This window comes from Molothrus aeneus, chromosome 7, assembly GCF_037042795.1.
Source record: "Molothrus aeneus isolate 106 chromosome 7, BPBGC_Maene_1.0, whole genome shotgun sequence".
Classification (NCBI taxonomy): domain Eukaryota; kingdom Metazoa; phylum Chordata; class Aves; order Passeriformes; family Icteridae; genus Molothrus; species Molothrus aeneus.
This window is the reverse complement of record NC_089652.1, coordinates 10683722-10942544: the sequence shown is the minus strand read 5'-3', so window position 1 is coordinate 10942544 and position 258823 is coordinate 10683722. Positions and strand designations below refer to the sequence as shown.

At 40.6% G+C, this 258823-nt stretch overlaps 5 protein-coding genes across 11 annotated transcripts; all 5 read left to right on the top strand.

Moving 5' to 3' along the window:
- Positions 1-4318: 4318 nt before the first annotated feature.
- Positions 4319-27862, top strand: SF3B1 (splicing factor 3b subunit 1). 3 transcript variants are annotated; one of them, XM_066553147.1, is made up of 25 exons: positions 4319-4409; positions 10104-10270; positions 12246-12347; positions 13043-13157; positions 14987-15066; positions 16210-16377; positions 16528-16762; positions 17524-17736; positions 18138-18259; positions 18875-19072; positions 19164-19265; positions 20556-20735; positions 21199-21285; positions 21413-21683; positions 21957-22102; positions 22190-22336; positions 22461-22586; positions 22990-23211; positions 23461-23643; positions 23735-23846; positions 23934-24054; positions 24333-24464; positions 25330-25602; positions 26085-26301; positions 27240-27862. In XM_066553147.1, exons 1-25 carry the CDS (start codon positions 4382-4384, stop codon positions 27396-27398), a joined length of 3906 nt encoding a protein of 1301 aa, XP_066409244.1. In that variant the 5' UTR covers positions 4319-4381; the 3' UTR covers positions 27399-27862. The 3 variants fall into 3 exon arrangements, 2 of the variants coding, with proteins under 2 accessions (XP_066409244.1, XP_066409245.1); XM_066553148.1 differs by lacking the exons at positions 4319-4409; positions 10104-10270; positions 12246-12347; positions 13043-13157 and adding an exon at positions 13458-14673; XR_010783915.1 differs by lacking the exons at positions 16528-16762; positions 17524-17736; positions 18138-18259; ... (14 more) ...; positions 26085-26301; positions 27240-27862 and adding an exon at positions 13342-14673 and having other exon boundaries at positions 16210-16240.
- A 19128-nt stretch (positions 27863-46990) lies between these two features.
- ANKRD44 (ankyrin repeat domain 44) lies at positions 46991-179520 on the top strand. The gene is made up of 29 exons (XM_066553139.1): positions 46991-47061; positions 108943-109026; positions 118103-118181; positions 124339-124409; positions 128001-128201; positions 129398-129485; positions 131262-131404; positions 132736-132948; positions 133889-133967; positions 137127-137241; positions 140124-140206; positions 141457-141574; positions 143889-143957; positions 144646-144786; positions 146895-146978; positions 147947-148058; positions 153387-153413; positions 159001-159072; positions 160322-160523; positions 164245-164323; positions 165383-165500; positions 166144-166360; positions 167021-167108; positions 167967-168050; positions 169263-169408; positions 170276-170358; positions 171507-171589; positions 172669-172760; positions 174908-179520. The coding sequence occupies exons 1-29, from the start codon at positions 47035-47037 to the stop codon at positions 175171-175173; spliced, it is 3264 nt and encodes a 1087-aa protein (XP_066409236.1). The 5' UTR covers positions 46991-47034; the 3' UTR covers positions 175174-179520.
- Positions 179521-180250: 730 nt separating this feature from the next.
- PGAP1 (post-GPI attachment to proteins inositol deacylase 1) lies at positions 180251-217068 on the top strand. 2 transcript variants are annotated; one of them, XM_066554056.1, is made up of 27 exons: positions 180251-180419; positions 184550-184703; positions 187322-187497; positions 188102-188273; positions 189357-189517; positions 191097-191149; positions 191326-191392; positions 192445-192550; positions 194268-194323; positions 194426-194509; positions 195862-195911; positions 197450-197501; positions 197714-197791; positions 198714-198789; positions 199063-199136; positions 199223-199274; positions 199972-200038; positions 200903-201011; positions 201372-201410; positions 202464-202557; positions 203248-203338; positions 203553-203750; positions 203976-204108; positions 204515-204565; positions 205735-205958; positions 206303-206407; positions 216989-217068. In XM_066554056.1, exons 1-27 carry the CDS (start codon positions 180267-180269, stop codon positions 217020-217022), a joined length of 2709 nt encoding a protein of 902 aa, XP_066410153.1. In that variant the 5' UTR covers positions 180251-180266; the 3' UTR covers positions 217023-217068. The 2 variants fall into 2 exon arrangements, with proteins under 2 accessions (XP_066410153.1, XP_066410152.1); XM_066554055.1 differs by lacking the exon at positions 216989-217068 and adding an exon at positions 207228-211345.
- C7H2orf66 (chromosome 7 C2orf66 homolog) lies at positions 211458-220374 on the top strand. The gene is made up of 4 exons (XM_066554058.1): positions 211458-217395; positions 217914-218056; positions 218944-219135; positions 220134-220374. The coding sequence occupies exons 2-3, from the start codon at positions 217934-217936 to the stop codon at positions 219115-219117; spliced, it is 297 nt and encodes a 98-aa protein (XP_066410155.1). The 5' UTR covers positions 211458-217395; positions 217914-217933; the 3' UTR covers positions 219118-219135; positions 220134-220374.
- A 379-nt stretch (positions 220375-220753) lies between these two features.
- GTF3C3 (general transcription factor IIIC subunit 3) lies at positions 220754-237356 on the top strand. Of its 4 annotated transcripts, XM_066553900.1 has the most exons (19): positions 220754-220891; positions 221833-221935; positions 223037-223263; positions 223649-223772; positions 224273-224464; positions 224761-224926; positions 225465-225612; positions 226637-226709; positions 227728-227814; positions 228854-228957; positions 229533-229704; positions 230153-230355; positions 230934-231035; positions 231933-232068; positions 232721-232958; positions 233309-233499; positions 234127-234251; positions 235536-235688; positions 236611-237356. In XM_066553900.1, the coding sequence occupies exons 1-19, from the start codon at positions 220793-220795 to the stop codon at positions 236731-236733; spliced, it is 2766 nt and encodes a 921-aa protein (XP_066409997.1). In that variant the 5' UTR covers positions 220754-220792; the 3' UTR covers positions 236734-237356. The 4 variants fall into 4 exon arrangements, with proteins under 4 accessions (XP_066409997.1, XP_066410000.1, XP_066409999.1 ...); XM_066553903.1 differs by lacking the exons at positions 235536-235688; positions 236611-237356 and adding an exon at positions 233924-234001 and having other exon boundaries at positions 234127-234201; XM_066553902.1 differs by lacking the exons at positions 234127-234251; positions 235536-235688; positions 236611-237356 and adding an exon at positions 233924-234020.
- The last annotated feature ends 21467 nt before the right edge of the window (positions 237357-258823 follow it).

Genomic DNA, 258823 nt, shown 5'->3' with positions numbered 1-258823 from the left:
TGTTGTTCTAGCTTGCTCAGTGGATCAGGAATTACCTCTTACAAAGACTGATGTCGTTCAATGTTTAGAATATTTGAAGACTCAGGCATTGAGAAGTTCAAGGTGATGGATTCCAAAGGCACTTAAAAGGGTTTTTGCCTTTTTTGTTGTCTCTTAGTAGGCTCAGGATGAAAGTTCTTAAACCTTGCTTGATACCTGTTGCTGGAAGAGAGAGCTGCATTTATTAACTTTGACAGGAAAAGTGGCCCAAATTAATCTTTAACACCAGAGGGATGCAAGACATTTCTGATACACTAGAAAGAGATGTACTGTAGAAACACACAGGTTGGTTTTTTTCTAAATGTTATTTTTATGACACTACCATCATTAGAAGGTTAGGTTTAAATTCTGATTGTGAGGTTTATACTATTAGAAACAATAATTTTAATGACACCTTTCAGTGGGAAAAGAGTCAATCTTTGACAAGGAGAACATATCCCTGTGTAAAAAAAGGTTATTTTTATTCAGCTCTGTTCCTACAGATGAGTGAAAAGAGCAGCTGGTTTAGTATGCTCCTTAGGTAGTCAGAGATATGCTGAAGAAAGCAAAAATATAGCCATTGTGTTCCTGTTTATACATGAGTTTTGAATAATACTTGCCTTAGAAAGATCTCAAAATACCTCACAATTCTACATGTAGGCTTGGAAGAATTATCTACATACATAGGTGATTAATCAGGATATAAAATCACATAATTTTTTTTATATTTCATATAGCACCAGTGAACTTGGTGTTAGTAATAATTGAAGTATTTGGCTGTAAAGGATTAGACTTGTTTGATCTTCATAAGGTTTTGGTGGACCAAAAAATCCAAAAAAGGTTTAAATCTCAGCATATATTTGCTCCCAGCCAGTTTTGAAATCCAGCTGCTCTGTTCTTCCTCTGTCCCACTTCCAAAACAGTACTGTCAGGATTTATTAAAGTGCTCAGAAGAACATGATCTGCACCAAACCATGCAGAGCCCGGGCTCAGCTTGGGCAGGCTGGGGAGGATTGCTGTGTGGGGAGGGGCAGGTGTCTGCAGCAGCCCTTAGCCAAGACCCAGCCCCTGCCAGCCCTGGGGACTGTGCCTGGCTCCATTTGGCACAAAATCTACAAATACACCCCCAGACTCCCTCAGGGGAGCCCACAGGACTGTGGGAGCACAGATGACCGTTCCATCCCATCCCATCTTTATGTTCCTCAGCCCAGCCTTACCGGCAGTGACACAAATGGTTTGTGGTCAGGTTATGCACACCCTGCAGAACACAAAGCAGCCCTCATTTGAAATCCTCCTAAAGGCTTATCTTCCAATGTGTGTTTTTTAACTCACTGGCTTTCCAGTGACAAAAAGGATCCTTTCTACATTATTTCTTCTTGGCATCAGAAACAAAAATGGGACTGAAAGAGATTTTATTTTGTGCTATTTTTTTTCTTTTGCTCATATTGTTTGAGAAGTTTCTACAGAGTTGAAACAGCTGCTGTGGTTAAATCCTCTCTTTGTTTTAAGCACTTCTGCCCTTATCTTTAATAGACACATGGATGTCAGTGAGATGTCCCTGGCACCTGAAGCTAAGCACAGACCTGGGCAGAGTGAAGCACTAGGAGTTTAGCCCAGGTTTTAGCTTTTTGCCTAATGTCAGCTTGTTGTACAGCTCTTTACAGCGGTGGGTGGGGGGAAAAAATGCATACAAATAAAAAATTACTTTTGGAAGAAGCAGCACGAGGATGTAGTCAAAAGCCTGCCTTCTTTGAGTGAACCAGTGCTAGAAACTTCTGCTGGCACAATAGATGGGGTCAGTGAAGGACAGGCAAAGAGTCTGGATACTTCTTTCAGCAGCAGTGCCAGCTAGTGACAGCTTAAGCTGCCCTTGAAATTGGACCTGAATCTTACATAAAGCAGGACCTTGAAGGTCTGTTACTTAGGTAAAAGATCTGCAAAGCTTGAGGGCTCTTAAATCCAATCTGCTTCAAATCCATCCAGGAATCTCTGTGAACTCGGTGGTCACTTTTATGTCTGGGAGAGGGATGGGAACTCAGTAGGGCTGGCAAAGCACTAAGTAACAGCCCTGTCTGTATCCTGTGGAAGCTGTGGGATGGAGTTCATGTTCAGGAGGCAAAAGTACATATTCAGGCATTTGACAGCCAAAATGAACCCAGGGCAGCATACAGAATTTGGTGGAAAAGTAGGGAAGAGACACAAGCAAAAGGCAGTTTTCTCATTGTTTCATCACAGCAGAGTTTCTGTTAGCCCTCACAACACGTAAGTCCCTTTTATGTGTGAAATGGCACATTCCAGAATGATTACTTTAAAGTGTTCCTCATCCCTCACTCAGGTCTGCTTAATAACAGAAGAAATGAAATATTGTAACTGTTCTGCTCAACATAAGCTGGAAGTCAGGCTGAAGAAAGGAGAGAAAGTTACTGCAAATTGATCTTCATAGTGAGCATGTGACATTTCCTTAAAATAGTTACATGCATTAAATTCTTGCAGTAGGGAATTAGTTTGCCTCAACCTTACTGTCACATGTCCATGGGCAGCTGGTAAATATCTCCTTTTGTGGCCTATGAGTACGTGCAAGTGCATCTTTCTGGAAATGCAGAATGTGAGTTTAATAACACTGAGACTAAAGGACAGAAGACTTTCTGCACCTTCAAGTAACAGTTCCTCCTAACATTTGAATACATGTAGTTAGTAAATAATAAAAAGCAGAACTGTTCAGCAAACTCCTGCAAACCAGTCAACAAAAAGCAGACTGACAGATCTTTAGATCAGCTGGTCAATCAAATACACATATTAACACAAAAACATAAGCTTCACATTATTTTCTTTAAGACAACCCTCAAAAAGCCATAATGTGAACTACCAGCTTACATAAGGGGAGTGATTAGTGAAGAGTCAATATGAGTTTTGCCATCATGCATTCATCACCCTTTTCAGAAAGAGTTTATGCATTTTACCTGACAGCAAGTTCTCAAGTTGACTTCATTTGTTGCAAAGGCTTCTGAGGAGATTAGGGACTTAGCAGGTGTACAATGAAACATATGATAATAAATAAACTATAGAAGTTTACACGTTACACTGTGTTATGAAATATCATTGATGTGCTGAATCATTAAGCAATTGTGGACTTTGTACTTAGATTGCATAACCAGCCTTGGTGTTTTACTACTACTAAAAGTTGAGACAATAAAAAACTTGCTTGTTCACAACACTTGACTGTAAGGGGGAGTTCCCAGGGCTTTGCATGTGGACAGAATCAATCCTAGTCAGTTATCAGGTATACAATAGACAGTGATGCTGAAATGTGTGTATATCACATCAACAGAACGGGGGAAAAAAGTTAGTAATTCCCAAATGAAATGTGGAAGTGGTGTGAGGGCAGTTATTGCAGAACAGCTAAACAATTTGTTTACATCCCCATCTAGGTCATGTTCATAAACATCTAATTGTTCCTCCTCTCTTCTAGACTATACTGAGTTTGCTCAAGTCTCTGATAAAATGCCATCAGTGGCTTTGACTGAGCTATGTCAAGTGAAACAATTGTTTTCCAGGTTTTGTACGCAACACAATTTTTAATGGCCTGGAGTAAGACTTAATTCCATTGCAACAGCATATTGCTATAGATAGTTGTATAGCTTTGATTTCCCATGTCATCCATTTCTGACTATTTTTGCCACTTTGAATTCATATAGTAACTTAAAATTCCAATAGGTAGTAACTTCTACTTTTTGTTGAAGTTTACCTCTGTGGTCTTAGATTATTTCATGTGTGAATCAATGTCAGATGATTCTTAATTCCTTCTTCCACCTGCCAGTTTGGTGTCATCTGCCAATTTCGTAAACACAGCTACCCTTCCCTCTTACGAGCCCTTACTAAAATATTGAACAGACTTGACGTGCCTGAAGGGCTGCAATCCGCTTAACCCCCATCTTGTAGCAATAAACATATATCGGCTTCATTTTATCTAGCGATCCGCCTGTTGGCACTGAGCCAGTTGCCCTGACCAGATGAAACCCACGTCAAGCAGTTTGACAAACAGAGCTGAGCACCCAAATTCCAGAGGAGCACCCCTCAGTGGCTGCGGGAAAGAAGTTCTCAGGAATCCCTCCCATATTTGGCTCCTCCATTGCCCCCGCCCTCACCGGATGTTCCCTCACGGCGGGCCGGGCTCAGCGCGCGCCCCCGCCGCTTCCCGCACGGCCATTGGCTGAGCGCGCCGTCCATCAGGCGATGGGCGGGGCCTGGCCCCTGGCCAAAGGGACGGCGGTCGCGCCTGCGCGCTGCGGGCTCTGGCGGCCCCGTGTGGCGGAAGCGGCGGGGCTGCGCCAGTTCCGCCTCGGCGTCGTTGGCGCTGCACAAAATGGCGAAGATCGCCAAGACCCACGAAGGTAAAAATAGCCCGGAAGGCCCCATGTCCGTGGCTGCCCGCGCCTCGCTTGGGCATCGCCCGCTGCTTATGTTGCTCCCCGGCTCCGGGCAGCGTCAGGCGCGGCTCGTCGGGCGGGGGCCGGGAGGGCAGGGCCTGTGTGTAATGGCGGCTGCGCTCGTCACCACCGGGCCGGGCGGGGAACGGGCATGAGGGGGAGCTCTCGCCGTCCTGGCGTGGGACGGAGCGGCGGCCAGGCCTGTGCGGGGGAGCTCCCCGCCCCCGGCCTCCTTCCTCCCGTCGAGCCTCGGCCGGTGCGCTGTGGAAACCCCGCGGGGCCGGTGCGAGTTTCGCATCAGAAACGCCGACACCGGGCGTTCCTTCCCCCGCCGAGCCCTTTGCCCTCGGCAAACAGGGCTGCAGGGCCCGGAGAACGGCGCGGCCCGTGCCGATACTGACCCGCCGCGGTGCTTGCTGAGAAAAGTGCCCCGAAGGAGGGGAAGGATCGTGAGGTGTGGAGCGTTCGAGCTGCCATTTTACACAGACTTCCTGCGGCCGGCTCTTGACGCAGGGAAGCGGCTCCCGGGGCTCTCTGGGCTCCCTGGGCCATGGAGCGGCCGAGCGCTTTCCCAGGCGGGCTGTTCTGCCCTGTGCGCTGCTCTCCAGCTCTTCTCAGAGGGAATCAAAGCGCTCTTTGTGGGCATTGCCTGCGGCTTGCCCTGCGCTTAAGACACCGGGGAATAATTTGTAGAATTGCACTGCTTCTGCGTTTTTGCTTCGGGGGTTTTTCACTTGTGTTTCTGTGTACGATAGGTGCTCTGCTGTATTTTGTTTAATTTATATGCGTAATTCACTGATGGAAAGCTATCTCTGGATGGTGGTTGTGGTTGTGCACCCAGAGGGCACAATGCCCAGGCATTCATTGTCTTTTAGTAATTTTTTAAATTTTTTTTTCAGTTTTGCACTGAAAAAGCTTTTCAAATGGAAATCCATCATCTCCCCTGGAAGTGGGGTTAATGTAGTGTTTACACTATAAACCTAATCTGAGCTTAGGGATGAAGAAAAGCTTAAACTATTGTGCTTACTTTTTTAAAATTTAATTTGATTTATTTTTTTTTCAAGAATTCTAGAGTATTTTGGTATAATTACAGAAATTGTCTTGTCCTTTGTTGATATGCTGTGACATGCATAAAGGTTGTGTGAGATAGTACCCAAGTGAGTATTACCCATCACGGTTCTCTGCCTCTCTTACTACCTAAAGAGATTCTTGTCATAAAATAGTAGAATTGTTGAGGTTTGGTTGTTTCTTTTTCCTTTTTTTTTTTTTTTCCGAGCTGAAATTACTTATTTATTGGAGCAAATGGTGATGCACTGACTTCAGTGAAGACATTGACATGCTTCCAGTTGCATGTGTTTTGATAAGTGTTGTATCAGAGCAGGTTTTAAGGGGGAGGGTAGTTGAATTAAAAATATGTATAACAGGTTATGATCAGGTAAGGGTCTTTCCCAGCATGGAGGCATTAGCTGAGCAGCTTGATTATTTTGCTTCCAAGTTCTGTCCTATTTTTTTCAGTTCCTCACTAATCTTTCAAATTGAGTTGTTTGTTACTAAATCATCTTAAAATATTTTTATCTATCTGTACCGTTTGTTAAATACTTACTGATTGATGTGTTCAAGATACAGCTTGAAAGAAGCATGAAAACAGTTGGAGTTTGTGTCAGCTACACAGTCACAGGGGAACTCCGAGGCTGAAAAATGAAGTTTCAAGTGGCAGCTTATACAGCCTCCATAAATGTGTGAGCTTTCAATGCTGTTGAAGGTCATTTTTAGTTTAATTTTTTTTTCTTGCCGAGAAAAGAACAGAGATCTTCAAACATAATAGATCTAACATGTAAGAGTGCTAAAGTAGCTGAAAATAAAGCCATGCAAGGGCAAGCTAAATGTGCAAAAATATGATAAGACATGAAAACACAGAACCTGTTTACCCTGTAAAATACCTCTCAGCACAGGGTCGTCTTTCTTTTTTTAATGTTTAGAGTAGAACTACATGTGTGGTAGCAGAGCACATAGTTAGAGAAAGCCTCTCTGTGAGCTAGATGTTCAGAGACTTCAAATTCACTTGTGTTGACTTAAATAATGTTCAGCATTTGTGGTATGTTTTGAATCAACTGCTTCTTAAAGTTACTTTAGCTAAAATACTAAAATATATAAATAATATAGTAAAATACAGAAAAGGAATGATCAGTAGAATATCCCCCTTCTCTTTTTTCCCCCCTATATCCCACTCCCTTTACTGTTTCTCTGTGAGTGAATTTTCCATTATGTCCTGCTTGACTAAGCCATTAAACAAGTAGTTTGCTTTGCACAATGTATCTTTAGGCATTGTAATTACTCATTCTTAATTTGCTTTTTATTAAAGAGCTTTGTTAAACATGGTGTGAGCTTTTCAAAGGAAATGCCACTTAGCTCAGGGAAGCTAGCTGGCACATCTTCAGTGTCAAAATAGCATTTTCCACCTAAATATGTGATATGATATGCTTTGCAAACAGAGGCTGCCTGTGGCTACAGGCCTCCTGGTTCAAGGGCTTTTGTGGGCTGTTCTCTCTAGAGTGCTTCATTTAAACTGGCACCTGGAGGCTGTGTGCTATTAGTTAACAATTTGAGTGGCTATCAGTAAGGTTTGTTGAGCCTATACAGACTTTATTTTTTTGGTATAGATAACCCAGCAGGTTTTGCTGTAGGAAATGCTTCTTACCCTGCTAACAGATGTAATCCCTGTAATTTAAAGGAGAAGGCCAATTATGAACGACACCTCTACCCTCTTAATGAAATATAGCTGTTTTAAAGATAATGTTGGAGGACAAGGCCTTGGTATGTTAAGAATAAGATCAATAAGACCATCAATAAGAAAATATTTTTGTGTTGACACTTCCACTGCAGAAATCCCCCAACTATTTTACTTAACTCTGTTGGTGATAGTAGAGGTGGGAGGCCGAGCATGAGCGAATCTCTGGCGTGTCCTGGGGTGCAGGGGCTCATTGCTGTGTTTGTTATGTGCTGGAGCTGTATGCTCAGGTTGATTCAGTGAACAGCTGATGGTAAGGCATGATGATCCTGTAGGCAAGATCCAGATGCTTTTTTCATGTTGAAGTTGGTTACAGCTGTGGAGTTTCAGTCAGGCCACTGAGGAGGCAGGGTGTTTGTTGTTCCACTGACTGCTCTTTGGAAATAAGGGAAACACTGGGATTGTACCCTCACCTCACCCACTCAGTGCTGGTAGGGTTGTCCTTGGTAGAGATGGAAGCTCCAGCCTTCCACCCCAGTACTGCAGTGCACCAGGCTGCAGAAGGAATCAGGAGCCTCGTTTGCTCTCTGGGAGAAACAGAGATAACTAAAAAATCTGTGGAGAAGGTAATTGAGTTTCATTGGCTCTATAGCTGTGCCATAGGATGATTGCTCAGAAGTGGAATACCTTCAGAGGAAACTGTAAGTGCCTCTGAAGGCAGGCAGAGGCCTCTGAGAGCAAGAAAAGATCCCTAATTTGGAAGTAGTTTCCTTCTGCTGCTTCGCGGAACTAACACATTGGAGAGAAACGTATTCCAAGTTCTGGACTCACAGGAATCCCCTGGGCTGTGCAGGATTTTACAGGGAGCAGGATGTACCCCCAGGTTGGATTCAGGAGGTGCTCATGCCAGCAGTATAAGGCTTTTGTGAGCTTTCAGATTCTCATGAGTCTATAACACAGAGGTGACTGAAGTTACTCTGCTCTAGAAAGCTGCAGAAGTTCAATGGAAGCCCTGAAGTGGCTGGAGCAAGATTCTCCTTATAAGCCTTTAGGGTACATCTTCTGTGCTTGGGACTCTTAATGAGTTCAGAACCCATTTCAGCTGGGTTTCCTCACTAGACCCGTGCAGGAATTGCTGATTTGGTGCTGGGTTTGCTGTGCTTCACATGAAGGCAGTGCTTCTTTCTGACTAAGTGAACTCTTAGTTCTGCTGTTCTCACTCGTAGCTATATGGCAAAGATTTCTCAGGTGAAGTTTGCCTCTCTAGAGAACATGCCTTTGTACAGGAATCATAATTTGGCTTACTGTGGGGTTGTGGTTGGTTGTTGTTGTTTGTTGGTTTTGTTTTTTGGTTTTTTTTTGGTTAGTGGCAGTCTGCGATAAGAAAAGGACCCAGCTGTGACGTTAAGGCTTGAAATTTGCAGTGTTGACATTTTAAGCTTTTAAACAAAGCAATTCTGATCCAATAATTTGCATTATAATGCTAATAACCTTAGCTTTAGAAAGAAGTATTCTTATTTTTGTCAGGTTTCCTAACAGGTGTTGCATAACATTGTGTAGTGTCTTTTCTAAGGTGTCTTGATGGTAAAAACGTGTCATATTTATTCATCCTGAAAAGAGAAGTGAGCAACAGTACTAAACAATTATTGAATACTCAGGATTCAAGATTATTTGTGAACAAGATTTCCTGTAGCTTTTTTGTAAATTGACAAATTTCCTTTAAGTTAAGGTAGCAGGCAATAGCACTTAGGTGGGAGAGGGTGAATCCCAGAATTATTCATGTTGAAAGGGTCTTTTGTAGTCTAATTACAATGTAATCCATTCTTTCTTGCAACCATGATCCTTCATATTCCTGCAGCCATAAAATGCAACTCTCGGGGGTTTTCTTGTCCATTCACGTAATTGTTTGATCTAGTGAAATTTACATTGTGTGGATAATTGTCTTTCCATATCTATTAACTAAAAATTCACACGAAAGCAATAGTAATTTTTACACAGCTGTGCCTCAACATACCTACAGTTGCATTTGTTGAAGATAGTTGGAATACTGCAATTTATTTTCATCTTGCATTACAACAGATGGGAGGACGGCATGGTTTAATTTTGTTCCTTGTTTTTTGGATTAAGAAGTTAATGTTCTTTCTGAAAGTACCACATTTCTAGGGTCAGAGATGGCCACCAGAGTTGATTAGAGTCAGATCCTGATACAGTACAAGAATGACAAAGCTCCCATTTGAAGAGTGTTTTGTTATCCAGAAGAATAGCAGTCTTCAAAGATGGTGGTGCAGGCAGGAATAATGATGAGTAAATACCAATTGAGCTTCCAAAGTGAAAAGAGAGTCCCTAAGTTTTGGGGTTTTTTTATTAACTTGTTACCCAGTGGCATATTAGAGTTGGGTTTTTTATTTACTTTTTCAAAGATAGTATAGCTTTGCAATATGTTATGAAACAAATACAGTGTTGTTTTATTAAATCTCAGGTTTGAGAACCTGTGCAGTAATTCTTTTGAACAGAGTTGTTTAAATTAGCAAAATTGGTGATAACATTGTGAAAGGCTTTTTTTAATGAGAGGATAACATTTGTTGTGAAACAGTTTTGTTAGTGTAATGTTGAGAAATACGGCTGTGGTGTAAATTAGCTTCTCTGCTACCTCTGTCAGAAGATGAGATGTGGTAACAGTGAGTTAAATAGTTTGCTTTAAGCCATATAAATAAAGTACTCTTGCTGGATCATATTAAAACGTGAGGAGAAGCTTTTTATGAGTACCAGCTTATGAATTATGATTTTGTAGTTTTGTATGTCATGTATGTTTATTTCTTTAGTGATAATCTTTCAGGTTGGGCAAAAAACTGTTTGGTGTACATAGTAACATGACTACTGTATTTTGTATGTTTGTGTAACAAGACTTTGTGTGTGTGTCTTTACCCTAGATATTGAAGCACAAATTCGAGAAATTCAAGGAAAAAAGCCTGCTCTTGATGAAGCACAAGGAGTAGGCCTTGATTCCACAGGATATTATGATCAAGAAATTTATGGTGGCAGTGACAGCAGATTTGCTGGATATGTCACTTCTATTGCAGCTACTGAATTGGAAGATGTAAGTGATTTTATTTATTTTGTTTGTTTAGGGCCTGCATTGTAACTATTTCAGAATTGATTTTGAGTCATTTTTAGTAGCAGTTGCTTGAACTAGAACCAATTTTCATTAAAGCCATAGTGGACCAAGTTATGTCTTAAGTAGGAAGCACATAAGCATGAAATAATTTGGGTTGGAAGGGGCTTTAAAGATAATTTTGTTCCAACTGTCATGCCAGGGGCAGGGACACCTTTCACTGGACCAGGTTGCTTAAAGTAACTTCCAACCTGGCCCTGAACACTTCCAGGGATGGGGCATCCACAGCTTCTCTGAGCAGGCTGTGCCAGAGCCTCACCACCCTCAAAAAAACCAGCTTTTTTCCTAATATCCAATCTAAACCTACTCTCCTTCAGTTGGAAGCCATTTCCCCTTGTCCTGTCACTACATGGTCACATAAAGAAGTCCCTCTCCAGCTCTCTTGTAGGTTCCCTTCAGGTACTGGAAGGCTGCACTTAGGTCACCCCAAAGCCTTCTCTTCCCCAGACTGAACAAACACAATTCTCTCGCCTTTCCTCAAGAGAAGTGCTCCATTTCTCTCATCTCTTGATGGCCTCCTCTGGAGCCACTCCACCAGGTCCCTGTCCCTCCTGATGCAGGGTTCCAGGTGGGATCTCAGAGCAGAGGGGCAGAATCCCCTGCCTTGCCCTGCTGCCCTCAGGGCTTTGGATGCAGCCCAGGACACGTTTGGCTTTCTGGGCTGGGAGTGCCCATTGCTGGGTCATGTCCAGCCTCCCCTCCACCAGCTGCCCCCAAGTCCTTCTTATCAGGCCTGCAGTTCTTGGTCTGGCTTGTACTTAATGAATTTTGCTTTGAGAGCCTTGTAGGCCCAAGCAGAAGGCAAAAAGTTGTGGCCTGGTACTTGATGTTAGCCTTGGCTGGAATAATTAACTTTGTTCTGTTACTGCTGCCAGGATTACAAATGACAGTAAAAAAATTAATAAAACTTCAGCCAGCAAACTGTAGTGACTGTTTTAAGATTCCTGGTTCAAATTTTAGAGCTGTTTTTAAGAATTGGCTTTTTCACTGTGTTGTGTTTTCTTTATGTATCCTGCTTGTAAGATTACCTTATGTTAATTTCTAATGTTAAACATTGGACCATATTTTCCATTGCAGGAGCCATCAGCTCTTTAGGCCTTATCATAAGTACAGAGGCAACTACATCATACACTGAAAGAATTTTATTTCTAAGAATGAGGAAGATGTTTAGTTTAACACTAGTTGATACAAGAGGTGTTTTTTAAGTGATGTACTTGTGTCATCTGCAGACTTCTAAAAATGCCTTATTAAAAATTTCCATTCTCTGGGGCTCACTGAAAAAATTTCGTAGTTTTATGAGCAGTTTTTGTTTTGGCTTGCTGTAGATAATTGAATAGAAACTGACTACTGATGTGAAGGAATAGCAAAAGCAAGTGCTTGTTATTGCCATTGTGATTGAGTAAGCATAACTAAACTAACATGAATCTATCTCTGAATTTTTCACTGTTTCTGAAGCCTTTTTATAGGGTTATTAAGTCTTGTTCCATATATATATATATAGCTGACTTGAAAAATAGTTTGAATACCTCTGCACCAGTTCTCACACACCAGCTAGGGAGCTAGTTAGGTTCTAATGGTAACTAGTTGGTTCTAATGCTGCTAACTAATGGTAGTGATGATATGAAATACAGACTTTTTGTCTAATTAGTGTAGAGAGCATACTTGATTAAGTGTAGCATATTGAAGATTACTTGAGCCTTCTTAGTGACATGAGCAGGTTTATCTGATTCACCAGTTTGGGAATAATAAGAAAAGCTATATGAGAAAGCTTGCTAAAATTTTGAATTACCTATTGTACTTGTCTGTTTTCATCTTTTCTATGACCACAGCATGTTTATTTGATGTTAGTTTATCTAAGTATAATACCAGCATGACAAATTCACCGTGTCTTTACTGACAGGATGATGATGACTACCCTTCCACAAGTCTGCTTGGCCAGAAGAAGCCAGGATACCATGCTCCAGTGGCATTGCTTAATGACATACCACAGTCTACTGAACAGGTACGTCTTCACTGAAGGCACAGTAAAATACTCTTGTAAGCACTGAGGAAAACAAGTGTTAATAACAGGTTTTGTTTGCTGGAAATAGAAGATGTATGTAAAGAGCCATGTTTTTTTAATGTTGCTGCAAGCTTGTTGCTACTTTAGTTTGGAATTCCACAAATTGATAAAGATTGGCACTTGTGCATGTAAAGCCAACAGGAATATAGAAACTAAACTATTGAAATTTTTAAAAATTGAAATCTGATACTTCGTTAAAGTAAAATAACTGGGAAACTTAATAAACTTAATATCCTTTATAGTTCTCTGGTTTTAAGGAAAATGCAATCACCAAAGTTTTACATTCCTGGAGTATTTTTCTGTAAAATTTAAAAGCACAGGAAGTAGCATTAAGTCACCCTGCAAAAAGAAGGGGAAAGGTCAACAGCATGAAATGCTTTGGTAACAAGTGAATAAACTCTTAAAATACCAAATTTTTATCAGAAATTATTTCATAAGTAGTTCTGTGTTTAAAAAACTGAAATTCTAGTTATGGAAGTAAAATTTAAGTTAGTATAGTGTTTTGACATTTCCTGCATAGTTGAGGCAAAAAATAATTTAAGTCTTTTTAATAATACTTAAAATGAATACAGTACCTGACACTTTTCATATTAGTCTTCATAAATCTGTGACTAACAGGCTCTCTTGGTTTTTAGTATGATCCTTTTGCAGAACACCGTCCTCAAAAGATTGCAGATCGGGAAGATGAGTACAAAAAGCACAGGCGGATGATGATAATTTCCCCTGAGCGTCTTGATCCTTTTGCAGATGGTAATTTATTTTGGCTTTTCTATACCCTGTATGAAATTTTTGTCTTTAATTGTCTTTAGCCCTTTGATTTCTGTTGGCATGCTTATAAACTTAGTTTTGTTTTAAACATCCCCTTTTCATAGAGATTTGGTTGAAAATTTAGATGCCATATTCTTCATCTTTATAATACGAGTTTTCTTTCCAGGTAGAAGGACAAGAAACTTGTCAATGAGCCATTGCCATAGAAACACAAAGGGTTAAAGGTTTCTCTTTTCATTTCGTTTTGGGTTGTGCGTTGTACTTTGAACAGCTTGTGTATTGAGTGCTCAGATTCATTCAGTACCTTGATAGTTTTCATTCCAAGTTATAGACTTACAGGGTTACTGCTTTTGAAATGCTAGTAGAGCACCTAATTCTTACCATCCTATGTAAATTTTAGGTGGTATAGCTAAAAGAAGCAAAAGCATATATAAGACTTTGATACTATTAATAGTTCAAGTCTGTTCTGATAATTTTAGAATGCAAGTCAGGAGAAGGGGTGTTAGTGGGTCTGAAATTCAGGTGAGTGAGTTTCACATGTGGCAATAAGGTGCCTGTTGGCTTAAAATTTGTAGCTATTTTGCAGGTTTTACAAATGAGAATTTCAGCCTGCATGAATTAGTAGGGATATTAATTATTTTACTTGCTTAATTGTAATTGATATAAACATGTATTGTCAGAATTCACAGGCCCATACTAACTGTCCTTAATTTCTTTCCTACAGCAGTACTGCTATATGCCAGTCCTGTCTGCATTCTTAAGGGTGCAGTTCAACACATCCTGTGTAGATTATGGTGAAAAAGTATTCCAAAGGAAAGTCCTATCAAAGCTAGTGTCAGAAAGACACAGCCAATTGGGCAGTGATCTTCAGCATAGAAATGTTTAAGAAGTTTATTTTTTTCCCTAAAGTATAATAGCTATACCACTTGTATAGCAAATCTGCACATTTTTCTTAAAGAAAAGTGTTTTTCTTGACAAGTCTCATTTCTATAAAGTTGGGCTTCTTTTAATGTATTTAAAAACTCAGTTAATGCAAGATACAGAGCATAAAACAACATATGGTGTACAAAACCCATTACCTGTGAGTATTGTTGTGGTGGTGTATGTACTGTATTGCATTCAGATCCCAATCACAAATGTCCCTTGAGAAGAGAAGAGGGGGAAAGTCTCATCAAACAGTATTTTGGGGTTTTTTATTTTGTTTTATTTTTATTTTAATGAAGCCCTGTTACAATATGACGCTAGAAGGTCTGTGAGACATGTCCAGATTTGTCAAACTTATAAATGGGTCTTTTATCATAAAACAATTTAAACATTACTTAGGTATGCAATAGTTATGTATAGTCAGATAACAAGTAGGATTTAACAGCTTACACAAGGTAATGTTTTGATTATAAATATCTTTCCAAAGTGTTACTAATGGTAAAGAGATAATTTTCTAGGCTTCTATTCTGCTGCTTGAAGTCAGAACTGCTGATGGAGACAAAGGCACGAAAGTGTACGTATTCCGGATTAGCAACCCAGGAACCCATCACTTCTGAAGACTCTTAACTGTGTTGTCATTTTATCATTTTTATCGGCTTTAAAATATTTGTTTGAAACTGCAGTAGTTATGTTTGTGTTCAAACAGGTTAAATTGATCAGCAAACTGAATAAACGTAAGATACATGTAATTTAAAAAATTTTCGATCAAAAAGTAAAATTAAATGATTGTGGAATAATATAATACTAGAGCAGGACAGTAGAAGTCCATAGTTTCTGCTTATCCTGTACTCATTGTGCTCCATTCCTGTTGCTGTTCTCTTCTGCAGGAGGGAAGACTCCAGACCCTAAAATGAATGCCAGAACATACATGGATGTTATGCGTGAACAGCATTTAACAAAAGAAGAGGTGTGTGGAGGGGAGGGTTTTCCACTTGGGCTGAGTTTCATGTTACAGCCTTTGAAAGCACGTTACAAAAGTGGGAGTGTAAATTCTCTTGACTTTGTCTTGACTTAAAAGCCCCTTTCTTTGGAAAATCACATTCTTCATATATTGAAAGTCAATAGAATTTAAAGACGAAAGTTCTAAAAAAACATCTGTTCTATGTAATACTTAAGCAATGCAGGGAAAAATAGTCTCAATACATTTTAATCTGGATTTTTTTTTTAATAGAACTTGGACTTTCTCTTGTTTATTATCTTTCAGAGGAGGAGAGAAAATCTAACTGATAATTACTCAGTGTGAGAGATGTTTGTTTTTGTGAGTTCTGTGTATAGGAAGACAGGGAGGTTTTAAAAGGCTTTTGATGAAGTACCTACATCAGTACTGCAGTACTGAGATCGGGTATAAGATTGGCATTTGGTTTTAAATATTAAAAAAGAGAAAAGCCAAAAACATGCTTTAAAATTTATTTAATAGTTGAAAAGATATTGGTAATATAAACAGATTTCTTGTCTAACACCTACAGTACCATCTTGCTAATTGGAGCAAGACCTTTTAGTTCCAGTGACTTCTGACATTGATTTGTTTTATCTTGAGTGAGGAATTATTTCGTAATTTTGGCAGTCTTACTGCTTATGGATCCACTGATAAGTGCAAGACAGTCTTTGTTAGTGTGCTGTTTCAGCAGTATCATCTCAGGATTTAAAGTAAGAATTTCAGGGCTTTTTTTATGTCATGGGATGTAGTTCCTGTGAACATATTTTTTAAGTCATTCATCTAGTTTACTGAAGTGGTATTTATTTGAAACAGGTGGGTAATGGTCTTAAGGCATATACCTACTGGTGACAGAAAACTGATAGCTTTAAAAATTCCCTGTGCATTTGCTGTAAGAATGGCTTTTATTGAAAAATTAATTTAAAAACAGCCCCTCAAACACAGCTGCTTTGGCACTATAGAAGAATTTTTAAGAACAGTGGCCTTGAAATGAAAGCAGTGGCTAATTGCAGGTTATTTGAGCAAAACCTCAAAGCATAAAAAGATACTGAAAAAGCTCTTTTAAAGGTATAATTTGAAGAGTTCTTACGTTTTTATTTTTGTGCTCTTGAACAGAGGGAAATTAGGCAACAACTAGCTGAAAAAGCTAAAGCTGGAGAGCTTAAAGTCGTCAATGGAGCCGCTTCTCAGCCACCTTCAAAACGCAAGCGGCGTTGGGATCAGACAGCTGATCAGACTCCTGGTGCTACACCTAAGAAATTGTCCAGTTGGGATCAAGCAGAGGTAATGACCTAGTGCTCATCAGCTGTCTACAGAAGGTGTTACCAGTGCTCATCCTCTTGAGCGTCAGAAGTTTCTAATTGTACTTAAGAACAACTAGCAGTGTTTTATTGTACAGCATGAGATACTGACACTTGGTTTTGTCTCGTGCAGACTCCTGGGCACACCCCATCTCTGCGATGGGATGAAACCCCAGGCCGTGCAAAGGGAAGCGAAACTCCAGGTGCCACCCCAGGCTCCAAGATCTGGGATCCAACTCCCAGCCATACCCCAGCAGGAGCTGCAACGCCTGGCCGGGACACGCCTGGGCACGCAACACCGGGCCATGGAGGTGCCACTTCCAGTGCACGCAAAAATCGATGGGATGAAACCCCCAAAACAGAAAGAGGTATTTATGGCAGACTGGGAGGTGCATCATAAGTTTTCAATGGTTAATTGTACTGGTTTTTTTCACCTTAAGTAAACTGTGAGTTCAGAATCCAGGCAAAAAGTAATTATATTCTGACATCTAGTGGTTGATGTGGGGAGTTGTTCTTGGCTGAGTTCTGAGCATCGGGTTCTGCCTGTGCCTAAGTGGCGCCCATGAAAGTATCTTGGCTCAAATAAGGAACCATAGTTTTGTCATACCTAATGACTGCTGCAGGTTGGGTTTTTAATGTATAAAAGACACAGTAAAAAAAGCACATGTTGAATTACTTTTCATAATATGTTTGTGTGTGCTGTTTTTTAATTGTTACAGGTTTTTTTAAGAGGTTGTTATTAAAACAAGTTAGAGAAGCATCTCATTTCCCTAATTTGATTTTGACTCTGGTGTCAGAGAGCAGTGAAACACTTGTTACCTAATGCTTTTATCAAGGGAGTACATGGAGTACTTTGTTCAATTCCTAGAATATCTGAGTAGATCCTGTTTTTTTAGAATCTTTCTATGCTAAGGTTCAGTAAGAAGATGACACTTCTTTCATAAAACCAAGTTCTCTGTTGGATGTTTTTAGTGTAATGCCTGGGTTTTTTCAATGTTCAGCAACGTGGTCTTTACTTTTAGCCTACTCTTTTGTTAATTTGATACTGAAAATGGATTTGAATATTGATAGTATAGTTGGAGTATATACTGTTCAGCTTTCTGAGAACATTTGGTTTGTTCTTCCTTAGATACTCCAGGCCATGGCAGTGGCTGGGCTGAGACACCTCGTACAGACAGAGGTGGTGATTCCATTGGTGAGACACCGACCCCAGGAGCGAGCAAAAGGAAGTCCCGCTGGGATGAAACACCTGCGAGCCAGATGGGCGGCAGCACTCCTGTTCTGACACCTGGCAAAACACCCATTGGAACCCCAGCTATGAACATGGCAACCCCTACACCAGGTAAGCTCAGTCCCTTGTCCAAGGCTTCTCTTTGTGTTGTGGGAATGAAGAATTGCCTTTTGTATTGTCTTTTGAAACAGGTTTCTGCCCAGCATGCTCTCCTGCCTGTATGAAAGCAGTCAGTGTATGCTCAGTTTACTATTTTTGTGGCAATGCCCACAGCAACACATTTCTGGAGAGGAATTGAGACTAATTTATCTGTTGCTGTTTAGTTTAGTTGGTAGAAAAAATGATAAAAAAGTAAAAACTCTGTAAAAAGTTTGATATTTTATTTGACTAGAGTTCAGGTGCTATGGAAACTTTGACTCAAGAGATCATTTAAAAGTTTAGTAAACAAGTCATCTGCTTCTGCATACAAATGGATTTTTTTTTAATACATTTTTTTTTTAATTTGAATATAGGTCACATCATGAGCATGACTCCTGAACAGCTGCAGGCTTGGCGCTGGGAGAGGGAAATTGATGAGAGAAACAGACCACTTTCTGATGAGGAATTGGATGCTATGTTTCCTGAAGGATATAAGGTAATTAATCTGGATTAAAATAACAGCAGACCATGATGTTTTTTTCCTACCAGGGATTACTGGTTTTTTTCCCCCAGAAGTAGAATGTTTCACATTAAGTATTGATTGTACACACTTCTTTGACTTGATTTATTTTAAATCCCTTAGAAAGGGGGTCTCACAGGCAAATCACTACTGTGCTTCTCAGTGCTGGAAATGCCTGTCAAGACCAGAAATGTACTCTGTACTCTAGTACCAGAAATGTATGGACTGATAGAAACTGTAAGTCCAGATGTAGACAAACATGGAAGAGGGTCATAAATACTGAGACAGCAAGTATACTATGTTGATTCAGTTATTGAAGTACTTCTTTAATCCTTGGAGATTTCATAGTTTATTATCGCAGCTCTCAGCAATGGGAGTGAGCTTTCTTCTGAAACGGCAGTACAGGATAAGTGCACAAGCTCTCAGGGTGAGTTTGTATTGCTGGGAACATGGGATCTGTGGTATGCAATAACACACAAATCTCCAAACAAATAAAGTGAAGGCTACAACTTCAAGCAATGTTTTGTGTTTGATGGCTTCTTCTTTTCATATCTGTTGCAGTTAAAATGAATTTGGTTTTTCCTTCTTCAGGTTCTCCCACCCCCAGCTGGTTACGTGCCCATCCGTACTCCTGCTCGGAAGCTCACAGCGACTCCCACGCCGCTGGGGGGTATGACAGGGTTCCACATGCAGACCGAGGACCGCACTATGAAGAGTGTTAATGACCAGCCATCGGGCAACCTGCCGTTCCTGAAACCAGATGATATCCAGTACTTCGACAAGCTGCTGGTAAAGGGGATTTCATTCATGCTGATTAAACTTCACTGCTTTCTTTTGATTATGTGGCAATGCCCATTTATTTGTCTGGAATTATTTGTAGGTTGATGTTGATGAATCGACTCTGAGTCCTGAGGAACAGAAGGAGAGAAAAATAATGAAATTACTTCTGAAAATAAAGAATGGCACACCTCCCATGCGAAAGGTAAGGTGAATTGTCAGATACGTTTATGTAATCTCATTTTTCAAAAATTGGTGTTTGTTTTCAGGTTTAGCTTTAGTTGTCCATGGGATTCCCTTGAAGATAATTTCATAAGCTTTGCTATCTGTTGTGATTTAAACTCAACTGTTAACTAAGCCCCACACAGCTATTTGCTTCTCCCCTTAGTAGGATGAAGGAGAGACTCAGAAGAGTAAAAGTGAGAAAACTTGTGCACTGAGATAACAAGAAATAATAGTAAAGGAAAATAACAGAAAAAAAAAAGAAGAGAAATAAACCCCAAGGAAACAAGTGATGCAGATGGAAAACACTTGTTCACCACCAATCAAGTGATGCCTAGGCATTCCCCTAGCAGTGACTCTTGGCCAGCTTTCCACCTGGCTTGTATGCTGAGCCTGGTGCCATATGATGTAGGGCATCCCTTTGGGCAGTTTGGGCCAGCTGTCCTGGCTGTGTCCCCTCCCAGTTTCTTGTGCCAATCTGCCTTCTCAGTGGTAGGGTGGGGTCAGAGGGAGAAAAGGCCCTGACTCTGTGTAAGCCCTGCTTGGCAATAGCTAAACATCCCTGTGGTATCAGCACTGTTTCCAGCACAAATCCAGAACACAGCCCCATACTAGGGGCTGTAGAGAAAATCAGTTTCAGCCAGAACAGCACACTCTGTTTAGTGCTTTTGTTCTTCCTCTTCTATATCTGTATGGCTTTTTTAAATTCAGCATAATTTAATACTGCTGCTCTTTTAACAATAATGTCAGTTGCTAAATTATGTAGGCCTTGTATAATTTTTGGGTTTTTTACAATTAAGAAAAAATGGATTTATAGTGTGTTTTGCTTACACGGCTTTGTAACTTTCTGGATTTTGCTTCTTTCACTTAAATTAGCTTCTTAGTGTAGCTCTTCTGTAAGTTTTTGCCTTAAGAACTAGGCAGCATAAATAGCAGTCTTTGCTGCAAATGCTCTAAACTGACCAAGCACCGAGCTGCCTGGATGCAAACAAGGGCTGTGAAGCTATTTTCCAAAGGGAGCTGGTATTAGCTCAGAAGTATGCTTCTCTTGAAGACTGAACACCTGGGCACTAACAACACAGTGTTTGTCACCACACATTTGTGTTTTAACAGATCAGCATAAAATTGCTTGAAATAGTTTTGTGGTGGTTGGGGCAAGTATTTGGAAGCCTGTGGATGCAGTCAGTTACATTTTAACTTGGTTAATACCTGTTTTATGATTGTTCAGTGTCATTTCCTTAGTTTAACTGGCAGGTTTTCTGGTTTTGTTCAGGCTGCGTTGCGGCAAATTACCGATAAAGCTCGGGAATTCGGAGCAGGGCCACTGTTCAATCAGATCCTGCCTCTGCTGATGTCTCCAACACTCGAAGATCAGGAGCGGCACTTGCTTGTCAAAGTCATCGACAGAATTCTTTACAAATTGGATGACTTGGTCCGACCATACGTACACAAGGTCTGTTGTAGTTTGCTGTTTCATCTCTGATTTGCATTTTGCTATTTGATTTTTCTGTTTCATCTCTGATTTGCATTTTCTGCATTTTATGTGCATATGAAAAGAGGATGATACCACTTTTTTAAAAACATATTTCACTTCCATGTTTCTTAAACCAAACTTTAAAGTTTTTATAGTGTGATTGGAGTGTAGGTTGTACAGTATTGAGGCATTATGTAAATATGATATATACATATTTGGAGGTGGGAAGGACCTTACCTGATCTTGGTAGTGTCTCCAGGCTACATCCTTAAGAGACTTAAGAACTATAAAAAACAATGCAATAGATTTAATTTTTTCTGATCATTGTAAGGCTTTAAGCTTGAATTAATGGAATCATCTTGGTTTCATGGACTCCAATAGTGCTAGAAGTACTATAGTAAGTACTAATAAAAGGAAATATTAATTTGTTTATCTTTTTCAGATCCTTGTCGTCATTGAACCACTGCTGATTGATGAAGACTACTATGCTAGAGTGGAAGGCAGAGAAATTATTTCAAACTTGGCTAAGGTAAAACACCATCCTTTATTATAGCACTGAGTTAGCTTGCATATACCTGCATGTTTATAGGCATGGCAGAACAATTAGCTGTGCTGTTCATAAATCCAACTGGATTGTTTTGTGTTTTGTCCTCCAGGCTGCAGGTTTGGCAACCATGATCTCCACAATGCGACCTGATATTGATAACATGGATGAGTATGTCAGAAATACAACAGCTCGAGCCTTTGCTGTTGTTGCATCTGCTCTGGGCATTCCTTCTCTGTTACCCTTCCTGAAAGCTGTCTGTAAAAGCAAAAAATCCTGGCAGGCCAGGCACACTGGCATCAAGATTGTACAGCAGATCGCTATTCTTATGGGTTGTGCTATCCTGCCTCATCTCAGGAGCTTGGTTGAAATTATTGAGCATGGTAAGTTCTGCTTTCTCAGACAAAGTTCTTTTGCCCACTTTATATTTGGAAGTTTTTGTACCTCAGTAAGGCACAGTGACAGTAAAGTGCTGGTTTTGTTGTTGCTATGATACTGAGAAACATTTCAGGTGACTTTGAAAGATGAAGCAAGACTAGTAGTGGTTCAGTATTTGTGAAAAAAAGTTAATCCCTTTTACACTGCTGCTCTGTTTTTGCTAATTTGAATTTAAGACACGAGTAGAAGAAGTGGTACTAAACCCTGATCTCTTGCAGGGCTGGTGGATGAGCAGCAGAAAGTTCGCACCATCAGTGCTTTGGCCATTGCTGCTTTGGCTGAGGCAGCCACTCCCTATGGTATTGAGTCATTTGACTCTGTCCTGAAGCCCTTGTGGAAGGGTATACGTCAACACAGAGGAAAGGTAAATTGAAAATACTTTCTTGAGTTTGAACTGAAATGGATGTGTTCCTGCTGTAACTTATTAGACACATATTTTGCATTTAAATAGGGTTTGGCTGCGTTCTTGAAGGCGATTGGTTACCTGATCCCACTCATGGATGCCGAGTATGCAAACTACTACACCAGAGAAGTCATGCTGATTCTTATCAGAGAGTTCCAGTCTCCTGATGAAGAGATGAAAAAAATTGTGTTAAAGGTATGTCACAATGATAGTTTTGCATTGATGCTGAATATGTATTTAAAAAAATTCCAAACAAAAGCAAAAATAACCCACACCCTACACCAGATTAAAATTCTGTGATTTTTTTTTTTTCTGTCAGGTGGTAAAGCAGTGTTGTGGTACGGATGGTGTTGAAGCAAACTACATTAAAACAGAAATCTTGCCACCCTTCTTCAAACATTTCTGGCAGCACAGAATGGCACTGGACAGAAGAAATTATAGACAGGTATTTTTGGTCTTTTTTTTAGCTGGGAAATTATTTACAGTAGAAGAAGAAAATTAGAATATTCATTCAGGCTAAATACTTATTTTTGTCTGTGTCCTGAAACTTGATTTTTGTTTTACTAGCAATTTAGAAGTTGTGTAGCTAAGGAGATTTTCAGGTTCTTAGGAGGTTATCACAACATTTTACATCTCTGAGTGTCTTCATCACTTGCAAGGTGGGGTGGTTCACCCCATTTATGTTCTTAAAAACACTGGATGATTTCTAAAGCTAAAACTAGTTTTTTGTAGTGGACCTAATTTGTTTCTTCAGACTAGGGAAATTATTTTCAAGATGTAGAAAGTAGATTTTAACTACTTTTAAGCATAATTTTAATGCTTGCTTATTTCACATTTCTGTATTTCAGTTGGTTGATACGACTGTGGAGCTGGCAAATAAAGTTGGAGCAGCAGAAATTATTTCTAGAATTGTGGATGATCTGAAAGATGAGGCTGAACAGTACAGAAAGATGGTCATGGAAACAATTGAGAAGATAATGGGAAATCTGGGAGCAGCAGACATTGATCACAAACTGGAAGAACAGCTCATTGACGGTATTTTGTACGCCTTCCAGGAACAGACAACAGAGGTAAGGCCTAGGGTTGGAGTATTCCATTCACTGGAATTGTAAGCCATCTCACTGTTAGTTGTACAGAAATGTGTGCTTCTGAGTTAGATTTTTAGAATCCCTTTTTAGATGTCAGTGCTCTAATCAATGAAATCCAGAAGCAGTCTCTGGAATGTTAGCGTTTTAAAAGCAATTTTAGATTATGGCAAGTTTAGGTAAAATGCAGTGTTGCTGTTTGTCTGATTTTCCTTTATTGTTCTTTTCCCTCAGGATTCTGTGATGCTGAATGGTTTTGGCACAGTGGTTAATGCTCTAGGCAAAAGGGTGAAACCCTACTTGCCACAGATCTGTGGTACAGTTTTGTGGCGTTTGAACAACAAATCAGCCAAAGTCAGGCAGCAGGCCGCTGACCTGATCTCTCGTACTGCAGTTGTCATGAAGACTTGTCAAGAGGTACGGACTTCTCTTCCAGATTTGCTCTAGCAGGTCACAGTAATGAGAGGGGAGGGGAAAATGACTTCTAACTCTTTTTGCTTGGTTGTAGGAAAAACTGATGGGACACTTGGGTGTTGTTTTGTATGAGTACCTGGGTGAAGAATATCCTGAAGTACTGGGCAGCATACTTGGAGCACTGAAGGCTATTGTGAACGTTATAGGTACGTTTTTGTCTTGATTACTTGTCTGTTCAAGAGCAAAATAGAAAAACCACTGTAAAACTAAATGTGCCTCTTTGAATTCAATAGGTATGCACAAGATGACACCACCAATCAAAGACCTGCTGCCACGGTTGACACCTATTTTGAAGAACAGACATGAGAAAGTACAGGAAAATTGTATTGATCTTGTTGGGCGTATTGCAGACAGGTAAGCTGAGTAATGTTAAAATATCTAACCTTCTTTGTGGGCAATTATTATAGCAAAAGCTCAACTTTGGCTTCTGAGTATTTTTTGTTGTATCTCTTGATATTTCTGAAGTTGTGCGTAAAACTAAAATATTTAGCAGACACACTGTTGAATTACCTAATAAAGGAAATGGTTAAGCGTAGCTCTGTGGATAGCAAATGAAAAGGTGCTACAGTTTGTGGCTTTATGTAAAAATCTCTAGCATCACTGAAGAGGTAACTCACTTTATTCTCTTTCAGAGGTGCAGAGTATGTTTCTGCAAGAGAATGGATGAGGATCTGCTTTGAACTGCTTGAATTATTAAAAGCTCACAAGAAAGCTATCAGAAGAGCCACAGTGAACACTTTTGGTTATATTGCAAAAGCTATTGGGTAAGTTGGTTTAATGCTTGTCCACTTCTTCACACAGTTACCAAATAGTGGTGATTGTTACTTTTCTGGTGGGAAATACTCAAACTTCTCTACATTTTATATGTGCAGACATGGTTTTACTGATTTTGAAAAATACAATCATGTATTCTTGGTTAACATAGGACATTGCACTTCTGAACAAAATTTATGAACTGATAAGGTTAAAATCTTATTTGGGAGTAAGAGCTGTTGTCTCATGAATCAATGTCATGTGCATTCAAACCCTCTTTGTATTATTTCATAAACTCTCCTTTAAATAATTTATCTTCTCTCTCTTTTTCCCCTCCCCCCCACCAAATCACTAGTTTTATAGATTCTTAAAGGTTTGTTTCCACTAAGGTCATACTCCAAGTCAGCACATTGTAGAATGAGGCACAGTTGCCACCTTTTATGTGTGTTCTGTAAGAGACTGATGACTGGCTGAATGCAGATAGAGCAAGCAGCCAGGAGTGCTGTAACTCTTCTCCATGCAGGACATAACCTATCTCTGTCAGTACTTGCTTTTATACTAGTCTGTAATTTCCTCTGGGATCAGAGTAATAGAGGGGAGACTCTGCTACCCTCCAGAGTTCACAAGAAGAAGAACAGAGGGCAGGGAAAAAGCTGAGTCTAGACAAAGTAAAAAATGTTGCTATGAAAATAAATCCTTTAGCTGTTCTAGAGTTTGTTTAAACGCTTCATGTTTAGCATTCAGTTTGTTTCCTAGTTCTCTAAACTTTTTATGGGGGCTGAACCATGTATCTCTGCCACTTCTTTGAAGCTTAACTAACTTTATCCAAATCCTCACTGAATCCATTGACATGGATGTCCATGTTGTCTCTTCCAGACCTCACGATGTATTGGCCACACTGCTCAACAACTTGAAAGTACAGGAAAGGCAGAACAGAGTATGTACTACTGTAGCAATTGCTATTGTGGCTGAAACATGCTCACCCTTCACAGTGCTGCCTGCACTCATGAATGAATACAGAGTTCCAGAACTGAATGTCCAGAATGGTGTGTTAAAATCTCTTTCTTTCCTGTTTGAATACATTGGAGAGATGGGAAAAGATTACATTTATGCTGTTACACCATTGCTTGAAGATGCTTTAATGGACAGGTGAGTGCACTTCTTTTGTGGTACAGTTACCCATAGTCACATTTTTAAGTATATACTTGATTGTTAATGATAGCAAATATGCATATTGTCCTTGTTTGCTGAAGGCTTTAAGTGATCAGCATAATTTGGAAGCCATTATTTGCAAACAATTTGGATTATATATGCTCCAATTTTACTAATAATTCTGAAGATGAAAATTATAAAAGCGTCTTCAGTGAGTCAAGACTTCTTCCATTAAAACTGCTTTTGATAATTTCTATTGTTGGTACTTCTGTGGAATTTCAGTGCATTGATTTGTCAGAAAACTCCCATCTTTTTTCACTTTATTGATTTTTGATACTCTGCCTCTTGCTGTCAAGTAAGTATGGCTTATAAGTGTTATTAGTGCTTTCAAGAAAAGTATTGGTGAAAAGAAACAGTGTGCTTGTCCAATCATGTTGCTTCTAAGTCTCATTTATTAATACCCATTGTTCTCTTTGCAGGGATCTGGTACACAGACAAACAGCCAGTGCTGTGGTGCAGCACATGTCCCTTGGTGTTTATGGGTTTGGCTGTGAAGATTCTCTTAATCACTTGTTAAACTATGTGTGGCCCAACGTGTTTGAAACCTCTCCTCACGTCATCCAGGCAGTTATGGGGGCTCTGGAGGGCCTCAGAGTGGCTATTGGGCCCTGCAGGATGTTACAGTACTGCTTACAGGTATGGCCTATGTGCTGGGGCAGCAGAGAGCACCTGTCAGGCAGGACTTCCTTCCACCAGACAGAACAGTCAGTTGGAGATGATTTCCAACAAAGGAAAAATGGCTTTTTGTCTCCAAAGTATTTTTTAAACAGGATATTCTGTGCCAGGGACTTGAATAATGGAAATAGGCAGTAAACAGAGGATTTGGTATAGGGAGATAGCTGATTACATCACTGAACTTGTGTAGAAAGAGCAGGTAACTTAACTTATCAGTTGACTAAAATAGCCTGGCACTTTGATTTCTAAACTGGAAGCATCTCAAAAATTTTGAGGATGTGAACTAATGACTGGGGAATAAATGAGCTGTGGGAGGGGTTATGACAATCAGTGAGATAAATAAATGAGAGGATAGGATTAAGAGTAGTGATTTGTCATTAGCCAAGAAAAAGAGTGAGATGTTTACAAGAGTGCAGCACTATAAACAGTGCTTTGGTTAGACTTGGTACTGCTAGAGCAACACTGGGCAGTTCAGCTTCTGTAAATGGGGTGGTAAAATCTGAAGGCTCCTTTTCTGTGTCATAGCACGTGACAGTGGCTGTGTTGGCTATGGAATTAAAACTCACCTAACAGGTGGGGAGCAAGGATTAAAGTCATGCAGGTCCATGTAGAGAAGGTGTGACAGCATTTTAGTAATAATTTGCAGATAGGAAATTTCAGACTTTTGCAGTGTGGGGACTTCAGCATGAAGATAGATCAGAGGGAATGTGAAAGTCTCCTGCAGTGTATATTCCTGCAAGTACTGTCTGTGTATTGTTAGTACATAGAAATGTATTTTCCTAGAGCTTGTATGTTCTGTCCATTTATTAAATGCTTGTTTTGCAACACTTGATTAAATTCAATAAAGGAACACTGGAACTGCAAGCTTTTATTACATTTTGTTCTGTTCTGTTTTCTAGGGTTTGTTTCACCCTGCCAGAAAAGTCAGAGATGTTTATTGGAAGATCTACAATTCAATCTACATCGGCTCACAGGATGCTCTGATAGCACATTACCCAAGAATCTATAATGATGAAAAGAACACCTATATTCGTTACGAACTTGATTACATCTTATAATCTTCTTGTTCAGTTGTTTGTGTTTAATGCACAGCTGTTGTTCAGTTAAATGCTTCGGATTTCATGATGTAAAATTTTAAAATTTTGGAGATCAGTGTAGAGCTGGTCAGAGGCAGAGCTAGGTATCCAGTAGCATGATTTTTTAAATATGTCCTTGTTTTTTGATGTTAAACAGTTAAAGCCAGTAGTGACCAACAAAACAGTAATTACAAAGTACTGGAGGGATTTTGTTTTGGATCCATCTTTATGAAGATTTAGATTTCATTCCTTATGTTTAAAGGGGAAATTTATTTGAGAAATAAACATTTGTGTATAAAAACTAATTGGTGTGTGTTTTTTGGACAGAGGGGCTTGTAAAATAAGTCCCTTTGGATTAAGTATTTGTTTATGTAATGAATAGGTGGTATAAAACATTTTAACCCTTTTTGTCATCCACTAGCTTTTGAATAAATAAGAAAAATGTACCAACTGTAGTTAATGTGTGTATCTTTGTCCTGCAATAATGTAGCTGTAGCCTGGCTGATGGTTATAGTAGTATCAGGTTTTTTTCATGGAAAAAGTATTTAATTGCTTGTTACTGCTTCATTTGCGGTATCCTGGTGGACATGGCTTGTTAAATTTTCAGAAGTTAGCAGTTTTATTGTAAATTGCATTTTTAAAACCAGTTGTGAAAATGATGCGTATTGATTACTTATAGGCTGTGCTGTAATTCAATTCAAGAGCTAGGAAAGTTAAGTCCCCAGCACCTCAGATGAGACAGTTTCTAAGAAAAGCATTCTATTTTCTCATTTGCTTTTTGCCTTTTGTGTGTGTACTACAAAGAAGAAGGTTTTGCTATCAGTAAACCATGTAAAACCCAAGGATAAATGATTTTGTTAGTAGTGTACATTATACCATGTTTGTAAGGTAACAGGGGGCAGTAGCTGGCTCTCACACACCTTGTTCTATGAGTCCTTGACTTCAGTGATTCATTTCCATCTTACCAAGTTCAGGGCAGTGGTGTTACCTGACTTGTCTCTGTTTTACATAAATGTGAGAGTCTTTAACTGTTGAGCATATAGGAAAATTTGACCCTACCTTTCAGGTCTAATTTTTTGTTAGGGGTTTGGGATGGCACAAAAGCAACTTGGGGCCCTTTTGTTAATAAAGGTACTACAGCTACTTAGGAAAGGGGGAAAGTGACTTTTTTCAACAGTGAGTTGTATTCTAAAACTTAGGTAAAACCAGCTGCAACTTCTTGAAGTCTTTATTGCTAAACTGTTTCCTCTGACAATAAGGTGCTTTCTAGTCTATTTTTAATGCTTTGTCACTGAATAGTATTGTTTGTATTACAGATAGCCTGCCATCTTCCTTGCCTCAGAAGGTTCTGCAAGACAGAACCAAGCAAGTGCCAGTAGAAAGGGAGAAGCTGGAAAAAAGCACTGAGTTTTGAGAGATGAGCCAAAAGAGAGCTCCAAAACAGGTAGGAATAGATGATGGCTCCTGACTCCTGGATATGCTTCAGCAAATTCATTATTCTTTAGAAATAAGAAGTGAAATTGTAAAAATTTTCTCCAAGTGGGGAGCAGCTTCAAATTGTTACCATTTTTGTATTTTTGAAGCTCATCACTTATAAATCTCAAATACTTTCATAAATCTTTTTGAGGCAGATGCAATGTTTCCCTTGTTTCTTCAGGAAGACGGAAAGGGGAAGGAGAACTGTGTGATAGAACAGAATCATACATAAAACTGTGATGTTCATGTTTGGGTGTTTTGCTATCCCAAGTATCTGGTATGAAATCAGGTTTGAAGTGGCAGTATTTAAGTGCAGCTTTTGATATGCAGAGTCATCAGGAAGCATTTTTATCCTTGAGACTTTGTGGATCTGTGGAACTCTTACCTAAAGAGGCCATCTCTGGATCATAGACTGATGGGATTTTCTGGGAGCCTACAGCAGCTTGTAAAGGATTTTGCTTTTGTTGTTTAGCAAGCACATTGAGTTTTATTCAGCACAGGAAGATTAAGGACGAAATTTGGGGAAAATAAATAACTACCTAGATACAACATCTATCTATGTAGACAAATATGTTTGTTTTCCAGTACAAACTAAAGTCATTAATGAATGGGAAAGTTTTACTCTGAGGTAGTGGCTGGTATTCACCTGCAGGCTTCTGGTTCTGGACAGCAAAGACCAAGGAGTTTAAATAAATGAAAGGATTTGGATCACTACTGTTTAAATTCCTTTAATGGATAATAAATTGTGCCGTTAATGCAGAAAAACAGGCTAAGTGAACAAAACATCAGCTGTTTTGCTACTTGTTTATAAAATAGGAGATATGCCATGGCTTGGTAACTAAGCGGTTAACCTAGTCACAGAATTAGTGTGATATTTGATAAATAAAAATGAGACAACAATCCCTCAACTTCCTTAATTAGGTTTTCTTTTAAAGGGAACCAAGTTCCTTTCCAGTTGTCCTCTAACCCCCTTTCTGGATTTGCATAGAGCTCCTAGCTTTCTCAGTGAATTGCAAAAGAAGCTCTATGGACAGAATCTTCACTGACAGTTGATCATCCTGAACAGGCTCATCAAGTATGCAGAAAGAGGTGGAGGCACCTATAAGAAAAAAAAAAAAGGTATGTGATTTTTTATTTCAATCTATTTTTAAAAAATAATTACAATTATGCATTTGGATAGGGGCAGTAAATGAGGAGAATGTAAGCCATAGTTTTTTGGGCTCTTCCTAGTTTAGAATATTTTACCACTTAATGTGGGTTCTGATTTCATTAAATTTTTTTCATTTGTCCTTTTTAATGGAAAAAAAAGATGGATTGGTTGTATATGCCTACATTTCCTTACAGTCTGAACTTCTCTAACAAAGGATGCCGTGCCCCTTGAGCTGATGGAGCTAAAATTAGCCAAGGCTAGCAGTTATCCTTTAAGGTATGCTAATCTTAAAAGTTTGGGAAATATTTTTTGGTTTGTCCAACCTTCTTTCTGAGAGCAGCTGAAGATAAGGATCTCAAGTTTCCTCAGTTTTATGTTTGGTGTTAGTTGCATTTTATTGCTTACACTTCTATGTCTTCTGATCTAATTTCACACACAAACACCTCTTTCACTGCCACTGTTGTGATTCAGTTGTACCCATTTTGCTTGTACCTCAGTTATCCATGGATCTCTCTAACCTGCATCTCTCACCTCATTTGCTGCCCTGAAAGCTGCACTCTTACCCTGTGGGTTAAAGAAGTCAGACTTCTTTTCACCTTGCATGTCTTGGCACAGTAGCAGTAGTGGCAGTGAGAGCACTGAAGAGAAATCCTCCTGCCCTCCTGGTTGCCCTTGTAACTGCAGCAGTTCCTGGATGTGTGGAGAATCACTCACTGCTGGAAAAGTCTCACTCTGATTCTGCTCCTCATGCTGGGCCAGGTCCAGGGGGTCTGGAAGAACACAGCTGCCAAATTTTAATTGTTTTGGAAAATACTAGGGAGTGCAGTGTGCAAATATAGTCTGGTCTTTCTTACCCAGCCTGAGCTACAGGGGCTCTTCCTCTGCCAAGCCAAGTGGAGAGATGGAGCCTGTTCAGTGGCTTTCTACATTCAACTTCTTGATCTTATAGTGAAATCATTGTAGGAGTCAGATTGAATTTGTTACAGTGTTCTGTCCAGACAAGGAAATGGGATGCCAGATTACTGAAGTGCTGCATTTTCTGTGATGGTCTTTTCTGTGTACCTCCAAAGAGAGCACAGCAAAGCTTATTGCCAGGCACAGCAGAAATTCCAACCTGAGCTGCTGCTCGAGGCAGAGTTAACAAGTTGATTCATAAAGATTTGCAAGTAACCCTGAAAGTATTTTACAGGTTGTTGTTACAGACATAAGGTCAAGTTTAATTCACCTTTTTTCAGAGATCCTGAGATGGCTTAAGGAATGGCAGTTGTTTTCACAAGAGCAGGATTTTGATGCCTAGAATAAAGTTTTGAGATTTTTTGAAAGAATTTCAAAGAATTGTGCAGCCAAGTATGAATGTGATCATTTTAAACCAAAATTGCATGTAAGAGTCCTCAGTTTTTAGCCAGACTCCCAATAGTTTGTTCTTGTCAATGAAGTAATTCCACTCTGAAAAATGGTTGATTGTGAAGTAGCTTCTGACATGTTACAAAAGAGCTTGGAGCTTGATATGGTTGTAATAAAGAGAATGATCATAGCAATAAATGCTAGGAATCATTAGGAATGTTTGCTATCAACTGTGGCATACATTCTGTTTACTGGCTTCACAGGCAAACTAAACCAGAGTGTTTTCCTTACCAATTTTACAGCCATGTGATGCCCAGAGATTACATGGCACAAGTTTCTATTCTGTTACTTTTTACAAGTTTGTCACTTCAGACCACTTAAACCTTTTGGTGCAATGACTGTTGTGAAATCAAGTTTCAGCCAGTGTTGCATCACACTGATAATTCTACATTTTTTCCTCCAAGCTGAGGAACATATTTTCCCTCAGTTTAAGCTGCTGTAATGAATACCCTCATTACTAATAGATTGGGGTGGGACTGGAAACAGCTTTCAAATTTTGGTTCTTCACTAACTGTGGGAAGTGTTGATGTGCAAGTAAAGTGATTGCCTGTTACTTAATGTACATCTGTGAGCCAAGTGCAAAATCTCACTCTTTGTCAGTTTAATAAAAATGGAAGAGGTGAGTGTGAGAGTCTCTGATCCAAAGTATAAATGTGTACAGCAGTGTGATGCCATATGCTGTCTTGAATCTCACCAGCAGTAATGCAAAGATTTCTGCTCCCCCTGGCCTCCACTGGTTCCTGTGACCCATGTGGTTTGAAGTGCAGCCCTCCCTGCTCTCCCCTCCCAGCTGTACCCTGGAAGCCATGGTAGGGCTGGTAAAGGGATCCAGCACACCACTGGGAAAGGAGTGCTGCTTCTTCACTCCTAACATGAGCCCCAGGCCAAATGTTCTGGAAGTTCTGAATAAGCTGATCTATTTGCAGGCTAAACAGCAGCAAATGTTTTGTGAATTCTGAATAAATGAGGAGGGAGTAATTAACAGACCTGATCTATTTATCCCATGTTTGTATCAGATTGATCTCAAAGCAATTAGTGTGACGTAGTGTGACTGTCAATTACTAGTGGTCATAATTAGAGTTTTGAGTTTTATGGAAGCTTACTTTCTTGATGGGAAGAGATTTTGTTTGCTTGCTTGTTTGTCTTAAAAATCATCTCCAGAGTTTACACACGTTTGTTTCTTCACTGGAAATCTGTTCCTTTCAGAGGTAGGAGACATTTTGGTCACCTTCATAGACAAATGTTTTTTTGTTTTATTAGCAACCATCTTCTTCACTGAGCTGGCCAATAAAATTCTTCAATATGCTGTACAAGTCATTCCCCTTGTGCCTCATTTCCTCTGAGGGCTTGTGTTTCTTGCTGAAGAATGCCATCTTTCACTGGTCCTGCTGCTCTGGAGCAGTGGTTTCTGTTAAAACCATCCCTGATCCAAGCCTGGGAACAGGCTCGCCCTTCACTGTTGGTTCCTGGCTGTTGATTGAGACCAGATGTGACAGCTGTTCACCACCGTAGGGTGACAGGGTCTGAGGTGACTTATTTCTAGACTTTTCTTGGGTAACTTTAGAAACAGTGACCTTCAATCCCTGCCTGTCATCCAAAACAGTAGAACAGAACTGTGTTCAAATAGTGATTTTGCTTTGAAAGCCATACATTTTTGTCGCTGTTGAACTCTTAAGTCTCCAAGGATCTGCACGTCTTGAGCCCAGCTGATAAAAGGAATGCAACTGGCCATTTATTATTTTAGCTAATAAAAGAGGATATTGTATATTAACTTTTTCACATTCCAAGGCACTAACAACAGAATGAAGGTTAAAGGCGTCTGATATTCACAATTAAAGAATGGAGCCTTTGTTTTTAGCACAGTATGCAGCTGAGACAGAAGGAATATGGCAGGAAATGAAAACCAGGTGGCTTGACTTTCAGTTTTTAAGACCAAAGAAATGACCTTCAGAAAAAGCTGTTTCCTCACTCAATAAAAGTAAGTTAAATATATACAAAATCCTTTAATTATTCTTTACGTTAGTTTGCAGATGTTTCTGTACATGTATCTTACTTTTCCACAGAATTAGGACAGTGATGTGTAGATTAGACTTAAAAACCCTACTGAGATAGAGCTAGCGCTTTCTGTAGCTTTAAGTTCTAAGTTCATTTTGACAGGATTGGAATGTACATAATATTCAGTGAGTGAATTTTTTACTCATTTCAATATATATGAAACATTCATCTGTATACAAATGTTAATGTTTATATTGCTGTAATACCATTACTAGTTACAGGGTACTCATAGACTCACGGAGTGGTTTGGGTTGGAAGGGACTTTAAAGATCATCTAGTCCCCCTGCCATGGGAAGGGACATCTTCCACTAGGCCAGATTCCTCAGAGCTCCATCCAGCCTTGAACACTTCCAGGGGTTGAGGCATCCACAGCTTCTCTGGGAAATCTGTTCCAGTGCCTCACCACCTTCATAGGTGCCCTTTCAGTTAAAAGCTATTCCCCCTTGTCCTATCACTCCATGCCCTTGTAAAAAGTCCTTCTGCAGCTTCAAAGTCCCTCTCCAGATTGTGTCAGTACCTTAATATAAGATTGCAAACACCTGATATGTTTTTAAAAAAGCAAAATCAAAGGCATAATTGTTTCTCATTCCCTCCTGTTTAGTGTTATATTTATCATGAAAAATGTAACCATGGTAACTTAAACTTAGTGTAAGGAATCCATAAAGTGCAATGACAACTTATCATTTAATACAAGTACAGTTTTTTTCAGGTACAGGCCTCATTTAAAGCTTAGAAAATTGGAGACAGCACACTTTGTAAATCAGCCTGGGATTTTTTCTCTTCAAAATGGTGAACATGACTTCCTCGTGAGAAGCTGTAGGGTTGTTTTGCTACCCACGCAGCGGCAGCAAAGTTGTAATTGCCATGAGAGCTCCAAATTCCAGTGCAGCTGGAGTCTCCTGGAGGAGGAGGCTGGATCATCTGCCTGGCTGATGCTGGAGCAGTGCTTTGGAGCACAGGTGTCTTAATCAAGTAGTGTGTTTCCAAAAACTGTTTTTCTTGTCTGAGGTTATTCTGTGTTTCAGGATGATGTTTGAAATTTCCTGCCACCTCCACACAGAGTATCATAGGCCTGGGGTAGCAGTGGTCAAGATTCATTCAAGAAACTCAGCCTTACTTCTCCAGTCTTTTCTCTGACTCTGGTATTCTACTGAAGAAGCAAGTGGGGTTCTTGATTTGCTAAGCAAGTCTGTCTTAGTCCAAGGTGCTCCCCTACTAGTCATCACCACCCTATGATTTTTTGATTTTGATGTGTTGTGTGTAAGATTTTGGTGGGACACCTCTGCAGTGTTTACAGAAACAGAGATGTTTTATTACCAAATGCTGTCATGCATAGCATCTGCTTACTGTTTGTAGAAGTTACAGTTAGTAGATGCATAAGCATTCATGTGGCTTATATATATTAAGATCTCTCTGAGTCACTGTCTGAAGATGGGAGAATAACTTCCCTGATATTCTGTCTTCCCATGTTAAGATGCATTTACATACCCATGTGTAAGAAAAACCTACATCTATGCTCCTGGGTGCAGGTTGCTTTTTCTCTTACAGCCAGTTAAGTTTCTTTGTATACTTCTCTGTGTTGAGGCAGCTTCTTGGGCATTTCAGTGACTAGAGACAGACCTGCAGTACAAACTTCTTGCAGTTACTATGTTTTCCTCCTTTGATTATTCTGTTGGTGTTAGAAATGCAAGTCTGCAATTCAGGAGAGCCTGTCAGCTGCCAGCTCTGCTTCCTTCATGCTGGTGTAATGCCATGTACCAGTAACTTTTTATGTAGTATAGGATATGCAGTGATTAAAAAAAACAGGCAAAACCAAACCAAAGCACAACCACCACCACATTTACATTTTAGTGTGTATCACTAGTTGCTTGAATCGCATCTGTTTTCATTGTGTTATTTTTAATCACTTTTCAAGCGTGGCCTATAAAGAATTCTCCATTGTCAGAGGCCTCCAGTCTGGATCCTTGCTGCCACTGCAGGATGCCTGTGTGATACAGATACTGCCATCTGGGAGATGTTTTGAGACTTCCTGTGCAGTTCAGGTATCAAAGAACTTCCTCACACATCTGTTAAAGGTTTTGCCTCTGTTCTTGCCTCCTTTCAAGTTCTTGATGCTGCCTTGTTACCTGCCTCTGGAGTTTTGCTACTGGAAATTGGAAATTTTTCCTCCCATAGGAATTAATATGCATCTGATTGTAATACTTCTGTTAGCATTGCAAATCATCTCTGTAAACACAAGCAATCCTTTTATTTATTCTCCCCAATTTCAGGAAAGTGTGCTCTTCCCATTGGTAAAAGTAGTAATCCTCAACCCTGCTTAGTTCCTCCTTAAGACCCCAGCTGATGAGCAATTACTTTTTACTTTAAACATGTTTCATCTGTTGAATTTTTATATTGTTGTGCTCATACAGTTTTTTTCTTTAATTGGATCATTTTCTTGGTACATCCCATCCATTTTATATGGCTTAAAGCCAAAATAAAATTCCAGCTATCTTAATCAAGTACCAGCTACCACTATGTTTAGCTCAAGTGCTTTCTTTTTACCCCAGAATATATTTCTTGAGGGTGGAGATTTAAGGTCTTGGCCCAGTGTTGTGTAGAACAAGGGTCTTAACAAGCAAATAGTTTTGTTTTGCTCTTTTAATTTACAGTTAAAATGTGGAACTGACTTGTACACCTGCTGTGTTGTCAAAAGTTTGACTTATGCGCTTAAAATCAGGCAAGTGTGGGTGTAAAGAAGGAGCAGTGCATAGAGATTAAAGCACCGTAGTGGATACTGGGACTTCCTGCTCTGCCAGAGTATTTTCTGTGTCTTCATTGCAGAAATTGTCACAGTACCAGTTCTGGGAAGCCATCTTGAGGGGAGTCAGGGGGGTCTTTCAGTAAATCAGAGGACACTTGTTACCTTGTTCTGAGGGGAAAAATTTGCTTAGCATGTGAATGATTAATTTTATCTGCTGTTTTCTTGAATGTTGTGTACACATTGGATACAGTACTTTGCGCGGTTTGCTGTTTCTTTCTAACTATGATATATCACTGAAAGTTGGCCCTTTAGCCCCAGTTTCTACTTGGATGTTTCTGTGGAAAGAAGGCATTTTTTTCCCTCTGGAAACAATGGACTTAGAGTAAGTTTTAGGGCCTGCAGGAATGAGTGTCAGGATCTGACCTCTGAGGAGACCAGGAGATGTGCAAGCCAGGACTGAGCTGGTAAATCCCTTGTAAACCTTGAGAGAGTCACTTGAGGCCACGCTGCTCCCTGGGCTCGAGCACCTGGGAGAACTGTACACAGTTGGAAAGGCTGTGCCAGCCATGCTTGTAGTCCCTTCCTCTTCTTTCTAGAGATATTGATGCAGATTAATCTGTTTTATTGTCTTTCACATTCAAGAACACTAAGAAATACTGTAGTTCAGTAGCTGTTGAAAATTTAACCACTTATTTGCATCTAGGGTAGATTATTTCAAGGCCATGTTTGGGGTGTGAATTCTTTCCAGCAGCCTGCCTGTAGAAGGCCTTGTGAGAGCCCTGCTGGTGCTATTCACTGTGACAGAACAATGCTTTCTGGCCTTCAGGAGGCAGGTTCCCTTTCCTTTCTAGGGCTTGGCTGTGTCTCATTGCTGAGATAAGAATGCTTCTTAGTGTTTCTTTTTTCATAGCAGCTAAACTGAATTGCTGGAGTGAGCTGAGGCCATCTGTCCTGATGCTGGAAAGGAAGAGTACAGCCTGCTGTCAGCTATCTTAAGCTCCTGGCAAATCAGGGGTGTGACGTGGGGGACTTAGGAAGGAGTCTCTCGCTGAATTGCAGACCATGGTGATTAAACCAGTCTGCCCTACTTGGCATACTGGTTCAAGATATTGCTGTTTAGTGGGGAGCATCCCAGTAATACAGACACAGCTTTTCCTGCCTCTCTGACTGGATTCTCCTCCCCTCTTCCATGAGAGTGGGTTTGAGTCCATAACATACTGTTTGGAAAATTAGTTTCCTGCGTAGTCAACAGAAAAAGTCATGGAATCACTAAAATATGCTACTGAAACATGTTTCCTGTGCTAAAGGAACTGCAAAACCTGCCAGGAAGTGCTGTGTGATAGCAGTATGATTTGTAACATTATTTATTATAAGTAGTCACTAATTCTGCCATGGCTGGACAGCAGAGTTAAGATGTTAATGCATTATTAAATCATTAGTACTCGCATACAAGCATAAATTTGTTCTTAATGTGAAGTATAAATCAAAAAAGCTATATCCTGATACACTCACATAGTTTTGCTTTGAGAAAGAACAGAATGAACTCTCACCTTGCCATTCCCCAGACACGTAGGTTTGACATTTTTGAACTCCAAAATTCATCTCCCAGATCTGAACACTGGCTGCTTTATGGCACTGTTTTTCTACCAGCAAGGTGCTTTTTCATTCTCACTGTGCTCTGGGATTTAGGGAATTAGAGGGGAGTAAGGCAGCTGTACCGTAAGCTTAGAAGCTCGTTTCTGACCTGCTTTATTCCTGTAGCTGTATCTGTGGCTATGTCTGGAGATGTTAATAGTGACATTATCTGGAGCGCAGCCATTGACCCAACCTTCTGATCTTGCAAGAGGATCAAGGAAGACATCTGCACTCATGCAGAATTTTACAAACGTGCTTCAGGCTTCGTGCAAGTGCAGGGCCCATCTGTATGGGCTGTGTCTATAGATTTTTATCTGGGGACCAGGCATGTGTGCTGAGCATTATTTATTCCATCCATTGCTAAGTCAAAATACTGTGCAAAACACATGTATAAGAATACACAATGCCAGAACTTTAGCTATTGTACTCTGCACACATAAAGAGTAATTCACATGGTTTTTTAGGAACATAGAGCAGATATTCACACTGTGTGAACTCTAAAAGTCTTCTACAGTGAGAGATAAATCCATTTAAAAGGAGATTGAATAGACTGCAACAGAGGTACTCAATCTTGGAGTCATGACTTTCCTCTCTGATACCTTGTTCCAACTTAAATAAATAGAGGGTGGAATCATCATTTCTTAGAGGCAAGGTAGTGTTTAGTTGGAAATGCTTCATATTTTAGTCTGTTGGATCTTTCTTTTATTGAAAACTCTCCGCAGTTCTTACCCACAGAGGCAGGGTTTTCATAAAGAACGTGCAAGATGAACTGATGTTGATGTTTGTAAGCCAGAGCAAGATTATGTGCTATCCGAAAATCCAGTAGAAATAAAACAGATCAACCACAGGATGTTCCTATCCATGGCACTTTTTCCAAGGACTCCACCAGTGGCAGTACGTGCTGGGCTCTTCCCCAGGATGTATTGTGCAGGCAGCATCGCCATCAGGCAGGTTATCAGAATGTCACCAATGTCATTGCAGTTAAGGATGGATTCCTGCCTCTCTACCATTTCTCTCCAGTTGCTGTAAGGCTTTAAGAGACACTCATGAGCTAAAGAAATTATTTTTTCCCTCATAGGAACACAATAAGCCCCTGTCAAAACAATCAGTTGTTTATTCTGATGAATGTATGTGATTATTAAAAACAGAATAACCTCTTGGAGAAATGGAGCTTCCAAAACCTTACAAAAACCTTACAAAATTCTTCCATTACCTTGTTTGGAAGTTAAGAGGAGTTGGGGTAGAGAATTCTTTGTTTTCTTTTTCTTTGGAAACATCCTTATTTGGCATCTGTAAAGCATTTACATTCTCTAGTTCTGGATCAAAGTCCTTTCATGGCTCATGTTACTTATTTCTTTCTTTAACTGAAGCACAGAAAGAAAAATTGATTTTTTCCTCCCTCAGGCTTACAGTATAAACCATTGTGAAAAGTCAAATCCTAGTTTATAGCAAGGAAGTAGTGAGCATAAGGAATAAAACAGCTCAAAATCTATAATCTGAAGAACCACCATCACCCACTTCAGAATGAATAATCTGTAAATGCAAGTCCCTATAGCAGTTATAAAGCATGTAAGGTAAAATTTAGTAAAACTAAACTAAGTTAACTGTGCTGCTGGATTTCTTTCAGTCCTTATGTTCCAAAGGTTTGTGCTCTTCAGGGAAAGACCTTTGTCCTCCTCGGCCTGTGTAGCAGCTAATACAGTTGGCCAAGTATTGGGATACAAACTGCAGTTGGACCAGGCACTAGAAAGATTACAAGAAAAACACTATTTTCTTCGTTTGATGAGTAGCAGGATGAAATTTGGAGTTGGCAGAAGTATTTTCTGATAGAAGAACAAGAAACCCCTGTGTATCAGCTATGACACATTATCTTGTGTTAAACTTGCAGGAGAGTGTAGATAGTTTTGTTTCTGAATGCAAAACAAACTCTTTCCAAGTCTGCCCCTCCCATTGGTTCTGTGCCCCAAAGAGCTTGGTGTTTCTGCTTATTTTCAGAGTTGTGCTGGCTGTTTGCTGGCTTTCTGCCTTTTGTACACACATGGAGCTGAGCCCCATCACCCTCTTCAGCTTGCAGACAAGCTTCTAGGCTGTGGCCTGTGACCTTGAATATTAGTTTCCAAGTACTGCTACAGAAGTGTACATAATGCTTGGGTTTGATTTATCTTCTAGGAAGAAGTTGGATGTATATCAGTTTTAGCATGGCTTGGAAGGATGCAGTTAGCTTGAGGTAAGCCAGTAGAATATTGTATGTACCGTACCCTTTGTTCTGCTGGAAACAAATCATAAATTCTCATCTGTATTTTAGTGTGTTGAGATATTTAAATTGGTTTCCTTCACAGACCTTCATTCTGCGAGGTTTTAGTCTAGCATTTCTTGCTGTAAGGGAACGTACTGTAGTGCAAAACATGTTGATATGTTTTAACCATAAAGCAATGTTGACTACAGGCTGTTGGGCTGATTTGTTTCCATTAGCTTGCATCCAGCAGATCTGAACTTATTCCAGAGTTCCAGCATTCCTCCAAAAATAACGTTACTGATACCCTCTGTCACACTGTTCTCCCTACAGAGCTCTGAGCCACAGAATTTCCCTAAAGCAAGAGAAAAAGCCCCTCCCTTTGGATTATGAGCTAAACCCTAACATCAGAGAGGAACACAAACTGCCACAAATGGTGCTGCTCCCTCCTTGGTGGCAACTGCATATTGGTCACTGTGTTCTTTCACACCCCTTCTAATTAAATTCAACTTCAGGAGTTGCTTTTCATTCTTTGAGTGATGTGAAAAATTAAATCTGCTTGCTTTTTGCTGTAAAAAATATATTTGAGTTTGGGGAAAGACTTTGCTATCAGAACATTCACAAATCTTACCTGGGTCTTAAGAACTGGTATTGGACTCCTCCTGCTCAGGCACAGCCCTTTCTTCCTCTCTGCACATTGAGAAGGGATAAATATGGATTCCCAATTTTGCTTGTGCAATGTTCTTCACTCTCAAGACTGCAACCTTGGACAACTGACCGAGTGGTTTCTTTCTGAAATTAATCTGTTTCAGCTGATGGATTTCAGCACTGCTGGCATGCATCCATTGGTGTCCCACTGGCTACCCTAATACTAGACAAAAATGAAGATTATGCAGGTACTGTGAAGTGAAAAGACCAAGGATATGAAATCTTCCTATACTAAAATCATGATGACTTCCTGATGCAACTGAGATTAAAAATTTACATTTTATATTAATGTGACAGTTCAATAAATTTAATCTTGAGGATACAAGTGAAAAGGAGATTTCAGAACTAAGAATTATAAGTAACTGATTGCTATAGTTTATATAGTAAAGTGGTGTGTAAAGAGAGGTTGGTGTAGTGTCCATTTGAACTCTAAATTATATCTTTTTTAGGGAGTGTGACTAATTAAATGAATACAACTTGTACAATTACCTGATGTTTCACTCAGAGGGGTACAGGGGATGTTTCAATATAACTGGAATCCTACCCCCTGGAGACTGCTGAATTCTTTAAAGGTCAGGCATACTTCAAAATGTAAGTCAGTGGAAAATTTCTCTTAATGTTTCCCCAAAAAGATTACTGACATAGAAAATTTAAGATATTTTATATACCCAGAAATTAAATAGGGCTGAGGACAGAAAATTTGAGTATCTCTTGTTAATCTGTTTTGCTCATCCTTCTTTTTCCCAATTTCTTTTTCCTCTTTTTTTTTCCTAGTACTTCAGTATCTGTTGGTATAGAGTGTCAGTTGTGGTGGATCTAGACTCCACAGCCAAGTCTGCAGCTCCATAGTGTGGTGAAGTGTCTAAGGTGTTGGGGTTTTTGTTGGTTTTATTTTGTATGTTTTGGGGTTTCTTCTGTTGGAATGCTTAAAGCAGAATCAGATATGGTGTTTTCCAGGGAAGAAGATCAGGAGATAAAAGTAAAAACCCCAAACAGCAAAGAAACACAGATCTCTCTGGCCCTTTTTATGTGAAATAAGGCAGTATACTTACCTGTTTTCTAGATTGAGCACTGGCTTATGTGACAAATTGCTGAAAATTTTGTTGCAGCCTCTTGTCAGGAATGGTAAAGATGGGTATATATTGTCACAGGCAGGCCACTAACATGTTTCTTTAAGAACTGAAGCGAGGCTAATGCTTTCTACTGTCAGTGAAGTCTTTTTCTTTTGCAGAGATGCATTTCTAGACTGCCATAACCAGAAAGGAGTTGACCCTGTTTAGCCTGTCTAGTTGTCATCTGCCTTAATTCCTCCCCTGTTTTCAATACCTGGTGCTAATTACATGGACATCTGCAAGAGAGGTGCTAGCTCAGACCAACTGTGAGGACACCTTAATATATGAGGGAGCGTTTATTCCTTTTTGATTAAAACAGCAGAAGGTTGTAATAATTATAATTCCAGCTTTAAATTCACAGCTTCTTATTGTCTCATATGTCTAATGCTGTGCATTAACTACATGGCTGCAGAAGTATAATCAAGAAGTATTTGAAATAAGAGGAGGAGGCCTGTGTCTGCACAAGTGGAGGTGCTTCCAAGGTTTCCTCTTGCCCCTCTCTGCCCTTATCAGTGGATTGATTCATTTTGTTTCACTTCACACTGTCCCCACCCCACCCCCTGTCCCATGTAAATATTAAACAAGTAGGTCTAGGAGGAAAAATAGCTTAATGGGATAAAAAGTATCACCCTTGGGAAAAAATAATAGAATAAATTCCACTTTGTGATAAAGAATCATACTAAAACAGAGGGAAGAAGACTTGCAGAGGGCAGTGACAGGCAGCTTTAAACATCTGAGATGACCACTCCCTTCCCACCTCACAGTCACCCTGTGTGCTGGAGCAGTGCAGAAGGGGAGATGGTGACAGCAATGATGAGTGACTGTCTCTGGTGTTCTGCTTGTTCTGCTTGCCAGTCTCCTGCTGTGGCCAGTCTGCCCTTCCATTTCAAATTCACACAGCTCTGTATGTTTGTGCTTGTTTTCCCCACAGCAGACACTCAGAATGATGCTTGTACATCACTCTAATCTGACTCCCACTGATCCGTAAGGGGGAAGAATGTGCAGCAAGATGTTCACATGCTGCTGTTAGTGGATAGGCAGCAGGTAGGGACCAGAGGCATGCCAGGTATCTGGTGCTATTAGAAATAGTTAGAGATAACAAATATGTCTTCTGGTATCAATTCTGTCCTTCATCTGTGCTCAGCAGTGGCAAACAAACACTGCTGAGGAATATGCTGACTGTGTGTACATAGTTTTCCTTCATGAGGCAGGAGCCAAACATATGTCTAGGAACAATTGCACCTTCCATCTGTGAGTGATCATCATGCTTAAATACAGCAGCAGACCTGGCTTTGGAGTGAAAAACAGAGCAGAACTCTTCCCCTGCCTCTGCTCAACAGTGCAGGCAGAGCAGGAGCAGGGAGGAGGGTGCCAGTGCAGACTTTTGGCTGCCTTAAAGTGACCACATCCTGTTAGGCTGCAGAAACATCAGACAAATGCAGAGATCTGTCTGTTTGCAATGCAGGAGGGTTTGTAGGGATTCAGCAGATGATTTGCAGACATGTTTGTATTGCTGCAGGAAGAAGAGGGTGCAGGGAGAACTCCTGAACTTGCTCTTTTGTGTCGGCTGTTCACCTATATTCCACCCTTGTCCCAGCTCACTACAGCATGTATATACAGTAAAATGGATTTATTTCAAGGAGATTGCTTCCTTCCCTGATAGCACATGGGGAGTGCATAACCCTTAACACTGAGTCTGTGGTGGCAGGGTAATGCTCAGAGCAGTGGCCTTTACCTGAAATACTTCCCCAGCTGATGCCTTGAGACTTTAGGCATCACAGCCCGGTCAGAGGGTGTTCCTCACAAAGCAGGAGAATTTCCTTCTACAGGCAGCAAGCCAAGCAGCATGAGGAACAAGCACCATGCAGGAGCACTGTGGCATGAGACAGAATTAATGGGGAGTCTCTCAAGTCCTAAGCCAATATGAAAACCTGCACTGTTACCCCATATGAAAATGACAGGTGAGATCTTAACCAAAGGCTGATTGTTCACAATGAAGATGCAGTTCTGTTGAAGTCACATGCCTAGATCTAAGTGTGCCTGGGAGTTTCGTTGAGCCCAAGTGGGTATAAGAATGCTAAGAGGGTTTCCTGACAAAAAAATCTAAGTGAGGAAGTGTGTCATTTGTGCATGACTGCTGATAGCAAATGGCTGAACAATCCAGTTTAGATGGAACTGGAGGAACTTTGGTTTTTCTAGGGACAAAATGAAAAAGTGAAAAAGAAAAAGGCAGACATCTGTGATACTGGGCCCATACATTACAGAACATAATTTTGTTGTGGACAGCAGATCAAGAAATCTAACTGTGGGCAACTGCAGCAAATTTGGGGCAGTTCTGTTCTTCCTTTCTGTTGGACTGAAATTGCTTAAGTGCTAAAGTTCAAATTTTCATGTTCCTATTTTGCTTTTTAAAATATGCAGTAGGGGGTTGTGTTTTACAGAAGGCTTCAACTGGATGCACAGAACCCTCTTAGGATTGGGTATGGGTCAGCAAGGAACAAATTCTCCAGCTGTGCTTAGAGGGTTTCTTTCCACTTCCCTGTCAGAGGCCCAGTGTGGCCCTAGGGCTTTTTCCTTTCCAAATACAGGTTTAATCCAAGATGACAGTATCTGGCAAGCTCAAGTGTATTCTCATTAAGGATGTTGCACACCTATTTTGATGGTACTTTTCTCGGTATGGAAAGTGAACATTAGTGCTACAGGTTTGAGAGTTGCAGGCATGACCGTTATTTGAAGTTAGCTAATAGCTTTGCGACTTTTCTTCAAAAAAAGGACAGCTGAGCATTTGGCATCATTTCACATGAAAATATGTCATGGAATTAGTTATGTATCAGCCTGGGCTAAGAAGTTGTTGAGTAAAATAGCTCAGAAAAGCTTTTGTTGATTGTGCATGACTGGAACATAGTTGTTTGTGCTATTTTGTGAACAGGAGAGGAGGACATTGTATTTTCAGAGAAATCTTGGACTCCTTTACTGTGTGGGTAATGACTGTAACACTGTGACTACTCTTGGCAGTTCATGCAAATGATCCTTTAAATGGGAAGTAAATAAAATTGTAAGGACCTCTGTAATCTGAGAGGTGTCTGCTTAATATGGGATATGAACACTTTCTGCAGTTCTGCATGTCCCTGGGGGCCTTTCCAAGGAGTGGCATTGTAGGTGGTTGGTCCTGCTAGACACCATCCTGTGGGGCCTGGGAAAGAGGAACTGGCATGAGACTCTGCTTGTTGGGAAAAAAATCTTGAGAAAAATATTATTACGCTGTCATGACCCATCTCCTCTATGATCACTAGCTCGCATCTAGCCCAGTTATTGACTCCCAAGCAGCTGGGCTCCTACTGCACTGCAAATTTCCATTCAGATGATTTATCTCCCTGACAGGAGTGTCAGTGGTCCCAAAGAAGGTACAAGGATTTGTACCAGATTTTTAGATTAGAAAGTGAGGGGAGTAAAGAACAAATCTGAAAAATCATTTTCCTTAGATTGTCAAAACCAAATTTCTGGCCTGAATTGGTGGGACACAGAAAGTACTGGATTGTCTCACTGGGTTGTTTTTTCCCTTTAAAAGACTAATTTGTAGTAAAACTATTTTACTATTAAGACCCCTTTAAAACTGTTGGAGCCAAAACATGTTGTAAATTGTATGATATTTTTAATCCCCACTTATAATGATGCCTCAAAAGCCTGAAACCAACATCTGTTTCCTTGCTGGATTGGTTTTCTTCCATAGAAGACACTTCCCTTTTTTTTAACTACTTAAGAGTCGCCTCATTCTGTAATTAAGGGTTGAAAAGCCATAAATCACTGTCATATTGGATGTGTTGCAGCGTATGGGAGTTTCTTACTGCAGAATCTAACTTGGGAGAAAATACCTGGCCTTTGTGTGACTTGGAGGAGGGGAAGAGTGAATCTTCAGCCCTTTGCTCTTCAGTTACATGTCCTTGGAAAAAATGTAATTACCCTCATTACCTTCAGCATGTGTGTAACCACTGTTGCTGTGCATTGTACCAATGATTTTAATCAAATCACATGCTTCAGGGATTTAGCTAGTCAACTCTGAGGGGTAAGAAAGAACGTAAATTTAAGAATGTAAATTTACCCCTTTATGCTTTTTTTTTTTCTTTTTTTTTCTCTTCCCCCCTTGCCAGCCCCTGGCCTTGCATGCCTGGCTGTGCGCTGGTGCTCGAGTCACACTGACAGCCAGCTCTGAGGGTGGAACTGAAGTTTCCCCTCGGTCAGCTCAACAGGAACAGGGGATGATGTTCATTTTCTCTACAGCATGAGGCAGGGACTCTGGGGCTAGTTTGTTTGCTTATTAAACTGTACTTATTATTTAGTATGTTAGTTTTTTGAAAAATTAAGTAATATATTGAGTAGGAAGAGATCTGGACTGTCAGGAGTTACCAGATTTTTCAAGATAGCTACTACAAAAAGAGATTAAAAAAACCCCAAAAGGCTCCTGTCAAACAGTTGTGTCTGTCTGATGGAATTTGACAAATGGATTTGAACGCGCACATGGAAGGAAGGGAGAGGTTAAGGGTTCGGCTTCTCCTTCTACCCGGGCTTGGGTCAGCACGTTCGCTGCTGTCCCTCAGCGCAGTGGGAACAGGCGCGGCCCCTCAGAGCGCGGCCCTCAGGGCTGCAGCCGGCGCGGTGCCCTCGGGGCAGCCCCCGCGGCGGGGAAGGGGCACCCGGCCCGAGGGTGGCGCCGTGTCCCTCAGGGGCCGCGGCTGATCCCGCGGCGTGCAGCAGGTGCCCGGGACCCCGGCCGGGGCGCGGGGCGGGTCCCTCAGGGTCCCGCCCGGTCCGGCGGCACCGCCCCCCGCGCTGCCCGGCGGGGCGGGGGCGCCGAGAGCCCCGGGCGGCCCTCGCTCCGCTCCGCTCCGGCAGCGGCCGCCGGCGCGAACAAAGGCGGCGGCGGCAGGCGGCGGTGGCGGCGCGGCCGTGCGCGGCAGCCCGCCCGCCCCTGCTTCCTGGGCCGGACCAGGCGAGGCGGCCCCCGCCCCGCCGCGAAGCGGAGCCGCCGCCGCAGCAGCGCCGGTCGCGGGGCGCGCTCGCCGCCCGTCGCGGGAGCTGCATGTGCGCGGGAGCCGCGGCGGAGGATGGCCGTGCTCAAGCTCGCCGACCAGGTGGGCGCCGCGGGGCGGGCGGGAGCGGGCGGCGGGCTCAGCCTCAGCCGCAGCCCCCGCAGCGGTGCGGGCGGCCGGGAGAGGCCCTTCCCCTGCCGGGGGCGGCCGCGGCAGCCCCTTCGCGGGGGGCGCCGTGTGGTGCCGGGTCCCCGCTGCCCGCCGAGCCGCCGCCGATGCGCTTCTCTCCGCTTCCCGGCGGACATTGCCTGTGTGCGGCGGGCTGGGGGCTCGGGGCCGGGCAGGGCGCAGCTCGCCGGGGTCGCGGCAGCCGGTACCGGGCGCTCGCCCGTCCCTGCCGAGCTGCCGCCCCGCGGTCCCCGGTGAAACCCTGACATCTCCCGTCGGCGGGCTGGGATGGAGGTGGGTGTCGGCTCGTTCCGAAAGGCCTCTCGGCTCTGCCTATCGTTCCTTTAGCTTTTTCCATCGTTTCTTTGCCGTGCTGTACGTAGAAATCATTTTTCCTTTTTACTTAGGAAGTGCCTCTTCGGATAAGCTGTTGCCGTTCTCCACAGGCTACTAGGAAAACCCATAGTATTAACACTTGGATCGTGTTAAATTTAGCAGTGGGCAGACAGCTGTAGTTAGTATTAAGTATTTCTTATCACTGGTAGCTAGAAGCATTTATAAATATTTAGTAAATTGATATTATGACTCCCACATCCTGGTTTATCCATATACTCTACCAACTGTTACACACTTTGCATGCTTTAATCTGCTATTTTTAATTCAGCGTGGTCCGCCTGTGATCTGCAGCGTGGGTGTTCTGCAAGCCTCAGACCCTTCCTGTGGGGTTCAGAAGGACTGCCTGCAGCCAGCCCCTCTCCAAATACCCGTACTTGGAGATCACAAGCCTCGCTTGCAGTCTATTTATGCTTTTCCAAAAAAATCTTCCACATGCACAAAGCTGCCACATAGCACTTTGAAAAGAGTTTTGAAAGCAGCAAATGATAAAGCTGCTTCTAAAGTAAAATCAATACTGGGGGACCAGACTATAATGTGTTTCCGTGTGTAACAGAAGGCAGCATTTATGGGCTGCCTCCTGACATGTCCCTTGAATATCCTCATCTTTAGATCTGATGCTTATGACTGGCAATGAAAATGTTTCACACCATGAGGCTTCACTACCCCATTGTGCACAGACTGAGTGTCACAAATAAGGAGATTTAGGTAGGAGCTGTGTGTTAAACAGCACACATTAATATTAAAAATACATGTGCTACAAAGGACCAAAAATGTACCATTTCAGTTCTTTTTACATGTTTAGTGAAGCCCTTGAGTTTTCTGCCTTTAGCATTTTTAAATCTTTGCTGACATCTTACAGCGAGAATTTTGCTTCAGCAGCAGCAGTAGAAGTCAAAATATATTTAAGGCAAGTAGATCATGTCTTGATGAAGTCTGTAGTGCTGTAGAAAAATGATAGGCTGTTGCCTTAGGGTTCTCCCTTTTCGTCTTCTCTAAGAACTCTCAAAGCAGAGGGAGGAGGCTCCTCAGAGCTGCTGTGACACCCCTGCAGTGTGCCTACTTTGAGAATGCTCAAAATTTTGGTGAATGCTCGTCATTGTTCCTGCTCAGGCTGTGGCCTGGGACATGATAAGACAGGCTGATCATTTTTCTTTGTGGACATGGGTTTCCTGTTTATAGAAGGATATGTTGGTCTACCTGTACCCATCCTACTAGGTCTCTTTTAATTTCCTTAATTTTCTTCAACAGATCTTTTCTTTCACTTCCGAGAGAGTGGAGGAGGGGGAGGACACATTCAAAGCTGGCTGTGGTGCTTCCTCTTAAACCGAGAGCAGAAGTTTTTGTGTGCCTGTTTCTGTGTGCTTGGAGCTGTTCCTGGTGGAGCCATTGCCACCTGCAGCCTGAGCAGTGTCACCAAGGCACCGGGGCTGCACCGGCAGCTCCGTGTGATTCAGGGCAAGCTCTGCTTATCGTCTGTATCACACTGGGTGAGTGCTGTCCCCAGGCTGGCCCACCTTCAGCAGAGAGACACACAGTAGCAGCAGCCTCGTGTGGTTATAGATAGATTCAGTCAAAAGAGAGGTGAATCTCTGCTGGAAAATTATGTGTCTGGGAAGATTTGCATTTCTGTAACAACTCCTGTGTGTACTCTGGCCCACTGGGGTAGAGAGCAGACTCCTTCTGCATTTCTTCCTGCTCTTGAAGACTGAGGCAACTGTGACAGTGATAACTGGCAGCGATTCAGGAAACGGTTTCCTTTTTCTTAAACACCAAAGGCCACAGCTCACAAAATCCTGCAGTGAGATTTGGAGTGTAGGACACTCCACACATCCCTGCAGTGCTCAGGACCTGGGCTGCTCTTTGTGCAGCCTGTGTGAGGTGCTTCAGGTCTGAGTTGTGATGCTCAGGGAAGGCTGACTCTGAAACCAAGAGCTCTGTGCCTGTCACTGGGATTTCTGTAGCACATGCTTCCTTCTGGATCCATAACTTTTTTGACCAGTGAGGAGAGCATCATGTAGGAGATGACTAGAGAACCTCCCTGCTGGGAGTTTAAACATTTCTTTCTCTTAAGTGACTGTTTCCTCCTTGCCTCCATGCTTGGCTTTTCTTACCAAGTGTATCTAACAGTACAGGTAGTATTCAGAGAGAGGACAAATTAATCACACAGACTTTGAAGACAGATAGATGTTAATAGTTGCTGCTTTTTTGATATAGCTGAAAGGTGCTAAAGTGCTGCTACACTTAAACCTTAAAAGAGATTATCAGTTCTTATAGCTGCATTCACTTATTAGGCAGGAGAGCTTAGTTTAAGAGTTTAGCATTAGTGAAGGTTACTTGAATTTGCTTCCAGAGATGGTAATTATTAGCTCCTCAGTTGAGCCAAGAGAAACCTGTGAGTGGTTTAACCACAGGAAGTGTATTCTACCATCGCTCGTTTCTAGATTAATTTCTTTCAGGCATGTAAGTAGTCACTTTTGAATGACTAAATGCTAAGCAGAAAACAAGTTCAAATAATTCATAGAACTTAAACTAATTAATAGGACTATAATCTTTGTGCATAGTTGTATCTGTGCATTTGTGAATATTCTGATATTCTAAATATTTCTGTTGTCATATATACAAATATTGCAAAACTTACTCTAAATCTTAACACATTTATCTGGTCCTTTTTTTTTACAGTCTCTGCTGTGAAGGTTAATTACAGCAAGTATGCAAGTTGCTTTAAGGACTGAAAAAAACCTTTTTTCCTTTTCAAGTATAAGAGTTATTGTTGTACTGTTCCCTATCCAAGTCATTGGCTGTACCTTTTCCATTTCGATAAGCATTAGTATTTTATATTGTGTGAGGGTACAATTGTTTGTGATAAAAGGTTGCAATTAAGCTAGAGTTCAGAAGGAGCAGAAGACAAGTGCTCCAACAAGTGAACAGCCAGAGGCTTTCAGGTGTGGGTGGTGCTCTCAAAGGGTGAAGGTATTGATCTGCTTGTGACTTTCATGGCTGCTTTTTGAGCAGCAGTTGTTACCTAGACCCACCTCTCTCATCCTTTAAGTAATCAGCAGGTGTAGGGCTCTTCCTGCTGCCTCTCTCCCTGCCTGCTGTCTGCAGTTCTTTGCTCAGCTTAATCCTCATACTCGCACCAATTAACCTGGTTTCTTGAGAACTGTTTGTTTGCCACTTGCAAACTTTTCCAGAGAAAGCCTGGTAGCTGATGTCCCATCAAGTGTGCTTTTCATCTTCAGGGTTTCCACTGCTGGTTCTGGGCAGCAAACAGACAATTGCTCCTGTAAGTGTGAAAGGGTAAAATATCTTAAAATAATGCTGTATGTAAACTTCTGTGCTTCACCTTTTGGAAAATTATTTTGGGAGAACCTAAACTTTCTGTAGTGTCTCCATCTCATTGTCAGTTTTGCCTTGCCAGTTGGGGCCTTCCTTGCAGAGTTGCCAGCTCTGTCCCCAAGTCTGCAGGTTTTCTCTTTAGCTAACTCTGTCATGTTCTTTCTGTTTAAAGCCAGCAAAGTTGCTCTGTGCATGGCAGTTTGATTTGGGATGCCAGCTCTGCCTTCACCTCCTGGCACAAGTGTGCCCATTGTGCCCATCAGAGCAGGGTGTGCATGGGACAGGCATTGGTGCCTGCCGGAGGCTGATGCAGGCTCCACTGCCTGTTCTTAGTTGTGCATGTGGTTATAGTTGTGCATGTTGGCAGAGGAAATGTACCACTCTGTCTTTGAAAGACACTGGGAAGGTTTTCTATGAACAACAATAAAATGGGAAGTTACCTAGGAAGTGCAGCCTGTGTAGCTGCTTGTAAGAGATGTGGTGCTTGGTGGCTTCATGCCTGCACTGCCAGATTCAGTGAGAAGCTTGCTGTGAATCTGAGACAGACACAGGCTCTAGCTAGCCTTGGGCCAGTGCATCTGGAGAGTCATAGTTTGCTGTGACTTCAGTGTCACCAGCCCAGGCCCTGTATGTACAGAACAACAGAATTACTCTTAGGCTGCCCTCACAAGCATGCATATGCATGCATAAGGGTAATGGAGCCCAGATGAATGGTAGTGTATGTACTTAGGCTGCTATTAACTGCAAGCCCTCATCCTGTCTCCTGGTATTTTGCCTGTTGTCCTTGATTGCTGAGGGTAATGCAGTGTGACTAGAACTGAAAGGACCATTTCTCTCCCTTCCCCAAATGATTTCCTGTGTTTGACAGTTCTTTGCTGACCATCAGGATCTTTTTTATTATGGTCACAGAGAAACAGCATTAAACAGATGTTTAAATAATTTTAAACAGATGCCAAAGATCATAAAAATCTGCTGGGCAAAGGCTGGACTTGTGTCTGAACACACTTAAAGCCAAAATGAATACAACAGTAACAAATAGTCTCCTAACAAAACCAATTACATTTCCAAGTGATGGTGTATCTAACTTACTTCAGAATCATTCAATTGACAATCATGTCTTTCTGTGCATCCTTTCTCTGTGACATGTAAAAGCATCTGAGAAAATGCCCCTGAATCTACTGTATAAAATAGGAGTAATGAACCTGTACCCCATGCCCACAGGCAGCCCACGAGCTAATTTGGTGTGGCATGTGATGCCACAATTCCTCCCCTCCTCATATTATGACTAGATAATATTAAGGTGTGTATATTAATTTGCAGTCTTCTAAGTGGTTTTGAAAGGGCTCAGAGCCAGAAAGAGATAATCCATTTTAGTACAAAATACTCAGCCACAAAACTAAGGTAATTGTGGGGAAGGAAGGAGGAGGAATTTACCCACAGGAGTGTGTCTCTATTATTTTGTGTGAAATGAAAATGTGGTTGGACCAAAATAACTCCTCTGTGGCTGCCACTGTCTTCCTGGAGCCATGATATTCCTAGGTATCATGCATACTGTGAGACATGGCTCCATGCTTTTTAAAATAAAACAAAAATTTTGGAAAAACTAGGGTGTGTCAGAATTCCTGGTCTTGTTCAGACCTATAGGAGTATTGGTTGCTGCCATTTGGTATAGATGGCACCTTAGCTCTGACATAGAATCATCAAATTGTTTAGATTGGCAAAGACCTTCAGGATCATAGAGCCCAAGCATAAACCCAACGCTGCCAAGAACACCATGGCAATATGTCTAAATGCCTCCAGGGATGGTCCTGTTCAGAGGAGGTGGCTTTGGGTCACCAAAGAGAACAAGATACAGGCTCAAAAGGGAAGCAGAAGCTGCCTTTTTTTTTTTTTTTTTTTTTTAAATCATGGCTTCTGCAATGTTTCACTTCCTGATAATTTTGTAACTTGTTTCAAGGTAAAAAAGAAGAAGCACTTGAGTCAGGAGAATTAATTTATGGTGTGGTGTAACGTGCTCAAGTATGTCATAGATATTTCTTTAGCAGAGGAGTCCTGCAGAGGTTTGCTCTTCGGTAATGCTGGGAAGGTTTGGAGTGGTTTTGCCTAGATGCCTGGCTGTTTTGAGGGGGGTGTGCCTGCCATGTTAGGGTGTTAGTTTTCTTGAATTCCAGATGGCATCCAGCAGAATTTCCCCTCCTGTACCCTCTTGAGGTGTGGTATTTTATCCAGGCCTGACAAGGGCCTCATGACCTCCTCCCGTTCATCTCTTCAATGAAGATGTCGTTGTCATGGCTACATTTAGTAGAGAAATAAACGTTGCTCCCAGCTTGGGTGCTTGTGTAATGGCTTGGTTCCAGGAAGGTGATGTTTTTATCTGGATCCCTGCTCGAGGGTGGCCAGGTGTTTTCTGTGGCCTGGGAGCAGCAGTGCCCAGGCTGGAGCTGGCCGTCGCTGGGCTGCACGTGCCTCCCCTGGGACACAGTCTGGGGTCAGTGCTGCTGTCAGCAGCACCTCACTGGGCTGGGAACAAATCCCTGCAAGCAGAGAAAACTTCTAAGCGTTGTTTCTAGAGGTCTGTGTGTAGCTGATCCTGCTTGTTTGTTGCCAAGAGAGGCAGAGGCTGGGATGTGTTGGTGATGGGAAGGGTTTCCCTGCACTGGCTTTGCAGTCTGTTCAGGGAGGAGCCAGGCCAAGTCCCTTCTCCTCTTCCTGAAGCTGCACCACCACGAATAGATCTTTGCTTGTGGAATGAGTAGCTTACTCTTTAGGAGTCACTTTTGCAGTTAATTCTGTCTTCAGGCTAATAACTAATGCTTCAACTAACATATTACATTTTTAGGCTTTTTTTTAACCTCTGTTGAGAATTTTTGAACTAATACAGGTACTAATACTAACCTGGTGCCAACAGATACCTACAGGAGCCAGATACTGTAGGTATAAGCCTGGTAGGCAAATGTTTCAAAGTACATTCTGATAGCATTGACCATTTCCTCTGTCTTTTATTCCTGCTTTTTTCAATGCTCTACTTCATATACTGCCTCCGTATGTTGCAGAAGATACAGATGGGCTAACCTTGCTGACAGACTACCTCTGTATTTTAACTCTTTAGTGCATTTTTTTGGCTGTTCCTGTATTTAAATTAGCTTTATTTTGTTGTTTCCAGAAGTACATATCTGTCATTTGTCACTTTTTTGTTAGCTGGAAAGCTTGGGCTGGCAAGTTCCCACAGCTGCTGTCTGTGGCTTCAGCCTTTTTTTCTTTGCTGCACTAGAAACATGTAGCAGCATGTTGGAACCCTTCAGCCTGGTGATGGGTGGGAATCAAAGCATTACAAAATTACATTTAAAGGGGAGAAATTATTTTGCAGTTTCAACCAAGGGTTTGAGGTCATTCTTGGACGTTTGCAAGGAGTTGGTCAACAAATTACAGCATTTAGTTGTGGCTAGGTAATTGTGACATTCTAAAGAGTCTGTGCCTTTTGATGACAGCCATTTGCATGTGTTTTGCTTTTGGGGGAAGAAAAATCTTTCCTGTCTGCAGATGTACAACTGAAAATGGAGGCTGTTGAATGAATTTCTTCCATGCACTGCTGAACCTCCTGGCCTAGCAGGCTTGTCTGCCTGATGTTTGTTCTTCGAGTTACGAGCTGGTTTTTATATAGAGATGTGCATTTTTGTGCTGGGATTATTTGTCAAGGCTTGCTCTGTTGTTTTTAAAAGAGTACTTGGGAAGAATGCCCTCACAAAGCCCTGCTTCCCCTCACAGCTGCATGCTGCTGCACCTTTGTGAGCAAGTAGGCAAAAGCAGAGGAGTTAAATCCTGCATATGGTCTTAACTGATGTACCTGATGGCATCTGTTTACTGAGCTGAGGCTTCAGCTCCTTTCCATAAAGGAATTGGTTTCTTGTGGAAAACCCTCGTGTTACTAATTATGTACGTGTAGGATTGCTTCAAGGGCCATGTGTTGATATCCTTAATAGCACAAAGTCTGCAAATAATCTTTAGTGATGAATAATTTTCTATTTAAGCATTAGCATTTTTATTCTGGTAATTTTTTGGATCTTATTATGTGGCCTGTTTTTTTCCCCACCTTGTAGCCTTTGTAATTTTATAGACCTGTTCCTTGAACAAATGTCTTTTGTCCATGCAAAAGCTTTAGGAAAACAAATTGTTTGGTGTCTACTTGGTTGCATACCTCTAACTACGTGTCTCTGTAAATGAAGTACTGCCAGAAGTAAAGAGCATGTAACTTACAGAAATTTAAGAGTAAAAATCAAGTATTGTATCTGCAGAGTATCAACTGAAAAGAAAGCACCAGTCAACTGCACCATTAGGTGCACAAGCTTTCACATTCTAAATATGATCAAATAATTTCTGAAATTATTTGAAAGGAAATGAGTGTGAACATTAATAAGCTTTGATATGCACTTTGTCATTAATAATGTAGATAATACCATTCAGATGGAGAACATAACCCATTTCATCACAGCATCATTTTAACATGATAGTCTCCTTACCTTTCCAAAGTGAAAGAGCCACAGATTGCCTTCTGAAATCTCATCCTCTAATGTAGTTTTGCTTTTGGCTGTATCAAATCTAGACCAGCTTTGCAAGAATATGAGGAAGGTGCTTTGTATTTATAATAACCCACTGGTAGCAGCACCTGTCTTGCTGTGTTTCTATGTATAAAGTTAATTTTTCCCATACTTCTAAGAGGTAAAGGTGGACATCATGTCCTTTTCACTAGTGTTTTTATTCTTGTCTCTCTAGGTGTTTGTTTTGGTTTTGTATTAAAGGTTACTTCTGGTGTCTTCTGTGCAATAAGGCAGCACAACAAAGCTGTGCCTGTGCTGTGGGGCCTTGCTGGCAGCAGTGGATGGGTACATCCAGCTGTGTGGTGTCACCAGGCTGGGCTGGTGTCACTGCTGGAGCCAGCCCTCTTGCCATGGGAGCTGGTGCCAGCAGGGAACCTGGCATCTTGAAGCTAGAATTCCACAGTATTACCTGGTAAAACACTGATTTGCCCAGTGTGGTCTTTAGTTGTTTAGCATGCCCAGGGTAAAAAATTAAAGAACAAGGGCCTGAAAAACGTTATATTGTCTTTCTGCTTCCAGCTGTTTTAATGTGCTTGCCAATGCAACATGCAGCACTTATCTCCAGTTTAGAATCAAGAGAGGGACTTATTTAGTCATTGACTCCAGGAACAATTCCAAAGTGTTCTACCAATGAAGTCAATATGGTGTGCCAGGTTCTGCAACCATTGCCTCTGTTTGAGAGGAGCAGGCTTAGGTGAGTGATCTTGTTGCACCCTGCTTGGCATGAATCAAGCCTAGTATGAGGAATTTTTTTTTTCTTTTAATGTAAACAAGCCTTGATCCTTTAGCTATATGCATAATCCTGTTCCTCTTTAGGAGATGTGGCCCAGCTTCTGATGGGGTTTTCTGCAAGGGGAGCCTGTGGCTCCAATTACCTTTGGCTGGACACAAATCTGAGATTTTTTTTTTAAGAAGCTGCCAAGGTGGTTTTAGAGTTTGGAGAGAGGAGGTCAAAGGAGAAGAGTTGCCCTGGGCAGCTGAGGCAGAGAGCAGGAGGGATGATAGGAGGAGGCAGAGGAGAGGGCAGGCACTGTGTAGCTGGAGGTGCGGTGCTGCTGCCTGATGGCACTGCCAAGAGAAGATGCTTGTTACCCTTTTCACAGCTGGAGAACTGCTGCAGAGAAACTCTGTGACTTGAGTCAGGCTGAGAAGGAGGCTGGTGACAGAGCAAGAGCCAAATCCTGATTTACCTCTTTCAGTGGCTGATTCACAGTGATGCCCTTCCTTCCTGCAGGTTGTTTTAACACTGTTTATTTTACTGTGTGGGCTGATGCCAATCTCATGATGTTGCAAGGTGAGAAATGAATGGTGGCATGCATTGTCACAGTGGTGTTAAATTCAATGAACATATTGGGGTTTTAGATATTTGTTCTGTAAACTGTAAAATCAGAATTGCTGCTGCTGAAGAGCAAGTGCTCTGTTAGGAAATGGTTTCTAGGTCACCTGGTAGGTAAAGACTTGCTCTGGCTGATTGCTGTGGGTGGCTGTCTTTGGTCACTAATCCTGTGTCACGGGCTTAGCTTTGTGTCCTGGCAGCCCAGATGGTAAAAGTGAGATCAGCCTGTTATGCATCAATACTGCTTGTTTAGCCTAAATGTCCTAATAATCCAGGACTGCCTGACTCTGCCATGGAGCACACACACACACATGTGAAGCTGGGTCATTCAGATAAATGGAGATTAGCCTCTCAAATCTGAAAATTTACTGTCAGTGGATTAGATGGTGCCCTTTGGGTACATTTCACACAAGCTCCATTTCATGTCTGGCTCAAACTCAGCAGTCTTAGAATCATAAAATCATTTAGGTAGGAAAATACCCTTTAGATCATTGAGTCCAGCTGTTGAAAACACCATTAAACAGCCATCACAGCTGGCACACCACAAACTCATCAGGATACAACACAGTCCTGCAGCAGAAATGTGGTTTAACATAGTGCTGGCTGATTCCCATACCATCTTCGAGTCATTTAGATACATCCTTAAGTAGGGATCAATACATTTAAATTCAATTGTAACTCAGGTAATCCACTTGAGCACAAAGCAGGCATTTTAAACCCATTCAGAAACCCCACCCATGTCTTCTCACTCAGCTCTGCTTATTACAGGTAAATATTTATAGACATATAATCTAGTTTCTAATTAGAAGTTGTTCCTCCTTCCAGAATAATTTTCAAGAAGTCTGGTAAATTTGTCCATCCCCCCTGCTTCCCAGAGGAGTGTTATATCTTTTCTGCAAATGGGAGCCAATGGAGCTGAACAGCTTCACCCTCCTCCACGGCGAAGGTTCAGACCAGCTAAACCAGCCATGTAGCCTGTGCAGCTCCAAGAGTGAATTCTCCACACCTGGGCCCTCTGAGGATGTGCCCACTGTTGGTGGGGAGATCACACAGCCCAGGAGCACCTGCATGCTGTGGCTTGGCAGGTGCAGCTTCCTGGGGTGGCTGGTTACAGAAGCCTTGCCTTTATCCTCTTCCTACAGGCACAGCTTTCACATAAATCAGGGATTGCATTTGGGATCTCCTGGTTCCTGTTCCTGGGTAGAGTTTGCATGTCTTTAATGGGGTTTTATGCATGCTTGGTGCCCTCCAAGGCAGGTTTGTGATTCACCAGAGGGCTGTCTGGAAAAGGAGAGACAAATGACGGCAAACCACAGAGCAGGCACATGATCTTCAGCACTTCTTGTTCCCGCGGGGCTGGCTGAAGACAGCTCCAAACAACTGTCTGAAAACCCTTGTGTGACTCCTAAGGGATGACTCTCTGCAGACACGTGGTCTCCAACCCTTCAAAGACCTGCACACTTCCAGGCAGTTGTCTGGGGAATTCTTCAGTTGGCACTGAATTCTTCAGTGGGAGGGACAAAAATTAAAAGGAGGTGTACAAGCAGGTGTAATTTGGTGCCTGAAGCCTCCATAAAGCTTTAGCATAGAACAGGCATTCTCCTAGGGCTTGTGTTCAGCTGCTTGTCTAGGACCAAGCAAATAGGGAAGGGTCTGACCCACAGAAGTAACAAAATCTCTTAATGCATTTTCTTTTCCTTTGAGATTATTGAGCTGTTCAGAATTTGCTGGACTGAATTGCACTGCTACTTGCTGCGGTACTGTAACATCAAAACAAAAAAGTACAGTGACAATAACTGCTTCACCTCTGTGGGTACAAATCCAGCCATAATGTCTCATTTGTTTTATTCCTGATGCTGCTTCTGTTGATGTATTTTGTTTGCTTTCAACCAGTAGGCTTTGAGAGAGCACTCCAGAGTTTTGCCTGTTCTTAACAAAGTGTTCAGCTGATACATTAACTTAACCTTGAACATGTGCAGTAATATTTTTAAGCCACAGTAGATGTTTCACCAGTAAGGTAATTGTCTCTAAAGAGGGATAAACAGTTTGCTCAGCCAGAGGGGAGCTTGCTATCTTGTGCCTTATTGCATAAATTCATGCATGTTGTACTGCCCCACAGAGTTGTGCTGAGCCCTGGTGTTCATAATATGACAAGTGGAATCACCATAAAAGCCATCTTTCTGCTGAGGTCTGCCTTAACCAAGCTGAAAACCCAGTCAGACCTATTTTATATTGCCCATGCCCCATTTTTGGTAAACAAATGTGTTTGAAGACAAGCTTTGTATTACCAGTGAGCCCTTAGAGGGTAGTAAAACTGCCTGCAGAAATATGAGTAGAGGGGCTTTAATTGGTTGGGGTGTGTTCCTTGGTGCTCTCCTTACCTGCATAGCAGAGCCAGGCTTGGGATACTGTCTCTGGTTTCTTGCCCTACCACCGGGCAGGCCTGGGTGCTGATTTGCCTTGAGATGTGGGAGAACTGCCACAGGTTGGGCAAAGCCAGAGCAGCTTTATTGGCAGTGACTGCCCAGGTCCTGCTTCTGGGAAGGGGCCATGTCTGTGTGAAGCATTTGTTCCCCATCCTGAGGATTAGGGATCCAACCTGTGGGCTTCTTTCTTTCACTGTGGAGGTCTGCTTTGTTATGCTGCCAGCCCTTTCCCTACATAGTGGCTAACCCTGGATTTAAGGACCCCAGAAGGGACAACAGAGTTCAAGTGTCTTTTTGGTCTTTGTTTCCGAGGCAAAGTTGCATCATTTGCTGTGAGCTGATTTCAGTTGTGCTTGGAAATTTACTGAAACAGCTACTCTGAAAAAACTATTCCGAAGAGATATTTTGGTGTGGGCGCCCATATTCTTGCATAAGAGTGTAGTTTGCTGGTCTGTCTTAGTGCACCATGGAACTAAAATAATTGCTGACTAACTATGCAAGAATAGTGCTTTTGGTAAATGCCTGAGCACGGAAAAGCCCACTACAAAGAACAAAGACATCCCCATCCCATCCCAATTGCAAAGAGGATCTTCTTCCCAAGGTATTTAAATAGTTCTGTTCATTCATGTTTGTTTAGAAAAGAGCAGTGGTAAGTTTTATGTTGCAAGGTTTAAAATATTTCATATTCATTAACAAACAAGTACCAATTAATTTTACATTATGATGCTTAAGGGGTAGACTGCAAGGAATGGTATTTAGCTGTGGCTGTTTGGCAATTATGACCTTGTATATAATAACAGACTCAATAAATTCTTGATGTGAGAGAGCACCATTAATCAACACAGAGTTAATGAACTGTGCCGCTTACTTATGAAGTGCTGTGCAGAATGGTCTGAATCTCTGTAGTGCTACAGCCTGAAAATGTTTGATTTGTCTGATACCTGCCTTGTTTACATAGAAATTTCCCTCAAAATTGATGCTGAAGAGGGAGTGACACTTCCTCCAGGTGACTGAACACCGGTCCCACAGGTCATTTTCTTCCATGGCTCTGACACTCTGGCAGGCTTACATGGGTCACTGTGTCACTTAGGATTTCTGTCACCTCCACGTAGAAGGTGCAAGCCTTTGGATGATTGCTGCAGTGCTAGTAATGGAAAGTGCTCTTGCATCAATGGTTGTGTTTAGCTTAATCCTATAAGACTACCAGGAAATTAGGAATTATGGTGCTAATTAAGAGTTATACTCATCAGCTCTAATTTAGATTTTATACAGGACTGTTTTTTTCTTGTGTATTTTTTTAATAATCTGAAATGTAGTCCAAAAGTGGGAAAATGAACAACCTAGCCCTTAAGCATCAGCACATGTTCAGAGAGACAAGAATCCACCTCGGTACTACTCACCCCTCCACACTCCAAAGAGATCTTTTCATTTTCCTGATAATGGGATACTTAGAAGTATGAAACTGTCTTGGCATTTGGAGTGGCCATCCTTTTGTTGGCTCGGTGTGCATATTAATGTGAAGGATGGATTTCTAACTTGGCATTGTACATTTTAATATATATTTTTATTTATATATGTACATTTGTTTATATATGTACATTTTAATTACATTGTATATCATCTGTCTTTTTTGCTGTCTCTTGAACCACTTTAATATCTGAGGTCACTGTGGACTGTCACAGAAGGATTCAAAGGTCTGAGCCATGGGAATGCTTTATCCTTGCTGAGAACAGTGCTCACTAAGAGCCACTTTGGAGAGTTTGAATTACTCCAATATGAGAGAAGTGAGAGAAAGCAACTGTTTTCTTGCTGCTGGAATGTGAAACCTTCTGAGTTCATATGCCCTGTTTTTATTCTTGAAGTTAATTTAACTTAGAGGTATAGCACAAGCAGTCTTCTCTATTTTCTTTTTTTTTTTAAAGTAAGTGCAGTTAAGTGTAATCCTTCATCTTCTGTCCCCTCTCCTGCCATCTGGGCTCTTAGTCTTAATGAGAGCCTGTTTAGCAAATAGCTAATACAAGAGTGGCTTGGTATTACTACCACGAGAGATGGCAACCAAATAGGGCCAGAAATAGATGAGCAGAAACTGTGTAGTCTGAAAGTGTAATGGAATGCTCTTTACCATTTATAATGATGCAACTAATTACAGGGGCCTGAGAGTGGGGAAGGGAAGGAGAGAGGAAGAGATTTTCACTTTAGATCTTAGGGCAGAGAAAAGTGATGGTTCAGCCAATCTCTCGTCTGCAAATGGGATTTTTCTGCTGCAACCAAGAAGCTTCTGTATTTGATACTGGAAAGAAAAGCAATAACTCTTAAATGATAGAAAAATAACTGTTCTTTTTCATTTTTCCTGGCTTTTTTACTACCCACTCTGGGAAACAGAAGTCAACTGACACCTCTTCTTATTAACCCCAAAGTGTAGCTGGTGGTTACGGCCTGGCATTCCTCCTTTTCCACCCTCCCATCCAGCTCCCTCCCTGAGCAGCTGGCATGGCTCCTGCTGGCTCTGGCTGCTCATCCCATGCTCCAGCTGCCATGCAGACAGCACTGCAGAGAGCCTGCTTCACTCAGGTATGTAACACCTTCTCAAATTCAGCCTTGGGCCTGCTGCTCCATGAGTCAATCCAGTGAATGGGCAATACTGTACTAAGCTGGTATTAATGACCGCTCTTCCACCTCAGTGCTATGGCCCTTGGTCCCACGCACAGATGTTTCAAGAGATGCACTACATGGTACATGTATAGATCCTTAACTTCTTTTTTTTTAATTTCTGAGTTGCTTTCAACCACAGTTTTCTTTAGAGCCATGCATTTTATTCCTTGTTTGGAGAAGCCCTTTCTCCCTTGCCTGTATATTGGTGTGTGGGGAGATAGAATGTAAGAAAATAAAGATAGTGCAGAAGGTAGTCTCACACCTGAGGAGTTGCAGCTGTACTAATCACAAAGGATTAGGAACAGGTGTGCCCTTAATAGGCCACAGCTCTCCAATAAGAAGAAGAGTGCTACAAAAGAGTGGGTTAGCTGGGTGAGATGAGCTGCTGGAGTTTGTTGGCTGTGCTGTGAAGAAGGAGTCAGTGCTGTGAGGAGCTGCCTGTGAGAAATCACCAAGAAGGTATGGAACTTCTGCAATAAGATGACAACATTGGTGCATTTTCCTTCTTCATACCCCTTGTGTTTTCAGAGTGTGGTGGAAGATGGTATGTGCTTTCCCCTGTGCCTGGCTTGTGTCACAGAGTCCAAGTACTGGACTTTACTCCTTGACTTTACCCCCTTTTATGTTTCCAGCATAGTCTCTCTTTTCCTTTTTTTTTTTTTTTTGGCCAGCTGCTTCAGTGCTGTGAAGTCAGATGAAAGGTAGCAGTTAAAGCTCCCTTTGCAGCAGTCCTTCCCTTGGGTGTGCTGGTAAAAATCCCTTGGATCTCTGCTGAAGTTTCATCATCCCCTTCATTCTTAGCTTCAGAAGAACTAGGATCGTTCAGAAGTTCTCGGATCATTTTCTGCTGACACCACCAAAAAACCTGAGCTGGGGGCAGTACAAGAAAGAGTCATTAGTTTTCAATAGTTTTAAGTATCATATGTCATTTGTGGCTCATCATTTCAGATGATTTCATGAAGACATTTTTCTCCATTTATTTTGGCCTTATAAACAGCCCATATTTTTTCTCTTACAAAATGCAGATGATTTTATGAATATGTTAGGTGTAAGTTGAAGATGATAAATGATACTAAAGATCAGTTGGTTAGATGATGTAAAAGATACACAAGTAATGGATGCAATCTGAGAAGGCTGAAAAATTGAAATGTAAAACAGCCATAGTAGCAGTGTGACATTTTAGACTATTTTTGAGTATGTGAAGGATGGGGAAGATGCAAGACTGGAGACAGGCAAACGCTGTGCCTACTTTAAAAGGGGGGAGGTGAGAAGCCAGGGAATTAGTATAACACTAACACTTTGAAGTATACCAAACAAGTTGTTGGACAGATTTATAAATATCTGGATCATGTTAAGGTAATTAAAAAAAGAAAACTACAGAAAAACATGGAAATAAATGTTAGTCCTAATGAAGGGCCCATACCTTTACTTTGTTCTTACAAAGATTCAGAGAGGTGGGAAGGCTTGTATTAGTTCACATTTTGGAACTACCATACCATTTGTTATAGTTAATTTTTTTAAAAGCTTTAAGTATGGTGAGGTGCAGCCTGGTTCCCCAAATTTCAGCAGCAGTTGAACTTCCATGTATTTAATGGCATCCAGCCTTTTTGATAATATGAGGAGGATTGTGATGTTAAAAAGTCATAAAATGTCTTGTTCCCAGAAGTCTTTGGCATGACAGAATTTCTGTAGATTCTTAGAATCTCAGGATTTCTGAGAAGCGAAGTCTCTGCTGTTGATTTTTCTGCTCTGGTCAGGGAAATTGGACTGGGTGCACATTTTTTGGAACTCGCAGACCCCCAGCAGAAACTGCCCTGTGAAAGCCCCGGACTCTTGTGAGCTGCTCCAGCCACGAGGGGAATAATAGGGAACAGTGAATGCTGGGCTTGTTCCTCATATGGGTGTGATGATAGAGGCTGACACCTGGGAAATTTTCAACTGTTTCTAAACTGGGGAGCTATAAAATAACCCACAGTATCTTCACCACTCCTTTCTCATGCCTCTTCTTTGCAGACCCTCAGAAGGGAGCTCTTCACTTTCTGCCAGTGATGCAGCTTTCTGATCCAGCTTTTGCCATGGCTGCAGCAAACTTGGTCAATAGTACAGGAAGAAAGACTCTTTTGGCATGGATAAAAATTACAGGATTTTGTTGCCAAGGCAAGCAATTCTAGTTTCAGCATGCTGAAAAGGGGAAAAATATGCCATTGTCTAGTTTAGTGAAAGCTGTAAAACTGAAGGAAAATAAATGTACTCTAAAATATGTGAGGAATTTGACAGTGTCTGAATTTACCCAGAATTATAAGGTAGCAATTGCTTGTAGATACTGACTCTTCCTTCAGAAGCATTTTTAATCCTTAAATGGTGAACTGAAGTTGTTTTCTTGCATTCCGGTATAAATATTTCCATCATGTTACAAGACAGATGAATGAATGGAAGGGAGAGAGATAAAGTGGTATTATCTGATGACAAGATTTCTTCTTTAGAGGTCTAAATGAGCTGTCTGTTGTGAGCATTTTGATTCTGTTGGTATAGCTGAAGGACGATTGAATGGAAGTTTTAATACTGGGGTGTGATGTGGTTGTCTTTGTATCAGAATTCCTCCTTGAAAAAGACTCTTGCTTAATGGCTTGCCAGATGAAGGAGTTAACCTCTTACAATATTTGTTATATATTTGGAATTTCGAATATTTTATTCATCTGGCTGCAGCTAGACAAACCAGAATTTCTGCTGCTTGTATGGATTTTAAAGGTTTGATATATTTGGCTCCTTTCTAACTTTATAATAAATTCCATCTGAAAGGAGCAGTGATTAAGGAGAGTTAAGAGAACAGATACCTATACACAGCAGATTTCAGAGTACATTTACCTGTTTCTCATGACTGTAGAACATACACTGTAATTGCTTGAGAGGCCTTCAAGCTGAAGAGAATGAAATCTAATCTTGAAAACAAAGTACAAGTTAGATGAGGAGAGGAACAGTACGGAACATGATTTCCGCGTGCCTCAAATACCTGGGATGGGTTATTTTGTGATTTGAGGGGCCTTTGTGGTAAGGTAGGAGCTCTCTGTGGCTGATGCCAGTTCTTTTTGAACTCCATGCTCTCAAACCACATGTAAACATTACCTTTACCTCAGTGGGTTGGCTGGGTCTCACAGATAGATTTAATGCATTCTTGAAAGCATTTGAGCTTATTGATCTCTTTCCCGTTCCAGTCAGTTCCTGATGAAACCACTGCAGGTGCTTGTTCCAAACACAGGGATCTCCTGGGGAAGCTGGAGTAGAGAACAGGAATGATGAACTGCTGTGTTTCCATTGGGAAGAAGCAATACAGACATCATGCTTACAGCATTTCCTTGTGCAAACCTTAGGAATTGTCTTTTCAGTGACTGTGCTGTTCCAACACGGACTCTTGGGCATGGTTCTTCCTCCTCCCCCTCCCTGAATGTAGAACGAGTGTCCATCTAGTTTTGTAAAGGTGTAGGTTTGCACACAGGCAGCCACACTTCCCTGATGTTCCAGGAGGCCCTGACCTATCTGCAAGCTTCCACTGCAACCAGTGATGCCAGTGTTTGCAGTTCTGGAGCTGCATGGCTGAGCCCACTGCTCAAAAAGGAACGTTGCTGTTTCCCCCTCTCTTACTGTGCTCCTCCAGAGCTTGTTAAATTCAGTATTCACTGTTTGGGGTTATTGTCTTTGTGTTGTCAATGCTTGCATCTTTCATAAAAAACTTAACACCATCTTTCCCACCTCATCCTAGCTCCAAACTGTTATTAAATTCAGTGTGTTGATCCCCTGTGACATTTCTCTCCTTGTTATCAGAGTAGCTGAGACTCTTTGGCTGCCTTTGCTTTTCCCTTCCTGAACTTTGTCTTGCTTCCTTTTGAACCACCCAAAGACTGTCTCTGCAACTATCCTATAATTATTTTCATCTGTTTACTTTCTTTGAATTTTTCTCCTGCTGTATTCTTGTCTTCTGGAGCTATTTTTTGCTTTATTTTCTGCCAGCTGTGATTTTGCTTGGCTAATGCTCTTGGCACCATTGCAGGGTTTCTGTAGAGAGGGGGCCTCTGCAGATGGCCTGTGGGCAAGCTGCTGTGGCCACGGGGATCAGCTCAACATGGTCGCTAAAACCAGCAGCCAGAATCAAGGTCTGGTGAGGCAGAGCCAGGTATTTCTTGTTAAATGAGGAATGCTTTGTCTGATTGCTCATGTGCCAGGGATGATTTTACACCAAGTACTTTGTGAACAGTGAAACTTCCAGATAGTTTCCCCTGTCTCCTGGTTGAAATAGTTTCAGCAAAGAAATTCCTCATTAAAAGTCATTCTCTATCACGGGGCCATAAAATACTGTGCCTTGTATTTTGTATTCTGTCTGGCTTTGAAGTACTGGTGCTAAAATCCATGTGTGAAGCACTCTGTCATGCTATTAGAAGGCACCTACATTTATAGCTGCAATTCAGTTTCAAAAAATGTTGACTATTTTATTAAAAAGAATTTATTTGGGTGTGTGGCTTAAAACAGCAATAAAGCCATATCCTGTCTCTAAAAGGTAAGTGTTATTGAATGTTCAGGAATGTGTTCAATATACAGATATAAATTAAAAATTCAATCCCTGAGTGCTGTAATAAAAGAAGTTAGGACTAAAATAGCAATAGGTCTGTGAGTTTTATTATGTCATTGCTGGAATTTCTGTGAACAGTGCACAGAAGACCTGGATTATCTGAAACTGGCTGTCCCAAACCAGCCAGGGCTCCTGCCCCCTAGTCCCTAGGAGCCAGGGAAGTGAGGATCTCTGCTGGCTCAAGCATTGTCTGCCAAAGGAACTCCCAAAACTGAGTGATGCTCCAACATAGCTGCTCTAGCAAGATGCCTTACAGCTGTGTGATTTCGCTTTAATTGGTCCTATCTGTTTTGTTTCTGATGTCTGTCTTCTCTCTCCTTTAAATCACAATTATTTTCCCCCTGAAGGCTTTGTTGAAAAGGTGACAGTATTTTAGTTTGCTCCGTATCTCTTGCAACCTTTGGACACTTGTATGTAAATTTAAGCTTGATGGTGACCCTGACAGCTGGCAAAGGAAATGACTTGCAGAGCAGCTTGGGGCTCTTGCTCCCCTTGCCCCAGGCTGTGCCCACATGAGGAGTGGTGCTGCATCCTGGACTGCTTCTGAGCACCTTGGTCTGAACTGCTCCATGGAATAACCTGTGCCTTAACACGTGCTGTTCTGGGATTTCTGAGACCAGCTGGCCTGGCACAATATCAGAGCATGCAGAGGCTCCTTTTTAGCTGGAGGAACAAGTCATGGGAGATATTGATCTTCTGAAAGACATTCATTGCTCCTTTTCTTTGATTCCTGTTTCACCTTTCAAGGTGAAGATGACATGGCAGGACAAAGTAATGGCTTGGAGGGCTGTCTGGGGCTTGTGGGGCCATCTGTTTTGCAGGCCTGGTATTAATTCCCTGCATATGTGTTGTTGCTCTACAATCTGTTTATACAGTATGTGCAGGTTCAGAAGAAATGTGCAGCAAGCAGAAGAAATGGATTTATCTCCTGCTGGCAGAGACAGCAGCCCTGCCGAACTGACTTAAAATATGGCTGTTTGCTTGTGGGATAAGCAGAAATATCTTTTCTCTGGTTGTTGAGCAATTTCTTTGAATGTCACTTGCTTTTTACAATTAACCTCTCACAAAATACCTTAATGAAACCTTCTGGGCATTTTTAACTCCCAGCACAACTTATTGGATTTATTTAGTTGTCTGTAACAATAATGGCAAATATTATTGCCATTCAGGGACTACCTTTTAGATGTGCAGACGTAAAAGCTTGGCTCCACCAAAATTTATGGGCATGTTGCCATTACCTTGAGCAGACTAGCATTTCCCCCTTGGATGTTGGCTCCTGATCCTGGGAATGCTCAAGAGACAGCCTTGTTTGCGTTTCATATGTGTGTGTTTGCATGAGCTCCTTGGGCTGGAATCACCATGCTGGTATCACCTTGGGCTGGTATCACCAGCATGAAGTATTAATCCAGATGAATAATTTAACACAGGTTGTATTCAGAATTTTGGAAGATCACTCCTTATTTCTAACTTTGTCTTTAATTTAGGTGTTAATGCTGGGATTGCTGAAATAGACTGTTGAAATTGAATGTGTCTTGAGCCTGCATGGTTACAGCAGACAGATCTTGGTCTTGCTTTTAACTTAATTCCTGGTGATTTCCTTATGTTAGCAAAGGGTGCTGGAGGAGGCACTCTGATGCTGGCAGCTGGCCATGAGGCATCTTGGAGAGGGTGGAAAAGATTTGGTGAAGGGTTGGCATTCGGAGTTCACTCCCTGAAAAGACCAGGGTGCCTTTTGGAATAGTAAGTCTTTTGCTTAGTGGGTAATACTGAGAACAGAAACAGAAAGGAGCTGAGTGGTGCTGTAGTGGCACATAAAACATTGCTCTGCTTTTCAGCTGGCTCCTCCTGGGATGTGCTTCTCAGGTGCTTCACTGTGGGGGCTGTGCTTGGCCTCCACCCCTAAGGGGGCACGTGGTGCCAGTCATGGGGTGGCCAAGTGCCCTGAGCTCCTGTTCTGGCTGCAGCACTGGCTCAGGCCTCTGACCAGCCTCAGCTGTGACCCTGCTGTGGTGGCTGCTCTGTTGTGGGATGTTCAGGAGATGCCCCTGCTCTCAGAGGTGTTTGGTACCCTCTGTAGGCACCCTACAGAGGCAGATTTTGGCACAGCACTCACAGGTACAGCCTTGCCACGTTGCCCCATGCCTGCATCCCCATGGGCTGCCTCTCCTTGCCAAGCCACAAGTGTTTACTCCTGTGCACCAGGTATTTCCATGCTGGTGCCATGGCTGTGATCAAGGTGTCCTCCATTGCTGTGTCCAACAGCTCCTGACAGAAGGGAAAAGTAAACTTTGAACACAATTTTTCTCTTATGGTAGAGTCTGTCTTTTTTTGTGGCTGCTGAAACAGCCTGCAACCAGAGTGGTTTTCAGGATGTTGCTGGAAGGAATGGAATGGAAAATCATGGGGGTGTATCACATGGCACAGGTTCAGGAATTGTCTGGCACCTCTTGCTTTAATGTGATGAGCTTTGCTGCATTTGTTATCCTCCTGGTGATTCCATGCATTGGGCATTTGGGAGGACACGAGAAAAGGGTGTTTCTTTGGTAAATAACATTAACCATGTGTGTGAAATATCCTTATTTTCTGTCTAATCTTTTGTGGGAATGGCAGTGCTATTAGTTTCTGACTAAGTACTTCTTGATTCTTGCTTTCTGTCCTGATCTCTTCAATGATGTTTTCAACTGTTCCACAGTTTTCTTTTTGCGCCCAACTGTGTTTAGAATAATTTATATCCCTTTAAAATCCCTGTGAATAGCTTTATTCTGGTACCTGTTTATTTGACAGCTGTTGCAAACAATGCCAGTTCTTCCTGAAGGACAGAACTGGAACTGACATATCCTGTCCTTTCTGTTCTGTATTCCTGGTTCAAATCTAGGAAATGTTCCTTTTTGTATATGATAATAAGATTAATTTTATTTTTTTATTAGTGACTAACTTCAGGGATTTATTTTCTTCCCAACAAGGCTTGTACCTACAAGAATCTTCTGTGGTAATGTGAAGATGAAATTATTTAAGTCTAAACATTATAAGAAAGGGGAGAACACAATATAGCTGCCAACTAGTTAATTTTTAACTGTATTATTTTAGACACTAAGGCGTGTTTTACTGATTTTGTAATTAGTAAAAATACAATTACTTCATGTCACGCTCAGGATGTTAGCTGCAAGTTTAAATGAATCTGCTGTCTTCAATTACATGTAAGCTGCATATCAGTTTGCTGCACTTAATAGCAAGGACATTCTGTAATTGAGGTATTCTGCACTGTGACAGACAATTTTATATAAATAGGTTTTTATATACCACCATCATTTCTAATATTGAGGGATCAGTGGTCCATGAAATCAGATCTATGTGGCTATTCCTGGTATATTAGCATTACCTAATTTTCTGTGACAAACTTGGGGAATACAATATGGTAGAGGGCTTTGGTTGCCTTTGTTCAGCTGGAAATGACCTTCATTTTGTGTTAACCTGACACCTGCACAACATTCTGTCCTGGTTGCCTAGATGTACAAATAAAGATGATAAAGTGACAGGTGCCTGTTTTTCTAGATGGACAGGTATTAATTCAGAAGAAGAATGAGAAGCCCAATGCTCAGCAGGAGCAGTGAAAATTCCCATCTACTTACTTCCACATTATTTAAGTGAAAAGGTACATGTTCAGTTTGTGTAGTTTTAGCAAGAAAGTTTTAAAAGAACTGTAAGCAGATTTGTGTATATACTGAGCAGTAATAACTTTGTTCTGTAGTACTCTGTACACAATTGAAATATAGCATATGAGTACTTCATGTGACAGCTAATGTTATCTTTAAGAATGAAGAGTATTGTGAACAGCATATGCATCTACATGAAATATTGGTAAGCTGGGAGTAAAACTCTTTCCTAACTGGTTCAGTTTGAGAGATGCAACTCTCAAGTGTAATGTTGTGCTGTGCTTCTGCTAAAAATGCAAAGATTTTGAAGCTGCTTTCAAAATGCAGTGTTTAATATGACACTATGTATGTCAAAATACAGATGGAGTAATGCCAGGACTCGTACAACAAAAGATAAAACAGAAATGGAGACTGGGAATTTTGTACAGAGAACAGTAGTGTGAGCAAGTTTTCACACATCAAAGTATGAATAGAAGCTTAAGCTTGCCTTCTTTCGAAGGTTGTATTGTATTTCTGATTTGGAAAACAATATTACAACATGTTATATCAACTCTTTTATGAGCTGTCTCACTAGATCCTATTGCTTCTGTGCCTGTTGGTATACCTTTTGTTTCTTCCCTAAACCATGGCACTGAGAAGGTTTTACTGCTTTCTTTAGGCCCCAGCAAAATGCAGTGGAAAGTCTTAGACTGACCTGGTGGAATGTGCTCATCACTAAACTGCTGACCAGGCCCTGCTTCCCTACCCAGTGCCACCAGTTCCCCCTGCCCTCTCTTGAGAAGAGCCACCCCATTATTTCTAGGCAGTGGGACATTCCCACCAGCAGCCCAAGCAGCTCAGGGGCGAACAGAGCTTGCTGGTCCCACAATGAAATAACGATGAGCGAAGTTAAGAGCTGCAGAGGTTTCTTCTCAAATGTGTTGCTAGCTCAAAGCAAACAGTGTTGGGAAGACAGAAAGGGATTGTGCTCAAGGAGCAAGGTTGACTTCTGTGCTTTCTCACAAGTCAGCTTAGGTGGGTAGGTTTTGGAAATTTTCCATACAAAGGCAAACAAACTGTGTGGGCAGCAGCCAGGGCCCCAGAGATAAGGCAACGTAGCAGTGTTTGTGCCATGATTTCTTTTGCTGGGCCTCATTAATAATGAAAGAACTGAATGATATAATGTGGGCTAATGTCTGCCAGGAGAAGCAGTGGCCTGGATTTGACATTAAGTTGGTGAAAGTGAGTGAGACTCTGCTTCACCCCACTCATTGTTATTCCAGTTGAATTGAAAACTACTTTTAATGTCTCCTTCTGTCTCCTCTTCTGTCAATCAGATGGGAGTCTCAAACTAAGCTGCACGAGTTGAGGCTTTTTATCTGGAAAATACTTGACAATTCATGAATGCTCTGTTCAAGTGTTGAGCTTTTTTTGTTGCGTCCTCTGTCTTCCCTGTTCTGAAGTGTTGTGAGATCCCACCTTTTATCTGACTGATCTCTGAGAATGTGATTAATTTTGGCAGGTAGAAGCTAACATCTCCTGGATTGAGGATGGAAGTCAGTCTAGATTTCAGGCATTGTTATAGAGTTGTGATGGTATAGCATAGCTTTCAAATACTCCAGTTGTTTTCTGTTGAGATAAATTCTTGAAACTGCTTCTTTAGCCTGTACCAAATTTCAAATGTGTTCAGAGTGTGAGTTCTCCCTCCTAAAACTTCTCAACTTTCTCTTATTTTCCTTCTTCTGTAGCATGTTCTAGAGGATGCTTACAAGATGAGATCTGGAAAATGAATGATACTTTTAATCTGTGCAGAGACTTTTCAGTCCTGTCTGCATTTTCTGTGTGCTCTTGCAGATTGAAATTTTCAAGGTTTGCCAAGTGATGAAGTCTCTAAGCTCAGGTAAAATGAATTGGATGCTATAAACATCCTACTTCCCTCCTTCCATGCCTTAATGATGATCTCATTCCTCTACACAGTGCAATTTAGGATTGTTATAAACAGGAAACATTATCAAAACAAATTGTCTGCATCCACCCCTAGAACTTCAATTATATTTCAAGATCTTGCTTGAACAAAATAGACTATATTTGTGTAAGAGCATGGAGCTCTGATTATATCACTGATTATATCTGATTATATCACATTTTTAAAAAAAGGATTGTAATAGTATGTGAGAAAATTTTGACTTCCACAAGAAAAACTGGAAGATACCTAATTCTGAAGTTGGCAGGGTTAGTTGGATAATAATTGAAGGTCTGCCAGGTCAATCTGTTGCATCTGTTCCATGCTACAGTCTAACAATTATATAATTAAAGCTGCTTCTGCCTTCTTTCTCCCAAATAAATTTGGCAAAATGGTGTTCTCTCTCTAGCCTGGGGAGTAATGAAAGTTACTGACCATGACTATAAATTACCTGGTGAACCCTTCAGAAGCAAGAGAGATACTGTCTTTGTGAGTCTCTTCTCCAGTTTATTAGGGCTTATTAAACAACATTCATACTGCCCAATTATTTTTTATACTGAAGTGTGCTTGTAGGTTCATTTTCATGAGGAATAGAGATTAAAAAAACCCCAACACTAAAAAAACATACCAAACAAATCCCCGGCCAGCCTTCGGTAGCTTTCAAAAAGAGATATTAAGGCTAAATTGTAGCTGCAAATGTATTTCAATTTTCTAAAGCAGTTTGTGTGTCTGTAGATTGCTTCTACCTGGGGACAGTGACTCCAGCTGGCTCTTAAGAACCCTGTCTCTTCTGTACCTGGATGGACTTCATGCCTGCATGGCCACTGCCTTCACTGGCATCGTGGGCTTGGTGGGTGAAGTTCTGCTACCTTTGCACCCTTTTTTATTATGTACCTGTACTGTAGGCCATGGGGAAACCTCTTTGTTGTTCTTTCCACCCATTATTTTATATGATACTTTATGGATGCACTTCTGCCCAGACCTATTTGTCTGGTTCTTTTTGAGGCAAGCAAGAGTGCAGCTAGTACAAGCAGGTAATTTACAGTTTGGTATAGGGAGCAGCAAGAGGTGATGATGCAGAAGGAGATGGTGAGCCATGATGGGAGAGGGTGGAGACTGCTGACCAAAAGCTTGGGCAGGGTCTGCTGCAGACATCAAAGCTCTTCATTTGATTTTACCTTGCTTGTTTGGAGGTTGCTGTTGCCTGGCTGTTGTGGCTGGAAGCTCTGCTGGTTTCTGTTCTTGAAGGATGAGCAAGAAGCCTGTAGGTAAACCAGAAACCTCAGTAAGATGATCTTGTTTTGCTTCACTTCCCAATTTTTTTTTCCTTTGCTTGGCCTTGTGCTAAAGAGACTTTTGGGGTTACTTGAGGGGAAAGGTAGAGGAGCAGGATTGGTCTGGGATAGCTAATGGATGCACACAGGGTAAGTGGTGCTGAACACAGGGCGTTGGCATGCCCTGCCCCTGCTGCTCACCTCGGCTGTAATTACAGCAGGAGATGTCTCAGCAGAGAAAGTTGTTTGTAACCCTGGTGCTGCTTGTCAGTGCTGCTGGGCTGTTACTCATCCAGGCTGCTGTTGGAGAGCCAGTATGGCAGGGAGCTCAGGAAGTCCTGGGGTGAAGTGCCCTGCAAAACAGGCATCCAGCCAAACCAGGTGGTTTGCATTTCTGTCACTGCTTTTCGGAGCAAGCTGGTTATTAAAGCTATCCCAGACAAAATAGCACAGTTCCTCTTTCTCTCCTGGTGCATCCCAGTGAATGTATTCATTCATGTTAGTCATGCCAATCTCTTAAATCTTTATATGTGCATAAGCAAGGCTTGACTTTTCATTGATGTTCAGCAGGTGCATAGATGTTAAAAGTGCTGTGTGTTCTGTAATTTTTTCCTGATGTAGCAATTTGGCCTTTACCAATAGCCTTAGGTTTAAACAGCATAAGATATAAAATGAGTTAGTTATGCTGCTATGCTTGTTTTAAGAATAGTTGTAAAAAGTGCCTTTGGGTTTCTGGGGACACACATTTAACAGAAGGTGCATTTCAGTGGCTTTGCATGGTACCTGATTTTCACAGTGGTTCAGCTGCTGTTCTCAGGAAAAAAAAAAAGGCACAACAAAAAGCCACCTTAGTGGGAGATTTATGGAAATGCAGTGAATTTTGCTAGTGTTTGGATTTCCCTGCATCAGCTTCATGAGAGTTTGATGCTGTGTGTCTGCAGAAGGAATATTGGTTAGGGAGCCTTGACATCTTTAAAAAGGTACATAAAACCTGAGTCTGCCCTTAGGGGAGGGCACTCTAAGGACCAGTCCTTGCCCTGTAGCCAGTGAGGGCTGGGAGTGTCTGGTGCAGAACTGGCTGCCCTGTGACTGAGGAGGGAGCCTGAGTGCCCAAAGTGCCTGCAGAGCTGCTCCTCCCTGCCCGTTTAACAGCAGCACTGACACTCTGGCACAGCCCAAACTAGTTTTTCTGGCATGGTCATGATATGTTGTGCCAGTGATGTAGTAAAACTGTAATTTCCCCTTGAATATCGTATTATATAAATATATATAGTGTGTATATATATGTACACACTATATATATAGTGTGCTATACTGTCCTTGCTCTGTTGTGACGCAATAGCCTTGCAGAATAATGGGATCCCTAATCCACTGGAAAAGGATGTATATGATTTTATTTTACAATAGGGTATTTATTTGTAATAGTTGACTGCAGCTGTCTTTTCCTGTTATCTTTGCAGTTTAGGTATCAGAAGGATAAGATGCTCAGCTGAAATGCACCTCACCTATTCACTGATCAAATTTGAATACCAGAGGGCATTAATAAAGCCTTAACAATGCCATATGTATGGTAAACATAGTTTGCTGGTTTTAACAGAATCACGCTTCTCTTGTCAGAAACCCACAGTGGCGTGGTTCAATTGCTTTTTTCTACAACTCAGGACATGACAGTGCTTTATACCTCAGACTTTCCCTTCAGTCATCCTTACCCTTACTGTGTGACACCAAGTCCTAGAGGAGATTTGGCAGAAGAAATCATAAACAGCTTATTCCCAGCAAACTGCCTCTGCTCCTCCCTGCAAAAACCCTTATGGATTAAAGAGCATAAGAAGCACCTGATGGCATTGGATCCACTTCTAATCCCTTGTTCCACTCCTCGTAGGTGTCAGGTTCTGAAATTGAGAAAGGTGCAAGGATGCTGAGAGAACACAGATGATGGGTGATCTTCCTATCCACTGAAGTTTGCTCCTATTGTTTGAGTTAGATTAAGGCCTGAAATCTAGCTTTGGAGATATTTTTGGAAATATGTTTGTGGTATATATAAGACATATATATGTGTGTATGTGAAATACATGTACGTGTATAAAGTGTTGCACATGTTATTGGTGAAGTTTTGACTTCTAGATACAACAAATTTCTTGGCCTCAGGAAGCATAGTGAAAGGATCCCAGTAATTGCTGGCAGGTTTCAAAACTGCCTGTGTCCATGTTGAAAGAGAAGCTGAGTTGTCCACCCCAGTAGCAAGCTACAGGGTAAATTCTGCTTGGGATCATTTCTCAGTGACTAAGAAACTCATAATTGGTGTGTGTGGGCAGAGGCTCTGTCTGTGGTGAGGCGAGAGCGGCGCAGCAGACACAGAAAGTGTATGGGAGTGACGAGGTGGGCTGTGGCCTTTGTCCAAGCAGCTCTGTGCTCTGCTGTGTTAATTGCTGCTCTTCAGAAACCCTCTCCAGTTTTTTGATCCCCCTTCATTGTGCCGGGAGGAGGAGGGTCATGCTGTGGATGTTAAAGGTTAACATACTTCCTGAAAGACAGATGCTTCATTGTTTCCTTCCTATATGAGTTCAATTGACAATGAACTCTCAGCAACATTCAGTAGAATTGGCTGGTTTCGAATGCCTTCAAAATAATTAGCCAAAGCTGAAATTAATTATAACAACAATGAAAATCCCCCCAAAAAACAAATAATGCAACTCCAAATTTTGCAGTTCAGTCTTCTTAGTTGTGATTACATAATATTGTCATTTTTGAGGCTACTTTGTTGTTAATGTCTACTTTGATACTGTTTTACTTCTGTATTTTAAGCTGAGATGCTGCCCTCACAGCTGTTTGGTTTAATACTAGAAAAGGACAAACGAGTTGTGCCCATTCTTGTTTAAATGTCAACTCCATGAATGTCGTTGTTGTTGTTGTGATCCTAGTATTACAGGCGTTATGTGAGCATTTATTCATATTTTAAAAATATTGATCCTTTTTTTAGTTGCAGAAGGGAAAAGGCATTACTTCCAGAAAAAAAGTTGACTTCTTCATGCATGTTTACTTTCCTTTAACTCTGGAAAACTCAAGCCTTTCATTTGAGACTTTGAAGATGTTTTCCATCTGCCTTGTAAACTCAGTGCTTGCTTCAAAGCACACATGCAATTTGTAGGCTTGTATTGCCTAGGGAATTGTTGGGAATCCTTGCTTGCTGTGTGGAGATGAATGCACACAGAAGTTCAAATAATTCCTCTAATTTTTTTCTTTCACCAGAACAGAGTTGTGTTTTTTTTCTTTTTCCTGCAAACAGATCTGAGCTCTTATTTCTCCATCCCTTCCTTTCTTCTCTTCTCCCCTCCCCTCTTGATTCCTATTTCTGTCTAAAGTGCTAGTGAGTAAAAACACAGGGGTAAGTAAATGGCCACTACAGTTGCAATGGCATTAATCTTTCATCAGGTAAAAACCTCCTCATGCTGGTTGTCATGGTGAACACTCCACTGCTCTCCCCAGGCTGTGGTACTCCATCTCTCCTCCTGCACTGTGGTGAAGGTCACTGGTGGGCAGAGGTGGCCTCTGCAGGTGCCCAGGGCTGTGGATAGTCCTCCCCTGCTCTCTGAGCAGGGCTGCACAGCCTGCACAGAAACAGGCAAAAACACCAAGCTGCTACCAAACCTTTCTTCCAGATGTTAATGAAAACCGGCTCAACCAGTGAGGTATTAGATATGTAATTCATTTTATAAGTATTTCCATCTCCAGCTTAACAGGCAAGTGCTTATTAGTTAAAAAGTTTGCCAGTGCCTGAAGGAGCAGTCTGAGCAAGCAGATTTTAAGGTGCTGAATGAAGCCCAGTTTCCAGGCATCAACTAAATGAAGCTGCCCAAGGACAAGAGATGAAGGAAGAGGGCTGTGGGAAGAATTTCTTTCAGTAAGCAAGGGATAAAACCCAAACCTGTGCCATATTTTAGTTTCTGCCTGGGAAGGAGAAAACTAAAATTTTCTGGAGAAAATTCTGGAGAGGGAAAGTCTTCTGGTCTTTTTTTCACTATCTTATGTTTTGTGATGTGACTTGGGAGAGCTGAAACCCAGACTACGACCTTTGGATGGCCATGAGCCCTGGGCCATTTGGTTGTGACCTGGCAGGAGCTCAGCAGGCCTGCCAGCCTGGCACGATGTGTCCTGGCATTGCTTCTCAGGCTGGGCTTGTGCTGGGGTGGAGGCAGCGCTCTGTGCAGTGTGCACACACTTCCCACAGCCACTGTGGGCCATGGCAAAAGCGGGGGGAAGTGGAGAAAACCAACCCAGCAGTGTGTATGCAATCCCCAGTTTGCAATACTGCCCTGGTACATAACACCCCTTTCCCTGCAGGGCAGTCGGCTGCTCTCCCTTCTCACGGTGAGGTCTCAGTGAAATGCAGAAGTATTTTTGGCTCTGCCATAGGATGGATAACAGTCTCACAGTTCAGCTCTTCACAGCCCTCCTGTGATGTGCAGTTATCCTTCAGGCCCTTGTTTCCCTGCTGTGCAGTAGGGATAGATAGGAGTGAGTGTGTGTGAGATGCCATCAAGGGAGTCTGGGGACAATGGAGCAGGAACTGATGGAAACTTTATATAGCACGAGATTTTGCTACAGAAAAGCTTGAACTTCACGGGAAGTGTACTAAACATGGTTACATCTTGACACATCATTTCTTATTATGTTGAAACTTTTCCATTTTTCTCAGAACAAGATGCTGTTTTAGAGACTTATTTAAAATTACTGCTGGAATGTAAAAGCTCATGAGTATGTTGGGAGAGGGAAAAGACCCAAGCACATTCATCTTCAAAGACTACAAAGCTGCGTTTTCTTAAAATGTTTTTTCATGTTTAACTTGAAACATTGATTAATGCTTATTATTTAACATAGGAATTCAAGGACTTACAAACTTTGAAGCAATGATTTTTTTCCTCAGATTTTTATCTTGAAAAACATGGAATAGATGTTGATTATGTAAAGAGTTCATGGAAGACTTTGGGATTTGCTCTAAAGAAAATTAGTCTTTCTCCAGACAGCTTCATGCTGTCTGATAGCCTCTCCTTTGTAGGCTGTGATAGTATCAAAGAGTGCTTTATTTTTGCCTGCTTCATGACCTCCGAAGGGAAGAAACAGAAGAACATTAACCTTTCAATATGTACATGTTTGAAATTATAAACTTAAAAATCCATGAATGTGCTTCCGTAAAAATATCTTCCCAGCTGGGTTCCTGGAGTCCAACTCATTTCACTGTTGTCTTTTGGTAGTGAAAAAATGCTCTTGCTATTTACAATGCGTTTTTTGGCTAGTTGCCATTGCTTGCTGTTTATCAGAATTCCTGATATTTTTAGTAGAGGAAATACCCATGCTTTTTGCTACATATAATCAAGTTAAGCATAGCTTAATTTACTACTTTCTTGCTTTGTTTTGTCTTTGTTGCTGGAGACCTGCAGACATTTGTTTGGCATGCTGGATCTGCTGAGGGAATTTATGAACATGTCTTTTGCATTCCCTGGTAACTGTTTGCTGAGCTGGAATCTACCCTGGCATTACTCAATGAAATTTCAAAATTTACCGGCAGCTCTTTTTTTCTTTTTATTTTTTTTTTTTTTTTTGTAATTCATGCACAAACACTAAAAGAGATAGAGTCTGAAATTCTCCTATGATTTCAGTTTCTGAAGGAAAAAGGAATAAATGTTATGATCAGGTGATGTAGTGGTAGGCCTCAATTTGTTAAAAAATTGGTTTAACAAGATTTCAGGTACAGGTTACTTTGTGTGTAACACAATCTATATGCTCAAAATAGTTTTTCCTAAATAGTGATTTTTAACTTCTATCAAAAAACTACTTCATCTGGAAAACTGAAGGACAGTTTTTCACATGTCTGGAGTAGGTTAGAGATCCAGGCAGCAAATGGTGGCCTCTGTAAAGCAGACTGCCTGACTTGATTCTCTTGTTTTAAGGATCTTGGTGAATGTCAGTGTCTCTCATTCTTAAATATGTTATGGTTATCTAATCTACGAGTCAAATAATGTATTTGTTTTAGATCTTCTTAGAACTGTAGGGGTTTTAATAGGGCATCTACCAGAGTAAAAAAATACTTGAAAAACTACTATGTTTCCTGGTCCATTTCTATAGTTGGGACTGAAAGTAAGAAAGATTATGGTGTATGAAAATATTTGTTAAAGACTTCCAATGTCTGAAGACAGCTCTGATCTGAAGTTCTGTTCAAGCTGGACTGCAATACAAGGGTCACTGGTAGGGATTTTAGGAGTTTATGGTGTTCATGTGGGTTTTGGATGTGAGCCTGCCGTAAAATGATGTGAATGTTACTCCTGCAATTTTACACAGACAAGCTATGAGCTTTCTTTGCTCAGATCCTAGTATAGCATCATGACGTTTTTGGGGTGGGACTACCTAACAAGTAGTTTGTAATGGAAATTCTCATCCTCCTCTTGCCACCCTTTAGATGATTTGTCACCTCCTTCCTCCACCCAAGATGTTTTGCTAATATTTTGAAGCAAACAGATAATTGCAAGTAGATGTGACTGTGTTGCAGCATATCCTTCCTTTTATGCCAGCCAAGCTGCACTGGAAGGAAGCAACTTGAAGATCTTCAGAAGAAAATAAAAATCCTGTCTGCAGCACATCTAATTTTGTTTCAGGTCTGAAATGGTTGCCTGTGAAAAGTGATTCTGTGTTGTCAAGCCAGAAGTGGTGGCAAAACATTTAGAAATGACTGCATCTTTCCTACCACTGTTTCCCAGCATGATGAAGTGATGGAGCCGCCTCACGAACCTGACTTTGAAAATTGATGTGTTCTGTTTATCTTGAACATTTTCTTCATGCAGCTGAAGCTTACTGAGCAGTTGAACTTCTGGAGACCCATATTTGCCATTAGATTTGTTGATTGAATTCTAACCTGACACTAACATATTGCTCTTCCCTGTGGCCTTTCACAAAAGATTTCTGTTGTCATTTAAGTCCTCTCTCCATCACCTCAGAATCAATGAGGAACTTGGTATTTCAGCAAGAACTTTGTTGTGGTTTTGGTTTATTTAGAATGAAATAAGTGAAACAGTTGTCAAGCAAGGGTCTACATCAATGATTTTGTCTCCCTTTTAAAATCATGTAGTAGCTGGTTGTTCCTGCACAAAAGTCTGTGTAAACATAGTTTGCCTGATTTTTTTTAGTTTTATTTTGCAGTGAAAGAAATATTTTTTCTTTCTTTTAGGGAAAACAGACAAACAGATATGGCCAGTTTGTTGTATCATGCCCTCATGATGAATTAGGCTGTTACTGTCCCAGCTGCCATCCAAATACAAAGCACCACAAGAGCTTCTCCCAGCAGGACACGCTCGTTGTTCCCTGGAGAGGAGTGGGACAGGCAGGGTGGCAGGTAGCTCTGGCTCTGTTGTCTGCCATGGCAAGTGCCTCTGCTCTAGGGCAGCTCCCTGAGGGTGCTGTAAACATTCCTGACAGCACTGATCCTCTTGGCCACATCTGAGGAAGCAATTAACTTGGATCTGGGCTGGGCTGTATCTGACTGCACAGCGTCCCTGTAGCTGAAATCATATGAGTGTTGTGTGGCTGAAATTGTTTGCCCGTGGAATAGGAAACATTTTTCATTTTCTCCTTTTTCTGTGAGGGAAGCAGTGATTCACTCAGATGCTGATCTCCATGTCTCAGAAGCACTGCTTGAGATAACCCTGGGCTGCACAGGCAGTGTGCCTGCAGATCCTGCTGTGGGTGGTGGGCTCTGCCTTTGCCCTTCCTGGGACAGTGTCCCACCCTCACCTCCGTGTTTCCCTGCCTGCAGAAAGGGGACAAGGCTCTCAGACCCCTCAGATCCTAGGTATTTGTAAGGGCTGCAGAGAATGGCAGTGCTGTGGTGTGATCTCTGCTTCCCTTCTCTTACCCATTGTTTACGCTAGGCTCAGATAAGATGAGTATCTTTTGTTTTTCCTGTAGATAATAATAACAGCTTGTCTCTACCAATACAGGATTAGGTTCTTTCAGGAAGACGTGGGAAGAGAAAAATGAATGTGGACTTTGGTGAAGCCCATGTGATAAAAAGGGTCTCAGGGCAGGGAAACAGCAAGGCTGCACTCTAGATGGGAATCCAAGGTGGTTTTGCTGAGCACTGTGCCCTTGGAGAACCACTGCTCACTTATTCATCACCCAGCAAGGTCTCCTCATTGTCAGCATTTTCCTTCATACTGAAATACTGTCTTGCTGCTTAATGGTCAAGAGCAATTATCAAGGTGTCTGATAACTGTGACAAATAACAAATAGAAGTGTTGCTGTATGGGTTGGTGAGTTTCCTTCACTGATCAGATCAATATTATCTTGTCACCTTTCTTTAAAAAAAAAGTTTTTCTCTTCCTTATACCTGTTAAGATTTTTGTGCATCTGTGAATACAAAAATCTGATCTGCTTGTTCTGGTAATGGTAGTGTCTTGGAGTCAGTTTCAGGTTTAACAGTGAGATGCTCTGCTAACATAATTTTGGCCAAAGCTAACAAGGCAAAAGCTTTCATTTTGACACTGTGTTTATGGGAGCCTACTGCTCTGGATGTTCTTGGATATTTCTGTAGGAATGCAGGTGGGTGGATTCATGGATGAACACCTGAAAGGAATTTGAAATCTTCAGACTTGTCATGTGTTGTTAGGAATGTAAGCTGGGACAGAGCCCTCTTGTCTTTTTGCTGCTCTGTGCTGAAACGTGGGTGCTGTAACGTAATTGGGAAGCCTGTGCAGAGAAGAAATTCCTTGGAGGGTGTTCATAGTTCTTGATGCTAATTTGACTGTTACAGGGGGACCCATGGTTTGTGTCTCTCACTGATTCATTCATCAGCTCAAGGTAAATAGGTCCTGTAGGTGTGATTTGTCAGCAGATACTATGGAGCTGGTCTCTTTGCTGTTCACATGATTCCTCTCTGCAATGTCTTCATCTTGGGGCTTTGCTTAATGCAGAATTCTGGGATCTGAGGATGTTTTGGTTCTGTTCTGCTGCAGTCTGTGTCCATGCTGTTTGGAAGCAAGACCAGTATTTCCTGTGGCCTCCTTTATCTCTTGGTGCTCTGTCTCGTGGAGACTTCATGCCTTTTTTTATTTTATTATTTGTATATATTTTGACTGTCTTATCCTATGAAATGTCCGGGCATTTATCTTTAGCCTGAAGTTACTCAGATGATTTATTCCCTCCTTGTCTCCAGAGTTTAGGCTTACTTTAAATGAGACTTATTTGGATGTCAGCCTCTTGCACTGCAATTTCCCTCCAAAAGGTCCTTTGGGGCTTGTTGTGATAGGACAGAGGGTAATGGTTTGAAATTGAAAGGGGGTCCATTTAGATTAGGGATAAGGAAGAAAGGTTTTTTTGTAGCGAGGGTGGTGAAACACTCTCACAGGTTGCTTGGAAAGGAGCTACACACCTGATCCCTGGTGACATTCAAGGTTAGGCTGGACAGGGCTCTGAGCAACCTGATGTATTTGAGGATGTCCCTGTGGGAGGGTTGTGCCAGAAACCTTTAACAGTCCTTTCCAACCCAAGCTATTCTGTGAAAAAGATTGCTACATCCGCACCTATCAAAACAGAACTTTGGAGCAAAGTGGATGGGTTGTCCCTTTGTACTACTTTCTTTTTTGATATGGTTTATGGTAGTTTACTGTGTGTTTGGCTGCTTTCTTTGATACTTGTTTCATCAAAACCTTCTGAGATGTCACCTTTTGCAGTTCATCCTGCCACTCTAAAGGAAGCATTAAACTGAGCAGTGGATGCATTTTTGTTACCTTGCCAACAACATGCTGGGGAGAAACCTTGGGCTGGAGCACCACAAACTGTTACAGCAAGTGTAAATTATAGCAGGAATTTTCTACTGCCAAACTGTTAAAATCAAGGGATTAACCCTACTGCCTTCTGAGAGAGGCACTTGTAGGAGTAGAGAATCCTGATGGTGTTGCACAAAAGATTAAATTGCTGGTGATATTGAAACATGGTTTAAGGTTCAGAATATCTTTTCCTGTAACATGTTAATGAAATCTAGGATGTGGGCCAAACTTGCAAGTTGAGGTTTACCTTGCTATTTCCTCAGATGTTGCATTTTCATAATTTCTTGCTATCTATTTGAAAGAGACTGTCTCTTATTCTCTAAAGAATATGTGACAGTTAGGTGTCCTGATATGCTTTTCTCTTCTGGTTACATTTATTAATTTTTTTTTCTGTCTGAAAATCTTTGTGAGTGTTTTGCAATGCCAAAATAGCCATGCTCCAAGCAAGCAAAAGCAGTAGAAATTGTTCATCATCCATGCAACTGGGAAATGTGTTTATCCTCCTGATTTGTACAGTTGAGGCCCATTGTATCCCTGGGTGCTCTTGGCAGCACTCTTTCAGAGGGGTGATGTTTTCCAAACTCTTTGTTTGGATTTCTGGTTGTATCCTGACCCTACAGACATGCTTGCCCTGGTGATGTGTTTATCTTCCCTGAAAGGTTATCTGGTGCAAAGGATACTCGCTGGCTGGGCTGTAACAGACACCTGCCTTCAGTAATACAGCTACCCCTATTTTCATTTTGTTCTGGTGTCATCTGAGACATTGTGATCTTGCGTTTGAAACAGGGGAGGGAAAAAACCTCCTCCTCAGACCACTTAGACATAAGGAAAAGCTGTGGGAGACCTCATGGCTTTAAGGTCTGAGTGCTGTTGTCTAGAAGCTAACTGTATCTTTAAGAAAAAACTGGGTATTTATATTTGGTGTCTATCTGAAATCATGTTTACCCCACAGTGTTTATTAAACCTGAGTTAATTTTCCTCCTGTCTTTCTATGGCTGCAGGAGCCTTGCCAGTGATGCATTATAATGGCTGTAGTGGAAGGAGGTGCAGGCCACGTGCCAGGTTCCTGTTCCTGCTCTGTGGGCTGCCCTGGAGACTCGCTGCTCCTGCCCATGCTGCTCCTGCCCATGCTGCTCTGGAGCTGTGGCTCGCTGAACCCAGCTCTGGCAATCCCTGCTCAGGAGCCCCAGAAGCCCTGGAGAGGCTCAGACCTGCAACTGAGCTCTCTTTTGGTTAAAAATAATAATTATGAATCCTTAATTACTCTCTGTCTCTCTCCTGTCTCCCTTCTGTCCATTACTCAGAAGGGTTCTTGAAATAGAGTAATTAGCATCATGCTTTCACATGGCAGTCTTGTGCTCTTTTTAAAAATATAAGATCTCTGTGTCTGTTATCTTTTATTTTGTGTGATGAGCAAGGATTACTTGCTGTTTCTGGTCCTGTGGTGTTTTTGTCAGGACTGTCTTGGCTGAGGTGAGTGCTGTGAGTCACAGCTCTGTCGGCATTGGCTTTTCATCTGATCTTCCTCACTCAACCAGCATGTGCAGCCTGAGGCCAGGGGCTAATGGCTTTATTGCCACATTGCTTCCACGGGCAGAATTTGCTGTTGGTTCAGATCTGGAATCTTGTTCAGTTTGGATGCTCACATGGGGAATTTGCAGAGGAACTTTGGGATCTGACACACACGCCCTCGGCAAATTCGGAAGAAGCTGTTGCAGTCTGAACTGTCTGCAGAGGTGGATTACCTGGGGGAGACTCCAGGGGATGGATGCCTGACATACCCAGCATATGCATATAGTACAAAGGTGCTGAGACACAGCAGAGGTCTCTGTATTGATGTGTCTGGCTTCTGTTGCACATCTTCTGGCACCCTTGCAGTTTGCTGGCATTCCTGGGCACAGTTCCTTTGTCTCAGTTGTTTTTTCTACCAGTTATCCCAGGGGTTTTCCTCCAGCTCTGAAAAGCATCCAAATAAAACATTAAAGACCTGAGGGGCTGGTGAGTACAAGAGTTGTTCTTGGCCCAGCAGTAAATCACAGCTCTGGGCTGTGAAGTGTAAGCTTTTAAGGAGGAATAACATGTTTCTGTAAAAGTAAAAGTGAAGATTTTTCTTGTAGGTTAATCCTACTCCATTATTGTCTTTAGCTCAGCTGCCTGGGCTAGGATGTTTCTACGGAATGGGGTGAACATACACATTGCATATCCACATATGCACATATCAGCATCTGAATTATAATATTTACATGATATTCTGCGTCCATGAGAAACTTCTGTTAACATGTCAGCCCAAGGCATTGTAGAGGTTTTCTGATTTCAAACATTCTTTTTTGGCCTCCCACATTTAGTGCTGCTGTATTTTAGTTTGTAGAGTGAACTGCACAGACTAAAATCAAAAGTAAACCCCAACAAAACCATTTAAAATTCTTCAATTCCCCCTTGTCTTTACTAGGATGTTTTAGTTTATGCAGTAACATCAGCAAAACTAATTTTCTTTCTCCCTCAGCTGAATGGTTCATACATAAGAGATTGTTTTCAGTGCCTTACAGCAGTTTAATGCTCAGCAGAGCATATTCTTGGAGTGTTTGTAAGAGATGAGTAAATAAGAACCATCTTTTCTGTAGATAAAAACTTACTTTTTCCTCATTCTACTGCTCTGTTCTCTGCTGATTTATTTATTTAGCTATTTAATATTAGGGAGACCTGGTTAAATTTAGCTACCACCTAAGAGAATTGCACTAGTGTGTAGCAGTAATTGTCATTTCTTGAAAATGAGATTAATGCTTGGGACCAATGCCAACTGTGTGGTCTTGGGCTGTAAAGTCACCTAAACATGAGATGCTTGCATCTAGACATTGTTTATATTGGTCACAAGCATGCAGAGACAGCGCCACAGTTGTTTTTCGTTTTCCATGTTTTGCTTTTCTAATAAATTAAGCTCTGTTTTGGTTTGAATTATCTGTGAAGAGATGTTCTTTTTAAGAATATGGATGCTGATGCATGTCACCCTCATGTGATAGATCTGTCTGTCATTTATATGGGCTGGATGCAAGCTGGATCTTCTGACAGGGAAGAGCTCATTGTCCTGTGACATCTGTCTTGTGTCTTCCTTGTTACTTTATGAAAATTAATTTTCACTACCTACAGAAATGCACTTCATGTGCTTTATTTGTCCAGACTTTATGCCTGTATGGAGGAGAGAATGCAAACTGCCAGTCAGGGTTTTTTGTTCCCTTTCATGCCATATATGCTGGATGTTTTTCTCTTTGGGGTTTAACTGTGAAGCCTGTTGAAGCTAAAGTTTAGTGGGCTGGGGCTTTTACTTTCATGAGATGTGTCATTTGCAGGTACTACTACTGCTTGGGGTTTTTTTAAGGTTGCTTTCTTTTTTTTTTCCTGCTTGTATATCTTTCTCCAGACCTCTTTCCCTTGAACCTTTTTTGAGATCTCAAGAGAAGTTGAGGGAGTTGTTCACATGGAAGAAGATGAGGTAATCACAGAAAAAAAATGTTGTTCCAAAGTTGTCCCAGACCGCTCTGAATTATGCCATCCTTAGGACTTTAATTCCTCCAGGTACTTGAGGTTATCTTTACAAGAAATCTGTATATAATTTGTGTCCATATATGGCAGGTTTTTTTAAAGCAAGCAGAGGAACAAAATGTTATTGTTTAAGTGTTTTTAAGAAAGCAGAGTTCTTATACCTACTTTCTGTTGGATCTTAGTCCTTGAAAATATTTTAGGTTCCTGGCCAAAGTGTTTCCCCTTTTTCAAAGCTATGCTCTAACTGCAGAGTTGTCAGTGAACCTCAGTGTTGATTTTGAAAGCATTACCAGCAATCCAGCACGGGGCATTTGAGGCACTCTATGTCCTTCAGTTTTTCTCAACACTCATTTTAACTGGCTTGAACTCTTGCAAGAGAGGAAATTTTTTTGCCCATGTAAGGGCTCTGATGGGCAAGTTCTGGCAGATTTGACTGTAGTGTAAGAAATTCTTCCTTTTCAGCTACAGGTTTGTGGCTTGCCTTAAACATTTTTCTGGTGGCTTTTGCCCCAAGACCAGTGAGAACTGAAGGGGTGGGTTTGCCAGTGCTGTTGTCGCTGTAGCAAAAGCGTGTCCCTGCTGGCAGAGCCTGACTGAGGTGCCAGAAAGGGTTCACAAAGCAGTGCACTGATGTGCTGGCAGCCTGGAAGGGATGGCCTGGGCCCTTGCTTGCTCCTTGCCCTGCATTCCTACCTCATCCTGAATCCCACTGCTCACTGAGCTGCTGAGACTCAAACCAGCAGAAGAGTACTCACTGCCTCCTGGAGAGTAGCATTCAGCTCCTCAGAATTGTTCTCTGTAACCCTCCTGGGTGTCAGAGGGGTCTGTAGGGGAGCAGGTTTGGGGGAAGTGGGACTGTCCCTTCTCCCAGGACAGCTTTGCTGTGCTGCAGATGTGGCACGTGCCTTGTTCTGGTGTCTCTGCTGCTGGAGAGGTGCAGAGTGGGTGCTTGGGGACATCAGCACCTCAGGCTGCCACATCCCTTGCCAGAGCTGTAAGACAGAGTGAGTTTTTGACCTGAAAAAAAAAAAAAAGCCAAAACACTCTGGCAGTTCAAATCTCCATAAGAGAGGCAGTTCCTAAATTGGAGGTTTCAGTCTTTCTTTTCAAGCCCATGAAAGCTAACATGACTGAACTTCCATAGCAGCCTCAGTCTGTGTGACTGTGACCTGATAGCTCCCAATTTAGGGCAGTAAGGCTCTCTGCTTTAATTTCTGGAAAGCACAGAAGACAAGGTAGAAAGAATTGAAGCTTTGCATTCTTTAGGCTGCTAAATGGAGGATGCTGATGGATAACAAAAACTTGCAGTGTTTCCTAGAGAAGCCTTGTCTAAAAATGCAGTTAATGTTATATATTTTCAGAGGATTTATATGCTGCATCAGGTTTAAATGTCCAAAAACTCTTAGACAGTAAATGGGAAAAAAAAGTGAAAAATCTGAGCAATAACTCATGCTTTATGGAGCAAAGCATCTACCTCCTGCCTAGTTTAAAAAGAAACTTCCTCTGTAGATAGGGTTTGATGAACAACATGTCTCTGCAAGACCTAGAAAAAAGAAGCATTAGAAGCTTGGTCTGCTCACAATAAGCAAAGGCAGTTTCAGAAGACTGATGGTGCCCATTGAAAATGAGTAATTTCTGCTTTCTACAGAATTTCTACAGTAGAAATGCCCTCACCAGTGACTACAGCAAATTAAAAAACATGCAAAAAGCAGAACCAAACCAGACAAAACTAGGGGAAAACATATATATGTTATTGAGCTATAGCCAGGAATTACCACCTGGAAATACATAGAAAGATACAATTTTTATGCAGCAGATTTTACAGTAAAATTGCCTCTTTTATAGTAACCAAGATGTTTGATCCATAGCAAGTTTTATTTTGAATAATCATGGAAAATCAAGTTATTCACTGTGGGGAAAGGCAAAGTGAAAGAAGGGTAATAGTGATGACAGCAGAAGCAATGGTTGTTAGCGCTCAGCTTGCACACAGACATTGTCAAAAACAAGTTTTAGTCCTTCCCTGCACTCTTATGGAACAGAAGAGTTTGGGCTGATGAAGAATTGTAGTTTTTGAACTGGAATAACAAAGACTAGACTTCTAGTCTCTGACCTAGTGCAAAAGTGATGGGGCCAGGTAATGTTTCTGGTACTGCTGTTATGTGGATGGGTGATTCCACCCCCAAACCTGGCACATTTAGATAGTCACTGGAATCATGGGTGAAGTTAGCATGCATTGAGCTTCAGTTTATTATTTTGATTTTTTTGCATCTTATTAAAGCATTAATGGCTCCCTTATACTCTCTGAAAGGTATGATGGTTTAATCTTCTGGTTTTTCAGTTTTACCACTATTTAGCTCATTTTCTCCTTGAGGGCTTATTATTGAGTTCTTCATTCAGTGACATCGTTGCCCTTTTTAAATCAACCTTCTAGAATTTAACATATGATGTTGTGTATAAGGATGAGACCATTTCTACTTCATTATTTTCACTCCAGTAATTTTTATATTACAGTGAACACCCTGATTAAACATTTATCTGGAAAAGGCTATAATGAAAAGGAAACGTAATTAAATATAGGAACTAAATATTGAACTCCTGACTTGAGGCTGAACTGATAAATGAAATTAAATTTACATGGGAGGAAAAAAAAGCATTGTAAAACTCATCCAGTATTGCATTTTAATGTTTTAGTCAACCATATCTACAAAGCAAGCTGTATATATCAACTTCAGTAACTGCTAATTTTTGAAGGTCTTATTTAGAATGCACTTATTGTAATTGTGTAATACTAGAGTTCCTTGGCCTTTGAAAAAGGAAAAAGAATGAATCATCTGCATTTAAAATTCAAGCAGCACTGATGCAGAAGAGTCGGTTATGGCATAGTTTGGCTTTAAAAATTAAAAGATTTAAAAAACAAAGCAAAGAAAAACCAGCAAAGCATTATACTTTATAAACAAGATTACTAAAGACAAATCAGTCTGTGTCCCTCATATAAATTCAGGTGTCAGAGCAGAACTTGCTTTTGGAAGCTGTGTGTATCTGCCCTCTCTGCATGTGTGCTCAGACTTCTTGGCACTCACTGTCCCTGAATCAGGAAGACAGAATTTATTTTCCTGTTGGACTAATTATAGCTCTTTAAAGAGATTAGTTAACCCTTCTTCTCCTACAGAGGGACTTCCCATGTGAATCCCATGTCAGAGGGAGGCTGCTGCTTGGGATGGCGTTCAGGGATCGGCAGTGGCAGTGCGATGATGCTCACAGCCAGTCTCGTGTTGGATGTGTGCAGGTTACCAAACTGCCTGTGTACAATGTACTGCTTCCAGAACTACACTCTGAGCCTGGAAATACTGCTGAAGCCACGGCTCTGTGAGATACAGTTGCAAAAATCTACTTACGGTTAAAAGGTTTTGGATATTAAAGTCAGAATGCATTTCTTCTGCTTTTTACTTTGCACGAAGTGCTTTTCATCTTCTGTACCTATAGCATGGTAAAATTGCCTATTCCTTTCCTTCTGTCCTTCCTTCCATCCTTCCTATGTTCTGTGGGTCTGAAAAATGGTTGGTTATGTCTCTGATGTGGTGCTGTCTGGTTAGATATGAGCTGTGTGTTGTCCTCTGGGGATATTGGGCAGCTGACAGATGGGCTGTTGTGCCTGAGTGATGGAGCCTATAAAGTGTGGGTTCTGGGGCTGCAGACCACCTTGCCACTCTGCTGGCATTTCTGGACCAGTTCCATGGGGAGAAGGGGCAGGGAGGAGAATTTTCCCCCATCACTACATTAATTATTGTGCCGTCTATGTGACTGAGAGCATTGGTGGGATTTTTGGTATGATATGAGACAGCAGCACTAGAAAGGGAACAATCGTGGATCCAGTTTTTTTACTGGAGCTATTTCATGACTAATGCCAGCTGCTTAGGAAGGAAGGGCAGGCAAGTCCTGAGCTACTCAGCTCTCCCTCAGGCTGGGTTTTTAAAGCACAGGCCAGTGTGGGAACCAGTGTTGCCCAAGGAGTCCAGATGAGAGTAACAGAAATAAAGTGTTACCTTGGCAGTAGAAACTACGTGTGCATGAAGATTCTCTGGAGCAATTCATCTTTGTTTCCTCACTGCCTGGGTCTTCTCTCCTGGCTTTTGATTAGCTGTGATTAAGCCAGCTGGGCTCTTGACTCCCATAGGTTCCTCTGATGTAACCAGGATGCTCTGTGTCTGTGTAGGGTGAGCTGCCTGAACAGCTTGGAGGTCTCTGTCCCTCATCCTCCTTTTCTACCCTGTCCATGGTGCCTGAGCTGTGAAACTCCCCTATAGTGGATTCTGCTTCATTGATATGGATGTGGTTTTCAGTCACTGATGTGTTTTCCCTTTGGAAATCTTTGTGTCCAGTTGGGGCCCTGATGGGGGACAGCCTTTGAGGTGAAGTGTTTTAAGTATGTATATTTGCATCTTTGCTTTTGCAACCAGATTCAGAGCTAGGTAGCATTTTTCATACAGCCTTGACTTGATTTTATGGCACCTACCTTGGAAAGGGACTGGGACTGATGTTCACAGTCTCAATCCTTGCTGCCATAGGAGAAAGAAGACAACTAGGAGTGAGAATGAACAAGTCATCCCAGAGATCAAGTGCAAGCAAGGATTTTGAAATTCTTGCTCTTTTGAATGAATGGTAGGAATGCAGCTGTGACCCCAGTGCTGTGATGCCATACAGGTTTATGAATGCCAGGTTCTCTATTAATGTAAATGCCTTTTGTGGGTGGAACAGGATGGTGAGGAAAGCACAAACAGTTTTTCCTAGCTTCTTATAATTCCATTGCTAAGGTGCTGGGAGTTCATTTACAGATCTTATCACCATTTCTTCTATAAATGCCAATTAACTTAGGAAATTTAAAAATGCTGTCACTCAACAAAAAATATTGGAGAAATATCTTAGTGCTTTGCAAAAGTTGAAAGCATAAAACCTGAAAATACCCGAAAGGAGAATGAGTCCTATAGCAATTTTATACATGCTTCTCTGTGCTTGTTTCTTGGTCTGTGAAGTTGGGATCTGCCCTTATGAGGGATGAAAAAATGTTTTTATCTCCAGCTGCAAAGTGTGGTGGCTCTGAGCCCCAGTTTGGAAAAGGAAGATGTGGCAGTTCAGGTGAGTTCAGGCTTCTGCTGAGATGATGAGCTGTTACAAGGTAGATCTTCAGTATGCAGTGAGTGTTCAAGCCTACTCAGTAGCTCAGGCTGCAAGGTTTGTGTCTTTAAGAAATAAGTCATGGGTCATTTTTGATGTTAGATGTGTTAGAGCAACTGCAAATTTGCCATTCTTTGTAGATGGATTTTTTTGCCATGTGCAGTCTGACAGTTTTCTGCTGCCTGTCTAGCTTGCCTACAAAGGGCAGTGAGTGCTTTATTTAGTTTGAAGGCAGCAGCACACACATTTACCAATGTGACTTTTGTCACTTTTCAAAATGAGCAGTGGAGATAAGTAAGAGCAGGATGTGTCTGTGGCTTGATGAGCCAAGTCCTGGGGATGGACAGCTTGGGTGGAATGCTTCCCAACTCCTCTGCTCAGCTGCTGCAGCACATATTGCATATAAAACATGGTCTGAGACACCTGCAATGGCTTTGGCAGAATAAAATAGCAGAAGCTGCTTGTTTCTTCTGATTTGTGGATTTCATTGTAGTTGTCAGTGTCACCTTAGTGGAAGTGTGTAAATGCAGCCTGTCAGCTTTAATCAGCTTTAGGTAATACAATTCCAATCTGCTGTAAACCAGCACAATTACCCCTAGTAGGCTTCAGGAACCTCCAGCTTGTTCAGCGGGAGTTTTTCCCCTCATCATGCAAACAGACTTGGTGTTTGTTCATGTCTCCAGAACATGTTAATTACATTTTAAATATGTTAGGGTGTTTGAACAGCAGTATTTGCGAGAAATGATTAGGAGAAATGAATGTGAGAACTGGCTTTCTGACTATGAGAATAAAATCTCTTCCCAAATTTTCTTAAACTTCTTTAGAAATTAGCACAAATTAGAGACTCTAAAATAACCTCCAAGCAGAGGTGTGTAGAGATATCACCATCATAGGGCAAGCTACAGGCATTACTTGAATTCACCCCAGGTAATTCAGGGTGTAATTCTTGACTTTCTAGAAGCACAGTTTTAAAATCACTGTGGAGTGGTTTGAAGTGAAGTGATCGTTCTGGGTGCTAGATACCATTGTTTTTGTAAATCCATCCTTGACAGCTCTAAGAGTTTGCTTACATTTTAAAGCTGTGTGATCTTTAATATATAAATTTCTTAATCTCCTTTTCATTATATTGTTCCTGAGTTTCCAGTTGAGGCTTGTGGGCACAGCATTGGGAATTGTACTTATTCTAGGAAAACTACTTCACCTTCATGACAGGCCATGAATTATTTTTTTTTAACATGAGGTGTGTGACAGCTCTTCACGAAGACTTTCAAACTGACTCATGTTTCATAATAACAGCAAAAGAGCTTCTCACTGTCAGTCCTGAGCCACAGTGCATTGGTGCTGCTGGCCAAATAATGGGTACATGTCCACTAGGCAGGACAAGTCTGAGTTCAGTCTGTGCACACAGTGAGATTTCCTTACACTCTGCACTTCAGGGCTTGGTTTTCAGTAGCCCTAAACCTGATTGTTTTCCTTTTGTCCAAATATAATTCTTCAAAATTAAAAAACCCTAACTTCTTGCAGTGAGCCAGTAGTCTGTCCTTAATTTTTCCAGTTAAATCATATACAAAGGACAAATCTTTTTCAAGTGACATTGCTCTGGAAAGGTGGAGCCTGTGCCTCTGAGATTGTAGCCAGGAGGGAAGCTGCAGAGGACACAGCTCAGAGACTTTGTGTGTTTGGATAGCTACAAACACACAAGGATAGCCCCATCCCCTGTTCAGGGCCAGGTCAAATGTTGTTCTGAGCAGCCTGGTCTGGTGAGAGGTGTCCCTGTCCATGGCAGGGGTGTTGGAACCAGATGGTCTTTCAGGTCCCTTCCAATCCAAATCATACTGTGATTCTGTAGTAATTGCTGGGAGAGGAAGAGAAACATGGTCAATAAGAAAGGCACAGCAATTTGTGGAGATGGAAAAGCATAGGATTTGCACGGCAAAGGACATTTTGACATTGAAGGTAAGCGCACATATCCAGCCTGAGTGGAGTGTGGCTGGAGGCTGGTGAGTGGCGGCCCCCCATGATTTACCTCCCCCCTTATCTCTGTTAAGCACTACTGAGCAAACTCTGAGTGCACTGTGGCCAACTCATGCTCTCTTCATACAGAAAGCTGAATGAAAGCTGGAGTCAGAGAGCACTCCAGTGAAAAACTGCAAAAAGGCTGGCCTGTTATCAGTTGTTACTCCTGCAAGAGCAAGCAGTGTTGTGCGGTTCCATTATCTGAAACTGAGGGGTTGGTGGGGCTGGGTGCAGCCATTTAAAAATGTGATTTGTGTTTTTCTTTCTTCGCAGAAATCAGCCTAAAATACTTCCTGGGGCTTTTCTCAGAATCTGTGTCAGTGCAGCAAGTTAACCAGTGACAGCTCTGTCTCAGGAGAGTAGAAATTTAGCATGGTAACACTAATGTCTTTATAAGATGACCTAGATTAGAAATGTCTTGTTCTTGGTTTGCAGAATTCTCTTCAAATATTTAATATGTCTTGGAGATGTTTTGAGGTTTTTTTTTTCTTCCTGTAGAGACAGAAATAAAATTAGTTAAAATGCTTTTAGGATCCAAACAGTTTCAGTGGTGGGAATTCTAGTTCAGGAACTAGAATTAGAATACATCAGACACATGGAGTCTGCCCCCCCGGTCTACATATTGCTATGGCATGAATAGAGATGAGAAATTTCCTGTGTTTTGTCTGCTGTTTATGCCTGTATGGATTTCACCTTCTGAATTTCACAAGATATCCAGCTTACAAGTTAGAAGTTGGAATTAGATTATAAATGAGACTGCTGAAAATGCGGGTTGCCTTACTCAAAGCATGTAGGTAACTTCTTGTTGAAGCCTGGAGGAGCAGGACCAGTGTAGTCACAGTTTTGGTCCAGACCACAGAGCTGGCTAATCCAAAGCATGAGAGCAGGTGCCAGGGATGGCTTGTCCTCACCAGAAAGAATTTGCTGCTTTTCCCTCCCCTCTCTATGGTTACTTCCTCAAGATTCTGCCTGTGTTTAAAGAGCCTGAAATAATCTGTATAGGCTTATGACAAGGATGGAGAAAGGTATATCCAACTGTTTTGTTAACGTCACCATTTCCCCCGTGGCTTAAAGCTCTCTGCCAACTCAGAGAGCTGAGCTCAGTGCACTGAATTCCCTTTGGGCAGGCCCCATGTACAGTGAAGTTTCAGATGGTCTGTGAGAGGCAGCAGATAACGCAGAGAAGCTCTCATCTACTCCCCTTACCCCAGAGGGGAAGGGGTTCTGGACCCTACATAAAGTGGCTGCAAGCAGAAGAGTGCTGGACTTCCCCATGTACAACTCCCAGTGAGAGCAGTATGGCAGGCTTTTGGGAACAGTCTGCTTCCTTTTTTTAGCTTCCTTCTTCAGGTTTTTTTAACTCTTTGCAATCATGGTGACTTAAGATGGTGAGATGGCACAACCTTTGCCACCCCTCTGAAAACTTATCTATCCCTCAGAAAGATCATGCAGCTTCATGTGTTTTGGATTTTTAAAAGCACCAAGCATTGCTATCAGTCCCTTAGCTTTGTTTGAAAGTTTCTGCCCTCAACTTAAATGTGAACAGTATTAGGTGGCCCTTAAATTTTGTTTAGCTTGTTCTGTAAAATCCAAGGCCTGTGACACAGCAAGGCTGTGCTTTTCTATATTTTTTCTGAAGTGTTGGAGTGAGCTGCACCCACCAGTGAAACAAGATATCAGAGAAGGAGACCTACAGGTCTTGAATTAGGATCATCACCATGAAAAAACAGGTGAGAGCTTCTGAAGGACTGAGAGGAGGAGGCTGTGAGAAACAGAGAGATTTGCTTTGTTTAGCAGATCAGAGGGGCAGGGTAGCCTGAGACTGGTTAAATCATGCAGCAAAATAGGACAGTGGTTTACCAAACCAGTTCCTTGCAAAGGGGTTGAGGGTAAGTTCCATTTCCTTGCAAAAGGATAAGTGAAGGGCTAAGCCTGGGCTTAGCTTAGATGCTCTCAGCTTCTCATGCATTACTTGAGTCACTTGTAAAAATCTATTAAAATTAGTGGAGATGGTTACTAATTTAGTTCTGCAGGCTCTGTTTTGTAATGTACATTTAGAATGAAAACTGTAAGGTCTACACCTGCTTATTCTTGAGTTCATGTATGGGGTTCATATCCAGTACACAATTCCAGACAGCCATCCCTTTTCCAAGAGGCCATCTGGGATATCTAGTGGCAGTACAGATACATTCCCTGAGCTTGTCCTCAAACATCCTCCTCTCTGATGGGTAGCACGACTCAAAGAGCTCCCTGTCAGAAGGAAGTGTTCAAATACCATAGGCATCCACAGTGGTGTGGCCAAGGAATCAATCACAAAAGAATGGTGAAGTCAAGCTGGCTTGGGAAATCCTCTGGTTTGTTTTGGCTTTACCATTTAGCTAGGTTACTGTAATTCAGTATTAGGATCTCATTAGGCAGTTGATCAAGCTGCCACCAGCTTTTTCTGCTGTTGTCATTAGACAGGTAGAGAATAATGCCCTGCTTAACAGCACAGACAAAAATGAGTATTAGGCACATTGCCACTGCCCTGACAAGCAGCAGTTATATGTGTTAGCTGATTAAGGGGTGTTTTGTATTAAGGTTGCATATTTACTGGGCTAAATTTAACAAGACTAATACATGAATATTCACAAAATAACTGAGTGGCTGTGTTTAGGGACTCAAAATAGAGATTTGTTGTTTTTTAATATAAAAACTGTAAAAAAAAAAGCCCCAACTAATTATTTTTTAGCAAGTTAGGTGCTCTTTTTTGCAAGCATTTCTTTTGGTATCAGACTCATGGTGCACGACAACAACACAGAATAGTAAGCTTTTCACTACTGAAGTAGAATAATTCACAGAAAATAAATGAGAGGCTGAAGTGTTAAGCTATGCAAGTCTAATTAACTTTCAGCCTTAATAAGCTATGGCCTCTCTAGCAAAATTAAAAACGGGGTTTGAATTACAGATGGCAGCTACAGTTTGGGCTTAAAAAGTAGTTTTTAAAAACAGGGGTTTTTTGCCCCCCCCCCCCCCCTTGTATTTCTGAGCACTTTGTTTTGCAGAGGGCCATCTGAAGTGGATTGCCCTCTGTCCCTGTCTTGTCTTCCCTTTTGTTCACTGGATAATTCTTTGCCCTCCTCTGCTGCAGAGAGGCTCTAATGAGACTGCTCAGGAGTAAGGGGGGCTTGCCTTGACTTTGCAGGACCCTCACTCTATGGCTGAGCCTTTTTCTCTGGAAAAGAAAACCCCATTTGGGCAATGGTTATCCCAGACCAGAGGGATCAGTGTGTCTAGATGTGACATGGACAGAGAGAGGGTCTCTGACACAGCTGGACGGTGTCTGACTGCCAGCCTCACCCCACCTCTCCGCAGGAACTGGAAGGAAGCATGCAGAGACAGCTGCATGTACAAAATCAGCTAGTGCTGGGAGCTGGGGTGCTGAGCCCTTGTCTTGCTTTTCTTCTCAGTGCTGAAGGGTTTCAGCAAGAGTGTGACCATGACTGGAAGCTATTTGAGGGGAAATGGAGTGAGGGAGATTTGCATGCCGCTTCCTGGGCCGATGAGAAGGCACACGCACCCTCCTGGCTGGTGCTGCCCGTGCGAGGTCAGCTGTTCTCACACACGGAGATGTACCTGACACATGGCATCGAGTGTGATGAAGGGAGGGCTCACACTGAGACTCAAAACTGTGACACTGGTCTCAGAGACATCTTGCAGGCTTTTCAGAGGGTATTCAGACGAAGCTATTCATAACTTGTTGGAAGAAAGTGTAATAGCTCATTATAGCTCTCCAGCTCATCTTTCTGTTTAATTTGTGTCTGTACAAAGTAATTTTGACACTGCTGGATTTGTCACAGTCAGATGCATCATGCTCTGAAGATACTGAATTGTTTTCTGAAGTGAAGACAATTTTGAAACCTTTTTAAATTTCCATTTAATTTCTTAGGCCTGGCTGTGTGACATTGCACTCATCAGCAAAGCTTGATTTTTTTTTTTCCCTTTTTTTTTCCCTGTCAACTTCAATAATTTGGTTGAGGTTGAGAACAAGGATATTATCAGGACATGTTGAATCAAAGTAACTTTGCTAATCTGTTCCAGATTCAAAATAGAGGTAAAACATCTGCTTTGGTTGTTGAGCAGAGCTCCATGCCAACTGTAGCATGCCTAATGTAAAGAAAGAGATGAAGTGGTGTTATGAACTGATCTTCGTGTTCACACGTAGTTACTCTACTAGTAATGAAAATAACCCTGTCATCAGCCTCAGTAGTTAAACATTTTTAATCTGAATTTTATATCAGCTATGCAAAAAACAACTATTAGTCACTAAAATCTGCAAAGGATTTTAGTATTTTATGAAAACAGTAATAACCGACTGTGGTGCTCTTCAAGAGCCCTGTGAGCTCCATGACCTCTAAGAGAAATCAGGAAACATCAATTCTAGTCTTTAATGTCTTTTAAAGTATATTTGGCCCTGGCTGTGTATGAGAAGGTGAGTTGGGAGATTTTCTGAGTTTTTCTGGAGCTGGCAGGAGGGTGGCTGTGGGGGTGGCAGCTGCTGACCAGAGGAATGAGCTGCACTGCAGCGCATAGGAGACAGGCAGTGGTGAGGCTGTGTGTGTATGACATGCAACACAAGGGGAATCTGAGCAAGATCCGCTTGAAATATAGTGGTAAGATTAAACAAAACAGATAGTTCAGGTTTTCTTTGAGTCCCTAAAATGTCTTCTCCCTCTCTAATGTTGTTTTCATGATCCTGGAGGTTTGCTATTGTCTGAGGCTTGGTTTAGATATCCATGACATCAGGACTTTGGAAATGTTGCAGGTCACTGTTAAGAGGAAGATGAGGTTCAGGAACACATGAGATTGTGATTGCAAAATGTATCTGTCCTTAAGAGAAACTCTGTGCATGAGCTCATTGAAATGAACCTCATAGCTGAAATTACCTTCTGATGAGTGAATAAGATAGGATCTGAAATTCTGCTGGAGTCCTGCCATGTATTAGTGTGCATCTAACCAAAGGCACTAGACTCCCCTCGAACTTTTGGAAATATATATTTTTATTGATTTCTGCTGTAGCTTACCCTTTTTGCATTAACCTTTATCTTCATGTAAGCATGCTGTGAATTTTTTTTGGCCTCCATTGCTTTCATATATTCAATCCTTTGCCTACTGAAGCCTGCGAAAAGAATACCTTTGACTTTCAGTGATTGTTGGACAAGATCTATTTTTGAAATACAGTCTTCTGCAGTTCACAGTTTATAACTCAGCCAAATTGGTAACCCATGTCCTCATTTGTGTTGCCCTTAATGGAGCAGAGATGCATCCTCCTTGTGTGCAGCCATTTAAGCTCTGTGTATCTTGGATGTGGAAAACAGATGACTTCTTTTAATAACAATCTTTTATGTATTGCAAGTAGTTCTCATGTTTCCTTTAAATTATGTTCTGTGTATTGTGACCAGCTCTGATCTGTTTAGGTTTTCCCTGTAAATCATGTTTTAGAGCTCTGTTTTGGTCTTCAAGGCAAGTGATGCCCTAAATTAAATGTCTCACTCCAGCCAGCCTAAGCAGTACTGAGCAGTGTGGAAGGACCTCTGTGTGCTTGGCAAGTCATAATCCTATTTTAAATCTCTTCCTCTTTCAGAGCGTTGTTCGGTTACTTTCAGTTAGTAAAATGCAGTCCCAAATTCTTTCTTACACTTCTGCGTAACCACCCTGGATTTCTCACTAACAGGCAGGCTATGTTCTCCTCCATACTGAACAGTGTCCTACTCTTCCTGTGGCCTGGCTGTTTGTATAATTTGTCAAGGTGGTTATAAATTCTGATCTTGCCCTCCAACGTACTTGTGTAGTCTCTTGTAGTTCTGAAGTATCTGCAGATTTATTGTGGCACTCTCTGTTTCATAGCTGCCTTCTTTGTGTGTACAGTAATATAAAACAGACCCCATTAGCCAGCGGAAGTCCTGATCTTACCAAGTAAGATCTTACAGGATCAGCTGCCTCTTTAGAGTTCTCTAAATCAGGACTAATTTTCTGAAAATAAAGGGTTTTTATTAGTGTGTGTGATGAGTATCAATGTGTGCTGCATATATCAGATAGAGCACTTAATTACAGATGGACTGGACTATTACTTTGTCCTGCTGAGTGTCCAGGCTGCCAGATGAAAAGCAGCTCTTGCTGCACTGAAAGAGGACTATGGAAAGGTTTTTTGAGCCAGCTGCAGTGTGTGTAGCAGCCCTTGCACACGCTTGCCTTGGCAAGGAAGAGGGGTAAGTCACAGTTTCATAAGTGATAAACTGAAGGGAGATAAACTTGCAGCATTTCCGTTTCTTTTTTCCTTTTTCTGCTTGACTGCCATTGCTGCTGATAGAGTTGGGTGCAGGCAGGATATCAGTGGTCTCCAGAGGATGTGGGGCCACTGAACGGAGGAGATGTCCCAGGTTAAGTTGACCAGCTGCATGAACCCCTTCAGCCCTCAGAGCGTTCCTCCCTCCACACAGATTTGATTTTCATTGTCTTTTATTTTTTTCTCTCTTGTGGAATTTAGCACCTAAACAATTGGTTAAAAACAAAAAAAGAAATGTGTTTGAAGACAAGTGAGCAGGAAATTAAGCTTTTGGCAGGGTTGGTGTTTTTCAAGCGAGTTTCTCCCCTAACTGCTTTATTCTGAAATCTCTAGTGAGGAGCGGACGTGTCACTGGGCTGCTGTTGCTCTGTTCTGCTGCTGGCAGTTTCATTTCTCTTGAGGTTCATAACCTCACACTGCCTTGGCCACCTCTCAGCTGTGCCTCTGGTGGGGACAGGGTGCAGGGCCCTTTGGAAAGCAGGTGGTGTAACATGGCACAGGGCCTCTCACTTGGAAGTTGGCTTCAGCTGATTTACACCAGCTGGAATTTATGCCCCCAGAGATTTTACTGTCTGCTGTGCTCTTGTTCAGAAACACTGCCTTGGTGCCAGGACTTCTTCCCTGCTTCTGACTAAATGATTGATGGATTATGGGGGAGGGGGAAAAAGAAAAGACAAAAGCTCTGGGAAACAAAATATGGATATGACAAGAAGTGCTCAAATGGATAAGTAGTGCAGCACATGCTGCTGAGCATGTATAAAAGGAATTGGATCCTTTTTTTGGTACTGCCATTACAATCCCAGGACTGTTATTTAATGGTGCTGCTGATATGTCTGTTGTGAGATATTACACAACACACAGTTTGTATCGAGACAAAATCCCAAGAAATTTTGAACAAACAAGTTCAGGAGGACAAGAAAAATTCAGGGTACTCTTAGATTGATTATCCTCAATCTTTGTGGGTATTCCAACAAATTCTACTATGCTGTCTGTGACAGACTTTTTTCTACTAAAATAGGTAACAAATGCTGGTGAATATAACAAATGTTATGCTACTATGTTTACGTTTGTCTCCTTTAAAAAAGCTTTCTTATTTTAACTAGTCTGCCTCATGCTGAGTCTTTGTCTCCACTTGATTAATGTAACTTCAGGACAGTATTTATTAACTAATTTTCTGATCTGATCTGGAGGCACTTCAAAAAAACCCATCCACCCCCAATCCTAAATGCCAAAACTAAAACCAAACCCTAGCACTTAAATCAAGACTGGTGGACAGCCTCCAGTAATGAGAATGAAGGAAAGGACGCTGGGCAAGCTGAATTAAACAGTCTGAGCTCTTTTCCTTTTTAGAAGTGATCTAAATTTAACAGGCCAAGAGTTATTTTGGTGCCTTTTACTGATAAGTTCAATGAAACCTAGGCAACTTGCAGCACTTTTCAGTGTGTAGAGGAATTTCAGGATTCCAGGAATGGCAGGATGTAACCTTCACTTCACCTGGAAATATAAGCAATTCTTGGGGCAGTTGATAGGCTTCCTAATGAAAAATGGGAGGCAGCCAAAATCTGGAGCCAAGCTAGCACCAGAAATAGATCTGCCAGAGGCTTGTTTTGCACTGTCTAGAATGGCGTATCACAAATTGTGTGAACAGAAATACCAGGCTGGGTCCAGCATTGCACAAGCAGGATCAATCCCCTGACTATTTTCCTTTTTAAGTATCATGAAAGCTTGATTAAATAAATGTCATGTTAAAGTTTGAGCTGTCTCAATATGTTGTTTTCAAGTAGGAGAGGGGAAAGGGTTGAGCACAGAGAGGACCAGAGTGCAGGTGGTGGTGAGGAGGCAGGGGTTTAGCTGGTTTATTCTTGTTACTTCACAATATGTGTGCTTTTGGAGAAGTGTAGTGAAGTATAGTCTGGTTTGCACATCACTTACTAAATGATTATTTGTGATTATGTTTAATTATAGAATCAGATCTATTGTCTTCTCTGCCTGGCTGGAGCCGGGGAGTTTGGTGGGTGGGGTGTAAGCAAAAGCCATCAGGGCCTTGCTGAGTGGGAGTGAAGAGCCAGAAGCCTGTGGGAGCACAGCCTGGATCTCCAATCCCAAGCCCAGCTTGTTTTTTGTAAAAGCTTAGCTGTATTGGAGGGGAAATCATTTAAAAGCAGGTGATGCAGGATGTGTTGTGACAGCCCTGCTCTCTTTTCAGGGTTGAGCTATGCTCTAAGCAGTTCAGATTGTTCTTTTCCAAACCTAGCATAAGCAATGTTCAAAACAAGATCCTTAATGGAAGGTTATCCTCAGACAATCTTGTTTCAGACAGCCCTACTGCTACTACTTTAACCCTTTTCCAGTGATCATGCTTTTCCCTTCCTCCTTCATTGCAGCTATTGTACATCAACAAAATATACTTGTTCACCTGAAGCTGAGGATGTGCTTTTCCCATCCAGAAGAGGCAGAAGGGTGTTTTGGTAGGCTGTAATTCCAGCCTCTGAACCGGGTCAGTACTGGATACCAGGTACCCAGCTGAATTCAGCTGGAGGGGTGTGATGCAGCCCTCTCTGGCCATGCTGCCTGAGGCTTTGCAGTCTGCCCCAGCTGCCTGGCTATCCAGCAGTAAGGCTGGAGCTGCTCTGTTTCTGTAGCTGTTTATGATTGCCATGCAGTCAGCAATGTACACCAGTGATTAATCTCAGGTTTTTGTAATGTTACCAGCAATGGCAATATCTGCTGGTCGTGTTAGAATCACTGCATTCCAATTAATTCTGCACCAAATATTTCTGTAATGTTCAAGTCTTTGTTTGGGAAGCCACTGTGGGAAAGGCTGAGTGCATGCCTGTGTGGAACTACCTATGGACTGTGTTAGCATTGCATGAACTATTCAGACATATGGGAACAATTGCTTAGGAACCACTTCTGCCTTCCTTAGAGGGGAGCAAGCACCAAGCACATTGAGCATTGTTTGTACCACGCTGAGGGTCCTTGCAGACATCCTCTCCTGGTGCCCTGGGTGCTACTGAGTACGAGTTCCTTATGGTTAGACCATACTGGGAGCCACAGGTGTGCGCTGGGGAATTTTCCATTTGGTCACTGAGCAGTTTTTGGTGTTTTGATGAAGTTGCCATTCGTCATTAGATGAAAGCATTGGAGGGAGAGGCTTTCAGCTGTGGGCTTGTGTTGCGCAGGCAAATGCCGACACCCCCCCTCCAGCTCTTCTTTCTCTAAAAAGTTAGGTAAAATTTGCTTTTGAAGCTAAACATATGTTCTGTTTGGAGTTTATATATAATTTTTTACCTATTCTCAGGAGTGCATAACAACAAATGAAGCTGTGCTCAATTCTCCACTGCTCCTGTGTGCCCTGTGCCACTGATGTGAAGTCTTCTTTATGCGCTGAAGGACAAACACAGCCTGAGGCTTTGGAGAAGCTGTTATAAATGACATAGATAGAAATGGGGGCCATTACAGGAAAACCCAACACTTGTTGCAATAAAACTTAAATGCCCATTACATCCCTCTAAGCAACTTAGAGCACAGCATGGCAGCAAGTTAAAAAGCCATTGGAGCAGGCAAAGTGTCAGAGCACAGTTGCATCCTTTAAATGGCTGGCCTAAGAGCAACATGAAGATCTCTCAGCTTGGAAGTGCCTCTGTCATGCAGAGGTTCTTTTTTAGTTTTGGGAATGTTGGCTCATGTTTTTTTGAATACCTCTGTGTGTCATATAAGTTTGTTGGTCCTTGAGCATTCAAACACAGTGGAACAAATTGAAATAAATAGCAATGTGTAGGCATGCATGCTGTCCTTGCTGCAGAGGATTGATGTGCAATCCTTAAATCACTGGGCTAGTCTGCAATAAATGGAAGGACATAATAAGATAGAATTAAATTAATTGAATTTTTTTTCTGTGGTGTTTGAAATGTTGCAGCATACAGGATATTTATTGATCTGCTCAGTATAAATGTCCTAAGTGCATTTGCTCACTTAACAGTGCTGTTAGTTTGTCACAGTGCTTCCAGGGAACCAGTACACCCAATCTACAGATTTGATTCTCTCCACTGGCTTTTCAGTTGCTTGGACAAGTATTCCTTAAGTCACTTAGTAAAGATCTGTAATTGGTATGTAACACCTCTTAGCAGGCATCCAAGGGCATTATTCTCCAAATACCAGCTCTGTGAAAGTACTTTGTTGGGCAGAAGTGTATATAGAAATTCCAACAACAGGATTGCATCCGTTGAATTAACAAATTATGAGCAAACCTTTTTTGTATTTACCCAGCAATTCGTTCCTAAAACACAGTAAAAGGCTAACCCCTGATGCAAGGGAACTAGACTACAAAGCCTATTGAAAATTATCAGTGTTGAGTAATTTCTGTACATGGAACTGTATAAATACTAAGCATCAGGTAAAGGCACTCTAAGAATTAAGAGAAATCCAGTTAATGGCTGTTCACTAATACAGACTTGTAAGTTAAAACTGCATTTCAGGTATTCATGTGCTGTATGTGCAGAGGGAAAAAGTCCTAAACTAAAATTAAGGAGGGGAGCAGCCTTTTTGCTTTGGCCAATGGAAGGAAATAGATGTATGTGATGTGACATAGCAGACAACCTTGTTATCTTGATTAGTGGGAGTACTTTCAGAAAAAAAAGAGGTGTTTGGCTAAACACTGTCAGAATCAATACCACTTTGAAATGATTGTGTGTCTTGATACATTGCCTTGCTAGTTACATGAATACATGGATATATCCAAGTGTTTAGTCCAGGAACTTGATGTAAGGCAATTAGAACTAATAAAGGATCAAAATGTAGCTTTTTTCACTCAAAGGAGCAAATGATAGTCTGTGAGATCAAATAGTCATGGGAGTCAATCATCCTTTCCCTATCAGCCTCTACCTCCTGTCAAACAAAAATCTGGTTAAATAAGTCCTGGTCAGTGAGTCAGGATTTCTAAAATCAAGGCAAAATGTTCAGTATATGTCACAGTTACTAGCTGCTCAACAAAAATGCAAAGTTTGCTAGGAGGTTCAGCACCTGCTTTGGACATAATAATTAAAATTATACTTGAGACAATCCCCTTACAGGCTTCATCTCTTCTGGAGTCAGAGACTTGCCAATGCCCCTTGGTAACAATCAGATCTATGGAGGAGAATTTCCCAGTGTTGCACTTTTTCTCTTGGAACAGCTTGTTGGCTCTGTGGAATCCAGCTGAGCCACAGGACATTCTTCCATGTGGGTTTAAATTCTGTTGCTGAAAAAATCACTGTGCCTTCAGTTCAACAAGTTAATTTTACCTGGTGGGTTGAAGTCTAGCTTATGATTGCCCTGCATGCAGTAAAGATAGGAATATGTTGCGACACTGGAAGGTGTCTGCAGACACAATTTATTTTTTACTAAAGTGCTTGTTTCAGCACAAAGTAAAGAAGCCTCTAATAAAACTTATTGCTAAGTTTCATACGTATCATAGTAACTCTGTAGAAGAAGTAACATGGAAAGGTTTTTGTTAGCTGCTGGAGTTTATTTTCAGAAAAAATGTGAACACTCCCAACTGAAATTCTATTTAAGAAATTGGAAGCTACAGAGAGCTGAGCTGATGAAACAGTTGTTCATCATTCCAAAACCCTGCACCCTTGATTAATTCTAATAATAGTTATATATAATCTGCTCTCTGCTTGTGCTTTTTTCCCCCCTTTATTATAAGAGTTTAACAACTTCTTAACAATTTGAAGACTTTTAAAGCAAAATATTTCTGTTAATGAAATAACCCATTAATGATGTCACAAGTTTTAGAAATGATTTCCAAAAATACACTATCCTTTAATAATTAGAAAGGAAAATTATTTACCCTTCAGGAATTAAAATTAAAAAAAAAAAGCTATTTGAAGTCATTGATGCATGAATATAGTTATCAGTGAAGATCACTGTTCATTGAGCATCCATCATCAATGTGTGTGTAACTGCACAAGCCCCATTCCATCCCTGTCAGCTGCTGAATGCAGCAATGCTTTTTCCATTGTGCTGATGGACGTGGAGGCATCTTCTCAGCTCTGACCTCAGACTGAGCAGTACTGCTGCAACATAGTTCTGACATGGATTTCCTGGACAAGAATTCCATTGTATTAGTCCAATTCATTATACTTGATTGCACATCTTACACCGAACTAGGTCTCAATATGTAATAAAATTGCCTCAACAATAAATAATACATTCTCATTTCAAAACGAATACCTTTGAAAATAAAGTAAAATAATGACATAGTGAATTAGAAAAATGGCCAGCTGGAGCAGGCTGAACAGCAGTGACTCAAGATGGTTATTAACCTGTACTGGTTTTATCTCCTCTTTCCAGTTTCCAGGCTCTGATCATTTTTATCTCCTCTTTCCAGTTTCCAGGCTCTGATCATTCTCCATTATCTCAGTGTCTTGCTGCTACAGCTATCAGAGATCGACTTTATCGTGATTAATTTATAAAAATTAAATCTTACAGGGGAAAAAGGTCTGAAAGATGAGGCCTTTGAAATGGGTATATGGCAACTTTCTCCTGTCAGCAAAGGTTACATGTATAAGTGGTAGGAGTTATACCCTGCTTCAGAGGCACAATGAACACCGGGGTTTGATCAAGGAACTGCGGGTGAATGTGACCATGGTATGGTGGACAAAAATTGAGATGAGGATCTTCTGTGTGTCACAGGTCTAAAGAACACCACGATGTTCTCAGTCTGCTTTCTGTGTTAAGTGGCTCATGCTAATTGGAAAGGTCAAACATTTCCTGTAAAACCAAGGGTTTGATTCAGATTTCTGGCAAAGGGAAGAATGGTCAAAGTGCCTTACTGTAGACCTTCCTTTTTTTTAATGTCATGATGCACAATACTTTACTCCCTCCTTTTTTAAAAGAAAAACATTGCCTGTAACAGCACTTTACTTGGTTGGGTTTTTTCTTTTTGTTTTTTAAAATCTAATAGATTTGAATTTTGAGGGTTTTTTCTCTTACTTCTGTCTGAGGTCTCACCTTAAATGTCACCAGAGTCTGGCTGATACTTTTCCTTGGGTGCTGGGCATACTGCATGCTGGGCATGCTGCAAATGGGTTCAGGGATTAATCTAAGATGCTGGGGGTGTTTGTTTCTTTACTACTGGATTGTGATTGTCATTCAGCTTGAAATTGAGGAGTTCTCTGCTTTCCTGTTGATTTTTTTTTTTCATTTAAATATTATGATAAATGCACAGGAAATGCAAATATTTTGGTGGAATCATAATAATTTCATAAAGATTCACTGATTCTTCATAGCTGTTAGTTTTAGGAGAGAAGGGTCTGGTGTTTGCATCCCCTGTTGGGAAATATTCTCTGCCCATTCTGACATGGCTGGGAAGGGAGCATGCTAAATGGTTCAAGTGAAATGCAATTTTTTTTCCTTCCTTTTTCAAACATCCACTACAATATGTAAGACATAGACAATGGTGATGATAGATGCTGCTTTAGCCCTTTTCATTTTTGGAAGAGTAGCAAGAATGAAATTCCAGTATGAATGTTTCTCAAGGACATAAGGGATTAATATGTCTTAAAATAGACACCATTAACTTTAAAATGTATTTTCCACATTTGAATAAGAAAAGATAGGGAGGAAATTGTATTTACTTTGTTCTTTCAGCCTGTTTTGTGAATTTTGAGATAGCCTGTTTACAAGACAGCTAAATTCTGTAGAATCTCAAGAACTGCAGTTTTATGTGCTTAAGTAGTCATGCATGCTGCCATTTTACAGGATTATTTTAGGTTCTGGTGATTGCATGGCACCACAAACTCCTTTTGGCCAGTAGGACCATGAAGCAACCAGGAGTGAGACTTGGGGGGCACACATTGTCTTCAGGAGGGTGCTGGTGAAAGCGGGGCCTGTTTCAGCCACATGCTTTATGGGATAGGGGTCTTTGTGAATTGTCCCCTTCTTTTCCCGAGTCTCCAGCAGCACAGTTTTTCTTCTTTTAGTTCAGTGTGCTGCCAGCTTGGTTACTAGCTCAGAAATTTGCTGCCAAGGTGGTCGGAAGGGCTGAAGTCACCAGCTCTGGCTGAGCGTGGCAGCGCTGAGCGCACGCAGCGCTCCCTCCCGCTGCCCGGCGGTGACGCCAGCCTTGGAGAGCAGCGAGCATAGCGAGCATGGCACATTGTTTCTCCTGTGGGCCTGGTTATTTATTCCTGCATTCCCATTCATAATAGCATAATAACAGACTTGAGACAATAAGATAATTACTTCGCTTCTTGGGTGGTTAAAATTAACTGCGCTCATGGCGTATTTATTCGGGAAAAAAAATACAAGTTGTTTAGTGATTGCCCAGAAATTCATTATCTGCATAATGTTCTGTTTCTAAATGTGTATGGCATGGCCATTCATCTGTGCCAAGAGCAAGCATGCAGCACTATCTGATGTAATTAGTTTTCCCCTTACATGCCAGGGAGAACATCTGGGCTAATTGTGTGTTGTTGACAAAAGTTGCTGTTCTAATGGGGGTCCCTGTTTGTGCACACACATGCTCATTATAGGCACAAACATGCTCATGATTTCAGTTTATCCTCAAGCAAACTGGTAGCTCTTACTGATGAGATGCTCCTGGTGATTTGGGACTGGGGTCACACTACGTCTCTGGGCAGATTTAGAAGCTGTTAGCAGGAGTAAAGTGCTCTCAGTTTAAACAGAAAATAAACAAACCTGTAATGTTTCTGCTTCTGTTTTCTTTTTCCAGCCTCCACTGGTCCAGGCGATTTTCAGTGGTGATCCAGAAGAGATACGGATGCTGATCTACAAAACTGAGGATGTCAACGCCTTGGTATGTGACTGGCATGTTGCGCACCATGCTTGTGGCAATGACAGTATTAAAAATGTAATTGACAAATAACAGAATGGAAATTATTGGGAAGTAAGAGATTTGGGGCTTCAGTGGTATCCTAAGTAGGAGTCAATGTAATTGTCTCCAGCAGATGACTTTAAATTTTCTAAGTGTATGGTAATTATTCCAAATGTGCAGGTCAGTCAGGGACATTGTTTTTTCTCTTACTGAGAAAATGAATGAAAACAGCTGAAAATTGCATATTTTTACTCTCTGTAGGGCTTCCTTTTATGAAAAGTCTTTGCAGATCAGGAGCTGTTATGCATTTGACTCTACTTGAACTAAAGCTCCAATATAATTCTCAGTAGTGAGAGTAAGGAAGCAGAATCTTGGCCACAATTTGCCCACAAAGGAATTACTGTTTTGCAGATTGACTTATTCTAGCCAGAATGGTAAGCAGCTGTAAACAAGTAGTAGTTGAGTGCTTTGGCAGTGAAAAATATACCTCCAAGTCAACTTGGTCTTTTTTGCAGAAATTGGGGTGGGTCTTTTCCCCCCGCTTTGATTTTAACTTATGTCCGTACTGATAGAAACAAGCCCTGCCAGTCCTGACTACAATCTGTGGCCTCTCAAAGTGGTGAGAATATAAAGCAGAAGCAGAATGATAATTTCCAGGTGTTTCCTGGACTTTTGAATCAACCTTCCTTTTCTTCATGTTTTTCTGTGTTCAGAGCTACCAAAAGGAGCTAGAGAGGTGATCCTACAGGGCTGGTCAACTGGGGTTCCACCCTGTTTGCTGTCCAGTAGAAGGAAAGATGCCAATCTTATAAATCTGATCCAAGACCTTGATGTTAAGCTTTCCTCATGATTATCAGTACCTGATTATTTTCCTGCAAGTTCCTGAAAGAATCATGCTTCCTTAAAGAACCATCTCCCTTGAATTTCCTCCTTCATTGTTTTTTGCTGATGATTTTAAAGAAAAAACCAAACCCAGCCAAACAAAACGCCCTCAGCAAGGTAGATGAACACCACAGTCCCCAAATTTCATCTGTATTTCATGCTGGATTTTCAAAGCAGCATTTCCTGTACGAGATTATCGTGGATTTCTCCAATGTTTTTCTATCTTTTGGCTGCAAGTGTGTTGGTGATGGTTGCTAGGGAGATGCTCTCAGCTGTCAGGTGCAAGATTAGATGAAGAACACGTGTTTTGCAGATGAGTCCCATAATACTTAATAGAAAACGTCATTGAATGGTTTTGCCCAGAATACTGCTTACAATGCTCAAAATCCACCCAGGAATGCTTTGCCTCCTCAGGAGCAAAACTCAAAGCTGTTCTTTGAAGTAATTAAAAAGATACTGGTCAACACCAGCTCTGAGGGTTGTGTTCTGAATAGTGACTGCAGGGAAGTGTCAATTGCTTAAAATATCACTGAAGAAAGAGGAAAAGATTTCCCCCTCATTGTGCTGTGAGCTGGCAATTTGCATTCCATGCTTCTGTTTCCATTTTAAGGGTGTTTTTAATTACTTCCATGTTAGCTTTTGGTTGCTCACATGAGAGGAAACTCTGACACCGTTTGGCAGAGATTTGTCCTTTGTTGATTATTTTGGTTGGCTGTGTTAACACTGGAATAGTTCAAATGTAGGTAGGACAGGGATACAATGTAGAAGTGTGCTCTTGCAGCAAGGTTGGGTTATTTCTGAAGTTTAAAACATCTGGGTATTTTTAATCTCCATTAAGAGAAGTATTGTAAAGTGGATGGAGCAACAACACAAAATTAGGAATGCATGTGCAGATGTCCCAAGAGAAAATTAATCTCAGGAAAGAGTTTGGAGGAAACCAGAAGTTTAGAAGATCACTTTTTTTTTTTGGTCTGGTAAAATAATTAGTAACTTCCCAAGCCAAGGACTTGTTGATGAAAATGGCTACATTTGGATACTGCTGTAATTGTGATTTCTACTTTAATCAAAGTGAAATCTCTTTGGATTACAAGTGTGGTTTTAATTCGTTCTGCCACTGTAATTGTCACTTTGACCTCTCCAGTCCCTACCTGTGCTTTGGGGGCACGTGATGCCACCTGTGCATCCTGAGGGCATGGACCCTGTTATATTTAGCTGGCAATGAGCAATTCCCTCCCCCTGGGTACTGAGTACACACTGTGTCCTTGGGAAGTGTGGTCAGCATTCAGCAGCCTTTTTCCCAGGACATTTGTGATGTCATTTGGGCAATCCAGGCTGCCAGATGAGTTGCAGGTAGACACTTGTACTCTTGCTGTCTGGTACATTCAGAAGCAGCAGGGTGATCATGCTATGTGTATGTAGAGGGGGATATTTTGGAGTGCTGTTTCTACTTAGGGAAGAGTGGGAGAGAATGACCCCAGAACCTAGGGACTAATCTGGATCCAGGTGTCACTCCTTCTTATTTGGGATTCATAGTACATGAGCTGTGCAACACCTTGTGTCTGCAAAGTCCAGTTGTTGTGTGCAATGTTATAAACCAAAATCCTCCCTGTGAAATTTCCATTTGTAACTCAGTCTTCCAGTTCAGTTTCTCTTTAAAATATCCAAAGTCAAAAAAAAAGTAAAAAACCTTCCAGTATTCTTCCCCATAAATGATGTGTTGTTTGCAAGTCATTTATTCTCTCTCTTTTTATGTTTTATCCCCTAATGCTGTGTTCTCTTGGATAGAACCCTGTTTCTGGCTGCCGAGTGTCTGCAGAGGAGCAGGCAGCAGCCCCAGCAGAGATGGCAGGGCCATACATGCAGGACTGTGTATTTAGGGGGTGGTTTATTAGGAGATAAAGAGGGAAGGAAGGAAGTCATTATGCAGACACATGTATGTGTGCAGTTCATGACTTTTTTCCTTATTATCCTGCTTGGAGAGGCATAGATTTGCAGAACTGCCTTTGTCAGGAGGATTCAGGCTCATTCCAGGCCTTCCCACATGCACACAGGTTCTGTATATTCCTGTACTATTGCCAAGCATGTTTTTAGAGGTGCTGTGAGTGCTTGAGGGTACAAATAGGCACCTGTTTAGGGTTGTGAGTCTGAAAGGCTTTGCATGTTTGGGATAGCTGAAGAGGGTATTTAGCCTCTAGTAGTGCTGTTTAATATGCTGTTTATTTAAGTAGAAAGTGATGGAGAATTCTTTTTCTACAGAAATTATGAACAATTCTCCATTATGTAGCAAAATTGAATATAAAATTACACTGATGTTCTCAATGCAAGGTAGCTAGCATGACTTGTGTTTAGATGAAGTATTATTTTTTGCTTAGATTTTTTAAAAAATACTTTATAAAGAAATTTTTTGAACTGTGAAGAAGATTCTGCTGGAAAGACAGAGTCTGAAATATTCTGGGTTGCATTGCAACAGGGTGGTAGTGTAGTAATGGTTACTATGTTATATATATCTGTGCTGGTGACTCATCTCATCAGTTTGAGGCAGTTAAGGATGTATAGACCATTAAAGTCTCATGGCAGGATTTGGCTGTAACTGCATTATTGTCTTCAAAAGTAGCAATATCAGCCTGAATTACTTGAATTTTCTGAATCTTTTCCCATCCTGAGTGATGTGTGCTCCCATGCCTTAACAACCCCCCATCCAAAGTCAATTCTGTGTTTATAAAAGGGGAGGAGTTGTTCAAGTCTATCTTTTGAGTCTTACAGTGAACATCAGTAATCATCAAAATATTTTCATTCTTTAGGATAACAGTTTCTATGGTCTCAATCTGGAATGAGTTTTTAAAGTTATGCTTTTCTAGCATAAAAGTCACTGTCAGCTTCATGGAAGGCAATTGCTAGATAAGGGGGGAGAATAAAGATAATTTTTCTTGTTCTGAAAGATCAAAGTATTTGCCTCTTCTGCTTCATGAACACTTGGCAATTTAAGACTCAGCTCAGAGAAATCTTTATTTCTGAGGCTGAGCTGAAGACTTTGGGATGAGAGGTGCTGGAACGAGGATCTGCATTTTCAGATGGGAATTTCTCTTATGATGCAGAAGAAAGAGCCCAAAGTATAAGTTATACAGCTTGACTTTCACCTGTGGTGCTCACAGTCAAACACTTTGATTTACTTTCTGAATTACAGGCTTTAATAAAACAATGTATGAGGAGGAGGAAATACTTGAAGCAGCAGAGATTTTCTTGGTACAACATCAGCTTTTGGCTCCAAACAGTTGTAAATAGCCCAAGAAATAGGTGCTCATAAGCTTTTAGCCTCTTCAGTAGTTCCTAGCAGTTCCCAATATTTAATTTTCTGAAGTCAACTTGTATCTGAAAATTTTTTAATGGCTATGCTATTTAAATGAGGTATACTCAGATGTAACAACTGTAAATGGAGTGAATGAGCAGGAGGTTTGTTTCTGCCATTATTTTGCTTAGACTTGATCAGTGGAAGTTATATTCATTCATATGCTTTATTCTGCCACCCAGGCACATTTTGAAAGTGATGGGAATCCAAAGGCTTCAGTAACTCTGTTTCTGTGGTGGATTAAACTCCAGCTATTGCTGTTAGCTGCTCAGTCAGTTTGGTGACAAAGAAAGGTTACATACATTTATTTTCTGCAGCAGTTGCATTTACATTTTAATAGTAAATAACTCTGTCCTAAGCATCACCTGATCTGAGCAGTTGCAGTTGATAAGAAAATTCAGATCCATTATCTCCTTTGACATGTAGGCTGTGTTGAGGAGAAAATGTATGTGCCTTTCCTTAATGTGCCTGATAATTTTACATGTGCTGATATGATTCATTCAGCTCACTGTTCTGCTAATCTTCATGTACCCCAGGCTCTGATCCAATAGAGCACTTAAGGACTAGTCTAACTTTAAGCCTGTGAGGGCCTTATCTGTGCCACTGTGATCACTTGAACAGTTTAAGCATGTGTTGAGTGTTTTTCTTGCTGAGGCCTTCTGCTCCTGATTGCCTGGCTGTTAGAGTCTTAGTTTCTTTTATCTGTATTATAAAAAAAAAAAAAAAAAAAAAAAAAAGGTGTACAGGTGATGTTAACCTGCAGCATCATCTTTTCTGTGAGCTAATATAGGCTACTAATGCAGTTTTCACAGAAGCATAGAATGCTCTGGGTTCAAAATGACATTAAAGATCATCTCATTCCAAACTCCTGCCATGAGGGACACCTTTCACCTTCCACCAGACCAGGTTGCTCCAAGCTCCATCCAGCCTGGCCCTGGCCCTGAACACTTCCAGGGACAGGGCATCCACAGCTTCTCTGGACAGGCTGTGTCAGTCCCTCAGCACCTGCACAGTAAAGAATTTATTCTCAGTATCTATCTACACCTGCCCTCTTTCAGCTTGAAGCCATTTCCCCTTATCCTATCACTACACTCCCTTGTGAAAAGTCCCTCTCCAGCTCTCTTCAGGTACTGGAAAGAGAGTTTATCTCATATCAGCATGATTTTCTAGCCATTGTTTATAGCTTAGCTACCGTCTATTGCTGACCTTTTGTTCTTCTGAGAACTGCACTCGAAGCAGGTCTGATTATTTCTCTTAATGCTTTTTGTAATCCTGTTATCATCTCTTCCCCTCACTTATTTTCCTTGCCTTGATAATGTATGTTGAGGTTTGGGATTCTGCCAAGCCTTTCCTTGAAAGGACATTTTTTATCCCTCTCTCTGTGTGTAGCCTCCAGTGTTTAGATCATTATGGATTCACTTTTGTGCTCCTGTTCCCAGCAGCACAGGACGAGGAGCTGGGGCTGGATGAGTGTTGGGGTGTGGGGTGCTGAGCCAGAGAGTGAGGAGCTGTGGCTGTGAGGGACCAGGGCTCTGAGGGGGACACATGGCTGTGGTGGGACAGACAGACAGAAGCCTCAGTTCCTCTGTTGGGGTACCAGTGCTCTGCATAGTCTGAACAGGAGCTCAGGGATGTTCCTCTGGTGAGTTGTTTGCTGTTCACAGCCTGAACAGGAGCTCAGGGATGTTCCTCTGGTGAGTTGTTTGCTGTTCACAGCCTGAACAGGAGCTCAGGGATGTTCCTCTGGTGAGTTGTTCACTGTGCACAGCCTGAACAGGAGCTCAGGGATGTTCCTCTGGTGAGTTGTTCACTGTGCACAGCCTGAACAGGAGCTCAGGGATGTTCCTCTGGTGAGTTGTTCACTGTGCACAGCCTGAACAGGAGCTCAGGGATGTTCTCCGGTGAGTTGTTCACTGTGCACAGCCTGAACAGGAGCTCAGGGATGTTCTCCAGTGAGTTGTTCACTGTGCACAGCCTGAACAGGAGCTCAGGGATGTTCTCCAGTGAGTTGTTCACTGTGCACAGCCTGAACAGGAGCTCAGGGATGTTCCTCTGGTGAGTTGTTCACTGTGCACAGCCTGAACAGGAGCTCAGGGATGTTCCTCTGGTGAGTTGTTCACTGTGCACAGCCTGAACAGGAGCTCAGGGATGTTCCTCTGGTGAGTTGTTCACTGTGCACAGCCTGAACAGGAGCTCAGGGATGTTCTCCAGTGAGTTGTTCACTGTGCACAGCCTGAACAGGAGCTCAGGGATGTTCTCCAGTGAGTTGTTCACTGTGCACAGCCTGAACAGGAGCTCAGGGATGTTCTCCAGTGAGTTGTTCACTGTGCACAGCCTGAACAGGAGCTCAGGGATGTTCTCCAGTGAGTTGTTCACTGTGCACAGCCTGAACAGGAGCTCAGGGATGTTCTCCAGTGAGTTGTTCACTGCCTGCTTGGCTGCAGGTGTCGTGTGTGGGTTTCTCCCTGCCAAACTCCTGAAAATGTTGCCTGTGTGCAAGTCAATGCTGATTTGTGCCTGGTTGTGATAAATGGATAAATTTCAGGGTTTTTTTCCTCTCATAGAAATGAAGCTTAAATTCAGTTTCGTGAGTAACCCATCTTTCTCTGAAAACTGGATTCACACTCAATATGATAGGGCTTTGTATTGATTTTAAAAACTGAAAGCTTAGAAAGCTCTTCTGTAATAGTTAGTTGTTCCTGTTACAGAAGAGTAAAATTTTCTGTTTCATTTCCTTTCCTCCCTCAGAATATCAAATTTGCATCAGTTTTACAGTTTAATACAGAAAATTGCTTATAATCAACAGAGCCTTGGTTTCATGGTACAGAAAATTGCTTGGCCTTGTATCATTACCATTCAACTTGCAAGTGCTCCGCCCTTGCCAAAGTTGGCTGTGTTGCACTGACAGGTACAATGGCTATTTCAAGTACTGTGTTGTACTAAAGAGAGCTTCATGCATTCGTAACAACAAACTAAGAAAAAAATAAAACTGGTTCTATTGTTGTATATATGTTTGATCAGTCAGTGTATTTTTTGCCATGGGTAGCCTTAGGACAGGGAATATGAAAGCCATGGAAGATCTCACATACATTTATGTAGCCTGTAGAAGCTGTTCTATGGTGTTAGGAATGAAGCATATGAGAGTAGCTTGTGGTACTGGTTCCTGAGGGAGCACTGCTGCATGGACACTGCTTAATATTCCTTTGCTTTGCCTACCATGTGAGAAAGTGAAAGCCTGTGAGAGATCTTCCTTGCCCTCTGACCTGTGACAATCAGGGTTTTATGTAACCAGTCTTCTGGGTGTTTCATGTGCATGCCCGATACCTAAGATCAAAACCCAACGCAGCACAATTTGAGGATTATGTACATGATGTATGCTTAAAAAAACCATACAAACAAAAATTAAACATAAACTGTTCTGGTGATCAGTGGCTCTGGGCTTCTCAGTGCCAGAAAACAATTTTCAGCATTCCCATGACAAATGTTTCTGCTACTCAGATTTGTCCGCATTTATAGCATACTTTGAAGATATTCCAAAATAGCTCATGGTAGATGATCGCTTGGGCATGTTGAAAGTGATATTTTTCATGACAGGCTCAGAGATCTTTTTCAGGGACAGGATGTAAATATTGGTAGGATTTCTCTGTTGATACTGTTTGCAGGAAGTGTTGAATTTGTTGCCAGTTTAAAATATTTAATGCTAGTAGATTGCAATAAGTTGGATTGCTAAGGTCTCTTAGAACTTAGAACTTAGAATTTCTGTGGTTCAAAACCAAAATGAAATAACATTTAGGACTGGAAACAGCACAATGAGCAGTATTAGCATGTTGTTGCCCATATTGTAATATTTAGCAGTTTCTTTTCAAGGCCTCTGTTCTGGAATCAGCTGAATAAAGCAATAAAACAAAGGGGTTTTGTAAACACTGTATTTATACCCCTTGAAATGATAATAAAAAAACCCTGTGAAATGGACTCCTTAATTTGGAAAATTACAAAAATCAAAAGAACCCTGCATGTATTTCAGAAGTTATATATATATATATATATATAAATATATATATATATAACTTCAGAAGATATATCTATATGTAACTTCAGAAGTTATATATATATATATATATGTAACTTCAGAAGTTATATATATATATATGTAACTTCAGAAGTTATATATATATATATATGTAACTTCAGAATATATATGTGTGTGTGTGTATATATATGTATGTATCTTAGCAATTCTTCTACGTTTAAAGACAGATTTGTCTGGTACGCTTTACTTATGTTTAAAGGTCAGTCAAGATGTACATGCCCATCTTGGGCTGCTGTACATACCCAGGCTATGGTCTACAAGAACCTTTGTAGACCAAGAAGAGTTTGTATCTTGACCTTGTGTGTGGTTCCAAATAATTCTCCTGAGTTATCCTTTTGAAGCCTCTGGTTTTGTACTGTTGATGCAAACTGCATTACAAAGTCTGATATCCAGAAGCATCTGGATTATGTTGCTGTGATACCGAAGAGTGGAAAATGTTTTTGAAAGAGACCTAAAGATGCTGTCTTTTGCTCATTTTAGCTTTGATTTCATCTACCTGTAACAGAATATCAGAGTAAAGGCAATATCTCTGCAAGGTCTGGTGGAAATGAGTGATAAAAAATAGACGATTATTGGGAGTTGAGTTGTTGAGTTCTTGAATTTTGTTCTTTTCCTGGCTGAGATTGCATTTCTAATTGCAAACAAAAATGCACCCAGAAAAAGAAATATATAGAAATCTTTTGCTCTTTTACACCAATGGCTGCACTTAGTGACCATGTTTTATAACTGTGGTTTTGTAGGATGCTGAGAAAAGAACGCCCCTTCACGTTGCATCATTCCTGGGGGATGCAGACATCATTGAGCTTCTCATTTTGTCAGGTAAGGTACAGTCCCTCACTGCTGTTAACTGGTAAATCAGCTCATTTTAAAGCTACAGCAAAACATATATGAGGGAGTTTTGGGCATTGTTTATTTTTGAGTTTCACAGAGCTTGTTGCATTTCTTGCAAGCTTAGAAAGTATATTTAAATTTGGTGATAAAATAATGAAAAGCACCCTGTGACTGAGCAGAATTAATAAACAAAGTAACTTTTAACAACTTTTAAAGCCTTCAAACTGACAGTATTTGTGATTCAGAAACTTGCTGAAGTACATATTTGAAATATGGCTTCATATCCTGGAGTACAAGAATTCCTGTTAAGCAAAAATTATGGAATAAGAGCAAAAAAATTATTAATCAGCTTAAATGAATTGTAAGTGCTATTTACATTAGAAACATGTTTCTAAGAATCAGGAAGTTTATTTGGATGTTAGAAACTGTATAGTAGGAAGTATCTAAACAAAAGAAATAAAAGAAAAGTTTCCCAACTGTTGTAGTGACAGAAAAGACGATCAAAATATGTCAGAACAAAGCATAAAGCAGTCATCTCTCAAAAAGGGAGCATAATTCATGGCAAGCTCCTGGATGTGCTGGCAGATTTCAAAGCAGTGTTTTTCTAAGCTGGAGAACTGTAAGAGTAATGAGGATTATGAGGATTTAAGAATGTGGGACTGAAAGGAACCTTATGGTACAAACTTCTAACCCCTTCCAAGCAACTTCGGTACACAGTTGGTTTCACAATTTTTTAGACAGTTCCTTCAAATGAATTCCATATATTTTTTAAAGTTATTTCAGAATTCTCAGCCTTTTGATTACAAGGCACCTTCTAATTTCCAGCCTTGAATCCTAGATTAATTCCAGAAGGTATTTCTAGAGATGACCTATCCAGCCTCCTGCTCAAAGCACTGAATTTCCAAGTTAGATCAGGCTGTTGATGGGCACATGCAGAGCACACAATTCTATTTCTTTGGCTCACCAGTCTAGCCAGATCTGGAGAAGGCAGAAAATGAGAACTCACTTTGCTGTAGCTGTGTTTCCTCTGTTCATTTTGGGGGAATTCTGGGTTGCTTAATTGCTTAGTGAGGGTAACTAGCTGGCTATACATCAGCTCTTCCTGCTCTACCCCTGACAGCAGCAGAATGGTTGAAAAGAGCAGTGCTCTGCTGACAGGTTATGCTTGGGTGGGTTTTCAATGTGCTAAATGCAAGCATGATTTTCTTTCTTGGGAGGAAGGATTTAATAAATTTAATCTGTGCATGTGTTCTTGCAGTGTGTGCTGTTTGTCACATACTGCTGTTCCATTGTGGTGTAAGGAGATTGCAGGAACAATGTGTTTTTCAAGTTTTGCAAGCATCAGCACAGGCAGTATCCTCATAAAGAGAAATGTGAAACAGTTTTGCCCATTTTTCCCAAACAGCACCCAAAAATGTCCCAGTGAATGTTCCTGATGAGGGAAGAAGGCTTTCTAGAGTTCTTCTGGGATACTTAGTTCTAGCACCTCACTGCCAAAATGTCATCCATGGCTTATAGGGTTTGTCTGATCAACAACATAAAATGTAGGTGGTGCACCTTGGGGAGTTTTTATATATGCAAGTGAGTGTGAAAAACTTATAACGTGGGCTTTTAAAAATTCAGCTTTGTGTCAGTGGGACTGTGCTTGGGTTCAGTCTGCAGGAACTGTGTGGATCTTTTCCCCACTAGCTCAGCATGAGTCAAAATTAATTTTGTGTTGTATATTCTACTTATTCATTGTTCTTTAATATCTGAAGAATCATTTCTCATGATGAGCATGAGTGCTTGTATCCAAGAGCAGGTTTGGAGGTTTCTGAGAATTGAAGGAGCAGGTTTATGACTTGTTACAAACACCTCTTTGTGACTGTGATCTCTCCATGAACCAGGCTGCAATGACAAGTGCAGCATCTTCCTTTGCTTCACCTCTTCAGTCAGCAAATGGTAGTAGTAGTGAAATTGTATCATAAAATATTAATCTGAACATAACATTCAGTTACATAAGCAGAAAAACTTTGTTGTCTGACTTAAAATGCAATGGTGGTTTCACAGAGAGAAAGCACACAAACACTTGCTGTTGGTGTCAAGCAATATTCTCAGCATGAGCAGAAGCTAGGAGCAGTATCAACACTTTTCAATTTTTACAGTGTTCAGGAGAGAAATTAAAATAAATAAACACCTTCTGACATTTGTGGTTCATAAACTGGTGGTGGCACAAATAAATGTAGTGTCTAATGAATGAAATTTCTGCCCAGGTGGTTGGAGACAGACTAGGAATGGCTTTCTAGGTGGCCACTGGAATGGACTCTGTTTGGACCTGGTTCAGGAGGGAGAGTGCCAGATCCCTCAGCTGGTGTGAGTCACCATGGCCCATTAAATGTCAAAGCCAGAGGGGTTTACACCAGCCCCAAGGTCTGATCCATAACCAGATGGTTCAGGCTGGGGAAGGGTGCTGAGGGGTTTTGTTTTTTCAGGCTACATGAAAGCAGGGAGCTTTGAGTACTTCTTCACCTCCTTCTGTCAGAAAGGAGGAGCAGCAAGGTAACCATCTCCCAGAAGGAATCTCTGTATGGTGCCACAGTCATGGACGTGCAGGAACAATTGTCTAGGCAAATACAAGCTGCATTCCCACTTGAGCTGGTTCCTGAGGGCATTGTGTTTGAGCTCAGGCCCTTACCCCTTGTTCCCCACCAAGGCACTTGCCATCTTGGCAATGTTACCTTGCTTTACTCTTTCAGAAGGCTCTGGGCTTCTTGGCAGGAAGCTGTCCTTACATTTTGGTGGGCCTGTTGCTGTGTCTTACAGGAGAAATTGGAAAGGTGCAAGTAAATAATGACATTAATAGGTTAAAGAGTACAGTTTTCTTCCTCCATTGACTATCCCTAATATTGGAGATTTAGACTGTGGAATCTAGAGATGTGGATTTGGCAGATGTGGTGGATGGAAAAGTGTACTTTAGTTATGATAAAGAGATGTTAACTTTATTCCTGAAAGCCAGCAATGAGTTGTTTATTTCAGATCTCAAAAGAACAGAGGCAGTTTCAGATTTATTTCCTCTTTTGGCAGAAAAATTTGAGTGTGAAAAATGGCAAAGATTACAAAACAGCCATATTAAAGAAAAGTAGAATACAGAAAGTTTCCTCTCTGTTGATTTTATCTGTACCATTATATGTGATGTTCTTTACTTCAGCCTCACAAAGCAAATTCCTGCAGCTAAGCCTTTCTGTCAGGCTCAGGAAGAGCATGTTGGAGAAAGTGAGGCTGAGAAAAGGCTTTACTCTGAAGAGCTTCTTTTTTAAAGTGGATATTTTATAGGATGGGTGTGTGCTGTGGCTATCTGAAAGGATTTTAAGTGAAATCTTTAAAGCAACTTCTATTTTCAAGGAAGATTGTGCCATGAATGACACGATTTACACCAATTTGAGTGGTTTTCAGCCCTCTTTGTCCTTATAGACACACGGATTAATTCATGGAGTATTGTAGGAAGTGCACTGAGACGGGGTTAAGGTACTTGGTCCACAGTGAAGAGAAGGACACTGAATTTCTGGTTGACTTGGAGGATGTGTTGTGGGATGGTCTTGAGAATTTAAGTTTCTGGGGTTTGTACACAGCCCATTTTAAATGGGATAGTGTGTTCTAGAGCACTTAGTCTTTAAAATTGGATTTCTGTGTTACTCTGCTTTCCAAGGGCTGTCACAGGATGGGCCCCCAAGTTTCTGGAATGTAGAGGACACCTTTGAAAACATGAGCATTGCTCTCCCACTGCCTCTGCTTGATCATCCTTAAAATGACAGATATTTTCTGTCCCCAAATGAGTGCATCAGTGCTGGTGAAGTTTTTTCACTGTTGTTAACCATTGCCTGTGAAGAAGTGCTGGGAACCTAGAAGCTGAATTTTGGTGAAGGAAGTGGCAGTACAAGAGGAAATGGTTTGAAACATCTCTTCAGAAGATGTGCATCTCAGTAAATGCACAAGAGCATGTTCTGTAACAGGCAACAGGTGAATTGTGTAGCTCCTGGAAAACAGAAATCACAAACATATTCAACTGATGCACTGCATTAGACACCTAAGAGCAATTTCACTGTTTTCACATGAAGAGGCACAAAGAGGTAAAGGAATGGAAGACATCTGAGAAAGAAAAGGCTGATAGTGTGCTGTGCATTATTTTATTTACACTGGTCTTGTTTTCCTTTTACTGTTTTCTTCAGTTGCTTTCTTGGTAACTATTTCAGTTTTTCAAAGGGTAAGTGGATCAGTGAAGGGCATGAATAGCTACTAATGGAGATACTTTTCTAGGTTTTCTCATCATCTTTGTACTCACCCATGTTGCTGGAGTTGTTAAATACTGAGGAATAATGTTGGTCATACTTTGCTGCTCTACATATTAGCCTTTCTTATTTGTAGCCCTTTGCTTGTAGGAGTTAGGGAATGGGTAGAGATAAAAGAAACCTTAGTTAAGAACATAAGGCAAAAAAACCCTAGGCAAATACAGAAACAATTTCTAAACCCAAAAAGTTTAGAGATTGCTGTCAATCACTAGGAATTCAGGTAAGCAGTTTCCATCTCCAAGACCCCTACCAGGCCAAACCAGGATAATGGAAGGTGCCTTGAAGTCCTGTCAGCTTCCTGATGGTGAAGAAAGTCATTGCTTTATTGATCTCTAGAGCCTCTCACAGTGCAGGCAAAGGGCAGGATGCTAATGTGTCAACTGCAATGGTCTTCTCACAAAGCAAAAAGAAGGCAAAAGCTTCCTTCCTTAGACAGATTAATTAGAGAACTCTTTGAAACTGTATCTTTTCCAAAGGGTGTTTTTCCAGAGGGCAGGTTGTACCACCAGTTACCAGGTTCTGAGGTGAGTTTGAAGGATTGCCTCTAATTGTTGCAGTAGCTATGAAAGTGGAATTGTTTTTCTTGCAGCCAAAAAACTGCATCCTGACTTGTGGAAATATGCAAGAACTTGTTTCTTCTGTGATTATCTAGAATGATTCCCAATAACCACTGTGATTCACAGGCAAGCATCTTAATATTCCTGAGAATCAGCTCTCAGAAAGTACTGGTGATTCAGAGAGTGGGATTTATTAATTACAGCCTTTTGAATGCACTAAAGTTATGGTGCAAAATGAAGCTTAAGCATCCCTTTGTTCATGAAGTTCAGAGGCTCACCCAGGCTGTGCTTCTCTACATTTTTTTTCTGCATGTGCTACCCTTCTCAAACTAATGCTGCTACCTGCAGACCTGTGAGGTACAATATTTTCAGGTTAAGCCCTTTTAAAAATTAGTTTCTCTAGTCCTTATCACTAAATGTCCTTCCTGAGGTATCACATCAGTGAATAGCTTTAGTATTTCTTGCAAAGAAATCTTTTTAATCACACAAATGTACAGGATACCTTTAAAAAAAAAAATGGGGGTTTGCAGTCAGCCAGGACCACTGTGGTTGTCAAATATTCTTCCTTTATCCTTTTTTCTGGCAAGCCAGCCCAAATCCATCCTCTTGCCCAGCTGCCCTTGTCAGAACACCTGTTAGCACTGGACTGCACAGGAGGCAGAGGAGTTGTGTTCTTCATCCCTGCTCTTCTGTTGTTTGCCCAGTAACACCCACAGAACCTGATGTATTAAGTGCCCAGTTCTGTCTCCAACCTGGTCATTTCCTGGTCCTGTTTTCTTGATCCCAGCAGGATTTGTGAAGCAGGGAAGTGGTTATTTTTTGGTGGTGTGCCTGATGGAGCTGGAAACAAGAAGTGGTTGCTCAGGCTAGTTCCTTTCATGTCTGCATACAGCAGACATGCTTTGAGTAAAGGGTGCTTTTCTCCCCCCTAGCTGTATCAGTTGATCTAAAATAATGCATTTACATAGACATATGTGTACATGCAGGCATAGGTTTATTCCTTCCAGCAAATCTTGCTTCTTTTGTGTCCTGTAAACAAAGCAATTCCTAATAATAGTCCTATCTAGCTGGTTCCTTTCTTTCTGAATCCCACTTCATCCATCTGACATCTGTTAATGCATTTTCAAGGTGAGCATGGTGCCAGGAGAGTCCTGGGGAGCATTGAGAGTACCAAGTACTCAGCTCTGGTTACTGGGAAGCAGCTGGGCAGGGCTCTCAGTGCACACCCAAGGCATGCATGTAACCTCTGCTGTGTGTTTGCAGGCGCTCGTGTCAATGCCAAGGACAACATGTGGCTGACTCCTCTCCATCGAGCAGTTGCTTCCAGAAGTGAAGTGAGTAAGATTTGATTACCCTGCTTTTGCACATAACCAACGTGCTGGGGGAAGGGCAAACCCTGGAGAGCTGTGCTAGGTGGCGTGGGCATGCAAAGAGGGAAGGCATTGCCTGCATGCAGGGCATTGCAGCTGGAGGTCAGTGTTTACATGTTACCTGTAGCTGCCCTTGAGCCTTCATGTGCTTGATTCCCACCTTGCTTTACATTACCATAGCAAGTCACAGGGAGCAGTGAGCAGGACTCCCATGGGATAGAGTCCACAGTGGTCTACAGTGCCCACTCTGTCTTCAGGTGGTAAAAAAGAGGAATGGATCCCTGTGGGTGTGTGCATGCTGTGTGTATGCCAGAAGGGAGTGGATGTGGATGTGAATGTGATCCAACATGCATTACCACATAATTTGTTTTGGTTAATTACATTTCAAGGCATCCGCTAGGTTTTCTGTTAATGCATTTGATTCATGCAGGAAGGGAGGGTTTGCCCATATTTCTTCTACTTGACAAATAGAAATATTCTGGGATCATGTTGTACCTCTTCCATTGCTATCTTAAAAAGGAGCAGCAATAACTACTGGGAGTGCAGCTTGGGCATTACTCTGTTTCCAACTGCACCATTATTCTTGGCTTTTCTTTGTGGACCTCCCTGTCTACTTTCACCCTCCCAATACTTCATTACCAGTGAGCCCAACTGCAGACTGAGTTGGCTGCTGGGGATGAGGGGAGGGGTTGTGAAACAGACAGAGGGTGGCTGTCTTCCAGAGCCTGATGGACTCGAATCACCTCTGTAACAATCCAGCGCTTGCCAAGCCTGGAGGCAGGAATCCTGGGCTTGCTTCTGAACTCGGGCATTGTTTGGCTGCTGGCTGAGCTTCCCAGCTGCTGGCATCCCCTGCAACCCTCTGAAAGGAATATCTGATAGACTGTGAATGCTGTAATGAGGCACAATACAAAAAGCCATGTTGGAAAACAAAGATCAGACTTAAACCTTAAAAAACAGCCACAGTCTTGCTGATGCGGGAATTGCAGCGTGCTTGGTTTCTGGTTTTGGATGTGTCAGAGTACATGATTTTTATCATCAGCCACAGTCCTAGCAGAAAATGTATGTCTTTCTAAAGAAAGATCTATGCTTTGTGTCTCATCTTTAACTCTTTGTCAGCTGAAGCACAATGAGAAAGTGTGCTGGCAGTTCTGGTACCTCTCAGTGAGTACCCACGGGCATTAGTGAGGCAGCAGAGGAAGGCATCAGCCTTTGATCCCTTTTCATGGTATATTTCATAAACACATTCAGCTTTCTTCTTCTCCTGGCATTTTTTTCTTCATTATTTATACTATAATTGCTACTTTTGGTAACAATTTGGAAACAGGATTTATTATTTTTGAGGCTCTTTCAGTGCTGCTTTTTACCTTCTTACACAAGTGAACAAATGTGCAGCTTTGATGGTGATAGTAATACATAGCAGTAGGTGAATTCAGAGTTCCCATTGATAGAAGATGAGCTGGTGGTCCAGAAGCTGACCAGTAGGACTTGGTGTAGTTTTGGAAGTTCTTGTGAGCACAGCTGTTTTTAGAATGATCACCAGCAAATTTTATTATCAGTCTTTTACTGTGAAGATTTCAGAGGATTCAGAACTTATCTCCTTGAATCCTTTTATATGTTGATTAAAAGAATGGACTCTTCTTTGCTTATGTCTTGATGATTTTCAGGGGCTTTAGGGATTTATCTTTATTTACAAATCAGCAACCCTTAGGGTGTCTGTGTAGGATTGTTAATGGATATATCAGCTTTCAGCCCTAAACAGTTTAAAAAAGTTTAGAGATTTCACTGTGATCACTTGGGATAGCTGGAGACACTGACTGCAGAGGCTTACACCATGGCTGGCACTGCATACATATGGAAAAACTATAATAAAAGGGTAAAGCTCATGCTCTAAAAACAATAGAATTAAAACTTTTCCATAAGGATTTTAACTTCCGATCCCAAATCTGAAAGAGCATCAGACTGCAGATGTAAACAAAAATGTGTAAATGTTTTTCTTTTAAAATCTAAGTATTTTTAACTTTGGATATTCAGTCCTTATTATTTACTTCTAAAAATTCTCCTTTAACTTTTTTTTTCTTTCACTAAGAGCGCATGAAATTTCCTGCTGACTTCATGTCCCAGCTGCGTAGGTCTCCGGTGAATTACATTGAAGTGACTCTTAAAATAGTAGGCCTGTAATTTAAAAAACAAAATCCTGTTGAGACATCAACAGTCATATATCATTATTGGTGCTGTAAGAGATGCAGTGTCACTCACTGAACAAATATGTTAGAGGAGAGTTTGTGAGATGGCTGTAGAAAAGGAAACTGCTGAGATCATTTGAGGACAAAGACATAAAGCTCCCAGTATATGTGTAGTGTTGATACAGACTGCAGGCACTCTCCTGGGCCATTCTAGATATAAAAGTACTATGTAAACATACTGTATGTGTTTGTTATTCATTAATAAAATTTTGGCTGGGCTTAACAGAAAACTTTGCAGTTTGCGGAAAAAGAATAAGGTACTATGTAGGACTGGGGCTCTCCCACATACCAGATGTGAGTTGTATTTATCAGACAAGGCTGCTTGAATGCTACTGTCTCCCACTAGTTCCTCTGTATTTTGTTTGTTTGTGGGGGGGAAAGAGGAAGAAGAAATGCAATTTTGAGAAAAATTTGTGGTTTTTATCTGACTTGTTTAATGGCAGATGCAGGAGTAGAAGCAGAAATGAAGTGATTGTGAATTTTCCAGCAAGAGGGGCTCTCAAGAGAGAACAGTACATTTTCTCACTGGGAAATATTTACTTTTAACCAACAAAATTAACCTTAAAACATGTTGTTTGGTCTCAGGCTGACAGAATGGATATTGCAGTCAAGACCCTTGGCCTATGCTTAGGCCTTGGGGAGGAAAGGAATGCTAATGCTGAGCTGGGGACACCAGCATTCTCATGTTTTTGCAAAGCTAAAGTTTTGTTTTCACACGTTCTTCTTTATTTTCTCATTTTTCCTGTTTATAAATAAAATGTGCAGCACTTTGCTGTTATTTTGACGTACTTTTCATTTTGTGAATAGTCTCCGTAGCAATATGGGTTGGGTTTGTGTGGCAAGGGTGTGGTAGTGGGAGTGTTGTCTGTGAGAGGCTGCTGGAAGCTTCTTCATGTCTGACAGAGCCAGTGCCAGGCAGCTCCAGGAGTGTCCAGCTGCTGGCCAAGGCTGGGCCCATAACTGATGGCAGGAATGGCTCAAGTGAGTTCATTTCTTCACTGGAAGCACAGCTATGAGGTACTGATGGTTAATCAACCAAACAGGATGGGCTCTCTGCATAGGACATGCTCAAATCCACCTGGCAAGTTTTGACTGTGAGGCCTTTTTACTGCTCCCAGTGACAGCAGTGATGTGTGCTGAGCCATTTGAATGGACAATGCCCTTGCAGAAGCCTGGGAGGTGGTTGGGATGGCTGTTGTTCCCTGCTGGCCCGCGTGCCCTGTGTGACACGGCAGCTGCGTGCCGGAGCTGTCGGGGCAGCGCCGTGCGTTTGCTGGAGCTGAGGGCTGTGGCTGTGCTGCCCTTGCAGGAAGCCGTGCAGGTGCTCATCAAGCACTCGGCCGACGTCAATGCCCGGGACAAGAACTGGCAGACCCCGCTGCACGTGGCAGCTGCCAACAAGGCCGTGAAGTGTGCCGAGATCCTGATCCCCCTGCTGAGCAGCGTCAACGTGTCGGACCGCGGCGGGCGCACGGCGCTGCACCACGCCGCGCTCAACGGCCACATTGAGGTGAGCGCCGCCAGCCAAGCTCCTGCCTCATTCTGTACTCTTGTGCTAGGCGCAGTCTGGACTCTGTTGTTATCTTACTGCAAAAGTTCCATATCTCCTTGGTGATTTCTCATGGGCAGCTCCTCACATCACTGACTTCTCCTTCACAGCACAGCCAACAAACTCCAGCTTGCTTCTCAACCAGCTAACCCATTCTTTTATAGCACTCATCCTTATGGGACACAACTGTGGCCTGTTAAGGGCAGGCCTGTTCCTAATCTTTGGTAATTAGTACAGCTGCAACTCCTCAGGGGTGAGATTACCTTCTGCACTATCTTTATTTTCTTAAATTCTATTTCCCCACAAGACTCTAGTCTAGTACTAGTCTAGACCCACTGTGGCTGGGTCTAGACTGAGCCCCAGGGTTGATGTCACTTGGCTGCTTCCCAAACTGCGGGAGGGGTTTCCTACCTGCAGGAACACAGCAGTGGCTGTGTAGAGCCAGGGTATGAGTGAGGTGTGCGTGCACTCCTGGAGAGCCAGCTGTGCCGCTGCTTCCAGCAGCTCTGGGGTCTCCTGGCATCTTTGGAGCTGGAGTGCCTGTGAAAATAAGAGTAGCAGAATGGAAAGAAGGGAAAACTGGTGGATTTGTTTCATGCTGAAGAAACATGCAGCTGTGTGAGATCCAGTCACTTTCCTTTTCTAATTGGCCTTCTATAAAATGTGCTTCTGTTTTTCCCTACTTATACAAGCAAACCTTCCTAGTATTGTTATTTAACTATATGAAAAAGCTTATGTAAATAAATCCCTTAGGTTTTTGCCTCCTAGGTTTTGATAGTCTTTAGATCTGTGTTTAAGGATCCTCTTTTTCCCATTCCACACCTGAAGATTTAGGTAGGGAATAAAAACTCTTAGACTGGAACAGTAAGCTTCTGTCAATGAAAGTTGATGAGTTGTACTGTAATTAAAAGAAGAAAGAGGAATGGTAGGTCCTGTAAAATGGTGACGGTGTTTGTCCTTTAAAGCACTGGACTGTAGGAAAGAGACAGTAATGTCTCTGTCTAACTCTCATAATCTGAATATTTTTGATAGAGAATATCAAAAGGATCATTCAAATGCAGCATTTTGTGATCCCAGCTTTATTGCAAGATTGGTTTGTTATAAACCTTCGAGTGTGTGATCTGGAGGGTTGGTTTACCTTCTGTTGTTACTTCTAGATGGTGAACTTGCTCTTAGCCAAGGGGGCAAACATCAATGCTTTTGACAAAAAGGACAGAAGAGCTCTTCACTGGGCAGCGTACATGGGTAAGGCTTGGGCTGCTGCTCCTTCTTTTTCATTTCCTATTCACAAATGGGTAGCATGTCTTAAAATGGACAGGAAGAGACCTGGCCATGGAAAGAGAGTGTTGTAATTACCCTGAAGAGGGAAGGGTTCAGCTGATCTAAATAAACACTGTCCATTTATGGGTTTGCAGCTAGGGAGATCCTGGCTGTGATTTCCTTTTTAAGACAGTTAATTGTCGGGTTTTTGTGTTGCTTTTTCGTTTTGGTCTTCTTATCCTGACTCTAAGTCATACCTGAACTATATTTGTGCTAGAAAAAAATCCAGGTTATATTTGTTTCAGTTTTTGCTAAAAGATACTTTCAACGAAATGCAAATAACTGTGACTAAAATTTTTGTTGATTATTGCAGTGTATAAGCAGCTAGGTAATGATATTCTTAGGAAATGCACAATAGGCACTTTCTTCCTGATAGAGAATATTGTCCTTTTATTCCAGAGTGGACAAGAGCAACTGAATATCTCCTCAAAAAATAAGTGGTGTTACCAAATACTGCTTAATTCAAGCAGTTTGCCTTATTATTCCTTTCAGGTTAAAGGAAAATTTCTTACAGTGGGACATTATAATTCAAAAATACAAGATTGCCTGTGATAGTGGTCATGCTTGTTCAAGAGCTTTTGTTGGCCAAGCTGTATATTTCAGGTTACAATTGGTAGGGAGCTGCGCACCCTCAGCCAGGAACTCTTTATTTGACATGTCAGAAATCTTTATTTTAATCCTGCCACTTTTAGGAATGAGATAATAGGAGATTTCCAACTGTGAGAAAAGCATATTGTATGTTTTTTTGATATACACAGACACAGATGGAAAGGCTCTTGCCAACAACTGTGATGTGGCTTTTGAGCTAATGAGCTTTGAACTTCGCTCTAGATTTGAAAGGCTCTTACATTGTGCTGTGCAATTCCACTCCTCTTTTCCATTTAAATGTTTTCAGAAATTCATTATGCACTTTTAAAAGTATCTAAATAACATCTAAGGCCTAAATTAGCAATGGAGTCTGTAGTGCATTTTAGACAGAAGTTAGATAATGAGATGAGAGCTGTAAACCCTCACAGAGTTTCTGGAATATTTAATTATTTTTGGACACTAATTATCTATAGACTTTGTACATATGGTTTCCTAGGTCCTGCACATGACAGAGCTGCCCTTGTCATGAAAGTACTGTGCAACCCAGATGGAGCACAACTTTCTATGGTGTTTGACATAATAAATGTTTAATTCTAATACAGACAGTTCTGTCTCAGTGTGAAGCAGTAAGACTGTTCCTCTTAATTTTATAATTTATTAAGGTTATTTTTTATCTCTAACAAAACCCAAGAAGTTTTAGCAGTTGTGTTTGCAGGTGACATCAGTAGGATGCTGTTTTGGGAGACTTGCATTGCCATGCTCCTGTGCTCACTGTATCACTATGCTCTGTAAGAGGGAGAATAAAACACACTCTGTTGGCTTGAGAGAAATAAATGGAAAAGAGGTGTGGTTTTGTTCTTTTGGCAACTGGAAAATCAATTCAGTAAAGAGAAATTTGACACATTTGGAGAAGGTGAATGCATGGATTTCTGCAGATGGCCTAGAGCTAGGATTAGAAACATTTATGAAAATACTTTTTCTTCCTTTGTAAAGCTGTGGGAGCACTTTGAAACAGCAGTGAAAGGGCAGTGTGTTAGCAAGAAAGCAGTAATCTGGGAGAAGTGATGCTGTGGGATGGCCTCCTCATTGATTACTCTCTTTTCTCTTTTGAAGGTCACCTGGAAGTTGTTGCCTTACTGATTAATCATGGTGCAGAAGTGACTTGTAAAGACAAGAAGGGTTACACCCCACTTCATGCAGCTGCATCCAATGGACAGATTAACATTGTGAAACAACTCCTTAACCTGGGGGTGGAGGTATGTGGTAATGTGCACTTTATTTCTATTTAGAGATGGTATTTTTGTCTTTCTTATGGATGCTGCTAAAGACAGGGACTTCTAAAGAAAAGTGGTCCCATTTTCCGGACCACCTCATGCTTCATGTGGTTTATTGGTTCAAGAGTCAGGACACATTCTGTATTAAAGAAAGTCTGATATGGACAGTAAATTGCAGGCCACCTTGCTGAAGGAATCAGGAGATGTATCCTGTTCCTGCAGAAGAAGATGGAGTATTGAAATTTTCCTTGGGTCAGCATTTCCTTTGATACAATGAATGGTTGTTCTCAATGTACACGCTGAGTACTTTACTAAACAGCAGCTCAGGCTGTTTCAGTTTACAGACCTTTATTTCCTCTGTAGCGGATAGATTGTTTTCACTCTGGAAAATAACTTTTTTCTTCAGGGCACAGACTTCTTGTTATTGCCAATTCCTCAAAGCAGTGGTGAGATGACCAGAGGAGCCTGATCAGACAGTTAATCACAATAAAGACATTGCTTTTGCCATGGTATTTTCAGCTGACTTGACCTGCCAGAAAATTATCAAAAGCTCATGTTCACAGGCTGTTGGCTGTGAAGGGGAATAGCTGTTTCCTGTTATTAACAGTGCTATGCTAATAAGTCCCTTTAAGTTCCACATTCTCCACCACTGGGGATATGATCTTAGAGATGCCTGTGTTTCATGGAAGACTGTTCATGCCATTCCCGAGTCTTTTGTGCAATCTGTCTTGTCCTGTTTTACAGAAAAGCCATTGAATACTAAGTTGGTCATCAAGAAGTAATGTAATCTTAATTACATCTTTATAATACTGAGCTACTGAAAGTGGTTTGTTATTGAAGTGTAAATATCTGTGCGCTTTCACTCAGATACCCCCACTCCCTATCCAAAATAAAACTGTAAACAGCTGTTATGCCTGCTTCTGTTCACAAAAACTCAACAGTCACTGTTGTAATCTTTTTAATATAAAGATTGTGAGCTTTTTATTCATCCTGCTTTTCCACTTACATTGAAAATCTTTCCAGCTTGTTAGGAATTTTGTCATCAATATAGTCATTACATAGTCCTGCTATCAGCTTTAAGCTTCACACTGGTTTTAGAAATTGACAGTAGGATAAAAAGTTAATAATAGGAAAGGTAAAGCTTTCCAAGGGAAGCTGCCTGGGAGTATAACTTGTTGATGAAATGTGCTGGTGAGAACTATGCCCTATGACAGTTCAGGCCTCCAGCTATTTCCATTTGCAGTGTGTGACACATTACGTAAGTGCTAAGCCGATGTCTGTAATTTTAACTATGTCTCCTTGTCTCATTTCAGATTGATGAGATGAACATCTATGGAAATACTGCACTTCACATTGCCTGTTACAATGGTCAGGACTCTGTTGTTAATGAGCTGATTGACTATGGTGCTAATGTAAATCAGCCTAATAACAATGGATTCACCCCCTTGCATTTTGCTGCTGCCTCCACTCATGGAGCACTGTGTCTTGAACTACTAGTGAATAATGGGGCAGATGTTAATATTCAGGTAAAACTTGAATACCAGCTTTACAGTTTTACTTTAGCCTATTTTGCATGTCTCAGGAGGAAATTGTAACAACAGCTACAGCATGGCTCTAAGTCCTTGATGGAATTGGAGTGATGCTGAGAATGTTGATCATGAAACTGTTTGGGTGAGATTACATCCCAGCAGGGGAGCTTGCAGTGCCTTGATAAATGAAATAAGAGCTCTAAACTCCAGGCCAACCACTTTCATGAAGACATGAAAAAGTACTAAAATATAGTCCCAAAATATAGTCCCTATATTTTGACAATATAGTCAAAATGTTATCTCAGGGAATGGTGCTAAGTCAAAGAACTATTCCTTTTTAGTGTTTTTCTTCCCCATATAATATAGATTTAATTAAACCTGACTCCAAAAAGTTCCCTTTCCAGGGTTGCTTGTTACCTACTTTAGACCCCCAGCTTACAAACTCTGATGCTGCCTAGGATATCTGAATATTCTTGAAGGAACAATCTTGATGAAGCTGATGAAGCTGAAAGGAACTTGCTGTTATCCAACAGAGGGTACTGGTATAACTATTAGAAAACTTGAGGTCTTCTGAATTCATACAAGATTTTGACTACTTTTGTTAAAAATTTTTGAATTTCAGTTTCCCATCTATGAAACTGGCATTTAACTTCCAGCATTTAACACCTCTGGCAAGTCCCTTAAGATCAGCGAATAGTCAATGCACTGTTTAAACTCAGAATTATTAAGAAGAAGTTAGGGATTGTGCTTGCCAGTGAAGGTGAAACCCCATGCCAATAAACATGAAGTGATGTGAGTGGAGGCTGGTACCACTCCCATTTATTTTCTCATTGCTCTGTTTCTTTCTGTAAAACCCAAAACATTGCTCTGTACTCGCTGTATCTTTGCTTTCATAAGCCTTCACATGCTAAGCAGTGCTGTGTTTCATTCCTGGCAGAGTAAGGATGGGAAGAGCCCCCTGCACATGACAGCTGTCCATGGGAGGTTCACGCGCTCGCAGACCCTCATCCAGAACGGTGAGTTTCTGGGAGCCCCTGGAGTGGCTGGCTCTCCAAGAGATCAGGCGTGTCCACTGTTGCAGTTTTCAGTTCTTCTGGCCCAGAGGGCAGCTCCATGAACTTCTGCCTTTGAGCTGAACTGACAGCCCTCATTCCATCATGTCATCACAACTTCAGATTTTGGTTGGTAACAAAATTCCATAATCTTCCAGCTGACAGTGGGCCAGATGATCTACTGAGATTCTTAACCTGAAAGCAAGAGTTCAGAGGTGTATTCAGGCCTTTTTTCTGCTGAGAAGGATGTACAATTTTCTCGTTGTCCTCCTTTGGGAGCCCTGGTGTTCTTAGAGCTCAAACCATTTTTTCTACTCTGCACTCAGCAGCTGTGCTTTTCTCACCATCCCTTGCCACTGTCTCCATGAAGTGTTGCATATGTACTCAGCAGGGAGGAGCAGTACTGCCTTGTTTGTTCTGGCATAGCCAGGATTCCTGATTATCTGTCATTTTTCAGGCAACTTTTTTTGTCCAAGAATACTATAGAATATAGCAATTATTCTTGTTGGAGATCTGGCGGAGGTCTGTTTCTGAATGACAGAGGTTGCTATTACTGATTCTTTACTTAAGCTTCCCAGTTTGGGCTACTCCCTGAGACAGGATGATCTGGGCTTTGTTCATTGCTTGGTTTTTTTTTGTTTTCCAAAATCCCATCTTGGAACTGAAGTGTGAAATATTGGAGATGGTTGAACAATTGTGCTTTAAATGTAATGACACATTTAAACAAGATTGTCTTTTAAAATTGAGGTCTCCAGTAGATCATGCTTCTTTCAGGTCATCATGCAAATTGTTATCTCTCTCCTGGGATTAAAAAAGAAGTAATAATAAAAGGGGGTTGGGGCAAAATGCAAGAAACTGTGCTTTACTGCAGTTTTTAGTTGTTTAGTCTAATAGGCTCAGGCTTAGAGCCATTGTTTGCTCACTGTTGGATTTGTGTGTGAGAGGACTGGCAGTTCTTCATGTGCCCTTCATGCCTCTCTACTCTTTTTCCACTTACTTGGGTTTCACTTTTTTCTTTCTTGGTTTTCTGCCCCTCTAATTTTAGTGTTGTACACAGATCTCATTGCAAGTGACTTTATGCCTCATTGCCATGGGATCTTGGGGAAGATGAAATGTCAATGATTTAAAGCAATAGAGTTTCATTCTGCAGTACTTAATGAGCTGGCTAACTGTGTCTCAATTTCTGGTTGCTGTCTCTAGCAGCTTGTAGATGAAGAATGGATTACCTTAAAATTGGAAAACTGCAAGTGTGATACCTTTATTTAAAAATGAGGAAAAAGAAATGCTGGGGAATGTTACATAGGTCAGCCAAAGTGGGCAATATCTTGCATAGATTTCTCAAGAGTAAAAGAAGCTGGAACATCACAGTTCTCTTCTACAGCAGTTTAATAGGCTTTGTAAACACAGCACAGTTTTCTGACTTTTCCATGTGCAGTTCTGTTTGTGGACCTCCTCTGGTGGATGCTCTATCCCAGGGAACCTGTTCAAGCATTTCACTGACCTTCATTCACCATTAAAAATTAGAAATTAGAAAGGTTGGAAGGAACCTTAAATATCATCTAGTTGTAGCCTGTCTGCCATGGGGAGGGCATGCCTTGTACTAGATCAGATTTCTCAGAGCCTCATCCAGCCTGTCCTTGAACACTTCCAGGAGTGGGGAATCCACAGCTTCTCAGGGCATGTTGTCTAGTGCTTTACTAGAGCTCTTCCTGTTGCAATTAAGCCCTGTAAGTAGCAGACATGTAGTAAATATTACCATGTCCTGATGTTAGCAAGACTTTTTACATGCTTTCAGGAAGCATTCTCACAGCAAACCAGCAGAGTATTAAAATACTACAGTGCTAGTGCATAATTGATTGTAAAACTACACTCAGAGATTAGTAATAAATGAATTGTTGTTGAAATGGAAGGTGTAGTGAGGGAGTTTTCAGTTTCCCTTCTGAGTCTGGAACTATTCAGTATTTTCATTAGATGCTTGGATAATGGAATAGAAAATGTGCTTTTAACATTTGGAGAAAAAAATGTAGTTGGGAGAGACTTAGTTTGGCAGAAGGTGGAGTCAGAATGAAAAATGATCTTGTAGAACTGGAGACAGAGGTTGTAATGCAAGTTTAGCAAAAGAAAAATCACCCACAGAGGCAGGAGTATCAGCTGGACAAGTTCAGAATGTCAACAGCCAGGTGGGTGGCAGTCCCTCCAGAAGGGATCTGGGGCTTGTAGAGGATCAGAAAGTTGTTGACCACAAGTCAGCAGTGTTGTGGTGCTTAAAGAAATGGATAATGGATGTCCATGGTGCTGTGCAATGTCCGGGAGTGCACAGATAGGAGTGTAGCCAGCAGGCATGAAGTAATCCTGTTTGCTTAGCTCAGCATTGGGAGATGTTAGCTGTAGTACTGGTTTTGGCTTTTGCTTCCACAAGGATGCAGGCCAGCTGGAGAGGACTGGGGGAAAGAGAGAATAGTTGGAGTGCAGTAAACCTGACTGGCAAAGAGAGACTGAAAAAGTTACAGTTCTTGGTCCAAAAAGAAAACAGGGACTTGTCTGTAATCTATCTAAAGAAATAATCCATTTTTCCTCCTTATGTGAATAAAACACAAGATGCCAGGTTTAAATTGCAAAAGGAAAAGTTCTACATAAGCACTGTTTGGTTGTGCTCTGGTAAGACACACAAAAAGCACACAGCACATTTGTTTGCAGTGTGTTCCTGATGGCCTCTGGAGTGAACTCTAATTTACACTGTTGTACAGATAAGGCTGAGTGGCAATGCCTTTACAAATGAGGGTGCAGTTTCAGCAGATTATTTTGTAGTTTATTTCAGGGCACCCATTTGTACCTTTAGATAGGCAGCAAATCCAAATCATGTACCTGACCCTTGTACATCATCCCATTCCCACCACTCTTCCCCACCACTGCAGGTGGAGAGGGAGGTGCAAGTGCTGCTGCCAGACCATGGCTGACAGCTGAGAGCTTGCTGTGTGCTGGTCCTTGCTCTGGGAAACTCAGTGTCTCTGTGGCTAAGAGAGCAGCTCGGGGCTGCTCATGGTGCTGAGACAAACAGCACTTGTGGTCCCTGGTTCATGCTGACTTTTTCAGTGTTAATCTGTATGAAAATCTCTTCTGCAGGAGGGGAAATCGACTGTGTAGATAAGGATGGTAACACCCCTCTGCACGTGGCTGCAAGATACGGACACGAGCTTTTGATCAACACCCTCATAACCAGCGGAGCCGATACTGCCAAGTAGGTGCCTCAAGTGGAGCTTGTTTGTAAGGATCAAGTGTCGTGTCCAATGCCTGGAAACACAACTGCTTCTGAAGTGGGAAGGTTAAAATTGACAAGCATAATTGTACTGTACTTCAGTGGGTGACATGAGACTAAAATATGAACAGTTGGGAAGTGTGCAGGGGAAGCAAACTCTGCTCAGTTCCCGTTGTGCCCACTTGCGTGATTACAGGTTGCACAAGCACTGCTTCTTTTCCCTGAAGCATTGATGTGGGACAGTGGTGGTAATGTACATGGAGTAGGGATATGTGTGTGTATATATATACACACAGAGAGTTCTTGAGTATTGTTTAGTTATGCTTAGGTTCCTAGGGTCTGTCAAAAAGAAGTAGCAAACCTGGACATAAAAACAGGGGTATGAGATCAGGATAATGTAGTGCCATGAGGGATATCCGTACCAGGTGTTTCAGAGCAACATCTTATTTCATGAATGTAAGGTTTTGGAAATTACCTCCACATGTCTCTAAAATATAATTTTTCTTTTACATAGAACCTGCCCTAGAAATCAGGGACTTCTCTTGATGTACCTAGTTAGGAAACCCTGCTTTCAAATGCAAATGACTGGTTTGAATTTGGGAGAGAATTGCAGCTCTCAGTATTTTGTTTATTTGCTTGGTGGTGTTCATGCAAGTGACACATTTGCCCATTCTTCTTTGCTAAGTACAACTGTCACCCTACAAACTCAGAAGGTGGAACAGATCTTCAATTGGCATGGATAATGCAATTCCACAGGTTTCAAGTAGTGTCACTGGGTTTTATTAATACAGCCAGCATGAAGATCTTGGTATCTTAACAGAAATGTCATTTTTCCTCTCTCCTTCTCCAGTACAGTCAGTCACTGTTATCTTGAGGTTTTAAGGGAAAATGAGATGCACTGGGATAGCCCACTCCACTCTTGGAATCAGGGTTATCCAGTTAGAAATTTCTATTTCACAGTTGGGTAACTGGAACATTGATCAAATAAAATACTTTTTCCAGCAGCAGAAATAAGTGAAATAAGAAGTTGGCTCAGAGATAGCAGGCAGATGGAAATGATGCTACTGCCTGTGCTAAATGTGCTTTCAATATGTGCTGCATGTAAATAACTCTGGGTGAGCTCCCCAAATAGGTTTAGGAAAGAAAATTCTGCAGCACTGTTCACCAGTGCAGACAGCTTGGCCAGGCTTTAAGGCAATGCACTGCGAGGGAAAGTGTGCAGGTGATAGGAGGAACCAGTGTGAACAGCTCTGCAGAAATGGGACACAGGCTAGCAAAGGTGCAGATAGTGGATTTCAGTGGAAACCAGCCAAAACATCTGCTGGGTGGAAATCTTGACCAAAAAGACGAATAATACTGTGTTAGATAACTAAGTGGAGGAGGAGGCAGAGGGAAATATGCAATGTCCAATGTTCCCTTAAATAAGTGAATCCATGGCTAGAAGATGCAACCTGTTTGTACAGATGCAGCAGCTCAGTAGAGCTTGCAATGTTTTCTTCAAAGAACAGGCTGTCAGATCATCTCTTAATAGATTTACTCTAAGATATAGATGCTGCTAATAGTAAAATTCAAATCTGTAAGGCAGCACAAGTCAGTGTAGTGAAGCAGCAAGGAGGACATGTGAAGACAGAGAAAGAATGGGCCTGTGGGTTCAGGAAATAATAAATTTTTGAAAACAAACCCAAATTAGTTAAATACATTTAGGTATAAAATCTTGGAGATAGCAAGATATATTTGTAAACATCCACATAAAATTATTGTCTTAAGCTTCCTAAGTAATTATGATTTATGGTGTCTAGAAAGACAAGATCTTTTGTCTTTGGGTCTGTATCTGAAATCCTCTCCCATGAGATGATCATACTCTCCCATCCACCAATTGTCTCACAGAAGTGAAGGACTGATAGGAATCCATCTGCTATTGTTCTGGAGTTTGTAATTTAAAAAAAAAATCTGCTGGAGCAGGCAGTAGATGATAATCTTGTCAAGCTAGTTGTTTTCAGAGGCTCCATGTTTATGTGCACTTGGAGAACTGCCAGCAGGATAATATTTCTAGAATAACAAGATGCTTTGCACAAAACAATGCTGAATGAAAGACACCAAGATGTCCAGACCCAAAAGTATTCTAAGACAGTGAGCAGTGGCATGCCTAGGGACTGAACTGGCATGATTTCCTGATATTAATTAAAGTTGCTGAGTGCTCAGCTTGTTTAAAAACTACGTGTTTGCCTGATATGGAATTAGACTAATGATAAACAGGCTCAATCTAAAGGCGCCCTTTCTTTTCTTACCCATCATGTCTGCTCTGAAAGTTTATTGTGTGATTGAAAAGAGAGAGGAAAAAGTGAAAGGGGAGGTGAGGAGAGTAGCTGGAGCAAATAGGAAAATTAGATTATTAGTTCTTAGGCTGTGGAGGAAAACTGACATGGGAGCCTAAAGGAAAGTGTGAAGAGTCATCTGCCAAAAAAAATTTTAGAAATAATATAGAGAAGATTTTGGCATTTACATTTCCCTCAGAATGGCAGTTGCTGTATGTGTAGCTGGTGCAGAAATTTGTGGCTCACTGGGCAATTGTCTCCAAGCAGTATCTGCTCTCTTACTTCCTCCCCTACCTTGGCTTTGCCTGGAACTTTTGCAAACCATCCTGCCACATTCTGTTCAAAGCAAAATGCCAAGATTTTGCTACATCAGAATATTTTTAACTCTCAAGAAGGCTGTTAAGGAAATACAGATAAAAATAATGGCAGGCACCAAGAAAGAATCTTCCTAGAAAAGCATGAGAAAATGTTGCCTTTCTGGAAGGAGCTTTTGATGTGCTGTGTGTGTATGTAACCTGCATTTTCTCACAAGGCTGTTGTCCCTTTCAGGTGTGGGATCCACAACATGTTCCCTTTACACTTAGCAGCACTGAATGCCCACTCAGACTGCTGCAGGAAATTGTTGTCATCGGGTGAGTAAATCCCCCAGTGTCCCTGGAACTTGAGCAGTGTTTGTCTGTGCTGCTTGCAGCCCCTTTCCATGTTTGTTGTGAGTTATTCTAATGAAAGTGCTGCTGTGTTGGGCTGTGTGGGGCAGTGCACCAGAGCATGCAAGGCTTTCCCAAAGCCATGCTGGTACTTCCTGTGTTGTTCATGCCCAAAGCTATTTTCTCCCTGCAGGTTCAGAGAGTTTAGACTCTGGGGAGGGAGAGAATTTAGAACCCCTTTCCAAACTGTAGGAATGTGAGATCTTGTTTTGCTTTGGGGATTCTCCCCCTTGCCCACCAGAGGAGTAATTCTGAAATTATCTTCTTGGGGTCTGCACTGGCACAGGGATTTACAGTTCACTGATGATGATGATGTATTTTGCATGCAGCTAAATTGTGTTTTTGAATCTGTAGTTAAGAACTTAGGCTGGCCAAAGCTCTGGGGGCATGAGAGGGAAAATGAGTGGAAGTGCAGTGTCAAGAGAACCGGCTTGGGATCCTCACCAGAGCCCAAAGCAAAGGAGCCAGAGCTTGCTTATGCAACCATTTCAAACGAGTCAGTAATTAGTGGCCAAATCCCAAATTCTGCTTTTTCCAGGCAAGAGTTCCTATGAGTTAAAAAATCCTGACCCAGATCATATGAGTTTTCTAGAAAACTCCTTCATTACTTAACATGTAAAATGTCCTACAGCTACTTTTCCCCCTTAACTTGAGTCCTGTAGGGTATAAAAGAAATATGAAAAATGGTAATTACATACCCTATTATATTGAGACTTGGTGTGCTCTGGCCTTGACCACTAGATAGGAAGAGAAAACACTCTAGATGACCACAGTTAGCACTGTCAGGCTGCAGCCTTGGCCTCGTGCATCTTGATGAATATCCCCATGTGCTGCTGGAAGCCTCTTCCCAATCTGACAACCACACGCCATGAAAACAGCCCCAGTTCATGTTTAGGCTGACTCTGTGGTTCTTCCTCATGTCTCCATGTTCTCTGTCTTCCTGTCCTGCTGTCTCAGCCTCCCAAACACCCATCCCAGGCTGCAGACAGGCATGTGGAGGAGCTGGGTGTAGAAATAGGCTCCCGTCACTGTCACAGCTCCTCTTTTATAGCGCTGCCAGTGCCAGCAGCTGCTCGCCGTCCCCGTGCCAGCCTCTCTGACTGTGCCTTGCCTTCTGCTTTCTTCCCAACTAACTGATTTTTCTGTCTCTGCGATGTTTCCTGTGGTTTAACTAGGACAAAAGTATAGCATAGTGTCCTTGTTTAGTAATCAGCACGTGCTGTCTGCAGGCTTTGACATAGACACCCCCGACAGCTTCGGGAGAACGTGCCTGCACGCGGCCGCTGCCGGAGGGTGAGTACCTGCACTGGGGCTGCTCTAGGGCATCCTGGGGCACATTTGGGGCCAGCCAGCTTGGCTGTGCTATCCACAGAGGAATTTATTGCTGTGCAAGGCAGCCTGATGCCATAGTTTGGGTCATTTTAGGCTCTGTTTTGCCCCTGCCTTTGTGTAGGGTGAGCTGGGTTGATTTGAAGCATGCGTTTCAGGCAGAGGGGAAAACTCTTCCTTTTCATGCCCTGAGAAGGCTGTTTCAGCTTTCAGGCCTCAACAGTCACCAATGGCCAGCAGTCTCCAGGAAAGCATCGGTCCGTGGGGAGCACCCAGTGAGGAGCTGGAGCTCCTGGCATGCTGCTGGCAGGGGAGGTACTCCTGGCCTCCATCTCTGGAGCGTGTCCTTGTCCGAAAATGCAGCTGTGCAGCAAGTGCCCATCAGGTTGCAGCCTTGGAGTCCAAATGTAGTTCATCTCCCTCTCTCCCACTTTTCAGGTGCAATAAGTTTCTAAAAGAAAAAACAACGAACCAAAGCAACAATAAAAAAATAACCAAAACCAAACCCACAGCCTCCAAATTAGAAAGTGAGAAGGCTGCCCCTCTCTCAGGGTGATGCGTTCCTGAAAAGTGCTGGAAGGGCAGAAAAGTGAAATTGAAGTGGAAATTGAAATGCTTCAATTGAAGATGTAAATGTAGCATCCAGTTATTTTAAATATTTCCAGATAATCCAGTCAGTGAAGTGTTGAGAGGTTAATCTAGCAAAAGGATACAATGTTTGGCAAGCATTGAGTTTTGACTCTTCTGTTTGAGTACTTTATGGCTCAGAAGACTACTGAAATGGAGCCTTGGCTACAGCCCTTGAATTCTCTGTGGTTATAACAAGCAGAAATGCTCATCCACAGCAAATACTTGGCAGTCATTCTGGAAGTTGCTTTTTCTTCTCAGTGGACCAAAATCTGTATCACAAAGTTTTTTTTTCTGAGGGGAAAAAAACCCCAAACCCTAATAAAATTGATCCAAATATTGGTTTTATTATTATTTTGGTATTATTTATCTTGATACTTCTTTCACTTTAGTGTAAGAGGTATGACAGTTACTTGGATGGAGATTATTTTAATATTGTTCAGATGCTACCTCTTTGATAAGGCTGCACCCCAGAAGGATACTAAAAACATCCTGGAAGTCATAAAGAGAAGGAGAGGCTTCAATAAGAAGCAAAAGTGACTCATGAAAATAAACCATGTTTTCCCAGTGGTTTATTATGATTGTCATCACTAGCAAGCGTTTTTATTTTTAGTGCATTGTGGTGAGTGTTCCATAGTTATTTTATGCAACAGCAATTTAGAGTTGGGATCTTCATACACCAAAATATTGCATTATTGCACCCAGTCCCTTTTTTTCTGTAGCTGAAGATCTACAAAAGCCATTAGTGTATTTCCTGACACAAGCCTCTTACTGCCATCACATTAATGGGAGTTGCATGGGTGCTAGGGAAAGAATTTCAAAGGTCTGCTCATCTGATTGTGAGCACAAGTGATGCCCCTGTGAAACACAAGTAGTCTTGGAAAGTGCTGCACTACTTTGTCATTTTCTGGCTCGGAGTCCTACATTTATTTTCTTGAATTACAAAAGATCTCAGAATGCAGCTGGTTTGTTTTCTATTAAAAATTACCTGGCTTTAAACAAGGCGAAGAAACAGCCAGGATGTGGTAAATTCTCCTCTACTTTTATAAATGCAGTGTTGATGTGACAATCACTATAATAGCCACACCCCTTTGCTAACAAAGCACTTGGAGATGGGCTTAAATCCATCAATAGTCAACAAATCATATCAGAATATACCTACAAGTGATTCTTGTGATTATATTTCGTTAAATAAACAGGATTTGAGCAAAGTGCTTACTGTTGAATGCTCTGCTGAGTGGGGGTGGATTTCGTTAAATGTCACCTCTTCATTATTAGACTGGCATTTCATAAGCTAGCAACAACTTTAAAATAAAGTTCCCTTATAAAATACCAGGTCAGAATGGGTGCACTACAGTACAGCTGCCATTGAAAATTTCCAAACATACTGATCACATTTACTGTGCTCTCTTTGGAAAATTATTTTCTTCTGCAGAAGAGAAGATTGAGGTTTTCTAGTGAAAAAAAAAAAAAGAAAATAATTTATTTTTAGAGCTTCGCTTTCTGTTTGATTGAATTTTATGTTATAGTTTTTGCACAGCAAATAATACAAAAATAACTAGAGTAACTTTTTCCTTTTGGGGGACAGGGGGAAATGCAGGTGTAAGCTTCTGTTTTATTCACATTTTGTTTTCTTTACTTCTCTTTCCAGTAATGTAGAATGTATAAAACTCTTGCAAAGCAGTGGAGCAGATTTTAATAAGAAGGACAAATGTGGAAGGTAGGTAAATTACAAAGCTCTTTTAAAAAAGAAAGAATCTATCAGGAAAGGAAGAAAGGCCGTCTCAGACTGAAAATCATATGTTCTATGAAAAATGGCAGCAAAATCAGGTAGTTTGGCCTTCTCTGCAGAACCCTTGCTGCTGCAGTTTCATGCCAGCCCCACAGGTGCAGGCTTCATTAAATCCATTAAAGCTATCCCACCCTCTTGAGTTTTTCTTTTTAAAAATATCACAGCTTTTCTTTTTTCCTTACTGCCTAAATTCTTGTGCTGGTGTTCCCAAGACAGCACCTGAGCTATGATGGCAGGACAGCTGCCATTGGATGTGCTTCCTGGAGGGTTTTCCCCCCTCAGAAAGCGTCGCTATGCCAGCTGAACAGGATGCTGTGATGGACACGGTGCTGTGCTCTGCCTCCCAGCTGGGAGAAGGAGCGTGTCTGCAGGGCCACAGCACAGGCTCTTACAGGCTTTAGGCTGTTTGCAAGACACAGATTGATGCTCTGTGTCCTGTTAGCCTTTGTAGCAGTGCCAGAACTTCCTATTAGTGCAATATTTTGTTAAATTTCCATAAAATAAAGCGCTGATATTGACTGCTGGAAATCTGTAGGAACGCAGCAATGAAGATTTATCTTTATCCTCCTCAGCACATGTTGGAATATGAAGTAACAAATTGCCACTTATGTTCCAGGACACCTTTGCACTATGCAGCTGCAAATTGTCATTTCCACTGCATTGAGACCCTGGTGACAACAGGAGCCAATATTAATGAAACAGACGACTGGGGACGCACCCCTTTGCACTACGCTGCTGCTTCTGACATGGACAGAAAGTAAGAGAGCTCTGGGGAACTCCTGCCTCAAGTGTTTCACTAAATCAATGTCATTTTAGTCTCTTCATGGTGCTCTGCTGTTTGAGCCAAAAGAATGATCCCACTAGCACAGGAATTTCTCTCAGATGTGTACATAGCTCCACAGTGAGTTGCTGTGACTGGAAGCCAAGCCCCCACATGATGTGGCATTTCAGCTCCACGGTTTACCTCTGGAGGAGGACACAGTTCTGCAGCCAGCCTGCCCTACAGAACTATTTTCACAGTGTTGTGTCCTCTGTTTTCCTCTCTGTGGTTTCCTCACAAGATTAAGCTCAGAGAATTTTCTGCATTTGCTTTGCAAGTCCATCAGAAGGGATAGAGCAAGAGATAGCAGGAGGAGAGGTTTTCTGAGGGGGACTGCAGTGACAGACATTTGGCATTTTGACAGATTTGTGGGAAGGGTGGGATGGATCTAACCATCAGTCTCACTCCACTGTCAGAGCAGATAAAAATGCTCACCCTGTCCAAACAGGTTGCCTTTTTAGAGAGATGTCTGAGGAATAGCCTTTGTCAGAACGCAGTGATGTTCTTGTGAGAAGAGGGGGAAACAGCTGCAAAACTGCAAAACTTAGAAATGCTGTGGTTACTGACTGCAATTTTAATTCCCAGATAGTTGAACATTCTGCCAATCTCTTCCTTATAACATACTGTATAAACCAGACTCAATTATCCTGTTAGTTCTCTCTTAAAACTGTTAGCAAACTGTATTTATTTTAGGTCATCCTATGTTTTTCTGTCTCACAGTGTCTGTCTCTAGACACTAAGGATCTAGTTTTTGCTTTCTTATATAGTGAGGTGTGGTGAAAGTACAGCTGCATCTCTCCCAGCAGAGCTCCACCTCAGTGCCATGGCAGGGGAAGTCTGGTTTAACTTTATGGCAGAGTTCTGAATGCCACATCAGAGCCTTGAGAGCTTCTTCATAATTTTCTGTGATAGTGCTGATATAAAAAATGTCTTCCCCATCACCCTCAAACCTGAACAGTGCTGGGGAGAAGGAGGCAGAGTCATCAGAGGTCTGTGCTTGGCATGAAAACCCATGTAAGCTTGTAGGAAGGCTTTCACCACTGCCTGTTTCTAATTCTGTCCTACCAGGGTGAGGTGTTACTTGGGGGGGTTGAGAATGATGATTCAGTGTGTGTTTTTCAGCTTTTGGTTCTTGGTAGGTGAGGTTCCTGCATTTAAACAAGCTCTTGGTTAACTTCAGGATGTTTCTACTTTTATCCCTCATTTAAAAAAAAAAAAAAAAAGCTTATTTTAGTCACATCCTGAACTTTGGAAGAAGTATATGGCTTTTATTTGTCCTCACAATCCAAACCTAAATTGATTCTGATGTGGTGATGCTGTCTTCTCGTTAAATTTTTCAGTTTGAGATGTTCTGGAAGAAGCCTTATTACATAGATCAAATGCTATTTGCAGACCATGATTTTATAGGTCAGCAAATCTTTTTTTTTTCCTGCTGAATGTCAAAAAACTTGCAAGGTCAGGCGATCTCATTCCAAAGAATATTCATCATTAACTCTGGATGTGGGTAGTTAATGAGCAGGGAGAAGAACCTGACTGAGATCACACAGTGTTGCCAAGATATTTGACAGAAAGTGAGGCCAGTCAGCTCATGCAGACTCGAGACAGTGATTTAGTATCAGTGATTAAAGTTGCTCTAAATCCTAAATGCTAGAGAAGAACCAGCAGCTTACTGCAGGAGAAAGCAAAGTGTAGTAATCCTGAGTTACTCTCTGGAAAGGAAAAAACATTGCTGTGGTTGAAACAGAAGGATTGTAGAAAATGTTGGTCAAACTGTACCTGATAGAAACCAGAAATTAAAAATTATTTTTCTTCCGGCATTGACCTGTGGGACAATAAACTGCCACACGATGGTTGTCTCCTCAGCTTTGAAAACTTACTACCTGCAGACCCATGCAGTGCACTCATTTAACTCAGTATAATCCTCATTGCTGGCTGGAGGAAGTCACCTCCTTGAAGAGGAGGTTGGGGGTGGGTAGCAGACTGCATCAAAATCACCGGTGTGGTATTTTGAGAATAAGTTGCATTTTTCTGTCCTCTGTGCTAAGAAGAAAGAATATTTTAGGTAACTCCCATGAAAATGCTGAAGAACTTGAAAGAGCCACTGAGATGAAGGAAAAAGAAGCTGCATTGTAAGTTTGGTGTCACAAATGCAGTTAGACTTCATTCCTGGAGAATGCCACGGCTTTGGCTTGCAGCCTTACACTCTGCTCTTGCTTGTTCTTTGCTCTGCTAAAAACAATGCTTGGCTTCAATGAGGGTTAACCTAAAGGAAAAAGCTCCACTCTTTTCTCTGTGCACATATTCCCTGGTATTTCTGTTTCTGTGCTTGTTGCTGTTTCTTAGTGGAAGATGCACAGCTTCAGTAATTTTATAGTTCTTTAATATCATGTGCTTTAGTATCACGCAGTGTCTGTAGTGTCATGCGCAGTCTGTACGTTGCAAAAGGAAGTAGCCAATGGCTTTCTCAATGCATTCACTTGGATTAACATTTTCATCTGTTTGCTTAATGTTTTTTTTTAATCCCCTTTATGATATAATGGCCGTACATTCACTCCAGATTACAGGCTAGGCAAGGAAGTACTAATAACAAAATGACAGTACCTTGATGGTATAAGAGAAAGTGGCAAGAGCTAGAAAGAGTAAAAGGGATCTTTTGAAAAACATGATTGAAAAAAAAGTCAATGAAGAAGAGAATAAATTCATGTAAATCAGTTAAATCTTTTTTTTCCAGCCTGCCCTAGTGCATGTTTGGAGACTGATGGTTTGATATCTGAGTTTTTGTGTGAGGAGTAGCAGTTCTAGGCTGTTTATGTCATATGTACAGAATCTTTCAGGTTTTGTAACAGAAAATCAATTTTGTAAACTAGAGTAGCCACAAGAGTTTGGTTGAAGATCTTTTCCATGAAGTTGATCTTCAAAGAGGAGTGGGGATTTTCTTTTTAAAAACATGGTGAATGTGAGGAGCTGTTGGTGAGAAGTGATTTGCTGCTCGAAGTACGGGATTCACTGCCAGATTTCAGTGCCACTTCCAGCTGCAGACAGGGATGAGCCTGTTAAGTCTTGGGAGCCCACATTTACCCCAGTGAATTGTCCACAGGTGTCTCGAGTTCCTTCTCCAGAACGATGCCAACCCCTCCATCCAGGACAAGGAGGGCTACAACACCGTGCATTACGCGGCTGCCTACGGGCACCGGCAGTGCCTGGAGCTGGTGAGTGCTTGCCTTGGGGCTTCCCTGTCTGCTGATAAGGGAATGTGCCTGTGCCAGGATGGGGAACTCCCCCCATGGCTGCTATTGGAGCTCTTTGGATAATAAGAAATCTGTCGAAACCTTCAATATGGGGCAGTAAACCCAAATATTTGCACCCAGATCTATCTTAAAAAATATGTTTATCTTGATAATCAAGTCCTTATTCAACAACCTGGTGCTTAAGGGTTGTCTTCGAGTGGAGTTTATGTATGCACAAATTAATTTTAAGTGTGATCAAAATATTCCCAGTGTATGCCTAAGTGCCAGGAGTAAGGGACAGTTCCTGGTAAATGACAGTGTATGTGCCTGATCCACCTGGCATTTTATCTGACCTGCATACTGACAGAGTAAATAACTTCTGCTTCATACCTGCAGTTTCTTTTTTGTCTCTGGCAAAACAATGGCAACATTGACAAAGTTACCATTATCAAGATCAACCTTATATGCAAAGCAGCTGAGAATTTTGGGTTTTTTTTAAAAAAAAAATTAATTTTTTTTTTTGTTATCCTTTTTTAATATTCTGGGTCTGAGTGATTAGCAATTGCATCTTCTAAGATGCCAACAATTTTTAGCCAAACGTTGTATTTGGGAGATGTACAGAATGGATTTATAGATGTATCTGACTTGTTTAAGTGTCATAAAGGTGGGCCTTAACTGCTTGATATACAGGATGATCCAAAATTATATATATATAATATATATTACACGTATTATTACTATATACATTATATATGCTATATAATAGGTAGTATATATTACATATCAATTGACTTTAATTGCTTCCAAAAAACTAAGCTCCAATTGGAAAATTGTATAGATATTCATGCTTTAGTGAGAACACTGTGTGTTGTTCAGTGTTACGTGTTGTTTGGTTCTTTCTTTCTGTGTTGAAGAGTCAAGTATTTGGTTATTGAGTAGGAGCTCTGCAGAGCACATGCTGCTTTCACACCACACGTGCCACAACAGGAAAACGCTGCAGCTGGCCTGCAGCTGGTTCCAGCAGCTTGGAAACCTGGGGCATTAGCTCTGCCAGGGCAGGCCTGGGGCAGAATTTCAGGTGAGGTGTTGAGCCTTTTTAGCTCCCACCTGCAAGCATGTATATTTAGGACACTTTAAATAGCACTGCTCCTTGTTGCTTGTGGCAGTGAGTTTGGCCTTGCCTTCTCCCGGCACTGATCTCTGTGACTCTGCCTGCGGGGATGGAGGGGGAGCATCTTCACTGGGGATTCTCTTTCAGCCTCCCTGTCAGTCCCTGTGTGCTGTGAGGCACAGATTGGAAATGGAGCAAGGCCCCCTCTCTTCTCTTGTACTTGTGGCTGGGCACATTTTCTGCACATCTCAGTTGCAGGCAATGATCTGCTGTCAAATCCTGGCATTGCTTAGGCTGGGCAGACAAAAGGAAGAGCTGGGAATGCAGTGCATGTCAGAGGTGTTGGGTTTTCTTTTAATCTGGTGTTGGGTTTTCTTTTGATCTGGTGGGCCAGAGACAGCTGTGCAGCAAGTGTTCTATATTCAGGCAGAAAAACTCCCAAGTTCTTCCCTGTCAGTCGTCCTGTATTTGTGACTAAAGCTGCAGTATGGAAAACCAAGGTCAAGCATCATTTGCAGAGAGAGTCACACAGCTATTGTGTGTACAGTGGTGAAAAACAACTGCCATGAATTTTAGTCCTCTGCATGCACAGGACCAGTGTTGTGTGCTGGGGTGCCAGCCTGAAACTTTTGGGGAATCAGGATTTTTCCATTGGTGTTTGGAGGGTAACAGGCATGTCATTTTCTCTCTGGAATACAAAGGGTAAATGTGTCAGAAAGCATTTGTGCTCATCCAAGAGCAGGACCAGGATCTGTCATCTTTGCACCCACTGGCAGAAGAAGCTGACTTAGTTTTTTTGTCATGAGTTACCAAGTCCTGAGTTAAACAGCTTTACATTTACATAACTAACTAGTTGATACAGGCACCACCATTACACTGATTTCTTTGCAATGCTGGGATTCAGGATGGCAAAAGGGCTGAAAGCAAAGTCAAGTGGGATTATGTAAATAAACCATTATTTTTCAGTGCCATATTAGCTGTTATTTTACTATTTTATCCCCTGGGTAAATATTTTTGTTTGTTATTGATAGCTGATAAATGAAAATAACTAGGAATTATCTTGCCTAGAGCAAGACAGTTCTTTATGGTCCTAAAACCTGTTAGAGGAAAGAGTTCATATGAAATATGGAACTTTAATTGTGGTCAAAACTAAGTCAAGGTGGGTACAACAATAATCTTGTTTTTCTATGAGTAATGACTGCTAGTAGTTCTCTACGTACACAATACCAAACTTCAGCAAAATGTTAGGGAATTATTTTGGTGTTCCAGAATGTGTCAAGTTTATAAAATACCTTGTAAGATTTTTTTTTTTAATTTGCCTTCCCCCCTCCCCCACAGTTTTTAGTAGGTATTTAAAAGAGCTTATTTCTAAATAAATGTTTACTTTTAAAAGTAAATCCAAAGAAAAAAATGTAATATCCAGTGAAGTTTCCTTCACTGGGTAATTTGGTCTGTGCTCTAAGCACCACAGTTTCTCAGCATTATAAAATATTTACACATTTGAATGCAATTAGGGAAGGGCTGGTTTATCTATGGGAACATATTTTCATTCTTTGACTTTTGTGTTTCCTGTGAGTCCAATACCTTGGCTGGAACTTAGCTACATTTCTTTGTGGAGAGGTGTTAGGAGAAATAAGGATTAAGAGTGAAAAGGTCATATCTTTGACCCAAACCAAGTTTATGTTCTGTGTGTTCAACCACAGAGCTCAACAAGAGAAGCTTTTTCCTGGAGGACCTTTAGGTTGTCTGGAATATTAGTGGGGTATTTGCCCTGCGGTGAGTGATGTGATGTTGCTAAAGAGAAGATTGGAAGCTGATTCCTCAGCTGTCTCTCCATCTGTAGAGAGCCAATCATAAAGGCTGAATGGTGGGCATGTGTGCTTGCAAGCCACTGAAACTCCCACCTGCCTTCGTGCTTCTAGAAATAACCTCAGGTTTGTTTAGGCTGGGGCTTACTTTGCTGTTGGTAGTCAGTGATAGCGGTCATCACTGCTACCTGGTGTTTCAGAGCTGATCACATCACCAAACTCCTTTAAAAAAAGAAAAATGTTGTGGATTTTCTTACATTGAAATGGTCTCTTATCACAAGAGCTTTATTGGTGTGAAAAGACTGGAATTTAAATTGTAATTTCACATTAGAATTCTACCCAGAGAGACACCAAGCACTTTGTGCTGATGAAACCAGGTTTCTGTGCAATGCTAGGCAAACAGAATGAAATGCCCATCTCCTCCAGTGAAATCTCTTCTCTGACTGTAAGAAACAATGGATACTTTTTCTTTTAATCTGCTCTTCTCTTTATTCCATCAGCAAATGTAATTCCCTCTCTGACTAAAGAAATTGAATCATCACAGGGGCTAAATTGTTTAAGAATGGGAGGGGAGCATGGTTTAACCAAAAGCTGTGCCCAGAAGAAAAGGTAAATCCCTCTGTGTGTGTTGGGGAGCAGGGGCTGAGGGAGGTGTGTGGCCAGCACAAAGGCATACTGGGAATGGAGAGGCTGGGGAACACCTTTATCAGAGCAGCTCTGCACTGCAAGGCAGATAAGCCATGCCTTCCAACACTTGCTTCCTTAACCTGTGGAGAAATTGCAATCACTGACTCCATAAATCTCCAGTGTGGCTGCTGCTAATTACCTGTCTCCTATCAACACAAATGTGTTCATTCATCCATCTGAGAGCAGGACCTGGTAATTACTGATGAGTGAAGCACAGCAGGGCTGGGATAGGTGGTAAAAAGCTTTTATCCACGTGGGGATCTGGCTCCAGTGCTCGTCCAGTGCTGGGCCTCCTCTGACTCAGATCTCTTTATTCAGGGGAAACAACCTGGGTTTTCTCCTTTATAGTTGCCTGTTTGTCTCCACAACCAACACCCTCTTTCTTAAAGGGAGCATGTTGTCTGAAGCCAGGGGCAGCAGTGTTTTGTGTGATGAATTACTTTGTGTCTATGAGAGCTTTTCCATGTGGAGCAGAGAAGCACAAAGTCATTAACTTAAGTGGTTCTAAAAAGGAGAACAATTTAGGACCTTAATGTTCAAAAATAACTTTCATACATCTAATTTGTCTGTCAGTTGTAGAATCCCCCAAATCGTGGTAGGCTGATTTAATTGGTTGAGTTTTGATGTCAGCATTTGTGCAATATGTACCCACTGTTTAAATAATCAATGGGAGCCCAAATATGCTAGATACACTGATACAAGTTAGTTTATAGAAGTGCAATTTGTCTTAGATTTTATGTTTTGGAAAGCAGATAATTTGGATTCTAAAAATGTTTTCTAAAAAGCTAATGCTGCTTAGGAAATCAACAAGGGCAGGAATTTACTGTTTGCCCTGGCACCCTGTTGGCACTTTGCCTTGTAGGATAGAGTATTGCTTAGCATCTCTGGGGTTTATTTTCTGTCTCTCTGACACATCTTGTCTTTTTTAGTCTGTGTTTTTGTTTTCCTGGGGTGGAGAAGCAAGACACTCTTTTGACAGAGAACAGCAAGGCCACTGCAGAACTTAAGGAGACATTTTTCCTTCAGTTAGCAAAGAGATCACAGACTTCTGCCATTGCCTGAAATACCTTTCTCTGTATCTGTGTGTGTGGTGTTTAAATGTTATGTGTGAAGAATATCTGGCTCCCTCAAATCTACAGAATCCAAAGAAAAGGACATTTGATCAAGGCATATTGCACTGCATTAGAGTATCAGGCTCTCAGAAAGAGCTGTGGTCACTGGGATTTTAGGGGTGCAGTCAGATTTATTTATCCAAGGCAAGATGTTTGCCTGCATGAGCAGACTTTCAAGCAGAAACTGTCACTGGTTTATTGGTATTTGTAGGTTTACAAAGCAATCTCACTTCATTAAGCAAAGCCTCCCACTGTGTGTGTGTATTATGTATCTGTTGATCTGTGTTTTGCCAGTTGAGGAGATTGATCTTAAACATTGTCATTATTCTCCCCTCTTCCTTCCTCTCTTATGAAGTAATGTACCTGATATCTGCCCACAGTGGCTGTGGGGTCATTGCTCCAGGAGTATTTCAGCTGGGTTGGACAGTGCAGGGATGGGGTGCACAGGCTCAGGTCCATGGTTCTGTTCATGCACTGCTTGCAATGCAGTTATTGTACAGGAAAAATAAACCAAGAAACATTTTCAGATTACCATTACACTTGAGTGTTTCTGTCTTTAATTATTCTAATTCTAATTGACATTTTTAATTAGATTGGAAGCAAAACTCCCTTGGATATAGTGAGTAAATGAAAAGCGATTGCATGTTGTGTATTTTTATTTCATCTTCTTAGTATTTTGCAAATCCTTGTATTCACTCTAGTGAAGCCTGAGGAAGAAGAATCACAACTCTTAACCAGCATGCCATGTACTTGAAGCAATTGCATGTGTGCTGCTTCTGCTTCCATTGGAATTCCTTCTTCCTGCTGCTTGCAGGCTCCAGCTTTGCCCGAGGCTGTTGCTTCTCCTCAGTCAGTCTTAGGGGCACGTAAGTGCAGTGCACGTACCTGGCTGGCATGACACTTCCCTGGATGTTAAAGTAACCTTGCATTTGGGAATGTGAAATGGAACCACACTTGGCTGTTTTCTGGAAGTTTGTGGCCAATTTTAAAGTGTTTTGGAGAAGAAATGTAAATTACGTGGCTTCAAGCGAGCTTGAATTTAAAAAGTACTTGTGTTTCAGAGTAGAGGCTCAAATGAGAGGAGAGTAGCAAAAATAACACTGAAATACACATTTTCAAAATTGACTGTCACTGTATTTCACCAGTCCTCAAGTTTTCTATCTAAAGAGGAAATTTCTAATAATTTCTCTAAATATAAGCCTTCCTATACCTTTTGCACACCTGTACAATTTGCAAAAGTTTATTTGGCTAAGAGTCCTTAAAGCAAAATGTGAGGTTTTACAGAACCTCTGAGATAGAATTTCTGGCCAGAAAGAAACATGATTTTGTGATTTGAGTGTGAAAGTCCCAGGTTCAAATCTCTGCTCTGACTGACACAGGAATTGGACATCTACATCCCAAGGAGTAACCAACATATGAGGCAGGCTGGTGCTGGGGCTGATCTCTCACTCTCATTTGGAGCTGTTCTGCATTGTTTAAATACTCCCTGGGTGACAATCACCTGTCCCTATGAGCCACTGAGTATGGCACTCGTGTGGCTTAACATGAAATGATTTTGTATGGAGTGGAAAAGCTCCAAGAGAAGATCAGAGCCCCAGCTGAGAACAGCCCAGGGCCTGGAGGCCTGCTCGAGTTTCACATTTAGACATGTTTAAAGCCCTGAACAGTGTTCTCTGACATGCCAGGTAAGTGTCCTGTTTGCATGGTGGTGACTGGTCTGTTGGGTATTGGGTACTTAAACTTTGTACTGGGGGAGTTGCACAGAGCTACTCACACATCTCTTCAGGCTCAGCCTGAGCTCTTGTGAAAATACTTATTGCTCAAGTTAATTTAACTTCACCCATATCTGTGCATGTGAGTGAAATTGATGCCAGTACTGATGAATTGGATTTTTAAAGCCTGATCTTAGGAAAGCATCAGCACTAGGTTAAGAGGCATATTGGTTTTAACCTGATCAAATTAAGATAATTTGATCATGTGTATTTATGAATATGGAGAGAGCTTACAGGATTGCTTGTTCCCCTGAGGGTATATTTGTGCCACTTCACCTTTGAATTTTTCATCAATTAGGAACAATTCTGAGATTTTTAAAATGTACTTCCCTGATTAGAGATAAAGTAGTGAAGAGGTTCATTTTACTGCTCTTTTCTGTATCATCAGAAACAACTGATGAGGGTTTTCAATCTTGTCCTGGCTACTTGCTGGAAAAGCCTTTATTTAAAAGAAGCTGCTGGTAGCTTGTTTTCCCAGAGCAGAGACAATTATCTGTTGCAATTTATCAGGAAATATGAGATGGAAAGTGACACCTAGCTCATATATTTGTATTCAGTTCTGAAAGTGACATTAAAAATCGTGACCAGTTGCCACTTCTGAATGACCTTGTGAGTGATCAGCAGCATCACTGCAGAATTCCAACTATTTCTTTGGTCTTTATTGCCTTTTGATTAGCTCTTCACATGTGTGGATATTTCTGAACACTGTTAGATGAATAACTCTTCAGAGTAAAGGTCATTTTTAGAACATACACAGCCAGTCTAATGCTTTGCCATTTTACAATCAGCATGAATGGCACCAAACTGCAGGGGTTCACCAGCAGTACTGCCAGGGTGTGTGTTGGAATGTCAAAGCTGCTTTAATAAAACAGTAAAACTCTTAGAGAAAAGTCCCTTTAACTTCAGTGCCAGTTAGCACAAACCTGGGACATACCTATTGGGAGTGCACTGCAATGGCTGTGCCTGGAGGAGCCTGTGCATGATGGCTTGGACAGATTCACACATTCTGTTCTCGTGGAAGGTCTGAGATAGTTCCATAGTTCCCATTGTTTCATTGTCTATGGCTTGGAGTTTCTTTTGACTCTTGCTTTGAAAAGTGCAGCTTAAACCTTTTATGCATGATGAAAGTATTATCATTTTTTCTGCTTTATGGTAATTTTAAATTACTGACATGCTCCATGAAGCTGCATTTATTTTATTTTTTTTTTAATACCAGAGCTGAATTTTAGCATATATTATGAGGACAATCATAGGAAATATCCTGACTCATCAACTGGCATATCTGAATGCCCCAAAAATGAAGGGGGGAGCCCACACTGTATCCTGCTATAGAGTCATTTATTATAACCACAGAATAAAATCAGGCAGTAAATCCTCTTATGCCTGTAAATACCCTTACTGCACCATTGAAATGGTGTGAACTGTAAAAGTTATTCATCTTCATGCTGAACTGGGGAAGAGAGTTTATAATAGTAACCTTGTAGTGCTGTTAGTTTGTAAGACTAGAACTGAATAATTGATGTTTGATCTTAGTCTGCATCTCCCAAAGCATTCTTGATCCTGAGTCTGAAGAAGACTTCACAAAATTACTTACAGTATTAAATGATGCTGTCACAGGAAGTGAAAGGGTCATGCTGGGAATTCCCAAGAGGCAGAAAGAGAAGAAGGGTACCCTTGCCTTCAGAAAGGTGGTGACCTGCCCACAGGGGAGAGTGCCCCTCTCATGCAGGGTCTTTGCACAATTCTGACATCCACCTGAAATCTGTGGCAGTCAATACAGAGAAATGCAATCTGCTACAAGGCAAACTTTTAAAATCTCAAAAAAATCGAAATGCAGTATGCTGGGACATGGTCCAGTCAGCCACCAGTAACCATAAACTGTTGGCAATTCATGCTTATTTGTGTGTCTTTGGTGAAATGCAGCTCCACAGGCAGGGATGGATTGCAGCACAGCAGACACGCTGGGATTGCTCTGTGAGCTCTGTGGGATTTAAGCTTCCATGGCTGCCAGAACAAATAACTCTGAATGATAAATTTACCTTTTTAAAAACAGATGCAGCTATGGATAGCTTCTTCCAAGTATAATGGAACTAGAGTACCCCAAGGACACACTGTTCTATGTGTTATTATAGCAAATATATGTAATTTACTATAGAAGTATCCTTAGAACCATAGAAACACTGGTAAAACTGGAGGATTTCTTGGTGACTTGGACTTGTTTTTTTTTTATCTCTTTGTACATTATATTTATAGGGTTTTTTATCTCTTTGTACATTATGTTTCAAGTGACTTAATTGTTAAAAAATGATGCTTGACAAGGAATGCAAAAAACATTATTAGTGCTGTATCCTTTATCTTCCTCTTCTTGCTCTTCTTTATAATTTCTCCTTTTGCAGTGTATGGCTCTGTTTCTGAGAGCTTCCAGGTTTGCCATCAAATTCGTGTTTGCACTTGACTTTCTGATGGAGACATTCAGCCTTATGACTAATAAGCTCATTGAGCCTGGTCTGCACCAGCTTAAGCTGCTTTGACTAAGCCATGGAGATGCCTTTTGTGAGGGGCTCTCCAATCCCACAATTTGTGCCTTTAGAGCCTTAATTTTGTCAATTTTCTGTGTGGGTTTTTTCATCTATTTGAAAGGCAATTATCTGCCTTGTTCCTGGAGACTTTTGGAGCCTTCTGACAGGTGAAGGGAGGTATTTACTTGTTATGATTTTGATCCTGGAATTTCAGCATGGTGATGATAAATGTAATTAAAAATGATTAAATTAGTCTGCTGTGCTGGCCTCATGGACACAGACTAAAGGCCAGTATCAGGTAGGCAGGGGAACAGGCTTAGTGCTTGGGTTTGTTGAGTGGGATTTTTTAGCTTGTTTACACACTGGAGAAAATCAGATGCATTTGTGTATTCATAGCTGGCTACTGCTTCATCCTGTTCACAGCTCTCTTATATAAGAGAAGAACAGTGTTTCAACTGGAGGTGGTTCCACATGGCAACACCAAATGAGTTTCTTAACTCTGCCCCAAACCTACCAAGAAACTGGTGGGAGGCTCGATTTTTTTTTTTTCTTCCTCTTAGCTGCAGGGAAGTGTTAAAATTTGCATTACCTGTTAATACACACACCTACTTGCTTATGATTTTTATCAACACATAGTCTTGACATATTGCTAGGTACAAAATATACAAGTAAATTAAATTGCTGCCTAATTTTCTAGCTTTTCCATAGGATTCAGGACAAGAGATTTGTAACACCTTATGCATTATTAAGGTGAATTTGTATTGCAGACTAAGTTGTTACACCAAAAGTTCAGGCCTACATCATTGTTTAGGAATATGCCATCATCTTGCAGCACAGGCAAGCCCCTTGTAGCCTTTCATGGTCTCTTTGGAGAATGTTCTATATTATCATAGCCTAAAATTGTCTAGATTGTCAAAAAACTCACATACTTTGTTATTTTTCAGTCTTTTGATTAATTCCTTAGTGTCTTAAAAAAACCCCAGAAACCAAACCAGCCAACCAACCAAGTGAAAAACCTTGAGAAAGACTGAAAAATGTACTTCTAGCTTTAGAAACATTACAAGTCAGTTTTAGCTGACTGTCATGCTTTTCTGTCTTTTATACAGCCTCCCATTGGTGATTTTCTGTAAAATGCTAATTTCCAGTCCCAAAGGCTTTTGGAGACTAACTCTGAGTAATTATTAAGCAAGAGGCCAAGGACACGAGCAGTGCCACTCAACAAATGTTGAATTGTCAGTAGCATTCTCGACACTGTGTATGATTTTCTTTGCAGCCTCAGCTGGAGAAGTTGTCAGTGTCCATGTCCTGTTGTGGAGTGGTGCTTTTCCATAGCTCCTCCTTCTAGATGGATGGAAATGTCCTTGGTTTTAAGCTGTAAAATGAAGAGGATTATACAAATTTGTTAGTAGATATTACTGGATGCCTGTAAGAGTTCAGGGACATGTTGCATTTTGGAAGGCTGTCATTGCAGGAGCAGATTGTTCTTTGAGTCAATTTTATAATTTATCAGTGATTCACAGCTCAGTTATAATTATTCCCAGTGCTAATTATGTGTCAGAATTACCCAAAACACTGTATCAGACATGGCTTGCACATGCTGTATAATCATGAAACTGAGCTTTCTCCAATGTAAATTTACTGAGGGCTCTATTCCACAAATCCATTGTTTTAAGGGCTCCTTTCTCACCCAAGCAGGCCCCAGGATTTCATGGAAATTAATTAATCAGGGTAAGGATGTTCATGACAAGCTTTTAAACTGGTTTTATTGCTCTACCCTGTGCAGAAAAGCTTGAAAATACTTTGCAATCCTTCAATAATTACTGTGGCCAAAATACATCTTTGCTGATTTACAGATTTATAGTCCATGAAAATTTATCCTGTCTCATGTTTTAAGACACTATTTTTTTCTTCCCAGCTTCTGGAAAAAACCAACAATGTATTTGAGGAATCTGATTCTGCAGCTACAAAAAGTCCTTTGCATTTAGCTGTAAGTATGAGATGTGTAAAGCATTTGATCAGTATTTCCTAGAATAGTTCCTTAATCTCTGTCTTTGAAGCAAGTGTAACTGTGGGCTTGTTTTGAAAAAGGTGGGAAGGGATGTAACAAAGCCAGGTTCTGGGCTGGAATTGTTAATTAAGTTTTAGGCAGTTGAAGCTCTTGGCTCTTCCTGACTCTAACACTTGGCTAAGAAGATGACACCGACACTGAAGTGAAATTAAATGGAAATTCACACTTGTATTTAGAACTAGGTTACAAATATGTGGCCAAAGCTTGTGCCTAGGCTTTGCTCATGGAATGAGATTCTCTGATGTTCTGGTGGAGAGGTGCAGTGCAAAAAGACTGTTTGGTACCCAGCAGGGTGTGGGACAGCATTTAAAGCCCAGCAGTGCCCTGTGAGAATGCTATGGACACTGGCATATCACAACAGGATCCAGCAGTTTCAATGTCTTTAGGCATGGCGAGTTCACAGCTTCAACAACTCTGATAACACTAACTATACAACTGGCTGTAAATAAAAAGGATGCTCTGATACAACAGTGAGGAGAGGAGGGCAGGCCCTACAAAGCTGAACAAAACATTTCCAATTTCTGGCACTGTCCACTGGGTTTTTGCAATGCCGCCCCTGTTTGTGCTGTTGACCCCAGGGTGGCTGTAGGTCTGGAAGTGCACCTGCTTGTTCACTGGAGTTGTTTTACCAAATGACCCTGCTGGCAGGAATTCTCCATGAAGCATCAGCTGTAAACAGCAGGTCAAGTTTGTATTTGCACAATAATCTGGTTTGAGAATCACTTTTTTTTAATTGGAGACCAGCACATGTGTTGAATTCAGCACCAGTCAGGTGATAATCCATGGAGGTCTCTAGTAAATCTGGTTTTTGAAGCAAATGTTTCCCTGTCAGATACTGCAGCATGTGAAAAATGAATTGCTGATTGACCTGTGCTGGCTTGGCAAATTATTGCCTGAAATTTCCTCACTTTGGATTGTACTAGAAGGTTGGAGCAAATCAAGAATCATAATTTCTTTTCCTAAACTCTAGGAATTTTTAAATTTCTTGGGTACAGTGTAATTTGGAAAAATCCTTTTAGGCTGAAAAGAGAGTCATAAGGAATCAATAAAACAGATTTCTGTTGTGCTTAGGAGACATTGAAAGGGCTGGATTTTATTCACAATTTATAGGAAAGGTCTTTGAAAGACAGGAGTTGTGTCCTTTACATGACACATTTCATAATTCTAGGCCTATAATGGTCATCATCAAGCTCTGGAGGTGCTTCTGCAATCTCTGGTGGATCTGGATATCAAGGATGACAAGGGACGCACTGCTCTGGACTTGGCTGCATTCAGAGGACATGCAGAGTGTGTGGAAGCTCTCATCAGCCAGGGTGCTTCTGTCACTGTAAAGGACAATGTCACCAAAAGGACCCCCCTCCATGCCTCAGGTGAGTGTGATCTTATGCTGCTCTTGTGGTGTGAACCCTCCCACACTGAAGCAGGTACATTTACTTGCCTGTTGTTGCTATGCACATTTCTTCTAAAAGGAGGAACATTCTCACATGTCCTGAGGAGTGATACTTCTTTGCTGATGTTGTACATTTAAACCATTTCTCTGCTGTTTCATTCATCTTTTTCTCCTCTACCCCTGTGGTTCAGTCATCCCTCATACAGAATCCCATATTTTTGCATACCACTACTGCTCTGCTCTTACCTGCTTGCCCCTCTCTGTCACCACCTACTCTTGAGGAGGTGTGATGTTTCCCTCATGACACCTTCCCTTGCTGCTTCTTCAGCCAAATAATCAGGGGAAGAGGGAGCACTTGCCTCGCTGCTTCTCCTTTGGAAGAAGGGTTGAAAAATAGATGTGGGCTCTGATTGGCAATGAAAATGTTCTGGTGTTCAAAACTTGCACCCATTTGCAGTGGCAACACCACAGAAATTCACCCCCCTCTTTCAGGCTCCTCCTCCTGAGCCAGCCTGCAAACTTGCACTTGCTGGCAGCCTGCTCCTTTCCTCATGTGTGGGGTGTTAATTATGTAACATGCAAAATGAGCTGGGAAATGTAGACTTTGTCATTGATTTGATGGTTATTATTTGACAGGTACCTGTCAGGTAAACATGCAGAGGTGCCAAAGGGATTGTGTCTCCTCTGCTGTTCTAGGAGGGGCTCCGTGCAGGGTAGCAGTGGCCTCTAGTGGGAAGGGTGGATAATTAATTCAGGACCAGACTTAATTGTCTTCCTGCTTATCTTTTAATCTTGCTGAAATGCATATATATTCTGTAGTATCAGGTTATTCTCTATGTGTGATCATGTAAGTGCAACCTAGAAACAGAGGTCAAATAGACTTAGCAATTTTGTCTGCAGTACTGAAGGAAATGCTCGTAACAGACCCACAGTGCATACTAAAAATGCTTCCTGTCTGCTTAAACTTTGCATCAGAACTCAGAACATCCCTCCCCATGATAAATACTGATGGTTTAATTAATTGAAATCAATATTAGTGCTACCACAAAACTAAGCTGTGGTGATCAAGAGCTTTCCCTGTAGTTACTTCAAACATATCCTGGGATCTGATGTGAACAAGGTGTGACTGTCTGGCACGTCATCACTATAGCAAAGATTTGCATTTATTTAAAAATGTGGTTATAGTGACCTAAGTTTCCAGCTGTCACAACTGAACCATAAAGGTTCTTCAGTACTTCAGTACAGTGAATGGTAACAAAGCCATATTTTTGTTAGCAGCTCTTACTTAAAATACTAATCTGTTGAATAAATTGAGTACATTTGTTGAATGGAAGATGTTATTTTAATACACACTTTTCTTACCTTCACATAATTTCAGATTGTGTTCCCCCCACCCCCTTTTAATTTGTTTTTTAATCACCTCCATCACTGTAGTATTCAGTGCCTTCCATGTGAAACCAGTAGGAAGATTCATTGCAGACTTTTCTGGTCCATTATGCTTTTTGCTTCTCAGATTACAAAGCATTCCCAGGAGTGCAAATAAATTGTTCTTTAAATTTGCAGTGAAGCAAAATAAGTCAGATAGATATGTGTTAAAAACAAACAAACATATATAGAAAAAACCCAACCAAGAAAAAAGGCAAAAAATCCTACCCAGGAATGAGACACAAAAGGGAACATGTACCTTGAGCAGAATGGAAAGTAATGCACAGACGGGTCGAGTATTTGAACTCCTTAGTAAAGGAAATTCACCACTGGCATGAATTTGAAAACTTTCAAATGTGAGTTAAGTGCACTTCAGGTAAATATTCATTAAGACAACGTTTAGAACCCTCCACTCAAGAGCTCTGTAGAGTTCTGTGGAAATGATCTCTGGGTAAAGCTCCTACCCCCCCTGCTCCAGACATCCCCCTGCAGAGTGCCCGTTTCCATGCTGCCGTTCCCAGGGAGGAGGAGTGTTGGAGCAAGGCTGGTGCCACCTGCTGGGAGCTGCTGGACGTTCCGAGTCTGTGCTGCAGGTGTGCGAGGTCAGCTGGTGCCTTCTGAGAAATCCAGCAGAATTCTTGCTGAATTATTCCCCTGAGTGCCAGCGTGCATTTGCACACACAGAATGAGCACTTGCTCGTGCTGCACCGGGAAGAAACAAGAAGGCAATGTGTGCCCATCCCCTTAAACTTGTTTGCCCTCATTCCTTCTCATTACACCAGCATAATTGCTGAACACTGAGCTCAGGAGGCCTCAGTGGTGGATTGGATGACAGAATTCTGCACGTTTGTGTCAGTAAAGGGATTTGTGACTTGAGAACTCACCTAATGAAGTGTTTCTTTTTTCTGACTGTACCCATGAAGTAATAGACTTCCTCTGGCTTCATAACATGGAGAATTTCCTTTGCCCAAATGATATGTTCCCTGTGTAATTTCATTACCTCCAGCCTCTCCTCTGGCTAGGCTGGGGAATACATTGCAAGTGTTCCCCTGGTGTTAGTGTTATGGGTCTGTTGGCAAAAGTAATGTTCCCTGCAGGGTCTGTAATGCTTAGCAATCACTGGGTCAGCTCCTAGGAGTTTCTGGGAGAATCTCTTCTGAAACTCATTTACCAAAATCATTTTCACACATCTTTGTGAACAAGTTATGATTTCTCTTCCTCCTGCTGGGAAAAAGAACAGACCTTTATTTCCCCCCTCAATCCAGTGAATCACCAGCCCTGCAGAACTGTTTACATGTTATCTATATGTCATTATTTAGTGGTAAATAACTAAAAATGCCTTTTATTTTTCTGGGTAAATCAACTAAGATTATTTTTGGATGAGTAATTTAAATGTGATGATGTGCACCGGTTTCTCTGCCAGCATGATGTGACATAGGTGGTGTCCAAGGGTTTTGCCTCAGCCCACAGGGTGTAGGCAGTGTGAATGCATGACTTGCTGTAATAAGAACACAACGTGTATCTACTGAGCACAGGAATTGTTTTTCAAAGAAGAAAATATCTGTCTCTTCATCCCATGAAAGTCTGAAGCCTTAGAGCCAGCTGACACACAGATGGGATTCAGTGTCAGGCCCTACAGAATGTAGAGACTCAAAGCTGTTTCATAGCAGCAATGGGTTACATAAAAAACCCAAAAATAAAAACCCCAAATATTCCCCCCCCCAGCAAAATCCCCAAACACCACTAAACCCAAATGTTTTGATAAGTCTTATTTTTGATAAAATGGATAATCTCAAAGGAATTTTAGTCTCTGGTGTTCTGTGCTTTTATGAATATGGCATTTGTTTCATTGGTCATTCTTTACAGATTTTTTTTTTCCATAGCAGCAGTGAAGTACTCACTTGTACAGTGCAGATAAAATTAAGGAGCCTTGACAATGTACTTCCTGCTATGCTCCAACCCTGAGCAAAGAAAGCCTTGCCTGCTGCTCAGTCTAGGGGATTTTGAAATGCTGTCTGCTTTAGTAGAAATCTTCTCAGAAGGGAATATCACAATTTCTGTTTTACTCATTTGGAATTTTTGTATCTAAGAGAACCAGTCCTCACCTTCATGAGGTCAAGGAAAAAACAGCTCACCATTTCACTGGCACAAGTTAAATGAAAATTGGGGGAATGTTGATCTGTTATATGGTGGAGTATTTTCCTTGTTTATAAGGGCATTTCTTATCCCTAAGCATTCCAGTGGAAAAATGTCTGAAATTAATTTTTCCTTTACAGTCATTAATGGCCATACACCTTGTTTACGGTTGTTGCTGGAGGTTGCAGATAACCCTGATGTGACGGACGCCAAAGGACAGTAAGTTTTCTTTGTGGGCTTCTTTTTTTCAGCTCTGTAATTCAAATAGCATCTCCTATTTCTCACAAAAAAAGTACTTACTTGAAACACTGTATTTCCTGCACTTCTCCTCATAGAATTTGGCAGAGATTACAAAGTACACATTTAGTTGATGTAAGCCATGTGGAAAGGACTAATCATTAATCTTAGCCTCTGCTCCATACTTTAAACAGTCTTTTATAGATGTTGAGGGCCAGATTCAATAAAAAGTGAACAGGCTCCTGAGATATTTCTATAAAGTCATCTTCTTTCTAAAAGATTGCTATTCTAGGGTTTATTTGATACATTAGACTGGTGCAGTAGGACACAGTGTTTATTTGAGGTGACATGTGCATCTGAGATGTTCCTACAAAAACTTTACTGCTTCTTAAATGGCTGTTATAGAGGGAAAATAAGATACATTTTTAAAGTGAAAATGTGAATAGTTTAAGAAACTCATTTGGGGTGTCTGGAACATATAATGTTGTACATATAATATCTGCACACTTAATTTTAAATGGCATTAGTCTGCCTAAAAACAGATGGAGAATAGATCTTGTTCAGAACCAAATGAAAGATATATTAGTCTAACTTTTAGCTTGAATATTTCCCTCAGGTCTCTTCATCCCCTTTAAGCAAATGTGCAGCATTTGCAAAAGAAATACTTTGGGTCATTGTCATCTTGCAAGGACAGGCATTCACAAGACTTGGTATTGTAAAACGCTTGTGTCACTGGAGGTGACAGTAATTGTAGGTTATTAAGAGAACAGATTGTCTTGAATGGTGTTGCTCTGTAAACTGCTTACAAGTGGGTTTGTTACTATTTCAGTCCTGGCAGTTGGTTGTTAAACATCTCAATAATTTCATACTAAAGGTCTTCACTTGGGTGTCATATATGAGTATGGGGAAAAGAAATGGGTCATGGGTAGGAGTGGCAAGAAATGCAGAGCTTCCTGATTTCTCTGTGTAAGTTAGCAGGGACAAATAGTATCCCATGTTATAGCTATGACTGCTCTGTTTGTTTGGTTTTTTTTTCCCTAGAACTCCATTAATGCTTGCAGTGGCATATGGGCACATTGATGCTGTTTCTTTATTACTTGAAAAAGAAGCATCTGTAGATGCAGCTGATCTCCTGGGATGCACAGCTTTACATCGAGGGGTGACTTAATTTTTATAATCCTTTATTATTTGTTTTGCTGTGACTACAACTCACTTATAAGTACAGGGATGTTTAAATCTAGAGAACACTGTAAATGATTTGAAACATGACCAAGCATAATCAATGACATACAAAGCAAGGCAGATCTGCTCTTAATAATGCTTTGCTTTTATTTCACATTTGTGTTAATAATGATTAGATCACTTTTTTTTTTCTCTAGACACTCTATAATAACTCATTATTCTTGTAACTGACCAGCTTAGGAATTCTGAAAATAATTTCTTTGAAAGAACTGGCCAGTAGTTACTTTCATTTTTCTTGGAATGGTGCAAGTCCTGTAAGATTTTTTCTAGAGGCAGTGAAACTTGAGGTAGGTCTAATCTTTTCTAGTCCAGCTTGACTAAGCTGACTTTCCTAGCTAAGTCTAGCTTCTTACCCAATGTGGAGCTGATGCAAGGGATGATATTTATACAGAACTTTATGATAACTGCAGTGAGCAGTTCAGCAGGTGAGCAAAGGGGCTCTCATCTCTGCCTGCTGAATTCCATCCACACATTTCATGTTCACAAGTGTCAATCACATTCCATATTTGGGGCAAGAATCTGTGTTATGTCAACCTCTTTACTCCTTTCTTTGTTACCAGATCATGACTGGGCATGAAGAATGTGTTCAGATGCTGTTAGAGAAAGAAGTCTCTATTTTGTGTAAAGATGCCAGAGGCAGGACCCCTCTGCACTTTGCAGCAGCTCGGGGTCACGCCACGTGGCTGAGCGAGTTGCTGCAGGTGGCACTTGCCGAGGAGGACTGCAGCCTCAAGGACAACCAGGGCTACACGCCCCTGCACTGGGCTTCCTACAATGGTAAGGCTCTCCTGGGGCTGCTGCCCGGGTCAGCTTGGAGGGAGCTGGTGGAGGAGCTTGCAGTGAAGAGGCAAATGATCCCTGTGTGCTGTCTGTGCTAGCATTTGCTGTGTGCACCCTTCAGTTCGTAGCTCCCAGGGACTTTGCGGCTCGTCTGCTCCAAGTCACAAGAAGCCAGGATGAAATTCTTGTTTTATTCATGTCCATGCTGAAATTGATTTCTGTGTGACCAGGAACGCTCCTTTGAGCTCTTGGTGCAAGAGACCATGTGAATAGATGGATATTCTGAACTGAACTGATTATTCTAAAATGGATAATCTGAACTCATTGCTTGATATAAGGATAAAGCTTCTTTGATATAAGGATAAAGCTTCTCAGTACTGACATTTAAGCTTTGGATGTAATGCAACATACATGACACCACATTAAAAAGAGCTTTTTTGCTTTCCTTTTTTCTTAATAAATGCTAATATTAGCCCAGATCTCTCTTGCTGCTGCCATAAAATTCAAAAATCCTCTGATTTTTCACGTAAGAGCTTATATACACATCATGTACAATTTTGACCTTAAAAGTGTTAGATTCCAACCTATGTAAGCCCAATATGAATTAAGTGAACTACCTGCTTTGTGCAACACTGTGAAATATCTGCTCTCTCACAGGTCATGAAAACTGCATAGAGGTACTATTGGAACAAAAACTTTTCCACAAGTTCTATGGTAATAGCTTCTCTCCATTGCACTGTGCCGTGTAAGTAGAAATCTCCAGTAACAACTTGCTTTAGGATATGTCTGCAGAAAGTAGCACTATGAGAATAAACCAAGCTTTTTTGGAAATTATTTGCATGAGTAAATTATTTTAAAGCTGATCACTTGAAATAAAATTATTTTGGCTGAAACATATTATTTTAAATCAGAATTTCTAGTAATTAGCTTTGAAAAAAAATTCAGTATTTGTATTATTTTAAACGAGTATGCAATTTTCAAGACTAATAAAATGCGTGCAATTTAAACATGTGTGCAAATTTAAAATTAAAATAGCTTTTAATCCAATGTGGAAGTGTGTTACCTATGCTGTGTGTCTACTACTGTTACTAAATGCTGTTCATTTTCATAAAGAAATGAGACAAATTAGCAGAACCCAGAAAAAGTGTTAATTGAACACATCCATCAAATCAAAGTACCAAATGTGTTAGTTGGAAGGAGATGTAGGTTTCAGTACCTTAAACATTAGAATAAATCTCTCTTGATGTAAGTGTCTATGACTGAGTGCTTTCCAGGCCCAGGGGTGTTTTACATACAGGCTAAGGATTTTAAGATATTAAGGTTTTAATCCTAGCTTTGTTCTGGACTTGGAAATTACCTTGGTGCATAGTGAATTAAGGATCAGCTTTGCTTTAGAGACTGAAATCCATCGTAGCAGATGCAGTTTGGTTAAAAGGAGAAATTATGAATATGCAGAAGTGTGACTAAAAGCATTAAGACAAAGGCATATTAGGGTAACTTAGAAATAACCACTAAGAAATATTAATGGGAAGTCAAGTAAACCAGTATTGGAAAGTGAAAAATATGTAGACATGGCCTTTTAAAAATGTGTTTTCTTTGGCAGAATCAATGATCATGAAAACTGTGCATCACTACTCATTGGAGCCATCGATGCCAGCATTGTCAACTGTGAGGATGACAAAGGAAGGTAACAGTTCCGTGGACAAATTGCATCTCATGATTCCATTTAGTATTTTTCATAGTTCTTTCTGAACCTCTGGCACTAATCCTTATCTGCTATGGTTGAGCTAAGACTTGTCATGCTGACTCTTTCAGACAGCAGTTTACAGCACAGCTAAAAGGTGTCTCACTTGAAACAAGAATATGAAATATTCAATGTCAGAGTGCATATGAAAAAATATAGAAGTAATAGTATTTTGTTAGTTTAGAACTGCTATGGCTATAGGCCGTTTCCCTGGACCTGTTTTCTTTGTTAAATGTTTAAACACATTTATCTTTGCTAAATGGAGTGATATTATGTACATACAGAAAAGTATTTCATTAATGGTTTCCATGTTATGTTGGCATTCTCAGGGCACACAGCTGAGAATATCTACCCAGGAAAATAAAACTATTACAGCAAGAGATGGGTATTCAGCCCAATCCTTTATTTGTCACATTGAGAATCTCCTCACCATATATGTATATATTTAATTAAAATTGCTAAAGTTCTAAAAAGTGAACACTTATTGTTTTCTTTGATTAGAACAAATTTAATACCCTCAGTAATTACATAATTCTGTGAGGATAAGAGCACCTCACCTTTGCTGATAAGCAAAACAGAAGCAGCACTGAGCTGGGCTGTGTACCAACTATCTTTCATCTCTAGCAGTCACCCTTCTGACCCAAAATGCCAAAGAGCCACAGGGAATGAATTCCAGTGTCTTTGTCTTGTAGAAACTGATAACCTTCAAGGTGGATTGAATTCCTTCTGCCCTTTATAGTAGTGCAGTTATTTGTGGCTTGTTGCTGCAGTATCTTTGACTACAATTCAAAATATTTAAATTTTTTAAAATAATGAATCTATTCTTTTCTGATAGTTCTTCCCAACTGAGGCTTGCTAAAAAGTAAAATCAGATTAATAAGGACGAGGGATTGTACTGCTTCTCATGTTACACAATATCCTCTATTAAAATAAATAGGCTGCCAATACAAGATTCTTCACAGTGTCATATCTCCACGCTATCATATCCACCTTTGGAGACTGGAAATATTATTTAACTTACTTCAGCTGCTGCTACTACAACCTTCTTATGGTGATAACTCTGACAGGGAAAAGCCCTGAAACCTCTTGCACGTGGAGGTTTCTGGGGGGCTTGGGCTGTTGCCCCTCTGTAGCTGTGTGGGTGTTGCTCCCCAGGACTCCCCTGCACGCCGCAGCCTTTGCTGACCACGTGGAGTGCCTGCAGCTGCTGCTGAGCCACAGCGCGCGGGTGAACGCGGCCGACCGCGCGGGCAGGACGCCGCTCATGATGGCAGCGCACGGCGGGCACCTGGGCGCCGTCGGTGAGTGACTGCTGCCCTGGCCCTGCCCTCTGTCCTGCACTTCTGCCCCACAGGGGAGCCCTGGCATCCTGGCAAAACTCTGCAAGGAAAATAGATTGTGTGCATCATGCCCTGCTGCGAGAAGATAGCTTTTCATCCATTAAAAATACTACTTTCTCTGCAGTCTTAGTGAACATTTGCAATAACAATTTTGAGTCTTTCTTCCTCCCAAGAGCACGAGGGCAGTAGTAATTCTGTTCTCCTTTACTTCCTTGATTTTGAGGAGCAGTAAAGCTGCATGTATTAAAAAGATTATGTAAGCTTTTCCATCCTGTTTTATAAGAAGCCCCATTCTTGAAAAGGCAGCTACATTTTCCAGGCTTGACTATGTGCCACAAGCACACTGATTGGGGACCTTATGGGCTTTGCAGAATTCCCTTTTCTCTAGCTTCAACAGCACAGGCTGCACCCCTAGTTCTTTATATCCCCTTAGTCCTCTCAAAGCAGGATTTACCGTTGTTCTGAGGCAGAGGATTCAGGCTAAAAATGCTGATCTGCAAATAGGGAAGTTCATAAAGAAATGAAGATCAATATATATATATTATATATATTATTATAATATAATATTATAATATATTATATAATATATATGTTTGACAGTTTGGGGCACCACAAACAAGCTGTTAGCTCTGCATTTGCCTGCTGATTAACTGCACAAGATTAGTCTGTTCTCATTCACTAATTTCATTATTATAAGGCTTACATCATATAAAGACTTAACTGATTAGCCTCTATGCACATGTATATTGAAATAGTAATTTTTTTCTCTCTTTTGACATGTTCATCTGCCCATTGGATTTCTTCATTGATTTCTACTATATACCTCAGACTTTTTGGTGAACATTGCCAAGGCTGACCTGACATTAAAAGATAAGGAATTGAATACATCTTTGCACTTGGCTAGCAGTAAAGTAAGTTGAACACCTCTCTGTGCTTTTATTCTCATCAGTCCATATGAATGTATGTGTGCGTTTATGCTCCCAAGTTTTTTTCTGCAGTGGAAATGTGGTGGTCACAGTTGTGGTGAGGAAGGGAAAGTTGTTCCAAGCTTTTTCTCTTGTCTGTTTTAAAGTATTGTACATTGAGAAATAGGGATGGCTCTTATGACAGCTGAAACATAAGTAAGTGACACTAAGAGAAGTAAAGGAAACCCTTTAAAGTTTTACTAGATAATCTCACTGTAAAACAGCTTAAAAGGTTTAATAACAAAGAAAAATAAAATTATTTTTTATTTATCTCCAATTCCTGTGAAAGGAGACCAAAATTTTCTCTTAACAAAGCAGGAGTGAAACCAGAGGTTTCACATTGATTAGATGGGTGATGGTGTCTCTTCCTAAGCCTTCTTCCTCTTAATTCCAATTTCTACTGCTATTTCTGCAAGAAAATATGCACAGAGGATTCCCTTTCCTCTTCTTTTGCTCCTACCCACAGATTGGATTCCAGTGTGATCATATTACTCCAGTTTCTGGAGACACATGAGCCTTGCTGAATTCTCAAGGTCCTTCAGGCAGCTCTTCCCCTGCCAGGACTGTAGGCTCAGCATCTGCAACTTGTGGTGCAGAACCAGGATCAGAAATAAGGCCTGGATCTGTATTATTCCCAAAGTTCCTTTGTTAGGAGGAACTCTGACAAGGAAGAGGTTTTCTAGCAGCTTATTAATAATACAGAAAAGCATTTAAAGACCCACAGAGTGTGGTATTCGTTTCTGAGATGAAAGCATTCTCTCTCACTGTGTAGTTCTGATAAATCATCCACTGAATGTTCACTCAAGAGAAAACAGCATTCTCTGAAAGCTGAGGAAGTGAATTCATATTTAATGAATGCAGGGTTGAAAGACAGGTGAATGTCTGCATTTCTAAATGTGCTAAAACATCCCAGCAGTAGTGGTTCACAAATGGGATTTTAAGACTCAGTTCACCTTCTACACAGGCTGACTGAGCAGCATCTTTTATATTTCAATTGAGTTATTAAATTTCACTTTTATTATGTAACATTTCTTTTGCTTCAATTTCAAACTCCTCAGCAAATTAACGCTTTTGGGTTTTTTCCCTGACTACAGGGTCATGAAAAATGTGCCTTGTTAATACTTGACAAGATCCAAGAACAGAGCCTTATTAATGCAAAAAATAATGCATTGCAGACGTAAGTATAGCCTGATCCTCTCAAGTTCAGTTGATTTACCAGAATATTCCAGTTTACCATTTCAAATTCATGTCTCAGATTACTTAATAGAACAGTAAAGGTAATTTCTGATTTTTTTGAATGCTTTCCCTGAAAAAGACCCAAACTGTATTGCACTCTCTCTTTTAATTTTCATTCTGTTTGTGCCATTTCTATGCATGATCTGGTGGAAAAATTATATGAAGTCATTTATTTAAAGACTATATCAAAATGTCTGTTAATCATGTGAATGTGTAAGTGTACATCTGGCATTTTCTAGCTTTTTGAGCTTCACCCCAAATTTAAATAATTTATTTAGACTTACTTAGACAGACAGGTGTCTGTCATTTAGTTCTCTGAAGGTTTTTTAGGTAATATTTTATGTGCAACTTCTGTCCATAGCATATGTTATCAGCTGCAACTGTTTGTTGGCATGGGGAATCCCACCACAGGAGATTCAACCATGAGTTCACGTGGCAAATCACCTAGAGCTTGCAGAAGAATTTATTCCATCTTAGCCCTTTTTCCCCCTCTTCCAACATGAAAATATTTTTCCTGTCCTGCTAGCTGTCCCCAAACCAGAGCATTGGGTGTTGGGCCAGGAAAGGAGCAAACCAATGGCTATTTTTAATTTCCAGTAGCAGAGATTAGCAATTGAGTATTCAAGGATAAAAAGGCAATACAATTATATTGAACAGCCTGTAGCAGCCAGAATTAAGGACAGAACACAGGCATTTATTCAGTCTTGGATTCCTTTTCCTTTTAAACATCAATTGTGTGCTGCAAACAGTGCAAAAATGAGAACCTTTTAAATAAAGTCTTTAGGCTGGAAAGTATTAAGCAATGGTGTGCTTGCACAAAAAAATTCTTGTTTTATAGATGTGGAACATGACAATTATTTCAAAGGCTGCAGTAAAATTTAGTGTCTACGATATAATTCTAATGATCCAAGGAAGGAAACCATTATGTTTCACATGCTCAATATGCTTTAAGCATTGCCTAACTTTGTTTAGAAAATCTGTTGTAAACTGAAGTTGAATTTAGTTGTTATGTTTTTGTAGACCTCTTCATATTGCTGCACGAAATGGCCTAAAGATGGTGGTTGAAGAGTTGCTGGCCAAAGGGGCCTGTGTCCTGGCAGTAGATGAAAATGGTAAGTAAATGAAACACTATGAGAATCTTCAGTAGGACCCAACAGGTAATTTTACAACAGACTGAAGCAATAGACTTAAAAGGTAATGATAGACTTCATTGATGCTTTTATCCTCCCAAGAACAGACAATGAGTTGTGTGAGTACCTATTAAAAAAAGGAAAATTAAAAGATACTCTTTCTTTAGTATAAGAATCTACTTTAAACATCACAGTGGTCCCTTTTACTGTTCATTTTGCATGTACTGTCAACAGCTAGTCTTTTTTAATGCCTGAGTGCAGTGGTAACTTGAATTTCCTAAACATGCAAGTGGCACCGGATAATTCTGACGCCTTGCAGAAGAATTAAGGAATTTGCATTCAATCAGCGCATGTTTTAATGGGTAGGAAGAAAACCATCAACATGTGTTTGAGTGTGTCCCAGCTCATTCTGAGATCAATCCTTGTGCTTGCCAATTATCTGACCAAGATGCAATTAAATTACTGTTGTCTCAAAAATACATAATTGGTTACTAAATTAAATAATTTTATTTCAGACTTCAGTGAAGTCCTCCCCTAAAAATTATAAGGAACCATAGAGGGATTTGATTCTACAATTATAATTTTTAAAAATATCTTCCTGAAATAAGTTGGTCTTTCTTACAATAATAACTTCATGGCATTAATGTAACAATTGGGTACCTCCATCTTTCCATATCTGTAAAGTAACACTAAATAAAATAACTACTCACCTATCATTGCAAGACATTTGAGATCTGTGGATGAAAAGAGCTGATTGGTATTTACTCTGAGCCAAATGCTACTTAGCTATACTTGCGTGAATGAGTTCCACAGAAGTCACCTGACCCTAACCTCACTTTAGAGACAGGGGACAGAAAAATGAACCAGACTGTCTTCTAATCACAGATTTTATCCTTAAAACAGTGCATACAGGTCCAGCTAATTTGTATATAACAAATGACAATTAGATTTAAATTTTATACACATTTAGTTTTTCTAGAAACAGCATACACATTTGAAAAGAGAGATGTTCAAGTAGAACCTTAGCACATTCACAGATCTAAAGAATATTAACACTTGGAACACACGGAAGAGGAAATGCACTGACTGCAATCAGTGCTTAAATGTGGGTATTTTGCAACAAAACTGAATTCACTTTTTGCTTACCAAGTTCATCTGTGCTGCAGATCTTGGCTTCCTTGAGGCAGTAGGTACCAGAAGTGGCCACTGCCTTGCATTACTATCGCTGCAGGGCTGAAGATTTAACCATCTGCAAAAGAATTTTTCAGCTCTTAGCATAAAAGGAGGATTTGTTGGAAAGGGCTGGAGTTCTGCACAGCAGCATGTAAAATGTACAGACAGTAAGTGTAATGAGCACACTGGCTTCCAGGGCTCATGTACATGAAGAGCTGCTTTAGGGCAGTGATTGGACAGGACCCAAGTTAAACTGCAGTGAAGACAAGCTTCTAATAGCTCCCCAGTCCTTTGACTGACACTGGAGTCTTATTAGCTGTGTATTTAAAGTGTATGCCATGCTTGCTGAATACAGCTAATATTCTTCTAACACAGTGTATATTTGGGTAACTAAACATCCATGTTTAGTTGGGTAACTAAACATCCAGTCACACCTGCTCTCCATGTACCCCCTGCACTGGTCTAATTATTTTATAATATAATTCCTAAATAAACTGCTTGCCAAATTGAGTAGATACTCAACTGATCAATCTTTAAAATTGTTCGCTTATTAAGTCAAAAGTTTTTAAACTAATATCTTTCATGTTTAATGCAAGCTGTTGTTCTCAGAATGAGACTCGTTCATGCACACAGAAGCGATGGCAGTTTCTGTCCCTGTTGCTGCAGTCCCTGTGTTCTGTACTGGCCATGCTGTGTGTGCTGTAGAACTGTGTTTAGCTGTGGTTGACCTGGCGCAGTGTTTGCTGCCTGGTTTCACACGAGCAGTGCTTGTTGTAGTCCCGGTGACTGCAGTGCCCCCAGTGTCTCTCCCAGCATGTCCCGTGAGAGTGAGTAACACGCCTGGCATGTGTAACCCCATCCTGTCCCCACGGTGTCCCTAGAGATGTACCTGAGGAATGCCGGGTGCCCCAGGTGCCCTCAGTACTAACCATTGCCTTGTCTGCGTTTGTGCCCAGGTCATACGCCAGCCCTGGCTTGTGCTCCTAACAAAGACGTGGCTGACTGCCTGGCACTCATTTTGGCTACCATGATGCCTTTTTCTCCCTCCAGTTCAGTGACGGCTTTCAACTTCGCTTGTTTTAAAAAAGACAATTTGGGCAGGATGCATCTCTGCGATGGCTCTGCTGTGGGCACCATTAACTCTTATGATAAGCCCTTGAGTAATAACATAGGAACAGAGGATGGGTACAATGAAAATGATTCGGATTCTGAAACATTTTGACTCATTGGTATTCGAAAACTTTGTTATTGTTTTGTTTCAGCTTTAATTTTTGTCTTTTTAAACAGCTTAAATCCCACAGTTATATTCTTAACTATTATTCTTGACAAGTAGGTATTGAAAGATTTGTAGTGCTGATGAGAATCAAGCCTTTAAATAACAAAATTAGAGGGATTTACTGGAACATATTCCTATTAGAGTTCTGCAGCTTTTCAGTTTCCTGATGTTTTCTTTAGGCCCAAAGTGCCCCTGTGGAAAGTCTCTACCTCTTATTTTAAGTAGAAAAAGAGAAAATGCCTTTTTTCTTTTGGACAGCACAAATAAACTGGGAACTGTTTGTAAAGAGTTCTTTCATGTTTTAGCTGCACCTTTAGTGCACAATCCTATTTCCAGCATAACCTTCACAGATTCGAGCATCACCCCTTTCCAATGTTTGTCTGTTTCCTGCTTCCAGGGGCTCTGTTAATTAGATAATTTTTTTACATGAACCAAAGGTAAAGTTGTAATCTTAAAACTGCCTGTATTACTTTTCTACAGGAAATGAAACCTTTTACATTCTGCCTGTATTAAGCACTTAAACGTACAGAAGGCACTTTTTACAGTTCTTAGTTGCAGTACACAATTAGAAAAATGTAGTTGTTAACTCTGAAGGCCAAATTCTGCTCATCCCACCATATTTTCCCATTAACATCACTTCTGTAAAATGCTAATCACTTGGCCCTTATTTTTTTTCAATTCAGCACAAATGTTTATTTGCACTACAGAATTAGGGTCATTAGATGTTTCTGTCACCTGAGCCATTAATCATGAATCCAGTACCAGTAAAAAAAGGGGAGGGGGAAGAAATCATGCGTAGAGAAAGGTGTACGTAAAAGTTTCTAATGATTTGCCAACTTAAATGGCGCTTTTTTCCTTTTCTATGGTTAAATAATTTATTTTTACTGTAAACAGTATTGAATTTTAAAATACTTTTGCCAGTGTTTGGATTAACAGAGCAAAGGTAAAGCAATGAAAGCGTAACACCAAAAGTTGAAATACCAAACACCAGAAACATAGCAGTGTACCGTGTAGGGGACCAGAGATAGATGCTAAAAAGCCTTTTGTCACCAGCTTTTAAAGCAGTGTCAACTTTGTGAATATGTTTACTCCTTCTGCCAAAGTTTCTAGGTCAAATGGACCCCGACCCTCCTCTGCAACAGATGTACAAAAGGAAGAATGAGACTTTGTAAACAAAAACAAAAAAAAATACAAACAAAAAACTGTCATGAACTAACCAGCCGTACCAAGAGGACCAAAATGCTTCAGTAATTCAGTTGAAGACTTTGCTACTTTTATTTTTTTGTTCAAATGTGAGTGACATAATGAAGTAGTTTTTTCTAAATGATAAAAATATAAACTTTTGAGGTAAAAGTAGTTTTGGGTGAATTTTACATTTTATGACACAGGTTTCAAGTTGACATTTTTAACTGATGATGTGTTGACCACAGGTGGGTTTTTTTCCCAGACTTAAGAATATGTTCATATACTTTTAATGTACATGTGTTTCTATTTATTTGAGATGAAACAAATGCCCAGGAAAAATCACTATGGCTTGTTCTCCTAGTTAGCATTCATGCATACTGAAATGAAATGTGAATCTGGCAAGACTGAGGGCCTGAGGAGCAAAAAGGAAGGGTGGATGCACACTGGGAGAGTGGCCATCTTGTATGGAATGCAAAGGTCCACTGTCTCTGTTGGGAAAAAGCAGAAAGCAAAACACCTTCCTTTGTTAAAGAGCTTAAGAAGGATCCAGCCTCTTGCCAGACAGGTGAGAAAACCCACACAGCTGTGGCAGAGCAAGGAGTCCTGTCATTCACGCTCAGCTTGTCTCAGGCCTGTGTCTGTGCTGGGAGGGTGAGATGAGCTTCCTCGGTGCTCGCTTTTGGCAGAGTAAAGGAAAAGTAAGGATTTGAATTTTAGTTGCAGTTTTTAGCCCTGTTCTGCTGGATTGTTGAAAATCTATTTGCAGATTTTAATCCTTTAATTAGGAAAAAAAAATTAAATATTAAGTTTATTTTGCCTTACTAAAATTGAGTATTTTTTCCTTGATCGTTAGCAATCTTCCAAAGTTTATAACAAAAAAAAAACCTTTTATCTCAACTCTGTAGTTTCTACAGTAGAATGACAGAGAATCTACAACCTTGGTTTTCTCCTCAGAAATAGCACCAAATAACATTTTAATTCGTTTTTCTCAGCATTTTTGCTTTTAAAAGTTGCAGAATAGCAATACCACCTTACTTAAAACACTGAAAATAAGAGAGCATTTGTTAAAATTTTCTGTGGTGCCTGTTCCAAAATGAATAGTAGTCCCAAATTTTGGGGGTTTTATTATGTAGAAGGATGGCATTGAAAACAAACATATGGGAAGTAGCTGCCACCTGTCTAACAGCAGAATCAGCATTTTAATCTTATTTTAAGCAGAAATGTAGGCAGGCTCCTTGGCAGGATTAGTTGTAAGTCTCACCCTGAAATACAGAAAATTACACTATCCTACATGACAGTGCTTCATTAAGAGAAAGCCAGCCCTCTTTATAAAAAGTTGTTATATTATTTTAAGCAGCCATTTTAAAAGTTTCAGTATTTTCACCTGCTGCCCATACAGTTACCAAAACTTTTTCTAATTGCAATACCTCGTAACACTGGTAATTGTGGAGTGCAACAGCTGCTGCATCCCAGAAGCAGAGGTGATTTATTTCTGAGTCATGCTGGTCCTTCCAGGAGCCAAATCCAACCTTTACCCATGAAACCCCACAATGCTGCCAGGATGCAGCATTCCAAAAAGCACAGGAACATAGGCTGTGCCCACTCACCTCCAGGGCACTGCACAGGTCGTGCTTGAGGGCGCTGGATTTAGGAGGAAAACTGCCACAAACGAAACACTGGGAAGTGCTCAGTGTTGGCCTCTCCCACATCTCATGTGAGTTACCAGAATCCCTTTTTTTTGTATGCTAGCACATTAATCTCTAATTTATCACATGTAGAAATCAATGTGCAGTTTAGGGCAGGTATATAAGCATGCGAGTAATGTTACTCTTGTAAATAATCTCCTTGCCTTTCTGTGGACTCCTTACAAGAGTAATCATACAGAATCGTTGCACTTAACCCTGGATCCTGCACCATACACACGTGGACAGCTTCTGTGTCTGCACCCAGCAGAGGACACCTGGGGAGGGGCAGCTCCCTGCCCCCCGGGTGTGCTGGCAGGATCGTTTCATCCTGTATTTTAACCACAGCTGCAGGTGGAATCCAGAGCAGGATGGGCTCCCAGGTCTCTCTCGTAAATACTGAGTTACAACCTCCGGACTGCCTGAAATAGCTGTGAAATAGCTCAGGGGATTTCTGTTCATCGCTACTAAAAGGGCACCATAATGTGTTTGGTACTTTTATGCAGTCAACAACTGCCAGGTTATTGAATTAGAACAAACACATGAAATGAATTGTTTATCCATTGTACTGTTGAGAAACTTGGTTATGTATTTGAGGATGATTTTAAAAAAATTGTGATTTTTATTCTTAGTCATGTAAGAAATATTAGAGTGCCTTTTTATATTTGTGTATAATGGAAATGTTTTGTGGAACTTGTCTTTTTTTTTTTTTCATTTGAGTGTTATAAAAGCAATATATTACCAGTAAATTTTCATTTCAGACCTTCTTTGAATGTATAAAGTGTTTCTTCTTTTCATATGTTCTACCTGCATTGAAATGAAAATTAATATGCTAAATTTCTATAGGAATAATGTATAATTTTCGCAGTGCTGAAAATGCTTTCTTATTACACAAAAAGTAAACTTAGGTCAGTGTTATAGGAAAGGGCGTTTTAAACTAGTGACAATCTTGAGTGTGTGTATAAAATGTAATTTTATGCATTTCTTATGCAGTGATCTACATATTAAAGCCAATATCTTATGTTTTGTAGGTTTTGTCTTATATTTTATGCTTTAGCATGTGCAATATATCTTTACAAACCATGGTGATACGCATCTGGTGCCAGTGTTATATTTTGCATAACATTTGTAATAAACTATATAAAATATTGTTTGATGGTTTCAGTGGGGTTTTGTCGGTATTGTTTGCTTTTGTAAATTGAAGTTTAAGGACTTGGGTAAAAGTCACATATGAAATGAGGAAAAAAACCCTTAATTCAGTGAATGACTTGGAATTTAACCTGAATCTTCTCAAGCACAGTTTAGTAACTTTTTAAACTACTGAATGCTGTATTAATGTAATAAAGAACCCTAACTGTAAACTACTCTTGCAATGCATTCAGATGGTTATTTTTACAAATAAAAATGGTACAAATACAGTGGAAAACTGAGTAAATTTTGTTTCTCTTGGGGGAGCCGGGGAGGCTTAAGTATTTCGCAGTTAAGATGAAAATTCAACTATTTCCTACTTCCCTCATATGTAAATACCCCTTGCCCTAGAAAGCTGATTTTGCTTTCTCTGTAGATTCGGGGAAGGTGAGGGAACAAAATAAACCACCACAGTAATTTATTTTTTTTTTTCTCAGTCATTAAATACTGTTTTTCCCAGTGAGCCCCACCCGCCCTGCTGGGTGTGTCCTGCAGCCGGCTGGGGCAGCAGTCCCACAGAGACTAAAATGCAGCAGAGAGCTTAAAGACAGCGATAGTAAGGTCTCAAAAGTACCCGAATTAAAGCAAACAAACAAAGGGTCCGTGCCCAGCGGGGTGCGCGGGTTTATTTTCGGCAAGGTGCGCTGTCCCGCGCTGTGCCCGGCTGGCTCCGCCAGGGCTGGCTGTGCCGCCTGAGCGCTGCGGGGCCGAGCGGCCGTGCCCCCTCACGGCCCCGGCGCGGCGCCCTCCCCATCATGGCGGACACGCCTCCCCCGCCAGCCGCGACATGGCGGGCGGGCCCCTCGGCCCGGCGGCCGCCCGACCTCCCCAACATGGCGGCCGCCCCCTGGCGCCGGCGGCGGCCAGGTTGAGGCGCCGGCCCGGCCGACCTCCCGCTCCGCCTCCCGGGCGCGGCGCTCCCGCCCCGCCCCGCCCCGCCGTGCCCGTGCGCGCGGGGAGCAGCGCTCCGCTCCGCGGGGCGCCATGGGGCGGGCGGGCCGCCGGCTGCCCGCGCTGGCAGCGCTCTTCTACGGGGCGCTGGCGGCCCTGGTGCTGCTGGGCGTGCGGGACGTGATGTTCCTCTACGAGGAGAACCGGTGCAGCATGACCTACATGTACGAGTACCCCGAGTACCTGGTGAGTACGGCGGGGTGTAACAGGTGGGACCTGCCGCTCCCGGGGCGGTGCCGCCCGCCCCGCCGCGGCCGGAGCCCGGAGCCGGGAGCCTGAGGCGCAGCTCCCATGGGCCGGGAGAACAGCCCCGAACTCGGGGCTCGCCGCCGTGCTGGAGCGGAGGGCGGTAAATGGGGCACGGGCAGCTGGGGCGGGAGCGGGGCCGGGCTGGCAGGACGCGCTGCTGTGCCCCCGTCGTGTGGCGGTGCCCCTCGGGGGGACGGGGCGGTGGCAGAGCCGCCCACCTGTAACCCTGCGGGGAGCTTCGTGCTGCCGCCGTGCAAAACCTGCCCGCGGTCAGAGCTGCCGCTGCCTGCAGCTCCGAGTGGCTCTGTGAAACCCAGCACGTTGGGTTTCACACGGGTGTTGGCCGAGGAAGGGGCTGGGCCAGCTCCTGTGGCAGCACTGGCAGTGCCCAGGAGGCCGAGCCTTGCACTTCATGGCCCTTCTCCTGACTTCCTAGTGAGGAGTAGCCAGTGTGTCAAAAAAGCGCAGAACTGAGCTTTGACTATTAGTGTATCTCTCAAGGCGGTGAACAGTGGTGCAAAGTCTTCTCGGTGAGCACTTCGGAGGTGGCATGTCCCACAAGGTACATGGGAGAGCTTGTAAATCCCTCTGAGGTCCCTCTTGTTTTGCTAACAGCCTTGTAGAAGTCTCTTTGAAAACCTGGGATCAGTTTGAGAAAATTGATATTTTCCACACACTATTCTGGTTTAGTAATGGAAGGATGTAAATGCATGTTAGTAAGTTCGCTGCTAATGCTGCAGCACGCAGTTGTTAGAAAACGATTTCTCTTTTTGATAGTAGTAAATACTACAGCATTTTCTCTCTTCTTAAAAGCATAACTGGTTGACTTCTGAACATTCATTTTTCATTATCTGAGATCTAATTTATGTTGGGAAAAATAGTAATTATTCTAAATAACACAGTTCAGAAGTAGGTTGCAAGCTGACTTGCACAGTAAAGAAGATGAAAAGCAAAACTTCAGTGTCTAAATTCATAATGAAGCAGAAAGTTAATTTTTGGGTCTAGTAACCTTCATTTCCTAACCTTGATATAGCCATCTTAGCCTACAAAAGAGGAATTTGGTATGGCTACAGGGATTGTTTTGTCAGTGCTGTAGAACAAATTCGTTTAAGCAGTTATAAGTACTTAAATACTGCACAGCAAGTTTTGAGATCTCCTGGCAGCCAGAACCTACTTCAGCTTCAATCTGAAGCCAACCAACAGAAAGTTACTGGCAAAATCCGTGTGATGGTATTGGTGGGTGCCTGAAACTCTTGTCTGCCACCACATCTTTTGTATTTACTCATTATGTAAGAGCCTAAACTCAGGCATCTTTAGGTGGGATGCAAGGCTTAAAGGTGAGCAGTAGTTCCATGCAGGAGATACAAGTCACAGCTGGCTGTATTGCCCTCTGGAATTTCTGCTTCCTGTGTCATCACTTTTACCCTGCAGAAAACAGTGCTTTGGGCTGGGGGGCAAATTGTGAATTCGTTTGGGTTTGCTAAAGTATTGTACTTTACACGTAGCTTTTTATTGTTGGAGGTGTCTGCCGTGTGGGCAGTGCTGCCTTCCCTAGGAAACCCCAGGGTGGGAGTTTCGGTGGGAGGTACCTGTCCTTGCTTCCGGATTGGTGTCACATTACAAACAAATAACTGCTTGAGCAATTAAACAAGAAGTTTCATTTCATTTGTGCCCATCAGTGTGGGTTAGCTCACAGTCTGCCTAGTAATTAATCTTCTTTTTTTGCATGAGTTCTAGAACTGCAGTGTTAGAATTTAACCTGCCCTTGCCCTGTTCAGCTGTACTTGGCAAGAGATTCAGAAGTTAGTAATGAGGACTTGTTCCCATAAACCCAATTTCTTACAGAACCAGGGTGAAAAACCAAGCCTGTACTGACATTGTAAAAAGTTGCTGTAGCTTGCTACAACTGATTGCATAAGCAGTGTCTTGGGAATTCACAATTTAAACCCACTGTCATGGAACATGAATGTCTCTTTTCCTTTGGAGTTATACATTGCCACTTTGTTATAATATTTAAATACTGTGATTTACCAAAAAAAACCCCCAACTCCCCAGTATTTTGACAGTACAATTCTCATGGGTCGTGTGGGTTTTTGTGTTCGACAATGCCCCAAGGAAGAACAGCATGTTAATTTTATGTTCCATAAAAGTTTTGAAAAGACAATGAGCCAGGAAGTTTCTGTGGATGAACAGTTGATTTGATCTGTCAGGAAGTCATATAAGCACATCTTGGTGTCACTCTTAGTTTAGTAATGGGAACTGCTGAAGTTTTTTTCACATAATTTTGAAAGCCTTTCCAAAAGGAGCAGCAGAAAGAAATGAGAATGAGACAGTGAGATGAATGAAGCTGGAAAGGCAGGATGATGAAGAAAGGGAAAAGACCAAAGGATGATCTGAAGACATAAGCCCTGAATGAAGCTTAAATTTTCTTCTTCTCAGTGAAAGAATTTAACTCACAGTCTCACACTGTGTTAATGAATCAAGATAATTAAAAAACTGTAAATAATACACACACATAGATACATCTCATAGAATAGAGATTATATATATATATATATATATAACATCATTTAAATAGTTTGCAAATAACCAATAAACCAAAAATTTTGAAGGCCAAGGGGAGAAGAAAATAGTCATTAGCTGAGCAGAGACGGAGAAGAACAGGGGAAGGGAAGGAGTGTGGGGGCACAGAATTAAAGCTAAATCACCTTTATGGTAGATGCAGCTGAGAGAAAACAATAAATGATTTGAATTAAAGATGCTTCTATTTCAGGGAAGCAATTAAGAGAGACTTTACAGGAGATTTCTGATACAAAACTGAGTTTAGTCTTGACCTTGTTCTGTAGAAGTGTTTCCTTCAAATAGAAATTACACGTTAATACATGTATCTTTGTATTATCTTATTTTTATCTCAATTGTTACATAATTGTAACATAAATAATCAAACATTGGAATGAGTGTATTTGCATTCATGAAAATTTTAAAAATCTGTATCTTAGAAATTCAGAATTATAAACCAACCAGCCTCTATGCCGGTGCTAAATCAAGATAGTAGTAAACAAGAACACATTTAATTAAGACAGTGCCGTATGACTCTAAGAGATTGACTTACTGGTGTGAGATTAATCCTCACCTAGCCCTTGGGATCAAAGAGATTTTGTTCTTTTCTCTTTGGGGATCCTAATCCTGTGAATCAGATGTGTGCTAGGTTAGGGGGTTCCTTGTTGTTGTTGAGTGACAGCTGACATGGATGTTAGACCTCGAGCTGTTCCAGAGCCAGGCACTTTGTCAGACCACAAACCCAGCTCTGGGAAGGAAACAGAAAAAGCCTCAGAGGACCAGGGGTTTGTTTTTCCTGCTGAGCCGTATTGAGGTGGTAACTGCTGTTGTTTAAACTCCACTGCAGGTGACATCTCTGTAAAACCAGCTGAGAGAATTCCCACAAGAGCTGCAGTGTACCCAGAGCTAGCAGGTGGTACCTGACAGTCACCCACATCCCGCTGCTCTCCAGGTCTGGCTGTCGGATCCTTGTGCTGGGATCCATGGCCTTGGGAAGGGTTCCTGAGCCATTCCAGTGTGGCAGGAATAGTTAGCATCACTCTTGTGCCCCAGTTTCTGCTCTCAGCTTCTCCTCACTTGGGAGAATTGGTTGGATTTTGACATACCTTTTTTTTTCCTTTCCCCCACCTGTATTACAGGGCTGGATTTACTTTGGGAATGTGCAGCTTTGATAGATACATAATTGCATTCATTTGTAGTTTGTTTCAAAGCTAGTTGAAGGTAATCAGTACTTAGAGTAACTAACTGCCCATTCATTATGTCCAGTAACATTTATTTAAACAGTTTGTTTGATATTCCATTTTTAATTAGTTTTTTTTTTTAAAGCCAAACCCAGTTTTTCATTCTGTACTCTTTAGACTGTAAAGAATATTTTTATGGCTGATTTCTTCTGCCATAAAAATAAAATCACATATGCCAGATCATTTAAATGGCTGAACAGCCACTGTATTTTCCTGTTTGTAACTCTGTAAACAAGGTCTTTGTTTTCTTTTTAACTTTTGCAATAGAAAATAAAATTACCCAAGAAAACAGCCAGACGATACCCAGCATATGAGCTGTATCTCTATGGGGAAGGGAACTATGCTAAAGAAAACAAAAATCTCCTATTGACAGGAATTCCAGTTCTCTTTCTGCCTGGGAATGCTGGCAGTTACAAACAAGGTAAGTTTTTAGCTGAGTTATAGCTTTGTTACAAAAAAGCTCTCAGATTTGTGCATTTGGTAGTTTTGTATTTGAAATAATACCAGACAGAGTCATAATGGTTGATCATATTAGTCTGTTTAATTCCAAAGAGTCAAGATACATGATTTTTGTTTGAAATCAGTTGAATGGTTAAGCTGTAATATTTCTCTGGAGCAGCAAGGCTTTTGAAAGCCAGAAACAGTACAGTTTATACAGTTTATGCAGTTTATGTTCTGACAGCATTGCACCCTTGCTGTACTTTTGATTGCAAACATCTAGTTGGTTTTGATTTGAATGTTTAGTGCAGTTAGTGCCAAATAAAACATGACCTGAATTGGATTCAGAGAAACTGAACCATCTGTTGTCTGTGATGTAAAGGAATTGCATGCTATAGAAATTCATCTAAGCTTGCCCTCTTGTTTCATTATTCCCTACATCTTTATATAGTGGTGTTTTTTCCTTAACATTGGCTTCCCACTTTACACACAGCCTCTTTTGTTTACCCTCTTACATTTCTAGACTCCAAATGAAAAGCAGTAATCATTTTAAAGCATTTTTATTCTTCTGAATACCAGAGCTAATTGTACATGAAGTTTTGTGTTTCAATGTTTGCTTTGGTACCTGCTATTCCTTCCAGTCTGGGTTTGTCAGACTGTTATTTTTGTTCCCTAAAATGTGCTTTGAAACAGTAAATAACACTCTCATGATGTTATAAAATGGATGTGTGGGGGGGGGGGAAACCAGCATAGTCTGAGCCCTGATTTCTTACTGTGATAATTTTTCCTTATATTAGCACTAAACTTGATGATTAAATTACCTGATTTCAGAGAACCTTTAGAGAGCTGGGTTTTTTGAGAACATACTTGCTTAGCTTATAACAGTGTAAAATATTTTACCAATTAGTATTTTCAGAAAACCCATAGAGACTTCCAGGCACAATAGCATCCAAAGAAGATTACAAACATGATGATTATGAGAGGTGCCATATGGACTTTTGTGATTGTGCATCAAATATTGCAAATCTGTGAATTAATGCTGTCTCTAAACACACGGCAGTATATCACTATGCAGGAAATAGAATGGTACTCTCAGGGCATTTTAGGAATCAAAAGGAAATACCTGAAAAACAAACTTACTAGGTGAGTAGAAGTACTACATGCTATAGGAACAATAAATATTTTAGTAATGTTCTTTTTGGAATTGATTTAGAGAGACTGGCAATACATCATCTGTGCATTTTGGAAAACTTTTGTTAAAATTAATTCATATTAATTCTTACTTTGTTCAGAATTCATTGTGAGATAACACAGTTTTATTCTGATGCCTGGATGAGCAGAGAAGGTGTTGCTATTGTAATTTTCTTAGTTGTTTAAAATATATTCATATTTGCTGAACAATGAAGACAGGTGCTGCTGCTGCCTTTGCTAGCCTTGTTATCTTCATAGAACCATTTAGGTTGGAAAGGACCTGTCACATCATGGAATGCCAGCATTAATCCAGCCAAGCCCACCTCTAAGCCATGTCCCTGAGTGCCACATCTGCACAGGTTTTGAATGCCTCCAGGGATGGCAACTCCACCACTACCTTGGGCAGCAATGTCTGACCACCCTTTTTGGGAAGAAACATTTCCTAAGATCCAATATAAATGTCCCCTGGTGCAACTTGAGGCCATTTCCTCTTGTCCTTTGACTTGAAAGAAGAGACTCACTCACAACCCACCTTCAGGAGTTTTTGATGTGGTTCCAGGCATTTTTGAAATATTAATTCATCATCATTCATGGGCACTAAAATGAAATTTGTAAAATGTACAAAATTCAGACTTTGAGTAAAAGACAATCTGAGAAGGAGGGTTCTGCTGTTCTCTCAACCTGTACTCCAGGAGAATCTTGCTCCTCTGGGCTGGATTTGGGCAGACCTTTATGACCATCATTTGTTATTTTATGTAGGCACTTTTGGGACTTTCTTTTATTTTCTGCTTCTGCTGCCATGCCTTCTTATTTGCAGATGTTATTGTTCCCATCCTGCATTGTCTCCATGGAAACCTGGGACAATTCTGCACACAAAAGGCTGAATTGAACAGTAGCCAGGGTTAGACAGGGAAGACCAGGTCAGAAGCAAGACCTTGTAAAGTGAACATTTTCTCACTCGAGGTTTTAGGTGGACAAGTGTCCTTTAGGGTTTGGTTTTGCAATCCCCCATACTTATCTTAGTGGTATTTGGGAATGTTTTCTTAGATGATGGCCTTCAACGGAGTTGTAGGAAATCCTAGCAGTAGGACTGCCTCTACAGTTGGAATCAAGGATGCCTTCTTCTCCTGGTGGCACTAAGAAGGTGCAAATGAGATGAGAAATGCAGCCCTAAGGTGGAGGAACATGATGCTTGTATAAATTTGTTCCTGACATAAAATACCTCTGTTGTCAGCAGTAAGCTGAAAAGAAATTGTTTGGTTTAGAATGTCTTTTATAAATGACTTGAGGTGAACAATGGATTTAATGTATTTGTTTCTTAATTGATTATGTATTTGTGTGTTTTTCTGCTAAAGTGATGCTAAGCAGTGACTGCTGGACTGTTCTAATTGATGTGGTTTCTTTTTCTAGTACGTTCTCTTGGCTCCATTGCACTTAGAAAAGCAGAAGATGTTGACTTCAAGTATCATTTTAATTTCTTCAGTGTCAACTTTAATGAGGAGTTGGTTGCATTGTATGGTGGTAGCCTGCAACGACAGACCAAGTTTGTGCATGAGTGCATCAAAGTAATCCTTAAGTTGTACAAGGTCAGTAGTGCCACGTGCTGAGTAATGCACTTCCCTTTGGGAATGCAATTCTGGGCTGCTTTTCCTGCTGCAAAACTGAGGAGTAGGGGAGGGAGACTTTTTGAAGGTGATAATGATGCAATAGCGAATTACTTTTCTTTAACGGATTTTTAGTATTTTGACAATCCCAGAGCTTTAAGGAGGTTCTGTGTTGTGTTTCTAAATAAATACTTCTGTGCACAATGGATGTCTTTTTCTAGTAGAGATGTAAATATTTGTAGTTGACTAAAATATTCATATATCATTGCCTTACATCAAGTTTTCTCTGGGAAAGTTCTTTGATGTCCTCTGTTCCTAAAAACTTCAGAAATTGAAATCAGCTTAAGTTTACTAAGCTTACACAGGCTACACAGTACTTCCTTTTGAGCTGGATAATTCATACTAAGCACATTTTCATGAGATAGCGAGTACATTTTTATTGAATTTGTAAGCTTGTTAAGTTGATGCTAATTCATGTTGTCCTTGAAGACCATAAGTTAATTGAAGGTGGGGGGGAATCTACAGCTGATAAGAGCAGTTCAATGTCAGATCTGTTTCTGATGTGTCTGATTGCTCTTTGCTGAAGGATCAGGAGTTTGCACCGAGCAGTGTGGCAATAGTTGGGCATTCCATGGGTGGTCTTGTTGCAAGAGCATTGCTCACTCTGAAGAATTTTAAGCCTGAACTTATAAACCTGCTCATTACACAAGCCACACCTCACGTTGCACCTGTAATGCCTTTAGACAAATATCTTACTGGTGAGTATTGCATTTGTCTAACCACATGGTATTTATTTATTGATTCTCTCAAGCTTTGGTGGGGAGATTCTTGCAAATCAACAGCAAAATGTGCTGCTTTGTTTACTGTAATGAATCTGTTCCTTTGTTACTCAGGTAGTTGAGGGTGCCAGGATACTCAGAAAAAGTCAAGTGTCACATAGAATGGATTATATGGACTTGAATTTCTTTGTGAGGCCTGGAGCTCTCAATAATTTGTAATTTAATAAGTTGCAGGGCATGTTACTAAATTTTTAAGCTTTCCAGTGAATGACGTATTTGCTTTCTTTTTTTTCTCCTCTTTTGAAACTTGACCTCTGTAATGACTTTTATCTCTATTGAATGAGATAGTGTTAGTTCTGTAAAAGGTGATAAATTTAATGATTTTCATACCCAAAGGTTGTACAAGTGAGAATATAAATATAGATGTAATTAGGTATTTTAAATATTTACAAAAAAGAGCATATTTTCCCTCACCTAAATAAGTGTGGCAAAGAAATGAAGCATAATCATTACACATGTACTATACACTTCTGAAAAGCTAGATTTGATTAAACTGTACTGATTAAATATGTGTTTTGTGGTATTTGTGCTGCTACATGGAGATACTGAGGGAACTGGTGAAGGAAAGGGAACAGACATTAATTTTCATTGTTCTCTGTGACACCCAAGAGGAATGAATTATCTTTAGCTGCTGGATTTGATTTATTGTGCTTGTATTAATTCTCCATCCTACAATTGGTTTCAGTGCAATGTTTCTTCCTTACTGACTGTTTCTGGACTTCAAGTAAATCTCTGTCTGTCCTTCAAATAAACCTATGGATTGCTACTCTAACAATATATGTGCTCAGCTGATAAAGAAAATGTATCTGTCTTTCCTAACTGCTACCTCTTTGGGTTAAAACAATAATTTTCCTCTCTTACATGAATCAAAAGTGATAATCAGAGCTCAAATGTCTCCCAGGGGGCTTACAGAAACTTTTAGTTAATGTTTATATAGCTTTTTTTTTTGTATATCAAATAGGCTTATGGGAAAATGGTGATTGATTTTAATATATTTTATAGATTTTTATACAGCTGTAAACAATCATTGGATTCTAAAGGCCCAAGATTTAAGAAATTTAACTACCCTTTCTGTGGCGGGAGGATTCAGAGATTACCAAGTTCGTTCAGGACTGGCTTTTCTACCAAGATTGAGTCAACATGACAGTGCCTTATCTGTTGTGGTAAAAAAGCAAACTGTTTCTTTGGTTTTGCATGGAACTGTGTTAGCTAGTTATTAATGTAATGCATGTATCAGTGTCTATATGGGCAGCATAGTGTCAATAAATATGAAAATACTGCATGTTCAAACACTAGATGGATACTGTATGCTTATAAAATCAAAAATAGTTGATGTAGTCTAAATGAACCTCCACTGGAGGAGTATGTGTGGCACTGATTGGAACCATCTATCACTTGGTACTGTTTCTTCTTACCACCTGCTTCTACTTCTTCAGCTCCAGAACCCAGGTTTGATTTCCCTGTGTTTTTGAGAGAGATGTGTGTATGGAGAAAGGTAAAGGTGTAGTACAGAAGTAGAGTTTTCTGTTATAAAAGAGAGCTCTGGCATAGCACCTTGTTTTTGTTTGTATTTGTTGTTTTTCAAAGAATTTAGGAATAGGAAGGATGTAGAGGATCATCAAGTCAAATTTTCTGCTTTTTGAGGCATCTATCCTTTCAAAATTAATCAAGGGTCATCAGGAAGTATTTAGGTTTGTTGTTCCATCCTCTCTCCATCGACTTGCTCCCTACATAGACAGTGGAGAAACTGGAAAACACTCACAAGGAGGTGGAAAACTTGTAATTTCCAACTTCCATTTACTGCAGAAGCCAGTTTTGAATGCCTTTTTTCTGACATCTTCTTAAAATGCTATTTGAAATAGCTGTCATTCCCTTGGTGTTTACCTCCCTGTGTGTTGTACAGAAGGCTGTCTATAAATAGGCTCAGCTCAGATCCTGCTAGGCTAAGAGGATTAACTCTGCATTCCCTTTGTCCTAGTAACCCTTCTCTGCATCTGCTCTACTTTCATTTCTCTTGAGTGTTGGTGACCAGAATTTTGAGATTTCCTGTGTAGTGGTACCAGTTCTTTCTGGTTTTTGTTTGGTTTGTTTTGGAGGTTGTGTTGTGGTTGCTATTGTTCAGTTTGGTTTTTTTCTTCCCAATGAATTAATAGTTCATAGTTTATTTGATTCATGTTGAGCAATAGGTTGATGACCTCCATTTGTGGGAGGCTTTTTTGATAGTGTTAGTCCCTAACATGAAATCCATTTAAAGCAAGTAATAGCTTCAGACTGACCAGACTTTCTTTGTGGTGTTCTGATGGTTCTTGCTGTTGAGGATGCCCTTGGTTTCTCAAGAACAGCTTTCATTGGCATGCTGCTATTCTCATGTGCCAAGATCACTTATTAAAATAGTAAGATTAGTCATAGAAGCAGTCTTTGAAGAAATTTTTGGTAAGTTTCCTCCTCTCCATTTCTGCCCTTTCACCCTTAGTCTCTGCTATCTAACATTGATAGTTTGGTAATTTTGTTTTATCGTTTCCATCTTGCACGTTCTGCAGTGCTTGCAAGATGGGTGACTGAAGTGACTGAAGAGACTGAAGAAGTCATTCTGTTGCACCCCAAGCCCTGAAACTCTTAAGATGAAGCCTGTTCTTTTTAATAATTGTGCAAATATGTTTAAATAAGGAGGGGAAAGTTTTCCATATAATTTTAGAATGCTGAGTACTAACAAAAGCTTAACATTTTTCTTCACCTGAACAGAGCTCAGCTGTGCCTAGAGCTTGGGCCTCAACTGACCATCTCTCCATAGTGTGGTAAGAGAATGGAACAAAGGTTAATTGACTGACTGTGCATAGCTCTCTTCTCCACTGTTAGCACTTTCTATCATAATTTAACTTCACTTTAATATTATGGTGTAGTCTCTTCTGACCAGTTTTATCACCCTGGATCTTGCCTTTCTAGATTTAATTTTGCTTATTCTGTCTTTTAGGTGCAAAGAATTGATCCTGGCTACCATTAGAGCTTTTTTTGATCTCATAGATGAAAACACAAGGCAGGTCTGTATATGTGATCTCTGTATATTTACCCATCACACTTTCTTCTTCCATCCCAGAATGTTTAATCAGGAGAGATATCTCCCTATTTTACAGAAAACTCTTTCTTGATTTTTTTAAGTCACACTGAGAAGTTTCCATTTTGTACCAGTAACTGAGAAATCCCTTTGTGTTGTTTGTCCAAAGAGTCAGAAATAAGGTGTTAGCTCAGTTTCCATTATTGACTGCTTGATGCTTCATACCTGAGCTGTGGGCTGAACATTTCTACCACAAAGCAGCAGGTTCAGTCGACCTTGCACCAGGATAAACAAATTTTGTTGGATCTGTAGCTGTGAATTTGACTTCTCAATGTGTACATAAGAGCAGAGCCCAAGACACAGAAGAGGAAGGATTTTAGATGTCCCTTCTGAGGCTGCTTGGGACAGATTTCTCTAGTTTTTCATGTGCACTTATTTTATTGTGTGATTTAGAGAGACAAAAAGAACAGTACAATTGTTCTGCAGCACTGACTGTGTTAGAGGGTAAAACTTTTCAGAAATCAGTTGTAGTGGCCATCGTTTTGGAAAGTGGAATAGATAAAAATTAGGCCTGGAAGGCTTATTTGGAAAAAGCAAAAGCAAACCAATCAAAAAACCAAAAATCCCAGCCAAAATCCAAACAAAAGTGAATCGCAGTGTGGCTATACAGCTGGGTATGAGAACTCAGATTAGCTTAAATGTGAGAATTTTTCTTAAGCTCTGGCCTAAGTGTCATTTCAGGAAGAATGTGTGTGTTTATAAAGAAAGTTTAATGGAATGGTTTCCTGGGTTATGAGTAGGTGAGAATGTAAAACTCCTGAAAGTTTTGGCTGTGCTTTACAATGTGTAGATTTTCTGTACTGTAGTGATTGACTGTTGATAGCACATCAGAGTATTGAATTCAGAACAGAAGGGGCTCAATGACTTCTAACAATCTCTCCTGCCTTCCCCCCACAAAACTGTGTTGCTGGCTGTGATCATGAGGTGATCTTAAATCATACACATTAGTAAAGACTTGATAATGTGCTCTTGTTTTAGATAACTGAGGATCCAAAGAAAAGAATGTCTGTACTGAATCACCACTTTGTGAGACACCCTGCAAAGATGTATGAGGAAAATCCTGAAGCTTTTACACACCTCACAGGTGAGCAGCAATTTTCTTTTGAATGGGATTCAGTGATGTGGCTTTGTTAATGGTTAATCTCCTCACTAATAAGGTTTCAGAATGCCCTTTGTCCTCCTTCAGGCAAACTAAAACAATATGCAGGTTATAGGCCTAAGCAATCTGCTTTTATTTGGTTTTGGTATTAAATTGATTAACAGGGATAGGTGCAAAAATCTGTCACTTTTATGTAGCTCAGATTCTGACGACTCATATTTACACCAGGTTGTCCAGTAAAAAAATCTCAGAAGCTGGGAATTGCTGGATGTCAGAAGGGCAGTCTTATCTACAATGGTTGCAAGAGGGATTGGAGGGGTGTTGCAGAGCCATTAAGGGGGTTTTGTGCTGCTCATGGAAATCCTGAATATTCAGACCTGCTCTATCAATCACTTTTTCCCATGACATGGCAGGGTGAAATGAACCATTCACCAAGGGTTTCCTTGTAAAGTTCCTTCCTAAGGATGCAGAGTTAAAAGTGAGAGATTTTGACTGCATGGAGTCTTAAGGACTAAACACAACTAATGTAGAGCAAAGCTTTATTTTGCTGAACTGAGCTGAAGCATTTTACACAAACCATTTTATTTCAGGAGTGTTCTCAGTGTAAGACATTGTAGAAGTACCGTGTGGCTTGTACTTTGGTGTCCACTTTTGGGCACCTCTCACATGAAAGCATTTGTACATTGGCATCTCTGAAATGAGTGTGGAGCAAAGGACCACCAAAATGGGCAGTTCCTGAGGCATAGGAAATGGGGGAAGGAGGCTGAGTGAACTGAGGATTTTCACATTGAAGAAAATGCTGAGGGGGGTCATGTTGCTGTTTTCAACTTCCTAATGAAGAATTGGAGAGAAGATGAAGTTAGATTTTTATCAAAGGTTTACAATGATAGCACAATTGGCAGTAGAAATCGTGTTGCAACAAAAGACATTCTAATTAGGTATTAGGAAAAAATATTTCACCAGGAAGGTGGTCAAACACTAGAACAGGTGCCCAGAGAGGTTGTGAAACTGATATTTTGGGAGGGTTGCCTTTTTTTGGGTCAGTTTTAGCAATAAGAAAAATTGGTTTAAATTGGATTTCATGTTTCTGTCTTCCTATTCGTGGTGACCTCTTGACATTCAGCTGAATTTCTATCATGAAGTTGTTACTCTCCTTAAATGGAAGAAAGATACAACCTCTTTGCATGACAATTGGCATTGTTTGTACTCTGATCTCTTCATTATTGTCTTATTCTTTTCCCTAGCCATATTTTTAAACTGCTCCTGGTTTTTTGTGTGTTATTCATTTTGCTGATGTTCTTCTGCACAAGTTTCTGTATTAGCTTTCTAAAAGGCTGACAGGAACAAAGATTGGGGCTGTTCCTAATGTTGCCTCATCATTAATCACTCACCCTATAATTACATGAATATAACTTGGTTTAATTGTTTTGTTACCTTTATTTTGTTTCAAGATCCATGGGGTTTTTATTTTGCCATTAGTATTTACTAACAGGATCCTAGGGCTTTATTGTTTCCTGTGTAATTGACGATAAGTGTTGCATGTAATTGTAAGCAGTAGCAATCCTCAGTGTTGATTAAAGCACATAAGATTTATATCCATGTATAGATAGGAGATGAGACCTTGGTGATCAGTAAAATACAAAGTTTTGGATGTAAGGATAATTGTTCCTGCAGTGCAGCATACTGAAATATTTATTTTTAGGAGCTTTCAATTGGATTACAGTGAAAGCCTCAAAATGGACTTACTCAGTTTACAATGTAAGTAATATTTTTCCCCATTGTGTGTCTATGTTTTTGTTTTGGTTGTTTTGTTGGGAGGGTTGTGGTTTTTTATTTTAATAATGAGCTTTTTTTTTTTAGGATTCTGATGGAAAATACTTCTCATTTCCTCTTGCAAGCCACAGAAAATCATACAGTCATGTTTACTGTGAAAATAGTATGTTGGTGAGAAAATACTTCTTTAATGTCTGGCATTTGTTTATAAAGATGCGATTTTTAATTTCCATTTGCTGCGGTCTTTTAGACAGTTAGTGGGCAGCTGTTGAAATTGCTGTCATCCATTTACGATCACAGCCTAATGCATGTAGAGGTACTACCTGTTTTAGCATGTCCCACTTAGTATTCAAGATCTGAAACCTTCAATGCCGCCTGAGCCTCAGATGTTTTGTTTCCAACTCTCCTGCTTAGCTCTAGATTACCATGTCCTTTAATTTAGTGCAGTTCTGTATTGATGGTTTTGAAGGAAGAAGTTGTTTTTAGTGCTGCTATGTTTTTGCCATATTTCTAATTTGGGAAAGCTGTTTATAGGTTTGCTTTCCCATAATAAAATTTAAGTGAGCCTGAAATGCTGCAGAGATCTTTCACTAAGCAAAGAAAGTGAATGGAAGACAGATGAAGAGACAGCACCATCTCAGTTGTCTCCTATGAAGAGGAAACACCATAATGTGCATTTCTTGTGATTTTAACTTGAGACACATACATTCAGCCAAATTTTTTTTTTAGTTTTTTATACAAGAATAAATTTAATCTCTTGGCAAACTGAAGATGGATAAATACACTTCTCAGAATCATGTATTTTACATTAGTGGCAAGAAAATTGAGGTGCTTTCCTGTTTCATCCTGCCTGTCCCTGTTGCTACTCCTCCCCTTGCAAAGATGGCATTCATACCACCACTCTGAACAGCAGTTGTCTGTGCTTGGTGCTTTTGTAACTTTCTCAGTGGCACCTTCAGTGTTTGCATGTATGTTGTGACCTTAGCTGTGCTTTGATAGGGTAACTTTTCCCTTGTTATGATGTCTGAAACACAGGCCCAGGACAGCTTGAGAGGAGGAGGGAGGTACAAAACAAATGTCTGAGAGCTGCATCATAGCGCTGTTGCTTCAGAACACTTAAATTCTCAAGGGATGGAGCAGTAGAACATTAAATATCTAAAGTATTCCTCTACTGCTTAGAATAGTATCTTGAGATGTTCCTTTTAATTAGAAGAGATTAAACATGATATGTAAGATGGATATTTTTAAAAGAGAATTTATGAAAGCTTGTTTGCTTAACTTTGTATTTATTCATACAAAGGGGGGCAAGTTGAAGTTATTTAACATGGTTCCTAGAAACCCCCACCAGTCACTCTAAAGCTTCACCTTTTTGTCCTTGCAATTATAATTGCAAGATTGATATCAGTCTTTTAATTATCATCAGTTTTAACCCTTGCATTGTTTGAAGTAATCAGTATTTTTAATATATTCATAAATGCAATCACGCCTAGGTAATGGAGTATTTTATGGTATTGACTTTACAGGACACAAGTAGCTGGATTTATGGTTGCATGAACACTAATTCATCAATGTGGTGAGTATGAACAAATCCTGTTCTTTATTCAAATGGGTTTTGTGAGGCTGTGTTTGAATTTAAATTGTATAAATTATCCTTGGTAGGAAGGGATTGGGAAGTAAAATCATTATTGTAAATAATTCATGCTTTCTAGATCACCAGGAAAACAGGAAAGAATAGCTTTTCTGAAAATAGGTGATATTCTTCTTTGGGGAGCTGTGGTTTTGACCTTCATAGCAAGAGCTGGAGAGGGACCTTTCACAAGGGCATGAGGTGGCAGAACAGGGGGTAGTGGCTTTAAACTGATGGGGCAGGTTTAGGTTGGATATTGGGGAGAACTTGTTCACGGTGAGGGTGGTGAGGCACTGGAGCAGCTCCCCCATAGAGGCTGTGGCTGTCCCATCCCTGGAGATGTTCCAGGCCAGGCTGGATGGGGTCCTGAGTAACCTGGTCTAGTGGAGGGTGTCCTGTCCATGGCAGAGCTGTTGGAACTAGATGGTTTTTAATATCCTTTTCAACCCACTCTGTCATTCTGTTTCTTGAGAACCCTGTGACAAAGACATCAAATGTCACACAGAGCTTTCAAAAGAGTGGAGTAAAGCATCTCTTTCTTTCTTACTTCAAATTTGCTACTGTCATATGAAAAGTATTTAGAAAGGCGCGTGGTTTAGTGGTTATTTTTTATGACAGTCATTACAAAATAGATTTAAAACATTGTCTTAGCTTAAATTTGTAAAATAGACTCAAAGTAAATTCAATCCACCCTTCAAATTAGGGAAAGCTTCCAGGCAAAATTGAACAAGCAAAGTTTTTATCTGTTCTGGGTTCACTGAGGTGTACAGCCAGAGTCTTGCCTCCAGCAGATAGCCAAATGTCACAATTGCTTTTTCCTGATCCAAGAAGTTGGCTGTGACTCCTTTGTAGAACCTTTGATCAGCATGAAGTGATGAAGTTACTAGTTCAGGACTGCTACTTAAACCTCATCTAACAATAGTGGGTTGGCTGTGGACTGTCCTGAGGTCATGAACACTATTTAGAGAAACAGCAGTATTCTGGTATTCAAAAAATCAAAACCTGGTGACCAAATGGATGTGTTGCAGTTCAGTGTGTGAACACATTTTAGAACTGCTACAAACTCTTTACCAGCTAACAAATTTTTTTATTTATGTTCTCTATTTTAGGTATTTCCATAGGAAAATCTGTGGTTTTGATGTTTAACAGATGCTAATAAAACTGCATAATAATTCAATGCTAGTGCAGTTTTAGCTCATGAAAAGTTTTCTTTTTGTGTCTGAGCTGCCTGGCTAATACATGATGCAGGTTTTCTGTACAAGAGAGTTGGAGCTTTGCTTGGCTTGGTTTTGCACAAATAAGATTTGCACTATCTGAAATTACTGCAGTTTGATAAATTGCTGTGGTAGCAGTACAGCCAAATTTCTTCTCAATTTAAAATGTTAATTCAGAGAGAGAGAGGAGCTGGTATGTTAATCCACTGCCATAATGCTGGGCCTGCATAATGAATATGCTCATCCTTTAATGTGCATGAATTTTTACAGCCTGGAAGCTGCTGATTTATCCTGGAGAGCTGAGTTACTTCCAACCACCAAGGTAAGTGTGGACCTAATTTATAGGAGAGAGAGGTGCTTCAGGGGGTGGTTGCAAGTCATAGAGGAAGGAGCTGTTGTGTTTGGAGCATTGGCACAGATTGTATTCCACAGGAAGCAGAGAACTGGGAACTGGCAAGGGGCAAGCTAAGGGGTATGTTCAGTTATGGCTTTGCTACTTCCTTCTTTCTTTTCCTTTTTTCCTTTCTTTTTAAGGTTGTAATGCTGAAACTTCTGGACTATCCTTCTTTGTCCCACATTGTCATTCAGGTACCACCTGCAGTTGGCAATAAGGTAAAAAAATACAACATTCAGAAATTGCTTGCTTAGTGTATTCATAACTTGCAGGGGCAGGAGGAAAAGGAAGTATATTTAATATGTGCTAAGTTACTTTGAGAAACCATAGAACCCACAGTGTAGTGGTTTGAAAGTAGCTTCTGTAAGCTCAGAAACACTTTGATAAAATAGCAAACAACAAGGCAATGAACAGCACTTGAAACATGTACAAGGCCATGGTTCTCAAATCAGTTCTTAGAGTTCCTGTTGGAGATTCTAATGGTAATGTTGTTTGTTCTTCTTAATCCTCTGATTGTTTTCCTGAATGTTCATACCTTTGAAGAGTCATTTCTCTTACCAGGTTAGCAGAGAATACAGATAACTGGAGGCAGCACACCTGGGTTCTGGGAAGCATAGGTCAGATAGCTCTGCAAGCTCTTAAACCACAAATGATGTAGTAGCCTGAGTTGTGCAGAGTTTAACAGCTTGAGTCTCACAAATGAGATGGATATCTTTGTATCAAGGGCTCTCAGGATCCCAGTAAGAGGGATATTTGGAGGCTTGGTGTGTACCCATCTGGATCTGGCAGACCTTTCCAGTTAGTCCTGGAAATGGCAGAGTACTGAATTGGAATTTCCAGTCTAATCAGAGCTGACATTGCTTTCTGTGACACAAATACAGTCTGTGGTATATTAATCCATGATCCAAGAAGTTTATCACAACTTCTTGGATCATGGATTAATGTGAGTGTGATGTTCTTCTCTGAGGGTATCTTCAGATAGTTGTGACGGAGGCATCTTGCAGTGAAATTAGCAATGCACAATGTTCAGGGTAAGCAAAGATAGAGGAGAGATCACTTGGGAAATGTAATTTGGCAAGTACAAAGGCTTTCTAGTCTTGTGCTTTGGTTTAGATCTGTTTTTAATATCCTCAATTGCAGTATACTTTGGGCTGTGAATTCTTCAAAGAGGATTCCAGAACAGTCCAGCTCTCTGTAACACATCTTTTTTCATTTGGTAAGTATAGCATATTGCATTTGGAAAAAATGGAAAACTAATATAACTAACCTTTGGATAATAAATTTGCCTAAAAATGTCTGGTCAGGAGGTTTTTGGGAGTTGTTTTTCACTAAAGCTAACACTGCTTTTGTTAGTAACAAAGAAATAAATGTGGGGATTTAGACTTACAGATATGAAAGTATGTAATTTTCCTGAAAAGAAATAATCTGAATATGTAGTGAGTTCTCAGATAATTTTCTCTAATAAGTGAAACTATTGTACCCTTTCCAGGGTTTTCTTCAAGCAAAATTCTATTAAATTCAACTGGACTACTTTACAATGTACAGCTCCAGCACTTCAACCAAGTAAGAATGCTACTTAAGTTTTTAAGGTAATGTAACCACTGTTTGTCTGGAAAAAAGTGAGTGAATTCTATTTTTTTGTGTTCTAGATATATCAAGCTTTCAAAATTTATATAGACAGTCACTGCCAGTCACTCAAAGGTAAATAGAAGTCTTCTAAAGTACAAATTTATTTTTAAAATTGTTGAAAATTTGTAGATACTGAAGTCTTCTCATGCAATGGAGTTTAGGCAGTGCTGCTATGGTCTGTTCAAATGTGTCTGCTAATAACTCTCACTTCCCACTTTAAGAAGGATGGATCAACAAAAATGAGGAATTAGTCTTTTAATGTTTGTTTTTCTTATTTCCCAGCAAAGGGAAGTTGAATTTCCATCAGGATTCTGCCTTATATTGAAAGTGTTTCTTGAGAAAAGCACATTTGCTTAGGATTTTTATTTTCTGATAACGGGACTTGAATTTGAATGTTGAGCTACATAAGCTTAAACAGGATGGGTTGCTAAAGGACCCTCTTTCAAAAGAAAGAAAATGATGAATTTATTAGGCTGAGGTTTTGTTTCATATTGAAAAGCAGAACTCTTCTCAAAACTGGTTCTTCTTTTAAACATTGATGTCTCACTGTCTTGTCCTGTAACAGCCTGAGTTTAACCATGTAATTTTTGTTTGCTGCTAACTGCTCTGATCTGCATTGCAATGTCAATGGCAATGTAACTGCAAGCCCAGAAATTCTGTGTAGTGATCTGTGTGCCACCTTTGTTTTACTGGCCCTGGAGTTTTTAGAGACAGTTGCCACATCTGGTTCTTAGTTAAGTTTATATTTTTTAATGCTGTTCCATTTCAGAAAGAAAGCCAAGTGTTTACAGACTTCATATCCCCTGGTCATATGAAGACTCAATAACTGTAGCAAAGTAAGGACTTTACCAATTAATAACTTCTTGATATGTTTTTTAAAGAATATTTGCATCCTGTTGTGGTAATATTTCTGATGTGAGACATTTCTCCAGTGTTAAGTGTTTAACTTCTGCATCTTTTCCTCATTTACCTTTCTGCCCTTGTTGACACAGTTGTTTTGACTTTTCCTAGAATAAGAATACCTACTAATTGTTTGCTTAATGGTTCTCACTAATTTTCTTGTAAAAGAAGTCAGATATGCTGGTCTGAAATTCTCAGGATAATCATTGACCTTCTCATCAGTGGAGAGCAGTGGCTACTCTGGATGCTGGCTTCCTCCTGGAAGTCAGGGTTTGGATTACACAGCAGCCCTATGTTTGCTTCAGCAGCATAGTCCTGACAAAATCAAATGATACAGCTTGAAATATATCTGTCACTTATGAAGTTGAACACCTGACTGAATTTTAGATGGTAGGAAAACTGTATTTCTAGTTTATTTTAGAAGTCTTAAGGACACCTCACAATTTCCAGCCCCCTGTGTTTTCCAGCAACATAATACTTTCAGGAAACTGAATTGTATTCCTGAGGATATGTTCTTTCCCTTCCTGGCACTCAGGATATTTGCATGTTCTATGTGTTCACTGAACCTGTCTGCTTTCCTTAGTGCCATGTCCCAGGATAGTTCAGAGGAGAGGGAACTGAGGATGTTACGTAGTTCTTTGTGACAGGGTGAACAAGTTCCTTACACCATTTTGCTCACAGCTTGAGGTGACACTTGGTGTGGTAGATCTGCTTTATGTGCACTTGTTGAAGACTGAGACACCTTTGGTTGTTCTGCTTGGTCATAAGGACAGCAGTGACCATGTAAGTTGCTGTTTCAGAGTTCCATCTCTTGCTGAGATTTCTGCCAAACTGCACATTGCTCAGCCTCACAGTGACAGCAGCCTTCCAGAGTTAAACATCTACTCTTCCCCAGACTGTCAGTATGAAGTGAGTAAAACAGTTTTATTTTATAGCTAGTTTGCATTGCTGGATAATTTTTGCATAATTCAGTTTTTTAAACCATAGCTAATTAATCTAAATAATTACTAAGCAATTCTAAAGGTGGGCTGTTTGGTCTTTTTCACATGTAGTGTGTGTTACAAGTATTTTGCAACAGCTGGGTTAGTACTGAAAGTTGGACTCTAAAACTTTAAAGCATTTGCTTTTAATTGTCAATAGTAAGGTGTTGAACATTTTAGTTGTAGGATTGCTGTATTCTAGAACTTAAGTTTGCTTCTTAAAAATTAAGAGGCCTTGTATGAAACAATATGCTTACCATTGTATGAAGCAATATATTTTTTTTTCAAGGTAATTCTGAAGACATCACTTCTACAGGTTCTTGGGCAAGTAAGAAAACCTAATATTAAATTGGTTTTTCTATGTCAGTAGCATCTATAGAAATTTTTACTTCCTCCCTTCCTTACTGTGGCACTTCAGGTTCCTTCTCAATGCCAAGAGGAAGCACTATTCAGTGATCATTTTGCAGCCTTTTCCCTTGGCAAGGATTCCCCCTGGATGAATGTCAGGCCCTGGTCCTTAGAGGAGCAGAAAAGCTCTCTAGCTCTAAAGAGCTGCTGTAAATGTGCAGTATCTGGCTTTGTGGTGAGCTCAATATCTGTAGGTCACTTTAACTTTCTTGCCTGATGAGTCAGCGGTGTTAGAACTTTAAAATATATTTGGCATCAATTAAGTTGGGGGAAAAAGTCTACGTAGGTCCATATGCTCCTTTTCAACAAATCTTCTTTGGTTATCAATGAAGAATACATTTCGACATGGGGATCAGTAAAAATAGACTGGCCATCTGCAGCTCTCTGCATCTGAAGAGTAATTAATTTGCAAGCACCTAAGTGTAGTGCTGGAATAAAACTGGCAAGGTTCTCTACATGAATATGTGCATTTAGAGCAAGGATTTTTCATTTTGTTGTTATTTTGCAACATTTATAGAATTTATAGGCTATTGGTATATTAATCATTACTTGAGAGAGTGGAAGCCAATTAATACATGCATATAATCGCTTCCAAAAGTTCTTTGCCTAAAAGCATAGATAACTATATGCAGATTTTGCTTGAAAAGTGGCCTTTAAATTGTTTTAAACTTACTTTACTGAAATGTAATACTTGATTTTTTTCATACTTGTCTTGACTGGGCAAAAACCCCAGTTGTTTCTAATTTGATTGTTTATCCAAACCTGTTTCATTAACTGCTTATGAGAGATTCTAGTATTTCCCATCTATATATTGTAGATTATCAAATATGCATTAAAATGAGAAGCTAGATCTTTTAAGAAAGATTTTCTAATCTCAGTATCATTCTGGCTTCATGATAGTATTTGTGTATGTGTTCTTTAAATATATTTTTATAGATAGAAATGAAGTTATCCCTTTATCTTTGTCTTTCAGATAGTAAGGTTCCATGCTGGTGCTTTTCCAGTCTATATTGTTTCTAATATTCTTCTTACTTATGGAGGACAATTGAGCACATTGAGATCAACAGGTAGCTTTCTAAAAATCTGTATATTTTTCTCTGTCACAAGTGTATTTAAGGAAATTGCTTATTGAATTTACTGATGAAAGACTAGCTAAATGTGAATTTTTTAAGATAAATATCATTCAACTTGCAGAAATACTTGGATCTGTGCTCTTCATTTTAATTTTTTCTTGGCTGGTAGTTCTTCAAGATTGTGTTGTAGCAAAATATTTCTTTATTATTTTAAATTTCAGTCCCTCCCTGTGAAATATCGATGTTGCACAGTAGTTTAGAATTACCAGAAATCTACCTAAAAATACATGTAAAAGTTTAAAATACATTGTTAACGTGTAGAAAACACTATTTCTTGCAAGAAGATGAGAGTTGCATTGCAGCTTTGTTATGCTGTCATGTCTTCAGACAAAATGCATTTTTATTAAAGTTCAGGGGGTGTTTGTTACAAACTCCACAATGTCTCTAGAAGCTGATGTGCCATATTACCTTAATGTGGGTACCACATTATTACCTTAATGTGGGGACCCGGTGGAGAAGGGCCTTGGTGGCAAAGTATGCAGCCTTGCAGTACTCTTGCAAGACATGGTTATCTTGTTTTCAAGTCAACTCACCATTGTCTGAATTTGTATTTTGTTGTGGATGATGTTTGTTGAAGTTCATGACATGGCAGTAACTACAGCTGCTCTCTGTTCTTGATCCTAGGCCAGTGTTCAGACTTCTCCCTCCAACTAGTTAGGACAGCAAAACCCTACAAAGTAGAACCTCTTATAAGCATTGTTGTGTTTCTGCAGGGGTGAGTTTGCATCATTTATTTGTTTAAAGCAATTTCCAAAACAGAAGTTTCAGTAAAACTGTTGCTAGGGAAGACTGTTATTTTATCTGTAGTCACTGTAAACACCTGACTGTTATTTTGCTTGAAAGACTGTAATAGAAGGAATAGTTGATAGGTATCTAACTGTAAGAGCAATTGGAAGTGATAAATAATACTGCTTTCATGTTTTTGGCAGGTTTAACTGGTTTAGAGAGATATGGGAGTCACTGTCACTACCAGAGGTGGATGCTGCTGTACTGAGTAGTCAGGATGCATGGTTCCCCCTTGTGTCCCTGATTCTATTTCTTTTTGGGACAGGCATTGCCTACTGGAGTGGAGTATTTTTCTCTACATCTCTGAGACTCTTCTCTTCATTATGGTTAACTCTGATTAGGTAAAACAACATGATGCTATATAATTATGCTCTTCTAGATGACTTTCACCCTGACAGTTGGTTTTTTTGTTTGTCTGTTTCTGTGTGAATGCTTGGGCAAGATTGAATTCTGGGCAGATTGAAGTTATGCATGATTTTAGACATCTGGGTTTGAAAGCAAGCAGAAATTGATGTCTGAGAAGAAGTACAACAGGAGTTTTGTTTCTGGTTTGTTTTTTGTTTTAGACCTCCTGAACTTCAGAAAGATAAATTGATTACACCCAGTAGACTCTGTGGGATGATATCCCTTGCTTTGGTTAGCTGGACCACTTGTGGTGCATTTGCTGTGCTCATTATTTATCTTCAATACTTGTTCAAGGTACTGAAAGGCTAAACATTCTCTATGTTAACTGAATTGAAAATTTTAGGTGCTTTGAATTAACCCCAGGTGAAAAGCAAAAATCCAGATTACCCTTTTTCATACACAAAAGAAATGTTATTATTCCCATACTTGAAATAGTTATTTCTAATTTCTCACTGTCATAATCTTATAATCTGTAGAAATTTCTTCTTCTCTGGTTAATGCTTCTTACAAAGAAATGTGTGGTCCCATGTGCCCACTACAACAATGCAGAAGATTGAAAATTTTAACTTATAGCTAGGCAATACTATAAAAACAAAGAGTAATACCTCCCTTGAAGAGTAAGGACTCCTCAATTTCTTTTCCTGTACTACATCTTTTATGTGAAGAATCCTTACTAAACAAGCAACTGCTTGTCTTACAGGTTGTAAAACTGCATGTAACTGTAAGAGCAGAGCAAAACATGCACAACAGGGTGAGTCTGTTTCCTGCTTCTGTTCCAAACTCTGGCCAAAAATTGTCTGGCAAACTTCTGCCTTGGTACTCTTAGGTTGTGCTGCAGTGACTGGGTAGCTGTAGTTCCCTTGCTGCATGTGTGGTGTGAAAGAACAGGCAAGCCATGAGCAGCCTGCTCCATCACACATGACTGCTGTTTGAAGGTTCTGCAATGTGACCTTGTCGTCTCAGAAGAAAGCTCTGTCTCTGAATACACACAGATTAACAGGGTTTGTCTAAATTTTTGGTCTTTGATTATGCATGGCTTATCTTAAAAATAAATAAAATTCTAGGTAATAATCTATACTGCAGGTAAAACTGCTTTTTCTAGAGAGGCAGCATGTGGAGTTCAAGGTATTTTAGTCCAGAGATGACAAATAGGATGTGTTAGATGAATATGGACTGAGACTGCTGTAAACAGGGAGCTGTTAAAAACACAGTGAAGAAGTGTTGGGGTCCATGCAGTGTGAACTTTATTTTCTGGATTACTTTAAGGTATAGGATCAAAAATGTAAGCAGGTGTGGATAACAGCATATGATAAGTACCTGCTCTTTTTTGCAAACATAGAACAAAGTCTGACACAAGAAGTTGTTGGAAGTTTTCTTTGGGTTTCTTTGAGTGGATTTTTCACGTGTTTAGTTGAAAATCCTCTCCTTTTATCTCTATATTATATTTTGTTTCATTTGTGGGGGTTGCTATCACTGGAAGTTAGTATCTGCCAACACATTCGTTTATCTTTGCTATTTATTCCTACAGGTAGTATTTTACTCCCAGTTGCATTACTTCCTATATCTTTCCTGTGAATGATCATCTGTGATTTTTCACCCCCATGCTTTATGACTCCTTTTATTTTGTTCTTCCCCCTTCCAGGAACTGCTTTTCATTTCATTGGTGTCAGGGCATTTACAGTCTCCATTCTTTTCTTCCATAGACATATAAACTATTAGGGTATGAGAAATTTCTGGTTAAATTTAGATACTTTAAAATTGAACTTTGCTTTTGGTGGCTTTTTGAGGCATAAATTGCAGGTTTTCTTCCTAAATCACAGCTGGTGTGATACTGTTAGGATATTTTTCCCCTCCTCTTTCCCCAGCATGGGTTCTTACAAGCCTGTGCACATTTTTGTGACTTCTGTCTTTCATTTCCAGGATTCAGGCCACTCAAAAGAAACTTCACAGAACTCCAGTACACCCACAGTCGAAGCCCAGAGTTCAGTGGGCAGCATTCCAGAAGCAACACAGTCTCCTTCCAACAGTAAAACATCTGCTGAAGCTGCTAACAGTCTTAAGATGCACATTACAGTCCTTAATTTATTCACATGGATTGTGCTGCTCAACTTGCCATCTTTAATTTATTGGTTAAAAAATCTCAGGTAAGTTCTTAAATTGACACAGAGGTGGAAAAAAGTTACAGGAACTTTTGAAGATAATAAAAATTATAAATGTTTGGTTCTTTACATTATTAGTTACCTTACAGTTTTTATTAAAGAGTACTGTAAATTATTACTGTTTTCTCTATCCTGTCTGGTTTGTATTGTGGTGTAAATAGGTGTTAAGGGAATCAGTGATATGTTGAACAAAGTAATGTTTCACAAGGGATTTAAAATCAGGTTGGGATGCCATATTGTTTTCATGTATATTTTTTGTCATCAGCACATGGATATTATTTGGCAGCCTAGTTTAGAAGTGCTGTGCTTTTTAAACCATTTCTTTGCAGGTACAATGTTAGGCTTGATCCTGATCCCTGGAGATCCACAGCTATTATCCTCATATGCATCTTGGAAATTCTAATGAATTCAAGTACTTCTGAAGTGAAATCAAGGTACTGTAGCCCAATCTCTAGTTTTGCTTTCCTGTTTCTTTGTGAATTACCATTTGTGTGGTAAAATTTAATTTATGCTGTAATTGTTCAGCCTCTATAGAGATTCATGAACTCATATGGTTAAGTCTAAAAGATGAGCTAAGATTTGTGCAAAAGTGCCTCTAGTTCAGCTAAGAGGAAAAAATCCCCTGTATTTGCCACATGGAAATAAATGAAGTACGTGCTATCTAAGCAATTGGCTGCATAATAACTTCTTGAAAAGTGACTTTTTAACAATTCATTGAATTATTTCAAGTGCCACAGAATCCAAATATGTGGAGCAATTATTGTCAGACAGTTAGAAAGAAAAGGGAATTCTACAGGATTATAGTTATGTTCTTGTAGCTCCCCTTATGGGAGAAGAAATATAATGTGTTCCCTACTGGATTAAGAAGTTCTGAGAACTTGGTTTTGCTGACAGATTATTTCTTGTTGAGATATGAAATTAGTTAATGCCTCATGAATGACAATAAATAACAAATGTCATTTATCCTCTTGACCAGTACCTGTTATCTCAAGTGATCCAAACCATTAAGTCTTCCTATGTTACAGAGAACAAATTTCTAAATTAATATATTTTTAAGGACATTAACCTTTTTGAATAATTTCTCTTGCTTATGCATCAATTTTTATGGCCTATTAGACCTAGTTACTCAGTTTTAAAGATTAACAAAGCCTTGAAATAGAAATTATTTTGCAAAGGAAAATGATATATGGCATTTGCATGTTTTCTGCATATGTGGCTACAAAATGATAATTTTTTTTCTTTCTATTCTTATAGTAAACTCTTGAAGATTGCAGCCAAAGTTCCACTCCCTTTGTCTGTTGCAATGCTGGCCTTTGGACGAATGCATTTATACAGAGTCCCACACTTTGTAACTTTTTCTCTTCTTCTACACGTGCTGTGCTGTTTTGTGTAATGTTCATTCTATATAGGACAATGCACCCTAGAAACTTAACACTGGAGATGGGAAAAATTGCAACACAGAAATGCCTAAATTAATATGATCAGTAGTTTACATTATGTGGGAAAGAGGACAGAACTGTGAATACTTTGCAGATAATTCATGGTTTTATTCATGTTGCTTAGAAAACTTTTCCTGGTGTTTATTTCGTGTCTCTGAAAATGGAGTGATTTAACTGTGTATAAGCACATGACTCATACCAGTGCAACATCTCAATACTCTGCCTTGTAGACACTTTGGTATTTCACTGTACTGCTTTGTGAAAACTCCTTTTTTACTCACTGTGCCATGCAGTGTCTGTGTTCTGAACTTGCATCTCTTGCAGGTCTAAAGTATGCTGGTTAAAACTCAATACATTTCAAGCACACTGTGACTATCACAAAAACCACACAGCCAAGTATACTTTGAATGATTTTATGTTACATTCAAAAGCTGCCACATTTGTGTCTAGACAAACTAGAATGTACTGCTTATATAGAACTGTTATTTCTATCAAATCATTTGTTCAATCAGTGTGAGTTGAACATTTGTGAGATTATTGCAAGTCTTACACATTTTACTTTTTGTGAGAGTGAGAAGACAACAGTATTCTATGTAGCTTTCTATTCAGGAAGGATACCAGCAGATTCATAAACAATTTGCTGTAATGTTGTTTTAAAACATTGTCAGTTTTCTCTGGAATTTTGAAATTAATCCTTAGACTTTGTCCATATGTAGAAGCTAGCAAATGTTGAGATATGCTGTGAGTTACCAGTTCATTTGCTGCACTCTTTCTAAGTAGACAAGGCAGGCTTTTTTCCTGTTGTAAACAGAGAACCAACCATCTCCTAATAAATGCCAGTGCATAAAATGAATATGGAATAGTTACAACCCTGCAAACTCCTGTCCAGCCATACAGTGCTAACTTCTGCATGTGGGCAAACTCAGTAATAGTGGGAAATACTGACCATAATTATTAGCTCTGTATAAATTTTATCTTAGTGCCTAGATGCTACAGTGACTGCCATTTATAATAAAGCCTACAATAGCTATGTGTAAGGAATTCTGTCCCCTGGGCATGTGTTCTGCCAACAGAAGAAATCTCAGCAGTCCTTAGTTTTAAATGATGTATTGATTCTGTGTAGAGATGAGCTTACTACTTGCTTCTGTGTTAGCTGTCTCTGCTGTGTCTGAGATACCTGTTCCCTTCATCTGGAAACACCAAACCAGCTCAATCATCTTATAGGAATACCAAGAGGAAATCTGCTGCTCACAGTCAATCAAGAATACTCTTGATCCAGTCAGCCTGACCCATTAATTCCATCATATCTTAATAATCTTGCCTAAGTGCCTCAGTTATTTCTAATGTGTTGTTAGGGTCAATTCCTTTGAGCTGGTGGAAAGACTCAATTCACACAGTGACTTTCCAAAATGAAGGACAAATGTGAAGAAAGCCACGTGTGTTTTGTTTGCTTATATCCATATCAGCAGTTCAAGTTATTAATAAGTCATTACAAGTGCTGTAACTGAGTAAGGGTATTGTAGTTAGCCAAACCACTGTCACTGTTATCAGTAATCTATGTGCTGGTATTCTAGTCTTAACCTTTTCAAAAAGAAGGTTAGAATATATATATAGTGTTTGTAAATCAGAAAAGTTATTTGAATAGATTATATCTTGATATTTTCTAATCAAATGTATGCTACAGTATATGTATATAAGATAGTTTGTGTGATTTAATATACTTGTAGCTAAATGCACCAGTTGGTTTCACTAGAAATTGCTGTTCAGACAGAAGAACAGAGTTCTTGTACTTGCAAATGGCTGTGAATGAAAGATGGTGGCAGAACTGCACAGGGCTGGTAAAGGGCTGTGAAATGTGCAGGGTCTGATTTCTGTGGAAAAGATAGTTTTCCTTGACTTTCATGGTCCATTTGGCTTACTACTCTATTTTACTTCTGATTTTGTTTTGCCACCTTAACAGGCTCTTTCTGCATGAATCCATTTGTCGGAACTGTTGGAAATGAAACAGACTTGACATTTGGTATCTTTAATAGCTTTCAAAGTATGCCATAAAGTGAAACCTACTGAATTACAGCAGCATAGGATAACAACTTTTTTTTTTTTCATTTAATGCAACTTTTTTTTTTTTTCATTTAATGATTTTTTTTTTAGCTGGAGTTCTATTGATGATTATTAGAACTCTTCATAAAGTGGGTTCTGGTATCTTGTGTATTCTCCTGCCTGATTTTCAAGCTGGAGGTAGGGATAGGTATAATCCTGAGTCTGAGATCCCAGATGACAAGAGTTTTTCACATCTCCCTCAACACTCCCTTTTCTCAGAGATGGTTTACCTTTACTGGGGAAAAGAGGGGAAGTCTTGCTCCTATTTTGAATTTAAATGCCTTGTGTGCCATTTAATAGATTTAAACTGTTGGCAGGGATGTGTGACTGGATTGTGCAGTGATCATGGACTGGACAACTTCAGCTCTTTGGCGGATCAGGAGTTTAATCCCAATTAGATTAGCCATACAATCAATGGATGGTAATAGGATTAGAACGAGTCTTACAATTCATCCCATTCTGAGAGAGGATGAATTCTCCTACTTGTCATTCTGAAAAGGACTAGATTTTGTAACAGTCTGAGGTTGTTTTTCGGGTAAAATACAATGATTGCTTGTTGTTACTTTTGGACAAGAAGCTTCTGTTAGGTGAATCTGTAGTTCTGCCACTGTTCAATTATCATTGCAGCAGAAACATAGGATAACCCAATATATATATATATATATACACACACACACTGTTAATTGCATATATAAGGAGATGTAAATATTACTGAAATATCCTTTATTATGAGTGGGCTGCATTTATAGAACAGCTTTTGGCAAATACATTATAATGTCTCTTACTACCTTTAATTACATTAAAATTCCACTTTATTCTTCACATTTTAGATTATCTAGACCATGTGGGAGGAGACCAAGGCACAAACTGTAAGGGTTTAGACCTCAGGATGCATTCAAAATAAAAACTATTTATGTGGATCTAATATGATTTTCTTATAAGCTATCAGAGACAGAATGAGGAAACAGGGTAAGAACTTAAAATACTAAATGCCACTAACTTTTGGTACAGCAGAGTCTTTCTTTGACAGGGAGAGATTTAATGAGAAGCTTTGGTGGTAGCTTCATACCCTGAAATTACTCTGGAAGTATATAATCTTTTCTGCTTGATGTCATCAAACATGTTCCTCACAGTCTCATCATGCTGCAATGACACGTGTAGCTAACACTTCTTAGAAATTCTCTGTGTCTGATAAGGAAAAACTCACATCTTCATTGGAATTACCAAATGCACCTTGGAACTGAGTGAATTAACGTTGTCCAAAGCTAATCTTCTAAGTTGTGATTTAAAAGTTGCAGTGAGTCACATTTCAGCATCCTGTTGAAAGAGGATTGGTTTGGGGGTTTTGGGGGGAGATTTCTTTGTATGTTTTATTTCCAAGAAACCTGCAGTAAATGGAATTTAAGTTAGTATTATTTCTGACATTTAGAGTTCTGCCCTGATTTTGGTTTTTTCATGAAGCAAATCATTCCTTAGTATTAATTTGCTATGTTTCAAAACAAATAGATGACAAATGACAAAACTGTGAGCAGTGCAGTACTAATACATTGTAGAAGGCATAGAGACTGCTGGTATGTCTAAGTGAATTTTTCATTTATAACCTAATTGGACTAACTTTAAAGTCAGTGATTAACAAAATAAAATGTATTCACATTTAACCTCAAAAGCATTGCACATGTCAGTGTTTGATACATCTCATTTTCCGTATGTTTGCCAGTAACAAGTGATAAACTCAGTTGATGTTCTTCTGAAATCTGATAAATCTGATCCATCTGAGCACAGAATAAAGTCTGTTATGTAGTCATTAATAAATGTAAACATTTGAGAAACTTCCATTTGAATCAAGTTATTTCAATACAGGGTTGAGTGTGTTTAGGCTTTCATTGTATTTATACTGAGATAAAACCAGCCATTTACTGACCTTTAATACTCTGAGCTATGAAAATGTTTTTGGAAGTGGTTGTAGAGTCTGTACAGAATTGTGCTGCTGTTCTAAATCACTAAGCTACTAGGAAATTGTTGGTTGTAAAGTAGACTGAATTCTTGATGCTTATTTTCCATTTAGTGTTTTAATGGTGAATGTTTCTCAGTTAATTTACAGCTTTGACTTTTTGCATGTCTTTTTATGTTTCTGGGATATAATCAGGCTAGCTTTTGTAAGCATTTAGCACTGTAAAATATAAAATTTTCAACACTGTTCCTTTAGGGGAGACATACTTTTGTCACCAAAGCTACATACTGCTGTTGTATAGCCTCCAGGAAATGTGTGACAATGAAGGACAAGTCAAAACTAGTCCATTTTTTATTTTAAAGTACAATTTTTACCTTTTTTTTAGAGCCAGAACTTTGAACTAAAATATTAGAATCCGTAAAGTCTTAAAAAATTTGAAAACGTTTTGCAAAGACTATACTTTCTGATGTATATTTTTATTTATGGGTGAACGTGTGCAAAACTTTTAATCAGCTCATCTATCCTCAAACTCAAGTAAAAAGTATACACTTTGTCTTATTAATAGACACTGCTGCTTTTAAAAATGAATTTTAAGCATTTAGAGAGAAAATTCCATAGCTCTTACTTAAGCAAATCTGCCCAGCCCTCAATTTTTCAGGTGTCTAAGCACATAACTGCCTCAAATATGTGCTTATTGCCTTGTAGGATGAAAACCTGAACTGTGATATTTTGCATTTATTTTCTTAAGATGTAAGGTTTCTTTCTGCATTTTTAAATGTAGACACATTTTGCTATTCACGCTGCCATAAACAAACCTTGTAAGCATTGTCTCCCTACAGTTATTGGCAGCTTGTGCTCTGGCTTCTGTAGGAACGTATGGTGTCAGAGCTGAGTTTGTCTCTAAAAACCAGGAGTGCTGAACATGATAATATTTGTTCTTTGTGGCACATCACTGTGGGTCCTCCTTCCCCATGCAGCTCTCTCTGGTTTGCAGCGTCCCTGGCCTGTAGTGCCCAGCAGGAGTGCCCAGAGCAGTGGAACTGGGACTCACCTGGCAGGACGTGCAGCAGCTGTGTCCTGTAGACTCCTTCTGTTTGTTGAAATATCAGCCAAGACTGTTTTCCCCCTCCAACTTAAATAATTCAGGGTATATCTAAGTATCAAATGTGCAAGTGTGTTGATGTTTATTTTTACAAAAGGCTAAGTGCACTATTTTAGGATCAGTTCAGGCTTCAGTATTTTCCACCCACTTCAGTCTGAGTTTGGAAACAGGATTTGAGACTGCAGCACCTGACAGCTGGAATACTTTACAGAAATCTACAGGTAGTAGACAGGACACATATGATTAGAGTGCCAGGCCAAAACTGAAATGTGAAATTCCTCACTGTGACTTTAAACTTGTAGCTTTCTAGAGAGAGAAAAAAAATACATATATACTGTGCCTTAAACCAGTAAATGAATACACTCCAACTGTAGCCTGTGGACTTCCATAGCCTTATATTTGATTTTTGAAGTTGACCAAAAATATTTGTGTGGATCATACTGAAACTTGATTTGGGGAAAATGCTTAAAAAAGTTATTTTGACCCCATTTTACACTTAGAGAAATGAAGATTTATGACAAGTACAGCATATTTTTTATTTGGAATCACACCAACCAAAGTCAGAAGGCTTTAGCTGACCTGAATTTTTCAAGCCTTTCTGTTGTGACCAAAAGAAAAACAAGGAAGGAAAACTGGTTGCAGATATCTGTCTTAGCTTTGAAGTCTGTGTGTCAAATTATTTTTAAACATTTTGCTATTTGGTCCTCAATTAAAAAAAAATCTCAATTTTAGTTTAAGCAAAATACTGTATTTAAGCCATTAAATAGCAAAATCTTCACCAGTGTAAGAAAACTAGACAGGGGCGGGGTTGGTTGTTTGTGTTAAGGCTCCAGAAGTTTTGAATACTAAATTTTACTTTTTAGGGAAAATATTCACATGTAAATCCCTGAAAGCTCATATGTAGATTCCTTTTTTTGGAGAAAAAAAATTGCACTTTTTTTATCCTAACTCATTAAAGAAAACTAGAAATACTTAAGATCTTAAAATCTTGTTTTAATATAGTAGAAGGATTTCTTACATATATTTTTAAATAAAAAGAGCTCAGGAAAAGCCACTGCTGGCTTTTCTTATTTGTCTCTAGAGGATTCTCTGTGTGTTTTGAACAAATTCTGATTTCCCTCCCCCTCCCATATAGCACTGAACCTTGGAAAGTGATGCCATCTCAGAGGTTATTGCTGTACTGGAGGTATTTAGACATGCACACAAAGAACTGCCTGCCAGCTGCTCACAGAGCAATACACAGCAATGTTAGAAAACATTTCCTTTCACTGAGCTCCTGCTTCCCTCTGGCTGCCACAGTGCTGCTGCTGCTGCTGCTGAGCACAACATGGAACAGACCATCTTGGTGTCTTCCCTGCTGCCTAAACTCATTCCAGTCACCTCACTTCTTATTTTGTGGTGATGTTTCAGCACTCCTGGCCTTTGGTGATTTTCTAGCCACTGGAATATTCTAGTACTGAGAAGGAAGAAGTACCTTTAAGGCCTTCATGTATGATGATGACTCGAGAGAAACCGTGTAACTTGATTCCCCACTGACCTTTTAATTGTTTTTTTCAAGCACAAAGAATAATGTTGGCCAAAATACCCTGTTTGGGTGATTAGTGGGGAGGGAAGGATTTGTTGGTTGTAAATGGACTTAAAACTTTGAAGAAAACACGTAATTTTGGGGAAAATCTTATCACTTCTCAAAGCAATCTGTCTTAGAAGTTTTTAACTCTGCCTCTGTGTTCAGTTATTATGTAGCTACCACAAATGTGATGTTGTACATGAACTCACTCTTAATATTTACAGATTTTTAGAGATGTTGACAGGGTCTTATCTATAAATGTTTGAATAATGCTATAGCAAATTATTGTGCTTATAAAAATGTTTATAAATAAGTTCTTACAGATCATGTCATGTATCCTAAACTTTGGCAAAGTCCTTGTCTTGTGAGATGCTGAGAAAACCTTGGAGAAGAGGTATTTTCAGATGATGTTGTAATTGCTGAAAGATGACATCTCACAGCCTTTAAAAACTGCATTTAGATACTTTTTTGTTGTAGTTGAGGGCAACTTGATTGGGAGCTGCTCTGGGATGTTCCTGTTTTGTTTCCTGATTTCCCTGGCTGCAGTGTGTACTTCAATTTGGTTTTTGTCTTTTTTTTTACCTAAGTGTGCATGACTTTCTGTATAGCAAATGCCCTGCTAAAGAAACACTTCTGTATATTTTTGTATGGTATTCCAACGTGCTTGCATTGGTACAAATGGTTGTAAATCCCAAAAAGTGCCACTTGCCAGTGCTGCTCTGTGTTACCTGTATGCTGTTGTGCAAACACGCTGAGTGTTGTGAGCCGTGTTTGCCTTTAGTCTTGCCTCAGGTACTCATGTGGAGCAGTTTGGTGCTTTTCCTTCTGACTTGTAATACTTGGGATTCTAAGCAGAAAATAAAAGTAGTGAACAAAAAGCCTTGTGGTTGGAGCAGTGCTTTAACAGGTGCTTCTTTCACACCTCAAGTACAGTGCAATAAAGATAGTTGGATAGACAGGGTGAAGCTTGGCTCAGTGTCTTAACTCCAACACCTCAGGCTGCATGGCCAGGAAATGCAATAAAATTCAATGTGTTTCCTGAACAATACACTTTATACAGAGCATCAAATGTATAAAACTTGTTCTCAGCTAAACTAGTATATTTTAAATTTGTACATTTCAGAGGTGAATTGTGTGGAACTGAGCAAGCAATGCTATCAGCATTTTCATCTTCACAGCAGTTTAATTCAAACATACATGAACATTACTTCCTGTGCCAGAAAGTAAGGTTATGTAATTAGTATAGACACTTTGAAAATATTTAATTTATTGAAGATGTTTATCAAGAAAACCTGATGCTTAAATTTGGGTGCATTAAAAAGGCAGCCCCCTGACATCTGGCTTTGATAGCATTTGTTAAACTTAGCTACTGTCCTCAAAAATGAGGTTGCAATTTTATTCAGTCAGTGTAAGTATACTAATAGTATTTTAATATGAATGTGTTCTGCTTATATTTGACTTTCCCTGAAGGAAGGAATTGAATTTACTAAAAAAAGACCAACCCACACATTACAATGAGCTATAGGTCTAAACAGACTTTTAGCTCCAACAGTTTCTCAGAGCTTTAGCTCAGGAAGCAACAAGTGTGTATGGATTTTTTTTTCAGACAGCTGACAGAGAATATATGCTAATTGAATCTCTTGTATATCTGCATGCTTCATCAGTCACCCACATTGCCTGAGTTCTTCCAGTAACAAAGCTTGTTTCATATTTGCAGATGACTTCAATATGTTTTATTAGCTGAATACACTGCATATCCCCAGTTCTTTGTAAAGAAATCAATGGAATAAATTAATTGAGGGGGAGAAAAGAGGTAGAAGAAAACTGCCAGCTCTTCTGGCTTTTTTTCCCCTCCTCTTTCCAAAGATAAGGAACTAAAATCTAATCCCAAACTGTAAATCTTGCCTTTTCCCCTTCCTGTCATTTTCTCTACAGGAGCATATTTCAATTTCTAGCTGAAATAAGTATCTACCTAGAATATCAACAAAGACAGTTCCTTTATGCTGGGACCTTTTTTGTGGTTTTCTGTGCTACTGCTCTGTTCTTGATGAGTCCAATGTCTGGAAGTTGAGTGTTATGAAACATAATTGATGGGGCTTAATGGATTTTCTTTGTTTTTGTGTATGATTTTTTTAAAACTTCAAATATGCAGAATAATAAACAAGCTGGATAAGTTGTCTTGAATTTTTATATATTACTGTAGTCACAAAAATAAGCTGCTGTTTTAGCAGAAGGGAATAAGAGGAGAAACAAGTGCTAACTGTGGAGTTATCAAGTGTCCTCCCCTTGGCCAGTGCATATCCTGGGGATATCTGGGTTTCTTTCTCATCTTTGGGAATGGAAGACTTGGTGCTTGGGATCAGCTTGAAAATAACACTGCTAGGATTTTGTTTACTGTGTTGCTAGTGATGTTTGGATATCCAAAACTTCACCTTCCTGGAAGGCTGGTGGCAGGTTTTTATTTTGCTTTCAAAATTTAAACCAAAGGAAAATGTAAAGCTTCTAGTCAGACACAAACATCTACACTCGGGAGTAAGGTGATGGTCAAATATTTTTAATTTTAACATGTCTATTTAGGGACATATTTTATGTGATGCTAAATCATGTATCATCTACATAGCGGAGAGAAGAGTGCAGTGAAATAATAAAAAATATGAGCAGCTTTGATATGCAGAATGCTATGCACTAAGGCCAAGGTAAATTAGCAGAGTCCTCCTTGCAGCCTTTGTTTTAGTTTCTAGTGTGACAGGAGAATATTAACTGCTGATAAAATCAGGGCAGGAAAACAATGCTTCCACTAAAATGTTATGATTTTGGATATTGAAGCAGACCTTACTTTTCCCTCTCTTTTTCCAGCATCAAGAGAGTGATCCAGATCTCATTTACTTGAAAACCATTAGTCACCATTCTAGAGAGACAGCTAATTACTTTTAACAAAAAATAATATTTTGATAAAGCTGTGCCATTTCTCCTGGGAATTGTTTTAAACTTCCTGTATGCCTACAACCAATTTCTGCAATACAGCTTGGGAGGAATTTGTACTGCACTGTTCAATAGCAACAGGTCTGAAGAGTACCAAGGATGAAATTCTCAAGGGTCTTTATGTCATGGTTGGAAATGGAATCATTACTGTATTTTTGAGCTCCTGCTAACGTCACTGACACCCACCTACAGTCTACTAGAAATATAAGTGCAGAGATCAGGTTGTTCACAGATTACAAGGAGACCAACCAAGAAGGGGCAAGCCAAAGCCAAATTCCCTGGTAAGTTCTATTTTAAAGAATGTGAGAGGGAGAATTCCTTTTCTCCTCCTGAGTCAAGTTGTGAAATGGATCTCTAGTATGTTAGACCAGGCTGTATTAAATACCGTTGCACTTGTTATTATATGTAGTAAAATGTAATGCAGTTTTATAAAACTGAGCTCTCTGGATCCTGGGTCATATTTTTGCATTCTCCTTGGAGCATACTAGCCTGGTGCTGTACTAGCCACTGAAAATGGCTTTGTGTAATAAAGGTAAACTTACAAATGTAATATTTTGTGTTGAGTGTTCTACCGGTCCATCAGAGGAGAGTCCAGTGTCTAGAAATAGCTTTGGTATGGGAAATGCTTGTTTAGAATAATTTGTTCTTCCAAGGACCTTAGTACTATGAAAAAAAAAAGAGTTGCTAGCACATGGATGTAATCTGCAGTGGGCAGATTTTCTTGGATTCACATGCTTTGTGTGTTCCCAGTGACAGCTGTATAGGATTTAAGGAGTATGTCTGTTTATCCCTCTTACAGGCAGTCTGTTCATCTCCAGCATGTGGAAAGGGCTGCTCCTGGGTCTGTATGTAGTATTGGCTGTCAGAGGACTGGCAAAGGGTGCTCCTTCCCAGCCAGAAGATAAATGGAAGCCTCTTGATAACCCCAGAAATAGAGACCTGGTAAGGAAATGTTTCAAGAAAGAGAGCTGAGGTTCTGTGTGGTTTTTTTTGTTTTCCATTAAGAGACTCCTTATTGTCTAAATTTAAAGGCAAGAGGGGCCCATTTGATGTAATATTAGGAGCTGTGCACTTTGTATGGTCAATAACCATTTCTCAGTCAAGATGTACCCCTTAACTGAAGAGACATTCTCAGAGCACAGTAGTGCTCAAAATGTGCTTATATCTCCATCCAGCAGCTTTCGTTTTTAAAAAATTATTTTTATTATACAGCCACTTGTTTTGTGAAACAGAAGAGGAATGATTACTGTGTTTCTTTCAGATGTGTACTCTGATTGCATCTTATTTGTACTCTGAAGTACAAATAAGTTTGCATCTGACAGCTACGAAAACACCACTCAGAGAACATTTGCACAATCTTAAAAAGAATTTGTGAAGGAAAAGAATTGGTTTCCTTTGATATTTCCTCAGTGTTTTAAAAAGCTTTAATTTCTCCTTGGAAGTGATTACTGGGGAACAGTTCAAATCAATTGCCCATTGTTGCTGACTCCTACTGAAATGTTTACAGAGGTTTCCAGTTTGCTGTCAGCAGGGGCTTGGCTGTGCCTGTTTTCCAAGGGGTGCAGTTATCTCACAGCCCCCGTGGTTCAGTGGGGAGCATAAATGAGCAGGACACAGTTGCTGCTCTTCTGACTTCACATAGATGCACAAGGCATGGATGGAGGGAGTGGGCATGTCTGAATTAGGTTGCCTACACTGTATCAGGTTATTATCAGAATTGAGGATTTCATCCCACAGAGGAATAAACATTCAATCTAATTTGTGTCAGTAGAAATAATTAATCTCCATGGGTCATGCTCTGTTTATTCTCACATCCACGATCTGCTCAGTTTTTCAGAACACTCCAGGCTTACTTCTCAGGCAGGGGTCTGGATCTCAGGAAGTTCCCAGCCACTTTCACTGTGAACAATGAAGGACCAAGGCTCTACTCAGATCCTATTGCTTCTGCATTTGCAGATTATGAAGAAAAGAAAAAATCCTTTCAGAACTATTTCAAAGGCTGAAAGATTCCGCTGATGAAGGTAAAAGAGGGTGCCTTGTCCTCTGATGTCACGTGTAACCAAGAAAGAGTCTGACTGAAGTATAAAGCAACTTCTTTCTCAGAAGGAATTAAAAATGTACTACCTTAACCCTTGCCTGAAGTGGGGTTTAAAATTCTTGAGGCAGAGATTTATGAGGTCATTACTACTTAGATAAAATAACACATGGTGCTTGTGCAGACCTCTATAGACCCTGATTTATTTTGTTTTCTCTTTTTTCTCCCCGCCTTCATATGGAGTAGAATTCTGCAAATGTACAGATACTAGGGGATGCAGGTTTTGTGTAAGGAATTGAAAAGAGTAAGATTACAAATTGAGATTAGTGGTTTTGTGTGATGTATGTAGATTAAGAAAATTAATTTAGCATAAGTTATTGCACTAACAAAGCATACATTCTCTTTTACATTCACAGTAAATATTGTTTTCTTCTGGTTTACAAATAGCTGAGAATTTCAACAAGATTTAAATCAAAGCATTTTGGTGATTTACTCAGTATCTTAAAGTGCTTAAGTTGTAATCAATATTCAGCTTAGGATTTCCAGCTCTGTCCTGTTCTTGGACTGTTTAACACCTTGTCTGTTTATAATAAAAATTAAAGCTTTATTCTTATTATCATGAACCATAATAAAGACTGCACTCAAATTTTAATACTAAATTCTCTTTTTGCTGAGCTGCTATGTAATGAAAAATTACACAACACCAAAGAATGTATATTTTGTGCATGGAAAAACAAAAAGAAAAGGGAATTCAGAATGGATGCTGTACTACAAATCACAGCAGCAGTGAGAAAATGACTGGTGGAAACTTTGTCCTGCATAATTCAGGATGGTTGTGGTAGTTCTTTTCAGTGTTCAGAACTGTTTTGTGGGAACAGAGGTTCAGCCAGTGGTTTTTTGTCTTGGTTTGGATCACACCTTGGTTGCGTATGGATATTTCTGTATTAGTCTCATGTATTTGTATTTTTTTTTTGTCTTTTTTAGGCATTAACTTCAGAAGTCCATGCCAAGTGGAAACCTTCACAGCAAAATTTTACTGCTTTGACTTTTTAACTGTTACCTGACAATTCCAAAGTTTCTTCACTGTCCCGTTCCTGCCAGTGGAATCTGGTGTCCTGCTGCAATGAGCATTATTCTGTCTGTTGACAAATGTGTGCTACTGCAGTCTGTGAGCAGAATTGTGCTTAAGTGTGAATAAATGGGGAGTGCAACAGCGTGCATTTAACCAGTGCCACGTGTCTTTGTTCAAAGCTGGGAAATAAACGTTCCCTTTCGGTTTATTAGAAGGAGACGTCCCAAGGTGTTCTGTGCCAAGTGTTCACATCCCCTGAGGGTACAGCCCCATCCTTGGTGGCCCTCTGGCTGCTTGGGCCTCACCCCGCCCCGCACGCCCATTTCCGACCCTGCCGTGCCCAGAACTGCCCCATCCCTCTGAGTACGGAGTTAAAGCCCCTCGGTGCCGAGCTGGCCGAGGCAGCAGAGGCCGCCGAGCCCCGGTCCCAGCGCTCGGTGCCCGCCTTCAGGCGCCTCAGCGCCGCGCCGCCGCACGGAACCCGCGCGGGCGGGCGCCATAGCGGCGGGCGCCATAGCGGGACGGACGCGGTGCCTCCCTCACAGGGCTCCCCCCGGGCCGGTGCGGAGCCATGTCGGGCTTCAGCCCGGAGCTGATCGAGTACCTGGAGGGGAAGATCTCCTTCGAGGAGTTCGAGCAGCGCCGCGAGGAGCGCAAGAGCCGCGAGAAGGTGAGTCTGCCCCGCCTGGCCGCGCCAAGGCCCAGGCCGCCCCCCTCCTGACAACACCTGGCAGGTGCTCTGTGTGTGGAGGGGCTCCCGCTCGCTGCTCCTGCGGCTCCGGAGTTGCGAGCGTCGGTGTCCAGGTCAGCAGAAGGCCGCGGTGGGGGGCTCGCAGGACGCGGCGTTGCCCTCCCGCCGCTCTGGGCGGAGGCACGGGCCCGGCAGCACCGCCCGGCCCGCGGGAAATCGGTGCTTTGTGTCGGGGCAAGGAGCTGGTTCGGGTATAAACCCATCCAGATTATGCTGCTCCAGCTCCCCCTCCAGCATCTGAGGGAGAGAGCCAGTGCGGCTCCTCGTTTGACTTCTTGGCAGCAGTAAATATAGGGAAACACATTGTGTCCGACGCTATGTAGGCGGTGTGATTAAAAGAAAAACACGCGTGATTTGTCGGAGTGTTGCAGTTCTTTTTAACTTTGCTATATTTGTGTCAACGTGCTACTGAATTTCTGCATTTCTTGGTGTTCAGAGAGCACATTCAGCAGAGCTCAGCTGTCATGGAAGGATCAGTGTTACCCCGGGGCAGCATTCTTACCGGATTCATGAGTGCTGTTGTGATACTGACTGGCTCCTGGAAGGATTTGTCCCACAGAACTTTTTTTTTCTACCACCATGTCATCCCACCTCACTGTAATACCCAATAATCAATGGACTGGTCTCTTCAGTCAAATGTAGTGTGAACAGTCACCATCTGAGTCTCCCCACTGATAAAAATATAAATGTCCTGAAAGCAAGGAATGCTGGGTTTTATTCACTTAAAACCAGAGTGCTTATTCCACCTGTTTCACCGGCAGTGCAAAGGCTGGAAAGCCAAATGGTAGCTGTAAATATGTGGGGAAATAAAAAATGAGTGATTCTATAGAGGTAATAATTTGGTTTTTTGGTGTGTGTAGGATGGCGAAAATGCGTCTGCTGAGGAAAATGAGGAAGATGTAGAGGCTCCATCTTCATCCAGAAAAGCATCTGGGAAATCCCAAAGTCAGGATGAAACTGATGGTTGGTGTTTCTAACATAATCATTCCTATTTTAAAAGGCGGTAGAAGCATTTGCTCTTCAATAACTGACTTCATAAAAACCTGGCTCTGTTTTTCCCCTTCTGGTCTCTGAAGGGACTGAAATAAAAGGGAAAATAAATAATTATGGTTTTTTTTCAGATGGGGGCAGGGGAAGATAAGTCTTATGTTTAGATGCTTTATATCCAAGTCAGAATAAAAATAACCAAACATATCCAAGTCCAAAAAAAAAAAAAAACCAAAAAAAACCCCAAAACCATAAACCCAGGTATGGTCCCCAGGTTCCTCTCCTGTATAGGCAATGCATGATAGATTTGTTTTTCAGTCACAACTTGATACTGTGGTTATTTTTGAATCAAATATTCATGTGTCTAATCCCCCAGCTCAAGACTTTGAACCCTTCTTATTTTGAGTTTTGTATATAGAGCTGTGGTCAGTTATAACCCTGCGTTCACTTCATAATGAGAAGCTGTAAATAAAAAATGGGAAATTTCTAAAAAATCTGTGCCTTAAGCATATTTACTCAGAGTACTTAGCATAGTTTTCTTACTTATTTTAAAGAATTCTGTTCTTTTTCCAGAGAAATGCAAATAATCTGGATTTTTTATTTACACATGTTAAAAGGTACTTGTTGTCATGGATGGAATGGTTACAAGATCTTGTTTTCAATTGCTTTGAAAAATTGGTTGCTGGATTGTTGTGTAGTGGAATTCTCTTCTCACTTACAGCCTCTTCATCTGAAAAGCTGATTGCAGCCAGCCAGCCCAGTGCTTGAAAATTGCTTGATATTCTTCTGGACTGAGAAAAATGTTGATTAAGCTGTGGCTTCATTCTGTGTGTTCCTCCCTGCTTTCAATTCAGATATCCAAAAGATGTTACAGGCTGGGCCATGCCAAGCATTGGTGATGAATAATCCGGAGCTGTAAAATCAAAGAGACTGTCAATAGTTTTTGTGCATTTCTGCAGGCAGCACTCTTACAGAATAGCTGCTTCAAGTGGGCTCTTGTTTTCTCTGCACTTGTCCAGGGAAGCAGCATGTTCTCTTCATTATATCAAAAACCTATTTTACTTCTTTCTCAACCAGGAGAAACAGCAGATGGGGTCAGTAAATCTGTCCATCGGGTCTTTGCATCCATGCTTGGGGAAAATGAAGAGGAGGAGGATGAAGAGGAGGAGGAGGAGGAAGAAGAAGAAGAAGAAGAAGAAGGAGGAGGAGGAGAGGAGGAAGAAGAAACTACAGAGCAGCCTACAGCTGGAGATGTTTTTGTTTTGGAGATGGTTCTTAATCGAGAGACCAAGAAAATGATGAAAGCAAGTATTTAAACTTTCATATAATTTCCATGTGTCCCCTGACCATGGTGCATGAATTCCACTTCATGTGACTTTTAGCTGCTTACTGGGAAATTTGCCTGAAAATTGTTTCATGTAGGATAATCCTGCTTATGCTGGTGTTTGTTATGCTATCTGTGTTTATTATAAAAGCACTGTAGTTTACTGTTTGAAAGCTTTCAGAAATCATGAAACCAGTTTTTCCAGTATCAGAAAACTATGAACATTAGCAAGTCCTTTGGTCAGTCATTTATTATTGCTAATACTTAAATAACTTGGGGTTAGGTGGTGTTAAGCACGACAGGGTGCCTCCTGAATTTGGGCACAACTCATCCTTGGGCAGAAACAGCATCCCTTTTCCATTTAGGAGAAAAGACCTCGCAGCAAACTTCCCCGTGCCTTGAGGGGTCTGATGGGAGAGGCCAACATCAGATTTGCTCGAGGAGAGCGTGAGGAGGCCATTCTGATGTGCATGGAGATCATTCGACAAGGTATGGGAGAATGGGCAACCTTTGGGCTTTAAGGATGGAATCAAGTTTCCATGTGCAGGAGCAGGATTCAGTGTGGCTTCCCTGAAGATGAAAATAAATAGTACAAGCAAAGTCATGGTATAAGGAGTAGAATGAAGAATATGTGGTACACTTCCTTTATTTTTTTGCTTATAAAAAGAAACTAGCACCTCAATTCTGCAGAGCCCACGCCTTGGCTTAGCTTTACACACTTTGCTTGTACTGTCTTTGTAGACACAAGATATGAGCATCAGCAAGCCTTGCAGTATAGAATAATACTATAAATGGTTGTTGTTAGATTCAGTCAGCCAGTTTAATAATTTACAGACAGGAATCAGAAACTTGTCTGCAAGTTTTTCCTGAATTTGAACAGCACATATTTTATATAATTCTGATACCTGTTCTTTAAGAAAGGCAAGTTATTTGTGTCCAGTGTGGATTTTAAACAATAAATCTTAGTCATTCTTTTTGCCTTTTCACAGCTCCTCTTGCTCACGAGCCATTTTCCACTCTTGCCATGATCTATGAAGACCAGGGTGATATGGAGAAATCATTACAGTTTGGACTGATTGCAGCTCACTTAAATCCTAGCAATACTGAGGAGTGGGTTAGACTGGCAGAAATGTCACTGGAGCAGGACAATATTAAGCAGGCTGTTTTCTGCTACACAAAAGGTAGTGTAGCAAACATTTTAATAATTTAAAATTAATGCTGTGTGCTAATGGCAATAATTTTGTTTTCTTCTCCTTTCTAGTTTAGTTTGCTTCACGGTGCTAAGATTCTGATACCTTTGTCTGGACTTTGATAAAAGATGAATGAATGATAATGACAAAAGATGAATGATAAATGAATCTGTAATATATATAGGATGTCCTTGCAAAAACCGTGTGCATGTCCATTAACACAAATCAAGGAAATGAATGTGAAACCCAGTGTTGCATTTCCTAAACTCCTGCTGCTCTCCCTGTAGCTCTGAAGTACGACCCGAGCAACGTGCGCTACCTGTGGGAGAGGTCCAGCCTGTACGAGCAGCTGGGGGAGCAGAAGATGGCCATGGACGGCTACCGGCGCATCCTGAACCTCCTGGCTCCCTCCGACGGGGAGCGCTTCATGCAGCTGGCCCGAGACATGGCCAAGTGAGCTGGGCTTGCCAACAATGGTGTTTGCTTTGCCACGGGAGGGAGCCTCGTGGTTCAAGTGTGTAGCTCTCACCCAGTCGTGTTTTACCTGTGAACTGCTTCCTTGTGGAAAGCTGGTACTGCCTGTTTCCAAACGGTTTAAGGTCTTTTGATCTTCATGTTTGGGAAATGTATCAAAAAATACAAGGATGGGTATTACAACAGTGTTATTAGTGGAGGTTTCTTAAAGCAGGTTAATGTGGGACATGACTGATGTCCAACTTCATTTGGGGAGACTGTGATGAAAACTCCAGTAATGTCCTTACAAATATGGGAGAAAAAAATTGTTAATTATTTGAAATACGTAAAAGTTTTCAACAGTTGTAAGGAAAGGAAAACACCCTCTTTATCACTGTCTTTTATAACATCCACTTGCTAATGAAAATCTTCGCTAATCAGCAAAAATCAGAGAAATATGAAAATCCTTTTGCTTCAGTTCAAAGTATACATTGTCAGTTATGTGAAATACCTGATATCTCATGCCTGTGTTTTATAGGAGTTACTACGAAGCCAATGACGTGACCTCTGCGATTGAGATAGTGGAAGAGGCCTTTAGCAAGCACCAGAGCCTTGTGTCCATGGAGGATGTGAACATTGCAGCTGAGCTCTACATCTCCTCCAAGCAGTACGACAAAGCTCTGGCGGTACGGACAGCTCAGTGCATTTGGGTGGCATTTTCAGCACCTCTTTGCCTGCCAGAGTGGATGGTTTATGTTCATAATTTATGTTCATGCAGTGCTATGATGGGGTCCTGCTTCTGTAAAAATAGAGCTCATCAGAAACAGACTGCTTGCTATTAGTTCTGTAGTAATTAGCATTTAAATTAATGGGTGGATTGAATTAATTGAGGGCTGATAGATTTGTACGTTGTTCGAGGTTTAAAATTCTGGGATCCTTCCTCTCCTTCTCTATAGTGACCATAATCTTAGCAGCCGGAGAAGACCTTCAGGCTGGTTTTGTGAGTAATACCACAAAGGTCATTCTCTGAGTGGAAGGTTAAAATCATGACACTAAAAGCTCTGATTGTTCAAATGCAGATTGTTGTGACTTACCTGGTAGACTTGTGTTGCAACTAATAATTTATGCATTAAGCACTAAGCATACATTCCAGAAAGACAATACATTTTAACTCTAAGGCATCAGGAATTAGAGAATGTTGCTTATCTGGTCCAAATTTGTTAACTCTCACTTTTGAGGCATATTTCCACCTGGATTTGGTCTGGCTTTGAGAGGGAAGATGTTGGTATTTGGCCATTGTCGTACTTTCCAAGATTGATTGAAAAGACACTGTAAATTGGGACTTCTTGTGAGCATTCTTATTTGTTGATATTAAATTACTTAGGGGTTTTTTTTCCTTCCTTTAGATTTTTTTCAGCTCTCTGTCAGAGCACAGTATCATGCGCCTGCAAACAATTCCTCTGACCCTTTTTTGTATTCTTCTCTCCTTAAATGTCAGTCAGTCAATTTTATGTACACAGCATTTAGCTACTGGATTTATTAATACAGTACAACTGAAGTCACAGAGCCATTTCCCTGTTTCTTTTTGAAGGTTCTACTTGGGTAGATGAATGCAGCTTTACCTCTGATAACTTCTGTGATGTCTAAAACTGTCTCATAGGCTGGTTGCTTTAAATCCTTGAAATTATCCAAGTTACTTTTCTGTTTTAGGTTATTACAGATTTTACAGGAATTGTACTTGAAAAAAAAGCACCAGAAAGAAGTGCAACTGAGGAGAAAAAAGGTAAGTAGCTGTCAAGTGGTTACTGTGACCCTGCTGTTCATGTGATATGACATCTTTCCTTTACCTTTTCAACTCCTGGGTATATTTGCTGCACTGTTGACAGGCTTTTCTCTATTGAAATGTGTGGGTGCTCTTAGTGAGTTACATGGCATGACCTCAGCCTGCTGTAAGAAGTTACTCTGGTGTCCCCATAGCCCTGCTGACTCACTGAAGACAAGGACTGCTCTCCAGGCAGCTGGAGGGCTTTTAAAGTTCTAAACATTCCTCTGAGTGTTTACATCAGACCAGCTATTTCTACCAGCTAAATAACTTCTAAAAAAAAAGATAAAAAGATAAGCTTAGTGGCAACTGTGCTCAAGAATATCAAACTTTGACCTAAGAGTAATGTTCTTTACACATCCTGCATCTGTTATTAACCAGCTAACTGAAATCTAGGCATACTAGCTCAAAATTTGATTAAGTAGGTTGTCTTTGAGAAACCTGCTTTATCGAAGTCATTTTATCTGAAAATGTTTATTTAGGCTGTAGAATGGATACAGCACACCAACTCCATAAGGAGACAGTCTGTTTTGTGATTAAAGTGCTTGTCTCAGCAATCTGATCCAAGCACAATAGAGGTATAGGATATTTCTGTTGGCTTTTTGCTCTGATTGGCCAGGTAAAAATACAGTTGATTTATGAACAACTGTCCTGATGGAGACTTTCAGCAGATAATTTATAAGAAACAAAACTATAATGAGTCTAGGAATTAGAACACAATGTTTCCAAGTTACCTCCTGTGTGCCATTGGTTGAGAGAAGGCTTCTAAAATAGAGCTGGGTTCTCTGTTGCTTTGTAACTTTTGTAATTTTTACAACTGCTTCCTGCTCTGCTGTCCTTAGAAACCAAAACAATACAACACAAAAAAGCCCCAAACCAAAACAAGAGAAACCCAGTCCACTTTTCAGAGTAAGCTGCCAATCAATTATGGATTCAAAGGCAAGTAACTACTGGTTAATCTGATAATCTTTTTAAAAAGATACAGGTGCAGCAGTAGAAACTCAGGAAAGCCAGGAGGCAGTGACTGACAACCAGAGTCATCCAGTTGCTGAATCCAGTGCTTCAGGTAAGTAATTTTTTAATTTTAGTTTTTTAAATTTCAGACAAGTCTATGAACTGATCATATGGTTAGGAACCAACTTGCAATCATTTAACATCTGGAGATTTCTAACAGCACAGAAACAGGACTTCATCCAGAAAAGGATTCTTCTGTATGTTTTTTCTTTCCCTTTCTCAGAACTTCCCTCTAATCCAGACTGACAGTTGTCATTTTTTTAAAATATATCAGTAGGGGAATAGTCACCCTTGTGTTGGGTATTGCAGTGTTCAAAGAATGATGAATTAGTCTGCATGTTGTGATTTGCAGTATAGGGATGTGGATGTAGGAGGTAAAAGGGAAACCTTAGGTTGGAAATCCCAGTTTTCTCAGGTTTTAGCACTGAATGTCTGGTGCAAGCACTGAAGTGAAGGAGAACTTAACCAGGAGTTAAGGAGGTGTCATGACTGTATGTGAAGGACTTATGATAATGGAATTTTATTGTGTGACCTCTCATTTGCTGGCATTGTCATGGGTAGCTGCTGTGCCTCATGTTTGCATTCTGATCAGGTTGCATTCAGCCTACCTGTTGTGTGAAGTTCTGTATTATCTCTGTATAACAATGTGTTCAGGCAGTGCCTGCTACACAGGACTTCACTTAGCAAGAACAAGAGCCATCTTGATACAAGGCATTTCCTTCAAAAAATAAAGGAGAAGAGGGTACAGGTGCATAAATTGTTAAAGGAAAGCTTTATTGAGCAATAAAGTAGGCAAGGATCCTTAAGTAGGCAAAGGACCTAAGCACATGCTGTGGAATCCTGCTGTTGGACTTGATGCAGACTGACAGCACTTGGTACCTCACATGGAATTATTTGTCTCAGAGGTGGTAGGAAGTCATTGCTCCAACTCTTGGAAAAGATAAAGGAGGAAAAGAAGGGCAGACAAACACTTGCTAGAGCTGATAAGAATATTTTCTCAGTTCCTGAGCATGGCCTGGAGGGGATGTAGTGCTTGAGAAGTGCTTCTTAAAGCCTCTGAGTTCAGAAGGAAATTCTTTCTCTTGTCCCAGCTGTGGAGAAGGTCAGCTGCTGCATACCTGAGGGTGTTCCCATAGACATCACAGTCAAGCTGATGGTGTGCTTGATTCACCTGAACATCCTGGAGCCACTCAGTGTAAGTGGAAACCAACTCACAAGGCAGGGGTAATGTTCTAAGAAATCACAAAAACAAGTAATTGTTCCTGTGTTCATAGACTGAGGTGGTTGAGGGAGCTGTGGAGATTCTTTTTGTGAGGAGAGAAACCTCACAGGCCTGTAATAGCAGAAATAATATCTTTGCCCTTAGAAATTATGCCAGTGTAAGTTACATTACTAAAGCACAGTAAGTCACAGCCTGTGTGCTGTGACAGGCCCAGGACCATATTGAAAGCTGTGAACACTAAGGAAGATGTTTTCACTTTGTTTTAAAACCATACTAAATCTGAAGACTGTTCTTTGATACTCCTCACTGATGGACACTTTAACCCACTGGATGTGTGAAATGTCTAGAATAGAAAAATGGGGCTTCTTCAGGAATGCTGACTTTCAGATCTTTTATTTTTCACTTCTGAAGTAACATTTAATTAAAGGAAGTATAGTTCAGAATGCAAATGAATAAAAAACATAGGATAAAAATGCAAGCTTCCAATAAGCATGCCTTTAAGAAATTGATTATTTGTATTTTAAGTGCTTGTGTCATTTTTCTTAAAGCCTCTTTTGACTACTCTGGTGGAACAAAATCCAGAAGAAATGGGTGACTTGTACTTAGATGTTGCAGAGGCTTTTCTGGACGTTGGAGAATACAACTCAGCCCTGCCTCTCCTGAGTTCCCTTGTCTGCTCAGAACGGTACAACCTGGCTGTTGTGTGGCTTCGGCACGCAGGTGAGAGGGGGCAGGACTGCTGAACACGGGGGACTGAGAGATGGTAATACAGTGCTGAGCATTTCCAGGGACCTTTATCCAAGATCACAGGAATTTTAGATTGACTGAGAATTTTAGGTTGAATGAGAATTGGTATTTGCAGAATGAAGCTTCTCATGACAACTCCGTCAAGCATTTTTTTTGTTCTTCATGTGCACTGAAAGTTACATCAGCTAAAAGTACTTTATGTTCATGTAAGTGAAGCAGCATCTATTCTGCATTTCATCCTGTGTCAGCTGCTGATGTTTGAAGTGAAACTGTGGATACATCATGCATATATCTGAATATTATCATTTAAAAATACATGTTTGGGATGATTTTACTAAGAAAGTATGTTAATTTATTTGCAAACTTTGAAATCTTCTTTTTCTGCCACTTAAGTGTCTTGTGTTGCTTATGGTATTTCTAGAGTGCTTGAAGGCTTTGGGACACATGGAGCGTGCTGCAGAGAGCTATGCCAAAGTTGTTGATCTTGCCCCATTGCATCTCGATGCAAGAATCTCACTTTCAACACTTCAGCAGCAGCTGGGCCGGCCTGAGAAAGCTCTGGAGGCTCTGGAGCCAATGTATGACCCAGATACTCTGGCTCAGGATGCTAATGCTGCACAGCAGGTGGGTAAAGTGTTCTGTGCTTCCATTTAGGATGTATTAATCTGCCAAACTGTGCTAGTAGTCCAAGATGTATGCACAGGATCAGGGATTCAGACTTAACCTCCCCATGGGGAGCGTGCAGAGCACAGTGACTAATCCATTCCAGCATCAGGGACATGTCCTCCTGACTTTCTCCCTGACCATTCTCTCAGCATTTCCCCAGTCCCACCTGATAACTTCTGTGCAATGCACAAACTTTTGGCCACTGAGAGCCAGTCATGACTCTACATCAAGTTGATCAGCAGTTGCTATGTGTGAGCTACACAGTTTGGCCTCTGTTGATTGAAAGCAGAGGTTCTGAATCCCCTCTCTAGAAGCACCCTCACCATAGATAAGAGTCATGCCAGATGTCTCTGAATGGGAGAATTTGGAACATTAACTCCTGAGAGCAGTTTAGGGAGAGCTCACCTGCTGCTGCAGATTCTTACAGCTTTCTGGAAGCTTTTACAATCCTATTAGTACTGTATTGAGTCAAAATGATTTGATTTATAAACTTTCTCTGTGCAAGAGTTTGAATAAGAGTGTTCACTGTTGTCCAGGAATTAAAGCTACTCCTGCATCGCTCCACGCTGTTGTATTCCCAAGGCAAAATGTATGGTTACATTGACACCTTGCTCACAATGCTGGCCATGCTGCTGAAGGTAAGCCAGTCTGTCCTGCTGCACTGTAAGAAATTGGGCAGCTGTGATTTGGGTCAAGACAAACTACAAATGAACTCAGGAGGAAAGCTAGTGGGCTTTCTTATGTGAGTGGTTTCATAATTTTGTTAGGTAGTAATCTTGCAGGTAGCCTGCAGTGCTGGTGTTCCTGCCTGTAGTGTTCACAATAGAGGACTGTTTGTGTGTATAATTATTGATACAGTGACTTCAACTCCCTGTTCTCAGTGTGCTTACACTGTATTCTAAAGCTGCTTCTTGCCTTTTTAACACTGAGCACACAGCTTTTTTGAGGTGTTGATACTGGCTTCTATTTCAACAATTTTCTTTTTGATCTCTTTCTTTATTATTTTCTTGTGATAAAAGGACAAAATAAGAATTTGTTTAGCCAGTAAATACAGTGGCAGCGTTTTTGTTTTAATTAATTTTTGTTTATTTATAAATAGGGAGTGAGTTAAAGGAATATTTAGACCTCCATTTCATCCATCTGCTCAGCACCTTGACTATTGTATTATACTGGTTGAAGAGCTGACTATGCACAAGCTTCTGAAAATGATAAAGAAAGGCATTGTTCTTCTTATGCTTCTCTGCAAAGAGTCTTGATTTCAGTAAACCCAGGGATGTTCCAATCCCAGGAGAAGTCTTTTTAAGTAGCTTGAAGAATTTGTACATGGCTTTTGCTTAGCCCACTTTGCACTGGAGCACAAGGCAATGCAGAGATGATATTCCTGTTGGGAATGTTTTCTCTGATGACCTTGCTCTATGGTGGTGTCACTGACTGTTTTGGGATGCAAGGTGAGCCAGATGGATTGGCCATAAAGCTGCCTTCGTCATAGGATGTTACATTGTAATCTGAAATGCTGCCCTTAAATTTGTTTCTAGGTAGCAATGAGCAGAGCTCAAGTGTGTTTGATATCTAGTTCCAAATCTGGAGAGAGACACCTCTATCTTATTAAGGTGTCAAGGGATAAAATTTCTGACAATGATGACCAAGAGACAGCAAATTGCGATGCGAAAGGTAACAAATCACGGATTGTTCATTAAAAACAAAGCAACAAGGTGAACGCCATAGTTCTGAAAAATTATAAAAATGCTCCTATTTTGCATGCTAAATCCATGCAGTTCATGTTAACATTGCTTTATTTCTCGGGCAAAGAAGGCAGCAAAACTAAAGATAGTATATCTTAAGGGAACAGTCTCCATTCAGAGAAAAATAGTAAGATTACAGAATAATTCAGATTGAGAAGGGCCTCTAGAGATCTTATGGGCCAACATTCACCTCGGGGGAAATATCATACATGCAAATCTAGAATGTAGTAGAAATACATTGTAAAAGTGGTGTGATTTGTTTTTTTAGCTGGCCCAGGCTTGGTTGAGCCAGGTCACATGCTCTTAAGCACTGCTTGATAATTAGGGAGAGGAACTCATTGCATTCATGTAGTATGTTTACAGCTTGAACTGGGTGTATTGCTTGTTCTTTGTTCCCACTTTGAGAGTGTTTTTTGCTGGTGTTTTTTGAACTGCCCTTAAACTGAGAAAAAGTAAATACTTCCTATTAGCTGTTAGTGCAATGTCTTTGAAAATATCAGTTTGATATATGCATCTATTTTGTAAAAAAATTATATTTCTTGTTCTAATTTTTCTCAACTTTCTGGCTCCAATATTTTTAGCAATTTTTGCTGTCCTCACAAGCGTTCTGACAAAAGATGACTGGTGGAACCTCCTCCTGAAGGCAATATATGCCTTGTGTGACCTCTCCCGGTACAAGGAGGCAGAGCTCCTTGTGGATTCCTCTCTGGAATATTACTCATTCTACGAGGACAGACAAAAGCGCAAGGAGCTGGAGTACTTTGGGCTCTCTGCCGCAATTCTGGACAAGAACTTCAGAAAAGCTTACAACTATATCAGGTGGGCTGCTGGGAAGGCAGAGCAGTCTGTGCTGTAGTTGCCTCCACTGAGGCTGTAGTCACTCTGCTGAAGTAGGCAGGCTGATACTTTCCAGCCTTGGCTAAATGAGAGAAGGCTACTGTAACTGAAGGAGCTTTCCAATAGCCTCAGATTGGAAAATGCACAATGCAGTGGGTTGTTTGATTTGGCCAGAACCATTGGTTCTGTTTTTCACTCTCATCTTTGCCTCAGTCACTGATCTTCTCTTTGAGTTTCTGTTGTTATCTTCCCTGAACTGCTGAGATTTTATTGAAGAGACAGTGTATACTATATAGCATTTACTAATTTCTTGCACACATCTCATTCTGTAGAATCATGGTCATGGAAAATGTCAATAAGCCCCAGCTGTGGAACATCTTCAATCAGGTCACTATGCAGTCTCAGGATGTCCGTCACCATCGCTTTTGTCTCCGCCTGATGCTGAAAAATCCTGACAATCACGTGCTGTGTGTCCTCAACGGGCACAATGCCTTTGTGTCTGGCAGTTTCAAGCATGCTCTTGGTAATATCTTTCATGTTCTAATATCAACAAATAGAACAAGTGAAAGTTGATAAAAAGGGAAAGATTTTTTTTCATCAGAAAATTATAGGTTCACAATGCTAGTCTGGTGCTTTAATTATTCTGTACACAAATCAGAGCACTGCTGAAGGGTTTTGCTAATAAAAATTAAGCTGGCACGTTTCAAGTTTAGCACACATTGCAAATATAACTAACTTGCAAAGATAATTGGAGGCTAATGATGATAATAACGACAGAACCAGCCCAATTTAAACAGCAAATACAGCTGGTTGCATGCTTTAAGCAGGCCTTCAAAGTAAACCTGCTGCTTTCAGTCAAGTCCTCCAAATGTCACGTTTAAATCCCAGCAAGGACCATGTTTGCCTTCTGTGTCTCATCATTTTCTGCTTCCTTTTTTACATCACAGTCTGCCTTCTTCCTTCAGAATCCAGTGGGTGCTGAAAATACACAATTTTCTTCCCTGTTTTTTCCTGTGTATTTTAATGTAGGTATATTAAACTGTTTCTTTTCTTAGTTCACGCTTCGAATTCAAATATTTTCTTTCTTGCTCGTAACTTCTTAAGGAATGTTTTTCACAACCAACATCTTTATTAATTTATTTGCTTTTAGGTCAGTACGTGCAAGCCTTCCGTGCAAACCCAGACGAGCCTCTGTACAGTCTTTGTATTGGCCTGACTTTCATCCACATGGCCTCTCAGAAATATGTGCTGAAAAGGCATGCTCTTCTTGTACAGGTGAGGCAGCATGATTCTTGTTACCCACAGTGTTTGCTGGCTTTGTATCTTGCAGATGGTTATGGCCACAACACACTCTGTTTAAATAGTTTTTCATAATTAAGATGACATTTCTAAAGAGGCAAGTGGTAAAGCATGAGCACGGATGAATGTGCTTTTGAACTGTAGTTACACCATCTGAATCTCCTCTCCTTAGGGTAAAGGTAGCTTGTTACCTTGATGTTAACAGCTGCCAGCTGTTTGTGAAAATATTATATAATATATATCATAATTTATATATATGATATTATATAATATATAGAATATCTTGGTGGTTGTAATCTGAGTTTTCTTTCAAATTTTTTTTGGCTTGCATTGCTGTAGAGTGGAATCTATGCCACGTGCCCATTGTAGATATGTCTCATAAACTGCATTCTTGAGGCAAATTGTACAGGCTTGGAAAGTGTTTTTTTTCCCCCCCATCTTTCTTTTCCCCTTTTAGGTGCCTCTGCACACTCTCTTTGTAAAGATCTTGTGAGCTCCAGTTTAGCTGCCTTCAAATTTTCAGCTTCATTATTCGCATTTTTCTTTTCATCTGCAAGATCCAGTTACAAACCACGGACTGAGTAGTCCCAAACAGAATCTTGAAAGTAATTTCCTCTACTTTACACCAAGTGTTTTCATTAACTTGAAATGCCTTTTAATTCCTGTAGCTGCTGAGCTCAGTCAGCACAATATGGTGAGGATCCTGAGCTCTTGTGACTTCTGAAATTGCTGGAAGACTGTAGCTTGCACTGATCTTGACAAAAGCTACAGGTCCCCAACTACTGTAACACAAAACCAGTTATGACAGTGTCCAACTTCAAGACATTTTGAACTTGCAAACTTTGACCTAATTTTAATACTTTTATCCACTTTTTTCTGTAACCAGCCTGCCTTTTTTACAAGAACTGCCCTGTTCTCTTTTTATACATTCTTGAACAATGTCCTATTTATATTACCCCCTGGCAATACAGTTCCCTTTTCTCTCTCTTCTCATTTCCTGCTTACTATACTCAGTGATTTTACATCATTTCTTGCTGCTATGGTAGTTAATTAGTAATTCAACCAGAGTGACCTACTGGCAACCTAAATTATGATCATTAGCTGCTTGTGTCTGAACTAATTCCTCATATTGAAGGAAGTACCTTCTCTGATTACCAACAAGGTCCTCTGTTTACATCAGAATCATCACACTCCAAGATGGTAACCAAATAAAACGCACAGGAGGGGAGGAAAAGGTTGTGTGCTCAATTTCTCTTACAGGGATTCTCCTTCCTTCACCGCTACTTGGACCTGCGTGGGCCATGCCAGGAGTCCTTCTACAACCTAGGCCGTGGCCTGCACCAGCTGGGACTGCTGCACCTGGCAATCCACTATTACCAAAGAGCACTTGAGCTTCCTCCCCTCACCTTAGAGGTACTGTAACTTTGGAAGTTATGGACAGAGAATAAAATTTTCACAGGAAAATGTGAAGAATTCCTTAGAAATAGTTAAAATAGGTACATAAAATCTCTGTAGTTGTGCCTCCTTCAATTTTTATTTTAATTCCTTGTCATTGGAAGCCCAAATCTGATTGTCATCTGATAATGTATTTAAGCATGTGTTAAGTTCAAAGATGTATGAATTTTGGAGGATTTACAGGCTGAAGCAACAGCAAAAAGGATTGCTAAATGACTTTTCCTGTTTAAATAGCTGACCTTTCTATATATTACATGCAATGAATTATAACTGGAAGTTCTGTATACTCACCTGTGCTATAAAACAGCATGCTGGAGCAAGATTGACCAGTACTGGGAATGCCTAATTGCATCTGAGCCATAGTTTAATTCTAATTGATCTGTATTGGATCCTAATTGATCCAATTGATGTGTCATACATCTACAAGTATGGTCTGTGAAATGTGTAGGTAGAAATATTGCAAGGGTGTTTAGAAAACGGGCAGTGTTGGTAAAGTAAGAACTGAGGGTGTTAGTCAGCCTGGGAGTTCAGAGCAGCAGTCTGTGACCCTGTAAAAGATGCAGGCAATATTCATGTTCTGGTTGAAGAAACAAATACTTAGCATACAAAGACAAGGTAGTACTTTGCTGGTTTATGAGCTGGCTATTTAACTTAGAGCCAATGTTTTGAGTGTGAAATTTTATCACTTTGGTGATTAACAACATGCATTGGAAATTCCTTAAAAAGGGAGAGCACAAGGAATACCTGTTTTGTTTCCATACAGCTGAAAGCCTTCATTGGCTATGAATATGTCATTTGATTCCATTGTAATGGCTACTCATGTTTCTTTTTTATAGTATTTTTGTGTACTGATAGCTTTTTCTAATCATTGTTTTTACAGGGAATAGAAACAGATCAAACAGACTTGAGAAGAGATACTGCCTTTAACTTGTCACTCATTTACCAGAGCAGTGGGAATACCAGAATGGCTCAGAAGATGCTGTATACCTATGCAGTTGTGTGAAGAGGTTTGTGCAGGTGGAATTGATACCCTTTGGATTGACCTTTGCATTATGCAGTGCTGGGGAAGCTGGTTTTAATTACAACTTTTTCTGCAGAGGGTCAGGGACGTGGCTGGTGCTGTGCTGTGGCTCTGTGGACTTCTGCTTCTGCCCTCAGCACTGTATCACGTGTGGGTGGGAGCTGGCCATCCTGAGCACACCCCTGGCGTGCTCACGAGGGGCTGCTGTTAGCTCTTCTCCTTGGTGCACTGCTCTCTAAATAGATGCAGTCTTGTATGTAGAGTCACACAGTGAAAACCAAGGCTCAGTGTGATTTGCTGAGGGCTTTTGGTGGGGGAAAATGTACAGGTTGCAGTATTTCAGCTAATTACCATTGAGGTTGCTGAAGAAGCCATACTCACTGGTGGTGAGGGTATTTTAATGTGCAGGATTAAATTACAATAATGTGGAACCATCCTAGAGGATGAAGAATTCAGTATTTCAAGATCTGTAAAATATTCATAGTTTTCTAGGAGTTCATATTCCTAGCAGTTTTTGTATTTGAAGGGGATTGATCTTTGTTTTACTGAAATCAGTGTAACTTTTGTTCTTTCTGCGAACTTGTTAATAAAAATTCTGAGGTTAATGATGTTTACCTTTTCTCAGCTAACATATATCCTACTGAATAGGACAAACCTAAAGCCATATGGCACACACCTAATTTTAAGCAGCACAATTTAATGAGGCTCACAGGTGTTTAGCTTTGCTGGTGTGCTGAGCCACCCCTTTGTCCTCAGAACAGCCATTTGCCTCAAGGGAGAGAGGCTCTTGCATTAGTCTGCAGTCCTACCATATAAATTACAGTTTAGGGCCAAATTTCTGGAGGAACAGAAGGAGACAATTCCAGAGTGTCCTTGGGCTACCCCCTGGGCTCCAGAGGCATGCAAGACTTTTCTCCCTACTATGCTAAAGAAGTATCACAAATAACATGTACAGGTCCCACAGAAACAGTAGTGCCATGAGTCAGAGGAGGTGGTGAGCAGCTCTGCTGAAGCCGGTCAGAGTGCAACACCACCTGTCCTGAAGCCAGGTTGTACTGACACCCCATAGAAGAGTAGGCCATGATGAAGATGAGCTGGTCTTTGGTCTTGAAAGCTGGTCTTTTGGTCCATGCTGTAATCATCTTCAGCATATCATGATGGGAGTCTCCTGCTCTAACTACTCTTTCTCCAGTCTGTTGTTCCACAGTAGGATAGGTTGAACAAATTCCACTAATTCTTATGAAGGTAAGGTGATGTGTGGTGTAACATCACACACCTAATGAATTCCTTCTATGCTCCTGAAATAGCCCAAAGCTTATGTTCTCTCATGACCCAGATATCATCTCCCATTATAAGCAGCCAGTCCTGCCAGTTCCTCCCTGCCCCAGTCACGTCAGCATCCAGCCACAGGCACATGACTCTGTCTTCAGAAATTCACCTGAACCCTCTGCAATCCAGTCTTTGTTCTGATAGCACCTGCCAGGCCTTAGTCTAAAGCTGGTGAAAGAGGGATAAAAGCAAATGTGTAGCCTATCAACAGCATATGGTTTACAATGATTAAATAAAGAATAATTGTTTTGTTATAAATAGTAATTTTACTATCAGCCTCATAATGCAAAGAACCTGAGTCAAAAGGACAGCGTGAGAGGTCAGAGTTAATTCAAATCAGCTGTTAGGGTTTAAACAAGGATTCAAGGTTCCCTACAGATGGATGCCCTGTGAGCACCCTTTATCTACAGCTGGCTTCAGCAATTCACACCTATTCAATTCACACACACTTTACTTGCTCTGTCAGATTCTCCCACACCTGGGTGCTAGCAGGGAGTCTCCTGGCTGCAGGTGATGCTCTCCCAGGGCTGGGAATCACCAGTCAGATGAGCTCATTTCCTGCACAGCTCACGTGAGCCTCTCCAGGGGTGAGCTGGAGGCCTGGTCCTTGCCCTGGCTGTCCAGGCAGGTATGAAGGGGAGACTCCTCACTTTTCTTCCTGGGAGAAGATGCACTATCTATGAAACTGATTACTCTTTGGGAAATCTTTGTCATAACTGAAGAAGAGATGAAGTTTTAGCAGTTTAATACTGACATCTCTAAAAAGTTAATTACATGGCTGTACAAGAACTAATTATGGAGAAGGCTGAGGAACCTACCCAGAGAAGGTAAGCACGGCTTTTGGAAAGGTGTCTGTAGAGGGCATGGACAAGGGAAGTTAAACCACTGACATGGAGCTGAATGCAGAGGAAAATAGATTAGCTGTTAGCTTTCAGATCAGTGTTTGCTTAATGAACATCAACCAAGCATGAAGTGTGTACAAAGCACCTTTTTTAAGTACAGAACTGTCACTTGAAGTTCTCCTGTACCTTTAATATTCCTTGCTGCCCCAGTATGTCTTTTGGCAAAAGGGGAGGAAACAAACAAAACTTGAAGAGATCTACTCTCCACCCCTGAGTGTAAGGAACTATGAAAGAAAGGCTAGAAAACTGAAATTATGTCTCATAACAGCCTGCAAAATACCATTCAGGTAATTTTTCTTTGCGTCCTTCTTTGAAATAAACTTGTTTGCTTTTTCTACCTCTTTTTTGGAGCTGCTCTCTTCTTAGCTTGAGGTTTTCAGGACTTTGCAGGCTGTCAAACTTAGATGAGAACCACTGGTGAGTTGCTGCTTCTAGGCCAGTTGTGATCTAGGCAAGGTGGTGTAATTAGAACTGCAGGGAGAGCAGAGGTGGTGTGCTGTGTCCCATGTGTGAGGGGCAGGAACAGCACACCCTTAACTTCTTTCTCCTGTAAACAGGAGTAGGAGCTCTGTGATGCTCTCTTGTGCTGTGAAATAGAGTTGCCCCTCTCTTAGAGGGGTGGTGAAATCAACATGGGTCTCCAACACAGCATAAAATACAGAGGCATAGGAAAGGGGGAAAACAGATGCTGAGTGCCACAAACTCCTGAGAAAATGAGGGCAGATTAATTTTACCTGACAAGTGCTATAGAAATACTCTTTTGCTATTGGAATCTCTTTCTAATCATAGAAGAATACTTGGACTGATAAAGCAGTATGTAAGACCTGAGGCTGGGACACTTTAATAATTTTTTTTTAATTTTACTTTGTGCTGGTTCATACTCTATAAACATCTAATCCCTTAGGTTTTCACTCCAAACTACTACAGTAATCCATGCAAGCTATAATAATTTGGATATTGTGATACAACACTGTAAGGACAAATGATTCTGGGGGCAGGGGGTGTGGTGGGTGGTTTTGCATGATGTCACATACAGTGACATAACAGCAGCACAGGGGGGCAATTTACTTAGCCACAACACTTCTGTTTGGTTGGGTAAGAGAGATATTTTGATCCTGGTAAAAAAAATAGGCTGGGGTTACTAAAAGCTCTTTATATAAACCCCACTAAATTGAACTGACTTACAGAATTTTTTTTTCTTTTAAAATATGATAAATACTACTTAGTTTCACTTACTTGAAAAGGCCACATGTGCACCTCACTCTTCACCAGAGGATTATAGCTGAGATTGAAAGGGTTACTTGGTGCATATGCTCAATTAATATCTTGTCATCTGGCTTTTGCACTTCAGTCTTAAAGAAAAGAGATGTGACAAAATAGCTCAGCTTGCTTTTAATGCAGAAACAAAAAAGCATTGTTTGAAGTGGAACACACAAGGGAAGTGACAATGTCTCTTTACCAAGAGCAACTGTTTTTTTTTCTCTGAGTCTCATAGCAGGAGAAGCAGGAATCACTTATCATTTATCCTTCCATAGAAATAATTCCAAGATTCATTCCAGCAATTAATTTAGTTTTAATCTAAGTCCAATGTCTTGGTCACATCCTACTGTCACTGCCATCAGGACTGTTGCATAAATGCAGCTTTCTTGCTCTCTTATAATCACTACTCATTCTGTGCTGTTTGAAGAAAGGTGGAAATCTTTTCACCACTGTCCCAAATTCTATTCCATAATAACCATGAATTAAATCTTTACGTTCTGCTTGTTTTTCATTACCACCACAGTGTGCCTCCCTCCTTATTAATCAGTAGGTTTTTTAATAAGAGTTTCACGTTTCCAATCTTTCAACCAATTTTTACCCATCTGTTTTGTTTTAACGCCCCCTGGTGGCTCTTAGCCATCTTGCTGTTTCCACACATTAAGCAAATTAATTATCCCAAATCCTAGAGATGCATCTTGACTCCCAGAGGTAGTATGAGCAGCACTGAAGAGGACTTTGATACAGAACTCTCTTACTATGCATTTGTCACTACACAAATAAGTAGAGAAAAGAAATAAGCACTTCCTTCCAGATGATGTGCGAAAGAGCTCAGGTTAAACAATCTTATCTTAGATGAATAAAAGCCGTGTTTTCCCTTTGAGGGGCAAAATAGGATGCTGGGAGGTACCTGTACTTTGTCACAGGTCAGTTTATTCTTGCTGACAGACAGTTCTGCCAGCACCAGTTGTACCTGCTGCTGGGCACACTGGGGGAAAAGAAGTCACCACCTTGTAGGTAAACAAAGCAAAAAACAACAAAAAAAAAAAAGTTCATGGTATATAAATTGCTTTAGGTATAAATTTTCAGTTATATGAAACAGTAAAACAGATTTTAAAAATCAAAATGTCTTCAAACCAGCTTATTTTTAGGAGTAGCTGCTCAAATTAGTACAATTGTCTGGATGGCTGCAAGAAGGCCACTGTCCTAGAAGCACAGCCAACAGAAAATGGAAAGATGAAAGAAACCTTTGACAACAGGGAACGGTGAAGCAAAAAATAAGTAGAAGAATAGGAAGGCATGGACAGAATTAAAATAACTTAGACAGTAAAGAATACAAAGAAGTGTGACATTTTTTAATGTTCTGAATGTTCTATTGATTCATATTCTTTTAAGGGAGATGACAAAGGAGTTCTGTGTCAAGCAGAAAAAATATATCAATATATTACAGAGTAACTACTGTAGAAATGAAACTTTGAATATCAAATGACACACATTCAAAAGATGTTTCAACTAATTTGTTTCAGCAGTGTGATCTTATGACCCAATCAGCAGTTAAGTGTTTCTTAGGATCTCCAGTGTATGAAAGTGGCTATCACATCCAGCACTGTAAAACTAAACGGTAAAAACATTGGTAGCACAGTATTACTTTTTACTCAACTTTTCTGGAACCAGTCAAGTATCCTGATCTAGGTGAGTGAGACTAGTGAGAAATGGGAAGAAGTAAAAAATGGGAATGAAGTGCCAAGTGCAAATGAAGAGGGAAGTGATAAACACCCTCTTTTACTACCTGCATTCTTTGGATTCAGTTCCTTTTCTGTCTGTAGCCAGAACACTCTCTAACTGACATGTGTGGTTCATCAGTGTTTCACAGTTCTCCCACCGTGTGTTTTCTCCCATGCCTGCTACCCTGGCCTGCACAGGGCTGATGGCTGGCTGAGTAGCAGGTGTTTCTGGGATCTCGGAGAGGAACTCTCCTGTAATTTGCTCCAGGTGACCCTGCCTTGACTGGGGAAGGGGTAGAGGGGTGATTGGACTAGGTGATCTCCAGAAGTCCCTTCCAGCTGTGACTCGCTGAAATGCTTGAAGCTGAAAATAAGGAAAGACTGACCTACTCTGTGTGCACTCTTGAGGGACCTGCAGCAGAGACAGCTGAGGCACAGCTCATGGTGGCCACTACAGAGCATTGCTCCTGCTGGCTTCCCCCTCACATAATCACAGCATGTGAGTTCTCACTTGGAGGGGCCGACAGGGATCATCGAGTCCAACTCATAGCCCTGCACAGGACACCCTGTGCCCCGGAGCGCAGAGTTCTTGAGCTCTGCCAGGCTTGGGTCTTTGACAGCTTCCCTGGGGAGCCGGTTCCAGTGCCCAGCCACACTCTGGGTGAAGAACCTTTCTCTAACATCCCTCCCTGACACAGCTTCAGGCCATCCCCCTGGGTCCTGTCACTGTCCCCACAGAGCAGAGATCAGTGCCTGCCCCTCCTCTTCCCCTCACGAGGAAGTTTTAACAGCAATGGGGTTTCCCCTCAGCCTCCTCCGGGCTAAACAGAGCAAGTGACCTCAGCTGCTCCTTGTACAGCTTCCCCTCAGGGCTCTTCACCATCCTCATGCCGCACCTTTGGATGCTCTCTAACAGTTTTTTATATTGTGGCGCTCAACACTGGACAAGGAGTCAAAGTGAGGCCACACCAGCACGGAGCAGAGCGCGACAATCCCCTCCCTGGAGGGGCTGGCGATGTTTTCTTTCATCCCCGGCCCGCTGCATCCCCTCCCGGGGCCCGGGCCCCCCCAGCCCGCGGCGCCTCATGAGGGAGCCCCGCGGGGCTGCCGCACCCTGCGGGGCCGTGGCTGGCCGGTGCTGCTGAGCGGAGACCCGGGCTGGCCCCCTCGGCAGAGCTGTGTGAATGAGCCTCGCCTCTGTCTGGTGCTTAGATTTAGATGGCGCTAGCGGTGCAGCGTTTCACAGCAGAGCACTGAGGGGGTTTAACTCCGGCTCGTGGCGTGCGGAGGCTCGCACCTCCCCCGGCAGCTGCGCCACAGGAGCGTGCTGGCCTTCAGGCTAAGAGTTGTTTTCACACGTGATTAGTTTAGTGCACATCAAATGATCTGCAAGAGGGAATGCTTGGAAGCTGGAACACAGTAAGTTTAGATTAAATACTAAGAAAACTTCACTGAGGTGAGGGATGAGGCTCTGGCTCAGGTTGCCCAGAGAAGATGTGGATGCCCCATCCCTGGAAGTGTTCAAGGCCAGGCTGGTCGGGGCTCTGAGCAACCTGGTCCAGTGAGAGGTGTCCCTGCCCACGGCAGGGGATTGGAACAAGATGTTTAATGTCCCTTCCAAACCAACCCGTTCTATGTTCACTTGGGGCCCTAAGCAAGCCTAGTGTTTTATATTTGTAACCATACAGCTTGCAGTCATTTAATACAGATACACAGACCAGCAATTGTACTGCATTACACTGTCTCCGCTGTGCATCTGAGGTGTGGGACTTTTAAAATGGCACCCTTTTTTTGTACTGAATTTCTGTTTTATGCAGAGAAGGAAACTGAATTTGTAGCCTTCTGGTTAAAATGTATGGCTGTGGAACTGGAAGGCCTTCTGTCTGAAGTAGGTAGTAAGTAGTAATGCTACAACCATTAAGCATTAGATGTTCTGGGGACTCAAGTAAAGGTATTTAAGCTGTCTATCATAGAGATTTAGAATCTCCTTTTCACTTTTGGCAGCTCATATGGCTTCTGAGGGACATCTCTGTGTGACTCAACTCCTCCCATGCATTGGACAGGGACCATGAGCCACTGATTCCCGGCTGAGGATTTTCCTCAGGAGCAGCATGCAGTGTGAACAACATCAAAGGACCATTCAGGGACACGTCCCATGGGCTCAGCTTTTCCTGAAGCTTCTAATATGTTGAGGTAATACTATTGATATCATATATGTTTGGGGTGGACTGTTTTGTAGGGCATGCTGAGATGCTGTTATTAAATGTTTACCTGGAATGGAAAAGTAGATTTCTAAAAAAATCTTGAAGTCTGTCTGTAGATGGCAGCAGAGAGGAAAGATATTTATTAGTACCTCTAAATATGGTGACAGTGCATTTTATAACTTGTGCAACTGCAGCTGGTGGCTCTCCATTAATGCTGAAATTTTTGCACTTTACTGATGAATATAATTATTTTGATTTAAGGATCTTTTGGCATGAATGTTTATTTTGGAGGAGGAGTTGGAGCTTTTCTGAGCAGAGGGTGACTCTGCAGACAGGGCAGCAGTGCATTTGATCAGTGCTGTGTATGTAATAAAAAGATCCTCAGCTGACATAAGGATGTCATTGCTCCACTTGAGAATTTGCTCCAGAAAGCCTTTGCCTGGGGGATGTTGCTAGGAGGCTTGTGAAGAAATGTAGGATGTGAGGGAATATAAAAATCACTTGGGAGAAAGGAGATTAAAGTGATAAATTAAGTAACTCTTAAGTTTCTCACCTAAAGAAGGCATGGATAAATAACATTGTTTTAATTGTACAGTTTCTCAATAACTGTTGGTGCTGTGTTAGGCTGGTCATTAATGGGAGGATTTTGATATAATGACCATGTGGGGGTACCTGGTTTATGCAGTAGAATAGTGTGTGTATAGGAGGTGAGAACATAAAAGAGCAACTGATATGTGGGTCAAATGGAAATTGTGTTTCAGAGATCCTTTCATGAGCTGGGGTAGGGTAACACTATTTGAAAGAAAGATGGCTAATTCTGACAGCACCTGATAAATTTTGAAACAAACAGATCAAATGCTATTCTTACTTTAGTGTGCATTAGGAGGACTGCTTGATTTGAGCTTTTTGTTCCCATTTGTTATTTTACTTTCAGAAGTTGGTGTATAGTCTGATAAGAGTTACTTTGTATAAAAAAGTAGGGGTAAAACATGTACATCAAAATGTCTGTAGCATGTTTCCCATGGGAAACTTTTAGGATGACTGTGATCAAAGGAATGAGTGTTGAAAGTTGAAGTTAAACAATTAGATGTTCTTGTCTGCTACAAATATCCTGTCCAAGAGTTTCACAGAAGTAGTCAAAATAATCTAAGAATAGTATTTTCTTTCATTTTTCATATTGTTTATATGGCAGTAGGAGATGGGGTGGGCAGGTGCATTGTAATGACAGCTCATCTACTTTTTTTCCTTTCATTCCTTTTTTTCCTACATTTCCTCTATACTCTGCCAACTAAAATTTATTCCTGGTGGAATCATGTACAAAGTTTCAAGCTAACTGGGATAGAAGAATGTTTTCATTTGTAGTTAAGAACAGAAGTCTACTTTTGTTTCTTACACCTGTGCTTTGTGTGATGTGTGCAGCAGCTCACATAGCAAAATAAAGCTTTCATGTAAATTATATGCAAAAATCAGAAAATTCATGTAAGGTTTGGAATGACATTTCTTTTAGCTATAGCTTTTTTTGCTATTCTGACAATGTCTTTTAATTTCTGCTTAGATTTGCCCTGTGTTTGCAGATAATTAAGTGCTGCAACTGTCATTCGTTAACAAAGTTTTATTCCTGCATAGGTAAAATGCTTTCCTTGCATTGATCTTCTTTGAATTTCTTCTACTGTTTTGAGGTAGAACTGAAGTCTTTGTTCAAGGTGGAGTCTGAGCTGCCAGCACTATGGCAGTGCTTGTCTTTAGAATCCTTTTCATCTCACTCACTTCCTTGCTTATGCAGAACACTTTGGTATGAAGGTAAATCAGAGAGCAAACTCCATTACAAATGTCTCTGTTTTGGATTCCTTGGATGGCATGAAGGAATGCTGCAGCAGTAGGTGGTATTTGCAGGTTTGAATTGAGAGGTGGGATAAATTCAATCTGCTAAATTGGATCAGTTTGTCCATCCAGGTTAGCATTCTGCAAAGGGAGGTGCTTTGTAGGAGTCAGTGCCTCAACTGTTCTGTCACTGCTGTAACTCTGCTTTCTCTGAGCATTGCTTCAGTTAGTTTATCCCATTCTTCCACAATGCTTTTTTTTAATTGCATCAGGTGCAAGTTTTGGAAATTGTGAGCTGAAAATTTTCTCTTCAGAACCCTTTGTGATTTTTACTTATTCTGTCTGCTCTGAAAATCTCCAGTCAGAGTAGTAATATCACAAGTTCCAGTTAAACCAATAACGACACTCCTAGGAATATTTTTTCCTATTTTTAAATTAAAAAAATCAAAAGCTGTAAATTGTATTGATGTGTTTTTCATAAACAGAATTACATTTTGAGTAGGAGTTTGCCTCTTGCCTTAATGCCAGTGACACATAAGCTTAATGTATCTGCTGGCCTATTTTTGAAGGCAAGAGTCTCTAAGGGTAGGACACTGACGTGATAGCCGAGGTAAATGACTGCTGTGTTTACTGGAAGAATGACTTCTCCTTCAGAACAAGTGACTGGCAAAGCAGGAGAGCCCCATTAGTGAGATAACCAGCCTCAGATTTAAACCAGGGATGCACAACAAACAAAGGCATCACGCAGGATACATTAAATTTTAATTAACATTTTATATTTGAGTTCAGGCTTTGTTTATGCAGCCCTTAAGAGGAACATTTTCTTTTTGCATATAATCAAAAGCCAGCCCGTATTTTTGGGAGGGATTTGGCCTTATTATATACTAAACCTGCATTTTACACTCTTTGAAGTACTGTGCTGTTTTTGTGTGAATAAACAGGGACTGCTGCAGGACTTTGGTGAGTGTGGCTCCTGTCCTGGGAGTTGCAGACTTATGTGCTGTAAAACCAGATGTGTGCACAAAAGGACATTACAGCTTGCCTTTTTTCACCTCAAATTCTTGGCTCCACTTTGTACAGAATTATTTTGTTAGTGAGAGGGAAAGTGTAATTTATCTACTTCAGATTTATGGTGGACCTGTGGGGACTGAGCCATGGGACTGGGGATTTGAGCCTTGATTTTTGCCAGCATCAGGGAATACAAGGAGGAGCATGACCTCCATTGTTGGCATCCATTTTACACTGGGATCTAATGGAGCACAATGGAGTGCAGTGCAAAACACCAGTTCCATACAGAGAATCCAGTCTGGTGCCTCTTAAAACAATTTCCAGCAGTAACAGGTATTAATGTAGCTAACATGTTGAGTTATAATGAGTAGCAGAGTTTGATTTATATTCAAAACTTAATACATTCAGCAAAACATATATAATACAAATAATAATGCTTATAATTTTGGACATCCTAAGGTCAATCTTCCTAAGCAATACTCTGTTATTAATTATTTTATTTTTATCTATTGGCTGTCATTTTTATTGAACAAGGCTTTTTTGTTGAAAAGGTGATGTTCTGACTAAAAGGCTTAACTACATTTACAAACAATGCAGGGTTTGCTTTACTTCCAATGGTGCATTACTTAATTATGCTAAAATGCAGTTGCCCTAAATACTGCTTTATAAAACACTATTTCTCTCTCCTGACCTTGTTTCCTTATGTGCTGACAGATTTTATGTTCTTAACTCTCTACGTCAAACTGCAGACAATATCCTGGTTCCAGCTCATAACAAAGAGTATTGATGAATAAACAGTACTTATTTAGAGAAAACATTAAAACCCTTCTGCTAACATTTGCCTTTGTCAGCCTGCTGACACCACATGGAATTTGATGTTTTTCTCCTGACTTGTTTAAAAAAGACAGATACGTACAGTAGCACTGGAGCCTTTGTAAGGGGCTTTTCCTGACACTTTCAAAGGTTGTTGTGGTTATGGACAGAATGCACAATTGCATTCAACAGGGCAGTGTCAGACCATTAAAAATCTATCAGAATTTTGGGACATCTTTTAGTAACTGGTAGGGTGCAGGACACAATGAGCACAGATTCTTACCTGTATGATTCTTACCCTATTACCGAATCAGAGGAAAATTAAGCTGAATAAAACATTGACTCTTGCTGAAGTCTGTAGCATTTACTGGCTGAGCTTATAAGGACAGTTTTTTTTGTCCATAATATTTTGTAGTCAGAATTCATAACTATGTACATCAAAAGTGTATAATATGCTGCAATCTGCATTTTCAAGGTAATCACTATTCTTTATAGAATTTGTGGCCAGAGTTCTGACCATGTGCTCTGATGTCCTGTGTAAAATGTCTCAGAAGTGATTCTGCCATAATTCATTCTGCTGTAGGGCAGAAGGATGGACTAGATTGATATGAGTAAATCAAAAGCCTACAGACCATGGGAACATCCTAAAAAAGAGATGGTGTCCCCATCACAAACATCATACATTTTCATGTGATTTAGAAGCTGTATGCCATTGACTTTTGACAGGCTAAGTCAGAAATTAGGCCATAATATTATTATATTTTAAATGGATATTTTAAATGAAAATTATACATATGGTAACATTTAAATTCATAAACTTTGGTTGCCTAAATGCTAAATATTTATCACATGTCTTCCTACCAAGAAAAGGAGTACAACATTTTCCACAAATTGTTTTTCCTGAAGCGCTATCTGGTCCTCGGATACTAAAAAGGGTTTGGAAAAAATGTTCTAGATGAACTCTCTATTCCTTCCAAGACTTTCCAAGCAACAACAACAAAAAGTGAAGATCTGAAAATACACAGTACAAACAGACTGAAGAAAGAACAGAGTGTTCTAGCTGAGAATCTGATAGCTGAACTTTTGGGTACCAGCTAAGGTGCTGCTTTGGGAGTAACTCCAGATAAATCAGTAATGTCTTCATTTGCCCCTGGACACGCACATAGCTAGGGATCCTGTCCATCTCCTACAGCCTTTCTACAGTGTAGAAGGGCAGTGTTTTGCCCAGGTAATTGAAGATTCTTTATTGACCTATACTCTATGTGTAAAATAATTATGATAAAAACCCTCAATGCCAGAGCACAGGGAAGTTTTTTTTTTGTAACAGAGTCCCTCTGTGAAGGTAATAAAGTTTGCATTAATCTGTCAAACCAAGGAAGAGCATCTTCCCTGATCAAAGAGTTTGGTGGAGCACATAGGAAAAGTGGTAGAACAGCCATGATTTGCAATGCACCAATGTGGTTCTTTGTGGCCACATGTAAATATACTTTTTTTCTATAGTGCTCCTAGTAAATTTACAGTGGAAGCTAGTTTTAATAATTTTCTTCATTCCACCTTTATGCTCACCATATTAGAAGTTATTTACTATTCCATGTGGTTTCAGGGGTGACTTAATTACTGCCTCCCTATACCTGAAGGGAGCCTACAAAGAAACATGGAGAAAGACTTTACAAGAGCATGTAGTGACAGGACAAGGGGGAATAGCTTCAAACTGATAGAGCGTAGGTTTAGATTAGATATTAGGGGAAGGATCTTCCCTGTGAGGGTGGTGAGGCCCTGAGACACATTGCCCAGAGAAGCTGTGGCTGTCCCATCCCTGGAAATGTTCAAGGCCAGGTTGAATGAGGCTCTGAGCACCCTGGTCTAGTGGAAGGTGTCCCTGCCCATGGCAGGGAGTTGGAATGAGATGATCTTTAATGTCCCTTCCAATCTAAACCATTGATTGGAAGGGACATTAAAGATCATCAGAAAAAAAAGCAGGACTACAGAGATATCTTATAGCATTACCATAGCAGAATATTCCAACCTTTATGAAAAATTGCAATGATGAGGTCACACTTACTAAAAGGAAAAACAAATAAACAAAAACCTTCAAAACTGATTGAACCCTTCAATTACATTTCCCCCCCCATCATAAAAAATAAACAGGGAAAGTTTAATCCCTTTGTAGCAATAGTGGCAGTGAAATCGGCTGCTACATTTGAAATGGCAATTCAAAGGAATTAAGCTTTGTGGTTTAGAATACTGCAAATTATATTTGCAGCTCTTTTTTCAGTGAATTGAATAGATGCACTCAAGTACATTTATTATAAACTAGCAAAGAAAAAACCCTACCATCTGTCTATAATATCAGAATTTAACCACAGAGTCTCACATGGAATTTAAAATTAAGCTTTTACAATTCAACGTAACAGCTTTATGTTTGACTGACTTCATTATTGCCAAATTTTGAGTTAGGATTTTTACTGTAAACAACTTTCTTGTGACAATTCTATGGCCTCCAATAATCTGATGGGAAAAAAAATAATGATCTAATTCTGTCTAATATTGTATCTGTTTTTACACTCATTTTCATTCATTGATTATCAAATGCATGAAATATACATCTTGAATGAAAAAATTACATCTTTTTCTATGCAGCTGTGCCATTTTATGTTCCAGATCTTAATATTCTTTCCAATACTCACTTAGATAAAATTCTGACTGGGTTCATTTGAAAGTTCTTATTTCTCAATCCATTCTTAACACTTTTAGACTTGAAGTCCTGGACTTGTCTATTGTTCAGGAATTTAGAGGTGCACTTGGGTGTGATGAAAATGTACTTACAAAGCAGGTAGCTGAAAGCAGAAGCCAAGTGTCCAGAGAGCAGACGAGACTTAATATTTAGGTTTGAAGTCAAAATAACAGCATTGTGCTCTCAGACAGACATTTTCATACTTTTCTCCTTGCTGTGTGTTCCCAAACATGGGATCACCTGTCTGTCAAGTGGGATCCTGTGCCACTTGGATTGCACAGTAAACCCATTCCATTTGCTAACTTGGCAAGAAACCACACACACTTTTACTGTGTGGGTATTCTGTCATTTCAGTGAACAGAATGTTCTTTGCCATGCAGTTTGGTGACTGCTAAAGCAGATGTAAAGTAAGAGATGGGGCTGCTTGAGGAGAATTGGTAGGAGTTTAGACCTCACCTTTTTGATGGTAGTGAGATGTTGACTTGTCTAAAGCTGTAACATCAAACTGCCATTTTGTAGCTTTTATAGCACTGTTACATTTTACTTCTAAAATCTAAAAATGCATACCCTTGCCAAAAATACATTACATTTTCCAAAATACATTGCATTTCCCTAATTTCATTCAAAAATTTAAAAGTGTGGGGTATCATGTGTGAGTCAATAAACTTGTTCAGTTCTAGTCCTCTGGTTCAAAGATTTGAGAAAATAGTGAATTCTGGACACATTCCAACTGGGGACTGATAAATCTTTGCTTAATTGAGCGTCAACCATATGGTCCAGCTCAAAGGTCTGAGGAAAAAATGTGCTGCTGCTGCTTAATTTTTAAGCTTTACATTAGTGTGCTTGCTGTGGGAGAAACAGTATTTCTTTTTTCTGCCACTTTCTATTCATGTGTCAACCTGGCACTTCTCAGAAAAAAACAGCCCTAATACATTAAATAAATATAAGCTTCAGCAAGCTTCTCCAAATCAGGTACACTTTGAGGCAAATTAAGAGTTTTAACAAATGCACAGTAATGGTGTTCTCCAAAATACATCAAGTAGTAATCATGATGGTTTTTAAATAGTTACATTATCTGGAGTATTTTGTTTTTCTCATTATGTCATACCCACTTTTGGGGAAGTAATGTTACAGCTTTGTGTGAAAGCAGTAGCTTGATGTCTAGCATTTGTTATTCATATGAATATTATGTGGAGATTATGCTTTTTTGCAGTAAGATATTCTAGAACCCCACTGAAGTTATTCAGGCACCTTTGATAATAGCAAAGTGTCCGAATTAGCCAACTAGGCTAAACTAAGTAACCTTTATTACCTTTTCTTTTTCCTGCTACATTCAGCTTTTTGCTAGGAAATTAATTCCACTCATGCTCATCGAGATGTGTTAATTTAGAATTAAGTGTGCTATTCAAATCTAATTAGAACAGACTTTGCAGAATTTAGAGCATTTTTTCCTATTCACTGGCAAAATGCAGGTGCAAATATCCACCTTGCAGAATACTCACCTTGAAGTAATCTGGTCACATTATTGTAACTCACATCATCTCCAGTCTCTGCTCTTAAGGAATGGCATCTTTGTCTCCTGAACCAGAGCCCTTAGAGTGAGGTATATTTTTGCATGTATGGGCTGCACTCCATAGCTGCAGGATTGTTCATAGAATACTGAAAGCAATCTCTGGAGTCATGCTTTTAAAATCTGTATTTATGATCTGTACCACACACTCAGACTTCATTAAATCTGGGAGCTGGTGTTTCATACAAGATATGAGGCAGTGGAGAACAGCTCCCATAGGCTTCAAGTGGTGATGCAGTCAGTCTGTCTGCAGGCAAACCCCCGCTCTGGAAATCTGGGTATCTGTCAGTGTAGCACACAGGTGGAGTGTTATGTCTGTACTTTCAGCTTTTCAACATGTAAACCCAAGTTTCATAATACACAGTCTTTATTATAAAGAAGTTTGTAAAATGGAGTATAAGCAAAGTCTCAAAAGTTGCCTTGTAAAACAACTGTTGTTGTAAAACACAAAACTAAGGCTTACATCTATCAACCAAAATCAGCAGCAGGGTGCTGACATGGCAAAATTCTTTGTTCTGTGAATTGTACCACAAAATAAGGAAGACAGAAAACATTTTGGTTTTTATATAAAGCAAAGTAGGCAAAGACACAACTGTAGAACATTTGTGCTGCCTACCTCAACTTAGTAATGTTGCTATAAAAACAAACCCACATTCCTTAGCGAGAGGAACACTTCTATGTGGTTTCTGTCCTCCTGGAATGATTGCCATGTGATTCCTGCTCTGAAGTCACATACCAGCCCAAAACCGTGCATGGAATTTAAATGGTTGCCTAATACAGTGATGTGAGCTTAGCTGAAAACTGACAGGTATTCCTGATCCAACTATGCCGGGATAAGAGTGACTCTGATGTGTTCCAGCTGCACTGCAGATGTCCTAAGCAGTGTGTCATCTGCTTCTCAGAACATCTAAATCTGTAAATGCATGTAGACATTTGTTTTCTCCCTGCTAAAGTTTTTAGAGAACTTCTGCAGCCATACTCCAGACAGGTCTTATTCTACCTATTTTTCCTATCCTTTGAGCTTGTAATGTTTCAAGGCTTCTGTTCTTGGCTCTGCTCTTCCAAAGCATCTTCAGGACTTCATATTTAGTTTCCAGTATGGAGATGACATGAGCAAGAGTTCACATTCAGCAGTATTGAGCAGTGTTCACCCCTTCTCTTTTCTACAGCTAACACAGCCAGACAGAGATTTGGGTAGAAAGCTCAGCAGCTGCCTGTACTGTTCATCACTCTGGGGTTCTTATTTGGGCCTAATTTCTTATACTCTGATTTTATTTACTCTGTGAACCCAAATACTTGTTGTTCTTTTTTAGTGTGAAGAATTCAAATATCGTTACTTCTTTGCTACTGTCAATTCTTGTCTGTCATCATACTCTTGTCTCTCATCATACTCTCCTGAGCAATTTGTGAATTTTAATGTGATTTCATGCAATGGTTTTACTTGTTGGTGTTTGGCTTAACTTGAGGTGCATATCCAAATTTGTCCATTTTCAGTTAAGGAGTTCAGTTTGTATTTGAATTCAGGTGCATGGTTAATCTAAAGCATATTCATAGGATCTTATGGGTCAGAAAGGACTTTAGAGATCATCCAGTTCCAGCCCCCTGCCATGTCCTGACAGGGACAAGTTCCACTGGACAAGGTTGCTCAGATTTTGTGGCATGTTAATGTGTGCCATTGTGGCTTTAGTTTGGAGCTTTATTTTTAAATATTGTTCACATTTCAAGTTGGTCAGGTAGCTTACACTTCATTAAATAAATAGAATAACTTACAAATATCTTCTTGTGGAATGAATGCTGCCATTATTGCAAACTGGTAGTTTACCACTGCTGTTTTTTTCCACATGATACCAAGGAAAAAATGCCAGGTGGAAACTAACATTGAAGTTGTATAACACCTTGGAGTAAGAACAAGGTAAAAATATAAAAATCAAGCTCTTCCTTTCACTTAGAGCCTGAGCAGGGGGTGAGATTATATTTGTGGCTGTTAGGATTTTGTTATTATCTTTGTAATTGTGCTGGATATGGCATGGTGACACTTCTACACAGAAATCTGGCTGAATGCTGGCTTTAAAGGCACCATCATTTGTATATTTTACACCCACTGAATAAATGTCTTCTCTTCCTAGATATGACAAAAGTGTTTGGGAAGGTAAAGCCTTATTAATTTTTGCCATTCTGAATTGAACTCTTAGCCAAAATAATAGTTTCAGCATCTGTACTTTAGATGACTCTGGATTCTTAAATATAAACTTACAGTCTTTTCATAAATGGAAAAGGATAGAAATGTATAAGACAGCTATTCTGGATGGAAATCATGTCAAGTGTCTGTTTTGAATGGGACTATAAGAAGGTTTAGCTGGATTAGGCACAGGCAAAAAGCTTCTTTGTTGATTCCTCAGGCTTTCAGAGTGGCTTTATTTTTCTGGCATTAATGTTTATTTGTTCTGTGGCAGGATGAATGTGGCTCAAGCGTTTGACAGTTCTCTCTTGGCTCATGATAAGTTGAGTTTCCATTGCTGATCGTGGCTGTTAGTGAAATGCATATTCATGTTACCCTGTCTGATAACGAGCATTGAAGCTCAAGCGTCTCGTGAAGGGAAGCCTCAATTTGCAGTGAGAAGTAAATGATTTCTGCCGGAGCTGCAGGGGCATTTTCAAGCTCTGCTAATTCCACATTCAATCCTATGTGGGATGCAGAAGGAATTAATGTCACTAGGGTAACCTGCTGCTTAGTTGCCAAAGAAGTTACTGCTTCCTTCCAATCATTTAAAGAGAATTCACTGGCAGGGTAGCTTGCTCACCTACTATCTGCTGTATTTGCTTACTGAGTGCGTTTACATGTAAGTGTTGCTGGTGTGGTAAGCACTGAGATTCCTAAAGAGATAATTTGAAGATTTTATTCAAATTATTGACTAAATGTGTAATTCAAATAACCATTGTCTAGAGGTGTAAATGAACACGAAGAGGAGCACCAGATAAATATTCTGAGATTTGAGTCTTAGTGATATTAATGATGTGGCAGCTCTGCACCACCTGCTCAAGCCTTTTCTGCTCTCCCTTCACTGGGTAAAACCAAGAATTGTTCCACTACTGTCAGTACAGATCTTCACATTCTCTGGGGTTCTGATACAGATTTGTGATTCTCTTTTCAGCCTCACTAATGTCTTGATGCCTTCACAGTCTTTATGTCATTTCTCTCATGATGTTGGACTGTTTCCCCACAGACTTTATTTACTTGCTTCAGGAAGAATATTGTAAAGAAACAATGCAGTCATTTTTTTCAGTTATGGAAGATTTCTGATTTTACAAAAGCATGATCCATTGACATTACCTCACTGGAGCCTAGTGCAGCCTTTCTCTGCAGGTCTGACTGACACATTTATAAGTCAAATAGCAAGATCATGAAAGTGTGTTTTACAAGTGACATTTCAGTATTATTTTATGATGCAGTGTCTATGGGTCTAATGCTATATTACTTGCCTGAGGGTACAGTTCTAAAATTAAATCTCTGCAAGTGCCAACAGAAACTGACAATTGCTTTTATCATCATGACTTCAACTCCAATTCAGTGATCTTTATGCACATTTCAGTAACTATTTGGAAGCATTAGGAACTGCACCAGATTTCATTTCTGTACTCGAAAACTATTCCAATAATTTAATAAATTGCTATTGGTAGGATATTGCTTTAATATTGGCAATTAATATACTTTTCATGAAAGGTTTAGATGTTTCTAAATCACAACTCAGCCATGTGTTTCTTTGCTCTCTGTATTAATATTCCTCTCAGTCCAAGGCCAGAAGACCAACTCAGGTAAGTGCTCAAAGATACCCATGGGGGTTTTGCTGGACTGGGGACTGCAGATTTGAGCTCTAACCAGATTAGCCCAGATGGCCTAGTGCAGTGGGTTCCCTCCCTGTATTCCAGAGGAGTGGAGAGCTCCTGTGGAGCCCCTCCAGTCTGTGGCTGGATGAATGCCTGCCCTGGCACTGACAGTACCAGATGGCAACAGCTCTTGAGGGCTCATGGACCAGCTGCAGGTGGCAGGGGCAGCAAACCCAGGAATGCTTTCCCTCACAGGGCTCTCCCCTCTCTCTGCTCAGATTGTAGGGGAGTGTGGCCTCCCATGGGCTGGACAACTCCACAGTCACTCAGGAACTCTTTTATATTACAAAAAACCTGCTGGGGAGCTGCAGATGGTTTTCACTCTCATTAAGTCTTTTGTGCAGCACAAAAGAGGTGGGACAGGTCAGGGAATATGTCCTGCAGATTTTGGCACCTAGGGTGATTCTTTCAATTAATACTTTCACCTGCTGAACAGTAATCTGTCCAGAAATCTTGTGAAAGATTACATTTTCATCTCACCCAAATGTTTTCCTGGTTGATCCTTTAAGCCTTTTCATGTTTTGCTTTTTAATAGCCATGGCAAAGGAGCTTATATTTTGGACATTCAGCTTGGCCCACTGCCTTGTAAAGAGCTGATTAGCTGAGAAAATATGAAATCTTTGTGTAATACAGAAGAGTGTTCCTTGTCTTTAAACACTTCTTGCTGTGGTATAGGCAAGTTACCCCCTCCAAGGGCATCTTTTTCATAGCCTGCTGCTGATCCCATGGTGGTAAATGGTGACCTTCTGTAATGATTCATCAAGTCCTTTTTGTTTCTTCTAAATGATAATGAAATGAAAAAGAAGGCAGATGTGAAATACTGGTATATAATTTTATTTTCTTTGTACGTGGTTTGCCAAAAGGTTGTATTTTTTTGTACTTTCCTCCTTAGTATTTGTGTGAAAGTAATTAATAGTGCTAAGTAAAATGTATATTTCTTTTTAATATGAATGTCTTATGAATTACATTAATTATATGCCCTCTTTTGTTAAGTTACTGATGTCTAAGGTTAGAGCAGCTGAAAATGTTGCAAAGGGTGCATCCTTATGTCAGTATGTCATAGCTTGTTGTCATATACAGGATATTAAGGACATTAATTAGAAATTTTGGATGTCTAATTTATCATTAGAGTAAAAGGTTTCTACAGTTGATAGCATTTTGCATTTTCATTACTAAATAATTTTTGACGATGACTGAAAATTGTTTTTTCATCAATGAAACTTTTTCTAAGGACATAACATATTTGGTAAGCTTTCATATTCTAGTACTACTTCAGCTATTTTTATGTCCTAGTCTCCAGGTGAGAGAAATTATAATTTTTCTACCTTTCACCCAATAGTAGCTTTGCCTCAAATGTATTGTAACTTGACTTTGAGAAGACATTTGTCAGTCTGGAAAGGTATTGCCATGTGTTGTGCACTGCCCCTCTCTGTTACAGAAGGTTAGAGAAGGCAGTAGGAGTTTCTGGTTTTTTCACATGAACTTTTTGGCAAAGGAGAGATAAAAAGGATCAAGGAGGGCTGGGTGAGAGCAATAGTTGTTGGAAATAGGAGAAAAGACATCTGCTCCAGAAAAGCAGGCTGGTTTTCTGTGGTTTTGAGTCTGTTGAAGGTAAACTACCCCTTGCCTCAGTGCATGGCTCTGAAAAGTTATCCTCTTGCTTGGTAGCATGGTGTGTGAGCCCCCATGAAGACTGAAGTAGCAATTCCTCTGTGGAATGTGTTTATTTGCTCGTGTGCACCCTGCTCTATTCAGGTGCAGCCAGAGTTACATCTGAGGAAAACAGGCATAGAATCCTAACTCACCCCAAAGATGTGGGAACTGTTAATTAAGGATTGCATGTAGCATCAAATATAATGTGAATATGTCAGGAAAGCATGCATAGAAATCAACAAGTTGTAACCACTGGAAAGCAGTACTGCTGAATTTCTACAAATACATTAGATTTTACTATTGTGACTGCTGCCGTTTATGTTTGGGGGAAGTCAAGAGGATTCATAGGAATTAATGTTTATGCTTAGTGGACAAGAACATTTCCAGTATTCATTTGAGGGAGAGAAACCCAAAAACCCAATGTATTGGATTTTTGTACTTTTTAATTTGACAGATGAAGAGTCTTAACTTATGGAAAGTCTTCACTTATGTCATACAGTCAAAGGGCTTTAGCAGCTTGCAAATCCACTGAGAATAATTCATTAGCTAAGGGTTTTCATCTTCTGGGTTTCTCATCTTAACATCAAAAAAATGTCATGATAACCAAAAACAAAGGACAAATAATCATAAATGTTATGAAACTCTTGGCACTGCACACTTTTTTTTTCCTATTTTCATCTAGTTTCAGAAAGTAAAATAATGTTACATTACTGGAGCTAAGCCAAGGTACTGCTGAAAAGAGTGATGTGTCTACAATGTCCAAATAAACATTAACCTATATATGATCATCCAAATCTGATCCTTTAATGTAAATGCAATTGCACATCACAGTAATACACTCTTTAGTATAAGGAATGAGGGAAATTTTGTATAAGACTAATCATTTGCATACTGATCATTTGCACATTAAGCTTTTTTAAAGTACTTTGGACCAGTGTGCCAAAAGGTGTGCAAGTCACAGAAAAGAAACAAACCAAAGTTTTAAAGCTTCAGGTAGGTGGAAGATTGTCAATGACTTTTATAGCCTGACCTACTTTGGAATACAGCTGCGAACACTCCTATCTGGAGCAGTTCCTCCAGTACAGAAGGGCTGAGGAGCAAATTCCCTCCTTCTATTGAAGCCCAAGCCCACAGTGCCATGGACTTCAGTACAAAAAGGATTTGGAGCCCAG

Coding starts and splice junctions, on each gene's coding strand:
- PGAP1 (XM_066554055.1), top strand. CDS start 180,267: ATGGGGCGGGCGGGCCGCCGGCTGCCCGCGCTGGCAGCGCTCTTCTAC. Junction 200,039..200,902: donor GACTCAATAACTGTAGCAAA/GTAAGGACTTTA, acceptor TTGCTGTTTCAG/AGTTCCATCTCTTGCTGAGA. Junction 201,012..201,371: donor CCCCAGACTGTCAGTATGAA/GTGAGTAAAACA, acceptor TTTTTTTTCAAG/GTAATTCTGAAGACATCACT.
- GTF3C3 (XM_066553900.1), top strand. CDS start 220,793: ATGTCGGGCTTCAGCCCGGAGCTGATCGAGTACCTGGAGGGGAAGATC. Junction 220,892..221,832: donor AGCGCAAGAGCCGCGAGAAG/GTGAGTCTGCCC, acceptor TGGTGTGTGTAG/GATGGCGAAAATGCGTCTGC. Junction 226,710..227,727: donor TGCAACTGAGGAGAAAAAAG/GTAAGTAGCTGT, acceptor CTTTTTAAAAAG/ATACAGGTGCAGCAGTAGAA.
- SF3B1 (XM_066553147.1), top strand. CDS start 4,382: ATGGCGAAGATCGCCAAGACCCACGAAG. Junction 16,763..17,523: donor AACCCCCAAAACAGAAAGAG/GTATTTATGGCA, acceptor GTTCTTCCTTAG/ATACTCCAGGCCATGGCAGT. Junction 22,587..22,989: donor ACAGAAGAAATTATAGACAG/GTATTTTTGGTC, acceptor TCTGTATTTCAG/TTGGTTGATACGACTGTGGA.
- C7H2orf66 (XM_066554058.1), top strand. CDS start 217,934: ATGTGGAAAGGGCTGCTCCTGGGTCTGTATGTAGTATTGGCTGTCAGA. Junction 218,057..218,943: donor ACCCCAGAAATAGAGACCTG/GTAAGGAAATGT, acceptor CGATCTGCTCAG/TTTTTCAGAACACTCCAGGC.
- ANKRD44 (XM_066553139.1), top strand. CDS start 47,035: ATGGCCGTGCTCAAGCTCGCCGACCAG. Junction 47,062..108,942: donor TGCTCAAGCTCGCCGACCAG/GTGGGCGCCGCG, acceptor TTCTTTTTCCAG/CCTCCACTGGTCCAGGCGAT. Junction 165,501..166,143: donor GCACAGCTTTACATCGAGGG/GTGACTTAATTT, acceptor CTTTGTTACCAG/ATCATGACTGGGCATGAAGA.